Source organism: Notechis scutatus, chromosome 1 (genome assembly GCF_049901735.1).
Source record: "Notechis scutatus isolate UNSWTSFEM ecotype Mainland chromosome 1, rNotScu1.2, whole genome shotgun sequence".
Lineage (NCBI taxonomy): Eukaryota > Metazoa > Chordata > Lepidosauria > Squamata > Elapidae > Notechis > Notechis scutatus.
This window is the reverse complement of record NC_142009.1, coordinates 329,502,679-329,752,473: the sequence shown is the minus strand read 5'-3', so window position 1 is coordinate 329,752,473 and position 249,795 is coordinate 329,502,679. Positions and strand designations below refer to the sequence as shown.

Here is a 249,795-nt window from a genome sequence, read left to right as displayed (position 1 = left end):
CCCCCTCCCTTTCTGTTGGCAACTCTAAAAAGACCATAGAAATATTTTATGAGTTGACAATGGTGGTGGCCACCAACGTGTCCCAGAAGGTCCTACAGGTTGCAGAGGTCCTCTCCGTCCAGCTGAAGGGGGAGGAACCCCAGACAACGATGACCAGTCACTGGATTCTTATGACAGCAAGGACGAGGGCAAAAATGACCCAATGGTGAGTGGACCGATTCCCCCTTTTGTCTTCCCAATATGGGTTACAGTCCCAAAAACAGGGAATAGGGGGACTTTCCAAGCCCTAATAGATTCAGGCTGCACCAGATGCCTGATCAACCTAACCAAGGTCCTAAAACTGGGGATCAGAGTGAAAAAGCTAGCCCACCCAATCCAGTTTGAACAAGTAGATGGCTCCCTGCTGGGAGAAGCCTATGCCACTCACTTAACCGAACCAATGAGACTAGACCCAGCGGATCCCTGGGAAACAATTCGATTTGTAGTAGCTCCCAAAATGACAGATGCAGTCATACTGGGACTTTCCTGGCTAGACAAGTGTGGCCCGACTATCTGGTGGCAGGGGGGCAGCCACAGATTGAGGATAGCAAAGGGACTTTAACCCCTTCCTCACCATCGAAAAGAAGCACCGCGTTCATCGAGCCAGCCAAGCCATGGGTGGCAGACCCGGTCCCGTTCAAGGAGAAAAAAGATGGAACTATGAGATTATGCGTGGACTTTAGGGCGATCAACGGACTGTGTGTACACAATCTATATCCCCTCCCACCCATGAAGGACATGCTGTCCCACCTGGCCAAAGGGAAGGCCTTAACCAAATTAGACCTCAGAGAAGCATACTATCGAGTCCGCATCAGGGAGGGAGGCGAATGGAAAACAGCGTTCAACTGCTCCCTAGGGAGCTTCCAATTCAAAGTCATGCCTTCGGACTACAGCACTGGTTCCCAAAAATGGGATGAATTGGGGGGGTGATAAGAGGCAAGGGGGTGGCAGAGGAGTGCTGGAGGTGGCCCCTCACAGGCGCAATTCTGCCTGGAGCTCAGGTGGGATTCTACCAGTTCAGTAGAACCGGTTGTTATGATTCTCCATAGTTCGGAGAACCGGTAAATCAGACCTCTGGCTAGCCCTGCCCCTCTCTGTCTGCTTCTCTGCTCCCTGCCTAGGCAGTCTCTATCGCACATGCACAACATCGTGCACATGCGTGACATACCTGCAGCCTTTTGCCCACCCACCAAGCCAGCCATTGCTGCCTGCCTTTCGCTGGGGCTCTGCCTGATCTGGTGATCTGAGTGAGTGCGAACCCCGGTCGCCTTACCACCACCACCACTTGCCTTTTGTTTTGCTCCTCCCCCCCCTTATGTTTTGCCACTGCTGCCAGTCACTTTTCCCACCCCACCACCATTTGCTTTTCTCCGGGAAACATTGGAGAGGCTCCTATTGGCTCCGGCCAGGTCAGCGGCTACTTCTCTCACCTGCTGCTCCAGCTGGGATAGCGAGAGCGCCTCTCTCCTGGCAGAGTGAGAAGCTTGCAAGTTCCCCTCTCATTGGAAACGGCTCCCGGGTGGCAGAGAAGCAGCCTGGTTGAATCCTGCTTCTCTCTGCTGCCCGGGAGCCGTTTCCGATGAGAGGGAGACTTGCAAGCTTTTCAAGATTGAGTTTAAGAGCGCCCCATGGAAGGAGCTGAGAGCAAAAATAGTGACTGTGAGGGCGACAGGAGCATGTGATGTGTCCCTCCATGGTCCCCTCCTTGGTAACAAGCAGGGCTTCTCCTCCTCTTTTCCCCAGAGGCGCGGTGTCTGCCTCCCTTCACACTCCTTGCGGAGGGACACGCCCCACCTTGCTCTTGGCTTCTCGGCTTCTTCCATGGGATGCTCTTAAACTCCGTCTTGAAGAGCAGGAAGACGTTTCATTCGATCAGTGCCAATTAACTCCGCCTTGCCCAAGGCGGCTGCAACAGAAGTAGGAAAAGTGCCCCAACTCCGATATCTCTTTCGGAGCCTGGCCGTCATCCTGAAGCTCTCTGCACATGCACGGGAGTGCTCTCTTATGTCTCACTAAGCTGCCCAAGGTTGCTTGGATGGTTAGCAGGCAAGTGGGGGTGGGGTGGGGGGCATGCTGAACCTGCTTGCTTCGTCCATGTGCCGGGATGGGCAACGACCTCGGGTGCTGGGAGTTTTCAAAAGACTGTGCACTGAAAAGTGGGGGACACAGTAGTTGTACAGCCCCCTCAATGGGGTGAAGAAATAGTCCTCAGGCTTAGGAGAGTTGATTTACAAGTGAAAGTTTCCTTTTTCTCTCTCTCTCTTCCCTGCCCAATCTCTGGGTAGAGATAAAAGCTGTTTGGAGTTTTTGAGCTGGAAGATCATTTACAACAGGGGTCACCAAACTTGGCAATTTTAAGACTTGTGGACTTCAACTCCCAGAATTCCTCAGCCAGCAAAGCTGGCTGAGGAATTCTGGGAGTTGAAGTCCACAAGTCTTAAACGTTGCCAAGTTTGGAGACCTCTGCCCTACACCATTTCTGACAGATGGCAGTCCAATCTCTTCTTAAAAGTCTCAAGTGATGGCGATCCCACAACTTCCAACTTCTGTTCCACTGGTTGATTGTTCTGTCAGAAAGTTTCTCCTTGTTTCCAGGTTGAATCTCTCCTTGTTCAGTTTCCATCCATTATTCCTTGTCTGGCCTACAGGAGCTTTAGAAAATAGCTTGACCCTCAAATATTGGAAGTCTGCTATCATGTCTCCCCCGGTCCTTTCCTTCACTAAACTAGCCATGCCCAGTTCCTGCAACCGTTCTTGGGTTATTTCTTGAGGCTTCTTCCCCAACAAGGCATAATTTTGGCCGCCTGCACCGTCACCCCAGCAGGAAGAGAAGACAGGCTGCGTCCCCATTGTTCCCTTGGTTTTAAAACTTCATTCATTCCTCGCAGGCCAGTCAACCAAGGACCAGAGGCCTGGCAGACAAAGGAAACATTCATTCCTACCCTTGGATCTACCAGCCAATTTCAGCCCAGAACAGCATGGCTCTCCCTCCCGCCCCCAAACCAACATGACAATGGGTCATTCAGAAATGCTGCAAGTGAGTCAGGTATAAAAGTGTGGGGGAAGTTTTAAATCTCCCCCTCCCTTTGCGTTCCCCTCCTCCTGTCTGTCCGTTCTTCCCCCCCCCCAGTCCTGCTCTAGAGGCCAGGGGAAGAGAGAGAGGCAGGCTACTACGTTCCCACGCCATCTTTCGTCCACCCACCTCTTTTTAAATAAGTGCCAACCAGGGAGAAGAAAGCCATGATGCAACAGAAGGACGTTTGGCTTGGCAATATGGGAGGGTTTGGGGGCTGGCTTGCTGCCCCGTTTCTCGATTTGCACTTGGCAGAATGAGGCGGCTATGGCTTTGCAGGCAAGGTGGGACGGGCGGAGAGAAAAACTCGCTCAGCCTGTCTCCTTGAAGCTTTCTGGCTTAGCAGTGTGTTTTGCGCCTTGTGAAAACCCAGTTTCAGGCTTAGCCCTGGTTGGGTGGGGGCGGGGGAGATGCATGGATCAATTATACAGTGAGTGACCACTGAGTGACCATTCCAAGGTAGAACAACACAGAAAAAAGTGACTCGTGACCATTTTTCACCTGACCGTTAAGCATCTCTACAGAAACGTGATGATCAGAATTCAGATTCTTGGATAATTAAAAGTTGAATGTTCAATGGGATTTGATAGGGAATTAATTGTAAGCTATAGGAGTGGCACATTCTAATTGGCGATTATTGGGGAAATATATGTTTTGTAATATTTGAAATGAGGTAGATTTTTTTGGGAAACGATGAAACGGGAATATGCGATGAAAAGGTAAACATGACAGATAAAAGAATAATTAATATCAAAATATGAGAACTTTTTAAACGGAAAAAAAAATAGGTTAAGAAATAAATGGGAAATTTATAAAATAAGCCTGAGGGAAGTGTTTGAGAAAAACAATAGAGAATATACAAACTAGTGGTAAGATATTAAATTGATTATGAAAGATAAACATGTCACCAAAGCTATGTCTATGTGGAGATGTGAAAACCTGGAATCGTGCTGTTCGCTAAAAAAGACGTTTTATTTTCTTATGTTTTGTGAAAACTGAAATAAAAATGTTATTAAAAAAAAATTCAGACCCTGGGCAACTGTCTCATATTTATGATGGTTGCAGCGTCTTGGGGTCATGGGATCCCCTTTTGCGACCTTCTGACCAAAGCAAAGTCAATGGAGAAGCCAGATTCACTTAACCATGTTAGTAGTTAGTTAATAACCGAAGTGATTCTCTTAACAAGAAAGGCAGTAAATTGGGGACATTTTTATTTCACTGTCTCGTTTAGCAACAGAAATTTTGAGCTCCATTGTTGATCGTAAGTCAAGGACTACCTGTGAAGGACACCAAGGCTCTTTCCTCTCATCCCTTTTTTTAAAATCCCATGCCCTCTGCTAAGGCCAGCGCTCGGAGGGCTTGGGGAGGAAAAAATGTCCTCTGTGCCAAGAAATGAAGACCCTTCTCTTTTTGATTTGCTGCTGGACTCATGATGGGAAGTGTCCAAGCTGAACCTGAGGCTGAATATTCTCGTGGAGGTTTCACAGCATTTTTGTGGCAGCAAAAGGGAAGTGGTTGGCCATGGCCTTCTTCACGGTGCTTTTTTTTCTCCATTTCCCAATCTAATTCATAGCTCTGAGATTTCCTGGTGGTCTTCCATCTTAGGACTAAGTAAATTCTCTATCATCCATCCATCCATCCATCCATCCCTCTCTCTCTCTCTCTCTCTCCCTACATCCACCTTCCTATCATCTATTCTATATCTATCTATAGCAGAGATCTCCAAACTTGGCAACTTTAAGACTTGTGGACTTCAACTCCCAGAATTCCTCAGCCAGCTTCTTTTTCCTGTCACTAAAGAAACTGTTGTACATTGAGGAGTACTGTAGATTTCCATGAGTGGCAGACCAAAACATGGCCCACAACCTGTGAAGGGATCTAAGCCAGGCAACTTTAAGACTTGTGGACTTCAACTCCCAGAATTCTGGGAGTTGAAGTCCACAAGTCTTAAAGTTGCCAAGTTTGGGGACCCCCAATCTATAGCCACCTACCTATCATCTTCCCACCTTTATTATTGTTTATAAATAACGCAAATGAGCATAACTTCCTCCTCCTATTTTCCCCACAGCAACCACTCTGTGAGTTGGGCTTTGAAATACTACACAGCTTGGATTTTTTTTTGTTTTTTTTAAACCAATTGAGTGTTTGTGAAGTCTCTTTCAAGTCAAGCTTGACTCCAGGTGCCTTCATGGACAACAGTAGAGAAATTCTTTCCCAGTGACACTCTCTAAACTTGTCAATCTGCCCACATTCCTAGTTCAGTGGTTCTCCATTAAAGCACTGGCCAAGTCAGGCCCTGTTTAGGTTTTTGAGGTGAGCCAAGGATGGTAAGAAGTTGCCACTTAAATGAGCTACTATTTTTGTGGAATCATTTTACTGTGTAAACCCCAATTGGCTGAAATCACAAATTAAGCTGTAAACCAGAGCGTACAAGCCAAACAAGTGGAATGCACTTACTCCATTAATCCAAATGAACCATATTGTGGACTAGTAGAATGTGTGAAGCCAGACAGTGGGTAGCTAGGTTTGTACAATATACCAAATTGTAAAGTAGCCAACCACAGTTTAGTGCAATGTGTCGTGTATGTTACACAGCCCCCTCCCTGCAAGTAGCCCTGAGTGAAAGGAAGCTTCTGTGCTTTAATAAAGACATGATAAAGTGCAGTATTTGTATATAAGGTGGAACATCTAAATTTCTGTTGATAGAACTTATTTATAGAAACTTATTTAATAGAGGCTCTCTGTTAACAGAAATTTAGATCATGTTGTGAAGGCTGGTGCTGCAGGATGTTCGATAATTCATGAAAAAAAAATTCTCATAGTTAGGCTAACCAGGTTTATCATGGAAGCCCAGCCACTCTTAAATTTTTTAACTCTATACATGCCATTACCTCATCTGCAAGGGGAAATTGAAGACAAACACCCCAAGCTTTGCGGACAGTTTTGAATACAACTTCTCTCATCTTGCAAAATGACAGTAAGTTTGATCCAGTGGTTAAGAAACCAGGCTAGAAACCAAGAGACTGTGAGTTCTAGTCCCGCCTTAGACCTAAAAGCTGTCTGGATGACTTTGGGCTAATCACCAGGAGACTGTGAGTTCTAGTCCTACCGTGGGCATGAAAACTGGCTGGATGACTTTGGGCCAGTCACTCTCCGACCAACCCACCTCTCAGGGTTGTTGTGAGGAAAATAGGAGGAAGAAGAAGCAGTGTTTGCTGCCTTGAGTTATTTAAAAATATAATAAAGGTGCGATATAAATAAGTCTTTAAGATGTCTGCAAATTCACACTTTTTTCACCGTTATAAGATACCTGCTCTGTGCTTCAGTTACAGATGAAAGAAAAAGAACTTAAAATACCCAGGGAGAATCAAGCATGTTCTGAAGAGGCCCCAGGCTCAACGTTCGCAGCGTTGTCTGTGAAAAGAAGGCAAAAGAAACCGCTGTGGGGGCCACCTGGAAGGGGAAACAGGCTCCCTGGTTCAATCATTGGATAGAAAAAGTAGTTCATATTTTTAACTTGGAAACTGTCTCACAAGCAAATGGAGGATTTATTGGGAATGTTGAAAGGTTTGCCGTTTCCAAGTCTCTATTCCACCTGATCTTTGCTTTAAAACAGGAGCCCAAAGACACTGGAGAAACAGCATCGGGGAAAACCTGGATTGCTTCGCTGCCTTGTGGGCGACTCAGGGAAATGTCCAGTTTCTCCTAGGGCAGAGGAGGGGATTCCTGCGAGATCCTTGGGCTGAATCCAACTTTTCAAGATGTTGTAGATTTGAGGGATCAAGCACAGGGAGTGTACTGTAAGGCCAGGCGATCGAAGTCATTCTCCTGTATAGCCCAAAACAGAAAGAAAGAAAGAAAGAAAGAAAGAAAGAAAGAAAGAAAGAAAGAAAGAAAGAAAGAAAGAAAGAAAGAAAGAAAGAAAAGAAAGAAGAAAGAAAGGAAGGAAGGAAGGAAGGAAGGAAGGAAGGAAGGAAGGAAGGAAGGAAGGAAGGAAGAAAGAAAGGAAGGAAGGAAGAAAGAAAGGAAAGAAAGAAAGAAGAAAGAAAGAAGAAAATAAGTTTACATTCTAAGGGGAGAATCGAATCCACAATGCAACAGCTAAAAGGGCCAATAGAGGCAGTCCTTGACTTAGCAAGAGTTCCTTTAGTGTCCCAAAGGTGCTTTTTCAAGAGGCAACTGGACTTTCTGGGTTTTCTTTGAAGAAGCTTCTTGGATGAGAAGCAAAATAGCTTCAGAGAAAAGCAAGAAAGTCGAGTAGCCTCTTGAAAAAGCACCTTTGGGACAAACATGATCTGGAGGACTGAGGATCTCCATAGAGAGCTCGTTTAGTGACCGTTCAAAGTTACAAAGGCACTGAAAAAAGCGACTTATGGCCATTATTTCACAACTTGCAACCACTGCAGCATCTCCATGGTCACGGGATCAAAATTCAGACGCTTGGCAACTGACTCATATTTACGACGGTTGCAGTCTTCCCTTGGGGTCATGGGCTCCCCTTTTGCAGCCTTCTGACCAGCAAAGTCAATAGGGAAACCAGATTCACTTAACAACCGTGCTAACTAACTTAACTGCAGTGATTCGCTTAACAAACGCGGCGAGAAAAGTTGTGAAATGGGACAAAGCTCACTTAACCGATTTCTCACTTAGCAGCACAAATCCTGGGCTCAATTGTGGTCGTAAGTTGAGGACTACCTGTAAAATCTTGAACTGCATTAATACAACCTCTGTGTCCTCGTCAAAGGACAGTAACGATCCCACCTGTCTACACTGGCCATTTCACCGTTGGGAGGGCAATTCTGGGCATGGCATCTTCAAAGGGACATAGAAAAGTTGGAGCTTTGGGAGAAGAAAAACGTAAGGGAGCTTGATAGGTTTTGTTTGCAAAAGGGAAGAGGCACGATAGCAATCTATCAATACAGGTAATCCTCCATTTATGACCATTATTTCCATTGCAAAGTAGTGTGGTTGTTAAGTGAGCCGCACCCCCATTTTATGACATTTTTCGCCATGGCTGTTCAGCAGTCACCTCCATTTGCAAGCTTCTGACGGTCGACGAGGGGAGCTGGATTCGCTTAATGACTGCACGATTCATTTAACAACTGCAGGGATATGGCACAAAGGTTGTAAGATAGGCTGCGACTCATTGCCTTGCTTAGCAATGGAAATTGTGGTCCCAATTGTGGTTATAACTCGAGAACTACCTGTATGGCTTCTCTGCTGCCCGAGCAAGTCCCAGAACTGAACTCCTGCAGGAATGCATTCAATGAAAATTGATCCATTCATGCATTTATTTCCAGAGATCAAACACTCGCCTCCCACTCGGAAGGGTGGCAGTTTGATCCTAGGCAGCTGGCAGAAGTTTCTCTATCAGGGTGCAACAAGAAAATATCTGCTGCGAACTCTGCGTAGGTGTCGGGAAGGGCATCTGGCCAGTAAACGCTCAGCTCCACTCAAGTTATCCTGACTCTACCCCAAAATAAAAAGGATCATTGAGTCTATCATCTGCACCTCTGTAACTGTCTGGTTTGGTTCTGCAACCCAACAGGACAGACACAAACTTCAGAGAGTAATTAGGACCGCAGAAAAAAACAATTACTACCAACCTGCCTTCCACTGAGGACCTGTATACCGCACGAGTCAAAAAGAGGGCTGTGAAAGTATCTACAGACCCCTCACATCCTGGACATAAACTGTTTCAACTCCTTCCCTCAAAACAAATGCTATAGAGCACTGCACACCAGAACAGCTAGACACAAGAACAGTTTTCCCCCGAACGCCATCACTCTGCTAAACAAATCAATCCCTCAACCCTGTTCAACTATTACAAAGTCTGCACCACTATTACTATTCATCTTCTCATCACCCCTTATGACCCTCCCTTCCCACTTGTGACTGTATGACAGTAACTTTGTATCCTTATGATTTATAACTGTTTCCTAGTATGATTTGATTGCTTATTGTACCCTATGACTATTATTAAGTGTTGTACCTGATGATTCTTGACTCTTGACGAATGTATCTTTTCTTTTATGTACACTGAGAGCATTTGCACCAAGACAAATTCCTTGTGTGTCCAACCACACTTGGCCAATAACGAATTCTATTCTATTCTATTCTATTCTATTCTATTCTATTCTATTCTATTCTATTCTATTCTATTCTATTCTTCTATTCTATTCTATTCTAATTCTAATTCTATTCTATTAAAGCAGGGGTGTCAAACTGGTGGCCCGCGGGCCGGATGCCTTACGAGCAGGCCATGGCAACCCCAGCTCTGCGAAGGGGGAAAACGTTGTGATATGTCACATGACGGCAACATGATGCCACAAGTTTGACACCCGTGGATTAAAGGGTTGTAAAAAGAATAAAAATCATTTATTCCCATACTTGAATCTGATGAAAACACTTATTTTATGACACTATATGGAGGATTTAACCACAATTTGCAATGCTTGACGAACAACAAAAATGCATTTTTTTTTTAAAAAAAAAGAAATCCTCCCTCCCTCCCTCCTTTCCCCTTCCCTTCCCCTCAGAAGCCAAAGCCAAAGAGTAGAGATGCTTTACCTTAACTTGGTACTCCTTTATGAACGGATGGCTTTTATGGGCATCCTTGAGCTGCGACAGGTAACGGTTGGTCACCTAAAAGGAGGAAGAAGGGACAGAACCCAAGCGATGAAGAACAAAAACAATGGGAAAGAAAATCCCCTGTGGAAAAGGAGAAGAGCCAATTCCGCTCCCAAAGGGGAAAAAAAAAAGGCCGCTGGAATGGGAAAAGCCAGCTAGCCATTCTTCCATGTCAGCAGGAGGCTGATTGAGAACTGGGCGACCTCTGACCTTTCCCACGGCAGAGGAGGGGACTCCGTGGCCACGAGAGGAAAGGAGGTCAGGAGAACTGCCCCGAAATACACACATGGATTGGGAAGAGGGCTAGGAGTGGAGATGGGCTCCCCAGCTGAGGAAGCTGGAAGGACCATCGATGGAACAGCAAAGAAAAACTTCCCCAGCCATTTCCTTTGCGACAGCTGGCCGCATGCGTGCCTTGTTGCGGCCAGGGGTCAGAGGGGTCAAGGGAGAAAGAAGTGGCCCAGGCTCCAACAAGTGGTCAGTTCCCACTTTCCCTCTCCTGCCAAAAATGGCACTGGGGAGAGGAGCCAAACTCATCAAGGACAGACCTGCAATAAATTATCCCTAATGAGTTACTCTTCTGTCTGAGAATTCCAGGCTTGGGAAGAGTCAAATGACTTAGTAATTTCATCGCTGAGTGAAGGAATCCACTAAAGCAGGGGTCTCCAACCTTGGCAACTTTTAAGATTTGTGGACTTCAACTCCCCTGAGTATGGGAACTCTGGGAGATGAAGTCCACAAATCTTAAAGTTGCCAAGGTTGGAGACCCCTGCGCTAAAGCAACCTGGATAAGTGTGCTATCTTCAGATAGCACAATGCCTTTCAACCTTGGCAACTTTAAGAGGAGTGGGCCACAACTCCCAGAATCCCCAGACAGCAAGGGATTCTGGTATTTGAAGTCCACTCCTCTTTTAAAGTTGCCAAGGTTGAAAAACACTGGCTTGAAGTCATACAGGTGAGTGACTCACGGCACGATAGGATTGGAAAGATACCTGGATAGAGAGAGAGAGCTCTTGGCTTGATCTGTGTGCCCATCAGGTGCTAGGTGGGTTAACAAGAATGTAAGGAGGAGGCTGGATTTTATTTTTTGGCTCTATCTGGGGAATGTGGTGTTCTGGTCACAGGAACATCCAGATCCTTGAAATTCGTCACCCGATTTGCATATTTGGGAGGAGGTTTTAAAAGGGAAAATGGTATTTAACCTCTGTTTTGGTTTAAATACTTGTCCTGTCTCTCATGGAAAAAATAATCTGTTTTGTTGGATTTTTAAGAGGGGTTTTGCCCTGCTCTTCAGTCCCTGAAAAAGGTGAAAATATGTTGGATTCACCCATTTGGGGTGGGAGAGAATTTGGGGGGCACAGCCAAAGAGGCTTATAGTTATCCCGAAGAGGCAGAAATAACTCACTGATTGAAGGGGAGATTTAGAATCCTGGCTTACTTTACATCAGAACATTCATCTCCTCTTATCTAAGTAGGGATTAAAGCCACATGTAACATTTGGGGGATAGACGACAGATCTATCCCACAGGAACGATTCGAAACTAACAAGGTTGCACCTGCAAATTCTGCATGGCTAAAATTTCTCATCTGGAGGTGAAGGCGTTTTTCTAATGTATTTCCATTTTCTTTGGCTTTTTTTCTTGCAGAACTCAGTTTCGTTTTCAATCACAAACATTATTTTGCGGTATAAAACAGAGAACTGGGAACTGGGAGTAGACCATCCTCGCTCGGTCCAAGGAGATGGGAAACTTTCCTGAAATGGTTGGTCAGAGGGGAAAGATTATTTAAGCTCCTTGAATTCTTTATGCTAGCCAAAAAGAGATGGCTGTAGGTACAAGTATAGGTAGTCCTTGAATTACCACCATAACTGAGCCCAAAATTTATGTTGCTAATTGAAATATGCGCTAAGTGAGCTTTGCTCCACTTTTACGATTTTTCTTGCCACAGGTGTTAAGTGAATCATTGAGTTTGTTAAGTGAGTTACACGGTTGTTAAGTGAATCTGGATTCCCCATTGACTTTGCCTGTCAGAAGGTCACAAAAGGGGATCACATGACCCCAGGACATTGCAACCGTCATAAATATGAACCTGAATTTGAATATGCATCTGAATTTTGATCACACAACCACGGGGATGCTACAATGGCTGTAAATGGGAAAAACAGTCACTTTTTTCCAGGGCCATTGTCTTTGAATAGTTACTAAATGAGCTGTTGTAAGTCGAGGACTACCTGTAATCCCTGGCAATTGTAGTCGTAAGTCGTGACAGTCATAAAGGTCATTACGTGACCGACCTCATCATATGACTGTTTTTGTGGCAGGTTATCAAGGGAATCCATTGTTCACTATGAGGTTTTGCCAGAAACCAAGAGTAAATGCTGGTTTCTGGTAAAAATGTCATAAATTACAAGTTGTGAGTGCGGGACACTGCGAATGTGGCCATGTTGTTGCCACAGGGGTGGTTCGTGGTTGTCGGAACTTGGGAATCAGATTGTAAATATCCTTTGGGGCCCCCACTGTAACTTTGGTTGCTAAGCAACCGGTTGTAAGGCAAGGACTACCTCTATGGTCAAGAGTTGAAATGCTTCCCCACACACACACAATAAATGCAAACAAGCAGTGCCTACCTCTGGAGTTTTCCCCAGGTGTTGTGAGAGGACGACAAAGTTGATCAGGGTCTCAGGATGGCTGCTGTCCTGAAAGGGGAGAGAAAAGCGCAAAAACCAGCACTGAATAAGGCCACAATATGCCGTTTCCTTCCAGACAAAAGTTCCTCCATCAATGTAGCTGAGGACTCAAGAGCTGCACCATCATCTGGCACTGAAATTGAACCACACAGGCTAAGAATTTCTGCAAGCCAGGAAGGAAGCAACGATTTGGCTTTTCAGACAAGCAGTGTGCAAGAAACAGAACTGGATTAGCCACTGGTCCATCTAGGCTAGGATTTATTCCAAGGGAGAACAGATCATTCCTGAGCCGGATCTCTTGCAATCACCCAAGAGGCTGCAAATTTGAAACTTCCAGAAGCCTATAACGGAAGAGGATTAGTTCAGCCATGAAGTCCTGCTCAGGGCAGAAATCCAAGTGTGTGTACTCCACCAGGCAGCTACCTCAGTTCAAGGCTCATTTCCACTACTAAAGTCCACTGACCCTTAGGAACTTTTTTTCCCTACTGCTCAATTGGAATCTGTCTTCTTTTATTTGAATCCAGTTTTTCCCAACCTCAGCAAGTTTAAACTGTGTGGTCTTCAATTCCCAGAATTCCACACGGGTTGGGAATTAAAATGGCTTGAGTTTGACAAACCCTGATTTTGGATCTTCTGAGTCATACCTTTGGACACCTGAAAAATGCTATCAATCACATGTATCCCAGGGGTCGCCAACCTTTTGGACCTCAGGGACCACCAAACTCATAATTTTAAATCCGGCGGACCACTAATATGAATTTTGACTGACGGTGGCTTGCTGACGTTGGTGGGAAAGTTGGTCCCATATTCCAGAGCTGCAGTAGTCACAAGGCTGGCTTTGCGGGGGTGCTTTGGGGGGGACATTTCTCTGCAGACCACCAAAATTTTCTCACAGCCCACCAGTTGGCAACCACTGGATGTATCCAATGATCAGCTGGCCCCGCCCACGCCCTATCCTGTCCTATATTTCTGTCTTTTTCAGCTCATTCACGCGGCACAGTAGTTTTCACATGCCTCAGCTGTTTCACTTACTGGGGCTGCCCTGTAGAGGTTCCAATTGGTGTTTTTTGAATGCTGTGCACACTCACAGAACCAGTTGTTAAACGGGTTTCAGCCCAACCACTGCATGTATCTATGACTATATTCCCTGTGTGTTTGCTCATACTTTCTTTGCAGGCTAACTGCATTCCCACTGCCCAGAGTTTGATCCTGACCTGAGGGCTGACTCAGCCTTCTGAGGTCAGTAAAAGGAGAACCCAGATTGTTGGGGGCAATATGCTGACTCTATAAACCACTTAGATGGCTGTAAAGCACTTCTTCTTCTTCTTTTTCTTCAGCGTTTGTCTCGCTCTGGCGAGGTCCGCTAATGTCCTTGAGTACTGCTTCCACGCCCTCTGTCTGCCACGTATGTCGGGTCTGCCTTCGCGATCTCTAGATCGGCCTTGATCGTGTCCATCCAGCGTTGCTTAGGTCTACCACGCGGTCTCGCTCCTCCGACAATCACCTTCATCGCAGATTTGATGATGGATTCTTCCTTGGCGCGACTCATGGCCAAACCATCGTAGCCGGGACTGCCTCATGACCGTGGGGATGGGCACGACGTTGAACCGTCTGCGCACTTCTTCATTCCTGACGCGATCGAGTAGGGTGAGGCCTACCGACCATCGGAGCATTCGCATCTCCATTGTCTGGAGTCTGCTTTCGACTTCTTTGGTCGTCGGCCAGCACTTTGCGCCGTATATGGCCACGGGCGCACCACAGAGTTATAGATTTTCGCCTTCAGGCGCATCGGCATCTTCTTGTCACAGAGGACACCCGTGAGGGACTTCCATTGCCCACGCTGCGTTGATCCTGGCTGCCACCTCAGCTGTAAAGCACTATGAAGTGGTATATAAGTCTAAGTGCTTATTACTATTGTTACTTTTGCACCCACCCAATAAAATAATAAGGAAAAACTAAATGTACCCATTCTAACATCCCCCTCTAACTTGGTTCTTTCAATCTTCTGAAGCACCTCATTGCCTTTTTCAACACCTATTCCTGAATTCCTGAAGTTTTCTAAAAAAAAAAACCAAACCAAAACCAGACTGGTGCCCAAAACAGGATACAGTACTCAAGAGGGATCTGATCAAGATTGAATTAAAAGTGATTTTGGAAGTATATTTTGACTGATAAAACATAAAGTTGTGTTTGCCTCTTTTGCAGATTCCGTGATATTTTGACCAAGGATCCATTTTTGATTGGCTGTGGTCCTTTTCACTTCTCCTACTGTCCAGTCAGATATCTTCTGTCTTATAACTGGGTCTCTGATGTTGGCAATTGAACTTCAGTGTTTCTGTAGGCTGATCAAATCTCTCCCCTCCAACCCCACCCATCGCGGAGGGAATCAGGATAACAAATTGATTATTATCCAAACTGGCCAATTAGGTCCCCGATTTGGAAGGAGTAGGTAGAACTGTAGACCGGAAACAGGATTCAGGTCTTTCCCATATGGGAATCTGCACGGGTATATGATATATATCATGACTTCAATGCATTAACAATGTAGTTTGCATCAGACTTAATGCAACTTGCACAACGGCATTAATTCACACAATGGTAACATAATGCTTCAGTTGGAACTTTGATGCTACTGCAGTTTGCAATAGGTCTCCAGACTGCCTAGATTGTGGTTTTGGGGAAGACTCTTGAGAGTCCCTTGAACTGCAAGGAAATAAAACCAGTCAATCCTAAAGGAAATCAACCCTGACTGTCCTTTGGAAGGAGAGATTCTGAAGCTGAAGCTTAGATCCAGGGGTGTCCAACCTTGGCAACTTTAAGACTTGTGGACTTCAACTCCCAGAGTTCCTCAGCCAGCTAAGCTGGCTGAGGAACTCTGGGAGTTGAAGTCCACAAGTCTTAAAGTTGCCAAGGTTGGACACCCCTGGCTTAGATGCTTTGGCCATACAATTAGAAGAGTGAACTCACTGAAAAAGGCTCTGATCTTGGGAAAGACTGAAGGCAAAAGGAGAAAGGAACAGGAGAAGATGAGGCGGTTAGACAGTGTCATCAACTCAAGGAACATGACTTTGAGAAGCTTTAGGAGACAGTGGAGGACGGGGTCCAGGTGTAACATGGTGCTACGGTCCATAGGATGGCGGCGAGTTGAGCATGACCTAGCGACTGAACAACAAGATTCTCACCCCCTGGCTTTGCAAGGGCTGCCTTTCAGCCAGATTTCTGGGGAAGAGCCCACCTTGTCAAGAGCCTCTTGCAGCACCCCTTCGGCATCTTCCCACTTGCCCTGAGCCATGTAGCAAGCAGCTTGGCCGTTCAGGAGCAGCAGGGTGGAGGACCACTTCTCCGACATCTCCTGGAAGATGTAATAAGCGTCCTGCAATTTTTCACCACCCTGCAGAGCAAGACATTGGGAAATCCTTAGGAGGAGGAGGAACACTTATTTTAAACAGGTTGCAATGAGCACAATGAGCAGTTAGTGCCTTAAAAATCCTCTGCACCGTAAGTTCAAGGATTTAAACCATTTCAGGATTATCACCTAACGTGAAAATACTTCCGTTGACCAGAACTACCATCAGCTGGAGGAGAAGGATTGTCTAAAGGAAGGGGTTCCCAATCTTGGCAACTTTAAGATGTGCGGACTTCAACTCCCAGAATGCCCCAGCCGGCATGCTGACTGGGGCATTCTGGGAGTTTAGGTCCATACGTTTTAGAAGTTGTCAACATTGAAAAACACACCATGTAACTCATCAACTGATTTTGGGCACGGCTGTTCCCCCCGCTCCCCCATTGAAACAAATCCCAGGAAATAGCTATTTGTACCCAGCGTAACAATAGTAAGCTGGTTGTCCTTGCCCCATTGGATCCCGGTTTGGAGGTGGACTTGGAATCGAGACCATCCGAGAGGGTTGACACGTCTCCCCTGGAATGTCTGGAGAGTCAATGGGGCTGAAGAAGAGGCTGCCCCAGGCCTCACCAGCACTGGGGAAGACAGCTGAACTGACAGGAAGCTGCCTGCCCTCACAAACACAAGGGGAGGGCGTCTTTGTTGGGAGCAATATTTTTGCTTTGTCACACACTTGCGGTGTTTGTAAACTCTGCTTCAGACCGTGTTTCTGCCCTGCGGATTCTTGCCCTGTGGACCCTGAACCTTGTTTATGACTTACGGATCTGGCCTTGTGGACAACGCACTTTGTTTCTGAACTAGAGATTTCCCCCCCGTTGCCTTGTGAAATCAGCTCTGGTGACTACTGGCTTTAGTTTGTGGGGCTGCGTTGCACTGACTGTGGGTGGCTGCCCTCAGGAAAGTTTGGGGTGGAGCTTTACCAGCTGTTGTAGGGCCACCTGTCATGGGATAGCAAAGCAACAAAGGACTTTAATGAAGCCTGCATCTGCCTAGACAACCTTGGACTGTAACCCTGCCAATTCTGGTAGCTGTTATTCCACCGGTTAAATTCACCAGGGGGCTGAATATTGGATCAGATAAAATTTCTGCCCTAGCCTCACCAGGGTCCAGTGACTTGCTTTGGAAAAGCTCACCCCCTGCTACATCGACTTCTTCCAGGGATGGAACTGGAGGTGGGTATTCAGCAGGTTTTGACCAGTTCTGGAGAATTGGTAGCGGAAATTTTGAGTAGTTCGGAGAACCGGCAAACACCACCTCTGACTGGAGATTTTACAGGATCTTTTCCCTGCCACGCCCATCAAGCCACACCCACAGAACCGGTAGTAAAAAAAAAAAATTTGAATCCCACCACTGGATGGAACATAGTCTTGGATTCCCAGGTGGGAGGAACTGCTTTCCAGAAGGCAAGAAGCTGCGAAGCTTGGAAAGTTTGGTCGATAGGAAGAAGGTTAAAGTGGCTGCTCCCTTGCTTTCCCGAGAGGAGGGGTATCAAACTGACAATGGATGTGTCATGCACAGGCCACGCCCACCTCAGCTCTGCAAAGGGGAAAGCCATCGCGCTACGTCGTGATGCAATGTGACGTGGCGAGTTTGAAACCCATGCCCTAATATATCTATAGTTATGCAAATAGTTGCTTTCATCTGGCAAGATTCTGTCTACAGATGTAGAAGAACAATAATAAAGGAAGCTAGTCTTAAGTAACTCCATGTGTCGTTCTTGGTTCTTGGGACCCGACGCTTCCCTTAGTGCCCAACTGCCACAAATGGCACCTACCATCGCAAGATTCACCCATGCAGTTGCCAGCTGCGTCAGCGTTGAGTCCTCATCTTGCTCCTGCATCTTCTTAAGCTCTTTTCTGAAGAGAAAGAGGAGGGAGGTACTTGAGTGAAATGGCCTGTCTGCAAGACTTGGGGCGCCGTGTGGCAAACGACTGATGGAAGGTGCCCTATTTTATGCTGACTCATTGCCTGCAACCTCCTCATTTAAAACGGACAATAAGAGGGATTGATTGACCGGGGCTGTCTGGAAGTTGAGTCATAGCAACTGGACTTCCCGCCTCTTTGATTTGAAAGATTTCGCTGCTTATCCAAGACACTTCTTCAGTCTGATTAAACAGGGAACTTTCACTTGCAAAGTTAGGCCTCTCCTGACTGGCTCCAGAATCGCTCCTAGAGCAGCTATTTTCAACTAGCATTCTGTGACATATAGGTACGCCATGGGCTTGTTTCTAGCTTGCCACAAGGTTTTTCTCTTATGTTAGTTTTCAAAAAAAAAAATATATTCTGTATACTCCATATAGTCAATATAGTATTCATGCTAAAAAAAAATTGCATTTCTTCTGAAACCAACTCTTAACACTTTTAAAAATATATATAAAGGTATACCGTCTATAATTTTTCTGGAGTGCCATAAAATGACAGAATATTTTGCTGTTGATTCAAAAAGGTTGAGAATCTTTCCCAAAGTTTTAGGAGATAACCCACCCGCTTCTAATAAAATATTTCAATTCGTTTCAATAAATTTTAAAAAAAAAAAAGTTAGGCAGGAGAGGTGATGCTGACAGGCCGGGAAACTTACCGGGCCAAATCCAGGCGATCCAGTTTTAGGAGGATCTGGATGGTCATGGCCATGCTGGAAAGAAAAACAGCATTTTAGGGCTTTAGCAGAGGCAAACCACAGGGGATCCACATGCGCTCCGAGTTTGTTTGTTCAATTTCTATGGCTGCCATCTCAATCAATGACTCTGGTGTACAATTAAGTGGTCCTTCTGCATTAGGGGCTCGTGCTGAAGGAGAGGTAGGAACCATAGCCAGCCAGCAACCTTTGCACAAATCTGTCCATCCGTCCATCCATCCATCCATCCAATCCAACTAATCTATTTATTATGTTGTCCATCTCCTCTATAAGGTGACTATGGGTGGCATAAAAATTTGATAAGTAAATATTGTGCACCAACTGAACTCCTTCTAGGAATAGGAAATCACTTAATGGACTTTCACACCTCAGTAGTTTATTTCTCTGACCTTTGACTTCTTGTATTACAGGCAGTCCTTGACTTACGACCGCAATTAGGACTTGAACTCCTGTTGCCAAGTGACGCGATCATTGGCTGAATCATCACATCGTTAAGTTAAACACATCACACAATTGTTAAGGGAATCGCACTAGCATAAAGCGCATGTCAACTCATAAAATAGTTTTTCAAAGGTAGTAACAAGGTAACTGAAGTTTCTGCTGGGCAAATATCTAACTGGAGAGCATGTTTGATGACTCTTGGCTATGGATGTGTCCCATTGGAGAATATGAATTATGATACACCAGGGGGTGGGGGAAAACCAGGGTCAAAGGTGACAATGAATGATGTGTCTCAGAGTCGGCTACACCCAGGCAGTGCCTGACAAATTAACTCCCAATAAATCCTTTGAAGTTTTGGAAGTCTGGCTCGAGACTCATGATTTAATTGGGGGTAACTGCCGGAATCCTGACAGTCAATCTGGCTTTCCCCCACCGACTCTGCTTGTCAGAAGACAGCTGGGAAGGTCACAAATGGCTACTGGGGGGACTTGGGGATGCTACAACTACTGTAAAAGGGTGACAGATGCCAAGTGCCCTAATTTAATTGTGTGACCACAAAGACACAGTTATGGTTATAAGTGCAAGAGCAAGTCATAAGTCTCTCTCTCTCTTTTTTAGCACCATCATAACTATCACTAAATCATCACCATAACTATCACTAACTGGTCGCACGTTGAGGACTACTTGGGTGATTCACACACTAAATTAAGAGGGGGGGGAAAGAACCTCCCCCTACGGGAAACGCATCATTATTTGAGTACGTAAGGTTTCCAGTTCAGAGCAGGAAGTGTCTCTTACCAATCGGATATCGGATGAGAACTATCGGGTGTACAGCTTGTGATTCAATCGATGGGATGAGTTATAAGTTCTTTGTGGAGACAACAATTGTTCTAAAGAAACTGGTGGGAAGTGACGATGGGATTGCACGTGGCGGATTGGAGAAAATGAGGGGGGCAAAACCCGCTACCATTCCAAGCTTTCGCCCTGGTGAAGGGCCCGCAGCGCCGCATCAGGATTCTGGTCGTGGAAGTAGACCGAAGCCGCCATCAGCAGGAAGGTGGTGTTCGTGACCTCCATGCTCTTGCTCATCTTCTTATCTAATTCTGCCACAATTGCATCCCTGTAAAGAGGTGGGGGGGGAGAGGTCAAATAAACCTCAATGTCCATTTCCCCACCACCACCGAAGTGGGAGCAGCCTGCAAATTCACTGCGAGCAGCTTTTCAAACCTCCTTCCGCAACAATTCGGCAGGAGGAGTATGAAAAATACGGAACATCTGAGACATGTTATTCTAAAGGTTGCTCAGAGCAGAATTCAGAAAAGTATGGGAAGTCCTCGGCTTACGACTGCGATGGAGACCAGAATGTATGGCGTGCTAAGTGAGACGTCTGTTAAGTGAGTTGTGTGCCCGTTTTATAACCTTTCTTTCCACAGTGGTTAGACGGATCACTGCAGTTAATTAATAACCCGGTTGTTAAGTGAATCTGGCTTCCCCGTTGACTTTGCTGGTCAGAAGGTCGCAAAAGGGGATCATGAGATCCTGGGACATTGGAAGGGTCATAAATACGATCCAGTTGCCAAGCATCTGGATTTTGATCATGTGAGGATGAGGATGCTGCAATGGCTGTAAGTGTGAAAAACTGCTGTCACTTTTTTTCAGTGCTGCTGTAACTTTGGTCACTAAACGAATGTTTGTAAGTCGAGGGCTACTTGCATTTACCACACACCACTTCAAGTTTTCTTCAGCTGTGTTCCCAGAAAAACTTGCTTATTTCTACTACCTTTCAACTAGTTTACTACAGATTCATTTTTGTAGAATAGGTAGACCTAGTCTTTAAAAAATGTACTTGTGACTTAGTTTTCATGACCAGACAGGATAAATTATAAAACGAAAAAAAATATGTAATTTTAGAGAGAGAAAAAAATCAAAGTATATTTATATTTAGAAATGCTGTGAAGAATGTCAGAAGCCGATGCTTTATACTCTTTTCTTTCTATTCTATTTTTCTTTAACTTCTTTTTTCTTCTCTTGCCCTTCTTGCTTTTTCTTCAATTTCTTTTTCCTTGTTTACTCTCTGTCGGTTTGGTTTAGCTTCAGCTTTCTTGTTTTAAAGTTTTAATAAAGACTATACTTAATCAAAGAATCAGGCCAGATTTAGCCAGCCAAAAAGATGCTTTGATATAAAATTCCCTGCAGCTTTGGGAAGAGGACACAAGAATTATCACACTCAAGTCCCAGATTTACCTCTGGCTCTCTTTGGAGAGGTATTCAGCAAACATCCGGACGGCCTGGAGCTCTGGACAAGCCCTGGGCTTGATTTCATCCAGCACCACACCATACTTGCGCTGTGCAAAGGAGGAGGAAAAACAGCCATGAGCAAAACTGTTGCAGGCAAAATAAGGAGTATCAATCAAGGAGAATATTTGTAGCTCAGGATTGAAATGAAGGATCATCCTTGGTGCTCTATGAGCTTGGTTGTTTTCTACCCCAGCGCCCCCCCCCCTCCTATCCCCCCCCCCCCCCCCCCACCCTCTGTGGCCGCCCCCCCCCCCCGCCCGGGGGCGGCCCGCGACACCCCCCCCCCCCCCCCCCCAACCCCCCCCCCGCACCCCCCCCCCCCCACACCCCCCCCCCCCCCCCCCCCCCAACCCCCCCCCCCCACCCCCCCCCCCCCCCCCCCCCCCCCCCCCCCACCCGTAGTAGACGTATCATTGTCCAAACTATATCATCACCGGTCTAGTCCCATAAGGAAAGGAGTGTTTAATGCTAAGTTTTAAGTTGCCTTTGCAATGAGTAAACACCAGAAATGAAAATCTACCATTCAGTTGCACATGCTCTTGCTTCAAAGGCTCCTACTAACAAACAATGGTTTGCCAGTATGTCATGTGATCCAGGGCCGCAAACTATCGATTTTTGAAGAAAGAAGCTTGGAAGAGAACCAAACACACTGTGGCTTGTACCTCTGACTATCCAGGGAGGACAAGGCAGCACATCTAAGAGAAATATGCAGGTATTTGGACTCAAGGCAGAACAGGGCCCTCAGAAGGCTATTGCCAATTCTGAGCACCTTCTTAATGAAGTTGCATCTTTCAGAAGTTTGCAGAATAGCTTTGCAGTCCCAGCAACTAATGACACGTTTGGGTTAAAGAGAATTAAGGCATGACCATGTTGTCACACTCTTTTTGTACCTCCTTCATGCATGAATCCCTGAAACTACCCAACTACCACATGAGCATAGAAAAAAAAGCCTTCTTTTTTGAAAGAAGGAATCAACAATTGTATCAGCGCCTGGAGGCCAGGCAAGGAAGAATGGATGGAAACTGAACAAGGAGAGATTCAACCTGGAAATAAGGAGAAACTTTCTGACAGTGAGAACAATCAGCCCATGGAACAGAAGTTGCCTTCGGAAGCTGTGGGAGCATCATCACTGGAGGCTTTCAAGAAGAGATTGGACTCCCATCTGTCAGAAATGGTGTAGGGTCTCCCGCTTGGGCAGGGGGTTGGACTAGATGACCTACAAGGTCCCTTCCAACTCTGGTTATCTGTATCTGTATCAACTACAGCCATGTAAATCCCACCCCAACCCCAGAATAGTTTCTGGTCCATATCCAAATACTGTAACCAGGGGTGGGATTCTACTGGTTCGGGTGAACTGGTAGCTCCAAAAATCACCTCAGAACCAACCGGTTCACTGCGACTCTCAGCTGTTGGGCCCACTCGCCCTATCATCTCGGCTTTAGTCTGTGCTTTATTTCTGGGTTTTCCAGCTCATCCGCTTCGTGGGGCACAGCTGATTGTCACGCATCAGCTGTTTTACACACAGGGCTTGCAGAAGGTGAGTTGCAAATGCTCCACGCGCGCGCAAAGTGCGCGTTGGGCACACACATGCGCAAAGTGCACGCTCAACCAAATTGGTTGTTACACCGGTTGAATCCCCACCCCTGACTGTAACTATAAATCCCTAGGTCTAGGGGCATCTGCCAGGTATGGTTAAAAAAAAAAAAAAGTCAACATGGGAGCTCTGAAGAGTCAATAGAATCTTTGCCTCAACATCTTGACTTTATTTATCATACCCTGTGAACATCCATCCTAGGACCCAGTTTAAACGGATCTGTAAAACAGATTGGAGAAGTTTCCTGGGGCCGATGGAAACTGCAATCAAATAGCTAGAGAACAACAGATTCTCCAGGGGGAAGAATCCAGGGGGAAGCATCTAGAATCTGGATGAATAGCTAGTAATCAAGGGAGGCTGCTTTCATCAAAATGTAAGATTTAAGGTAGTGTTGCTATTAATCACAATTCTCTTCATGTAGTTCAGGGGTGTCCAACCTTGGCAACTTTAAGACTTGTGGACTTCAACTCCCAGAGTTCCCCAGCCAGCAAAGCTGGCTGGGGAACTCTGGGAGTTGAAGTCCACAAGTCTTAAAGTTGCCAAGGTTGGACACCCCTGATGTAGTTAAATTGTTTGAAACTGAATGGAAAAAACAATCCACACAAAAACACAAAACTGCACGTTTCGGTTCAAGGCACACGTATAGAAGACTACATAAACTTGGCACCTGCCCTTTTTTTGCACTTTCTCAAATCATTTTGATGAGCGTGGCCTACCTGTGCAATGTACGCACGATACAGGAAGATGTCCCTCTCTGTTTCTTTTTCTGGATTGGATGGCTAAAAACAGAAAAGAAAATTATTTTCCATAACTATACACACATACACACAATAAAGCACAACGCCACCCCACTCCTTCAAAGAAGTCATGATTGCTTTATCAACTTAAATAGAAAAAGTCTACTTTTTGGATGCAATGCTTTCCATATACCTTCTTTCAGTTCCACAGTGGCCACAGCCACCATGGAGAGTAAGAATGGAGTTATAACATTCAAAAAACCATTGTTTGCCCACACTCTGGATTAAATGAAGATATCATTGAACAGCTACACATTTTTTCTTCCTGTAATCACACAACCCCTATTTGGTCTTGTTTCTATTTAGTCTTAACAATTTATTATCTTTACAATTCTATTTACAATAGTTACAATATTATCTTAACAATGTTACCGTATCATCTTAACAATTCTATTATCTTTACAATTTATATTTTTGTTCATTATGATTTAATTGTTTTTTAAAAAATATTATTATTAATATAATTTTTAAAAAATAAAAAAAAAAAAAAAAATAAAAAGGGGGGGGAAAGAAAAAAAAAAAAAAAAAAAACTGGCTGAGGAATTCTGGGAGTTGAAGTCCACAAGCCTTAAAGTTGCCACGGTTGGAGACCCCTGAGCTAGAGGACATCCAAGCGGGCGAGGGAGGATTAGAAAACACTGGTTGCAGGCGGCGGTTCAACCGGTCGCGCCTTCCTCGGTTCCTTTCCCCCCACCCCCCAGCATTGAACCTCCACATCCCGCTCAGCCCCGGCCCCCCTCGCGCCACACCTTGACTCGCTGCGCCTCGTTGATGGCCGCCTGAAAGGCCCCGATGTAGAAGTTGTTCCTCACGTCGAAAAGCTCGTCAGCCTCGCCGGAACCGGCGGGGGTCGCCATCGCGCGCGTAACCCTTTTCAAGGCGGCCGCAAACCCGACACGTCTTCGCCTTCCTCGCCCTTCCACGCCAAGCCCTGTGGGAAGCGCCCATTGGCTGGCTCTCTTTTGCCCCGCCTTGCCACGAGGAGGAGAGAGCGAGCGAGGCGGACCAATCGGAAAGAGAAGAAAAGATGGTTGGCGGAAAGCATCCTGGGAATTGGAGTCAGGCAAGGAGGCCTTATCCGCCACCCGGCGCATAGAGATAGAAAAAATAGAGTGGTGCTCCAACCGTATAATGCAGGTGTCTTCAAACTTGACAGCTTTAAGACACATGGACTTCAACTCCCAGCATTCCTCCTCCAGTCATGTTAGCTCAGGAATTCTGGGAGTTAAAGTCCACAAGTCTTAAACTGGCCAAGTTTGAAGATCCTTGGTATAACGGCTATAGCAAGAAAAAAGTCTGTTGAATCTAGTGGGATTTGCTTCCCTGTGTTGAAAGGTGTCAAAATGCCTTTCTTTCGAGGATTCGATTTTCCCGCTGGGACAGCTCCGGTGCAAGAATACGGACAACTGCTTGAAAGCGGGATCTTTTTATTTTTGAGGAAGGCGGAGAACAGCGAGAAGTCTGCGTATATAAAGAATCCTATAGGGATTCTTTAATACTTTTTATTTGATTCCTTTTCCTATCTAAGTTTGTTTTCTAGCTGACCTGATGTTCCCCTTGGGCTTTTCCTGTTTTTTGTGACACTACTGCCTTCGTGAAATTCCCTTTCCACACCTGACAGCCTTATTTTAATAAAAAAATAATTATTATCATTCTTCAGCGTGGATAATATTCAGAAGGAAAATTTTCGTGTTTTTTTTTTTTGTCGGCTCCTGGATGGACATTTTCTCATGCTCAAGAGTATCCAAGAGAAACGTTAAAAATACTAAATTTTACAACGTTCCTCATCTATCGTAGCCTCGAGGCTTTTTATAAGTTCTGCACTGGGTTCATAAACCTGCACCAGGTTTCTAGGTATATAAGATAGCATTGCTTTGTTACAAATAGAAATAATTGTAGAAAATATGACTAAAATGATGGATAAAATATTCACTGTAATGTAGTGGAATGTTTGTTAATAAATGAATTAAAGTGAATGAGAGAATTAAATTAGGAAAGGATGGGAACATTTTAATTATTATTAATGATTTATAAAAATATAAGTGAGAAATATGGGGAAAAAAATAATTATGGAAAGTTTATAAGTGTTCCCAAAGAAATATGATATTCAATTGAAAAGAAATGTTAAAGATGTTAAGATTTTAATGAATATTAATGATAGAATTGAATTGGAATGGAATGAGTGCTTTATTTACACACACACACACACACACACACACACACACATATATATATAGAGAGAGCCTTCAGCTTTGTTCGGGTATTTTCCCACGTCATAGTAGTGGTGCTTTTAAAGTTGTAGCAACGTTTCAGCAGAATCTCATCTGCCATCATCAGGCTTCTGTGAAATCTTTTTTTAAGAATATAGTGTGTATTTTAAGAATGTACCAAGCAGAATTCGATTGGAAGTTATGTATTATATTGAATGTTATAATCTTGAAGGTATACATTGAAGCTTAAATAAGAGTTTGAATAGATAAAATTAAAAGATATAAAGGTGTCATACTCCAATTAGTAGGGAGAATTTGTTTAGTGAGAAAAGATAATATGAAATTGAAACAGGACAGACAAAAGTATAAATATAATGATTTGAATTGAGATGAGATAATTAAAATAAAGTTGAGAAAATTAAGAGGGGAAAAACTATGTAGAAAATATAAAACGGTAATAAGATATGGAAAACACAAAAATGAGCATGAAATTGAGTTTGTGTCTGTATGAAGAAGTGATAACCTGGGACCATGCTATTTTCAAAAAAAGATGTTTTATTTGTTTTATGGTTTTTTTTTTGTGAAAACCCAAATAAAAATTTCAAAACAAAACCCAACCTCCACCAGGTTTCTATGGGAACCTTCTAGGGTAGCTTTACTGAGGGTAGATCTACCTTCTATGTAGATCTATCTACCTTTCATGTAAATCTATCTACCTTTCATGTAGATCTATCTACATTCTATGTAGATCTATCTACCTTCCCTCAAATCTACGAGAAGGCTCTTTCGCGATGCCGAGAATGCCTGGGAGTTGTAGTCCAACCATGCGGCGAGTGTCCAATGGCTTGTAAGAGACGCGCCGGCGCTGGCAAGTGACGCCACATTTTCTGAGGCAGTCGCGCTGTGACGTCATCAGATGCGTCTCCGTGTCGCGGGGCATCTTGGGAGTGCTCTCCCTCGCGTTCCTTCTCTACCGGCGGCGTGAATCCTTCCTGCCCCGTTTCTTGCGCGGACGATGGCCGGTTTCCGCGCTTTAGGATTGGACCCCTGGCTGGCGTCTCAGGCGGAGCAGCTGGGCTTGTCGAGGCCCACCCCGGTGCAGGAAGCTTGCATCCCTCCCGCCCTGCAAGGTAAAGACCCAGAGAAAGACTTAGAGCAGAGGTCTCCAAACTTGGCAACTTTAAGGTTGTGGACTTCAACTCCCAGAATTCCTCAGCCAGCTATGCTGGCTGTGGAATTCTGGGAGTTGAAGTCCACAGATCCTAAAGTTGCCAAGTTTGGAGACCCCTGACTTAGAATAACTTTATTGTCACTTTAAATATATACTAATCGGCATGTATTAAGATGAATTTTTGCTGTATACAGCTCTCAAAGGGTCACCACCCCCAATATACACTACAGAACATGACTAAATAAATAAAATAAAATAAATCAATAAAAATTATGCATATACTCACATATGTTATATGATACAGAGAAACAAGTCTAGTTCGGATGTATACATGTACATGACGAGGAAAACGAATCTTGCGAGTTGGCATAGGGGACAAAACTGTTACAGAATAGGGTAGTCCTGCTATAGATACTTTGAAACCTTCTCCCAGAGGGGACCAGCAGAAACAGGCTGTGAAGTGGGTGGGTGGGGTCTCTAACAATGCTTATTTTGTTGTTCTCAGGTTCTGAGTACAATGACAATACATTTATCTTTATCTTAATCTTAATCTAAGCATATAGTGCTTATAAGCGGTATCCTGAATGACAGGAAGAGAGCTTCCTATAATCTTCTCCACTGTCCTCACCGCTCTCTGTATGGACTTTCTATCTGAGGTGCTGCTGCCACCAAACCGAACAGGGGTGCAGTTTGTTAAAACGCTCTCAATCGTGCCTCTGTAAAAAAAAAAGTGGCCAGGATAGAAGGAGAAAGAGGTGCTTTCCTCATCCAACGCAGGCGCCGGTTTGCACACTTCACTAAGGATGAAGTTTGGAGAGACCAATTCAAATTATTAGTTACCCGCACCCCCAGATACTTAATACTGTTGACCACCTCCACAGCTGCATCCTTGATACTGAGTGGAGTATGACCATGCGGGCTCTTTCTAAAATCGACAATGGTCTCCTTTGCTTTATTAACATTTAGAACCAGGTTACTTTGATTGCACCAGTCCGTCTGAGCCTCTACTTCTTCCCTATAAGCCTCTTCATTGTTGTCTTCACAATAGGATTCGTAGCAGATTTGACCCAGGAGTCGTATCTCCAGTGAAGGAATTGGAAGGCTCCCCAGACCTTTAGTGGTTTATGAGCTCTTCCCATAGTAGCCCACCCCCCAACATGCCAAACATGAACAATTACAGAGAGTCCTCAATTTACAACAGTCCATTTAGTGACCAAAGTTACAACGGCACTGAAAAAAAAGTGATTGATTACCATTTTTCACCCTTACGAGCAGCACCATGGCCAAGGGGTCAAAATTCGGCCGCTTGGCAGATACCTCTGACCACACACAAAATGCATCACAGCTTTGGCCTTTGCATTGACCTGTCCTCCTACATCTTGCTCCCATAGGTCGTGACTGCATGGGCTGCGCCAAAACTGGAAGTGGCAAGACAGCTGCCTTTGTGCTCCCCATCTTGCAGAAACTTTCTGAAGATCCTTTTGGCATCTTCTCCCTGGTGCTGACACCAACAAGGTAAGGGCAGGTATAGCTTGGGAAAGGACACTTAACCCCAAAGAAACGAATAGGTGAAGTCTTGGTTTGGTCTGTGCTTAAATGAGTTGCACAAAGCAAAGATTACTTGGGTATATCTAATTTAATGAAAAGGAGGACTAGGGATGACATGATAGCAGCGCTCCAGTATTTGAGAGGCTGCCACAACTTTAAGACTTATGGACTTCAACTCCCAGAATTCTCCAGCCAGCCAATTCTGGGAGTTGAAGTTCACAAGTCTTAAAAGTTGCCAAGTTTGGAGACCTCTGTGATAGTGAAACAGTTTGGAAACACTGAAGCATCCTCATGCTGGATTGTCTCTTACCTGCTACAGAATCAAGAAGGGAGAAGTCTGCTCTGCCCCTGCTAATAGCTTTAATTTTAATATTAAGTAAAGCAAAGGAACATGTCTAAATAAGATCTTATATTAAAGACAGCATGCTCCTTTGGGCCTTTAGATTATGCTAAGGAAAGATATGATAGCAGTCTTCAGATGCACAAAGGGATGTCACAAGAAAAAGGGAATAGGTGTATTCTCCATGGCACCTGATGGTAAGGCAAGCTTTATAACGAGAGGTCGCAATGTGAACTAAGGAGAAAATGTCTGATTGCAAGAGCTATTAAGCCGCAGAACAGGCTGCCTCTGTCAATTGTGAGTGCCCATCACTGGAGAGTTTTAAGAAAATAACAATAGCACTTAGACTTATATACCACTTCATGGTGCTTTACAGCCCTCTCTAAGCCGTTTATAGAGTCAGCATATTGCCCCCAGCAATCTGGATCCTCATTTTACCGACCTCAGAATGATGGAAAGCTGAGTCAGCCTTGAGCCGGTGAAAAGATTGAGCAGCCATTTACGCAGAGTAGAATGATACCTGCATTGGGCAGAGGGTTGGATTAGAAGACCTCAAGGTCCCTTCCAACCCAAGGATTCTGTGATTATGTTCCAGCCACGCACATATTGTCAGAAGATGCCTCAAAACTAAATAGGCATCTTGAGTGCTTGTATAAGCAGAAAGGTAGGATAGGATGTAGGATCCAATCTGGGCTGAAGCCCATCATCCTCAGGGAACTTCTCTCTAGCACGAATCCTGAAAACTTGGAGGGCAAAACCTCTGTGGTCCCAGATTATCGACCCAGATTGGATCCTGCAACATTATCCTGGGATACCTATATTTGCCTTCGTTCAGGGGGAATATGAATTTAATATTGGTAAATTAAAGTAATAAATATTTTTAAAAGAACCTTTGCTTAACTCTTCTTCCTCCCCTTCTCTGCCAGAGAGCTGGCCTATCAGATTGCTGAGCAGTTCCGTGTCCTTGGGAAGCCTCTGGGTTTAAAGGACTGCATCATAGTCGGGGGAATGGGTACGTCAACTTTATTTGGAAACTCGTAATTCACCCCCTACCCTTAAACGAGCTATCTTAAACCCTGTGAGACTGCAGCAAATACCGGTATTTATTTGACCACTTCATACACTGGGATGAGATGCATAGCTCTTGTTTCGACCTAGGCTTCCCCAATAGCACAAAGCCGACTCCTCGTACTGATAAACCCCTTTTATTTAGTTTACAGTGAACTCCTGGCCAACAGTCTTTCAAGATATTTTACAATTACAGACCTTTATCAGGCTTGGAGAGTTGCCAGGCCGATATCTTTCAGATGCCACATTGTAGCAGACCAGTGTTCCCCAACCTTTTTTACGCCACGGCCCGGTATCCCCAACCTTTTTTATGGCGCGGCCCGGTACCGACATCAGCTGGGCGCCGCCATCTTGTTTTGATGAAAAAGTGCTTCCGGTGAGCTTTCTACCCGGAAAAGCTCACCGGAAGCACTTTTTCATCAAAACAAGATGGCGGTGCCCAGCTAGCCAGCGGCCCGGTAGGACTTGTTCCACGGACCGGGACCGGTCCGCGGACCGGTGGTTGGGGACCCCTGTAGCAGACAATACTTGGCAAAGAATGCAGGAACAGATCTTCACCCAAATGAACTAATTGTCTCCTGCAAAAAACCCCTTTCGCTCCTATTTTATTCCCTATGGGAGGGGCCATTCACCGTCCACCTGTGGCCTTACTCCCAAGTCGACCCTTGTTCCTTAGCTGTTCCCTTCTGGCAGCTCTGTGCATGTTGTTGAGGTAATTCCCTGTTAGGAGAATGAGCGCATACAGGGAGACGTATTTGAGAGTAGTGTTTGAATAATACACAACAGCACACAGATACACTGTACAGTAAATGTAGCTTTTTTACTTTCAATAACATTTGAGCAAAGTTCAAAATAGGCAGTCCAGAGTCATTCACAGGTAAGTTCAGTCAGTTTTTAGTCCAGGGATAATCCAATAACAAATTCCAGTGTCAAAAACAGTTCAGTATCAGACTTACATCAAATCCAGGAATAGCAGTCAATTAGAAGGCGCATTTCTCCAACAGAAGGAAAAAGAGAGACTCACTGAGACTTTTTCTGAGACTAAGACTGAACAACCCAGGTTTCTGGCTCCATCTTATGGCCTTTTGAGAAACCACACCCAATTACACTTTTAGGATGCTCTTAAAGAGACAGTATTAAAATGTTTATCCTGGTTTATATATTTCCAACCCAAATAGCTGTTAGGTGACTTATATTCCTAACATTCTCCCTTTTTGGGTAGGACAATATGTACAACCTTACATTCTAAGTCCATAATCCTCACAGCAAGCCTTATGCTTTATAGAGGCTTGGGCCTTTGTAAAATGATCTGCGAAAATGTTTTCTGTCATACGGTATTCTAGCTTAATCATTTTACTTTGCACACATTGTCTCACATTTAAATATCTTAAATCTGTGTGTTTTGTTCTTGTTTTATCAGCAATATTTGAAGCCATCTGTATTGCTGATTGATTATCTTCATAAACAACAATAGAATCTGTTACATCAATTCCCATGTCAATTAGTAGTTGCTTATACAAAACTAAATCTGTACATAGTAAAGACAAACATGAGAATTCAGCCTCCATTGTTGACAAACTTAGATGTTTCTGTCTAATAGATCTCCATCCAATCAATGCTTTTCCCAATAATACTACAATACCCAATGTAGATTTTTGTGTATTTATGTCTGTAGCAAAACTTGCATCAGCATATGCAGTTAAATTCAGTTCATCTTTAGGCTCAAAATACAATGCATAATGCATTGTTTGTTTCAGATATCTTAACACACTTTTAGCAGCTTGCCAGTGCCTGTCAGTTGGCTCAGCATTAAATCTCGCTAATTGATTAACACTGTATGCAATATCTGGCCTTGACCAATTACTGAGATAAGATAAACTACCAATCAAGGACTGATAAATGTTCTTATCAAAAATAGGACTTTGTACATCACTATGGCTAAACTGGCTCATTGGTGTCTTAGCTGGCTTACAAAGTTCCATTTTAAAACTTTTTAGTAATTGGTTAATTTTATCTGCCTGTGAGATCTTGTATCCTCCCCTAGTTCTATCTATCTTTAAACCAAGATATTGTTTGATTTCTCCTAACTGTTTTATCTTAAATTTCTTTTCCAATAGTGAAATTATCCCAGTAGCTTCTTGTTCAGTTTTGGTGATACTGTGTGTGTATTATTCAAATACTTCTCTCAAATACGTCTCCCTGTATGCGCTCATTCTCCTAACGGGGAATTACCTCAACAGCCACAACAGCTGTTTGGACGCTATCTCTTACAAGAGATGTTAAGATTGTCTCTATTTGTGGACTTTCAGATATGGTCTCTCAAGCCCTGGAGCTGTCTCGGAAGCCCCATGTTGTCGTCGCTACCCCTGGCCGCCTGGCTGATCACCTACGGAGCTCCAATACCTTCAGTCTTCGAAGCATCAAGTTCTTGGTAAGACGTTTGCACGAAGCGGGGTTTCTCAACCATGGCAGCTTTAAGGTGTGTGGATTTCTAGAATATTTGTGCACAACGGGGTCTGCACAAAACCAGGTGGGCCGCTGCATTTTGCACCAATTAGAGCTTCCGGATGCTCTTCAAGGGCAGCCCCATGTAGAGTGCATTGCAATAATCAAGATGGGAAGTGACCAGGGCATGAGTGACTGTGAGTAGGGACCGCTGATCCAGGAAAGGGCGTAAGTGGTGCACAACCCACAGTTGCACAAAGGCCCTCCTGGCCATGACCGCCACCTGCTCTTCGAACAGGAATCCAGTGAGTCCAAGAAAACCCCTAGATTACGCACAGGGTCTGTTTGGGGTAGTGCCACCCCATCCAAGACTAAAGGTGGCAATTCTCCCTGAGCCAGTGAACCCCAAACCCAGAGCCACTCAACCTTGCAAGGGTTTAGTTTCAACCCGTTGCTCCCCATCCAGCCCCTAACAGCCTCCAGGCACTACGAGAGGGAGGACACAGCAACACTTAACTCACCACCAGCCAAGACATACAGCTGAGTATCATCAGCATATTGGTGATACCTCAGTCCATGGTAACAGATGATTTCACCCAGCGGCTTCATATAAATGTTGAACAGGAGCAGAGAGAGTACCGAGCAGAGATGGCATTCAGCAGGTTCTGACTGGTTCTGGGGAACCTGCCCCCATCTATTCTCTGCCTCCCAAGTCCCAGCTGATCGATTGGGTCTTCTTTGGTAGGGCAACCAAAGGAGAACGGAGCTGGAAAGCAGGTTAGTGGGGTGGGGAGGGAATGAGGATTTTACAGTAACCTTCCCCCAGGAGTGGGGAATGGAATTGAGATTTTGCAGTATCCTTCCCCGGCCACACCCACCAAGCCACACCACGCCCACAGAACTGATAGTATAAATTTTTGAACCCCACCACTGGTATACCGAGCCCTGAGGAACCCCGTAAAGCAGCGGGCAAGAGCTGGATCTCTCCCAGTTAGGATGGATTTTGCCGTAAACTGGCATTTGCTTCCTGTTTACTGCAATAAAACACCCATTGCAGACAAGGGGATTCTCTTAACTATCACCACAAAAAAATATCCTAAAATTGAGTAAGTGATATGTCATCACCTGCTTAACAACCAGCATGAATGACAGCTCTAATTCCAGGCTCAGTTACAATTGTAAGTCAAGCACTGCCTGTATCGCAGTCCCGAAAGTCAACTTGCATGAAATAGCCAGGGTGCTGGCTGGGGAATTCTGGGAATTGAAGTCCACCGGTCTTACTCTGATGTATAGCTATTTTCCCCGTGGGAACATGGTCCAGCCCAGACTGCCTTTCAGAGTTGCCTTGACCCTTTGGTCTGGTCCTTAACTAAGTTTTAGTGGCGGTTCAGCTGCAGCCACTTCCTGTCTCCTTTCTGGGTTCCTTTTAGGTCCTAGACGAAGCCGACCGGTTGCTAGAACAAGGCTGCACCGACTTTACCAAAGACTTGGAAGTCATCTTGGCTGCAGTTCCAGCCAATAGGCAGACCATGCTCTTCAGCGCCACCCTGACCGATACCCTGAACGAGCTCAAGAAGGTCGCCATGAACAAACCGTTCTTCTGGGAATCGAGATCTGAGTGAGTTTGGATTGGGGGGGTGTCTTTTAATGGGGAAAGAATTTGGGGCTCGGCGGGAGGGCGAGGAAAATATGAGAGAGGGTTACAGAACTGGGTGCTGTAGAGCAGAGGTCTCAACCTTGGCAACTTGAAGACTTGTGGACTTCAACTCCCAGAGTTCCTCAGCCAGCAAAGCTGGCTGAGGAACTCTGGGAGTTGAAGTCCACAAGTCTTCAAATTGCCAAGATTGGCGACCCCTGCTGTAGAGATAGATGCTTTTGCCACTCGGTCAAAGCGAAACTACAGTGAAATTAGTAGTTATTAGTTCGGGTTTTTTTTTTTAGGTGGTCCTCGACTTACAACTGTTTGTTTAGCGACTGTTCAAAGTTACAACGGCACCGGAAAAAGTGACTTAACGATTGTTTTTCACCCTTACGACCGTTGCAGCGTCCCCATGGACATGTGTTCGAAACACTTGGTGTGTATTTATGACAGTTGCCGTATCTCGGGGGGTCACAGTGCCCTTCCGACAAGCAAAGTCCACGCAGAAGCTAGCTTCGCTTAACAACTTGTGTCCAAAAAAGGTCACAGAATAGGGCAAAACTCACAACCCCCCTGCTGAACGATGGAAATTTCGGCTGGATTGTGGTCGTAAGATGAGGACTACCCGCAGAAGAAAAACTCAGTCCACTTCCTGAGTTGTGCAATTGGCCCATCTAGCCTTTACCTGATCACAGCGGTGGTCAGGATTGAAATCAAACTCCTTCCTGGCATTTCCAGGAGAGGCCTTGAACCCAGACCCCACCCGCTTCCCATCAGTGCCCAAGAGAAACCACAGCAGCCTGGCAAAACAATGAGGGAAAGTGGCGTGTTTCACATTGTCCCCAAGGAGGGGAATCTCCAAGCTCCCTTTCTAAGGGGAGATCAAATGAATACAAGGTCTTTGCTCCTTCTACACCTGCAGAATTTGTCTCAATATCTTTTTCCTTTGATCTTGCAGTGTCAGCAACGGAGAAAGGAGAATTTAGGGAAATTGGATAGAGAGATGGATGCTGCCTAAATTGGATGGGTGGATGAATGGATGGAGAGGTGGATGGCTGCATGGAGAGAGAGGATTATTAGATTTTTATTTCACCTCTACTATTCCATGAATTATTAGCTCTATACTCATGCTTATTAGCTCTATACTCATGTTTATAATTCGATGGTTGGCTGGTGCTTTCAAAAATCCCTTCCCCTAACAGCTGGCTAATCTCATGGTCCTTAAAAGATCTTAGGTCAGTCTTGCGGTGGAAGTTAAGTTTACGGTAAACAAGCCGGATTGCTGGTGCCAACTACAGGTAGTCCTCGACTTACGACTACAATGGAGCCCAAAATTTCTGTTGCCAAGCGAGACAGATCTTAAGTGAGTTTTACCCCATGTTACAACCTTTGCTGCTGCAGGTTTTAAGCTGCATCACTGCAGTTAGTAAACTCCGTTGTTAAGGAAATCTGGATTCCCCATTGACTTTGCTTGTCAGAAGGTCACAAAAGGGGATCACATAATCCGCAGGCCACGGCAACCATCATAAATAGGAACCAGTTGCCGAGCACCCCAATTTTGATCACGTGGCCATGGAGTTGCTGCAAAGGTTGTAAGTGTGAAAAACAGTCTTAAGTCACTTTTTTCAGTGCAGTTGTAACTTCGAACAGGGACAAACGAATGGTTGTAAGTTGAGGACTGTCTGTACACATTAATGCCACTTTTCTTCTGCCAGTGGAAATAACCAAACAGACCAGGAACCTTCCGTATTCAATCTAAACCAGGATTCCTGATATGTCAGTCCTGTCAAAAATCCAGCTTCGTTTTTGCTCCCAACTCCTTTGCTTAAGAATGACAACGCGGAAATCCTGGATCAGTTTTAATACTGAACAAACCAACAGTTGTGTTTATTTCCTGCATCCCTACAACAGGTCAAAGAAATAAAAGCACGGATTTTAAGCAGAGGCCAAATGGGATCTATTTGCAATAAACAATAAACTAGAATTTCTGCAGCCAACTGTTGGAGTGGAGTGTTGAAGATTGTGTAGAGCAGGGTCTCCAAGCTTGGCAACTTTACAAACTCGTTGACTTCAACTCCGAGAATTCGTCAGCCAGCGTATGAGACTCCAGGTATACACTGTCTAATCATAAAGTTGCCATGGTTTGAGAAATACAGTACTGGTATAACAGGGAGGCAGAAGGAAGCTGTATCCATCTTTCAAGGTTCTGTCTACAACAGAGGTCTCCAAACTTGGCAACTTTAGACATAAGACATAAGAATTTATTTGTCATTACACTCGCAAGCGGGTGCAACGAAATGAGGTGCTCTTCCACAAAGTAAAAACTGGACAAACACCACTAAAAAGAAAAAAAATTAAACTAAACACAACCAACCATACAATCATCTCTATGCAATTTAAAGATGTAAATACCCCATTACTCTCAGCCATTTAATTCCACAAAAATCTTATGACCCTGCATTCAAACTCAAAACTGCACTTGGATAAAAACTGTTCTTAAATCTGGTCGTCCTTGTTCTTAATACCTAAATCTCCTTCTCGATGGTAATAGTTCAAAGAGCTGATGTCCCGGATGAGAGGAGTCATTCAATATATTAAGTATCTTCCTCTTACATCTATTCCTATACAGTTCTTCCAAAGAGGGAGTGAGCAGCCAATGATGTTTTGGGCCGTCTTGATCACCCTCTGAATTGCCTTTTTCTCTGCCACTGTGCAGCTCGAGAACCATACACAGAGACAGTAGGATAATATACTCTCAATTGAACTCCGATAGAAGGTAGTCAGTAGACTCTCAGCCAGTTGTTGTTTCCTAAGAATCCTTAGTAAATACAACCGTTGTTGTGCCTTCTTAATTAAAGCAGCGGTGTTTGCACTCCAGGTCAGGTTATTTGTAATGATGGTCCCGAGAAACTTACATTCAACCACCTGTTCCACACGAACTCCCTCTATATACAGTGGCTGAATGTCTGCTCTTTTTTCCTATAGTCACTATAACCTCCTTGGTCTTCTTAATATTAAATAGAAGATTATTATTTTTGCACCAGCGGGATAGCTGTAATACCTCATCCCGATATGCAGACTCATCATCCCCAGAAATAAGTCCTACAAGCGTAGTATCATCTGCAAATTTCATTATCCTATTGTTGGGATGTTTATTTGTGCAATCAGATGAATAGATGGAGAACAGTAGTGGACTAAGGACACAACCTTGTGGAGTGCCAATGCTAAGTGTCTTGACAGTAGAAATATAATCATTCAGTTTAACTCTTTGTGGACGATTTGTTAAAAAGTCCAATATCCATAAACAAATAGAATCGGGAAAATCTAGATCTTTGAGCTTGGCTATTAATCTGTGCGGTATGATGGTATTGAAAGCAGAACTAAAATCTGCGAACAACATTCTTATATAATTCCCGGTGTTTCCAAATGGGATAAGGCCATGTGAAGCACAGTAATAATTGCATCCTCGGTTGATCTATTTTCTTTGTAAGCAAACTGAAGCCCATCAAAGGAATCGGGAAGGCAGGAGATAATATAATTTCGAACTAGCTGCTCAAAGCACTTCATTAAGATGGAAGTTAGTGCCACCGCCTATAGTCGCTCGGACCATTTGTGGGCAACTTTTTAGGCAGTGGAGCGATGGTGGAAGCCTTGAGACAAACAGGAACCACACATTGTGTCAAAGATCGATTAAAAATTTCGGTCCATACCCCAGCTAACTGATCAGCACAGTCTTTTACCACCCGACCAGGAATTAAGTCAGGCCCAGCTGACTTTCTGGAATTAACCGCCTTCATTTTCTGCCTCACATCCTGCTCATTCACAATGAAGGGGAGGCTCTGCTGAGTAGATGATGGCAAAGGGACAGTTTCAGTTTGATGGATCTCAAATCGAGCAAAAAGTTGTTCAGCTCCTCAACCACCGCCGCACTACCATCCGAAGAGACCTTTTTGCTTTATAGTTCGTTAGTTGTTGAACCCCTGCCAAACCTGCCTCATGTTATTACTGAGAAAGCAATCTTCAATTCTCCTCTTATATTCGGCCTTAGCTTGCTTAATGCCTCTCCTCAAGTTCGTTCTTGCAGCACTATAATCTAGATCAGGGATCCCCAACCTTTTCGACGCCGCGGCCCGGTTCCGGCGTCAGCTGGGCGCCCGCGCCCGGTTCCGGCGTCAGCTGGGCGCCGCCATCTTTTTTGACGAAAAATCACTTCCGGTGGCGTCACGGAAGTGATTTTTTCGTCAAAAATAAGCGGCGCCAGCGCTTCTGGTGAGCTTTTCGGGTAGAAATGGCTTTCTACCCGGAAAAGCTCACCAACATGGCGCCGCCATCTTTTTGACGAAAAATTGCTTTTTTACCAAAAAGATGGCGGCGCCCAGCAACCAGCGCCCGGTAAGGCTTGTTCGCGCCCGGTGCCGGTCGCGGACCGGCGGTTGGGGACCCCTGATCTAGATCATTCCCAGACTTAAAAGCCTTATTTCTTGCGTACAATAAGCGTCTAACCTTCCCGGTCATCCAAGGTTTTTGATTAGGATAAACCGGATTCGTTTATCCACCGTGACAGTATCAATACAGTGTGCCATATACCCTAACACCGCAGCCGTGTGATTGTCGAGATCAGGATGATCAAAAACTTCCCAGTTTGTCTGTTCGAAGCAGTCCTTTAGCTGCTCCATTGCTCCCTCTGGCCAGCTTTTCACCGTCTTGACTACCGACCCTGCCTGTTTTCTCAGAGGAATATACTCCGGGGCTAAAAGCAGGGACAAGTGATCCGACTGGCCCAGATGTAGTAATTGTAATACCCTGTATCCATTTGCAATATTCGTGTAGACCTTATCCAAGGTGTTCGACCCCCTAGTGGCACACCTTATATGTTGATAGAATTTAGGGAGGACCACACGAAGATCTACATGATTAAAATCTCCTGCAATAATGTATACAGCATCTGGAAATTTGCTTTGCAAGTTGCTAATTTCATCACCCAGGAAGCCCATAGCCAAATCTACATTTGCATCCGGCGGAATGTAAACAGCAAGAATAATAACAATGCTGAATTCCCGTGGAAGATAGAAGGGTCTGCATCTAACAGACAGATATTCCAGCTCCAAAGAGCAGTGACGTGTTATAACCTCTGAGTTTGTACACCAAGTCTCTTTAACAAACATACACACTCCACCTCCTCTGCACTTCCCCACATTTCTGTCTCTGTCCAGGCGATGTAATAAAAAACCGTCCATCTCAATAACAATGTCCGGAATAGTGGGGTTCAACCAGGTTTCGGTGATTAACAACACACAACAGCTTTTCACGAACTTACTTGAAGAGACCTGTAACCTTAAATCATCCATCTTGTTTGCCACGGATCTAGCATTAGTCAGAAAGAGACTTGGGAGCGGTAGCCGCTTCGTTTGTTTTTGCAGCCTGTATAAAACACCAGCCCTGCAGCCTCTTTTCTTCCCCCTCTCCCTTCGTCTTCTCTTCCTTCTCACCCTCTCTCTCATCGGAGCCACAATCCATGGAGAGCCAGGGAGCCTTGCAATCTCTGACGGTATGTTATGTTTCCAAACAAACTTAGCTGTTATCTCTTGTTTGCTTTGTAGTCCAATCTTCACAAGCTCACAATTGCTGTAGAGTATGTTCACCCGTAGGAGATATTCACAATACAAGATAATCCACACAAAAACATCCATAAAAACACCAAGTCGAAGAGCACTGAGCTGCAGCATGTGAATGCGCGGCCATCTTAGCAGTGTATTCTTTAAGACTAGCTGGCTTAACAGTGTATAACTTTAAGACTAGCTGGCTGAGGAATTCTGGGAGTTGAAGTCCACAAGTCTCAAAGTTGCCAAGTTTGGGGACCGCTAGTCTATAACAATAAAGTTCCGCTCATTCTTCTGGTGTCTATTTCTTGACCTTATGCCTTAGCTCCACTAAGATCTCTTCTTCCTTCTCTCCATCCCCCAAATCCCACCAGGGTACGGACAGTGGAACAGCTCGACCAGCGTTATCTTCTAGTGCCCGAGAAGGTTAAAGATGCTTACTTGGTCCACCTTGTGCAAACTTTCCAAGATGAACATGAGGACTGGTCCATCATCATCTTCACTAACACTTGCAAGTGAGTTTTGTCCAGAGCATCTTTGCCTCCATCGTTTCTGCTTTCTCTCCTTCTCTCCTGCCTCTTCTTTTGACCCAGTGCTGATATTTCAGTCTTGATGTAAGGACACTGAATAGCATTGTGCCAGTCAAACCAAATGTTGCCCATCAATTCAAATTAAAAAATTTTGAGGTCGATTTTTAAAATCTGTTTTCTTCCCTATTTTAAATCAGGTTGAAAAGAATGGAGTTGGGGTGGACTTAGTTTATCTAGTGTACGGGGTTGAACGAGAAAGTGCAGTTTTCTCTTTTCTTACCTTTAATACTTTAAATATCCCGTGTGCCCTGAGTAGGATAGGACCTCTAGAGTCTAGACATATCCTCTCCTTCAGCACTTCCTGGAATGATTAGGTCATCAGATATTGCTATAGAAAGTACTGAAGAAAGGTGAGCCTTTCTGGGCAGAATCCAGCACTGCTGTGAGCACTTGGCGGGTCTTAAAGTCTAACGTGGTAAGAGTGCACTACAAGAATTCAAGTGAGGTGGATGGATAGATGATGTTCCATCAAGTTTTAATTGTTCCCAGTGACCACATTGATATAGTTTTCTCCGGAATGATTATCAGATAGACCTCATCTCTTCTATCTGGTAATCCAACTGCTACCATATATAATTGGGTCCATCCCCTTGGCTACTAGTCACCTTCTTTTCTTTCCTTCCAACTTTCCCATCCTCAAAGAGTTTTCTCCAGAGAGCCGGGTTGTTGTTGCTTAATATACCTGAAGTAGGAAGATTGGAGCCTGAACTATTTGTGTTCAGGTGAAAATTTCAGTTTGATATGGGCCCAAAAACTCCCTGCCTCATTTGCAACTTGATTTAGAAGAGTAGAGTAGAGTAGAGTAGAGTAGAGTAGAATAGAGTAGAATAGAATAGAATAGAATAGAAGAATAGAATAGAATAGAATAGAATAGAATAGAATAGAATAGAATAGAAAAATAATTAGAAGGGAAGGGAAGAGAGTAGAATAGAATAGAATAGAATAGAATAGAATAGAATAGAATAGAATAGAATAGAATAGAATAGAATAGAATAGAATAGAAAAAATAATTAGAAGGGAAGAGAGTAGAATAGAATAGAATAGAATAGAATAGAATAGAATAGAATAGAATAGAATAGAATAGAATAGAATAGAATAGAATAGAATAGAAAAAATAATTAGAAGGGAAGAGAGTAGAATAGAATAGAATAGAATAGAATAGAATAGAATAGAATAGAATAGAATAGAATAGAATAGAATTCTTTATTGGCTAAGTGTGATTGGACACACAAGGAATTTGTCTTGGTGGAAATGCTCTTAGTGTACATAAAAGAAAAGATACATTCGTCAAAAGTCAAGAGTCAAATTTCATTGTGAGCCAGTCTTTCTCAAGTAGACAACAGAGGGAAGATGAATGCAGCCTCTTTGTTCTGGTGTGTACCTCTCCCATCTCAGTGCAAGGTCAATTTTTCAAAGAATGTTAGCAAATGGATCCTTATCTATCAAGTTTAATCATTTGTAGCTTCAAAGAATTGCACTGACCAAGCAGTCAAACTTGCCTTGTGACATAACCAGGAGCTGGCGCATCCTTTTGATTAACAGATGCACAGGGCAATGATGTTTCTGAGCAGATGCAGAGCAAAAGACTTGGCAACCTCAAAAGGAAAAACAGGAGCCTTCTGCAACATACAACATAAGAACTGCAACAACCACTATGTGGGACAAACAGGCAGAAGACTGACAGAACGCATCCATGAACCCAAACGCATTCAGAAAGCTTGACAAAAATATTTTGACTTCACAAGACACAGACAGCTTTTACCATAGTTTCAATTGGGAAAATGTGACAATCCTAGACGAAGCCAAATCCAAAAATGCCAGGGAATTTCTAGAAGCCTGGCACACTCTGATCAGTCATCAATAAACACATAGACATTAACAACATCTATAGACTAGGCAAAAGAGGCAATCAACCAACCCAAAAGAGAAAAAGACTTTAGCACCTGTCCACCAGTGATTGGCAGTCAGATCAGCATAGATTAAAACTTCAGACCAACAAGCAAGCAAGTAATACCCCAGTCAAGAAACTGCCAAAGAGCCATCAGTAAACAGCCCAACCAAAGAATCTCTGAGATATATACATAATCTCCTATTCTTTGCCTAATTACCATTTTAGTTTCTTTTTATTCTTATATCTATTGTGGAGAGAAGGGAAATATACGATGAAAATATATTAATTTGTAATAAGAATAATGAAAGAAATATGCAATGGTAATGTAATAAGAAAATATATATATAGAAACATGATAAAGAAATGTAAACGATGTCTTGACACTGACATAATGATATATATAATTAATTTTATTTTATGTTTTTAAAATTTGAAAACTGAATAAAGTTTATAAAAAAAACACAAAGAATCTGTAAGACCCATCCTCATACAGATAGGCGAGACACCAGAGTATAAACTGACAGCAAACTGCACTCCTTGCTAGCACTGGTTATGGATGTTACCTAGTTAGGATAATGAAACGTCTGCAAGAAAACAAACAAACTCAGAGAGCACCAGGGACCCCTCATGTCAGCCCCAAGCCCCAAATATTCTTCTTTATTAGATGCAGAGTGATGGTTCCTGCACCTAGCTGCCTTGCTCACCCAAAAGTAACACGGGGCTGATTTTTATTACTGCATTTTATTATTATTAAATCTACACGCCACCCATCTTGCTCTGCCTTTTTAGGACCTGCCAAATTCTCAACATGATGCTCAGGAAGTTCAATTTCCCATCCGTGGCTCTCCACTCAATGATGAAACAGGTAAGTCAATGATGGCCACCAGTGGCTGCCCAGAGGATGGAAGATCGGTGCTCAAGGCCAATTCCTCAAGTCGTCTTCTGCCATTTTGCCTCCTTGAAGCATTTTTTCCCCACCCATGCCAGCTCCAAGCCTCCATGGAGCTTAAGAAGGACCATGGACTCTATCCCCCACCCCCCCAAGGAAGTTTCTGAGCTGCATCTCCAATTGTGCTTCTACACAGAGAGAGGTCCCATCCAAGATGGTATTCAGCAGGTTCTGACCAGTTCTGGAGAACCGGCAAATCCCACCTCTGACTGGCCCCGCCCACCCTCATCTGTTCTCCGCCTCCCATTGAGTCCCAGCTGATCGGCTGGGTCTTCTTTGGTTGCCCTGCACAGGAGAACGGAGCTGGAAGGCAGGTTGGTGGGATTTTAAATTTTTTTATTACCGGTTCTGTGGGCGTGGCAGGGGAAGGATACTGTAAAATCTCCAGTCAGAGGTGGTCTTTGCTGGTTCTCCGAACTACTCAAAATTTCCAGTTCTCCAGAACTGGTCAGAACCTGCTGAATACCCACCTCTGTTGGAAAGCAGGTTAGTGGGGTGGGGAGAGAATGGGGATTTTGCAGTATCCTTCCCCTGCCACGCCCACCAAGCCACGCCCAGAGAACCTGTAGTAAAAAAAAAAATTGAATCCCACCAATGGTCCTATCACTCGGCGAATAAAGCAACTTCACATGTAGGGATTTCCAAGTTGACTTCCCAGCATCCCAGGTAAAGCAGATCCTTTGGCCTGCAGAGTCCTCTCGTCTCATCCGAATCCCCGGCCAGTGGCCATTGCCAGAGGGAAAGCTAGCTTGATAAAAAGCACTTTCCAGCACTAATGTTGTTCTTTTTCCTTCTCTCTTTTTGGGGGCTCAGAAACAACGTTTTGCAGCGCTGGCAAAATTCAAATCGAGTGTCTTTAAGATCTTAATAGCTACCGATGTAGCTGCCAGGTGAGTGGAGCCTGTCTGGCACTAAAATAGGTCCAGAAGGGTGTGTGTGTGTCCCAGATTAGGTAGGATGCCAAGCTTAACCATCTTCTTCTCTGTGTTCAATCTCTTGGATTTAGGGGGCTCGACATTCCCACCGTCCAAGTAGTCATCAATCACAACACGCCTGGACTCCCCAAAATCTACATCCACAGGGTGGGCCGAACAGCCAGAGCTGGTAAGGGGAATTCTCTTGTCCTTTTAGTCTGACTTGCTTCTCTTTGGAAGCAACAGAAATCCTTAAGGGTTGCGCACTCTGCAACTTCAGAGACCACGTTGATGGACATTTGAACTGGCCTTTAGAAAGAGGCCTTCCTCTGGGATTCCCCACTTTCTAGGGCTTTGGAGCATCCTTGCCCAGAATTCAGAATGCTGTTTATTCTGTAGGTTGTGCTGGAATGTTCTTCTCGCTGGAATTTTTCCATGTGCCGACATGCTTTTTTCTTTGTATTCATCCTCAAGTCCTCAACTTATCACCGTAATTGGACCGAGAATTGTCATTGCAAGTCGAGGTTGTTCAGCGGGTCACCCTTTGATCGCGCCCATGACCTTTTTCATCAGTTGTTAAGCAAATACCATGGTGATTAAGTGAACCTGTTTTCAACAATGAGCATTTTTTGCAGTAAAAAATAAAAAAGCACAGTCATGTCATTGTAGGTTGCTGCAAAATAGCCATAAATGTGAGCCGGTTGCCAAGCACCTAAATGCAGTCTCGTGACCAGGTGGCAGGGAGGTTTGCAGCCATCGTAACTTTGAAAAAGGGTAGCTCTGGGAAAATCCGTTGTAACTTCAAATGGCTGCTAAGTGAGGATACCTGTATTTCATTTCTCAGTCAGAACGCCCCCAGGGCAGTGGTGGTATTCTACTGGTTCGGCCCAGTTCTGGAGAGCTGGTAACAGCGATGAGCAGCGGAGACTGAACCAGGTCTCTCCGCCGCTCTGCTGTTGGGCCTACCCACCCGCCCGGGCTCCTATACTCACCTTTATCTGCTGAATTTGAAGCGCTGCTGTTTTGCACAGCACAGAAGAGTGCCGCGCGGCAGCTGCTGAAGTGACCGGGATCCTGCAGGCTTGCAGGAGGTGAGTTAGAATGGCTCTGCACCTGTGCAAAGTACGTGTTTGGCATGTGTGCATGCACAAAAAGCGTGCCCACCAAGCCATGCCCGCTGAACCGGTGGCAAAAATATTTGAATCCCATCACTGCCCCCAAGCAGTACAGTACAGATAATAGCAATAGCATTTAGACTTATATACCGCTTTAGAGTGCTTTACAGCCCTCTCTAAGCGGTTTACAGAGTCATCCTGTTGCCCCCAACAATTTGGGTCCTCATTTGACCCACCTCGGAAGGATGGAAGGCTGAGTCAACCTTGAGCCTGGTGGGATTTGAACTGCCAAATTGCAGGCAGACGGCAGTCAACAAAAGTACCCTGCAATACTGCACTTTAACCATTGCGCCCCCATGGCTTCTCACCTCATTCTTGTTTAATCCTTGTTTAATCCTGGTAATTGGGATCAGAATAATGTTTAGTGATGGTTGTTCCAGGAGTTCTGGTTGGTGTCGTTAAGCTAATCTTACACTGTCACATGCTCACCATTTGTGACTTCCCGCTGGCTTCCCCATTGACTTTGCTGATTGGAAGCTGTCATTGAAGGTTGCAAATCATGACATGTGGGCCACAGGACACTGCGAAGGCTGCCACTACAAGGACAGTCATAGGAACCACTTGTTCAGCACTGTTGTTAAGTTCAAACAGCCACTGAGCAAGTAGTTATTAAGCAAGGATTAACTGTACTTACCGTATATGCCGCGTATAAGACGACCGGCGTATAAGACGACCCCCAACATTTCCACTCAAAATATAGTTTGTTATATACTCGCCCCCTCTTCACATACGCCTTCCACTTTTGCACTTTTTTTTTTTTGAGGCACTTTTGTGCACCGTGGAAACGAATCCCGTGAAGCTGAAAGGAGCAGCCAGCCTTCTCCCAGCTCCCAAGGAAACGAGGCTCGCACCGCGGGCTCCGCTGAGGTATCCGGCTGGGGCTGTCAGGAGTTATTACCGCTGGCGCGGCTCCAGTCAGCGTTGCCTCGGGAAGGACAGGCAAAAGGAAGAGCCGCGGCGGCGCTGCAATAGCAGCAGCGGCTCCTGGTTTTGCCTTTCCCTTCCGAGGCAACAACGGACTAGCACAACGCAACCAGCGGTAACAGCTCCTGACAGCCCCAACCGAATACCTCAGCGGAGCTCGGCGTGGGCCTCGCTTTCCTGGGCACTGGAGAAGGCTGCTGCTCTTGCTTCACAAGATCTGTTCACGTGCGCAAAATGCATGGGCAGCCTCAGTGCTTCCCAATTACTATTTGCCGGCGATAAGACGACCCCCCAATTGGAGGCATGTTTTTCAGGGCAAAAAAGTGCGTCTTATACGCTACGGCAAATACGGTAGTTAATAATACAGTCAGCCTTCCCTTCTTTCTCGCTTTTCTTGTTTTAGATGGACAGTTTCATCTGTTGCAATAAAATATTCTTTATTGGCCAATTGTGATCGGACACACAAGGAATTTGTGATGCAAAAGCTCTCGGTGTGCATACAAACAACAAAGTAATGTAAACATAAGCTACTGATAGGACAAGGTAGTAGGAAAGATGAGAAGGAAATAGTAATAAGCCTCTACTTCATGGGTAAATATTTTTAGATATAAGACAATATGATGGTAATTAGCTGTTCAGCAGGGGGATGGAACGAGAAAAAAAACTGTCTCTTGTCTAGTTGTTTTGGCATATGATGCCCTATAATGGCGTCCTGAGGGGAAGAGTTGAAACAATTTATGTCCAGGATGTGACAGATCTGTAAGATATTTTCTCAGCCTTCTTTCTGATTTGTTGGGTCTTGTTTTAATTCTTTGTTACTTATGCATGCTTATGGTCCTGAATTAGAGTAAAGATTATTATTTCCTCCTCCTTCAGCTTTAATCACCTCAGATGTGTGGTTTAGATCAGGGGTCTCCAACCTTGCAACTTTAAGACTTGTGGACTTCAACTCCCAGAATTCCCAGAAGCTTTGCTTGATGAGGAATTCTGGGATTTGAAGTCTACAAACATGTCTTAAAGTTGACAAGGTTGGAGACCCCTGATTTAGATCACAGGTTGTGGGCCATGTTTGGGTCTGGTTAAGTACTCAAGGGAGGTGCATGCCACTCATGGAAATCTACTATAGTAGTCCTCAACTTACAACAGTTTCTTTAGTGACAGGGAAAAAAACATTTACGACCATTTTTCACGCTTACGACAATTGCAGCATCCCAATAGTCACCTGATCAAAATTTCAGATGCTTGGCAAAACTGGTTCATATTTACGACGGTTGCAATGTCCCACCTTTTGCGACCTAGACAAGCAAAGTTGAATGGGAAGCCGGATTCACTTAACAACTGTATTACTAACAACTGCAATGATTCACTTAACAACAGCGGCAAGAAAGGTTGTAAAATGGGGCAAAACTCACCTCACTGCCCAGCTTGACAACAGAAATGTTGGGTTCCAACATTGTGATCGTAAGTTGAGGACTAGCTGTTCTATCTAGATCAGGGTCTCCAACCTTGGCCACTTTAAGCCTGGAGGACTTCAAAGCTGGCTGGGGAATTCTGGGAGTTGAAGTCCTCCAGGCTTAAAGTGGCCAAGGTTGGAGACCCCTGATCTAGAGCCGGCTTTCTTAATGGAAAGGGAGGAAGAACCATCTGTACCCATCTGTAACCATCTGTACCCACCGCTTAGGATTCTCTCTCGTGGCCACTCTTTTCAGGTCGGCACGGAATTGCCATCACGCTGGTCACCCAGTATGACATCCATCTCGTCCACGCGATTGAAGAACAGATCAGTAAGTTGCAAAATGTTGGGAAATTTGGGGGTGGGTGGGGAGCCTTGAAAAATCCGTAAGATACTAGTTTCGCTTGCTACCATGGTTGGCAGCATGGCTGGCTGTGGAATTCTGGAAGTTGAAGTCCACGGGTCTTTCAAATTGAATACCCCTGGGTTAGAAAGTGCCAGCCTCCACTCCTCCTTTCGGCCAAAGATTTGTATGCAACAGCAGCAACCACAAAAAAAAGGTACTGAAGCTAGAGGTTTAGAGGAAGACGTTTATCCTTATCACTGGGTTAAAACAATACTTTTTATTTTATTCTTGTTTTGGACTGCCTTCTATTATACACTGCTCAAAAAAATAAAGGGAATGCTTAAACAACACAATGTAACCCCAAGTCAATCACACTTCTGTGAAATCAAACTGTCCACTTAGGCAGCAACACTGATTGACAGTCAATTTCACATGCTGTTGTGCAAATGGAATAGACAACAGGTGGAAAGCATAGGCATAGCAAGACATCCCCAATAAAGGAGTGGTTCTGCAGGTGCTGACCACAGACCACTTCTCAGTTCCTATGCTTTCTGGCTGATGGTTTGGTCACTTTTGAATGCTGGCGGTGCTTTCACTCTAGTGGTAGCATGAGACGGAGTCTACAACCCACACGTGGCTCAGGGAGTGCAGCTCACCCAGGATGGCACATCAATGCGAGCTGTGGCAAGAAGGTTTGCTGTGTCTGTCAGCGTAGTGTCCAGAGCATGGAGGCGCTACCAGGAGACAGGCCAGTACATCAGGAGACGTGGAGGAGGCCGTAGGAGGGCAACAACCCAGCATCAGGACCGCTACCTCTGCCTTTGGGCAAGGAAGGACAGGAGGAGCACTGCCAGAGCCCTGCAAAATGACCTCCAGCAGGCCACAAATGTGCATGTGGGTGCTCAAACGGTCAGAAACAGATTCCATGAGGGTGGTATAAGGGCCCGACATCCACAGGTGGGGGTTGTGCTTACAGCCCAACACCGTGCAGGATGTTTGGCATTTGCCAGAGAACACCAAGATTGGCAAATTTGCCACTGGCGCCCTGTGCTCTTCACAGATGAAAGCAGGTTCACACTGAGCACATGTAACAAACGTGACAGGGTCTAGAGACGCCGTGGAGAACGTTCTGCTGCCTGCAATATCCTCCAGCATGACCGGTTTGGCAGTGGGTCAGTAATGGTGTGGGGTGGCATTTCTTTAGGTGGCCACACAGCCCTCCATGTGCTCGCCAGAGGTAGCCTGACTGCCATTAGGTACCGAGATGAGATCCTCAGACCCCTTGTGAGACCATATGCTGGTGTGGTTGGCCCTGGGTTCCGCCTAATGCAAGGCAATGCTAGACTTCATGTGGCTGGAGCGTGTCAGCAGTTCCTGCAAGACGAAGGCATTGATGTTATGGACTGGCCCGCCCATTCCCCAGACCTGAATCCAATTGAGCACATCTGGGACATCATGTCTCGCTCCATCCACCAACGCCACGTTGCACCACAGACTGTCCAGGAGTTGGGGGATGCTTTAGTCCAGATGTGGGAGGAGATCCCCCAGGAGACCATCCGCCACCTCATCAGGAGCATACAGGCACGTGGAGGCCACATACACTACTGAGCCTCATTTTGACTTGTTTTAAGGACATTACATCAAAGTTGGATCAGCCTGTCGTGTTTTTTTGCACTTTAATTTTGAGTGTAACTCCAAATCCAGACCTCCCTGGGTTGCTAAATTTGATTTCCATTGATAATTTTTGTGTGATTTTGTTGTCAGCACATTCAACTATGTAATGAACAAAGTATTTAATGAGAATATTTCATTCATTCAGATCTAGCATGTCTTATTTTTGTGTTCCTTTTATTTTTTTGAGCAATGTAATAGCAATAGCACTTAGACTAATATACCGCTTCACAGTGTTTTACAGCCCTCTCTAAGCAGTTTACAGAGTCAGCCTATTGCCCCCAACAATCTGGGTCCTCATTTTATCCACCTTGGAAGGATGGAAAGCTGAGTCAATATTTATATATAGCTTTCATATTTTTTACCTCTACTTGTACACTGCCCAGAGTCATGCTATGACAGAGGTGGGCAGTAAATACAAATAAATACAAATACAAATAAATACGTCAAACCCAAATGCAACAAGTTATGGTCAGCTCATGCATAAACCCAACTGTTGTTTGGAAATCATGGTTTATAACGGTTGTGTGAATCTGTGCATGGCTAAATAAGCCCTGCCTCAGTCCAGTGATTGAAACAAGTATCTCTGCTCTCGACTTGTCTGTGTTTTTGGTTGTCATGTTGATGTATTATTTCTCACTGTTTTCTTTTGTCATTGACTAGTTTATTGTTTTATTATTTTACTTCTGTTTATACGCCTTTCATTTTTCTTCATTTTTATTATTGTAAGCCATCTAGAGTAGGCCTATGGGGAGATAGGTGGCAAATAAATTTAACCAATAAATACATAAATGGAAGTCCCCAGCCACTGTGTGAAGCTTGAAACCCAAGACTTTCTCTCTACTGGAGACAGACAGTTGGGTTCTTTCCTACTGGTAGTCCTCGACTTGCAACCACAATGGAGCCCAACATTTCTGTTGCCAAGCGAGACGTTGGTTAAATGAGTTTGGCCCCATTTTACAACCTCCCTTGCCACAGTTGTAAAGTGAATCACTGCAGGTGTTAAAGATAGTATAACACAATGGTTCATCGAATCTGGCTTTCCCAACTGGTCAGAAGATCTTGGGACACTGTAAGCGTCATAAATACGAACCACTTGCCAAGCATTCAAATTTTGAGCCCGTGACCATGGGGGTGCTGCAACGGTCGTTAAATGTGAAAAACGGTCATAAGCCACTATTTTCAATGCCATTGTAAGTTCGAACGGTCATTAAACCAAGCCGAGGACTACCTGCATAGCGTGAAATGGCAGAGATGCTCAAGATGTACAAGGGATGGAAAGATGGAGCTTTGGGTTTGTTTGTTTTTTAACCATGTCAATGTGTGGCTTACCCCCTTTTTTTTAGACATGAAGCTTCAGGAGTTTTCTGTGGAGGAGCAGAACGTGCTGAAAATTCTCACCCAAGTGAATGTCGTCCAACGGGAATGTGAGATCGTAAGTGGGGGGAGGGGAGGGGAGAGAGAGGGAGGGAGTTGGTTCCCAGGGCCCCAAGTGGACAAGTGAGGATGAGGATTCGGAGGCTGACAGACTCAGTTCCAGTCCACTGCTTTTGCTGGTCCTCTGTGAGGATAAGAGGGGAGGGGAGGAGAGAATAGAATTCTTTATTGGCCAAGAGTGATTGGACACACAAGGAATTTGTCTTCGGTGCATAAGCTCTCAGTGTACATAAAAAGAAAAAAAACATACATTCATCAAGAATCATAAGACAGAACATTTAGTGATAGTCACAGGTTACTAATAAGCAACCAGATCATACTAGGAAACAAATAAAGCAATATAAATTGTAGAGATACAAGCAACAAGGATATAGTCATAAGTGGGAAGAGATAGGTAATAGGAAGGATGAGAAGAAGAATAGTAATACAGTCTTAGTAAATAGTTTGACAGTGTTGTGGGAATTATTTGTTTAGCAGAGTGATGGCATTCGGGGAAAAAATTCCCCTTGTGTCTAGTTGTTCTGGTGTGCAGGGCTCTATAGTGTCCTTTTGAGGGAAGGAGTTGAAACAGTTCATGTCCGGGATGCGAGGGGTCTGTAGATATTTTCACAGCCCTCTTCTTGACTTAGGCAGTATACAGGTCCTCAATGGAAGGCCGGTGGGTAGTAATTGTTTTTTTCTGCAGTCCTAATTACTCTCTGAAGTCTGTCTTGTTTGGTAATCCCATGATGTGTGTTCTTTTTTTTAAAAAACAAAAACAAAACCTCAGAGACTGGAGGCAACTGATTTTGATGAGAAGAAGGAAATAAATAAGCGGAAGCAGATGATCCTGGAAGGAAAGGTAAGGTGGAAGAATCCTCTTGCTGCCAGGGCACGCAGTGGCTAAGCGGGAATCACCCCAGTCCTGTCCCTCCCATCAGTGGAGGCTTGGAGATCAGAAGCAACCGATGGGTCTCCAACGTTGGCAACTTTACGACTTGTGGACTCCAACTCCCAGAATTCCTCAGACAGCACGTGCCGTCTGAGGAATTCTGGGAGTTGGAGTCCACAAGTCAAAGTTGCCAAGGTTGGAGACCCCTACGACAGAACACACTACCAAGAACTTATTGACAGGGCAGGCCACTGATATATAAACAGAGGCCAAACCCCTCTCCCTTCTAACACTGATGATATTACCTACTTGGGTAATGAAATATCTGCAAGAAAAATACCAAATTCAGAGAGAGCACCAAGGACCCTGCTCTTTTCCTTTTTGTGATTGTGGTGTTTTTTTTTCATCCTTGGTTTGCTTTGACCCAAAGCACAACTGCTATAAAACAAGCAAGCAAGCTTGCTGGTCACTATGGTTTGCTGCGAGTTTCCATCTCTGGTTTATCCAAAGATACCACGGTTAGTGGATGGCTGGGTTTGTGCAGTGTGCTAAACCACGGCTTCAGAATAAGCGCACTGGTTAGCCATGACACAGGCTGCTAGATACGATCTGCCAAGCATAAGGTGTGGCTTTACACCCAACACATTAAGGTGGAACCAGCCTACGTTATAAATGTGAACTCAGTCTTAACACAGTAGTGGCTGTGAAATCCGTGTCTCCATGAAGTGGTGATGGTTGGGGACAGGCGTGGGATTCAAATTTCTTAACAATCGGTTCTGTGGACCTGGCCTAATTTCTGGGTGTGGCTTGGTGGTCGTGTGACTGGCTGGGCATGGCTTGTATGTAAATATTATAAATATATAAGTAAAGATTGAATTTTTTATTTTTTTTAAAAAAGAGCAACCTTTACTCAAAATCAGGCAAAGCAGGCAGGCAGATTGAGCTGCTTGCAGAATCACAGATTCCCTCAGAGATCTACCTTTCTGCAATCTGCTGGCTGAGTCTGCACTGAAAACTAGAAGCTTCAATCCTAAGGAAGGTTCAGCTCTGCTCTCAGGCCACTTCTCCCTCCCCCAACCCCCTGAATACCACCCCTGATTGGGCCTCAGGAAAGCCTCCTGGGTGGGTGGGGTGGGTGGGGAGGGGAGGGGCCAGCTAATGGCGTGATTTGCCGGTTCTCCGAACTGCGCAGAATCGTAACAACCGGTTCTATAGAACTGGTCCGAACTGGTCGAATCCCACCCCTGGTTGGGGAGCAGACAGTTTTGGGGAGAAGAAAGGCAAATACTTAACAGTAAGGTGGGATTGGAGGGTTTGAGAAGGAGGAGCAGTTGGGGACAATGGTGGGATTCTACCAGTTCGGCCGAACCGGTAGTAAAAAATATTACTTTTCAGCCAAACCAATATTTCCTTTTTGTTTTTCCTCCCGATGATCAGCTGGGCCAGGATTCCCCCTCACTGTCTTATTGCTTCACCCAGGAGGCCAAAAAATGGAGCGCGGTAGGGTGCTGTGCGCCCCCACGCTCCGTTTTTTGCCTTCAAGGCCTTCAGGGAAGCCGCCTGGGAGCAAAGATGTCCCCCCAGGAGGCTCCTCTGAGGCCCAGGAGGAAAAAAAAAATACCCGGAGGGAGAGGCGCTGCATGTACACAAAAAGCCACGCCCACCCAGTCACATGGCCACGTCCACTTAGCCACGCCCACAGAACCTGTAGTAAAAAATATGTGCCTCCCACCCTCGGTTTGGGGGCTCTATGCCTACGAGGGCTGCTTCTGGGCATCTTGGAACCTCTTCTTTCCCTGCCTCCCGGCAGGACCCCAATCTGGAGATGCAACGGAAGGCCGAGCTGGCTAAGATTAAGAAGAAGAAGCTCAAGTTCCAGAGCCAAGTCCACCAGACCCTGCAAGAGAAACGGCAGAAGCAGCTTCAGCACAGGCTGAAAAAACGGGCACGGCGGCAGAAGCCGAAGCCGGCGGGGGCAGCAAACTGAGGCCGCTCGTCCTCTCACCTTGGTGGCAAAGGACCCTCGTGGGGAACAATCCACACCTGAGCTGCCTCTGCCCCAAATTCGCCTCGCGCAAAACTTTGTTAACTTTGGCCCTTCTGCGAATGGACCTGAAGCATCGGGTGCAAAAGCTCCGGAAAAGAATATTAGGCAAGTTGGAGAAGTTGCTTGGCTGCCTAGAGACCGAGGAATGTCTCTTTTCGAGGCCGTCTCTTTTCCAAAAAACGAGACTTTCAGTTGGGCTGAACCCTTGGGAGACAAAAGTTTTCAAGTCTCACCAGGCAGTTGCGCCACCCAGTAAAGGTTGGTGATTTAGGGGTGGATCCTTTCGATGGGAGCAGGCTCTGTTTTGGGGGGGTCACCCAAGAATCTCATGGCCATGCCAGGCATACGCTGGCTAGTAAACCGTGTGCTTTCAATAAATCCCTCTCTATGATGAAGGGGAAAGACGAGGCTTTAAGTGTTTTATGCAAGCCTGGCTACAGTCTTTGGGTTGGATTGTAACATTCTTCCAAAATGATTTAGACCAGGGGTGTCCAACCTTGGCAACTTTAAGACTTTGTGGACTTCAACTCCCAGAATTCCTCAGCCAGCAAAGCTGGCTGAGGAATTCTGGGAGTTGAAGTCCACAAGTCTTAAAGTTGCCAAGGTTGGACACCCCTGATTTAGACAATAACATTCTACAATCGGAGCCTGTGCACAAGGGGCATTTCGTATTCTCATCTCTACTTGAGTTTTTAATCCCTTGCTCCCTTTTCCGTAGGACTTTGGATGGATGCAAAAATAGGGTTTGTCAAATATACAGTTTGTCCAATGTTACAAAAAGTGGTTTATGCCTGCACTTTTCATGGGGGAAAGACTCTGGCTTTATTTATTTATATTATGTTCACTCTCCAAAGCAACTCTAAGTGGCTTAAGATGCCATAAAGACAGAAATGTAAGAACTATTATAATTTAAAAAGCACAGATTATTACCCAAGCATCTGATCTTCCTTCCCGCACCAATATGTTATGACGATGCAGGACGTTTTAACATTTGTGGTATTTTGGATTCCAAATGCTCCCTTTTGGTCTTTTTGGAATGATTTCCAGCTCAAGACCCTTTCAAAGTGATTCAAACAACCTGTTTCAACGTTGGTATAGGAGGGTGGAGGTAGGCAACCATGCCCACTGGATACTGTATGGGCTTCCAACTCCCAGAACTCTATGCTGGCTCAAGAATTCTGGGAGTTGGGAGTCCACAGGGTGTAAAGTTGTCATAGTTGGCCACCCCCGGTATAGGATTTTTGTGTTTGCATAACTTCTGGCATTCAGAATGCAAAACTGGGAATGTAAATGTTGGAAAATAATTATTTATGTCAGTGGCCCCCAACCTTTTTTGTGCCACGGTCCAGTACCGGCATCACAAAATGATCCGCAGCCCGGTACCAGCATCAGCACGCATGGCAAGGCGAGCCGAGCGACCAGCCAGCCAGCCGTCCCCCGTTTCTCCCCGCCACCTTCAACTCCTCCTTTGTACCTTTGTCGATGGGCTTCGGGACGGCTTCGGGACGGTCGCTCGGCTCGCCTTGCCTTGGGTGCTGAAAAAATCCTCGCGCCTCAGTTTTGTTCGAAGCCGCCTCCTCCCTTCGATGAAACTAAGGCGCAAGGATTCCTTCAGGACCCAAACGCCGCTTTCCAACCGGAAAAGCTCACTTTCTCATCGAAACAAGATGGCGGCGCCCAGCAAACCGGCGGCCCGGTAGAAAATGTTCCACGGACCGGTACCGGTCCAGGGCCCAGTGGTTGGGGACCCCTGATTTATGTGACTAGCAAGGCCCCCCCTTGAGTTACACTGAAGACCCCAGTGCAAATTTGATTTGTGGATCTTATATCAGCTGCAACATTTCAGCGTCTCACACCCAATGGGATTAGCCTATCCGCCTTGTACTGGCAGAAGGGGCATGCTGCAGACCCCGTTGGTCAGAGAGTTTTGGCTGGTGGAGTCCAAGGGAAGAGCCTTTTCTGCTGTGACTCCTACCCTTTGGAACATCATGTGTCGTCATCTCTCCCCTCCCCCCCCCCAGTGAAATCCCCCTCCCCCTTTGGCCTTCCAAAAGGCTTGAAGACTTGACTCTGCCAGCTGGTCTGGGGGAGCCACATCTGGGAGGTGGTTAATGGATTAGGCAGATCCCCACCTCCTCCCCATGTTCGCTTTGCTTTCTTCTCCCCATCTTGGTTAATTTACGCTCTTCGTTACGTGTTCTTTTAATGAATGGCTGTAAGCTGCCTCGGTGAGGTGGGCAGCAGAGAAGATGAATAAATATTTATTAAATATTATAATAAATAAATGCACACATACATACATACTCCATGTTTTTATGGCTAGCTTGGAGTCCCATCCCGCCTTGTGCCGAAAGGACCCAAAATTAGTGTTTTCATCATCATCATGAGCCACGATGGCGCAGTGGTTAGAGTGCAGTACTGCAAGCTACTTCCGCTCCAGCCAGCTGCCTGCAATTTGGCAGATCGAATCCCACCAGGCTCAAGGTTGACTCAGCCTTCCCTCCTTCCGAGGTGGGTCAAATGAGGACCCAGATTGTTGGGGGCAATAAACTGTAAACTCTGTAAACCCCTTAAGAGAGGGCTGTAAAGCACTGTAAAAAGATATATAAGTCAAAGTGCTATTGCTATTCTCAACCTTGACTACTTTTAAGATGTGTGGGTTTCAACTGCCAGAATTCTTTCAGCCGGCATGGCTGGCTGGCGAATTCTGGTAATTGAAGTCCGCACATCTTAAAAAGTGGCCAAGGTTGAGAAAAACACTGACCTAAATTCTTTTCTAATGGCTGGTGCTGTTCTGCAGTTTTACCCCAGTTCTTGGGGAATTGCCAAATTTCCTCTGGAAAGGGGGGGGGGATTTTCCAGGAGAAACCTTTGCAGATGGATTTGGCCCTTGTTTTGACGAAAAGCCCGATTTATTTTCTGTTCCCTAAATGCCAAGATGCCACACCCTGATCTCGTTCTTAGTTTCCTTTGCTGGATGAGATGAAAGAGAATGGCCCCCTTTTTCACTCCGCCAAGCATCGAGCATCATTTCTAATTCCTCCTTGTGTCCTTTTTAAAAGATGCTGTTCTCTTCCTCGAGCGTGCGGAAGGAGCGGAGGGAGGGAAGCTTTCATGAGCTGGTCTGATGGAGGCTCTCTGTTCAGCGTTTCATTTCAGCTTTTGATCCGCCTGCCTCTTCTGTGCCTCTTCTATTGATCCCCTGTGTGTTTTTCCCACTCTAGCAAATATGACAGGTCAGGTGGTTCGCACACACACGCTGTTTGCTGCATGCTGTGGATGTGGGCTGGGTTTCAGTCACTGCCGCTCCTCAGTGCCCAGACTCACAACCTCGTTGGCATGCCAGCTGCTTTCTGATCTCTCTTCTCTTCAGGGTTTCTTGCAGGGGTTCCCTGGATGGGTTGCCATGGACACTGTTCCCAGGGCAAGCATCTCTTTTTCTGCACGCTGCGCAGCTTTGCAAAAGCCGGTCCTCCTTTCCAACGTGATCTTTCCCATCCGTCCAGGAGCATCTAATGCGCTGTAGTGGTTTCCCCAGCCTTAGCAGCGAAGGCCAATAAATGCCCCCTTCCACCTGCAGAGAACTCGTTGAGCCATTCGATTTGGAGATTGGAGAATTGTAAGATTTGGAGGAATCTTACCCTGTCCCAAAAAGAGAAGCTCTTCACAACGGGGCAAGCGGAGAATTGAATCTTAGTTTCTTTCAATTACTTGGTTGATTATGCTTGGGGGGGGGGGGTGCATTCTTTTTTCCAACACCTCATTTTCGTTCTCATTTTTGGTTTCGTGGCAGGGTAAATGGAAGCAAGCTTTTTTTTTTTCTTCTCTGACTTTTAATTCTTTCCTGCAAGACGGCTGGGATTGTCGCTCTTTAACACGGCAGCGTGGGTTCGCAATTTGGGGGGTGGGGGTGGGGGGAAACATGAGGAGTCTTGGAAAGCTATTTGAAACATACTTTTATTAAAAGCATAAAGCTTTTCGAAGCTGCAGCTCACTTCCTCGGATGCAGAGAGTGGAGCAAGACCGATGGAAGATTTATTTTTTGCCAAAATTGGCTGCCTCCTCCCTCAATCTAATTCAGTGTTTCTCAACTGCAAGCTGGCTGGGGAATTCTGGGGATTGAAGTCGAAACACCTTCAAGTTACTGCAGTTGAGAAACACTGAGTTAGTCAGTATATCGGGGGTCTCCAACCTTGGCTACTTTAAGACTTGTGGACTTCAACTCCCAGAATTCCCCAGCCAGCAAAGCTGGCTGGGGAATTCTGGGAGTTGAAGTCCACAAGTCTTAAAGTGGCCAAGGTTGGAGACCCCTGGTCTATATCATGTAGGTGATAAATCACAGCTCATGAAAGCTAATCCTTTTTAATAAGAAATTTGTTCGTCAGAAAAGATGCCACTATACCATACACACACCATTTTTGGCTCTCCCAGCTCTCCAATAAAAGTAGCCAACCTCTCCAAGAATTTCAGTGGACTAGCTGGGGCATTCTGGAAGTTGGAAGTCCACCCATCTTAAAAGTTATTAAGGTTGAGAAACTGTACTTCAGTTCCCAGCTGGACAGCTGGCCACTCTTGAGTCCGGAGTCCTTTTGCTTCCCTTGCCTAGCTACAAAGAGCAGCAAGGAGGAAGGATCCTGATCAAAGCTGAAGCAGGATGGTGATCTGAACAGTTAAATCCTAACTAAATAGGAAGCAAGAACCAGTGGTTGGGTTCATAATATCCTCAGGGAAATCAGGAAAACGGGGGTGCGGTTCAAAGTGTTGTAGGGATGAGGAAGTAGAATTTGTGTGATGGTTCCTGGATATTTCAGTGGAATGCTGTAACCGAGTCTAAACTCGGTTTTTCTGTCTCTGTTGGCCCCAGAGACTGTCCTCCTCAGTGGTAGTGGGAGCAGAGGTATTAGATTCCATACCCTCCAGTCAGCACTGATGGCGTTACCTAGTTTGGTAATGAAACGTCTGCAACAAAACCACCAAACTCAAAGAGCACCAAGCAACCCCACCTATCAGATTCCTATATCCTCCACAGCCCCTGGCAGGATTATTTTTATGTTTTGCTCTCATGGTTTTGTGAAATCCACGGGCTGCATAAACCAAGCTGGTTCCCTGAACGAGAGGATTTTAGAGTGGCCAGTTGGCCTGGAAAAGGGTCCCAGAGCATGCCAGCCTTGCAAAACACTGCTTCTGGACCTCATTGAGGCTGCCCTCACGGTATTAAACCTGCAACACTCCAGAAGGAAAGCTGCTCCTTCACTTTTGTGCTGTTAAATAATTAAAAGTAGAGATGAATAAGTCAAAAGATCTCCACAAATAGCATCAGCTGAGACCCCTCCTTATTTCAGAGGTCTATCACTCTCCCACTCCTTTTGGACCAGCTGCAAAGCCAGATTCTGGCACCACGAACTGCTATAAAACCCGGGCAGAACATGTAATTGCTTTTAAATCAAGTTGCAATTTCACGCCCCAGGTTTTCCATTTTATATTCCTACTCTTGGCAAGTGGCTTTCATAGGAAGTTTTGCCACTAAAGATTTCCGGGAAGATGGTGGGAAGAGAAGGAGCCACACAGTCAAGGCTGCCCAAGTGATGGCTGCTTGTTTGCATTTTGTGGAGGGTATTTTAGTGGCGGACTTTTCCCATCTGTTTTGGGCTGGAGAAGCGAAGTAGAACAGAAATTGTGTACTGGTGATGATCTACTCCGTGGGGATGGATGAGCTCACCCAGCAGCTGAAAACTTAACCAACAGATAGACCCGTATTGTTCTCTTCCTTCTTGGGGGCTGCCGGAAGGAAGGCAAAGGGGCCTCTGGGGGAAAGGGAGTCCATAGTAACCTGTCACTTGACTGTAACCCCAACCCATCTGGCCATTGCCTCCTCCCCACACACAAAAAAAACCCCTGCATTTAGCAGCAAGACAAGCTGACGGTGCAGTTAGGAACAGGGCAAGAGCAAAGGCATCCAGCAGCAAAAGCCCCAGAAAAAACAGGGGGTACCGGAAAGGACCGTCTTCCATCACAGTTGAATTCGGCCACCTGGTAGAGTCAGCGAGGCAGAAGAGCCAACCCAGCCCACAAAATGCCAAGCATGGCCATCCTCTAGTCCAGCACCTTCTGTTCTGATCTGCTCCACTTGACATGACATGATAGCAGTGTTCCAATATCTCAAGGGTTGCCACAAAGAAGAGTAGGCCAAACTGTTCTCCAAAGCATTTGAGGGCAGGACAAGAAGCGATGGGTGGAAACTAATCAAGGAGAGAAGCAACCGAGAACTAAGGAGGAATTTCCGACAGAACAATCAGTCAACAATCAACTTCTTGCTTCCAGAAGTTGTGCGTGCTCCAACACTGGAAGTTTTTAAGAAGAAATTGGACAACCCTTTGTCTGAAATGATATAGGGCCTCCTTGCCTGATCAGAGGTTTGGAGTAGTAGAGCTCCAAGGACCCTTCCAACTCTGCTAATCTCTGCCCCTGCTGAATTAACCAGCATCATGAACCTCTTGTCCCGCTGCCTGGAGGCTGTGAGGAGCTGAACACTAAGACCGAGTGGTTTTGGATTTGGGGGGGAGCTGCCAGGTTGTATGCCATCATTGTCCCTGGATGGGGTTGCACTGCACCCAAAACAGACCCCAGTGCACAACCCCGGGAGAGGGGTGTTCCTCCTGAACTCACAACTCCTGCTCAAAGCAGGTGTAAGTTGCAGCTAGGAAGACCTTTGCACAGCTTCATGTTGTGCACCAGTTTTGTGCCTGTTCTTAAATTGAGGGGGCTCAGCTCATAATCACTCACGTCCTCACCGCCTCCTGATTAGACTACTGTAATGCAACTGTCTGTGTGGGACTGCCCTCGAAGAGTATCTGGAAGCTTCAATTGGTGAAGAAGTGCAATGGCACAGAGAGTTATGTGTGCTCCTGGAGCAGCACGTTATACCTCTGCAATTTGCAATGATTGCCAATTCCCTTCTGGGCAGGGGTGGGATTCTACCAGTTCGCCCCTATTCGCTAGAACCGGTTGTTAACATTCTAAGCAGTTCAGAGAACCGGTTGTTAGAAGAAATTACTGGCCTAATCCTGTAAGGAAGGCAGGAAGGAAACATTCTGGTGTTGCTTACAGAAACTGCCTCTCCGTTAACCCTTATTACATTCTTGGCAGGACTAGACTTCCTGTCCCTGGAACTTCTCTGGAGTTTTTCCCCCCTCCTTTGCTGGTACTTTGCTTGTGTGGAGTGACCATTCAAAGTTACAATGGCACTGAAAAAAGTGATTTATGACCTTTTTTCACACTTACGACTGTTGCAGCATCCCCACAGTCATGAGAGGCCAGGCGAGGAGATGTGTGCCTCGATGTGAGTGATATTGAGTTGGCCATGCCCAGCTAGTCACATGACCACCAAGCCATGCTCACCAGTTAAGCCACGCCCACAGAACCGGTTGTTAAAAAATTTGAAACCCACCCCTGCTTCTGGGTCCAATTCAAGGTGCTGGTTTTGACTTTTAAAGCCCTTCATGGCATGGGATTGGGTAATCTGGAGACTGCCTCTTCCCAACTGCATCTGGCTATCCCATAGGTCTGGCAAAGAAGGCATGCTGCACGCATCATCAGCCAAGGATTTACATTTGGTGGGCCTTCTCTGTTGTGGCCCCTGCCTTAAGGCACATTCCCTCTCCCAAAGTGAGTTAGCTACATCCTTGTTACTGTTCAGGAAGACCCTCTAACACCTGCCTATGGCATCAGGCCTGAGTGGTCCAGGGGACCAATGAAATTCTCAGCTGGTTCCCTCCCTTTGGCTGATATTAGCCCTGTTGGCCTAGTGGTTAGAATGCAGTATTGCAGGCTGACTCTGCCCACTGCCAGGAGTTCGATCCTGACACAGGCTCAAGGTTGACTCAGCCTTTCATCCTTCTGAGATCGGTAAAATCAGGATCAATTGTTGGGGTGGGGGTAATACATTGATATTGTAAACCACACAGAGAGTGCAGTAAGGCACTATGGATCGGTATATAAGCCTACATGCTATTGTTATTACTATATTTAATTTCTTGGGGGGATTGTGCTTTTTTATATTTTAACATGAATTATTTAATAGTTTTAATAATGATTGTTTTTATACATTTATCATTTTTAATTCATTGTTCTATGCCGCCCAGTGTCACTTCTTGTGAGATAGGCAACCTTATGATTTGATAGACGGAGAGGGAGAGAGGGGAGAGAGGGGGATAAGTAGGTAGTGTAGATAGATGATTAGATTAGATTAGATAGATAGATGATAGATAGATAGATAGATGATAGATAGATGATAGATAGATAGATAGATAGATAGATAGATAGATAGATGATAGATAGATAGATAGATAGATAGATAGATAGATGTAGATAGATAGATAGATAGATGATAGATAGATAGATAGATAGATAGATAGATAGAGATGAAAGATAGATAGATAGATAGATAGATAGATAGATAGATAGATAGATAGATAGATAGATAGATAGATAGATAGATAGATAGATAGATAGATAGATAGATAGATAGATAGATAGATAGATAGATAGATAGATAGATAGATAGATAGATAGATAGATAGATAGATAGATAGATAGATAGATAGATAGATAGATAGATAGAAGCTGGCAGACGTGTGTGCCAGGTGTGTTTTGTGGCCATCACTAGATGGCAGCACAGGTGGCCCTTATGGCAGAATTCTCCTTTAGGGAAACTCCTGCACGGTGGGGATCCTGGAAGAGGCGTCAAGGAGTGGGCTGTTAGAAACCTCACTTGTTCTCCAGATGGGTCCTCTCTCTACCCTTGAGTAACATTACTCTCCCTGTATGTATCTTCCAGCAAACAACTGCTGCTTGCTTTGCATTTTATATTCAGATCTGTGTAAGTTTGCCCTGCAGCAGTATTTCTCAGCAACTTTTAAGATGGGTGGACTTCAACTCCCAGAATTCCCCAGTCAATTCTGGGAGTTGAAGTCCCCCCATCTTATAGTTGCTGAGGTTGCAGGCTTGGTTGCCATTTGTCTGTGCCATTTGTCTCTCTGCACAGCTGGTTGAAGGCAATCTGGATAGACAGATGTTGCCTTTTCCTGACTACAGCACATCAGTCCCCCAACACTACTCGTTCCGTCTCCCTGACAAGCTGAAAAACCTGGCGCTCCAGGGCAGAGAAGACGCTGTGTGTGAAGACGATCTTTAGTTCCTCCTAGTAGGAAAGCAGCAACAGATGCTGGAGGAAAGAGCTTTTCCTGCTTGAGTTTGGGGAGTTTGATTTGGCTGGAGGGAATTCCTTCAGACAGCGTGGAATAATTTCCAGAGTACAGCAATTGACAATTGTCATTACATCAGGAACCTCTCATATAGAGCAATGTTTGGCGGGATTGAGCTGAAAAACGCTGTTGTGTAATAGTATCAGAAGTTGAAAGTCTTCTGGTTTAAATCTCATCTCCTTTCCATATTTATTAGGCACCTTGTTATCAGCACACCCTACGAATACTCCATTTTCACCGTTCATTTGAACTGAGATTGTTTTCGAATTGTGTTGGAGAAGACTCTCCAAGAGTCCCTTGGGCTGCAAGGAGATCAAATCAGTCAGTCCTAAAACAAACCAATGCCGACTGTTCTTTGGAACACCACTTGTGATAGCTGGACAGATTTTATAGTTATTACCGGTACATTTCCTTGACATTCTGTTCAACCATGTTTTCATTTTAGCCAAATTCAGAGTTGTTTCTTGATCGGATAAAGACACGTCTGAAGGTGGCACCATACAGTATATTGCAAAGATGAGCGTTTCTTAGGCATCTTAACATCCAATGGGATTTCCCAGGACTTGTTTTCAAATGAGGTCACAGTCTTACAGAAAGCAACCCCTGGAGGAGGTAGGACAGAATTTCCAACCAAAACTACATGAAACTGGGGCAAAGCCTTGGAAGATGGGGAGGTGGCAGTGTTGTTGGCTGTTGATAATCTGGAAAGACCTTTACAATCTTTGCAGGCACTCTCTCTGTAACAATTATTTAGTATTGTGAAGGTCTCCTCCACACATTCTGAAGCCTGCCTCTCCAAGAACAAATCCCTCCTGCTAGGAACACACGATGGGTAAAAATAGTAAGAACCATCAGGCTAAGCAAAGGGACACACACACCCCTTGACCTTGAGGAGGAGAACAGCCTTTCCTCTCTCCATTTGGGGCTTCTGGAAGGTCAGCCAGGTCCTCTGGTGCAACCTTGAATGATCAGGTTTCAGTGGGAAGTTCTTGGCTTAGTTAGTTGTCCACATTCACCCTGGGAAGGCTCGCTCCGTTAGCAGGATGCACGTCAAGCATCTGGTTTCCTTCTCCGCAGCCTTTGCAGCAAGATAGTTGTGAATGACCTGACTTGCAGAGATACAAGTAGTCCTCGACTTACAACCACAATCGAGCCCAACATTTCTGTTACTAAGCAAGGGAGTTGAATGAGCTTTTGAACTCCATTTCACGGTCTTTCTTGCCACCTTGCTTAAGTGAATCACTGCGGTTGTGAAGTTAAGTGACACGGTTGCTAAGTGAATTTGGCTTTCCCATTGATTTTGCTTGTCAGAAGGTCACAAAAGGGGATCACATGAGCCCAGGACACTGCAACAGTCTGTTGGTGTCCACTGGCAGCCTGCAGACACGGCAGCAGAATGAGACAGTGGGGAGGAACACGGGCCAGTCCGGGAGTCTGGGGAGATGCAGAGACGGGGCCAGGACCATCTGGGGGTGGGGTGCTGACTCCGGAGCTCCAGAATCTGGCAGCAGCGAGGCAGAGGAACAAGGGGAGCCTGTTCCCAGTGCGCGTGTGCGCAGAGCTGCCAGAAGGCAAGACCAGCTAAGACAAAAGGGGCGACTCGGGAGTATGGCTTGGAGGTGATTGCCCCTCCCCTAAGGTATAAAGGAGGTGCAAAGGGACAGGAACCTTTGCAGGAAGCAAAGTCGTTCAAACCTTGAAGCTCTGTGTGGACTTTGTACTTGGTTTGAGTTTTTTTCAGTTAATTTGGCACTTTAGTTGTTGGCAGCACTTCAAAGGAGAGAAAGGTGGGTGCTTATCTCGAGAGACTGTTTGGAACTCATTACAGGCTGGAAATGAGCATAATTCCCAGCATTGAAATAAAAAGAGAAGTTGTTTGAACTAAGCGTATCCTTAATTACGGTCTGAGAAAGCCTTGGTCAGCACACAGTCATAAATATGAATCAATTGACAAGTGTCTGAATTTTGAATATGGGGCCACAGGGATGCTGGCAACAGTCGTAAGTGTAGAAAATGATCATCTCTTTTTTTTAGTGATGTTGTAACTTCGGTCACTAAAAAAATAGTTGTAAGTCGAGGCCTACCTGTACCTTATGTTGCTTCTTCCTTTTTCCAGCAGGAGTTCCCTTTGGGGCCAAGGTCTTTTTGCCTGAGTAGGAAAGAGAGAGAATGCAGTACTGGAGGGTACTTCTCCAAAAAATGAATGACTGTAAAGCCAAGAGTCATCTATGTATGGCGACCAAAGTTCCTTTTCCAGTTTCCAAAGATAATGTGGTAAAAAGCAATTGGATTTTTTTTTCTTTACAAGGTTTGGAAAGGGGTGATGATAAAACAGCTGCCTTAGCCAGTTCACCTCTCTAAAACTAGATCAAAGGGCAGATCAAAAAAAAAATACGGAGTAAAAATGTGTACCTGGTGGGTCTGATTCCTTCAAAAGGTAGGGAAAGCCAGCTGGGTGAGTTTGGGCCAGTCCCTTCCTCTCAGCCCAACCTCACAGGGTGGTGGTTGTGGGGAAAATTAGGAGGTGGAAGGATTAGGTATGTTGGTCACATTGAGTTATTTATAAAAAAGAATCGAGGCAGCATAAAAATGAATAAATAAAAGGAAAGCTGTCAGTCACACCCACAGAGGGGACTGTGATGCCATTGGCTGAGACACCTTCAGAAGGAATAATTTGTTTGTCCATCAAAGTTCAAATTCACCAAGGGCTGAATGGATTCTGACCGTGTGCATCTCTTGCTTTTGCCATGTGAACGCACATGGCTTCAAGTAACTCCAGTCTCCCTGTTCGGATCTGAGAATAATCCCCACCGAAGTATTAGAATTCCACTTCTAATAATATCTAACAATATCCTCGGCAAGCCTGCAAACAGCTCACAAAGAAAAAGATTGTCAGAGTGTGGGTGGGTGGGTGGGAACCAGGCTCGATAGACCGGGTTGGGCAGCTAGAGGCGTGGCCAGACTGCAGCAAGCTGGGGCGGATAGAGGAGGGGCAGGTATACACACAGGTGGAGGTGGAGGTGGAGCGCTATATAAGGGGCGGGTGAACTAGCCACCGGAACACAAACTTTGATTCTTTTGGGATGGTCGCTTGGTGCTGGGTCCACGTTTCCAGGTAAACAGTCTAGCATCAACTTGTGTTGCTGGCTTTTTCTGGGACGTGACAACCAGCCTTTCCCATTTGCTTATCTTCAACAATGGATGTCCTAAGGCAGGGGCTCCCCAACCTTGGCAACTTTTAAGACTTGTGGACTTCGACTCCCAGAATTCTGGGAGTCGAAGTCCACAAGTCATAAAAGGGCCCTACAGGTGGTCCTCGACTTACGACCTGAATGGAGCCCAAAAGCGAGATATTTGTGAAGTGAATATCGCCTTATTTTATGACCTTCCTTGCCACCGTGGTTAAATGAACCACTTAGTAACATGATGATTAAGTAAATCTGGCTTCCCCATTGACTTTGCTTGTCACGAAAGGAGATCACGTGATCCTGGGACATTGCAACCGTCATAACTATGGGTCAGTTGCCAAGTGTCTGAATTTTGTTCATTGTAACCGTGAGGATGTTGCAAAGGTCATAAGTGTGAAAACTGGTCGTAAGTCACTTTTTTCAGTGACATCGTAACTTTGAACAGTCACTAAATGAACTGTTGTAAGTCGAGGACTACCTGTAGTTTCCCATCCGTTCTAATGTGAGGATTCTTAAATGTAGAGGCTCCATTTAACTGTCCTAATGAAAAGCGTGGGGGTTCCCCCCCCCAGATTTGCTATCCCTTCTCAGGTTATAGGAACTGCCAGGCAGCGCCACCTTTTACAAATTACAGATTATCAGAATTGAAAGGGATCTTGTAGGTCATCTAGTCTAACCCTCCTTCCAAGCAAGGGACCTTATACCATTTCTGACAGGTGGCAGTCCAGTCTCCCCTCGAAAGCTTCCAGTGATGGCGCTCCCACAACTTCCGAAGGCAACTTCTGTTCCATGGGTTGATTGTTCTCACTGTCAGAAAGTTTCTCCTTATTTCCAGGTTGAATCTCTCCTTGTTCAGTTTCCATCCATTATTCCTAGTCTGGCCTCCGAGTGCCTTGGAGAATAGCTTGACCCACTTCCTCCTCCTCTCTGTGGCAGCCCCTCAAATATTGGAAGGCTGCTATTGTGTCTCTCCTGGTCCTTCTGGCTCTTTTGTTTAAGAAGAGCCTCGGTGTGCCTCACACCTTCACATTCAATGCTGAATGAAGAAGAGTCAGCACGCCCTCCTCTCATGCTCCATTTCGGTTGTCTCAACCTAACAGTTAAGCCTAACTGGGTTGGAAGGAAGCCTGCCCACAGGGGGAAAGTGCTGACTCCGGTGTGTGTGTGTGTGTGTGCACGTACGCCAAGTGCAACATGCTCTGTGTTTTAAAATTGAGGGCTCAAGGAGGAGGGTGTCTTGTCCTGAAAGGGGAAGAGGCTAAGGGGGAAAGAAGCCCAACGAAGTCAGCAGCAACAGCCACTCTACAAGTAGCCCTCGCTTTATAATCCCAATCGTGCGCTCCAAATTTCTGCTGCCAGCAAGACAGTTGTTGAGTCTTGCCCCCATTTTACGGCCTTTCTTGCCAAAGTTGTTAAGTGAATCCCTGCAGTTAAATTAGTTAAGGGAATCTGGCTTGTCAGGAGTTTGCCAAAAGCACATGATCCGGAGACATGTCAACTGTCATAGCTTCAGTGCCTTGCAAAACAAAAGAAAGTGAGAAATTCTTAAGAGGAATCTGCCCCGCCCCCATCCAAGCAGTCCTTGTCTTTTACCTACTGCACAGTAGGAATAATAATTATTTATATTCGACCTGCCGCACAATCTGTTGTAAAATAATCTATGCAAAGTGCTTGGAATTGATTTAAAAATTCTTAGGGGATGATTAATGTTCTTTGAATACATTTGTCTTAATAATGAGTTATTGGGGGGAGGGGATTTTTTCCCCCAGCTCAAAGGTCTGATATAGTAAAGAATTAGCTGCCGTCATTTTAAATATGGCTTATCAATTAAGGTCCAGCTCGCCTTCCTGGAAGGTCAGTTAGAGGCTCAGATCTCCCAGGAATCTTTAAAGAGGGTGTACAAGTTTTAAAAGATCTGCTTGGTTTTGAACTCTCTAGTACAGGGATCTCCGACCTTGGCAACTTTAAGACTTGTGGACTTCAACTCCCAGAATTCCTCAGCCAGCTTTGCTGGCTGAGAATTCTGGGAGTTGAAGTCCACAAGTCTTAAAGTTGCCAAGGTTGGAGACCCCTGCTCTAGTATGACTTTTTTTCTCTGCATTGAATGGTGATGTGCATCACAAGGATCCCATTGCTTTGGGATTTATCCTACAACTCCATTATTAATGAAAGGACTTGTGGAAGAGCATCACTTAGAGAACGGATGCTTTCGAGGTGTGGCACTGGAGGCACGTCTCTTGAGAATCCCTTGGGCTGCAAGATCAAATCAGTCAATCCTGAAGCAAATCAACCCTCACCGTCCTTTGGAAGGGCAGATGCTGAAGGTGAATCTCAGATACTTTGGCCACCAGTTGAGAAGAGGGGATTCACTGGAAAAGGCCCTGATATTGGGAAAGACTGAAGGCAAAGGGAGAAGGGCAGGGGTGGGATTCAAATTTCTTAACAACCGGCTCTGTGGGCGTGGCCTAATTGGTGGGTGCGGTTTGGTGGTCATGTGACTGGCTGGGCGTGGTTTGTATGTAAACATTGTAAATATTGATGTAAATATTGATTTTTTTATTTAAAAAAAAGAACAGCTTTTACTCAAAATCAGGCAAAGCAGGCAGGCAGATTGAGTTGCTCACAGAATCACAGATTCCCTCAGAGATCTACCTTTCTGCATTCTGCTGCCTGAGTCTGCACTGAAAAATAGAAGCTTCAGTCCTAAGGAAGGTTCAGCTCTGCTTTTAGATTAGCTAGAAAGCAAGAAATCCGACAATTTCCTGCTTTCTAACTAATCTAAATCTCCCGGCACAGAAAAACAGCTGATAGCTGTGGGGGAAAAAAAGCAAAAATAGCAACTTGGCTGGCAAGTTTGATGGCGCGCACGCCAGGTAAGGAGTGAGTGGGCAGGGAGGGCCAGCCAGTAGCGTGATTTACCGGTTCTCCGAACTGGGCAGAATCATAACAACTAGTTCTATAGAACTGGTCCGACCAGGTAGAATTCCACCCCTGGAGAAGGGAATGGCAGAGGAGGGGATGGTTAAACAATGTCATTGATTCATGAATTTGGGAAGACTTGGGGTGGGGGAGGCTGGCATGCTATGGTACATAGGGCTGTGAAGAGCCAGGCATAATGTAGCAAATGAAAAAGAACACATCACTTAGAAAAAGGGACCCTCCCCAAATCCACATGTAACCCCAGAGTGATCCTGGAAAATAGAAGTTGCCTTCTCAACAGGCTAGGAATGGATTAAGGATGGTGTGGGTTTATGTCCTCCAGAATCAAGAAGTGGACAATATTTTAGATAACTAGGGTAGGTCCCATAGTTTTTATTCTTTACTCCCTCCGTTCATGCTGTATATAGGTGAGACGGGAATGAAAACTTAAAATGACCAGCGAAGGTGAAGTTCCTAGAGCTACTTCATTTTTGTGGGGCTATTCTAGGACTTCAGCTGTCACATGTTATCTGCTCTTGACCCATTTAAACCTGTCGTACCAATAGAGCTTTCAGCAGTTTTTCAGACCAACTGCTTTTCAATTGGATGGTGTTCTTCGTAGTCTATCATTTCCAATAGGCTCGTTTAAATATTGTAGGATCTCCATAAATTAGCATGAATTATATCCCCAGCCGGAATTCCCATTTGCGGCTTTAAAGGTCAATACCCAAAATTTAAATTGTGCTTAGTAAGCAACTGGCTACTTACTCAGATCTTTTTAATGGGCAGCATTGGATCTGAAGTCAGCCTGAGTGCCGTGACTTTATAATTTATGGACCCTTTTAAGAGAAGCTCTGCATAAAACACATTGCGTTGGTCAAGTTGGATGTAACCGAGCTATGGACAACTACCGCCAATCTAATCCATTGGCCTGTTAGCCATAATTATGCAAATCCAGCTGTTGAGTACAGTTGCTATCTGAGTACAAACTCTGGGTCATGGAGCACCTCCAAATAGCAAACATGTTTTGGGGCAAGGAACCCCTAAAGGTCACCGGTCCTGGTTTATTAAGAGCATCCCTGTTATCTGGATTTAATTTATTTTCCTTTATCCACAAATCTCTGCATCCTTTTGTTATCCTTTATAACTGCTGGTAACAGTCTAGTGTCTTTGATTTTTCTTTCCTCTCATTTATCTTTGGGGAGTTTTTCTTAAGAACATTAAATTGCAGTACAGATGATTTTCCATCTCTTTCCGATTGGTTGGGATGAAGCTAAAAATAAATCTCTGGGTTCCTATCCGGGTTAACTCCACTGAATGGAAGAGGGGAGTGTTGGTAAAGATTCTTTTCTTGCTGTATCAAAAGTGTCTTCTGCCAGCACAACGGTGCTGTACGGACTATCTGCGGCATTTAAATTTATTGTAGGAGAAACCTACTTTTAGATCAGCCAGTGGGTGCTCTTGGGGGCATTCTCCCTTCCTTCTAGGTTCAGGGATGTCCAACCTCGGTAACCTTAAGACCTGTGGATTTCAACTCTGAGGATACTCTGATCTACCACATCTATGCCAGAAAAGCAAGCGATAAGACACTTTCGGCTGTTCCAAGAAGGTTCCACACCCGTTTGCACTCTGATTCAGGTGACTCTGAGGATATAGGTAACCTCTCAAGTGTCAACTCAAAAATATTTCCCTGGTCTTTTAGAGTTGTCAGAAGAAAGGGAGTGGGGGAAGTAGTGCATTCCTTAAATGCTTTCATAGATAATTGTTAGGCAGCCAAAGCTTATTATTATCACGCAAGATTACTACTGGAGAGCATGATTGATGATTCTTGGCTATGGATGTGTCCCATTGGAGAATATACATCCAGGGATTGGGGGAAGACCAGGATCAAGGGTGAAATGAATGATGTATCTCAGAGTCGGCTGCACCCAGGTGGTACCGGCATGTTCACTCCTAATAAAAGGGTTTTTTTTAAACTATGAGAGATGCGGCTCGAGACTCGTGATTTAAATAGGGGTGGATGCCGGAGCCCTGACATCAACTGGCCTTAACAACCCTGCGTGCTAATAACCAGCCGATTGGAAGAATATAAATCCTTCCATTGGTTGTCCCAAAGATGCTTTTTTTCAAAAGGCAACTGGACTTTCTTGTTGTTTTTCCTTTGAAAACATTTCACTTCTCATCAAAGAAGCTTCTTCCATTCTAACTAACTGGTAGGGAGTGGAAGGATTCATATTCTTCCAGTCAGAGAACTGCTGAAAGTGGTGGTAGGCCAGGGGTCTCTACTCTTGGCAGCTGGCTGAGGAATTCTGGGAGTTGAAGTCCATAAGTTGTAAAGTTGCCAAGGTTGGAGAGCCCTGTTGAAGGTGAAGCGGGAGCAGAAGCCAACAATTAGGGACATGATAACCAGCATTTGGACAGAACAGTGTGATTGTCAAAGCTTTGCATCTAGACGGCCATGTCTCAAGCTCCCCTTCCTTTCCAGCCAGCAAGACAGAGACAAGCAGCTTAAGAGAGATGTTTGGAATTGTCCCCAATCGTTCATGTTGCAAAAATAGTCAATTAACAGCCTTTCATTGGAACAAGAACAAGGCTTTGAATGGGGAGCCAAGAGACTGTACGCTGGATCCAAAACTTGGCAACTTGCTGGAAAAAAAAAAAAGTCAGATGAACACGCGGAGGGAATCCTCATCACTTGAAGATAATAGGACAAGAAGAATGGGTTCGTTCAACCAAAATGAACAAGGAAATCACCCCAAGGGAAGGAAGACTGAAAGTACTGAGGGACTAACCAAGGTCTCCAGGTGACAGGCTTGATGTGACCGTAGTGCATGCTAAGGACCGATTTACAGAAAGGCACAGTGGGGCTTCCTCCATCCTTTCTAGTGTGTGGGGGGGGCCCAAAATGGGGTCTGTGATCCCTCCATGGTTTGCAGTCGTTGAGTGCCTTCTTCAACTGCTACATTCTTTCCTGAATAAATGAACAATTCACTTTCTCAGCAGAAGATTCATCCTTTCCCCTCCCCCCCCCCTTCATAGCTCCATCTCTGCTGCCTGGACCATTAGAACGAGGGACAGGCAGAGGGAGACAGGATGGCTTTCCTGTGCAAAAGCTTGTTTGTCAAGCTGTGATTTTGGTCCCAGTCGTGCAGAAAGTCCCCTTTCAGCGAAAAACCTCCTTTGCGTTGAAATATCCTTTCCATTCAGGACTGGCTGTAACAAGGAAAGGAGAACCCCTCCAGTGGCAGAGATGCCGGGCATAAAATGGCTTGATATAGTCCTGGCTGCATGATTTGACCCCCGTGCCCTTAATCTAGCAGAGCTCAGCCTTTCTGCAGCCAGGACGCGATCGTTTTGCAGGGGGTTACATTTGTTTTGTTCTTTTAGCAAGTGAGGGGTTTTTTTATTTTTAGTGATGTTAAGCGCATCACTAATCCCTTTTCGGACAAAAATCAGGAAACCTCCGTAGACTGCCAACCCTGCAAAGAGCCTACGGAGCCACCCGTGGCCCGCGACTGCCGTTCCTGTCCTGATCCACCGTGGTGACTTCAAGGACAGTAGAAGGAGCTGCGCTGTCTCTCACAGGGCAGGACAATGAGCTCAAGCGTCAGGGAATCATCCTGACTTGATCTCAGAGGAGCAAAACAGCGGTAAGCTTAGTTTTGATCTTAAGAAAAGAGTTAATATACAGAGAAGGACAAGAAGGTCTCCGGAAAGAGAAGGCCGATCTTTTTGCCATCTCAGGTCTTGCTAAGGTGCCCCGATTTCATCCAAGTGGAAGGAAACTGTTAAAAGAAGTTGGAAAAGAAAAGACCTGCAGGTCACCTATTCCTTCCAGTGGTGGTATTCTACTGGCTTGGCCTGGTTTGGCTGAACTGATAGTAAACAATACTACCAGTTCTGCCAGAACAGGTATTTCCGATGATCAGCTGTGCCACATGATTTAGATGAGTTAGAAAGCAGGAAATCATCGGATTTCTTACTTTCTAGCTAATCTAAATTGCATGGCACAGCTGATTCCCCACCCCCACTAAAATGCTTCTTTTTTCAGCTCCCAAGAGGCCTACCAGGCCAAAAACGGGGTGCTGGAGTGGGGTCCTGCGAAAGAAAAAAAGAAAGAGGGAGGAATGGGAGAAAGAAAGGGAGGGAGGGGAGAAAGAAAGAGAAAGAGAAAGAAAAAGAGAGAGGGAGGGAAGGAGGAAAAAAGGAGAGGAAGGAAGGACCACAAACCTTGGCACTAGACGCAGCTTCAGAGGATGCTTTGAAACAGCCCAGTAATCCAGGGCTGGAAGGTACCTGGAGGTCATCTAGTCCAACCCCCTGCTCCAGAAAGTGAGTTTGTCTTTTGACCTCCCCCAGTCACACGACTACATAGCCATGCCCACCAAGTCACACCCACAGAACCGGTAGTAAAAAAAATTCAATCCCACCACTGGTTCCTTCCCTTCATCACCGAGCTATAAGCTTGCTATGAGTGGGGTTTCAATTTACCTGGATATGTATAAGTACACTGGGGAGGTTATTCCAAATTTTATCACAATCAGCCCTGTAGTGTTAAGCAAGAGTGGCTGATATCAAACCAACATTTCAGTTAAATTTCTGCCATGAAAAGGGGGGGAAAAAAGGCAAAGAAGAAAATGTGAGACTTGGACCGTCTTATTAACCCTCCACTAAACATGAATCAGGATCCTTAAGGACAATCACACAGGTTCAAATGTATTCTTAAACTCTGAATTCTGGCTCCAGCTGTTTAGATGTAATTATGACGGGATCTACTTTTTCTTTCACTAATAATAGGAAGGCAACAACATGAGGTATTTTACTTCCAGCCTTGGACTGATAAATCCATTATTCAACCTGTCACTTTTGCAGATTTCACTGGGAATCACTTAATTTTTCTCTTTCAATATATAATGATTCCAAATGAAAAGTTGACTTAATGGACTTTGAAAGATTACAAACAAATGCATGTACCCTACATTAGACATTAACCAGGATCTCCAGTCTTAGAAGTAATGTACCTTATTACTGACTGCAAGGGACAAACCGCAAAGCCCCCATCTCCTCCTTCTAAGCTATTTCAGCCAATGCTGGAAACGATGATGCTGGGTGCAACAGGCAGGACAGATCCAACCAGATTCTTCTTATGTTCTCACTCTTACGTTAAAAATCAAAAAGTGTTAGAATCTTACAATGGAAAGTTAAATTTAGAACGATGCATGTCGGTCTCCCTGCGGGATTTCCCTTTGCCTGTTGCAGCTGTTGCAAGAAATTCAAGAGAGTCACACAAAGGTTTTGTCCATAGAAATCACTTCTTGGGTTATTGTTCCAACCATATAGCACTAAACCAGAAAATATCAATTAAAAAAAAAAACTTTCACTGACACCATTATTACCATGTTATCAAACTGCAAACAGTACCCAAAGGAGCAGAAGAACCATATTGTAACTAAGCCCAGAGACTCGGGTTCTTGAGAGGGGGGAATGGAGGGGAGGGGGGTGGAGAGCAGGGGGGAGGCTTGTTCTCTTTGCAGATCACATCTCCAGAAAGCAATGCTCAGCCCATTCTGAGGGATCTTTTCACAAGCTGCTGCTGCTACCTTTCCAGAAGCGTGCTGGATTCTCAAAGGCCCTTATGTCTCACAGGCAGACGTAGACTATTTGCCCATGGCTAACTCAGTCCTCTCCGTCCCTGGCCAGCTGCCTGCCTTTTATGCGCCACTAGGACACAATCTGGGATAGATATTGTATGTCAGGTCGATAAGACATTCTTAGGTCAGCTCAGTTGCTGCCAAAGAAGCTGCTGCTTCCCACCCCGTTCTCTTGCTTTTGGGAGTGAGAAGGGAAACCAAGGACTGACTCAGGGTGCCATGAAGTAGGTAACAATAGAGCAAGGACCACCGTGCCCTTTTCTGTCTCATTTTCCATTCTCAAAGCCTGAAAATGCAAACCTGTGGCAGGCATGGGAGTGCTACAGAGCCCGCCTTCCTATGCGGTCTTTCTAGAGTTCTAATTCAGAACGGGAGCAGATCCGTCGATTCCTAAGGAAGCTCTACTGGCTCACTGGAGAGAATGACTTTAGCTCCAAACAAATCCAGGGCTGTCTGAGGGCAAAACTGAACCCCTTATAATAATTCTCTGAGTGACATGACAGGTTAGCCTCCTCTTTCAAGCCTCGTGTCTGAAGTAATAAAGACAAGGAAAGGGGAATTAAATCAAGAAACGCCTTTCCAAACCAGGCGCTCTCTGAGTATTCACCTCCCATCATTCCTGGCTATCATGGTGCCAGGTTGAAGGAAGCTAAATAACAGCAGTGCATGCCAGAACTTGCGTTCCTACAAACTCCCTCCTTTCCCCCCACTTCTGAATCTATTGCCTGGTGCTGTGTGTGAATTGCATTGCTTTGTCAGACAAAGAGAGAAAGAAGGTACCTTTAGTCTATCCTAATTCATCAGTGTTTGGCAGCTGTCAAACTGAGAAATGGTGCGGCTTGCGCGCGCGCACACACACACCCTTCCTAGGGATCCCCTTTTTCACTGTGGCCTTCACACCCTCCCACTCTTGCCTTTCTTTTTTTCCAGTTTTTTGAGCAGACTCTCATAGTTTGCAGATTTGCTAAAAAATATTCAGTGCTCATTTCGAGATTAAAAACAAACAGCCCTCCCCACGATACATATAATAAAAGGAGAGAAAAGAAGAATCGTCCTTTCTCAAAATTTCTTCCCAAAATGGATTCTGTAGGAGTGCTCGACTGCACACGGAAGCTTTTAGTCATCTATAAAAAGCAGTCTTGCTAAAAACACAACACCAGGGTTACAGGAACAATAGGGGGATTTTGACTCGGCCATTGGTGCCTCAGGATGGCTGAGGGGAAGAGTTAAGAATTCTCTATCAAAAACTACTGGGCTGGAAAAACCCATCGTACTGCCTTGGGATAGGCAAAAAACACGCCACGGTTTATAGAAATGGAAGCATCTGAAAGGAAAATAAGGCTGGAGAAATTGGCTTGGAGGTCCTCTCCAGTCGCTACCTCCTCTAGACTCGCTTCTCCCAAAGTGTCCACAGAGGAGAAAGGATGCAACCACTGGACAAGTCAAGCAGTCTTCATTTCATGTGCGTACTGATCGCCCACGCCCACCAAGCCAGGGTTAAAGGAGGGTTGGCTCTTCCTCTGTTTCCTGGTTTAATTGCTCTCCACGAGTTTAGCCAAGTCTTGTCTGAGCTCACTCAGCTCAAAGATTTTCATGTCCATGATCTCTGCCAATTTGGATACCTCCTGGTACATCTTCTCCCTTTCAGAAAGCGTCTCTGAGAGAGACCGTTCGGCCAAATGCAAGCGCCGCTCCAGCTCTGTGTTCTGTCTCTCTAGGTCCTAAAGAGAGAACAAGGAAGAGTGCTCAACCACTGCTGATAACAGTTCTACAGAGGAATCATTGAGTCTATCATCTGCACACCTCTATAACTGCCTGGTTTGGTTCTGAAACCCAACAGGACAGACACAGACTTCAAAGAGTGATTAGGACTGCAGAAAAAACAATTGCTACCCACCTGCCTTCAATTGAGGACCTGTATACTGCACGAGTCAAAAAGAGGGCTGTGAAAATGTTTACATCCCGGACATAAACTGTTTCAACTCCTTCCCTCAAAACGACACTATAGAGCCCTGCACACCAGGACAACTAGACACAAGGACAGTTTTTTTCCGAACTCCATCATTCTGCTAAACAAATTATTCCCTCAACACTGTTCAACTAGTTACAAAGAGTGCGCTGCTGTTACTGTTAATCTTCTCATCACTCCTTATCACCCATCCCCTCCCACTTGTGATTGTAGGACTGTAACTTTGTCGCTTGTATCCTTAGGATTTCTATTGACTGTTTCCTAGTATGATTTGATTGCTTATTGTACCCTATGACTATCATTAAGTGTTGTACGTTATGATTCTTGATTCTTAACGAATGTATCTTTTCTTTATGTATACTGAGAGTATTTACACCAAGACAAATTCCTTGTGTGTCCAATCACACTTGGCCAATAAAATATTCTATTCTATTTTATTCACCTGGAAATCAAATATCCATGACCTTGGAAAGGCCTGGATTGGCTCTTTGAAGAAGAACCTGAGCTTCTTACGCAGACTCTCCCCCTCTTCCCCCCGCCCAGGCATCTCCTCCTTTCTGTTACAGAAGAAGGGAAAAGTTTTCCCTGTGGGAACCCAGACAAAGTTATGGATACTGGTCATTCTGGACTAGAGGCATCTGATCTGACGTAAGGCAGCTTCAAATATTCATAAGCTATGATTAAGAGAAATAACGTCAACCAGAAGGTTGAAAGTCTATCGAGATTCTCAGTCATCTGGATCATGGTTGTCCCAAGGGTGCTTTTTCAAGAGGCAGCTGGACTTTCTGGTTTTTCTTTGAAGACGTTTCACTTCTTCAGCTCTGACTGAATGGAGGGGAATGGAAGGATGAGTAGTGCAAATGGGTGTGGAGCCTTCTTGGAACTGTTGAAAGGATTGTGTTGTAGACTGGAGATGGATGATGTCATATCCCTCCCGTTCTGTTGAGAGAGAGCTGTTCAATTTTGATATCTATGGCCTCTTTGACCCTTCTTTCAAACCAGCAGTCCTCTCTGTCCAAAATGTGGACTTTGCTGTCTTCCAAAGAGTAGCCTTTGTCTTTTAAATGAAGATGGATTGCTGAATCTCGTCCTGATGGGTTTGTTCTCCTATGTTGTGCCAGGCATTTATGAAGTGGTTGTTTCGTTTCCCAGAAGCTTGTCCACCCCAAGGATAAAACACCCAGACACAAACTGAGCAACAGGGCATATGCAGTACAGTGCAGTGAGCCATGTGCAGATCTACAGTAGACAGTAGACCCTGAGGGCACAGATAAACCTCCAGAGGGCCTTAACGACTCTCTAAATAAAAGAATGCAAATGACCAGCTGTCTGCAAGGAGTATAAATCCTTCCATTCCCCACCACCCAGTCAGAGCTGAAGAACCTTCTTGGATGAGAAGCGAAACGTCTTCAAAGAAAAACCAGAAAGTCCAGTTGCCTCTTGAAAAAGCACCTTTGGGTCAAGAGGAAAGCAAATCAGGAAGAAACAAAGAAATGAATCATGTCAGAACTGTTCACAACCCAAGCTGCTTGGTGGCAAAGAAACCACCCATACAGGTATTTTGTCATGTCCTCCCTTGGACTTTTTCCATCACCATTTCTCACTCTCTATTGTCTTTGTTACCTGCACCTTTTGACGAGTTTCCTCGTATTCATCATCTGGTTGCTGCTGCAGCCCCTTTTGGCTTCTCAGTTGTTGAAGCTCCTGAAGCGTAAGTAGGGAGGGAGAATGTCATGAAAGAAAACGGAGAAGCTATGTTAAAACAAAACCGAGCGTGAAAAATGTAATTCGTACTTCCACAATTTATTTTTGGAAACAGTGCAGATTAAACTTTCAGGTGAAATGAAACATTTTTGGACTATCGTCTTCAAATTATGGCTGCTCTCTTCAGTTCTTGGCACTGATGATCAGGTACAGGAGCCTGCAAACGGAGAGGGCGGTTAGGAAAAAAATCCTGCTCAATAGAAGATTCACATAATACAGGTGAGGGGATCTTTTCATGGTCCAGATGTTGTGTGAGTGTTCTAATCAACTCAAGTTGTGAGGTGTAGTTTTAACCTCCAAGTATTTTGTTCAAAGGAAACAGACGCCATAAACTGGGAAGAGGAGCTACATTTGCAACTATCTGTATCTTCTCAAAAATCCTAATGAATGAACCTGGCAATCCTGAGAGCAATAAGGGAAGATTCCCTTGGGCATGGAATACAAACTGCATCAGTCACTCTTGCAGATGACCTGTGGCAGGACTTGGATGGAGCGATGTGCTTGCTCCTTTGCAATTGTGGCAAGTGTCTATAGTTTGGGTGTAGGATGAAGGTGAAGATCCGTTCTCTGAGCTTGTGGGCTGGTTTCCGAATGTTTCATTACCAGACTAGATAATATCTTCAGCAGAGTTTAGGGCAGGGCTGTCAAACTCCCGGCCCATAGGCTGGATGTGTCACACGTTAGCCACACCCAGTTTGGTGAAGGGTGGGGGGGGGAATTGTGCTATGTCACGTGATGCCGCCATGACGACACGAGTTTGACACCCCTGGTTTAGGGGATGCCAGTGTTCTTCTGTTTATAAGGGCTTCAGGTGTGGGTGTCAAAGTGAGGGTCTTGTGGGGGGTCAGGTGTGAGTCATCAGTGACTCTTGCGATGGGACTTGTGATAGGGAGGTTACATCAGGTCAGGGTCATTGGGAGATGAACTGCAGGTGAGGGAGAGTTGTGTGGGTTGGTTGAGAGTCGGTGCCGTCTCTGGTTGGCTGTAGGGTTGATTTGGATTCTGAATGGTTCGTAGGCTGGTTTTAGGTCCATGTGCCTGTTGATGGAACTGACCTACAACCAGCCTATATGAACCCCTCAGAATCCAAATGCCCAAGGCTCTGTCAGCAACACTAGGTAAACCAGGAAATCAAATTCACAAAAAGACCAAAACGACTATTTTTTTTTAGATTTGCTATAATAACTGAATCTTACAAATCTGATTGTACTATGCATCCCTGTCTTGTCATAATACAGTGGATCATGGAAGTCTCTGCCTGAATATTCTGAATACTAACTTGTTTATTGTGACTCAAACAATATTTTAGCCATCCTTGTTTAAGTAATGGTTCTAGCATACTTCTGTCAAGGTCACCTCCCTTACTCTCTACAGGCTAATCTTCTCTCCCCAACACCGTTTAATGTTTACATGAAACTGCTGTCTGTCTGTCTGTCTATCTAATAACAGATAATAAGAGTTGGAAGGGACCTTACAGGTCATCTAGTCCAACCCCATGCCCAAGCAGGAGACCCTACACCATTTCTGACAGATGGCAGTCCAATCTCTTCTTGAAAGTCTCAAGTGATGGCGCTCCCACAACTTCCGAGGGCAACATCTGTTCCATGGGTTGATTGTTCTCAGTGTCAGAAAGTTTCTCCTTATTTCCAGGTTGAATCTCTCCTTGTTCAGTTTCCATCCATTATTCCTTGTCTGGCCTTCGGGTGCTTTAGAAAATAGCTTGATCCCTTCCTCTCTGTGGCAGCCCCTCTAATATTGGAAGACTGCTATCATGTCTGTCCATCTGTCCGTCTGTCCGTCTATCCATCTATCTATCTATCTATCTATCTATCTATCTATCTATCTATCTATCTATCTATCTATCTATCTATCTATCTATCTATCTATCTATCTATCTATCTATCTATCATATTTATTGGCTGCCCATCTTACCACAGAGTTACTCTGGACAGCTTACAATATTAAAATATAAAACTATATAACTATATAAAAATACAAAATATAATAGCTAAAAGATGGGAAGGGAGGGGGTAGGATGAGCGGGGATGGGGGGGCGGAGGTGGAATCTGATATTAATCTATCAGCCACTTCCAACAGGAAGCCCCTCCTTTGGTGCCCCAAGCCAAGTGGCAGAGCCAGGTCTTTAGGCCCTAATGGAAGACGGGGGGGGTTGGAGCTGACCTCTCTCGGGGGAGTGGGGAGGCAAGATGTTCCAGAGGGCAGGCGTAACGGTGGAGGAGGCCCCTCTCCTGGACCCTGCCAGCTGGAATTCTCTGGCCGATGGGATCTGCAGCATGCCTCCTCTGCCGTCACGGGTGGGGCAGGTCAATCTCATAAAAAAATCAGAATCGTGCAGGCAACGGTTTCCACTTACAGAAGTAAAAGTTGGATTTTGAAGATGCCGGATAGAAAGAGAATTGATGCTTTTGAACTTTGATTTGGAGAAGATGCCTAAGAATAATACGGGTATCCAAGAAAGCAAACAAATAGATCATAGAACAAACCAATCCACAGTTCGCACTCAAGGCACAAAGGACCGCACATTATCATATTTTGTGAAGATGTAAAAAAGTCCACAATGCTGGGATAGGTGGGGAAAAAAGTGGGGGGAAATAGCAGCAAGATGGATGGGCTTGATTACAACAGTGGAATACACTCTGCCCGGAAAACCTGATGGGCCAATTAGGAAACAGATTATCCTAGGGGGAAAAAAAAAGATCTCAGCTGTTCGCTAGCAGTTGACATTGATGTAATGGAACATAATCATATCAAACTGCTTAGAGTAATTTGATTGCAGCTGGGTAGAAATGCTTCCCCAAAATAATTGCTGTTGACTCAATTAGCATGAATAAGTGATGATAGATCTAACAGTAGGGTCTGCAGTAATGGGGAACTAGGTTAAGGATTTTGGGTGAATACCGCCACTTTGTCCAATTCTACATGCTGGTGAATTGTGGAGGTAGGCACCGTGGATTTAAGTTTTCAAAAGCTGTGTGTTTCTTTTTTCAAATAGCGAGTTTCAAAGAGTGAGTTGGATCCTATTCTCGTCTCTTCTTGCTTTTTAAGCTTTGTGTCTTCCCTTAGAGGCAACTGCAGTCATTGTGCATGAGTGGAGCGTTCCTTCTTCTTGCGTGGCTCCCCTGAGCGTTTCTGTCCCTGGCTGAGTCTCTTCTCCATCTGGGCTCATTGAAGGCACGGTAAGCAGGGGAAATAGCTGGAGGCAAAAGGTTGTCGAGCTCTGTTTCTGAATAGCGAAAGAGGATTCGTGCGCTTCAGAATCAGTCATGCCATAGCAATACATCAATAATGCATCGGTAATGCCATTACTAGCTAGGCCGCTTGTTTGGCTCGCTGTGTGTGATGGGAAGGCGCACCTCCGTCGCACTGGCTCCCATTTGTGTTTGCGGGTGCACAAGGTGTAGCATTTGGCAATAGGATCCTGGAGACGCCACTGTCGTTTCTGTTTTACATTTGGGGGGGATTCCTCCTTCTCCTTTCAAGATAGGCACTCGTGGAATTCTATGCTTGTGCCTTCCTCATAGTAATGTCAGTGCTCTGGTCTTAGTGCAATTTGGGCACAAAATCGTTCAGTTCAGCTTTATGTAAATCAGGGCAGGCAGTTATGATCCATCCTCTGTTCCTTTTTTTTTGCAGTCATTAAAGTCATGAAATTTGTCAAATTACGAGAGCAAAATTGGGGGAGTGTTTTGTTTTGTTTTTTAAAGGGAATCAACATGGTATCAACAAACATAGGCAGAGGTTCACAGATGTTTTCAGACACCTCAGGCGTACTTCAGGCGACCCATCATCTCTCCTGCACAACTCCAGGAAAGGGAAGGTTGGCAATGCGCCCCCAGCACAATCACCTTGGATATTAGATCCATGCAAATTCTAATTACTGCAGTAAAGGACGGAAAAGCAAACCAGCACTGGTGACCTCTGAAGATGTGTTTCCTCAATGCATTTAATCGGATCACCTGCTAGCCCAGTCAAATCTCCTTGCCAGGAGTTCTGGCAGCACCATCACATTAATCAAACTGACAATTCAGGTAATGCAGACGCTCCGTCCATTTTTCTCCAGGAAGTGCCTCGGGTTCCGTGAGCCCTTTGCAACTGAAGAGCAAGTAGCTTCACTCTAATTCAGGGGTCCCCAACCGCCGGTCCGCGGAACATGTCTTACCGGGCCGCTGGTTGCTGGGCGCCGCCATCTTTTTTTGATAAAAAAGTGCTTCCGGTGAGCTTTTCCGGGTAGAAAGCTCACCGGAAGCACTTTTTCATCAAAAAGATGGCGGCGCTCACGCTTCGGTGAGCTTTTCCGGGTAGAAAGCCATTCCTACCGAAAAAGCCCACCGAGCGCTGCGCCGCCATCTTTTTGATGAAAAAGTGCTTCCGGTGACCTCACCGGAAGCACTTTTTCATCAAAAAAAGATGGCGGCGCCCAGTTGATGCCGGTACCGGGCCGCGGCGCCCAGCTGATGCCGGTACCGGGCCGCGGCATAAAAAAGGTTAGGGATCACTGCTCTAATTGACTCAATTAACCTAAAATTGTGGATTCAAAGGCTCTGATCAATGAACACGTTATGTGACCTGGGTTTGTACTCTAGGCTGGTTCATTGTAGCTATTTATTTAGTGTTATTTGTACTGCTGCCCATCTCACATCTGTGACTCTGGGTGGTTCACAGTAGTTAAACAGAACCAAATAACAATAAACAAAATGCAGGAAAAGTGTAAAAAGCCAATATAGGTAGTCCTTGACATACGGTCACAAATGAGCCCAACATTTCTCTTGTTAAGTGAGATGCTTGTTAAGTTAATTTTGGTCCATTTTACGACTTTTCCTGCCTCCGTTGTTAAGTGAATCACTGCAGTTGATAAGTTAGCAACCCAGTTGTTTAGTGAAATCCACCCCTCTTAAAGCAGTCTGCCTGGGGAATTCTGGGAGTTGAAGTTTGCCTTTCTTAACATTGCTGATGTTGAGAAACATTCTGATTCCACAGACTTCTCCTATACCCCAAATTTGTATTTTTTTATACACAAAATCAAAATCAGTATTGCAATTTTCTAAATGCAATTTTCTGATAGCTTCTAAGCCTGTTGATCCTCCTGGTTCCTAGGAAAAATCAAGGAGAGATCCAACCTAGAACTAAGGAGAAGTCTCCATTGACTTCGCTTGCCAGATGGTCACAAAAGGAGATCACATGATCTTGGGACACAGCAATGGTCATAAATAGGAACCAGTTGCCAAGCATCTGAATTTTGACCACATGACCATAGGGATGCTGGAAGTAACATAACTGTGAAAAACGGCCATAAGTCCCTTTTTTCAGTGCTGTTGGCACTTTCAACGGTCACTAACTGAATTGTCGTAAGCCGAGGACTACCGGTAATCCTGAAAACCAATAATAACCAAGCTAATTAAAAGCAAAATTAAAATAAAAAATATATAAAAGCCACGGATCAATCAGTATAACCATCTTGCAGACTCCAAACTGTATGTAACCAGGTTGGTTGACAAAATCGTATTTTTAGAACCTTTCAAAAGGCAAGCAGGCTTGAGTCCCATCTAACCTCCCAGAGGGGCACTTGGGGGTGGGGTGTGTGTGGAGAAATGATGTTCTAAAGGGCAGGCGCTGTGGCAGAAAAATCTCTCCCTCCTGCATCCCATCAGAGGACACTGCTTAATCAATGGGACTCACAACATGCCCTTTACGGTGGGCTTGATGGGATGAGTAGAGGCAGAGAGGCAGACCCACAAATAAACCACCACAGTCTATGCCCTGTGTAGTTTTATAGGCTATAACATGGATGACATGACCTGGCCAGGTAATGAAACGTCTGCAAGAAAACAAGCAGGCCCAGAGAGCACTAATGACCCCTCATGTCAACCCTGAGCTACAAACATTCTCCTTTACTGGTATACAGAGAATGCCTTGAGCTGTACTGGTGCAGTGGTTAGAATGCAGTATTGCAGGCTACTTCTGCTGACTGCCAGCTCCCTGCAGTTTGGCAGTTTGATCCTGACTGGCTAAAGGTTGACTCAGATCCTTCCATTCTTCCATCGTCAGTAAAATGAGGACCCAGAGTATTGGGGGCAATATGCTGTCTCTGTAAAACCGTTTAGAGAGGGCTGCAAAGCACTGTGAAGCGGTATATAAGTCTAAGTGCTATTGCTACTTACTAGCACGGATGATGTTACTGAGTTTGGGTAATGAAATGTCTTCAAGAAAACAAGCTCAGAGTGCACCAAGGACCCCTCATGTCAATCCTGAGCTACAACTATTCTCCTTTATCGGAGAATTACTTATATAATAAAACCACCCACAGAATCTCTTTTTTTTGTTTTTAATTGTGGACTTCTGGATTTATAAGCTCTGCTCTAGAGGGGTGGCTCAGACACCTGGGATGCAGCTACTGACCTCATCTTTGGCCTTCACCAACTGTTCCAGCTCTTCTAAAGCTGGGCAGGTCTCTTTCCTGATATCGCTTGAGGAATTGTGGCCTCTCTGGGTTTCCAGCTCTGCCACCTATGGGAAATTGGAGAGAAGGAGAATGGAGGTGATTACTTAAAACAGTGTCAGCAGAATTGTTGAAAAGTGATGGGCTACAAAATAATCACGGCCATAAACTTGAGTCTGAAAAAGATATGGATTTGAGATGAACTGGGAACTATGACAAAAAGACCAGGAAAGGAATCGTCTTCTATCCACAAACTGCCCTGAAATTGTTCAAGATCAAGACACTAAGTGGCAATACTCTCATCTGTGCCCAATGCTCTATTTAAGGGAGATAAGTGGAGGAAAAGATCTCAAACTTCACAATTTTTATTTGTTTATTTTGTTCCACCGTGACAATCCATCCATTTTCCGTATCTGAGTTACTGTATTACAATGTTTGCTTTGAACAGGAGGACTGTAAAATTTATGGAGTTTTATTTCTCTTAAAAGAAAGTTAGCAACATGACTGAGAAGATTATTTCTCAAACCCACCGATTACACAGTCTTGTCCCCTGAATGTTACAACCTTAAGCCCAATCAAACCCATGCAGCCCTTTTCTAACTTAATATAATGCATGTTGAAAAATTACTGTGGATAATTTCCAATTTGGTTTGCACCCAGAGCCCTCCCAGTCAATCCCTATATCCAGACCAGAGTAAGCCTACATGTGGCACAGCTAGCAAAATATGATGCCTGATGCTTATTTATTAAAATCAGCAATAGGCAGAAAAAGAGGAAAGCATGAAATGCAATAATGTACACAATATATAATTCATATATCTCTACATCTCTGTACTTATCAAAAGGCAGGGACTTTCCAGAACTACTGGTACAATACTGTGTGTAATGAGCATGGACAGTCCCAAAGAGAATAGCCCTTCGTTATTCAGCTTCTATGTATCTTAACAGCAACAGAAAATAGCAGACCCCAAATGATTCCTCTCATATTCTGCACCATTGAAGAAACAATTTGGTGAGCAGGAGTGATGCATCCAACAATAGAAATAAATAGGAAGCTTACTGAGAAATGTACAATTATTGCTGCCTGAAATTTAGCCTATTCTCCAGACGTGTGCTTTGCCTTTTCTGTACCCTTTCATTTCTTTCAAGTGCAATCACTGCTATTTCTTCTCAATCTCTCTGACACGAACACAAACACAAATGCAAACGTACGCTTTATCAGCTTTCTTAAAGCCACAAACTTCTCTATTCATTCACAGAATTGCTCTTAAATGATCAAACCCGGCACTTTGTAGTTGCTAAAAGAAGGGCATTCACTAAAGGTAAGGCATCCGCTTTGCATACTAAAATTCAATGCTCTCAGCATTTCCAGCTTCTAGGATTTAAAAAAAGTTGTTTTAGAACATGGAAGTACCTATCATGATGAAGGTCACTTGCTGACTGCTACTTGTGGATGGGCATGTCACTAGAAGAATGAGGAAGTTCATAAGATGGAAGGCAGGCCACGCATCTTAAAGCATACTTTAAGACACATTTAAGATATATTTAAAGCATACAGAATACCCTATATCACCAGGCTTGAGATTTTGGGTTTGGACAACCTTGAACTACACCGCCTATGGTTAGACTTAAGCCTAGCACACAAAATTATCTGCTACAATGTCCTACCATTCAATGACTACTTCAGCTTCAACCACAACAATACAAGAGTGCACAACAGATACAAACTCAACGTAAACTGCTTCAAATTTGAGTGCAAGAGTGGTCAATGCCTGGAATGCACTACCTGACTCCATTGTTACATCCTCTAACCCCCCACTCCTTTAACCTCAAACTATCTACTATTGACGTCACCCCATTCCTAAGAGGTCTGTAAGGGGCGTGCATAAGCGCACCATCGTGCCTATTGTCCCCATTTATTTGTACCTATTTCCTGTATTCTTACTCATGTTTATACTTTTACCTATTATCTTGTAAGCGATTGACAAATCAAATAAATAAATAAATAAAAAATACTTGTGGGGGAATTCTGGAAGTTGAAGTCTGCCTTTCTTAACATTGCTGATGTTGAGAAACATTCTGATTCCACAGACTTCTCTTATACCTCAAATTTGTATTTTTTCTATACATAAAATCAAAATCAGTATTGCAATTTTCTAAATGCAATTCCTGATAGGTTCTAAGCCTGTTGATCCTCCTGGTTCCTAGGAAGAATCAAGGAGAGATCCAACCTAGAACTAAAGAGAAATTTCCTGACAGTAAGAACAATTAACCACTGGAACTGGTTAGAGGTTTTGGGTGATCCAACACTGGAGGTTTTCAAGACGAGATTGGATAACCATTTGTCTAGTATAGCACCTCCTGCTTCAGCAGGGGGTTGGATTAGATGACCTCCAAGGTCCCTTCCAACTCTGTTTTTCTGTTATATCTAATATCTAGATCAGGGGTGTCCAACCTTGGCAACTTTAAGACTTGTGGACTTCAACTCCCAGAATTCCTCAGCCAGCAACGCTGGCTGAGGAATTCTGGGAGTTGAAGTCCACAAGTCTTAAAGTTGCCAAGGTTGGACACCCCTGATCTAGATCCATTATACACAAAATCTTGAGACAAGAAAACAAATGCTAGTCTGATGCTTTTTATTTAAGTAAAGTAAAGTAAATGACCTTATATGACTCTTCCTCCTTTTCTTTCCATTCTTTCATACAAAAAGCCTGGTTAGCGGACATACTAGGCCAGGAGTTCAACAAAATCAGAGGCTGTTATATACTGCTCACTCAAGTCTGCAAGATCCAAGGAAGGATGATTGCTTTACACCTTTCCAAAATTATCAAAGGTAGCTGGGCTTCCTCCTGTTCCAGACACTGCTTTGCAAACAGCAGTGAAAACAAAAGAAGCATAGAAGGAAGATTTATTTTGGGAATGGCTCAGTGAGTTGGGGTGCAGAACTTGGCACAGACTTAAAAGGATGCACTAGTAAAATAATGGAGAAAAGGAGAATCCCTGATGTCTTCCTGATATAAATGTAGAATTACAAATTTAGAAAAAGACAAGAGGACACTTGAAATATTCCTATTCTGATGGATGTAAATATAAGCTTAAGGCAGTAAGAACAATCTTACTAAATCAGAACTTAAAAGATGAATTGAGTTCAGTATTCCATACCTCGACAATCCTGTTTTTAATACTGAAGGTTAGCTAGAATTTCTCAGAGTGGTAGATGCAACACAACAGACACCAAGTATTTATTCATTCATTCATTCATTCATTCATTCATTCATTCATTCATTCATTCATTCATTTTTGTCAATTGTTTACAAGATAATCGGTATAAGTAAAAACATAGTTATGAATACATGGATACATATAAGAAAAATAAAAAAAAATAAAAGAAACAATAGGACAGGGACGGTAGGCACGTTGGTGCACGTATGCACGCCCCCTACAGACCTCTTAGGAAAGGGGTGAAGTCAATAGTAGACAGTCTAAGGTTAAAGTTTTTAGGGTTTGGGGAAGAAACCACAGAGTCAGGTAGAGAATTTCAGACATTGACCACTCTGTTGCTGAAGTCGTATTTCCTGCAATCAAGTTTGGTGAAGTTAACCTTGAGTTCGTATCTATTGTTTGCTCTTGTCTTGTTATAGTTGAAGCTGAAGTATTCATTGACAGGTAGGACTTTGCAGTGTATGATTTTATATTCTATACTTAGATCGGACCGAAGGCGGCGTAGTTCTAGGTTTTCTAGGTCTAGAATTTCGAGTTTGGCGGCATAAGGTATTTTGCAATGAGTAGAGGAGTAGAGAACTCTTCTTGTCCATTTCTGGACTTTCTCAACTGCATTAATATCAGATACATAATGTGGGTTCCAGACTGATGAGCTGTATTCGAGTACTGGTCTAGCAAATGTTTTGTCTGCTCCAGTTAGTAGTGTAATATTACCAGAGAAAAAGCTACGTAAGGTTAGGTTAACAACTCTTAATGCCTTTTTGGCTATGTAGTTACAGTGGGCTCTAGCACTTAGGTTATTAGAGATGAGTACTCCAAGATCCTTGACAGAGTTTGGATCATCAACAAGGTCTTGACTATTCAGCCTATATTTTATTTTCTGATTTTTTTGCCAATTTTGTTGTTGTTGTTGTAGAAAGCCATGGCTAGCTCAGGCATGAGAACTATGGCTTCTGTTGGGAGATTGTTGAGTAATGGAGCAATCTTTCCCAATCTGAGGCTCAGCTCCCATGATAGTTTTAACTTGGTTAGTGAAGGAACAGGGATAGAGTGTTGTGAAAACAACAAAAAGTCAAATGAATCCAACAATCTCTCAAGGGGATTAAATTTGGCTCAAAGGGGGCTTAGCTAACTCACCTTTGTCAGTCATTTTGTGAAAACATGTAATCTAGACCAGTGGTTGCCAACCAGTGGGCCAGGGACCACTGGTGGCCCATGAGAAAATTATGGTTGTCTGCAGAGAAATGTCACCCCCAAAGCAATTAATCCAGACTGCGCGGGAACACAAGGCTGCGCCACCCACATGGCCCAGGGGGATACAAGACTTGTGTCGCTTGCATTGCAAACATCACAAGGTAGTGACGGGAGGGGGGAAAGGGTGGAGGCGGGAACTTGCCCCACTCACTCCATGTGCCTGGCCTGGCCCCCGGGCTGCTTCTTTCCACTTCTTTCTTCTTCTGCTGCATGCAAGGAAAGCAGCAGAAGTCTTTCTTTCACTCCCCAAAACTCTGCCAGAAGCGAGACCTCGCAAGGCATCCTGCTGCAAGAGGCTGTGCCATTCTGGCAGAGTTTGGGGGAGAGAAAGACTTCTGCTGCTTCTGCTGCTTTCCTTTCATGAAGCCAAAAGTCTCTCTCTCTTTCTTCCTGAGAACTGAGCTGGAGATGGTATCCTGTGATCCCAAATAAAGAATGATCCATCGGTAGGAAAACGGGATGGGGAATTTTCCTGCAGACTTTTTGGGGGATTTTCCCAGGTCTCTGGGCCACGGGTTTAAAAGTATGAGTTTGGTGGTCCCTGAGGCCCAAAAGATTGGCGACCCCTGATCTAGACAATCCAGCTGTCTTGCTTCCTTATGCAGCCCAGCTGTGGTGGGTGCAACCACTGGCTAAGATGCTGTTGAGGGGGCCATGCCAGGCATGCATCACTTCCTCCGGTGACCTGCCTCCAGCAGGGACAGGATGGGCCCACCTCTTCCTGTCCTGCAAAGAGCAAGGGAGCCCTGCAGAGTTGGGTTGGGTGGGGGGGGAGCCATCCTGCTTGCCACCCCTCTTTGGCACTTCAAAGGATTCTTGGCTGGAGGCACCGTGCACATCTCACACATCCCGTCCCAACCCTCAGGCCACCACTCACCCCACCCAGCTACTGGGAGGCTTGTTTAAGTGTCCTGCACAGCGAAACGCCCGGGGATAATCATCTTTCAGCGACTTGCCCAGGAGAATGGGACAGGGCAGGAGCACTGGCGGACAATTGCTGGGGAAAGAGTACCAGCGGTGGCCCCACCAAGCCTAAATGCACACTGGTGGGTTGGCTATGGTGGGGAAGCCCGTAGAGAAGTGGGCATAAAAATGTGGCCGATGCCAATTGTCCAGTGAGTTTTCTATCCCTATCAGAGAACTCACTAGTAAGGCCTAGCAATTAGAATACACCTTTCAGATTACTGGATTATTAGGAGGAAGATGAATCAAGCAGAGCTAACATAATTTGAGTGCTGAAAAGCACCTTAAAATGCAGGGGAGGTGGGACTACCTTTCCGGAGACTGTTGATCCATTCAGCTTTATTTTTTTCCTATGTTTATCTTATAGAAGAAGGACAGTTTGATGTAGTATTTACAGTACCAGGCTAGAAAGCAGAGAGCATGATTTCTAGTCCTGCCTTACCCACAAAGCCAGTTTGTGGTTTTGGGACACTCCCTCCCTCGGAGATCTAAGAAGGAGAAGGGCAAGAACAAGCTATTTCTGAAAACGTTGCCAAGAAAAATGCAGGGACCTAGCAACTGCAGAAGTCAATGCTGACTTTAAGGCACAAGAGCAAACAAACACTCACATTTGTAAACACAAACTTGACAGAAATCTTCACTGATCTTTTCCCCCAAAAGGAAAAAAAAACATTTGTCATCTGACATTTGTCCCAAGACAATGTAAACATTGTAAACATGCAACTTGCCTCCTTTGGGGAAAGTGGACACATATAATATGACTGCATCTACAACTTAATCCACGTGACATTTTATTAATGCATAAATGCACCCTTGCATAACTAGTAAAATGCCCACCAAAACATTACAAACAAGATTTTAAAGCAACTGTTTTCTTCTCTCACTGAAGACAAAGACATTGTTGGGGGCAATATGCTGACTCTGTAAACTGCTTGGAGAGGGCTGAAAAGCACTGTGAAGCGGCATATAAGTCTAAGCGCTATTGCTATTAGTAGAGCAAAGGAAGATGAAAAATGAAAATGAATGGGAAGGTCTGAAAGAAATAATGAAATGATACGTGTGTAGCACTCTATTCAAGAATTCAGACATTTAAAAAAACTGAAACAGTGAAGTCTTATCAGTTCTGCTTTGGAATGACTGAATGTCCATGTAATTTGGAATCCCAAATTTTAGGATGGCATGTCTGGAGGAGAAGAAGGAGGAGTTGGAAATGGCACATGCTGCAAATGATGGCTTTATTCATTGCCAAATCAGCCTGAATGGCAAAGTGAGGCTGGATTGATCTACAGATAAAATCTATTTAGTCGTACACAGATTCTCAAGGGTAGCAAAGCTGCTGCAGGAAATAAAAATTGTGAATGAAGGTTAAAAGAAGGTCTCTGGGCCGCCTTTCTTAAATCTAGCTTGTCACACACTTTAGCAGTAATGTTTACTCAATAAGTAGGAAAAAGTCTAAGTTTGCCACTGCTCAGCACTAGCTGGCTGCAAGTAGCAATAGCACTTCGACTTATCTGCTGCTTCACAGGGCTTTACAGCCCTCTCTAAGCTGTTTACAGAATCAGCATATTGCCACCAACAATCTGGGTCCTCAATGAAATGTGGAACAAAGCAGGATTTGGGGGAAATAACATGTACAACCTCAGAAGGGCTTCCTTGTGGTACCTTCCCCATAGTTTCCTCACCAAGCCTTACAGAAAACCAATGCTCCATCAGAATTTGGTGTGCAACCCAAAAGCCAGATAGCAACATGTATTTTTTTACATTGCAAAATACCACACAGAGAAGCCAAACTGATTGTATTTATTAGAGAGTCACCTCCCTTCCAACATTTCAACACAGGTACACACACTTACAATAGTTCATTCAGTTCAATGTTACAATGGCACTGAAAAAAGTGGCTTATGGCTGTTTTTTACACTTATGACTGATTCAGCATCCCCATGGTCACATAATCAAAATTCCAACGCTTGGCAACTGACTCATATTTATGACAGTTGCAGTGTCCCAGAGTCATGTGATCCCTTTTTGCGACCTTCTAACAAGCAAAGTTTAATGGGATAGCCAGATTTACTTAATAACCATGTTACTAACTTAACAATTGCAGTGATTCAGTTAACAATTGGGATAAAAATGGTCGTAAAATGGGGCAAAACTTACTTAACAAATGTCTCAGTTAGCAAGAGAAAATTTTGGGCTCAACTGAGGCCATAAGTCAAGGACTGCCTGTATTTAACCTAGCTTATTTTCACCATGGAAAATGTACGACAGATGAATGAGACAACAATTCACAACAATGAATGAGAGCTGAAATTCTAAGAACTCAAATATGCACCTCATTCAATGTTTTTGTTAAAACATCTTTCAGCAAATAGGTTTTTCTAGCTATTTTATACCACCAATAGAAACATAAACAATGCGGGGAAAGGAAAACAATGCCATTTTGTTACAACTATCCTAATTTTTTTAAAAAATCTTATAAGAAACAGAACAGTTTCAGCAGCTTAATCTGTTTTATTTAGTTATTTCAAATGTCAATACTTCCCTTTTTATAACCGATGAAGAGGGCGCATTTATGGAAGTGAAAATAAAGTTTGAGAGTTTCAACATTTTATTTGTACATGTGAATGTTAAGATAAAGGCCAGTTGTTCAGTTAGTCATTCACAGTGGTTAAGTGAATCTGGCTTCCTCATTTGATTTTGCTTGTCATAAGGTTGCAAGAAGGGATCACATGACCCTGGAGCACTGCAACCGTCATAAATATGAGTCAGTTGCCAAGCGCCTGAATCTTGAGCATGCAATCACGGGGATGCGGCAATGGTCATTAGTCACTTTTTTCGGTGCTGCTGTAACCTTGAATGGTCACTAAATGAACCGTTGCAAGTCAAGGAGTACCTGTATAGACCTCAAAGGAATATGGTGGAAAAGAGAGGGCTTCCACTAGCCAGGGTGATAGGCCCTGTGAGGGGGGGGAATCAGAGGTGGTATTCAGCAGGTTCTGACCAGTTCTGGAGAACCGGTAGCAGAATTTATTTATTTTTTTGAGAAAAAGTTTTATTGATTTTAACAACGAACAAAAACACATAAAACATAAAACATAAAAGCATCATCCTCCTTCATGAATTTACAGACAGTGTATCGGTTGGTTTACCACTTTTTTGTGTGCATCCATTTCATAGTCTCCATTGTAGTTATGTTACATAATAGCTCATATTATCAATCAACAATTATATAGCCTGATATCATTATTAAACAATCATTTGACTATAATTTTATTAATTCATACTTTAACGAGATAACTATAATTTACTTAATTTATTTTATAACAAATCATAAAGTCATACCAAGTCTACCTTAATAAAATTTTATAAAGATACTATCAAAGAAAAAAAAGAAGAAGTATATATTCATTATTCATTATTTCCTAAGTTTCTAAATATTCTAATATTATATTTTATTATCTAGCCATTGATAGAAAAGGTCCCAAACTTCATAGAATTGTTTATCTTCTTGTTCTCTAATTTCAAATGTCAATCTACTCATTTCAGCACATTCCAATATTTTCTTAATAATTTCTGGTAGCAGAAATTTCGAGTAGTTTGGAGAACTGGCCAATCCCACCTCTGACTGGAGATTTTACAGTATCCTTCCCCTGCCACGCCCACCAAGCCATGCCCACAGAACCGGTAGTAAAAAAAAATTAGAATCCCACCCCTGGTGGGGATGTCCTACTTCCCTCTCCCTCCTCCAGTGGAGAACCTTGAGTGAATCCCTTGGGCCTCCACTCACTCGTTGGCGCAGTGCTTCGGTCTCCTCCTGATATGCTGCCAGCTGCTGCTTCCACTGCTCCACATTGGCATTAGCTTCACGCAAGGCAGCCACCAGTTTGTTGTTATTGTCTTGCAGAGTGAAAAATTCAGCTTCCCACTGGACTTCGCAAACAGACCTGGGAGACACAGGGAGAGGAAAGATACAAAGCCTTGAGACTCTAGAAAGAGTGCAGAGAAGAGCAGACAGGATGATGAGGGGACTGGAGACTAAAATGTATGAAGAACGGTTGCAGGAACTGGGCCTGGCTAGTCTAGTGAAGGGAAGGACCAGAGGAGACATGATAGCAGTGCTCCAATATTTGAGGGGCTGCCACAGAGAGGAAGGGGTCAAGCTGTTTTCTAAAGTACCCAAAGGCCAGACAAGGAATAATGGATGGAAACTGAACAAGGAGAAATTCAACCTGGAAATAAGGAGAAATTTTCTGACAGTGAGAACAATCAACCCATGGAACAGAAGTTGCCCTCGGAAGTTGTGGGAGCGTCATCACTTGAGACTTTCAAGAAGAGACCAGACTCCCATCTGTCAAAAATGGTGTAGGGTCTCCCGCTTGGGCAGGGGGTTGGACTAGATGACCTACAAGGTCCCTTCCAACTCTGTTAATCTGTATTTCACTTATGCTGTACCTTTCTGTCTTTCTTACAGCAGCTGACATACTTTCCATTAATCTATTGTTAATAAAAATGGACAACAAAGTAGGGGGAGGCTTTCTAACAAGGGCTTTGAGGGCAGGTATATTTGGAGCAGAGGTGGTATTCAGCAAGTTCTGACCAGTTCTGGAGAACCGGTAGCGGAAATTTTGAGTAGTTTGGAGAACCAGCAAATACCACCCCTGACTGGAGATTTTACAGTATCTTTCCCCTGCCACGCCCACCAAGCCACGCCCACAGAACTGGTAGTAAAAAAAAATTGAATCCCACCACTGATTTGGAGATAGTTATCCTGAATTTCAAAGTAAAGGACTTCAAAGGCAGCACGATAAACAGACTCTAAAAATAACCATACCCAATGAGCAATTAAGCAATTGTATTTGAATTAACTGCTGTTTCTCATATTGCTTTCAAGATGTATTTCTGATAGGGAAGGAAAGTTTCAACTGAATCAATATGGTTGTCACCAACGTGTCTAGGAGCCAAGTAAAAACACTATTAAAATACAGTATTATCGATTTAATACAGCATTAAATCTTACCTTCTATCAAGAAAAAACTCTGGGGAACTGCAGTAGAGCAACTCTGAAGACACACTGATCCCCAGAGGGAAGCTAGTTGGTGTTTTTAAATTAACGTTTACCTTTAGTATTTAAAAGGCATCAGCTGCCACAACACAGCAAAGATTAACTGTGTGTCCAAGTTGCGTGGAAACAAGTTAACCATAGCCAGCTTTCAAATTATTGGTGCTGGCACTTCTAAATACATCCAGTAGGCCCTCCCTTGTTAAGTACACCATGCTGTGTGTTAAAAGGAAAAAGAAAAAGAACCAGGTCATTCCCTCGTGGTGACATATCAGGATAGAGAAAGAAACAGGGTGGGAATCTATACCTGGGCTCAGAGTAAGGAAATGAATAAATTGCATCACAAGTCCTGATTCAGTTTGAGGGGGGCATGTTTTTGGAAAAACCTGATGAACAAATAAACCCAATCCAACATTCTACTTTCCTTCCCAGGATTTTGATAACAGAGTCGAAGTACAGAGCCTACAGGGGGAATACAACTGCAAAAAAAGAAACAGGATGAGAACACCCTGCTACTATAGCTAATTTGTCTGAATTACCACAGTTCTAGAAGTCCCACCAGTCATGTCACATGTAGAACACAGAAGCAGCTTAGCAGCTCACTGACTGCTACAATAGTGTTTTTTTTTTCTGCATTCCAAGCTGCATTAAAATTTTCTCAAAGTTAATTTCTCCCTTGATTTGGGGGATTCTAAAAGGATTCACTCATATTTCCAAAGCAGAAGCAATGAACCTAGAGTAATTTTTGTTTCCTTTGGTACATTTTTATGGGAGCTTTTCAACATAAACAAAAGTGGCACAATTTCATCTGGACTAACAATCACTTCTGATCTCAGAACTGGTGGTGTAATTATGGCAACTCTTGAAAGAGTAGTGCAGGAGGCCCGAACAAAAGTTAAATTTGACTTAAGTGAATTTACACGCAATTCATATTGGACACAGTCTATGCTGCAGTAACTTATTTCAAAACGTTCTTGCTCACTTGTGTGAAAAATTACAGCTTGATAACAAAAGTTAGAGGTCTCTGGAGGCTGCATTCAAAGTTTCTCAGACTGCATCAGTGAATTAAAAGTTCCTAGAACGGCTTGTAACAAAATAAAAATAATAGCAGCAATACCACACGAGATGAAATTAGCAAGAAACTGAAAATTTTGTGAGGAAGCTATGCTTCCTCTGTGTTAGCAACGTTCATTTCTCAAACACTGCAAAAGACAGTATTGTTGCGGCTATGCATAAAGTTGTACCTATGTATGCAAAATGCCCAATATTGATAAAAACTATAAAAAAGCTATTTCTTGGAATCGCATTAGTGTGTTTTCCACCCCAGGTATTTATTAATACATACATGTACACCGATAATAGAGAGAATTATGCCAATGAATGCGGGGAAATGAGTGGTACAATAATCAGTGCATACTCTAATTTAGCATTTAATTTTAGACATTTTCCTAGAGATCTGAATTTAGCAGGAGCAAAATGCACAGCAGAGTGAATACTAAAGGAGCAAAGCAGGAAATCTTCATCACGAGCTGAATGTGGCACTCTAAAAAAAGAGCATTTCATCCATTAGTAAAGAACAAAGTGTTTGTGCGCATGAGAGAAAGAGAGAGAGAGAAATAGTATACTTAAAGAGAAGGAAGTGCTCTGGTGTGCAATGCTGTAAAAGCTGTTCGATCTGTTCCTGGGATTACACAGCTGCCCTTTGAAGCTGCCATGTGAGCCACAGGAAAAAATGTGGCTGTTTTAAGACCTGTAGATACACGCTATTTTCTCACTCTAAAGCACCGTTTGTAGACGTGTGGAGACAGCCATGAAGAAGATATGTGACGGCCATTAGCAAAGCTTAAGCTTAGCTTGAAAAGACAGGAAAAAGTAGGAAAGAAATTCCAGATTGCCCCATGTCAATTCCCTCTAGTGTACAAGAGAAACACCATCAGGTTTTCTATACTCTTATGTTATAGCCTATTATATCAATAAAGCAGAGTTCCAGTATTTTTTGTGGTAATTGTTTCCTGACCTGGTTTAAGTTAAAGGGGTGACATTTGGGGGGTTGAATCCAAAGCAAAAGATTCTGAAAAGTAACAAATCCACTGGCATTTAAAAAAAATTAAAAAAGGAAATACTATCTCAGCATCTTCTTGATAAATCCATTTGCTTTTGTTAAACCATTCGGTGTAAAATGAAATGCAGATTAGGTATCCATGTGAATCATTCCGTAACTGGTCGCTCACCCTTCAGAGAGCATTTTTTTAATGCGCTCTCTTTCTGTGGTCATCTCCATGTCAGCACTCTGGCTCCGGAACAGTTTGTCATCTCCGGGACCATTGGAACTAATGATGGTGCTGGCCAGAATCTGTCAAGCAAAGGAACATGACAGTCAGACACGTGAAGGGCGAGGTCGACTTTGCTATCTTCAAGGCAGCTTGCTAAGGAATTATTCTATCCTTTCCCCCACACCCACATACACACATACAAAAAAAGGCATCTCGACTGGCAGAGAAGGCATGCTGTAGGCTAAGGGCCCTCAACCTTTAGGGCACCAGGGACCAGTTCTGTGGGGAGAGGTTTTTCCGTGGACCGGAGGCAGCATGGTTTCACATGCTGCCTGTATCCCTCAGGTGGGGCTTCACTTATTTGTGCGGCCTGGTTGCTGGCATGCCATGGACCAGTGCCAGTCCATGGGCCGGGGATTGGAGACCCCTGCGGTAGGCCATCAGGGATTTCTAGCAGGCAGGGTCTTTCTCTTCCATGGCTCCTGCCCTTTGGAACATCTTGTCCTCACCCACCTCACCCCAAGTGAAATCACTTCCCAACCCTCCTCCTGACCTTCTACAAGAGCATGGAGACCTGGCTCTGACAGCTGGCTTGGGCCCCAGTGGAAGAATATTACCCTTGGAGATTGTGGATGGACCAATAGCATATCCCACCTCCCTCCCTCCCACTAATCCTACTCCAGTCATAATTTATAATCTGTATTTTTATGGAAATTAGATAAATGCATCCGTGATTTTATTGCTTTTACTGTGGCAAGCCGTTCAGAGTCGCCTTGCGGTGAGATGGCCGGCAAACAAATTTAATCAATCCATCTCCAAGTGATTAATCTCAGCACCGCGCTAGAACTTCTGAACCTGTCCAAGATCCAGGGAATCTAAAACATTCAATCTGAGAATGTCATCCCTCTCTTTCTTATATCCAAACCTAGAATAGCATTCTTGTCTTTTTCTTAATTTTTGAGAGAATGCTATTCCCCTGAAATTCTTTGCTGCTTGTACTAAAATTATTCTGTTAAAATGGTCAAATAACACTCATATGGCCAAAAGCTTCAGTTTCAGAAATCCCATGTAATCATGACAGTGATTCTATTAACTTCCTCTCTCTGCTCTCTTCCAGGGTTAGTTAAGTTTCCTCTCATTCTCCTCTCCTCCAGGCCAATAGACTCCTCTGACATCTTCCTCCTCCTCCTCCTCCTGTACTACTAATCCATCTGTGACCAGCCTAGGGAACACATGTCTTTCATCCTCCAGATCCATCTACCCTTGTTACCCAGGAGATCAGAGGAAAACAGCCATCCCTTGGTGGTGTTGTGAAGGAACAAGCAAAAATCCCTGGTGTCTACTTCCTTCTCTTCTAAGCAGCAAGCAAGCAGGGGAAATCAAAGGCATAATTTGTGGACACATGTAAATCACTCAAAATCATATCCTAAATAGGGAGTCCAAGCTGTAGAAGCTCTCTACTGATACACTCAACCAAGTCAATTAAACCTAGTGGTTGCGTTCACGCAACGTACTGAGCAAATCTGATTCATTTGTTTTGTGGGTTGGCATGCTGTGAAACCCCGTTTATGATACAGTGCATTGTATTAAGCTAGAATGGTAACCAAGTTATGGAATATGCAGAGTGAAAGAGAAAAAAAACAATGGAGTGTAGTCCCTCCTAGTTCTACCATTATCTACTTAAAAGAAGTGGGACCCCTGGGATAAAAACAGTAATAAGCTAAAGTTGAAATGAAATTCAAAAAGCCCATTTCTTGTCTAGCAGCACAAAACATTCTGTTGCTGGCCCTTAGAGCCAGCTATTAAATTGTTTCTTAGCTACCTTATTGCCACAAAGCCTGATCCTGTTTCCTTGTTTCTTGACTTTTTTGTGGTTGCATCCGCACACTTAGCTTGACATCTGCTATTGCTAGGATCAAAGGACCTTATCTCAATGGTAAAGGACCTTTCTTGTCAACAGAAGTTCCCAGTTTAGACCTCAGTATCTCCAATTAAAACGTTCTCCAGCAGCCAGCGAGAGGATCAGTTTTGGATCTTAGAGAGCCACTGACAGTTAAAATGGATAATACTTGGCAAAATCTGGCATGGGTGAACACTGGCTGCATGCAGTTCACCTGCTGCTTTTTTGCAGCCTCTCAAGCTCCCCCCCACCCCCCAAAAACAAATCACACTAAATTCATCCGCAATGCTGGATTTTGCCACTGTGCAATTTCTTTACAAAAATAACAATGAAAACAAATTGTGAGCCTCTGGGCTTTTTCATTTTATTTAAAAAAAAAATCCATGGGCCCTGACTACAAAAAAAGATTTGCTGTCTTTGACAGAGAGGTTGACCTGAATCATGCTTAATTTACAGTGAATTCGGCCATCCCACTAAGGACCGGTGGATATGGGACTTAATCCCTCCAGACTTACTTGATGGGAAGTCAAACTGAGAGCGGGGCTGGTTAGTTCAGTCTTATCCTGTGATTTCTCTCTGGCCAAGCGAGCAGCTTCTTTTACTTCTTGGAATTTTGCTGCAAACTGTTTTTAGAGTGTACAGAACAGAAGACAAACAGAATACAAAAAAGACAGTCATCTACCGCTCTGGAACTTCCAAACTAAGCTGTGAAACTGCAACCTTCATTTTATCACCTTCTCACCCTCCCCTGCCATCTTTCCTCTCTTTTGCTGAGGACTGTTCATTTCCACATTCTAAATGATAGGAAATCAATGTTTTCTGGACAGGAGTAAGAGTTTGGCTGCAGGAATAAGAGTTATAAGCACTTTTCCAGGACTGAGTTTCAAAGTAACTGTTACTTTCAGAAAACATTTTTGTTGCAAGAATAGGAAATGCTGGGAAGCAGCCATTTACAATGAATCTGTAGAGTTGGAAAAAAATTGTCACCTCATCCCTCTTATTTCTCCTTTTGGTATAGGAACCTTGCAATTAAGGCATCCTTCCTTAACTATTTCCAGTCAAGATAACTCACCACTACTGAATACAGTCTACCATTAATCAGCAACTGCCCCTAGAAGGAATTTTTCCTATGTTTATTCAAAATCTTTCCTGCAATTTGCACTATGAAGCAAACACAGAAGGGTCTTCAAATAATTGAAGATCTACTAACATAATCTACATAGTTTTATGCCTCACTATTTAGCCTGAATAATTACAGAATCATTCATGGTACGTATCATTGTTTATACAAGACAAATTGGTTAAGAGTTTCAGCTTCAAATTCCTGTTTAGCTCACTGGATGAGACAATCTCATATACAGTGTAGTTTCTCTTACATTCACCTATCTCACAGGATGATTGTGAGAAAAAAAAAGACAAGGCGAAACCCTTAATACTTTAAAAGTATTATACATAATAAAGAGGTATGGTAATTCAAAGAAAACAGTAGGTAAAATATCAGTTTATAATGATCATAATACTTTCGAAATGTAAATTTCATCTAGTGCTAAAAATACCGTATATTAAATCATATATCAAGCAAGCCGTGTGTGTGTGTGTGTGTTTTCTTCTCTCTTGTCCAAAAGAATGGCTGTTAAGGAAGATGAGTCATGTTTATATCAACCTTCCCTAATCCGTTGGCCTCCAGGTCGGTGGAAGTAGAATTCCTATTCTTCTCCTGCCAATGGCTTTGCAGGTTGGGATTGATGGTGACATAGTCCAATACTTATTTACTTACTTTACTTTATTGTCATTGCACCTCGTACAACGAAATCAAACACCATCTTCAGTGCACATCATGACCATGAGCATGAAAATAAACACAAACACACATCCTTCACCCTTCACCCATTGAACCAGAAACCCCCAACACCACACCAACATTGCACTATACAGAAGAATTCAGAAGAGGTACTGCCCTGGGATAGAAGCTGTTTTTCAGCCTATTTGTCCTTGTTTTTATTATCCTGTATTGTCCGCTAGATAGTAATAGTTTAAAAAAAAAGGATGAGATGGATCTTTGAGAATGGTTTTAACTTTCTTAAGGCAGCAGGAGCTATAAAGCTCTTCCAAAGAGGGGAGAAGGCAACCCATGATCTCCTGGGCAATGACATTAACGCTCTGGAGTGCTGTCCTATCTGCCACTGTGCAATTGGCAAACCATACAGAGGTGCAGTAAGTTAAGATACTCTCTGTGGTGCAGCGGTAGAAGGTCACCAGCAGTTTCTCATTCAGTTGTTGTTTTCTGAGAAGCCTCAGGTAGTATAATCTCTGCTGGGCCCTTTTGACCAGGGCTGCAATGCGGGCACCCCAGGTCAGGTCCTCTTTTAGGGTAACACCCAGAAACTTAAAACTGGCCACTTGCTCTACTCAGTCTCCATTGATAAGCAAGGGCTGGATGTCTGGTCTGTTCCTTCTATAATCCACTATAAGCTCCTTGGTCTTATTGGTGTTGAGGACCAAGTTGTTGTCTCCACACCACGAAAGCAACCGGTCCACCTCATCTCGGTAGGCAGACTCATCCCCCCTGGAGATGAGTCTCACCACTGTAGTATTATCTGCAAATTTAGCAATAGTATTACTAGCGTGAGTGGGAATGCAGTCATGCACATAAAGGGTATAGAGTAAGGGACTCAACACGCAACCCTGTGGTGTACCAGTGTTAAGAATAAGGGCTGAAGAGGTATGATTACCTAATCTGACCCTCTGTGAGCGGCCAGACAGGAAATCCATAATCCAAAGGCAGAGTGATACACCATGAAAAGTGGGGAAACTGATCTAATGTGGTTGCCAGTAACTGGTCTTGTTACTTTGTAAAGCTGTAAAATCCTTCCTGAGCTTAAAACACTGGTCTTTGTTGCTTTATAAACAATGAAAGAAATTAGAATACCCGCTGATCTCTGCTGAGATTTTCTTGGAAAAGCTAGTAGGATCCAAACTATCCTTTAGAAACTTCTTTAATAAAATGGTCCTTTCCCCATCTCACTTCCTATAATTCATCACCTGAGAGAGATGTTGTTCAGAAGGAAAGCCCAGCCCATACACTGTGTTGGCCCTGCTGTCTGCCCATTGGCCAAACTTCTGTGAGGTCTTTGTGAAGGTCATGTTGGGGGTGATGGTGCTATTGATGATGGCCTACAAGGAAGACAAACACCAAGACTTTTAGAGTCAGATTAGAAAAGGAATAATTTCCACAACCTAGCAATTGCATAACTAGTTTTTGAAAAATGACAGGAAGCATGGGTGCAGGATGCAGTGACACCCAGGCAGGCGGCAACAAATTAAACATATGTTCCAGCTTGTTGGTTATCCAGTCTGGACAGCTCTCACACACCACCCTTACAATTTAATTTTTGAAGAGATGCTCGCACAATTATGAACACTGTGCAAATATTTTTAAATGTTCTTCATTGGCTCTAAATCAAGGCCGTTGGAAAATTGGAATAAGCATACTTTGGAATTTTTGCATGATCAAATCAAACTGCTTCATTAATTTAAAAAATATATATTTCTGGGACAGCCAACTCAGTATGATCATAAGGTCATGGGAGACATGGGTAGAAATTCCCATTCGGCAATGAAGGTCACTAGGTTGACATAAAGAGTATGTGTCTTAAGTTCCTTAAAGGAGGAGAGACTATAATTACAAATGAAGGCGAATATACTGTCCCAGGATATACTGCAGAATCCAATCTAGGTTGGTTAGCGGAACCAGAGGTTTTGTGTCTTCTGAGCTTTCAGACTCGTGCTGGAGCCCATCTTCAGGGAACTTCTCTCTAGCAGAGTGTGTGTCCTGTTCTGTGTGTGGTATTTATAGTGGCTGTTGTACGTGGCTTCTGAAAGCTTGGGAGGCAAAACCTCTGGTCCCACCGACTGATCCAGATTGGATCCTGCTGAATAAAATTATCACAATTATTTCTCAGTACTAGTATCACTAATACTAGTGTCCACATGGGAGAAGCTGCTTGGCCCTTAGGTCTCACCTTGGTGCCTCCCACACTGATGATCCGATAGACATTGCGAGTAGCATCATAGAAATAGGACACTGTCAAGGCATGTTTACTGGCAGGAATCCAGTTCCTCTTGGTGGCAGGATCAATCTGAAAGATGTGGGCTCTGGTGCTAAAAATTGGTTGCTCCCTGCAGAAGTGAAGAAAATAGAGCATAAGGACCCCCAACTGTAGCAGGGAAGAATTAGGCAACCCCTATCACTGAAGGATGTGTTTCTCTAAGTTCATACACACACAAACACATTCTAGGTCAAGGGGTTATGTGAAGTCGCTGGGTAGGGACAAAATTAGAATTTAAGAGGATGATCTCAGACAACAATTAACAAATGATGCCTTAAACTGTTCTTCTTACATATAATTGTGCAGAAGGGGGGAGTCTGTGGTAGCTGGTTACATATTCACTGTGATCAGAAAAGAAGTATTTTGATACATTTAAGGATGATGTTGGTGTGTATGTGTGTGTGAGCCTCTGGCCTACCTAGAAATATAGAAATATACTCTCACAAATGCACATACATTAATAATGAAAACCAAGTTTTTCTCATTTTTCAAGACTAGAAACAATATTCTCTCTACTCTGACCCAGATCGAAGTACAGATGAATTCAGCTTTCTCACTGCTTTCTGTCTCAACCCTCTAATCAAAAAGGGAATTTATACAACATCTTTAAACTGTTAATTTGAATATTCACGCATAGATTCTGTCTCTCTCTTCCTCACGCACACTCAAGCATACAAACACACATTATGGGAAGATGAAGATAAGACATTACCTAATTGTTGACATTGGTTAAGACTGATTAAGGCAGCTGGTTTGGCAATAGAGGTAGTTAAAAGATCAGGTCATCTACCATTAGGTTAGTACAGTTGCTGGGCTAATATCCCACTTGAGTTAGGGTCTGGAACCAATTCATTTCCTACCAATGAAAATGTACACTGTTAATTGACACTGTACAATGCAGGAAAGGAGAAATAAAAGGGAGGCATGACAGAGATAAAATTAGTTCTAAATTAGGACCAGCTAAAGCTTTTTAAAAATGTTAATCAGAAATCATTGGCTTCTAAAGGAAGGGCGAGGGAGAAATCCATGCAGCTTCCAAACGTTAGGTTATGACAGCTTATTAACCATTCCAAAATTTGTGTCGGAAGGGTAACTGGGCATTTTCTCATACTTATACTTAGATAAAAATGGCAACATCGGAAATCTATGGGGAGCTGTTAGAATTTTCAAAAATCCACAAACCATTTAATTATATGTTTCCATATCAGCATGGTTTACAAAAACAAAGGTAAATGTCCGTTTGGTCACAACGGGTGAGATATAGCAATACCTATACAGCTTTTTATTAACTGTAGGCTTACATGCAGCCAATGAGATTTACTGAGCATACAAAAGGGTGACAGGGCAAAAATTATTGGAATTAACCTTTTCTTCAACACTGTAGCATGCTGAACAGGATGATCTTAGACACATGAAGTGTAAATTTCAGTAACAACATTTAGAAAACATTTGCTTTTATAATCTGCACAACACAACCATCCTCAGATGCCGTTGGCTTTGGTTTCCTGGTGGAACATCAATTGGGAACCTGCCTTGGTGCCCAAAAGCTTCTCTGCAAGGTTCTTTCTTTATGAGGATAAATAGCTAAATATTTGAAAGACATCAGATATATGAAAGCTGTAGAATTTTATAAGCAATAATGTAGGGTAGTATATTTTTATTATAATGATGTAACCTGGATTTTACAACTTACGCTACAGGGCACATTTCATCCACATGGTTATGTTGTCACTAAGATTCCTTTTGAATCTTCCATGTCTCAATGCATTGCAGAATGCAAGTTTTCCAGTCAAACAGTGCATGCAGATAATTTGGAAGTCTATCTATGATTGCTTTGATTTCTGCAGTACGTTATGCACATGCGTACATTAGTTATGCTACCTGACTAAAAGCTGCTGCCCAAGTTATATTATCTCAATCAATCAGAATAGAGCTGGAAGGGATCTTGGAGGTCTTCTAGTCCAAACCCCTGCTGAAGCAGGAGACCCTACACCAGGGGTGTCAAACTCACGTCACGGCGGCATCACGTGACATTTCGTGACTTTCCCCCCCCTTCACTAAACTGGGCGTGGGCGTGGCCAGCACGTGATACATCCGGCCCGCGGGCCATGAGTTTGACACCCCTGCCCTATACCGTTTCAGACAGGTGGCTGTCCAGCCGCTTCTTCAAAACCTCCAGTGATGAAAGACCCACAACTCCTGGAGGCAACTTGTTCCACTGGTTAATTGTCCTCCCTATTAGGAAGTTTCTCCTTAATTCCAGGTTGCTTCTCTCCTTGATTAGTTTCCATCCATTGTTTTTTGTCTTGCCTTCTGATGCTTTGGAAAATAAGTTGGTCCCCTCTACTTTGTGGCAGCCCCTCAAATACTGGAATAATACTACTATCATGTCAGCCTTAGTCTTTCACTTCTCGCTCAGCAATCAAAACATGAGAAACTTTTAGAAACATTAGAAAATTTCAGGCATTTCATAATTATTTAGAAATAAACATTTCTAATAATTAGAAAATTAGAAACATTTAGAAAATTTCAGCAATCAAAACATTAGAAACTCTTCTGTTTAATAGACAATTAAGCAGAAAATGATTGGGTGATTCAAGGTTTCAAACGAATAAAAAGAACAGAATGGATAGGAAGGCAGGAGAGGGGATATTTTTCAGTCTTTAGAAGAAAATTGGAGCTTGGACAGTTTAGTTTCCCCAAAGCCTGCACTCTACAGCCAGGCTCACACATGTGGACATTTCAAAGCAGCTGCTGCTATTTCTAATCTTGAGACCAATTTTACACCCAGTACTGTAGCTTACATGCCAGCTGCATATGGTTGCCCAGAGGACAAAGGGGAGAACTTCATCCACAGCTTGAGAAGATTTCAGAGTTGTAACATGTTTCACACCACCACAGCCTCAATCCAGAGAAAGAAGTATTTATAATGAGATGGGGGTCATCCTCTGCAAGCCAGTGCAGAGAAGGATCACCCTTCCTGGGTATTTTGAACATCAGCTTATTACAGTGTGCTCACCTGCTCACTGAATAAGGAGGAAAAGCTGGATGTGAGGAGCACAATAAAGCAGAAAAAGAAATAGAAGGAAACCAATTCTAAGGAAGGAAGTGACCCAAGAAAAGGGAAGCTACGATGGAAGCACGTGTTGACAAAAACCAAAACTACCAAACTAGGCAAAGTTCTGGTGTTTGCTGATGAAGAAAAACGGATGTAAGGATGAAAGGATCTGACTTTCTGGACATCTGTCTAGTTAATCCTTGTCTCCACCATGAGTGAATCAGAGGGCAAGTGCATAAATATAGCAAGAAAAGGAGAACTGGAGGCTGCTTCGCAACATGGAAGTAAAGTCAAATGAAAAGAGGCAGGTAGAGTGGAAAGCTGAATGCTGATCCAGCATCTTCTTACGTCTTTTTAAAGGCTCTGAAAATGCATTTTCACGGGAAGATCCTAAGTCTATGTGAAATATCCAAATATCGGGGCAGTCTAAGCCTTAGCACTAAATACCAAGAAAAGGAAACATGGACAAAACTGTTAGCTTTTTGCCTTCTTTGGGGGCTTTCTAAAGGCATCTGCCCGACAGGTTTTGGAAAGAGAACACAAAGGGGAGGAAATGCAGGTAGTCCTCGACTTACGATCACAATTGAGCCCAACATTTCTGTTGCTAAGCGAGACAGTTTTGTTAAGTGAATTTTCCCCCGTTTTACGACTTTTCTTGCCACAGTTGTTAAGTGAATCACTGTAGTTGTTAACTTAATAACATGGCCGTTAAATTAATTTGAATTTCCCATTGACTTTGCAACTTTCAGAAAGTTGCAAAAGCTGATCACATGACCCTGGGACATCGCAACCTTCATAAATATGAGTCAGTTGCCAAGCGTCTGAATTTGGTCACATGACCATGGAGATCCTGCAACAATTGTAAGGATGAAAACAAAGAAGCATTACTTTTTTCAGTGGCACGGTAACTTCGAACAGTCACTAAATGAACTATTGTAAGTCAAGGACTACCTGTACAATTTAGTCTCATCCAACAAAGCTCTTTTTCTGAACAACGGTGTTAAGAGTGTTAAGAGTATGCTGGTGAACTAGATACACCTCTGTTTTCCTCCAACTAATCTTATATGGATGCATTTGTATTTCAGTTACATGCAGGATTTCTCCAACGGTTAAGATTCTCTGCAAAATAAAGCAGCACTAGCATAAAAACAAAAGGAAAAATTGCCAGTAATTGTGATTAATGCAAAATATCTAACAAGTAAACTTAAATGTTTTTTATTTTTTTAAAAAAAGAAGAAATCTTTCCCCGACAACAGACACCAGGATAGTCAGCCTAAGAAGGCATTCCACAAGCTAAATGGAATCAATTCATTCAGCACTGAGCCATGCCATCTCACACTAACCAGTTATTATAGAAGATAGCTGACTCCATCAAACCCAAGCTGGCTGCTATCCAGAGGTCATCCTATTTGGCCAGTGTATTGGAAAACAGGATGCAGGACTAGACATGTCTGGTTTGAATTTAAAGGCAATTGTCATTCTTTGCTGCCTCTGATGGCTGCAATGCCTGTGGTGCCACTTCTCTCTGTTCATACAAAACGCTTTCAAAATCTCACATACTGTTATGTATTTTTGTGAAACCTTTTGGAAGGACTTTTGGCTGTTCACAGAGCTACTTTCTTCCTGTATTTCTCTCAAATATAAATTGTAAACCATGGCAATAACTTTTGGGAAAGGAGCTGAACCAATTGTCTAGGAATAGGAATAGGGACAGAACAGAACAGAATAACAGAGCTGGAAGGGACCTTGGAGGTCTTCTAATCTAACCCCCTGCTCAGGCAGGAAACCCAATACTATTTCAGGCAAATGGTTGTCCAACCTCTTCTTTAAAAAGGTATGTGTGTGTGTGTATGTGTGCTTTGGGGTCAAGTCAGCCACCCTTTTCTTTCCTTCCTTTTCCCTGTTTTCAGTAGAGAACCTTGACTGTGGTATACACATCAGTAGATAGCAATAACACTTAGACTTATATACCGCTTTATAGCGCTTTACAGCCCTCTCAAAGTGGTTTACAGAGTCAGCATATTGCCTCCAACAATTTGGGTCCTCATTTTACCCACTTCGGAAGGATGGAAGGCTGAGTCAAACCTTGAGCCTGGTGGGATTCGATCTGTCAAATTGCAAGGAGAGTAGCTTGGAGTACTGCACTCTAACCACTGCGCCACCAAGCCTCTCTAAGATGCAGACAATACCAGGTTTCACTGAACCACTTGTACCTACAGAGAGATTAGGCAAGACCGCATGGAAAGAAAATAATTTCTACAGAGAAAATAACCTATTCCATAGGACGGGGATTCCCAACTCCTGGTCCATGGACTGGCACTGGGCCAAGGCATGCCAGAAACCGGGCCGCACAAACAAGTGAAGCCACATCCATGGGATGCTGGCAGAACATGAAACCATGCCCCCCCTCCAGTCTCTGGAAAAACCTCTCTCCATGGAACCAGTCCCTAGTGTCCAAAAGGTTGGGGGCCGCTGCCATAGGAAATATCCTTTATCTCTTGCTGTCCTGCCCACATTTGTCCTGTTATTTTAAAACAGAATTTAGTAATGAACAAAAAAGGAAACACGAAAGTTATTCATCCCTAAACAACGCACAAAACGGTTCCAATTCTTGTGTCTTACTTGCTTTATTTTAGAGGTGTACAATCTGAGACTTGGTCTAAGGGTCAAAGCACCAGACTAGAAATCAGGAAACTGGGAGCACTAACCCCACCTTAGGTATAAAAGTTGCCTGGGTGACTTTGGGATAATCACCAGATGATGATGAATTCTAGGCCTCCCTTTAGGCATGAAAGCTGGGTGATCTTAGGCCAATCACTCTCTCTCTCTAAGCCAGGGGTGTCCAACCTTGGCAACTTTAAGACTTGTGGACTTCAACTCCCAGAATTCCTCAGCCAGCTTTGCTGGCTGAGGAATTCTGGGAGTTGAAGTCCACAATCTTAAAGTTGCCAAGGTTGGACACCCTGCTCTAAGCCCAAACCACCTCACAGGATTGTTGTTGGGGAGAAAACAGGAGGAGGAAGGAGTATGATGTAAGTTCGCTTCCTTGAGTTATTTGTAAAAAATAACTAAATAAAATAAAATTCGTGATTCCTGAAAATCTTGGATGTGGCTATAAGTTGCTATATATTATGATACGGCACCTGTGCTTTGGTAAGCTGTTCAGATTTTTAAAAACTGAACTGGCATAAAAACGCTTATAATAAATGAATAAATAAATCAGCAAACCTGACAGGGGGGAAATAATTCAACATAGAAGTGGAAAGTAATCATATTCAGTGTAAGTTTAGTTAAAATTTAAATGCTATACAGATTTTAGTTCCACCCATTTTTTTAAAAAAATCTGTTCATTTAACATTTTCCCCTTTTCTGACTGTGCTTTATGACCCAGAAAATGTGTGTAGAACCATCTTATTTTTATATCTTGCCTGTTTTTCTCCTTTATTGTATCTTCTGTTTCTTTCAATTAGCATCAGCAAACATATGAATCCTATTGTTCAAACAAGGAACACTTTGCATGTTTAGTTTAATATTAAAGGGACTGTGTAATATTATTGATCTTAATATGCCTTGAAGCAGATAGCTAAGCATACATTCCAAACTGATAGCATATATAGATGGGCTGGAATACATTTCCTCCCATTCTACAGAAACGCACAATTGCTAGAGATGATGGAGCTATAGCTTCATAAACCTGGGGTGTAATAGGTTGGAAAAAAGCTGGCATCTCTATTGGAATTCAGAGTGAAATACACAGCTCTTTGTTCATGCTTAGTTTTCACTATCTAAAAGATACTGAAAAAAATATGAGCCAACAGAAATATGTAGCCTCAGGCTTAGCTTAACCTTGTTCCAAGGACAAGATACATAATCCCCCAAACCAGCTCCTAGGAGGTTTAATTCTCTCAGAAAAGAAAAATACAATAATATTGAGCTGATTTAACAACTAATAATTTGTGACTTTCATGAACACAAATATTTTATTTTATTGATCCGATTCCATTCTGGAACTCCAAAACAATTTTTGGCAGCATAAAACATAAAGGAAAATGAGATAGGAATATAATCAGGTAAATAAAAAATATAAAGGAAATAATCAAGATAGGAAATCAAGGCAAAATAGATGCAAAATATGTCAAGAATATTTAACTAAAGATTCCCTCCACCCCACCCAAGGCCTGGAAGAACAATCAAGGTTTTCCAGAATGTCATCAGGGTTATGTTAATCTAAGCAGTACAACAACCACGTTTTGCCTTAAATCAAGATCAGTAATGCTACCTCACAATGGGGAGATTCTACTTTACTGGCTGTATTAATAGCTATCAACAGATTGTTCCTCATCTGTGGATATATCTAATCTCCCCTAAATTAGTGGCCATACTATGTTGTGTGAGTGAGTTTTAAAAGTTAAAACTTGTGTTTTCTGCAAAAAACAACACTGTTTTTTATCTCCTCTCTTTTCTTTTAAATACAACTGTATAAATCCAACTTTGGAGAGTTGAGTAAGGATTTTTTTTTATATAATATTTTTTCCCTGCAAAAGCAAAACAAGATCCTTGAATAATTCTAATCTCTGATTTCAAATCTCTTACCACCAATGTTCTGTGTAACCCTGCAGCATTACTGGCCAAATGTTTATGGAGATTCTCAGTTATCCAGGTCATAGTTGTCCCAAAGATGCTTTTCAAAAAGTAACTGGACTTGGTTTTTGTTTTCCTTGAAAATATTTTGCTTTTCATCCAAGATTCTTCAGTTCTTGAATTGAAACTTGACGTGAAGAAGTTTCTTGGATGAGAAGTGAAACATTTTTAAGGAAAGAAAAAAAAAACCCAAGAAAGTCCAGTTGCCTTTTGACAAGCACCTTTGGGATTACTGGCTAAGAAGCACCGGTTAATCAAATGCACACCTTCCTTGCCACATGCAAAGGAGTATGAAGAGAGATTAGTAATTCTGACTTATTAGTAGTACTAACTATCCTATGCACCTAATAGCTATATGCATTTTATAAGCAGTAGGTTGATACACAGGAGAGGGGCTAGGAATAAAAATGTTACAGTTCAAAACCAATAATTTAAAAGATTTTGTTCCTGTTATTCTTGTCTATCTGTTGCTTCCTCCTTTCTTGCAGTTGCCCGTTTGCAATAAACATTCCTCTAACAATCTTTATTCTTGTTAACCCCCATGTTTTTCTTTCAAGTTCTATGGGCAGGCAGTCTGTGCATCTGGTTCATTGAATTGCTGCTTATGAATAGAATAAAATAGAATATTGGACACACAAGGAATTTGTCTTGGTGCAAATGCTTTCAGTGTACATAAAAGAAAAGATACATTCGTCAAGAGTCAAGAATCATAAGGTACAACACTTAATAATAGTCATAGAGTACAATAAGCAATCAAATCATACTAGGAAACAATCAATATAAATCGTAAGGATACAAGCAACAAAGTTACAGTCATGCAGTCACAAGTGGGAGGGGATGAGTGATAAGGAGTGATGATAAGATTAATAGTAGTAGTAGTGCAGACTTTGTAAATAGTTGGACAGTGTTGAGGGAATTATTTGTTTAGCAGAGTGATGGCATTTTTGTGTCTAGTTATTCTGGTGTGCAGTGCTCTATAACGTTGTTTTGAGGGTAGGAGTTGAAATAGTTTATGTACGGGAAGTGAGGGGTCTGTAAATATTTTCAACCCTCTTTTTGACTCGTGCAGTTTACAGGTCCTCAAATGAAGGCAGGTTGGTAGTAATTGTTTTTTCTGCAGTCCTCATTACTCTCTGAAGTCTGTATCTCTGTCTTGTTGGGTTTCAGAACCAAACCAGACAGTTATAGAGGTGCAGATGATGGACTCAATAATTCCTCTGTAGAACTGAATCTGCAGCTCCTCGGGCAGTTTGAGCTTTCTGAGTTGGTGCAGAAAGAACATTCTTTGTTGTGCGTTTTTGATGTTAGGTGTCCATTTTATGTCTTCCATGCCTGCTCCGACCCTCTTCCCTTTCTGCTTACGGAGTGCGGAAATATATTTTATCCCAGCCTTGGCAAAGGGTGCTTTTTCGAATGCCACTGCTGTCTTGTGCAGGCCATTTGAAAGACATATGCTTCTTGACTTGATCTAAATTTCAAACCAGAATATACAATTGCTATCCATAAGGGATGGCAGGAAAGTGGCCCATTAGTTTGGATAAACCTAGTATTATTGCTGATAGCTGTAGATATTGAAGGAGGAAGTTTATAAGACATAATCAATCAATATTTGAGAAACTCAAAAGACATTGAAGTTTTTCGCCAGGGAGCACTTTACAACTGCTATTATCCCAAGGTGCTTTTTCAAAAGGCAACTGGACTTTGCTTTTTCCTTGAAAATATTTTGCTTCTTAGATGAGAAGTGAAACATCATCAAGGAAAAAACGAAGTTCAGTTGCCTTTTCAAAAAGCATCATTGGGACAATCATGACCTGGGTGACTGAGACTCCATAGACAACTGCTACTATCATTGGATACTTTGATTGCTAAAAGGAAAATAGGACAGAAATCTTACAAACACTGAGCCGGCATGGTGTAGTTAATTAGCATTGAGACAGAATTGGGAACACCGAGTTCAAGGTCACTCTCAAACATGGACTCACTGGGTGACTTGGATCAGTCTTTATGTATCATCCAACTGATCTGACAGGGCTACTGTAGAGGAAAATAGGAGGAGAAAAACCTATTTACAACTCCTTGACCTCCTGAAGAAATACAGAATATGAAATTAATGCACACTCCAACCAAATTTTTATCTAAGAAACCTCTTTTGGACCAAATCGTTGGTTTAATACCAACATTTCCTACAGTGACCAAAAGACAAAAGGATAATCGTCCCCTAATTATTCTCTAGCAATTGGTTATTCAAGTTTCTCTGTATACAGATAATTAGTCTGAACAAAGAGCCTGACCAGTAACCTTATTCTCCAAGAACACTGGTGAGTAAATTCTGCTGGTCTGTAAGCTCCACAAGCCATGGCTGGCATGTTTCAATGTCACATTGTCAAATCCCAAAGCAGCAGGTTGGCGTTCATAATCTCTTGGAATCAATCAAACTTTAGAGGCTATGTTTGGAAGGAAGTGGGGCAATCATATGGAATGTGAACATTAGGGAATGAAAATTGAAGAATGATGTATATAGGCAGAAAGGAACTAGCTAGCTGGGAGTAGATCTAGGACAAGGAGATAGGCTGGTGGAGGCCACTCTAGAACAATCCTGGCTTTAGTGGGCATGCAGGGAGGGTAATAAATGGATGATTTCAGCATTTGTGGTATTCCTCCCTCTGGCAGAGGTTTGTTGCAAGGATGTAGGAAATGAGCAGGTTAAGCCTGAGGGCAGGATCAAATGCATCATCAGTTTGGAGTCAATGCGTCCTATGAGACCCAAGTCCAACCGCCAGTGAATTCCATTGACCCTTATCTAGCACCAATTTGGCTTGAACATTAGTAGATCAGATTCTTGGGTACAGATTGCATGTAATAAACTTGTAGTTCTTTGAACTCAGCTCCTGTTCCTGGTTACCTGCACCTGATAAGGAGCTTTTTACGTGAGTTAAGCTCAAAGTTATTTAGCTGCTGTTTTTTTCTTTTCCCACAAGATGTTTCTAAAATCTAGAAGAAATTAGTTTTCTTCTAATTATCTAATCCAACAGACCACTTAGGAAAATTGGTATCAGTCAAATATTTCAAGGACTCTGACAGTTCTAGACCAGTACCTTACCTTTGCAGATGGTCCTTGACTTACAACCGGTCATTTAACCACCGTTCAAAATTACAACAGTCTCAGAAAGGATGCTTTGTGATCTGTAAAGCACTTCTGGTCTTCATAAAATGCTGCACCCTCCCACAGTCACATTACTGCATTTTGAGTATTTGGCATGTAGCTCGCATTTATGACTGGTTGCAACATCCTGCAGTCACATGACAAATTGCTATCCATTTTGCTGGTTTCCAGCAAAAAACACCCATTTGGGAAAATAGATTCACTTAACGACTTATTTCTTAAATTCCAGTCCAATTGTGGTTGTTAAGTTAAGGACTGCTTGTATTAGCTTGGGGTTAGTTAGACTAGATCAATTAAGGTGTTTTTCACTTCTATTTTTTATTCTACAAGAAAATCTTTTGGTGACATCAGTATTTTAAAAAACCAATAGTCTGACAATTCCAAAACATCTACACCAAGGCATATGGCAAAATTCTTTCTAAATTGCAATAACCATAACTCCACAGAATAAATCACTGGGAGAATTCTTTACTAAGGCTACCAAATCAGAGAGCTTCAAATAAAAGTTTTCATTGAAGCTACTTATTGAAGTGACTTAATGAATGAAATGATATATCAAAGCCCACAGGGAACAGGCCTTGAACTTTAGAATAAACACTTCACATTCTACCTGTAAGGGATTGGAGAAAATAGCAAGCTAAATTAAGCGATCAATAAGACTAGATTCTCAAATACTGTAGCGAAGAGTAAAACTAACAATGTAAAACCTACAGTTATTCCCTCTGAAAATAGAAATATATTCTCCATTTCTTCTAAAAGAATTATTTTAAAAGAAAAGAATTTTAAAAACTAAAACCACCCTGTATGTTTGATGACGTACATACCCAAATCATTGCAGCTGGATTCATACATGCTAAGCTTTGATTAGTTTCAATCTTGCTTTGCTTTTTTGGTGCCCTATTACTTATTATTGACAGCATTTTCTATCACTCCAATCAAATTATACAGAAGCAATCTCAAAAGCAACCTCTCAATATACAGTAATCAAGAAAAATGAGTAACCATACAATCCAAAAGCTATAGTCAGATGGCCAGCCACTATTTAGAGGCAGTTCTCAACTTACTACCACAATTAAGTCCAAAATTTCTGTTGCTATCTGAGACATTTGTTGTGAGTTTTGCACCACTTTATGACCTTTCTTGCCACAGTTGTCAAGTGAATTACTGCAGTTGTTAAAGTAGTAACATGGTTGTTAAATAAACCTGGCTTCCCCTTTGACTTTGCTTGTCAGAAGGCTGCAAAAGGGGGGCCACATGACCCCAGGGACACTGAAGCCGTCATAAATTTGAGTCTGTTGCCAAGTGTCTGAATTTTGATCACAGGACCATAAGTGTGAAAAATGGTCATGTCACTTTTTTCAGTCCCGTTGTCACTTCAAGCGGTCACTAAACGAATTGTTGTAAGTTGAGGACTACCTGCTTTATACCAAGCATAAAACAATCAAAAGCACAAATAAAAATAATAGTTTTTATTTTTTTTCAAGGAAGCCAAGACATTTGAACACAATATTCCATTTGTGTTCCAGAACTAAGTAAAGGATATTTTCATAAGCAGAAATGATTCAATTTTGACTAATATTTCCTGAAAAATGCAAGTGGCTGTCCCAATCATATCCTGTTTGTGGGCTTCTAACCAGCATCTGGTTTGTTTCTTTGAAAATAGAAGTGGATAGTTTATCAAGGTTTTTACCCTTTGCAACCTAACAGAACATGGGGCAGAGATCACTGTATGTAAATGGTGACTAAGGATTAGGTTAGAGTCTATCTGCCAATCATCAGCAATGCACTTCAAAGCCAGAACAGAATGACATTTACTATATTTGGTGTGACGGAAAAAGCCTATAAAATGAAGTTTAAAAATGAGCCAGATTTGGTAGGGACCCACAGAGCAAAATATATATATCAGAAAATAAATCTCCGATGGGAGAGGCAGTTGGTCACCAATCATAAAACTTGTCGAGTCCTCCAGCCCACCCTCCTCCCAGTCATGTGACCTCCAGTAGAACTTTTAAAGAGCTAGAAAGGCTTGGGAAGCCATGTTCTACATGCCTTCCTCTAACTTGTTATATGTTCTTACGGCATGTGTGACCATTTTACTTCCTCACAGTTATTGATCAGATGCTAAGTTAGACAGTGAGGAATTCTTGGTGCTCTGAGCTTGGTTGTTTTCCTGCAGACGTTTCATTACCAAAACTAGATAACATCATCTGTGATCCCAAAAGTGCTTTTTTCAACAGACAACTGGACTTTGTTTTTCTTTGAAGACATTTCGCTTCTTATCCAAAGAAGCTTATTCAGCTCTGACTCTCACTCTCTCTCTCTCTCTCTCTCTATATATATATCTATATATATCTATATATATCTATATATATCTATATATATCTATATATCTATATATCTATATCTATATCTATCTATCTATCTATCTATCTATCTATCTATCTATCTATCTATCTATCTATCTATATAGCCTTCAGCTTTGTTGGGTATTTTCCCACGTCATAAGTAGTGGTGCTTTTAAAGTTGTAGCAACGTTTCAGCAGAATCTCATCTGCCATCATCAGGCTTCTGGATATCTATCTCTATCTCTATCTATCTATCTATATCTATATCTATATCTATATCTATATCTATATCTATATCTATATCTATATCATCTATATCTATATCTATATCTATATCTATATCTATATCTATATCTATATCTATCTATCTATCTATCTATCTATCTATCTATCTATCTATCTATATATATATATATATATATATATATAAATCCTTCCATTCCCCACCATCCAGTCAGAGCTGAAGAAGCTTCTTGGATAAGAAGTGAAACGTTTTCAAAGAAAAACCAAGAAGTCCAGTTGTCTCTTGAAAAAGCACCTTTGGGACAACCATGACCTGGATGACTGAGAATCTCTATAGACATCAAAATGAGGTTACCTAGTTTGCATAACAAAACGTTCGCAAGAAAACAACCAAGTTCAGAAAGCACTAAGGAGTCCTTATTTCAACCCTGAACTACAAATATTCTCCTTTATAAGTTAGTGTCCTGTGGTCTGATGGTAAATTAGCCCTCATACCTTTTTTGCTCTTCTGCTTTTTACTTACTGTGAGCCTAATTTTAAATTGAAAGGATGCTCTTGGCAATGCAGGTTTAGAGCAGAACATAAAACTGCAGTTTATGGACATAACAGATAAGCAACCCTGCTGGATCAAGACAGCAATCCGTTTTATTTAGAGGTGAACAACTCTTTGGCATGCATGAACATTAGGTGAAGGCCAAGGATATAAAATGCACAATGCTACACTACACCTGTGGTTAGGATTAGATGTTTTGGAGACAATTTGCAACCTATGCATTTTCAGTGTGTCACGTTTTTATGTTTCCTGCCTAGAAACAGTGAGAAATGACCATCAGCGGGAAGACCCCTAAGAGCACAAAAGCCATAAATCAGAATGTCCCTAAGAGCGCAAAAAAGCCTGTACAAATAGTCCTCAACTTACGACCACAATTGAGCCCAAATGTATGTTACTAAGAGAGAAATTTAAGTTTTACCCCATTTGATGACTTTTCTTGCCACATTTGTTAAGTGAATCACTGCAGTTCTTAAATTAGTAACACAGTTGTTATGTGAATCTAGTTTCCACATTGACTTTGCTTGTCAGAAGGTTGCAAAAGGGGATCACATGACTCCAGGACACAGCAACTGTCATAAATGTGATTCAGTTGTCAAGCATTAATGGATGGAAACTAATCAAGGAGAGAAGCAACCTAGAATTAAGAAGAATTTTCCTGACAGTTAGAACAATTAATCAGTGGAACAACTTGCCTCCAGAAGTTCTGAATGCTCCAACACTATAACTGGATAACTATTTGTCTGAAATGATATAGGGTTTCCTGCCTAAGCAGGGGGTTGGACTATAAGACCTCCAAAGTCCCTTCCAACTCTGTTATTCTATTCTATCAGAATGTAAATGGGGATGCTTGTAATGGTCATAAGTTACTTTTTTCAGTGCCATTGTAACTTTGAATGGTCACTAAATGAACTGTTGTAAGTCGAAGACTATCTATATGTGCCAGACTCCCTCTGCATCTATAGGGTACCCGCCCTGACTCAATCCAATATCTTATTTCTTCAGTAGACAGCCAAATACCTGTAGGAATAAAGTATGCAGGAGACATAATATTTGTTCCCCATCAATGAACATTTACAGATGCTCTACAGGTAGTCCTTGACTTACGACCATAATTGAGCCCAGAATTTATGTTGCTGAGAAATTTGTGAAGCAAGTTTTGCCCCATTTTACGATTTTTCTTGCCACATTTGTTAGGTGAATCACTGCAGCTGTTAAATTAATAACAGAGTTGTGAAGTGAATCTGTCTTCCCCCATTGACTGTCAGAAGGTCGCAAAAGTTGATCACGTGACCCCGGGACACTGCAAGTGGCGTAACTATGAACCAGTTGTCAAGCATCTGAATGTAAATCATGTCACCAGGGGGATGGATGCTGCAATGGTCGTAAGTCACTTTTTTCAGTGCCGTTGTAACTTCAAATGGTCACTAAGTGAACTGCTGTACGTCGAGGACTATCTGTATTGCCTCTGAATATGAAGATCCATTACATGGCAGGGATATTTTAAGGCAGGGATGTTAAACTGAGGTCCAAGTGCACCACTCGCAGGCCAGGCCCACCCAAGTTCCATGAAAGGAAAAATGTTGCAATACGTCACATGACGCAATGTGGCGAGTTTGACATCTGTGTTTTAAGAGCTTGATTTTGGGGCCACCATTTCAAAACAAAACTTGGGGAAAAATCATTTGTCAGTTTCATAAAGGTGCATATTCCAGTTCAAGGAAGAAACAGTCAGAGGTGAAACTTAAAAAGATCCAGTGTTCGATGAATGACCAGACCCACACACCTCTGTACAAAATGTATCTGTATTTTCCCTCTATTTAACAAGAATAATAACCATTATTTTCCACTGTCTGCATATATCCATGGATAGATTTCTCAAAGTATGTACCTAAGGCTCTTTCTGCAGCTTATTAGGGTGTGGGACGTCTTTCTTTTAAAAGTCTGGCACATTTGCCTTTTCCTTTTGAGTTTGTTTTCTGAGCTAGTAGCAGCATGAAGGAGTCTGGGAAATGTGTCTCTTTGCTGGCAGACAGCCGATTGCTGAGTCAGCTGGATTGAAGGTGCCAAGGTGAAAGTTTTGTTGTTTTGACCTCTTCTTTTCTCCAGCTTATTTGGAGGAAAACTTTGAAAGCTGAAGATTATATTTTCTCCTTGTGACAAATTGCTGCCTATAGTTCCATTATAAATACTTGGAAAAGAAAACATAGTGACACCTATGGTAGGATCTGAACACTCTTCTGGACAATACCCTTCCTATTGCTGAAATACCACTACTGGCTTTCTTTAACAGAATAATAGAGTTGGAAGAGATGTTGGAGGTCTGTAATCCCTCTAGCAGGAAACCCTATACTATTTCAGACAAATGGTTGGTCCAACCTCCAATGATGGATCATTCACAACTTCTGGAGGTTGCTCCACTGATTAATTGTTCTGTCAGGAAATTTCTCCTTAGTTCTAGGTTGCTTCTCTCCTTGATTAGTTTTTATCCACTGCTTCTTTTCCTGACTTTACGTAGTTTGGAGAATAGTTTGACTCCCTCTTATTTGTGGCAGCCCCGGAGATATTGGAAGACTGCTATCATGTCACCCCCAATCCTTCTTTTCATTAAACTAGACATACCCAATTCCTGCAACTGTTCTTCATATTTTTTAGCCTCCAGTCCCCTAATCATCTTTGTTGCTCTTCTCTGCACTCTTTCCAGAGTCTCTACATCTTTTTTTTATATAATGGCGACCTGGATGCAATATTCCAACTGCGGTCTTACCAAGACATTATATAGTGGTATTAATATTTCATATGATCTTGATTCTATCCCAAGGGAACTGAGGAAGCTTCTTGGGTGAGAAGCAAAATGTCATCAAGGAAAAAACAAAATTGCGTTTGGAAAAGCACCATTGGGCCAATCATGACCTGGATGACTGAGAATCTCCATAGACATATCCCTCTGTTAATGCAGCCTAAGGCTGTATTGGCTTTGTAACTCCATAGATCACTCCGTAGGTTGCTCAGCTGATATAGTCAGGTACTTCAGAGAGCCATGAGCCTTAAAGACAATGAAATTTGTATCTCATTGGTGAGTATGGATAACACTGAATGAAGGCAGAGCTCAGCCCTTGTTCATTGATTAGGCTATTTCACTGAGTCTAATGTTAAGCCTGGGGTGATGGAGGAAGGGGAAAAATAATCCTGCCCTTGGATCTAGTTCCACTAGTCACAGATAAATAATAACAGGAGGCTGCTTCCTTTGTTCTGTTTGCTTCACCAGCACTTAGTTGATCCCTAAAGACATTCTGGTAGCTAGTACAAGGTTAATCAATCTCTTATCCATCTTACATCATTACATACTATCAATCTACATACGCACATAAAGCATTTGAATCAAGCACAGGGTATCTTGTGCCAATGAATTCCTGCAAGTTGTCAGCTTCATCCAATACTCAGCTTTGTAAGATCTTTACTTTCTCCACAGTAGTATGGAGATGGTGTATATTACAATGAAATATGTGTGTGTGTGTGTATGTGTGTGTATGTGTGTACATACATACATACATACATACATTAGCATGCCATATATTATATTGTTTTTAATAAACCTAGACAATATTACCTTCCCGCTCTGGACTCTTACACCATTTATGTCTGCTTCTTCCTATCAAGTTGATTGCACCTCCATGTTTGCTTATCAATTGAAATGAGTCTCTCTCGCTCACACCCACAGGCTGCCCAAAGTATGTATGTTTGCAATTACAAGATTTACATGATTGTCCATTTTATGGGTTATAACTTATATACAACTACAACAATAAGGGTATAAAGAAATAACAAAAAACAGTATCCACTCCAAACCCAGCCCCCAACTCCTGTGCCCTAAAACATTTTTTAATTAAAAACAACAACCCAGGGGTACATGTTCAGCCTTATCCTATTTCAATGCCTGGGGCAAGCCAGATTTTTAAGGCTTTCTGGAAGGCTAGCAGGGCAGGGGCCTGCTGGAAATCAACAACTAGGTTTCTCAAACCAAATTCTGCACCTTTGAGCTGGCTTTCGTGATCTATATTCAATCATTCAATAATAAATGGGATGGTTAGGAAGGACAGGGGCCACACCAATAAAACTTACTTGCAGTCCACTTTGAGCATATGGAGTGGAGGAAAGAAGCTTGGATTGACAAACTCCACCCCTTTGTCAAATTGATGGACCCATGGAAGTATTGGTTGGTGACCAGGGTAATATGACTTACAATATGCAGATAGATATTATATTTCAACAGGAATGAATGGGGGAGGAAGAGCTGATCATTCACCAGCCACTTTAAAAGGGAACCATTTGTGTGCTGTGGTGAAAGAGAGTGGCAGTGTGAAATGGGGGGGGGGGGTTGAGAACAGAGTGTGCACCAGTATTAAAGTGGATACAGTCAAAAAACAAAATAAATGCCACCCTTTTAACATATAGGAAGATTTATATCACCACATTCCTCCTTTTCTTTTCATCATATTAAAACCCTGTATAGCAGGAAATTCACACTATCTCTTCCCCATCAATAAACTTTGTTGATTCATTTTTTTAAAAAAACAGCAAAACTAAAAAAAAAAAAAAACCGCCCCCAACCCAGTAATGTCAAACTCTTTGATTTCTCTGCAAGCACCGTTAAGGTCAAAGATCGGTTTTCTCACCCCATTTTCTCCTGCTCGCCTGCCAGGGCCTCTTTTTTCAGTTGTTCCTTTGATCAAATCTCCACGTTGCCTTTTTTTTTTTTTGTTCTCTCTCTCTCTCTCTTCACTCTTTCTCCGGATCCGGATACTCCTCAAATTTCCTCCGGAATTTCACTTTGGAAATCCATGACTTTGTGATGGAAAAGGCGAGGCTGGATTCTGGGGCTTGAAAGAAAGAGAGAGCATTACCACATGCGCATTCACACACATAAGCACACACACTTCTATACGTTCCCAAGGGTGTGGGGAGGGAAGAGAAGCATAAAGATGTGAGCAGCTGTTCCTTTCGCTCCAAAAAGCACTCCCTCCAAATCACCCTATAAGACCCCAGAGATAAGAACTTTCTTTCTCCAAAAAAAATCTCAGGTTCTCTTTCTTCCTCTCGAGTTGGAAAGCGGGTGGAAGCAGGAGATTGTCATCTTTTTGTTGTTCTTTCTGTGTTGCAAATATTTCTCGCTCTTTTCTAGCGCTTCAGGCAAGCCGATAGCTTTCTCTGCAGAGCTTTAAAACGAAACGGGGGGGAAATCATGTTAAAAATGGAGCTGCTTACCCACTTTGTTCTTTTGTGCAGGATAATGCCAGCAGCCTTTGTTCTCCTTTTTTAAATTTTTATTTAATTTTAATTTATCTTCCTTCATCTACAAACTCCGCTTCGTTTCTATCACATTTCTTCTGAGTTATTTCCAAAGGGGCGGGCGGGGGCGGGGAAGGTGGCTTCTTTGTTGGCTCTGTATTGCCATCTGCTGGAGGAAACCGGACTCCACAGCTTCTGCAGTCACGCCGGAGCCCTAGAATTAAAACCTTTTTAAACGTGTCAAATATCCGATTGACAGAGGAAAGTTGCTGTAAGATTAGAATTGGCCCTGGCCTGGCAGCTTTCACAATTAGAACTGAAGCCATTGTTGAAAAATCTATTATTAGGGATCATAGAATTGGCAGGGACCTTGAAGTCGGCTTATTTCAAGGTCCTAATGAACTTCTGCCTACAAACATCTCAGGTAGGAAATCTAATGTGTTCTCCTGCACTTTATTCTGTTGAACAGCCCATAGGACCACAAGAGTTCTTAATCTTTAATTAAAGTATTTAGTGTAATTAGAAACCATTAGTCTAGATTCCGTTTTCTAGAGCAGGGAAATGCAGATTTGCTCCCCCCCCCCCCACCCCCAGTGTGAGGTTCTTCAAATATCTGGCCAACTTTAGCAAACTAAATATATTTAACTTTGCTCACAGAATGTAATCACCACAATCTTTACCATCATTTTAAACAGCACTATCCAGCCAGCTCAGGCACATTCAACAAGATGGGTGGCGAATATAAATTTAATTAAATAAATACATGGACTCTAGCATCCTGACTGATTGGTGTTTCCAGGAAGCTGGGAAGAATAAGAATCCATCCATACTGCTGATTTGTAGATAATGTATTTAATACAAAGTTGAATCTGAAATATGGAAGAACTGCTTTTGCTAAGATAAAAAACACAAGCGTTCTTCCGGAAACTATCTCTGCTCAACCATGGTAATTAGAAGGAAAAGACAAACCAGGACCAGATCAAGAAATGTTGCTGTTTTGCCGGTTTCAGGTGTGGCTCAGTGGAAATAAAGACAGAATCAAGATATTTGCCTCAATAAGCTTTATGCATTTATTCAGATAAATAAAGATGGTCCCACAAAGCAAGAAGGAACCCTGAACACACTTTGACACTCATATGTAGATGTTCGCTACATTGTCCACTTCTCCACCCAGAAGCACTGGCACACTCCACCCAGACAAGCTGGCATACTCCAGATAAGACAAAGAAGCACAGAAATAGTCATCCACCTCCCCTAGAGGTTATCCAAGGACATTGAGTGTCATCTCAGGGACATTAGGTGTTTCCTGAGGAACTTTCCATGACCTTGAAGGCCTGCAGAGGCAATGATGACATCAGTACATATGCTCCCTCAAGACTGTCAATGGAAACATTAGACTCCTGGTCAACATTGGTATGGAGATGGCCCATGCAGATACACATCTCTATAAACAAAAGCCAACTTGCAATTACCTTGAAACAGGTGCTAGGACATCATTCTCCATCCATCTGAGGGCAACCATTAGGGCATACGCAGTGTTCTTTCAAAATCTTCTTTTGCTTCTTATTCCATCTATTATGGCTGATGACTGAGGTGACCTGGCTTTTCTTCCTGATCATGTAGCCCTGGCCCGGCCATATTCAAAGGCAATATATCAAGCTACAGTTCATGTTTTGTCTGGAACAAGAGTAACCGTTGCTTTTGTGGCTAGCTTGTAAGCTTTGTAGGATATCTGTTTATTGTTGGAAGATGCAGGAGATGCCAGACAGATTGGACAGTTTGTACAGGTAAAGATTAAATTAGTGGCTATCACGATCATTAACAAAAGAGCTTGTCTATGGACAAGAACAAGATAATGAGGATGTATAACATACATGGTAACTTCTTCCATAATTTGGTTAATGGCTTCACTACTGACTGGCTATTGTTGGAAACTAAATGTTGGAGCACATCAGCTTTCCCTAATTTTTCCTAAGGAAGACTTTAGGATGAGGAAAGATCTTTCCTAGTGTGTGGGATAATTCCATTAATTTCAAACAGTCTGACTTAATTACTTAATTACTAGGCCTTATGGGAGTTAGCAATTTGGAGAGCACCAGATTGGGGAAGATTCTCTTTGTTTTCATTTCAGTGGATACACCATAATCTCAAGCAGGCTATCAGTGAGCTAAGCCTTGCCTTGCCTCCAAGGAACATGGATTACAGCGAGTCCTGAACCCAACCTCCTGTTCAAGTAACAACATCTCAAAGACTGTGAGTCACAAGTCTCAGTGAGAACTTCATGTGGAAACTTGTGAACAGCTGAGTAATTAGTGCTCCAAATAAACTGCCCCTTCACATTTCCAACTGCAAGTCTCAAGGATGCCCTTTAGATGAATAAAACATGATATCCAAAGTGATCCCACTAACATTCATCTCCTATTTCTGTTGACCCAATTAAAATAATCCGCCTTGCACCAGATAATTAGTTTCTAAAAAAGGCTGTCAATATTAGATAGCCAATTGCTGGCAAGTTGAGGATGCTGTCTGCTCTACTTTTCAAAATGTCCTTTGAATACTTAAAAAATTAGCCTTCTGTTACCAGTGGTAATGAAAGGACAGTGAAAGTGAAGCTAAAGCAAGGAAAGGTCATGTCATTTAGATCCAAAGTAAACCCAAGATGTCATGTCATTCTCGGAATTTTTAACTGATGATACTTTTGAAAGGCATAACACCTACATTTCTCATTGTAGTTGCTAGAATGGCTAGTCTGCCAGAAGAACCAATGTTCAAAGATACCTTCTTCAAGAGATGCTCAACAGCCTGCCTGCTGAATCTCTGCTTTAAGCATATCTTCCTTCCAATCAACCTTCATTTGGAAAAGGTAGATGATTCTGCTCTATTTCTGCATTAAGTACCATTAGTTCCCTCAGTTATTCCCAAAACAGAACTATGTGCTTTCAGAGAAGAGTGCCTCATGCACTCCTGGAAAAATCACTGGCCTGAGTTACTCACTGCCAGTCACCAAATGGACAATTTTACTGCTTTTCACTATCTGGTTTAACTGGCTCAGTTCCTGGAACAAAATCACTGCTTCAAGAAAGAGATTATTTTTGCATTTCTAAAGGAATCACTGTTTCTTCCACTTCAGGGGCTTGCTGAAAATCAGTGATTCAGAAATGTATGAAAAGTGGCTTTTTCAAAGGGCAGATCATTCTTATACATTCTAAAATGAAATTTCCTATGCAAGAACAGTTGCTAGTTTTAATTAGTCAGAGTACTGGAAAGGAATCACTACAATGGCAGAGTGTCCTATGGACCAATGCAATTCTTGAAGTTTAGCAATAGAAATAGGTTATTTCTTTCCATTTATACAACAATGGAAAATACAATTCCATCTTTAAAACAAATGTCTAGTGTGAACGGAAAATGCTGTTCCCAAAATCCTGGAATCCATACATAATACTTGTCAGTTTTAAATAGCTATACTAAGTTTAAGAATTAGAAATGAGATTTATAATTTGCCAAATGGATGGTGGCATTCTCCTACAGTAATCTGAAAATATGGGAAACAATAAATAAATAAATAGTTTTAATTCAGCGAGTTTACCTCATCACCTATATCAATGATTAGATAATCAATTTCTATAAAATATTTCATTAATGGTTTAATTGATTTATTGTTTTAATTGATTAGTGTGATTAGAGTGTTTAGTGCAAATAGTGTGATTACTGATTAGTTTAAAAGATCAAGATTCATGTAATTTAATTGATTAGTAAAAATTAAATTTAGTGAATTTAATTGAACAGAGTGATTAATGATTAGTGTAATTAATTGATTAGGCTGATTGTTGCTTAGGAAAATTAGACTAGAGAGATTACTGCAATTGATTGATTGGTGTGATATTGGCCATATTCATTACCCAAAATTGTTCCATTAATTAATTTAATCAACGTACCATCTTAACAAACCTACCATGCCAAGAAAAAAAATCCAATGCCAAACCACAACCTAAAAAGAAAGTAATCCCCACCAATGAACCACAAGACTCCTGCACATGCCTTAAATGCTACAAAACTCTAAAGGATAATGAAAACTCCATCAAATGTTCTCTATGTAAGAAATACGCTCATCATGACTGCTTGGGATTACCCGAGCAAATGATTCAATACCTAGAATCATCCAATGAGTTTCCATATCTCTGCAAATCATGCAGACCCAAACTGGATCTGTTGGAAAGAGTTGATACCATTGAAACACAAATAACATCCCTTGACACCATAGTAGCATCCCTGGATGCCTTAAAAGAAAGATTATCCAACCTTGAAAAAAAAGACCGAAACATCATCAGTGATTATCAAGCATCAACCATCTCCCCCGATGAAATACTTGACATTTCCCGCATTGGCCAAGAGCTCAAAAACAGAGACGGCTCTGTGGCCCCACGCTTGTGCAGGGTCATTTGCAAAAATGAATCAAGCAAATGTAAATACATTTACACTATAAATTCACTCACCAAAACCAACACCAACCATAAGAACCTCTGTTGTCACCCTGATCTAACCATATAGCAACGTGCCCGCTCCCATGTACTCCGCACTGAACTCAAAAAACATCTAGACAATGGAGATAAGGACCTGTACATTGACTGCCATGCTGACTGTATCAAAAGTAAGTCACACAACCCGCAACTCAGCTTTAACCTTCAACCACAACCCTACCTCAACCAATCCACCATCACCCAAGACTAGGCATGCATGCCCCTAACTACCTCAATTCCAACTACTGCTGGCCTTAAATGCAAGCTACTCAATGCAAGAAGCCTTGCGAATAAAATACCTGAATTTCTCCTCTTACTAAATATGGCTAAATTCGACATCATATTTGTCTGTGAAACATGGCTCAACGCATCTCTCCCTGACTCCATTACCACAGTAAGAGACTATCATGTTTACCGATCAGATCGTGAAATTCGTAGAGGAGGTGGTATTGCTATCTTCTATAAAAAGTCCTTACATCTAAAAAACATCCAAGTTACCCAGGAGCTTGCTCTTCCTGAGACCATCATCTGTGAACTATCCTTAATATCACATTTCGATTCTTACTATGTTACAGAGCACCTGATTATGACATTGAACATGTAAACAAGCTAAATACACTACTAACATGGGCAACATCCTGCCCACACACTTTTATCTTTCTTGGTGACTTCAATCTACCTCATATTGACTGGACCCTAAACGAATGTACAACTGAACCCATACACGCAACCTTCTGCAATGCTGTTACAAATCTAGGACTGGAACAACTAATAACCAACAACACTAGACTAAACAACTGCCTTGATCTCATCTTCTGCAATAGTTTGAATTTAATTTACAGAATACAAACTAAAGAACCTTTTTCCAGCAGTGACCACAATATGATTGACTTTTGTCTCAACATACACCCACACAAAAATCATCACAATGATGTAATCCCCAATTATAACTTCAAAAAAGTCAACTATGATCTTATAGACAACGATCTCATCCCTTGATTGGCAATCTCTATTCACTGGATGCAATACTGTTGAAGACCATTACAACATATTTTTACTTGAAGTCAAAAGAGTCATCAAACTATATGTACCAACAACAACTCCCAAAACAAAAACAAAAAAAACAGATTACCCATAACAATAAGGAAACTTCAATCCAAAAAGAGATAACTCTGGCGGAAAAACAAATCTGGTCACGTTGCCAATTTCAAAAGCCGATACAAAAATTTATGCCACCAGATAAAGACTGAATGCACCAATTATCACATTAAACAAGAGGAAAACCTTCTATGCACCAATTCCACCCGCACTTCTTACAATTTTGTAAACAACAAACTAAAAGATTCAAGGTCCATCCCACCCCCGATAGGACCTAATGGCAAAGACTGCAACGACAACACCATTAAAGCCAACATCTTTAACACATTCTTTGGCTCAGTATTTGTAAACAGCAATGGATCATGCCCAGTATTTCCTAGTCGAACCACAGACAACTACAATGATCTAATACATATCGATTTTACAGAAGACAATGTTGAAAAAGCACTACGCAATCTAAAACCATCTCTATCTATTGGACCGCATGGAATATGTGCCTACTTCTTAAAAAAGCTATCAACTGCCATAGCCGAACTTCTAAGCATAATCTTTGAAAAATCTTTCAGGACCAGCTCCTTGCCTAACCTATGGTCACAAGCCATGGTCATCCCCATCTTCAAAAAGGGACACCCCAGCCTAGTTGAAAATTACAGACCAATCTCCTTATGCTGTATCACCTGTAAAGTCACAGAATCAATTATTAATCAATCCATCATCCTCCACTTAGAGACAAACAACCTACTCTCCAATAAACAATTTGGTTTCAGGAAAAAACTATCCTGTAATCTGCAACTCTTACACTGCAAAAACATATGGACTACACAATAGACGCAATCTACATAGACTTCTGTAAAGCCTTTGATTCAGTGGTACACGACAAACTACTCCTAAAAATAAAATCTTATGGTATCTCTGGACAACTGCATAACTGGATAGAAGCATTCCTGTCAAACAGACAACAAATGGTCAAAATTGGGAGTGTCCTATCAAATTCTGTACCTGTCAATAGTGGTGTCCCCCAAGGCAGTGTTCTAGGACCAACTCTCTTCATACTCTACATAAATGACCTCTGTGATCATATTAAGAGCAACTGCATTCTTTTCGCTGATGATGTAAAGCTGTTCAATACCATAGACAATACTGCTACTCTTCAAAAAGATCTTGACTATGTATCCGAATGGTCAAACAAATGGCAACTTCAAATCTCAACAAATAAATGCTCTGTCTTACATATTGGCAAAAAAAAATCAGAAAATAAAATACAAGCTGAATAGTCAAGATCTTGTTGATGATCCAAGCTCTGTAAAGGACCTTGGAATACTCATCTCTAATGATCTAAGTGCTAGAGCCCACTGTAACTACACAGCCAAAAAGGTTGTTAACCTAATCCTACATAGCTTTTTCTCTGGTAATATCACACTACTAACTAGAGCATACAAAACATTTGCTAGACCAATACTCGAATACAGCTCATCAGTCTGGAACCCACATTACGTATCTGATATTAGCACAGTTGAAAAAGTCCAGAAATATTTCACAAGAAGAGTTCTCCACTCCTCTACTCGTTGCAGAATACCCTATGCCACCAGACTTGAAATTCTAGACCTAGAAAACCTTGAATTACTCCGTCTTCGGTCTGATCTAAGTATGGTATATAAAATCATACATTGCAATGTCCTACCTGTCAATGAATACTTCAGCTTCAACCATAACCACACAAGAGCACACAATAGATACAAACTCAAGGTTAACTGCACCAAAATTGATTGCAGGAAATACGACTTCAGCAACAGAGTGGTCAATGTATGGAATACTCTACCTGACTCTGTAGTTTCTTCCCCAAACCCCAAAAACTTTAACCTTAGACTGTCTACTATTGACCTCACCGTTTTCCTAAGAGGTCTGTAGGGGGCGTGCATACGCACACCAATGTGCCTACCGTCCCTGTCCTATTGTTTCTTTTATTTTTCTTATATGTACCCATTTAATGTATTCATAACTATGTATATATTTATACCTATTATCTTGTAAGCAATTGACAAATCAAATAAATAAATAAAAATAAATAAATAAATATGGAGGAAGAATGAGGCTTGATAAAAACTTTTTTCAAAAGATTTATTTTTCAGAACATTCTGAAAATGGCAGGAAGAAAATGGTAGTTCATGAAGAAATTGAACACTTAAAGAAAAAAAAAGAAAAAAGGCATTTCTTTACATACCAACTAGTTTGTGGGATCAAAGAAGTGTTGAACTCCTTCCCTTGGAGCAATCTTGCATTTCATGGTCTTTATCGGGAATTTTGGTTTCATCCATGACCAGACAATTTGAAGAACCACAGATTTTAGTGGAGTTAATGCTTGGCTTCCTATTTATACTGCTATCCACTTTAGAGGAAGACATCAATGGGCTTGATTTGCCAGTAGAGATGGTCATTGTTTGTGAGGATGAGCTTGTCTGGGTAAGGTCTACTTGCTCCAGACTCATTTCTGGACTTGCTGATTCATCTGCTGATATTTTAGATATAGAGGTCCAAGGCAGAGTGATATGGCCTTTGTAAATATTCCAAGAAAGCAAAAGGAAGAAAAGGAGGGCAATGGTGGACCCCACAACTATCAGACTGAACAACAAACTTTGGATTATTCTGGATGGCAGTTGCCTTGGGTTCTCTGTCTCTGGGCCTGCCAAAGGTTTGCTTTTTGGACCTGCTATTTCAGAACACATCTGGTTTGACAAGTCACACTTAGGACCGTAGAAGGTTTTCTCTGGCTGGGGCTGAAGTAGATAGACAGCCACTGTTACACGAAATGTTCTCCCATTGACTTTTTCAACAGATTGACATTCATAAAGCCCAGTATCAGCAACTGTTACATTAAAGACAATTAGTCCTTTTATATGGATGAGATATTTGGCCTCTTCTTCCAGCAAGCGGCTCTTGTTAAACATCCAGAGGAGGTTGGCTGTGTTGGACAAAGGTTCACAGTTAAGATGAGGGCTGCTGCCAAGGGTGACAGGGTACCTTCTGATTTTCTTTTCTGAAAAGCAAGAAGGCTTATTGGTCAGTTTATAGCTTCCTGCCTAGGAACTATGCCAACTATCTTCACTGTCTGTACTAACTGCCCATCATACAACCTGTATCGCCATTAATGGAAGGGGACATAACATACTGACATTTTAGGTACCGTAATAAATACAGTAAAAGATACTGATAAATTATACATAGAATAGAATACTTTTATTGTTATTGCATTCCACTAATACAATGAAATTTGAAAGCAACTCCAGCACACTGCCCCAAACACCACATCACAATCATACAACAGAGTATTTAAAAATTAAAATAATTAAAATAATGATAATAATAATTAAAAACCTAGTCTAAAACCTATCTAAAACATTTAGTAAGTTAAATAGTTTTAAAATGCCACTATATACATAGGACTAAATCACAAATGCACTGTTTGATTCAAGACAATTATTGCCTTGGAAAAGAAACTGTTTCTCAATCTATTAGTCCTCATTTTAAGACACCTATAATGTCTCCCTGACGGTAACAGTTTGAAATATGAATGACCAGGATGAGAACGTCTATGGAGATTTTTAGTGCTCTAGAGAGAGGTCTGGTCTTCGCAATCTCTTCCAAAGAAGAAAGAGAGCAACCAATGATTTTTTGTGCTGAGTTTATAACTCTCTGGAGCATCTTCTTATCCACTACAGAACACCCAGCATACCACACCGTTACACAGTATGCCAATATGATCTCAATGGTAGAACAGTAAAAAGTAACCAGCAACTTCTCACCCAGACCACTCTTTTTCAGCAGCCTCAGAAAGTGCAGGCGCTGTTGGGCCTTCTTTGCAGTAGCCATAGTGTGGACTGACCAAGTAAGATTGTCAGAAATATGAGTTCCTAGAAATTTAAAACTATGAACTATAAATCATACATGTTAGTGATCCTGCAGAGAGGTATCCCATATGAAGGATCTCCTTACAAGTAAATACATTTAATTTTATCTAGTACTTGCCAGAGAAAGAATAAAAGAGGCTCCAGCTACCATTTGCCTCGGTATCTTGTGCTTTGAAAGCACTGTTTAAAATGTGTTGCATGGTGCTTTGAGTTTTTTAAAAAATTAATGTTTCAGCTTTTTAATATTTGCAATCTGATACCAGCTTCTCTCAGTGGCAACAGTACCAGGGATTTTGCTATAAGCCAATGTGCTGATTCTGCTGATGCTCACTTTCGTGTAGGAATTCCCTGGGTTCAGCCCAAGGTTAAAAATGAAGAAGAAGCACTTCAGAGAAAATGACTCCAAAAGAAAAAAGGAGTATGCCTGTCCCTATCTTCAATTGACTCCCCAAAGTCAAGACAATTTATATTCAAAAATAGCGTGCTTTTTAAATCAAATAATATCAAGCTTAGAGAAACAGCATTTTTAACCCACACACATACAAACTGCAAGACTTTCAGTGTTAACTCTGGGAAAATCGCAGTCATCCTCTGCTGGATTGAAAAGGAGATGAAAGCACTTAGACAAGCAGGCAACAACCCTCCTGAGTCTTTCAGTTAATTACTATCCTATATTCAGACCTACACCATGGTTATCTGTACTGCTGTTTTTAACAATGGATAAATGGTTGGACTAGAAGGACTTCCAGTTCCACTGTGTGCTATGAAATTATTGGGACAGGATGGCATAGTACTCATGAGTGACAAGATAGAAAAATGTAGTTATGATCTTTATGTTGGAAAGAATTCAGGTCCAATTAAACAGTTCCATGGATCTGTAGAGAAACATTTATCCATATCTGCACAATGGGGAGAGGGAAAAACAGACCATTATTGTAGTTACTATGGAGAAATACCATATTTGGAAGAGAGAGATTTTGCTGTTACACACCCACCTCTGACATTACTGTTGCCAGGCAAAGTCAATTAGCAGGGTGATCCCAATGCATTAGCATAACTCCAGATCTCTGCTGTAGTTTGTGCATGTGCCTGCACGTATTCAAGTTATATGAGAATATGGAATAGATATAAACCCATTGGTTGGACCCAAAAACACTTTTGTGGATATCCACTCAGGAAGCATATTAGAAGAGAAAAGGAGGCAAAGACATAGCAGGAATTATTGAGAAATCATCAAAGGGAATTTAAGATGAAATCAAGAGAGCAACTAATAGCAGAGGGCTATAGTTTTACCATTTATAATTATCAGAAAGATTCAAAATGAATAAAAAGGCTTAAAGTATAGAGCAAAGTAACGCAGAGTTTAAAGTACAATTGTGCACTGAACATACACATGTAATTGCTAAAAAGTATAAACTTTTATTGGAATTTGAAACAGGAAGAACAGATTAAAGACTGTATGATAAAGTTGACTAAGAATTCTGGTTATAACATACAGATGGATCAATGGCAAAAGGGTTGAAATTTACAATATGCTATGACCTTAAAGAGGATGTTTATAAATTAATATACTGTTGGTACATCACATCAGAGAAATTAACTAAAATGTATAAAGGTATTCCAAATGTATGTTGGAAATGTGAACAACATAAAGGGATATTCTATCATGCTTTGGTGTACATTTAAAAAACTAAAAAATGATGCCTGGAGTCATGGAAGATTATTTCAATATATGATTATTGCAGCGAGATTATTATATGAACAAAGATGAAAGATTCAACAATATTCACTATGGAGAAATGGTTTGTGAAATTGACAGATCTTGCTGAAATGGATATATTAACTTCTTTAATTAGAGAAAAGACAATATCTACATTTATTGGTGATTGGAAACACAACTATGGTGTAAAAATGAAAAATGAACATATGATTTTGAAGATTAGATAGGATATATTACAAAAATAAGATCATGATGTAACTTTAGAAAGAGTTTAAAATATAATTGCTATGAAGAATATCAGAAGTTTGTATCCTTTTCTTCCTTTTTTATTTTTATTGTATTTTATTTTCTGGCATTTTTTGCTGTCTTTTATTTCTTCTTTTCTTCCTTATTTTATATTGGTTTGCTTTAATGTTTATTTTTTTAAAACGTTTAATAAAAATTACAAATAAAAATATGCAAATGATGCCATCTCTTATGTCCTTACATATATTTGCAACACATTTATTGCATCATATCACAATCTAAATACTTGCTTATATGAGATAGGCTTTTTCCCCCTTTAAAGCCATATTAGATTACTAATTTTTCTGTTTCTTCTCTACGTTTGATTATTTCAATGCATAAAAAGTAATATAGGCTGTCCCCATTTAGCAACCCCAATCGAGACTGTCAATGTGGTCATTAGGCAAAGTGATTGCTAAATGAAACCGTGACTATGCTTATGATCTTACTCCAGCTTTTCATTGCTTTACAGAGCTACGAAGATTATAGATGTGAGGATTGGACATAAAATTACTTTATTCAGTTATTGTTGTAACTGAAAGTTGCTAAATGAGGCAGTTGTTAAACAACAAGTTGCTAAATTACTAGCTGTAATTAAACATTTAATTCACCTAATTTTGTCTAAAGAACTTTTCTCCCAATTAATGACGTATAACAATCATTTTTATTAGTTGCGCTCCCAATCTCTTTGTAAAAGTTAGAGTATTCTGCTTTTTTTTTCAAGCTCATTATGTGGCATCCTGACAATGATTGAATGTACACAGATATATTAAAAAATTGGATAGAGGGCATATTATCAAGAGGGTTCTTGATAATATGCCCTCTAATGCAAAAAGCATTATATAGCTGAATCTGAGAGTGATCAATTTAAATTTTTCATAGTATATTAGAATGATGTTACATTATAGACATCATGGAAAATATAAATGGCAGCTTCCAGATTAGCATGAACTAGAGTACTAATAAAGTATTTGTTTAAGGGAAAGTGCATATGGCAGTTGTCAGCAGTGGATCCTAATTAGATACTAAACGCCCAGAAACTGCCCAAGGTTATGGAGAAACTGCTACCAATGTGTCCTTTAGCTTTGGGTGAAATTGGTTTAAAGAATGAAATTACCTATACTGCGAAAGAAATAAATCTGCCCTAAGCGATTGAACTGAGTAAATGAGGATGGATTATAGCATTTAATGTTAAATGATTCACCTAAACTTGGAATACTTGTATGGTGTAATTTATTATATCAATGATTTTGTAACTAAACAATAATTGCTGTTTAGAAAATATATGTGCCTTATTTTTTTAAAAAAAATTCCCTACCTACTTCAGGACACCTGTTGATATCACCATTCCGGATGCTCTGGATTAGATCTCTTGATAAAAGAAGAAAGAAAAAAAACCTACTTCATAAAGATATTCAAAAACATTCAAAGTGGACAGAAATCTTCTCTTAAAAATCTACTTTCAGCCTTGAAATGCAAAGAAGGAAGTCTGAGAATAGCAGCAATCAGAAACACTTCTACAAAGAGAGACTAAGAAGAATTTTCTTCAATGGCATAAACTACATAGAAGATGGAATATACCACTTGCAGCTGTGGGCACTTCTGTATGTGTTTCACCTTACACCTATCCTAGTTTTTCTACTGAGCAACCAATGCCAATCCCGTTTCCTCGGCATTTCCCTCTCCCTGCAGCTGACAAGCTACCTTATTGCCTCAAACTCATACACTGGGCTTCAATGTTGAAGTCTCATCATAAACACCGGGTATGGCAATGATTTTGGTCCCTCCTCACTAACCAGTTGGACAATGAGGGTGATCACTGCTAGTGAATGCTTGCAATGGCAGCAACAGGGATAACCATGGATACCACTCATGCAACTTTGTCAAAAAGTGCCTAATCATTCAACTCATATCATATCTGAGTGTTGATTGGGAGGTGATCAAGGCATAATTTACAGTGAATAAAACCTCCTGAGTCCTGACTCAGGAAAACCTGTACTATACCAGATGGATCTGTGCAAAGACTTCCCTAGCCAGGGCTTTCATCTGTTTTTCTTAAGGATGAGCTGTGAGTCTAGTTCAGAGAACCCAGATATTACAAACCAGCTCTGCATAGGAAAGTATAAATCCAGATTGGGGGGGGCAGGGGGGGAGAGGGGGGGACGAAATATCTCGGGTTTCTGTCTTCAAAGCTCCCAATTTTGTTGGGATTAAGTCTATACCTTTTTGTCCCCCACCAAACCCTCACAATCTCCCAGACATATTTTAAGGCTTGTTTGCACAATACGCCAACTATGGTTATGGATAGATTGACACAATTCTGTATCATAAAATAACCCGGCATTAAAGGATAAAAGAACTGATCTCAGTCCCAAGGAGTATGCAATCAAGTGAATCAAACCTTTACTATGGTTAAAGACCAACATAATGCTTGCAATCTAAACATTGCCAAGCAACATAGGTTGTGTTGAAATTCTCTTAACCTCCTATCCTTTTCAGGGACTTATTCATCAGTGTAAAATATACTCTTTTCAAAGAGGAAACATTAACAGAATAACAGTTGGAAACGATCTTGGAGGTCTTCTAGTCCAACTCTCCTCAAGCAGGAGATGGTTGTCCAATCTCTTCTTAAAAACCTCCAACGTTGGAGCATTCACAACTTTTGGATGCAAGCTTTTCCACGGATTAATTGTTTGTCAGGAAATTTCTCCTTAGTTCTAGGTTGTTTGTTTCTCGCCTTGATTTATCCTTGATTCATTGTATCAGTGAAGTATTTTGTGAATTGGGGAGGATTATGAAGCTCCTTAGCTATTCTGCCCTGTCCTTAGCAGGACCCAGAGGCTCTAATAAAACTCCTTTTTTTCATGGTCATATGCTATACTGATTCCCCATTCCAAAAGCAGATGGGGGAAAGCATTCATTTAGTCATCTAAAAAATTAAACTTGTGGTTCCCCTATTCAGAATTCTTTCCTACAATAAAACTTGAAAAGGCCTCTTTAGAAAAAAAAAAATTGGGATTCAATAGAAACACCACTTCCACAGGGGGAAAAAAAGTTAGAATCCTCAGTATACAAAGGCTGGCTAATGCTTCATCTCCTCTCCATTGCAAGTAGCTCCTCAGTAATTAGCTAGGGAAAAAATACCTACAGGGAGGTAGCTTCACCGCTTCCTGAAGAAACATGAACAAGTTCACCAAAAACAGAGGCAGCAAAAACAGACAATGCTGGGCACTGTCTTTGATTTGTTTTATTCTGTTGCAAGCCGATTCAGACAAAGCTTCAAAGCAAACAAAGGATTAAAAATGTAGAGCAATAATGTACACACTTTAAAATCTGAATCAAGTCTCATCACTTGCTCCATTGATTATATTACTCACTGTGAATTCTCAAGGTATTTAGCCAGGAGGATACAATTGTGAAGAGAGAGGGACCATGCACAGTAAGGATCCCTTGCCAAGATACAATCAAAGCATTGTTTATACCAGCTGCAAATTGCAACAGGGAGCTGTACTAGCTGGGAAGGAGAACTGGCATACAACAGGCCCTGGAAAGACAGCACTAAACAGTTAACTTTTTCCCTAAATGATATTAAAAACCATTAAAATAGATAAATCCAAAAGTAGACAATGGAATGAAACAGAAGGAAAGGGTGTTATGCTGAATAGACCAGGACAATGTTGTACCTTTAGAGAAGCTAGCTTGAGTATCTGTACAGGCTCTGCTGATGGGAACAGCTGTATTTCTTCCAAAATAATAATTTCTCCATGACAATTGAGAGTTTTATGCAAATAGCCCTTATCTGTATAAAATAAAACACAGAGTTAAATCTTAGTTGTTTATGTTTTATAGATGTATTAGAAACACATAACCCAAATTGTACTTCTTTAATATCAGAGCTTAGTTATTTTGTCTGGCTAGTCAATAAATTGGAATAAATCAAACTTGGTAACAAATTTGTAATCACTGAAATAGCAAAATTCAAACATTCAAGTTTCTCAGATCCTCATGAGAGTATAAATAGATTTTAATCCTGCAAGTATAGTAGTCCAGACAAGGAGAACAAAGGTTAGATTAACAAAATCATGTAAGACTGAAATTTCCCCCATCTTTTCTTTTTCCTCTCTGGAAAACTAGAGAGGGATCTTTTCTGACACCATCTCCATTTCCATAGGCTAAGATACCATTTACATGCTATTGTCTGTGGCTCTCCTTTCTGTCTCCCAAGGTCATTCTCACATACCATTACAATAGGTTCTACTGGAAAATACATTATGGGGAGCAAAGACTTGATCTATATATTCTATAAGATATCACTAGGATACCAAAAATATGTTATGGGTATGATGTGCTAGTATAGAGGTAGACTAGAGCTGTTATTTGCTTCTTCTTGCTTTAAAACTTCTAAAAGTTCATCTATCTTTTTAAAACTTAAAAGACAGCATTTAAAAAAAAGTACATACTTTGGAAACAGCATAATAAGTACTTTACCTGTCCCTAGGAAAAAGATGTCATATGTGACATTATCCAAGTCAGTGGTTTGGCTTATTATGAGTTGTGTATACTTAGTACCCCTTTTCAGGAAAACAGGCTGAAGACCAACTGAGTTCACAATACTGTCCATTAAAGGGTGGTCTCGGGCAAACTGGAGGACTTTGTCTGGCAAGTCAAGTGAAGAGGTGTACCCCAAGTGTAGAGCAGAAACATCGGCACACTGTAAAATATTGAACTAGTGAGTTATGCATTCTGTTTATTTAGAAAATCAGCTTTTACTACTCACCAAGGGGAGATATAGATAAGTTATGTAACAGACACTTGATAGCTTAACGCATGGTGCAGTCTGGGTTCAGTCAAGGAGTTGAGTTCAGTGTAATTACCACATATTATCCAATAATATTTGTAAATTCTTAAATATTTAAAACAGTTTTGTGCTATAATGTCATTTTTGTCAAAGAATACATACATACTACTGTATAACCTATGCATACTTTGTAAGATCTCTGCCTATAGTTTTGATTAAGAAATGACCAAATGAAAAGTACAATTAATCTTCTGACAGCAGCATCTGTTACTTAAATATGTTAGCTTGCAGGGTGTGAAAAATATTTTGAATTTGAGTTCTAATTCAAACCTCCCTGTCTTGAGACCAAACCATATTCATACTCAACAAGGAAATGCCTATTCAACGGGGGAAATTGAGACTTACAGCCCCAGGGCGAGGAGTTGGGACATCTCCCCTATACATCACCCATTTCATATGAGAATTTTCCAAAGCAACAGGATCTTTGAAGCTTCCTTTCAGAAAAATATCTTGAATAGTCTCGATCTGGAATGCACAAACAGCTGAAATATCCAACTTTCCCCTTAAATAAAGCACAAAATAGAATTCTGCAATGAACAGCATTTTTGAAAGTGGGAAATAATCTATTCTAATGCAGAAATGTGGCAAAAAATTTCTGTGACCCAATGGAATAATGTAAACATGCTGAAGTTTAGACTGGCTTTTGGTTCCACTTGAGATATATTGCCTAAAACAGATCAAAATTAACTGGAATTGAGCTTACTGCTAGAGGTCATTGTTGCATGTAGTAAAGTGTGGCTAATAGATATCTCAATTTGCCAAACTATGAGTAGCAGAGGTCTATGAGTCTATCAGGTAAGAACTATAGCTCATGAAAGATTGCCACTTGAATGTAAGAGGAATAAATGGTAAAGATCATAAAGGAATTAAATGTGTGTTTTGGGTTTCTTGGCTTAAGAAAGCAGACAATAGCTTGCAAAATATTATTACCTCAGATTGCTGTACATTTCTCCATTTAAAAAAAAATGGTAAGTCACTTACTTGATGACCATACTATTATACTAATCAATCAAATGTTATGACAATATTTAATATGATCAAAGACATATATCTGTGAACAGCCTGATCCTTCAGATCTTCCAACTCATTGCTGTTGAAATTAAATCCATTATCTTGCTGCCTAGTCATTCTCCAGTCTCTCTTTCTTTTCATCTTTCCCAGCATTACAGACTTCTCCAGAGAGCTAGGTCTTAACATAATTTGTCCAAAGGATAATAATTTGAGCCTGGTTATTCGTGCTACCTTGAGCAAGGACCTGGATTGATTTCTTCTATGCTCCATTTGTCTATGTGTAGCTGATTTATTTCCTCTTTTATTGTGTTGAGCTTTCATACTACTTAAATTCCATATTTCTCCTGCAACTTTTCCTGCATGGCAATATCAACAACTAGATGTTTTGAAGGCTCTAATCCAGCTGTGTTATAAACACTACTGGTACCCCAAAAGATCCTCAACTCTTCCTCAGCAGCAAATTTGCCATCTCACCTGGAGGGTCAATTATCCAGCACCTCAATCACTTTACACTATTTCTTCTTTGTAGTTTTCTTGGCATATCTTTCCAGTGCTCTTTCCTCATCTGTCCCAGGAACATACATATACCACAATGATTGGTATCATTGGCATGAGCTGGATTTTGAGTGAAACCTAGCAGCTTAGTGGGTTTTTTACTCCAAGATTCCAGTTGCTTTTTAACTCCATCATTAAACTTTGGGTAAATTTGGGTTAGGATCTAATCTAGGATTGAGGTACCCTTTATTTCTAGAATTATTTTAGCCTTGGAAGGCCAGTAGCTAGTAATAGGGTGATGTCTCTATATGAATGGAGCTGAAAATTTCTTTTGTGTGGGTTGAAGGGGATGACTTAAGCAACTTTGAGGGTCAAAGTGGAAAATTTAATTAAACAAACATTAATTGGGCCAGTGGGATGAGCTTTACATTTTAGGTGATCCTGTAGTGAATATATACTCAGTGTACACACTTTTTTTTTTTGCTCATCTCTCCCAGGACCATCCCATCCCTGCCATAGTAAGACAAATTAGCAGGATTTGTGGGAGAAATCATAGAATGGTATGCTTATTTCTGGCTATGTTTGTATGCCCCACCCTCATTGAGGCTTAGCATAATATATCAATCTGGCAACTATGGCTTGTTCAGTAAAAAAAGAATTCAAAATGTAACTTTGAACATGTATAATTATTTAATCTTGAGGTCACCAAAACGTGAATTAAATCATTTATCAACCAGTATTCTCTAACAATATTAGGGAATTGATGTCACAAAAGTATTCTCGGCAGAATCAATATGGTGGCCATAAGATGATACAGCAAGTTTTTTTAAAATTCAGGACCATTGCACTGATTTAACTGCTGCAGTAAATTTCCCAGTTCAAGCCTCCTGAATGTTTTATAAGAGTTCACAAATCTGAGTGATTTTGTCCTTTTATTCTTCATGCCATAGTGCAAAAATAATTGAATCAAATGTCATATCTTTATCTTAACTTGAATCTGTATCTGCCAGCAATTATAGATCTTGCTTTAAACTATGGGATTACCATTATACTTCCTATATACCTGCCCTATATGGTTAATTTTAAGAGGGAGATTGAAAATGTCTTGGGATATTATGGAGAAGAACTCTTACCATTGTTGGGTGAAAATCCCATAAATTATGGTTTCCCGCCAGTTTGAATTCTTGACTACAAAGATATCCTGAAGGATATTAAATTGAAATTGCAGTTCAGGAACAGAGCAGAGTAGGGTAGATTTTAAAAATGAGGTCCATCTTTTTTTTAATGTTCGCTTTCCACCAAGATCACCCTTGAGGAGGAAAAAATCAAATCCTGTTATAATACTACTTAGCCAAATGTTCCAAATACATGTGTTTTATGATTTTAATACATTATTTCATTGCTTTATGAAAATAAATCCAGCAGTTTGGTAAACAACCCTGAAAAATGAGTCTGTAATAGATCCAGAAGATGCACCAAGAGAACCATGAACAGGAAAAATAATCATAATTGATTTGGAACTGAAATGTCTGGATGTTTAATTCACTAAATACTAAACCTGTACAAAGCTGCAAAGGGTCACTTCAGAAAATGAAACTTCCCTTTCTTTAAATTTAAACCCACTTCTAGGAGCTGGTATGCCATGGCAAAGCCTTCAGCAATCTTTTATGCATATCTGCATTTGCAGAGACAAATTTTTGGCCAAAGCAAAGAAGCTTGCCCTGGTGCTTCAGATGATGCAGGTTTTAGGAGTTCTCTCAATTCTGATCTCAATTCTGCATTGAGGCATTATTTCACCATTTTGAATTAAGCTTGGTGAAACAAAGGAGCACCGCTTCACACAGCCATACTAAGCCTTTTTCACGACTGGGACATCTTGAGTAGGGAAACATTATGTATACATATGTTTCTCTTATTCCTCTTTTATTTTTCTTATATGTACCCATTTCATGTATTCACAACTATGTATACACTTATACTTATTATCTTGTAAACAATTGGCAAATCAAATAAATAAATAAATAAATAAAAAATAAAATGTAAGATCTATTCTATAGAATTTTAAAACGTCTCTTGATGGTTAACTGAGAGCTAGCTGCCTGTCTTCCTTCCTCTTAATACAGTAGTATGTAGTATGTACAATAGGAAAAATTGTGTTCTCAAGACAAAGCCAAAATAAAGAGCTCTCTTTTTTAAAGAGATGGAGTACAATTTCTTTCTCTTAATTCTGTTTTCTCAATGAAAAGATGAATCATTTCCCATCATCCCAATATCTCCACTGATTCCATTTTTCAGTCTAATAGAGAAGCAAATAAGGAATTCAAACACGCACTTTGCAGAGTTGAGCTACTCGTGACACCCGAAGTTTATCGTAGAACTCAAACTCAGTAGCAGTTTCCGTGAAGAACACATAAATTCTGTCAGAGTCAGAGACTGCTTCATTCTCCTGTATGAGTTCCATATGAATAAAAGTGGGTTCTGGAACATATAAAAATAAACAAGATTGCAAAGAAAATCCAGTAGATTTTAGATTTTTTATTGTAATGTAATCTATAGTTTTAGCTAAAGACAGGGAATAATACTAAGACGCCATTGCTATTCCATTTTTCTCTTTAAAATAATCAAAATGTCTAGTAAAATGTGGGCAGTAATGATTTTATGAATTAAAATGTTGTAATTTAAGTCTTTAAAAACATAATAGTCAAATATATCAAAGCTGAGCAGCCTAGCACCTAGCTCCTGCATTGGCCAAATATGGCTTTGATTTCCACTTTCCTAAAAATACCATTTATGTTTTTCTGTCCTAATGTATCAAATAGCAACCCATTTGGCCTGATTGCTTTTTCCTTCCCATCACTCACCTCTTTATATACAGTTGGGTGTCTTTATTTAAACCAATACACAATCTATTAGTAAAGTATACATTTTCAGCAGGTACTGAAACCTGCATGAGTTAAAATGAGGACATGAATGACCTCATGGTGATATTTTAAATCCTGTCCTTTGCGCATATTTGCTTGAGTCCGTCCCCCTTTCCAATTTTACTTCTTAAAAATTAGGGCACAGCAGAAATTAACACAGATTAACATAAGGCACCCAGCTATAACATGAAAGATTAATCTTTTATAAGAAGGATAATGTGTTATTATTGAAATTAAATGAGAGCAATTTTGCCCTTTTTAAAATAAAAGAACTTTATAGAAACTAATTAAATCTCCTTGCATCTTGCTTCTGTTATTATATCACAAAAAGAATAAGAAGTCCTGCTGGCAAGTAAAACTGGTGAAAAATAAGCCTGTCACTGGATTAAAGAACTTTATTTATGGATTAATTATCTGATTTTGAAGCAATTAAATGAAATAAGTTTACAAATTATAAACTATCGGTGATGGAATCCTTGGGAGAACCTTGATATCATGCTAGAAGGTTATACTTAAATTTAATAAATAAGTATGCCATTTTTCCTAAGAGTAAAGGACACACAGTTCGCCCTACTCCTTCTGGCAGTTTAGCTTAGGAGAGTCCACAAAGCAATCTGTAATTCAGATACTATGAAAGAAAATCAGATAGCTTTGATAGGATTTAAAATGCATTAGAGATAATTGAGAGGAGATCTGAGGAAGGAATCCGAGGCAAGGCAGAGAAGAAATGATGGAGTCAGTCCTGGCTAGAAAGAACTTGAAGGAAAGTCAGGTAGGAATTGAGAATTTAAGTAATATGGAACTGAGTTCAAAAGGGCTAATCAGAAACACCCCTGAAGGAATATTATTGTGCTAAAGATCTGGAGAAGTCTAGGTTAGGGGAAGATAAAGAATATCAAAGATATAAATAAAAGGTATATTTAAAGGAAGCAGGCCAAACCAGGCAGTTTTCCGAAAAGCAAGAATCTAGCAAAACAAAAAGTGATGTGAACAAGCTATTTCACTAAACATGACAAGAATATTTATGGAAAGAGGCTCAACAAAAAGGAACAGAATCACCTTGTAGAGGAGATGGGTGGCATACAAATTTAATAAATAAATAATAAATTAAATAAAGTAAGTAAATAAGTAAGCACGTAAGTAAATAAATAATAAAAACTTGCCAACGGATAAGATCCTCATGTCTGGAAGTAATTCTCTGACTACTGGAGAAGAGCAAAAAACTTCATCAAGCAGGTCTGAGCAGTAAGATGTGATTGTATTGAAGCCTTCCAAAGGTTTGGCAATTGACATAGCCACACTGAAAAGTGTTGGAAAATATGAACAAGCAATCGAATGATGCCCAGATAATGACTGATAGATGTCTGCCTCAGAAAAAAAGACTGTTGATTGATAGCATTGTCAGCATTTCAAATGATAGTTTTAAACCTGGATGACTCCAAATAGAAACCACGTTTGAACTGACTATGGGCCATCAATGTCAGCTCTTAGTGGCCATATAGAAAGACTCCCCCAAGATGACCTGTCTCCAACCTAGCCCTTTAGGTCTTCTAATAGTGAGCCATCACATCTTAACCCATTTTTATTTATTTTTAAATTTATTACTAGATTTGGAGACTCAGTCCCAAAAGACATTGGGGGCTTTACAATACAGAGAAAACCCAAATATTAAGAAAAGATGTGCATCAAGAGCAGTGAAACAATAAAAAAAATCTCAACCAAACCTAATAAAATATCAGTGTCCTGAAACCAATCAAACCCTCCACCCCACCCCCACCCCAAAAAAAAACTAACAAAGGTTTGGCATCCACCATAGCCCCAGCCCTAGGAACAGAGCCATGTTTTAACAACTTTCGGAACAACTGGAAGATAGGAAACATATCAATCTCCAAAATCAGCTCATTGAGGGGTGCGGGGACAGATACTCCAACAGAGAAGCTACACTGCCTAGGTCTGGCTAGATGACATTACTTGACTAAAAGGATCTGAAGTGTCCTCAATCTCATTAAGCAGACAGAAATTATTAGAGATAGACCCCAGATAGATAACCAGGCTCTAAGCCATATAGGATTTCATAGATGATAATTAGCAGTTTGAATGTAACCTGGAAGCCAACTGGTAACCAGTAAAGCTCACAAAGCAGGAACACACATGGATGTAACATGATGCACTCCCCATTGCTCACATTGCTGCATTCTGAACCAGCTGTGGCTTACAAATGGTCTTTTAGAATAGTCCTGTGTAGAGCACATTAATTAGGGCATCAATGTCTGAAAGACCTCTCAGTCTAGGAAAAGGTACAGCTGAAACACTTGGTGGAGCTTATAAAGGGTCTCCTGAATACACATGCCACTGTTCTTCTTTGAACAGGAGCTGTTCAGATTTCTGACCATTAGTCTTAATATTTCTACCTGCCCTCTCTCCACCTCCATGCTTCTTCCCACCCCAGTCCCTACCTTCCAGACGGAGTCACTCACACTTACACCCACATGCATTCACATGTTCATCCATGGCACTCCCCAGGATCCCAAGTCATTCTAGTCTCTGTCAGCTGTTTTTGCCTTAGAGCCCAGCAGCAACAGCTCACGGCCTGAGGAAATCTTACAGTGCTCAAGCTCCCCAACCTTCCACAGGTGTGCAGAGGATTTAAAGTTCCAGACCAGTATATCAACAGAAAAAGACTAGGCCCTAGTACAGATGAGGAACCTGTGAACTTAAAACTTGAACAAGAGTCAACAACATGGGCCACTATCCCAGGCCATAAGCACCCATGAGACTATCAAGGAGGTGGCAAAGAGTACAGACTGCACCAGAGTCTGAGACAGTATTGGACCTTGCTTGATTACATTATATTACCTTGCCATCCCAGCCTCTTGCTTTGCCAGCCTTGCTCACGTTGCCATATTGAACATTACCCCTGGTATTTGACCTATGACAGCTTGTCAGAGAACCACACAATGCTTCAAGCCTCAAACTTCTTTGTAGCCTTTCCGATCCCTAGCAGGCCTTCACAACTTATGTCAAGTAGCTTCACAACTTATGTCAAAAGTCAGTTGGTTCTGTCCTACTCTTGGCAACTGTATTTGCAATATGTATCCATGGTACTGCTGGCTCCATTGACTCCACTGGTGCTGCCAATGTTGCTGATTCCAGTTCACACAAGTCCAGAGATCCCAAATGTTCTTATAGCTCCTAATCAAAGTCTCAGATGCCTCCATCTCCAGTCCAGAGTTAAAGCTATACTGGCTTCTGGTCAAAACTGTTTTTGACTTTAAGACCCTCATATGGTTCCTGCAGCACTGCCTTCTCCAAGTACAACTGATTTATCAGATACACTCATTTCAGATGGAAACACTATGGATTCCCACTGTATAAGTGACATCAAAATAGACTTGAGGAAGTTGAATTTTAGTGATGGCTCCTACCTTATAGGAAAGCCCTCTCTCCCCACCCAGAACATATTGATGACTACCTTGGGTCTATTTTAAGGAGGAGTTGAGATGGAATATTCTGAATGTATTTAAGATGTATTTATTTATTTACAAGACTTATATAACCACCTATTATAAGAAAATCTGGCAAGCTACATAAACAAATAAAAAAAACCAATAAAACCAAAATATGGTGCCTCAACTATACTTCTCTAATACATGGCCAAGTTCTAACCTATCCCAAAGCTTGATAACCTAATGTAAATTGGCATGATTTAATAATCATGGACCATCATTTGATACATTACTTTGTTTTTATGTATATAGGTTTGTGTTGTTACGGCTGAAAAATACCATGCCTCTGGATTCCGGTGATATATCAATATCAGAAATCAATAAATAAAATATTCTAGGTGTATTCTAGAGTGTTCTGAATAAGATTTATAGAGCAATTAGCCAACTTGTGAACCAAGAATGAATGGGGATGGCAACATGCCCATTATTTTAATATTTTCTAAAACAGCCCTTACTCCAAAGCTCTCCAACTAAAATCTGCAACAATTCTATTATATAGCTGTTTTTGTCTAAAGACTAGGTTATAATTTTGGAGTATTGTCTTGGGCTACATTTATCCCTGATAAAATTGGAAAAAAGACTTCTTGTTTCAATAAAACATTACTTACTTATTAAGCTACTACTGTAACTCCAGAATGCTCCTTATAGTGTTATTTTCTCATCAGGCAAATTTGTCCTAAGCTGACAAGTTTAATTGTATATTAAAATTTTGGTTTGTGATAATCTGTGACACAGGCAGCTGAGATCACAGTAAAAACTGACTTGCAAAAAAAGCCCTACTGTACACCATTTTCTTCATTAATTTTGTACAAAATGTCTTACCATTAAGCCAAGATGCTTTATATTCTGTCCTTAAGGGATTCCTGAAACTCCTCAATATAATTGGCTCTGTACCCAAGAAGTTATTTGAAGTGGCTGTATAAAGTGCACCATCTGAGACAAAGCAAATAAAAAGATGTATCTTTTTAGCCCTGCCACAATTTGCAGGAGATGGGTATATTGTGTGTGCTATAGCTCAAGGATAAATATAGCAGCAATAGCATAGAAGACACAAGTGTGAACCATGTCAAATCCCATATCTGGGCCACTACTAGAAATGGCACCTTCAGAATTTAATACCATGCATGCAGGTTATGGAAAGGTCCATGATCAGCATAAACAATATGATGCTGGATTGCTTTTCCTTTAAAATAAAAAATATATAAATAGATTAAATATGGTTGTTTAGCATGTGAGTAGCCTAAAATTAGTTTGAGTTACAGCAATTCCCCACAGAATGATGAACCATGCACAACAATTAAATCTACTTAATCTTATTTTAATTTAGCAAATAAATGTTGCTATAATTAATGGCAAGACATAAAGGAAATAGAAGAGGAAAACCACGGATAAAGATTGGTATGTAGTATCAAAAACAGAATAGGAATATCATTAGAAAATCTACATATCATTAGAAAAACTATACTTTTGTAAGACAGGTCAGGATTATAAGTATTCAATTGCTAGGAACTGAATCTGACTCAATGGTATATAACCAACCAATACATAATAAATATGAATACAAAAAGCCATCCTTGCATTAAAAAAGTCATTACTGCAAGTCCAACAGCATAGCTTTCTTCATCTTAATATGAAAATACTAGTGCCAACATTAAGGACTGGCAAAGTCAGTCCCTCCTACTCTATATCATCATCTGTTCCTCCTCATTCTTGAGCTTACTATTTCTCCTTCTTGCTACTGCTATCTGTTCAACTGTGCTTGAAGGTGACTTGGCACTGACAGGAGCAAGAAAAATGGACTGAAGTCAGAGAATAGAGACAGCTACAATAATGAAGACTATGTGGAATTACAAAGGAGGTGGGGGGAGAGTTGAGGGCATTTTGCTTAATAGCTATGTACAGCCTTTAGCTGAGACTGACACTTTGACTGCTGTCAGCAATTTAGCTTGCATTGCAAACATATGGCTGACAGAATGAAGCAGTGGTCAAACATATCAGCAAGTTCCAAAAATAGAGAAAAACAAGCAGCTAAGTTTAAAAGGTTACATTGATTGTCCAATGACAATAGAAAATGGTTGAAAAGATTCTTTGTGTAAAATATCAGCTTCTTCTTTTTTAAAAATTACTTTTTATCCAAAAAGCTGCTGCTTGCAGAATAGGGTAACATTCTTTCCCCCACTATGACCTTGTACTTCATTTGAAATCTATAGTATACAGAAAAGAACAAAGGCTGTAAGGAGACAAAGTTGAAAAAGAATAAATATGTCATTAGAGTCTTTTTTTAAAAAATCCTACATCAGCCAGCTATTGAGGAAGAGCTGATATACTGTACAGACAGATTGCATATGCAATTAGTTTCTAAACCAGTCTTTCATTCGAAGACTGATAAGCAACATCACATCTGAAATATATTCACTCTAATTTGAGTAATCAGTGCTTGACAACCATGACTAAGTGAAAAAGATATTAAGACATTTTGCAGGGCAAGGAGAAAACTTACCAACCATTAAAGAGGCATAACTCACAGTTGGTTCATATGGACATCTTCCTCTGCTGTCTGTAGCTCTTGTATACAACTTTAATTTCATATTGTCAATTACCTATTTTAAATAATTCCCAGAGAGCAGATGTATTAGTGACAATGTTCATACTTCTTGCTAAACCATGGTTTCCTTATCCATTAAAAGGTAAAGACCCCTTGACTCCATTCAACTTCCAGCACGAATCTGGATGACTTTATATGAAGGCAAAAACTAAGGAAGTTCTATTGAGAAAAACCTCAGGACTGAAAACTAGGACGTTCTCCATATTCTGATGCTATAAAAATTATGGTTATCAAATGGTTGAGTGGAAAAATGTAAGAGATCAACTGACAGTAGTCCATCTGCCATTTCCACTAGCTGTCAAAAATCTATCCTAATTTTGTTGCTGATTGGAGTTGTGAAAAAATCCATTCCTTTGAATCCATGTCCATCCACCAGCCAGATTTCTGTTATACACTCTATACTGTTCTAAGTGAGAATCTGATCATAAAAAAAGAATAGAAGCCTTATTCATCAGACAGTATAACTAACTTATAATGGACTGAACAAAAAAAAGAAAAAAAAACTTTGCATATGTTGACTACAACAAGAGTTCTTTATGTGCAAAAATGGAAACATATTAATCCCCACAATGGAAGAATGGATGGAAAAACTGATGGAGCTAGCAGAGATGGACAAATTAACTGTTTGAATCAAAGAAAAAATACATCCAGCTTTTTTCTACTTGGAAAGTCTTCAAGACTTTGTGTTTGAGACAGAAAAAACTGAAATTCTAACTGGGATTTGCTGATTAGATAGGTTTGTTGTTATAGAAATGACTAGTTTATAGTTAGTATGTAAACATAAAAAATTAAGGCTTGCCTTACTGTTTTTATTTTTATTATGCAGAAAAAGGTTGGAAGTTAACACTTTTCTTTGCTTTTTCCCTTCCCACACTTCTTTTTTCCACATTTCCCTAATATCTTTATTTTCATTTGTATTTTATATTATGATAATTTAAATAAAATTATATTTTTAAAAGAGAAAAAATATACAGCTGAATGCTTAAAAACAGCTCACAAGTGGATGCAATCTATGTAAGGAAGCTGTATGACTCCAAATTTTATATGGCCCTTATGTGTACTTTGTTTAGTTGAACAGAAGGACAGCAGATAATGGAAATTGTCCAGATATGAACAGTTTTCTGCAATGAACAGTTTCCTGCAACTGTAATCTTAATATACACTTTTGTTCCAGAGAATATTATTATTAGAATTATTAGAAGTAAAACTCATACTCAAAGATGGTTTTAGTAAACTGAGTGAATTGATATGTGAAAATAAGTCTCCTAGAGATCCAAAGAAGTTACCGTAGTATATCTTCTTTCCATACTGTTCTAGAATTTATCTCATTCCACAGAGAATCTGTAATCTTACATTATCAGTTCACCCTTTTAAGGTCTAAGCTGGCACTCCAACCTCATTAATTTTTCTTGAATGGAGTTTTTAAAATTGCAGAACTTTTGTGAAGATGCTATTTTATCACCTACATTAGGAGGAGATGTCATTCATCACTAAGTGGCATTTCTCTGGAACAGGAGACTTGGGAGAATACTAAAAAACAGTTGGGAGGATGAGATATAACACCTACTATACATGTTTTCTAGAGGGTATTCAGATTTTTTGATCTTGGCTCTCTGATACGAAAGGTTGTAACTGCCCCATTTAGTATATTGTCCTAGTCATTACTGTTCCTAATTAAAACTGTGAGGCTGTTACTGTTTTGTGAGGGACATGATCCCATCCCATGAGAGGTATCTCCTTTGACTTAGGGAGAGGAATGTGATCTAAAAGAGCAAGAAGACTGGGAACTTATTCCTAAATTGTAAGCCTTTTTCATAACATTAGCAAAACTTTTTTCTTAATAGCTATTAATATCATCCATTTTTCCATTATGGGGATTAGTGATATTCCCAATTTCTGATAGCTACGGGTTGATTAGTTAGTTCAGATAACATGCCAAATTAAAATTGTTATAAAGAATTCTAACTTATCAGGAGAAAGCTAGCGTGCTGGCATGTTCTGTTGAACTCTTCCTGCTTCCTGAAAAATCTAAAGCAACAGATTATATTCAAAGGTTATTCATAATTTATGACCTTGCTTGTTTAGGGTAACATAACAATTCTGAAAGCCAAGTAAAAGAAATAGGATGAATATGGTTGGATGAATATGGTTATCTTTTATAAATAGTACCATTTCCTCCATGGCTACTAAGGTTTTAACAGGGTGAAGAAAAAGCTTGCAATGGACAGTCCTAATGGTAGTCCTCGATTTACAACAGTTCATTTAGTGACCATTCAAAGTTACAACAGCACTGAAAAAGGTGATATGATCATTTTTCACATTTACAACCATTGCAGCATCTCTATGATCATGTGATCAAAATTTAGATGCTTGGCAACTGGTTCATATTTATGATGGTTGCAGTGTTTCAGGGTCGTGTGATCACTTTTTCTGAGTTCTGACAAGCAAAATCAATGGAGAAGCCAGATTCACTTGACAACCATGGTAACAACTACAATGATTCACTTAATAACTGTGGCAAGAAATGTGTCAAAAAATGGGGCAAAACTCACTTAACAAATGTTCACTTAGCAACAGAAATTTTGGGCTTTCTTGTGGTTGTAAGTCGAGAGCTACCTGTACTTGCTTTTACAAACCATTGACATGTGTATTCTACATTGAATACACATGCTTTTACAAACCATTGACATGTGTATTCTACATTAGTTATTTCTAGAATTCTTATGCTATTTTGAAGCTCCCTCTGTGACTCAGAAAGTGGCTTAAGATAAATACTGTGAATAAATAAGAAATTCCTTTGTTCCCATAAGTATAAGACATAGTGCAATAATCCAAAAAAATATGCCATTAACTTACCATGTAACGACAAACTGGATGAAATGCATTTGTTCCACATACATATAAATTTGTTGTATTTATCTTATGTACAACGAGTATATAATTGTTGCATTCTGCCTGAAAAATGCACACAAATGATTAACTTCAAAAAAATGCAGTTATATTCTCAACCTTATAAAACTATCTGTTGTTGAACGTAAGCAAAGACTGGCATTGTAAGATCCCTAGGCAGAAGAACAATGCTTTTCTTCTGGAGAGAACACAGGTTACACTTTTCCAAGAAAAGCACTGATAAATGGTGCAGTTAAGTAATTTTAAGACACTGGATGATCAGGAAAATTCTTTACATGATAATGCGTTTTAATTTCTCTCTTCAAAATGTATTAAATCACTGCTAATGTAATTTAGACCCTTTTACTAATTCTAGGGCAGGTGTCAGCAACCCATGGCTCTGGAGCTGCATGCAGCTCTTTGGGCCCTCTGCTATGGCTCCCTGTTGGGTGATCCCATCACTGGCTGGTCCCACCCCTCACCCTTCCCTCCAGGGGTGGGATTCAAAGTTTTTAACAACTGGTTCTGTAGACGTGGCTTAGTTGGTGGGCATGGCTTTGTGATCATGTGACTGGCTGGGCGTGGCCAACTCAACATCACTCACATTGAGGCATGCATCTCCTCGCCTGGCCTCTCATGACTGTGGGGATGCTGCAACAGTCGTAAGTGTGAAAAATGGTCATAAGTCACTTTTTAAGTGCCATTGTAACTTTGAATGGTCGCTCCACACAAGCAAAGTACCAGCAAAGAAGGGGGGAAAAAAACTCCAGAGAAGTTCCTGAGACAGGAAGTCTAGGCCTGCCAAGAATGTAATCAGGGTTAACGGAGAGGCAGTTTCTGTAAGCAACACCAGAATGTTTCCTTCCTGCCTTCCTTACAGGATTAGGCCAGTAATTTCTTCTAACAACCGGTTCTCCAAACTGCTTAGAATGTTAATGACCGGTTCTAGAGAACAGGTACGAACCTGTAGAATCCCACCGCTGCTTCCCTCCCAATCACTCCTTACCTGGCCTGAGAAGATAAAACACAAAAAAACAGGAATGAGAGGGAGGGAGTGGGGGAGAAAGAGAGAGAGAGACCCATTTCCCACAGAAAACACCGGGAGCCACAAAACCTGGGTAAGTGTGGCAGGGTGTGTGTCATGTGACGGGGTGGGAGTGATGTTGAGTTGGACATGCCCACCCAGGTTTTGAGGCTCCTGGTGTTTTTCCTGTGCGAAACGGGTCCAAATGGCTCTTTGAGTGTTTAAGATTTAAGGTGGAGAATTTAAGACTTAAAAAAACAGCCAAAAAAGGGAAAAATAATTTGAAAAGTGGATATAAAGTTGGAAAGCAACAGAAAAGGGGAATACAGAAGAGGGAAATGGAGGTGGAGAGACAGGGGGGTAAAAGGGGGAGAGAGAAGAAGAAAGGGAAGAAGGAAAGGAAGAGAAGTTACGAAGGTTTGGAGCAAGATGTAAAGAAACAGGACCTATTCAGAGATAATGGGTGAAAATTTAACTGAAAAAGGGATTCTGTGAAGGTACATAAGATTGTATTGTTATATTTGTAATAGAAATAATGTTAGAAAATTGGAAACAATGTATGATTAAAAAGTGGGATAAAATAGTCAGTGTAATTTAGTGAAACTTTTGTGAACAAAATAAATGAGAGAATTGAATTAGGAAGGAACGGGAACATTTTAATTACTCAATGTTTTATAAAATATAAGTGAAGTGGGGGGGAATTAACTATGGAAAGTTTATAAGTGTTCCCATAGAAGTATGATACTTATCTGAAAAGTAATGTGTAAAACGTTAAGATTTAAATGAATATTAATATTAATGATAGAATTGGATTGGTATGGACTGTTGTTTTAATTATATTATACATTTATAATTTCTTCTTTTTTCAAAATACAGTGTGTAGTTTTAGAATGTACCAAGCAGAATCCGAACGGAAGTTATGTATTATATTAAGTGTTATAATTTTAGGGGAAAGATATAAAGGCATCATACTCCAATCAGTGATTACAGGAGAAATTTTGTTCAATGAGAAAAGATAGTAGACAGTTGAAACAGGACAGACAAAGAATATAAGTACAATGATTTGAATTGAGATGAAATAAATAAAATAAAATAAAGAAAGTTAAAAGAGGGGAGAAGCTATACAGAAAATGTAGAATAGTAATAAGATATGGAATGGAATATAAAAATGAGCATGAACTTGAATTTGTGTCTGTATGAAGAGATGTAACCCGGGATTATGCTGCTTTCAAAAAGATGTTTTATGTTTTGTTTGTTTATGTTTGTTTTTAAAAATCAATAAAATTTTCAAAAAAAAAAAAAGAAGTGAAACATTTTGGTGATGTGATTGAGTTAGAAAGTCATTTATCCCTAAATTAACAATGTTGAAGCTATTCTTCAATTGACTCCAAAAAGGAGATTTAGAAACGTCTGGAATACTCTACCTGACTCTGTGGTTTCTTCCCCAAACCCCAAAAACTTTAACCTTAGACAATCTACTATTGACCTCACCCCTTTCCTAAGAGGTCTGTAGGGGGCGTGCATAAGCACACCAACGTGCCTACCGTCCCTGTCCTATTGTTTCTTTTTATTTTTCTTATATGTATCCATTTCATGTATTCATAACTATGTTTATACTTATACCTGTTATCTTATAATCGCTTGACAAATAAAATTTTTTTAAAAAAATCCTTGGGAACAGTTGATTTAGACCAGTTTCTTAATTACAATGATTAGTGTAAACTTCGATTCTCAGTTTTTTTCAGCCATTTTTAAATTGTTGAGGTTGAAAAACACTGGTTTAGACCGTGGTCGGCAACCTTTTGGACCTCAGGAACCACCAAAGTCATAATTTTAAATCCCGCAGACCAGAGACCCTGGGAAAATCCCCAAAAAAGTCTGCAGGAAAATTCCCCACCTTGTTTTCTTACCAATCAATCATTCTTTATTTGGGATCACAGGATACCATCTCCAGCTCTGTTCCCAGGGGGAGAGAGAGAGAGAGCGACTTTTGGCTTCATGCAAGGAAAGCAGCAGAAGCAGCAGAAGTCTTTATTTCCCTCCCCCAAACTCTGCCAGAATGGCGCATCCTCTTGGAGCAGGATGCCTTGCAAGGTCCCAAAGACTCGTTTCTGGCAGAGTTTGTGGGAGAGAAAGAAAGACTTTAGCTGCTTTCCTTGCGTGCAGCCAAAAGCAGAAGAAGAAAGAAGCGGAAAGAAGAAACCTGGTAGCCAGGCAAGTGGGGCAAGTTTCCCCCCTCTGCCCTTTCCCCCTCCCCTACCTCTTGTACGCAATGCAAGTGACTGTTCCCATGGGCACAGTCTTGTGTTTCTGCACAGCCTGGATTAATTGCTTTGGGGGGTGCTTTGGGGGTGACATTTCTCTGCGGACCACCACAATTTTCTTGCGGACCACCAGTGGTCCCCAGCCCACTGGTTGGCAACCACTGGTTTAGACTGTCCATTCTTACTGAACACATTCATAAATACTAGTAATAGCCAAACACTACTTCAGTAATTAAAACGTACATTTTATCAAGCCCCAATGTTAAAAAATCCCATTTTTATAGCGCTTTGTAGTGAAATGCTTTACGAAATGACAACTGGTGATAGTATTTGAACAATAATAAAGAAGGCTGGACGCTACCACAAGAAACCAACCTCAACCAAGCAGCATAAATGTTTAGTTACCAATAAAAGAGAAGTAAACAATACCCCAATCAAGAAACTGCCAAAGAGCCAAAAGTAAACAGTCCAAGCAAAAAAAAATGTCTAACACCCACCCCCACCAACACTCACAGGGTAAGCCGCCAGAATATAAACTGACAGCACACAACTACTAGCACTGATGATGTTACCTAGTTTGGGTAATGCTAATCTGCAAGAAAATAAGCAGCTCAAAGAGCACCAAGGACCTTTATGTTTAGATACAGTACTAAGTGGATAATACGATTTCTTCATTATTAGCTGTTAGGCAAGTCCATCTATTAACCACTACTGAAATGGCACGCTAACCAACACACAACCAAACACTGTTCTTTAACACTGCAATCTAATCAGTTTACTCTTGTTGATGGCAGTTTATTTGCCCGGAATGCAAAGACAATTTATAGCAGACAAAACTAATAGAAATACAAGGCTACCAAACAGTCTTATATATTCACTTTAAAATAAAAGGAAGAACTCCAAACTTCCTGTAACCTGGTCCAATCTAATGAAAATATTACTCCAAGACTTCAGACACCAACTTCAGCTCATATCTCTTTCTCCTGAGATAACAAGTCTCCAGTAGTCCATAACACAAGACTATCTGAGAACTTAGAAGAGGGTAATGATGTACAGAGGGAGCACTTGTTTTCTTTTTAGGACTGTAGAATAAGTTTTGAAAGAAACATTCAGACATTCTCCCAACAAGGACTACTCAAGGAAGAGAATTACTGCCCTGCAGAAATTAGTTTTTATTTTAAGGCCCAACTTATCAGTCAGGGATACAAGGGTGGATAACTAGAAGATTCCAAAGAGCCTTGTGTTTTGGGAGAACAACTGTTAAATTTCAAGATTAACATTTGACTGCAGAAGATTGCATCTCAAAAAGGAGCCAAGGTTTTCAAAAATTATAGACAACTTTTAATAAGATGGGCTTATTGGAAATTCCAGAAATTGATTAGAAATTTCCTGTCATAGCCTTCAAGACCAGGGATGAGGAAACTGACTTCAATATGGACATTTTTTTTTATTTAAAGATATAGATTTAAGGTAGGACTGAAGCTTCAAACAGCCATACCTTCGAAGGAGATGAAAGTCAAAATCAATTTATTTTCCCAGTTTGTAACTTGTAAAATATATGATTGAAATTCTCATTTTACCTAATATTTGCCCCATCATTCTTTTAGATCAGGCTTGTCCAACCCGCGGCCCACGGGCCGCATGCGGCCCAGGTCGCCTCATAATGCGGCCCAACGCCCACCCCAACCTTCATGAAAGATCCAGTGAGGAGGAGGAGGAGAGGCAGGCGCGAGGCGGGGCGAGGCGAGCAACAGAAAAGGCAGGCAGCCGCAGCCCAAAAGTCCCGCTCCGCCACCTCCTGCTGTTGCCGCCACCGCCGCTGCTGCTTCTGCCCCCGCCACCGCTGCCGCTGCATTTGCAGGAGGAGAGGTAGGCGTGAGGCAGGCGAGCTTTCTTCCCCCTCCCCCACCCCTAAAATTTGGCCGGAAAATTAATAAAAAATAAATAATTTGCAGCAGGAGAGGTAGGCGCGAGGTGGCGAGCTTCCCCCCCCCCCTACCCATAAAATTTGGCCGGAAAATTATAAAATAAAAAAATAATTTTTAATAAATAATAAATAATAATTTTATTTTATTTTATTTTATTTTATTATTTTATTAATTTAATTTAATTTAATTTAATTTAATTTAATTTAATTTAATTTAATTTAATTTAATTTAATTTAATTTAATTTAATTTAATTTAATTTAATTTAATTTAATTTAATTTAATTTAATTTAATTTAATTTAATTTAATTTAATTATGTGCGGCCCAAACCAAATTTTCATCTTCTAATGTGGCCCAGGGAAGGTGAAAGGTTGGACACCCCTGTTTTAGATGGTACAATGCAGGGGGATGATTATATCCTATAATTTGGAAATTAACTGTTGATGCAATGTATTGTTCATCTTTTCTGAATCTGTTATAATATATCTGAATCTTTCTTAAAATGTAATATCGCAAACAGGACATACTATTTGATGAATGGCCTGACCAAGAAAGAATAAAGTAGAATTGTTAATTTTCATGATTTGGAAGCTACTTTTCTATTAATGAAATCCAAAGATTTGTCTCCCTTCTTTGCAACTCTGATTTATTATCTGTTCTACAATTCTGTGGGGGGAAAAACACATTCCTTTCTGATTTTCTGAATGTTTCAACTTTGTTATTAAACATTATGAGATCTTCATGGGCTCCTGCTGACTTAAACATGGAGTATGAGTGAACTAATGACACCAACATTTGGTGCCTGTTTCATTTTTTCTTGATTGATTAAATTTAAGTAATTATTTAGTAATTCTATTTCCACTCTGTTGACGATTTCCAATAGATGTTTTGGGATAATTAATTATTCTGGTTCTTTTTCCTTGTGTTACACAATTAGAATCATAGGGCTGGAAAGGACCTTGGAGGTCTTCTATTGTAGTCCACCCTCTGCCCAAGGCAGGAGTCCCTATACCATCCTGTAGAAATGGTTGTCCAATCTTGTCTTGGAAACCTCCAGCAATGGAGCACCACAACTCCAGGAGGCAAATTGTTCCACTGATTCCTTAAATTCAATTTTATTCCCTGGGTTATACAATATCTACAAGAAACCATTGGGGAAGATGATGTGTCTTTCATGTTTTCCAACAGTGTGTATCCATTGCCGTTATACGTAACTGAGTCTATCCAGCTTGCTGCTTTCCTTCTACCTTTCCCAATGTAAAAGTCTTTTTCAGAGAGTTAGTCTTTGCATAATGTATTTGAAGTAGGATAATTTGAGTGGACAATTCTAGGTTGATTTGTTCAATTAACCATTTGTTTGTTTTCTTGAAGATTCTTAGGAATCTTCTTCAATATCAAATTTCAAAGGAATCAATCCTTTTTTTGCACTTCTTTAAAGTATAACTTTCATTTGCATAATGTGTCACAGTGAATAGCACTGCTTGCACTATTTTGAACTTTACAATAGAATATTATGACATCCCCTGGTGCAGTCTATGTATTCTAGAGATAGTTGTGACTCAAATCAGTTAAGTGGTTCTTGGCTTCACTATTGTCAATATAAGCACAGATAATGAACTGGAGTGCCTTTTATCAGTTTAAAATGACATATTAGCACTGAATCTGTCTAGATAGGTATAATCTTACATCAGTTATATATTATCTAATAAATGGATGGCTAATTACAGGTATTAGTTAATATGATCATGGCATGCTAATGCTTCCTTGGTCTTAATTTAGCATATCCTCTTCAGAAAAATATAGTATGTCGAGTACATACATTGCTATATATCCAATGACAGGCTAAGACATTTCTATTTGTCCAAGAAAGTTAGAGTTTGATAATTTGGTTTTAAAAGATAATTTCTTGAATATTTTGAATTGCAAGTTTGTATATTTTTTCTTATGCTTTTATTTTTTTACTATTTTAGTCATTTAAGTACAATTAAAAAACACAATTGATTTGCCTGTTTTGGAATACATTAACAAAAGAAAGAAACGGGTGATGAAAAGAAAATTAAAAGTAAAATAAATTAACAAAACTGGACATGTATTGATCAGACAGAAAAGTTAACAGTATAAGGAGAACAAACAGATCTACTTATTTTATGTATTTAACAGATCTGTCCTGATTCTGAAATTAACCTTTCCTTCCTTTTTTCAGGCAAATACAGGTGAAACTCAAAAAATTAGAAAATCGTGCAAAAATTCATTTATTTCAGTAATGCAACTTAAAAGGTGAAACTAATATATGAGATAGACTCATTACATGCAAAGCAAGATAGTTCAAGCCATGATTTGTCATAATTGTGATGATTATGGCTTACAGCTCATGAAAACCCCAAATCCACAATCTCAGAAAATTAGAATATTACATGCAATCAATAAAACAAGGATTGTACATAAAACAATATCGGACCTCTGAAAAGTATAAGCATGCATATGTACTCAGTACTTGGTTTGGGCCCCTTTTGCAGCAATTACTGCCTCAATGCGGTGTGGCATGGAAGCTATCAGCCTGTGACACTGCTGAGGTGTTATGGAAGACCAGGATGCTTCAATAGCAGCCTTCAGCTCTTCTGTATTGTTCGGGCTCATGTCTCTCATCCTTCTCTTGGCAATGCCCCATAGATTCTCTATGGGGTACAGGTCAGGCAAGTTTGCTGGCCAATCAAGCACAGTAATCCCACGGTCATTGAACCAGGGTTTGGTCCTTTTGGCAGTGTGGGCAGGTGCCAAGTCCTGCTGGAAAATGAAGTCAGCATCGCCATAAAGCTCGTCTGTGGAAGGAAGCATGAAGTGCTCCAAAATCTCCTGGTAGACAGCTATGTTGACCCTGGACTTAATGAAGCACAGTGGACCAACACCAGCACATGACATGGCTCCCCAAATCAATACAGACTGTGGAAACTTCACACTGGACTTCAAGCATCTTGCAACATGTGCCTCTCCATTCTTCCTCCAGACTCTGGGTCCTTGGTTTCCAAATGAGATGCAAAAGTTGCTCTCATCGGAAAAGAGGACATTGGACCACTGAGCAACAGACCAGTTCTGTTGTTCTTTAGCCCAGGTAAGACGCTTCTGACGTTGTTTGTTGTTCAGGAACAGCTTGACAAGAGGAATACGACATTTGAAGCCCATGTCCAGGATCTAGTCTCTGTGTGGTGGCTCTTGATGCACTGACTCCAGCCTCAGTCCACTCCTTGTGAAAGTCCCCAACACTTTTGAATGGCCTTTTCCTGATAATCCTCTTCAGGCTGCGGTCATCCCTGCTGCTTGTGCACCTTTTTCTTCCACCCTTTCCCCTTCCACATCACTTTCTATTAATGTGCTTTGATACAGCACTTTGGGAACATCCAACTTCTTTTGCAATTACCTTTTGAGGCTTTCCCTCCTTATGGAGGGTGTCAATGATGGTTTTCTGTACAACTGTCAGGTCAGCAGTCTTTCCCATGATTGTGATTCCTACTGACCCTGACTGAGAGACCATTTAAAGGCTCAGGAACCCTTTGCAGGTGTTACGGCTTAATTATCTGATTAGAGTGGAACACTTTGAGCCTAGAATATTGAACCTTTTCACAATATTCTAATTTTCTGAGATTGTGGATTTGGGGTTTTCATGAGCTGTAAGTCATAATCATCTCAATTATGACACATCATGGCTTGGACTATATTGCTTTGCATGTAATGAGTCTATCTTGCTTTGCATGTAATGAGTTTCACCTTTTAAGTTGCATTACTGAAATAAATGAAATTTTGCACAATATTCTAATTTTTCGAGTTTCACCTGTATTAGTTCATGAGCTACAAACAATAAGGCATCTCAATTACTGTCACACATAAGGAGATGTTGTGTCTTTTCACTTCCACAATATTATATATTTGGTAATGAATTTTCTTCAGACATGCTCTATTTCAAGATGCAGCTTAAAATAGTATTTAAAATAAATAAAATAGGATTTAAAATCATATTGATTCTTATTATGACTTCATTATAAAAAGGTGATATTTTTATTTATATATTTCATTTATATGTAGCAATATTATTCGAGAAATGCACCAAAGGTTAGCCAATGATGCTTTACATTCGCTGGATCAAGTTGGGTATGCAAATGTAAAAAGTCATACAATTTATGGTTCTGATCCTGTTCCCACATAAAGTTTCTAAGTAAATAATTTTTCTAAAACATTATTACAGGACTGCTGATGGCAGGTTCTTTTATATATTGGCCAATCACACTATCACAGATACTAGCTTGACGAGCAGGACTATCAAACAAAGGAAATCAGGAGTCCAGGCAGTTTAAATGAACACAAAGGTTTGTTGCAAGCTTAAGCTGTCTACTAGAATCTGAACTACTAAAAGCTGAAGCAAGTTGGAGGGTGATAAGGGTCAATAGAATTCAAGGTGGGCTGGACTTGGATCTTCAAAGGGGTTTGAGACTGATGATGCATTTGACCCCTCCATTTGGCTCAAATCTAGTCATCTCTTACAAGGACAATTCCCATCAAATCCCCCACTATTTTATTAGCGTTCCCAAGTAATTTCTGCTTGAGGTTTCAATTCACATTTCACATTTCTTCTCAGTAAATGAAATTGTTAAAATCAATTTAACCCTAGTATTTTGATATTAGTGTAGAAAGTTAGCACCCACCCCTCTCCTAGGAAAATGAAATATTTTAGGATATACTAAAAAGGCAGAATATTTCCCCTAAAAAGAGAAGTAGAAACTCAGAAGCAGAAACTTACCTCAGAAGCAGAAGCTCACTCCCACCTTTGTTAATGGGCCAGAGTATTCTACATAACAAAGCCCTCTACCCATCTCACCACATGGCCTGGGAAGATTGTATCAGCCAGCACTCTGATGAAGCCACGGTGGTCCACTCCAGACAAAGCCTACAAAGTTATCTAGACTCCTGCCCCGGGAGTCTGACAGCCAATGGGATACATTTCTTACACAGGAACAGGAAAAACTAAGGTGGGGCCCAACAGAGGGTATAAAACTAAGGATCTCTCAGCATCTTGTCCCTTTCTTTTCCTTCACCCAACATCTTGAAGCATGTGATTGTCCTTTTCACTTTGGAGCTCCAAGCCATGTGGTCCTGTCCACCATTAAACCATCTTTCCAAACAGCCTCCATGTTTCCAGTATCTTTTTTCCCACTTGGAACTGAACCCAGAAGGATAATTCTTCCCACATTAGTTTATCAAAATATACAATACAGAAGTACAAAGAAAACTGTAAATAATGGGAAAATAAAGGAGGAAAAGTAGAGGGTAAATGGGAAAAGAAAAAGCATTAACTTCTTACTCTTTTGGTGCAGCAGTATTAGTAACACAACACCTCAATTTCTTAATTTATACGATAATATAGCCATTTCTATAACAAATCTATCCCAGAAATCAATTTAATATTTACATCAAAGCACACCTTGGTTTTTCCTTTGCGAAGACATTGAAGCTTACTATCCTCTGAAGCAAACCAGGATACCTAAGGAATCAAAACAGGCAAATGAACATATTAAAATCTTCCATAAAGTAAAAATGCTGAGCCAATGCTATTGCTTCTAGCCAGTTTCTTTAGTTAGGCATATCCTCTTCCTATAGGATGGTTAACACATAAAATCCAAGTATTAAGATTTTAGGGCCAGGATGATATCAGACTCAATGATCTTAGACTACAAATGGCTACATATTTAGACGGAGTATTTTTCTGAGACAAACATTTTTTTGAATCTACAGTAGTTTTATCTCTCAGCTGTGCCTCTCTGCTCCAATTTCTGTTCTCTTTCTAACAATTGCCAAGGGACTAGATGGGAAGGGGGGAAACAATATCCTATAAACCCAGGATGGTGTGGCCATGCTTTTCTTTTCAGTAGTAGTAGGAGTTCCAGGAACCCTGGAGATGCATATTGGCAATTGGCAAGAACAAATAGGTAAGATTATCCTTCTCTGCCTGCTCCTTCATTTCCCCTCAATGAGAGAAGGTAGCAAGTTTTTGCCAGAAGCCTGAGAAGGTAATTTGCAAATAATGAAGGGCCTTAGGTCCGTTCTATGAAATCAAAACTAAAAAGCCAACTCAAAATCAATGGAAATATAATGCCCAACAGGACTTGCTTAACCTCGTAGGTCTTAATTAGTTCACCTCTAATTTCCTGTTTGAGCACAGATAGCTTCATTTTCTAGTATTGTTAGCAAAAAAATGGCCAAATAGCAAATGATACCCTGACAATTACTGCCAAGTGAAAGTAAGTAGTCATTAGGCTAGATAATCTGATTAAAAAATAGCTTCTCTGTCAGTTGCTGAGATGAACTATATGGGACCAATTGCGTTTTAGAACAGAAATTATGGAAGCAGGGATGGCCAATGGAAGCAAAAGGAAATGCAAAAAATGATTTTGATTTTTTGGGTGCTTCATCAGCATTGAATCAGGCTGTGATTATTATGAATATAGTCTGTTTGTCAGTCTCTATACTTTCCATGAGTGAGAATTTCACACCCTGCTCTATAGCAATTTATCTTCTTTAGCATCAATGCTTATACACTGCTCAAAAAAATAAAGGGAACACAAAAATAAGACATCCTAGATCTGAATGAATGAAATATTCTTATTAAATACTTTGTTCATTACATAGTTGAATGTGCTGACAACAAAATCACACAAAAATTATCAATTGAAATCAAATTTAGCAACCCAGGGAGGTCTGGATTTGGAGTTACACTCAAAATTAAAGTGCAAAAAAACACTACAGGCTGATCCAACTTTGATGTAATGTCCTTAAAACAAGTCAAAATGAGGCTCAGTAGTGTGTGTGGCCTCCACGTGCCTGTATGACCTCCCTACAATGCCTGGGCATGCTCCTGATGAGGTAGTGGATGGTCTCCTGAGGGATCTCCTCCCACACCTGGACTAAAGCATCCCCCAACTCCTGGACAGTCTGTGGTGCAACGTGGCGTTGGTGGATGGAGCGAGACATGATGTCCCAGATATGCTCAATTGGATTCAGGTCTGGGGAATGGGCGGGCCAGTCCATAGAATCAATGCCTTCGTCTTGCAGGAACTGCTGACACACTCCAGCCACAGGAGGTCTAGCATTGTTGTTAGGGATAACATTGTTTTACCCTAACTGTTTTGGGTAAAGATAATAAAATGATGAATCATGGTTTGTCAGATAAAGTGTATGTGACTTTAAGCTAAAGAAATGTAATTAAGGGTGCAGCTGTAAAAGTACTATATAAGCAGCAAGGCACTCTCTGGCTCTTACTGGCTGGCTTATTGAAGACTGCGTTCTTGCTGGATCGGGAGGAGAAGAAGTGTTGGATTACTTTGAAGATATTTCTCAACGGAGAGAAGATAAGTTTTGGACAGATTTATTATATGTGTACTGACACTGGCTATTCGACACGGACTTTGCAATTAGAGTATCCTCGACAAGACTTGACTGAATTTGGTATTTGACTAATGGACTGTTTATAATGACTATGCTATAATTCTTAAATGGAATAAATTATAATTTTGATAGCACAAGCGTATCTGTATTTTTACTGCGTGTTAACGAGAAGGCTTATCTCACACATTTACCTGTCTTCCTATCTGACTTCACTGCACATTCTGTTTAGTTTGTTTTCCTTAACACCCGTTGGGGAATCCAGGCTTAACAATTGTCTTGCATTAGGCGGAACCCAGGGCCAACCGCACCAGCATGTGGTCTCACAAGGGGTCTGAGGATCTCATCTCGGTACCTAATCGCAGTGAGGCTACCTCTGGCGAGCACATGGAGGGCTGTGCGGCCCCCTAAAGAAATGCCACCCCACACCATTACTGACCCACTGCCAAACCGGTCATGCTGGAGGATGTTGCAGGCAGCAGAACATTCTCCACAGCATCTCTAGACCCTGTCACATCTGTCACATGTGCACAGTGTGAGCCTGCTTTCATCTGTGAAGAGCACAGGGCACCAGTGGTGAATTTGCCAATCTTGGTGTTCTCTGGCAAATGCCAAACATCCTGCACGGTGTTGGGTTGTAAGCACAACCCCCACCTGTGGACGTCGGGCCCTCATACCACCCTCATGGAGTCTGTTTCTGACCATTTGAGCAGCCACATGCATATTTGTGGCCTGCTGGAGGTCATTTTGCAGGGCTCTGATAGTGCTCCTACTGTCCCTCTTTGCACAAAGGCGGAGGTAGTGGTCCTGATGCTGGGTTGTTGGCCTCCTACGGCTCCTCTGTGGGAATAAACTTTGGCTTGGGTTCAAGTAATGATTAATCTAATGCTTTATACATACATGTCTGCCTAAAGGTCACTGAGATAATGCAAGGAAATTAAAAGCAAACACCAGAAACAATTAAGCAGCTCAGACAACTGCAAACAAGTCTGTACCATTTCTAATTATTGTAATCCACAATATAATTTTGCTTACTAAGTACTAAATTCTCAATAAAAAGAAGCACTGGAATTTATTCTGGGCTCCCATCCCGAGTACACACGCTTGTGTCTCATTCTTTCCATGGGAGACCACCACAAGTGGTGACCCCAACGTGATCCACTGCAGGTGGTACGTGTCCGGACCTCCGTGTTTCCTCGCCTGGAACAGGTAAAGTACGTACTTAACTATTGCTGGACAATAGGATTTTTCAGGGAACATGGGGGAAAACTTTCTCAGCCACAGGAACGTCATGTTAGTGAGCTGCTGAAGTTAGTCAGGACAAATTTCTTAATCTTTAAACCCTCTGGGGGGGGAGCAAATAGTTATTTCAAAAGGTAATGTGAAACAGCTGCTGCAAGAGATCTGGCAGCAATGCTCCTGGTACTCAGAGAGAGGCTCTTTAAAGTTAGACATGTGGAGGAGAATTGGAATTATCCTTCATGAAGAGCCACGGGCAACAGCTGAAATTTTGATATATTGGAAGGTTGTTATGACTGCTTTAGAGACCCAGCAACAACCTCTTTTAAAAACTTTAGTAGAACCTCCTCCTTATAAAGGAGTTGTGTTGCACCCTCTGACTTCAAAACTGGAGTGTGTTTTCTCACCCCCAACAGCGCCTGTGGATGATAAAATCCAACCAAAAATGGGAAAAGTTCAAGCAATGATGCATCAGGCTTTCAATGAGGGGAAATTAGAGCCTGATGAGATTCCCCAGATGAATTTGTTTCCAGTTAATAGGCAAGTGGATGCTCAAGGCAACATGCAGGCTGAATGGGTTCCGATTCCTTTAGCAGTACTTAGGAAAATTAAGAAAGCAGTTAAAGATTATGGTATTCAAAGTCCCTTTACAAAGGGTCTCCTGACAAGTTTGGCTACCTCACGCATGATTCCTAGTGACTGGAAAGATTTAATGAGAATGATATTGAGCTCTACTCAGTATGTGGTTTTTGATTCAGAATATCAAAGGGAAGCTATCACTAGAGGACGGAATTTGGGGGTGCTGTATATGCCAGACCAAATCTATGGGGCAGGCTTGTTTGAATCCACTGCTGATCAAGCTGCTAATTTGCCTGATCACGTATTTCCCGTGGTTATGGCAGCTGTCCTTGGGGCGTTGTCCCGCATCCAGGATGTGGGAACCCCGGCACGGTCTTTTTCTCAAATTAAGCAAACAGCATCTGAGTCTTATAATGATTTTGTGGAAAGGCTACAATTGGCTATTACCAGGCAAATCTCTAATGAGGAAGCAGCAAAGGAACTTTTGCTGAAATTGGCAGTCGAAAATGCAAACGCTGACTGCAAGCGTATCTTACAGCCTTTGGTGGCTAGAGGTGAGGTTACTCTGGCTGATCTGTTAAAGGCATGTGCAGTGGTGGGTTCTCAGGCTTACAACATGGAGACTTTGGCTATGGCATTACAAAAGGGATGAAACCTACAGGGAATTGTTTTAATTGTGGGAAGCCTGGCCATTTTAAAGCCCAGTGCCGATCCCCTGGGGGGGGGGGATGGCATTTAACAAAATCAAAAATAGGGACGTTCGCCCAAAGTCTGTCTGTCTGAAATGCAAAAAAGGGTTTCATTGGGCAAATCAATGTCGCTCTGATCAAAATCAAAATTCGGAAACTAAATTTGGGGCGTGCAGCTAGCCCCGCTCCCAAAACTGTCACAAAAGCATCGCCTGCAATTACTGGGAGTGCAGGTTTGGGTTTAAAAATGTTGAACTCAATTGATGTGACTTTTCTAATCAAGTGTACATTGAGGACACTCATTTGCATGGGCCACTGCCAGAAAAAACAGTGGGATTGGTACTTCCCATGTCTTCTGCATCAGAAAAAGGGTTTTTGTTATTCCAGGGTTATTGATCAAGATTATAAAGGGTTATTAAGGTACAATTATACACTGATACTCCTGCATCATTAATGGCGGTGACTCTATTGCCCAATTATTATTGCTTCCATACATTCCTATGAATCCTTTAATTGGGATCCCACGAACTGGCGGTTTTGGGTCCACTGAAATGGCCAGTTCTCCAGTTGCTGCAGAATTGCTAGCGCTGAAAAAAAATTGACTACAGACCAACCTAAAATGACAATTGAAATTCAAGAAAAATCATTTTCTGGCCTTATAGATTCGGAGCAGATGTCTCTGTGATACGCCAAAGGAATGGCCAAATGAATGGGCACTTGAGGACTCTCCGGCTGTTCGTGGAGTGGGTGGTATGCAGTTTGCAAGAAGTAGTGTACATTGGTTGAAGGCATTGCATAGAGAAACTGGCGAGACTGCAAGGATTCAACCTCTTGTGTTGCCCCTGCATATAAACTTGTGGGGTAGAGATTTACTGTCACAGTTCCGCACAAAAATTGTTATTGGATAATGAAAAAATTACAATTGTTAACCTCTCAGCCAGTTTGGATTGACCAATGGCCAGTTCCAAAGGAAAAGCTTATAGCTTTACATCAATTGGTAGCTGAGCAGCTACAATTAGGCCACATTGAGCCAACTTCTAGTCTGTATAACACTCCTTCACATAAAAACAAAAACGGGGAAGTGGATGGATATGGCTTGCCTTACATACAAAACATTCTTAATATTACATTATATACTTTAAATTTTTAAACATGACAGGATCTCCGCTGCTACGGCAGCCAGTAGGCATTTTGCTTCCTCCCCTTCTGCAGGTACGCCAAGACCGAAAGTTCGGTATAGGAGACTACCAGATCCAACGTGGAGAGGACCTGTCCCGCTGATAACTTGGGGCCGAGGATACGCTGCTGTTGAAGATGAGGGGACAGTTGTTTGGGTTCCTGCTCGCTGTGTGCGTCCTTATCATCAGCCAAAGGGGCAAGGGGATGGATTTGGGGGAATGGAAAAGAAACATGTTGATCCAGGACACGGGAAGCTAGCAAACCTTCATAATAAAACTGATTGTTGGATATGTATGCACATGCCAACTCACAAAACATCAGGGCTTCCAATGGTTGCAGTACCTCTGGCGAAGGTGACTGGTATAAGGGACAATGCTATGGTTGTTCGGGGACGTGGTCTAGCAGTTGGACTACAAGTAACATAAATACCTTACACCTTGGAAGCCGGATCCAAGAGGTGGCGGGTATCTGTTGGACCCACAATGAGACGGTAGAGAATATGACTTACTTGGGGACATATCCATTTTGCAACAAAACAATTGTTATTAGCAATGGAAGTCGGGTTTATTCGAATGACATGAAAACTAAAAATCTCACCTACTTTGTACATAACATTTCTCGATATGATATCACATATTTGATAAATGAAAATGGGTGTCCATATATTCCTGCCACATGTTGTCCCACCACGAGAGAAAACCAGTTGCCCAAATGTGCGAATGAAATGCCATCGTCCACTTATTTGGCTATGTTAATGGAATCCTTTGAAAAATTAATCTATGCTGAGCCAAATAAGGTTGGTCATCTCCTGGGAGCAAATTTATGGTTGCTGTGTGGACGGATGGCCTATGATCGCATGCCAGTACGATGGAAAGGAGTCTGCACCTTTGCGAAAGTAATTCCATCTCATTTCATTCAAAAATCTTTGGGGACTGCTCATATCCGCAATGCGCGTTCTGCAACGGAGGTAAACTCTGTTTTGACTCATGACTACTGGACACAGATATCAAGGGAAGTTATTCCTCCTTTAGGAGTCATGATGAACTATAGAGATTTGCATCGTTTAAACAATTGGACAGTTACTATGTTTAAAGACACCATTAAAACGCTAAGGCTGCTTGAAGAAGAGCAAGGCAAAATTAGTGACTTTGTCCTTCAAACCAGATATGCGGTGGATACTATTCTGGCTGCGCAAGGGGAGTTTGCGCTGTGATTCATACGCATTGTTGCATGTATCTCTGATTATTCTCCAAACATTACAGCTACTATACAGCATATGGAACAAACCCTGAAGGAGAATCCATTACAATCGGAGGGTGAGGGACTGGACGTGTGGTCTGCACTTTGGTCCTGGTTGCCAAATGGTTCATGGATTCGTCACCTAATTGTTGGAGTGATGTTGCTTTTTATATGCTCTTTGTGCATGCTGTATTATCCAATGTCTCCCTGGACTTTTAGGAATGTGTCGGGTGAAGCCTCCGGAAGGAGAACTGCTGTTACAGATGGCGAAAAGCTACCGAGGCATCCGCAATCATCAAAAAACTAAAACAGGGGAGATGTGGGAATAAACTTTGGCTTGGGTTCAAGTAATGATTAATCTAATGCTTTATACATACATGTCTGCCTAAAGGTCACTGAGATAATGCAAGGAAATTAAAAGCAAACACCAGAAACAATTAAGCAGCTCAGACAACTGCAAACAAGTCTGTACTATTTCTGATTATTGTAATCCACAATGTAACTTGTAATCCACAATGTAATTTTGCTTACTAAGTACTAAATTCTCAATAAAAGGAAGCACTGGAATTTATTCTGGGCTCCCATCCCGAGTACACACGCTTGTGTCTCATTCTTTCCATGGGAGACCACCACACTCCTCCACGTCTCTTGATGTACTGGCCTGTCTCCTGGTAGCGCCTCCATGCTCTGGACACAACGCTGACAGACTCAGCAAACTTTCTTGCCACAGCTCGCATTGATGTGCCATCCTGGATGAGCTGCACTACCTGAGCTACTTGTGTGGGTTGTAGACTCTGTCTCATGCTACCACTAGAGTGAAAGCACCGCCAGCCTTCAAAAGTGACCCAACCATCAGCCAGAAAGCATAGGAACTGAGAAGTGGCCTGTGGTCACCACCTGCAGAACCACTCCTTTATTGGGGATGTCTTGCTAACTGCCTATGCTTTCCACCTGTTGTCTATTCCATTTGCACAACAGCATGTGAAATTGATTATCATTCAGTGTTGCTACCTAAGTGGACAGTTTGATTTCATAGAAGTGTGATTGACTTGGAGTTACATTGTGTTGTTTAAGTGTTCCCTTTATTTTTTTGAGCAGTGTATTTTAATATCTGAAATAACTTTTAGACATTTTTAAAAGTTTTTATCTCCAATGAGATTGAAATATTTCCCATCAATCTTGCATGTCTCATCTCTTTGCTTCTTGAACAGAAGTGGTATTATCGTAATTACTTCCAAAAATGTTTAATTATCCAAAGATCAGCACAGGTTATGACAGCTCTTTAGCTCTCTCACAAACAGGTTTAGTGGGAAGATGCCAGGAAACTGTTCAATGGAACATAGGTGACAATAGGAACTACCAAAGCAGGAAGTGTGATCAGGATATGAATGTTCAGGTTGTGGACCTCTGGCCATAGTCACCTAACATTATCAGTTTGGTGCACTTGTGTTGCATCAAGCACTATGAAATACTGAGTGTTCAATCCAACAAAACCAGACTAAATTTCTCATTTGGTCTTAAATATTTAGTGGGAAGGGTGGTGTGAAGTGACAGGTGCCAGAAGCCCTATATCCCCGCCCCCCAGGCTGGGCCCCTTCCAGTCACGAATCCTTTTCTGGATAAAAACCATGGGAAACACATTCCTTGTTGCCCCATGATACAATGTTTCACTCAGACAGAGTTTTAGTAGTATACTAGATTCAAGAGGTTCCACTTCTTGGTGACTGAGGATATGCTTTGCACTTTTTAAAATTACATCCTGCTAAAGCTTTCCTACTGATGGGATTAGAAAACAAAGGTCTATGACATTACAGGGAATTTATGTTGGTTAAAGTAGGCACTACCGAATTACAGGGATAAATAGTGTCAAGTAATATAAAGAACTTTACTGAATGTAAACACAAGTTTTCAGTAGAAAGATACATGAGAATTTTAAAATACTTACTCTGGATATTTCTTTAGAAATGTCATTTAAATCCAAAACAAGGATATAATCTTTGACTCCAGCATATAAAGTATTTGTTTCTTCACTCAGCAAAAGAGTAGAAAAATTGGACAGTCCTTGCTTCTCAAATACCTTTAGATTTTCAGCTTTAAAAAAAGAAAGGAATGCTTTAAATCTTAGGTGTTGTTAAATATGATCCTGAATTAAATAAAATCTTTACACAGCTTAAAAAAACTGAGTTTCTAGTTTCAGTTTTCACATATGGAATTCTCTTGCATTACTTCCTTTTTGCTTTGAAATGTTGGCCATTGCAGCAGGCACTTTTAAATGGAAAACTGGCTTATAAATGTGAAAAAAAAGAAAATTGATAGCACAAGTATATTATCATAATACTGTATAGTGGTATTTTATTGGCCAAACCTCAGTTTTGCATAAAAAAATAATCTTGAAAGAAGTTCAGATTTCCTAGTGAGGAAAGTTGGATAAGTCCATTTATAAAGTTTCAGGAGCTCTCAATATAAGCATTATATTGTAGTTGGCTCAAAAATCAGTCTAGCACAGTTTTTGATAGGGATAAGCCAGATATTTTTGAAAATTCACAGACTATACATTAATGCAAGATAACTATTCAATTTTTATTCATCGTAAAGAGTCTGCCCTATTTGGTTATATTTGCACAAAGCAATTCTGTTTAATTTCCATAATACACATGTGATGAAGGCCATATTTAATAAGAAATTGTCCTGTTGAACACATATTTCTGTACAGTTTTTAATAACAGATTCAGCAAGATGCTTACACTGATATTTCACTGTTTTTCTTGGTATGAAGTTCAGAAGATTGCTTGCATCCTGCTGCTGAATTATTCCACAAAGCATTAGAAGACAAAAAGCAGCTGTAGCGCCCATGGATTTCACCTAGATTGTTGCGCATTCTATGCACTGAGTTCATGGAATTTCACAGTCCAAAACACAGAAACAAACACAGGAAGAGTCACTAGTTTGCTCTACAATATTAATTTAAATGTTAAAAGTTTTAATTGCTGATCAATTCCTTTATTATTTGGAAAGGAGGAAGGAAGGGACCTGCTATTTCTAAATTCTAATTCCCAATTCTAACTCATTATCTTTCAGGATTTTACTTTCTCCACCTGAAAATGAACAAATACCCATTTTCTACTGAAAACCACTCCAAATTCTCTGCCAGTAAACTCTTCCTCCTTCTACTGGTATCTCCAGGCAATTCTACTCTACTCTAAATTTTTCATTTCAGAAGATACTTCAAATTGGAGGCACTATCAGGATACCATAAATAGCTTCCTCCACTCTGGGCACTTTGCAGATATATGGTATAGGACTACCAGTCACATCATCCTCAGCCAGTATTCAATTACCGACATACTACATTTATAACTTTTTATACTAAAAACTAAAATTATAACTTTTGTATTTATCTTTTAACTGTCTGTAACCCCCTCCCCATCACCTTAAAAGTGAGAGGAGCAGCATCTAAATTTAATTTAAACATTCCTGTGATATCATGTTCTCAGAGGGATAGTAAGGTTCAGTGAACTGGCACTTGTATTCTTATTTTCTCCTCTTCCTCCACCCTTCCCCTCACTGAATGTCTATGGAGATTTTCAGTCATCCAGATCATGGTTGTCCCAAAGGTATTTTTTCAAGAAGCAACTGGACTTTCTGGGTTGTTGTTTTTTTAAAGAAGTTTGGCTTCTCACCCAAGAAGCTTCTTCAGCTCTGACTGGATCCTTCCATTCCCCACCATCCAGTGCCTCTTGAAAAAACACCTTTGGGACTTCCTCTCACTGTTTTCTCTATACTGACCTTGTCCTCTCAGACTTCACCCTCCACCTAATTCTCTTCTTTCCCCCAGGTAAGGTCCCCCACCAGCCATTATCCACCACCACCACTACCCATTCCACTTTCCCTGTTTTCTCCTCTCACTCTCCTTCCCAATTAGCCTCTTTTATGACAGGCTTCTCAGATCAAGGAGCAGGCCCGCCTCACAACGTGGATCCCGCCGCAATGAGCCATGTCAACGCTCCCTCAGACTTTGTCAACGCCTCATGAAATGGGTGACGTTTATTTTATTTTTATCCCGCCTTTATTGCTTTCGAAGTAACTCAAGGAGGCAAACGGTCCTCATACTCCTTCCTCCTCCTATTTCCCGCATAGCCACGCCGTGAGGAGAGTTGGGCTGACAAGAGAGCGACTGGGCGAAAGTCACCCACCAAGTTTTCATGCTTTTAAGACACCCCCTCTTCATATCCGTTATGCACCTCAGAGGACTTCCCCACCCCGGGCACTTATTTCGTCCCTCTCAGTCTTCCTCTTCCCGGTTATAGGATCCCACAGAAGACACCCCCCTCCCGCGTTTATTTCGTCCCTCTGTCAGTCGCCAACTTCCCCGCCTCAGCTCTCGCCGCCCTCAAAAGAGACCGTTGAGATTAGGATTTAAATACCTCCGCACGCCCCTCCCCTTGATTTTAGCCCCGCCCACCCAGCGTCCTGTGCGGCGCAGGGGAGAAAGGGGTTCTCCCGAAGGACACGTGACCAGTCGAGCCTTTGGCTTCGTCTCCTTCGCGAATAGCCAACTCCTGGATGACGAGTGTTTTTTCTGCCTCTCTCTCTGTGGCTGTTTAACGACCGCCAGGATTTTGGCAACCCCGGATCAGGTGGCCCTAACCCATAAAAAACCTAGTTGACGACTACGAGGAAGTAATGTGGTTTTAATAATAATAATAATAATAATAATAATAATAATAATAACAACAACAACAACAACAACAACAACAACAACAACAACAACAACAACAACAACAACAACAACAACAACAACAACAACTGGGTTATTTTATTTGGGTGCCCCATCACTGGAGGCTTTTAAAGAGAGATTGGATGGAGAGAGAGACTTTGTCACTTTGAATGTACGCAAATTTGCAAATGTTAAAATGACATTTTGTTGCATACATACAGATTGGGCAGCCACTTGTCTGAAATGGTATATATAGTACAGGGTCTCCTGCTTGAAGAGCGGGTTGGACTAGAAGACCTCCAAAGTCCCTTCCAGCTCTGTGATTTGGTTAAGGTTCAACCATTGTTGTCGACAGTTCAAAGGCATCCTGCGAGAGATACTGCAACCAAATGGAAGAAGACAGTGGTGTGGGATTCAAATTTTTTTACTACTGGTTCTGTGGGCACGGCTTGATGGGCGTGGTGTGGCTTGGTGGGTGTGGCAGGGGAAGGATATTGCAAAATCTCCATTCCCCTGGGGGAAGGTTACTGCAAAATCTCCATTCCCTCCCCACCCCACTAACCTGCTTTCCAGCTCCATTCTCCTCTGCAGGGCAACAAAAGAAGACCCAGCCGATTAGCTGGAACTCAATGGGAGGCAGAGAATAGATGAGGCCAGGGGGGCCAGTCAGAAGTGGTTCTCCAAAATACTCAAAATTTCTGCTACCAGTTCTCCAGAACTGTTCAGAACCTGCTGAATAGCACCTCTGGAAGAAGACCCCTACTCTCCTTTGGGTTCAGTTGTTTTGAAATGTAAAATGTGGGTAGTTAAAATGTGCAGGAATCAACATTCTTTTTTAAAAAAATCATGATTCTTTGGTAAAACTGCTGAAATTATATTGTGCAGTACGGTACCCAAGGGTATTTTCCAGTACTTCTGGATTAATGGGTAGGAGCTTGCCTGAAATTTTCCTCTTGTTATTGTTAAGAATGACCTAAACACTGCATGGTCTTTGTTGTTTATATAAATTATATCAAAAAGGGAAGCATTATGGATGGGAAGAATTTCCCTTAGCAAATATTTAAGGAGGGTAAGGATGATAAATACCACAAATCTCTTAAATATTTGCAAAAGGAAATGATGGTGACAATAAATAAATACACAACGGCAAGTGTGGCATTGCAACTTTTCAGTTTATTTTGAAAAAAGAAAGCCTTTGCTGAAACAGACTAAAAAATAGGTTAAATACCGTAGTACAGTGATGACTAACCTTTTCAGCTTGGTGTGTCGAAAATCGGGAAAAAGTGTAGCCTTCCTCGGGTCGTGTGTCACTTCAAGAAATATCAATAATTTGGTTTATGACGGACTGGGCTGGGGTGATCACACAGGGCTGTGAAACTCATCTCCCTGGTCTCAGGGCTGCAGGTGCAGGATGTGGGGATCGGAAGGCCACCTTACAGGGCTGTGAACCTCATGGATCTCCTTTCCTCCTGTAGCGTTCCTGAGGTAATGAAACTGACAAACCTCAGTTTATGGCGGTTAAAACTGGTTCTCTGCTGCAAAGATCTTGCGGCAGCGGTGACACCACGCCTCCACGCAACAAGCAGGGAGCAGGGATTGGAGCAGAGCACAGGCAGCCTCTAAATGTGCAGGTTTTCCCACACCAACAGGCGTGTCAGTCAAAGTGCCTCAGCGTGTCACGAGTGACACGCGTGTCATAGGTTAGCCATCACTGCCGTAGTATCTTACCAATCTCCCCCCACCTTGTTTCTTTGAGTAGACCCTATGGCTCTAATTCTCATCAGCCACAGTCAGTATGACCAAGAGATGATGGGACCTGGAGTCCATCTGAAGAGATCTCATCATCCCCATTTTGAGATCTCCCCCCGTATTAGGAGATATTTTCTATTAAGAAAAAGTTATATTTGATATTTTTCTCCTTCAGGAAGGTAAACGGGAGAGGGGACTATGAGCTGTATAGGATTACTTCAAGGTAATCTTCTGCCTGAATCAGAGCAGGATGCGGTTAGGCCCCATCTTCCCTGCCACCCTCTCAAGGAACACTAGACGTGATTGAGCATCCAAGGCAGGGGAAGACCTTCTTTTCCACGTCTGCTGCCTGAGCGACGGCTGCTCAGTGATTTATAGAATTCTGCAAGTTGTCAATGGTCAACCGACCCAACTAGACCCCCATGGGGCCACCTGAAAGAGGTCAACTCAAGGGAAAACCTCCTTCACAGGGGATTAAGTTGCTATGGAAACCACTTTGGCAACAAGATTGTCACCATTTAGACATTTTCAAAATAGAATCAGTGAAATCAGAGCAAGAACAGACCACTTGTCAACTCATAAAACATGAGTCACCATAGCTCTAGGGGAGGGGTAGAGGTGTCCATGGCATTCCAGGTCCTGACATTAACAGATTAACAGATAATCAGAGTTGGAAGGGACCTTGAAGGTCATGTAGTCCAACCCTCCGACCAGATGGGAGACCCTACACCATTTCTGACAAATGGCAGTCCAATTTCTTCTTGAAAGTCTCAAGTGATGGCGCTCCCACAACTTCCGAGGGCAACTTCTGTTCCATGGGTTGATTGTTCTCAACTGTCAGATAATTTCTCCTTATTTCCAGGTTAAATCTCTCCTTGATCAGTTTCCAACCATTATTCCTTGTCTGGCCTACAGGCACTTTAGAAAATAGCTTGATTCCCCTTCCTCTTTGTGGCAGCCCCTCAAATATTGGAAGACCGCTATCATGTCTCCCCTGGTCTTTCTCTTTACTAGACTAGCCAGGCTCAGTTCCTGCAACCGTTCATTGTATGTTTTTGCCTCCAGTCCCCTAATCATCCTGGTTGCTCTTCTCTGTACTTTTTTCTAGTCTCACCATGTTTTTTATAATGTGGTGAACAAAACTGGATGCAGTACTCTAGGTGTGGTCTTACTAAGGTTTTATAGAGTGGTATTAGTACCTCCCTTGATCTTGATTGTATCCCTCTGTTAATACAATTTAGGATTGCATTAGCTTTTTTGGCTGTTGCTGCACACTACTGGCTCATATTTAGCTGGTTGTCCACTAAGACTCCAAGATCCCTCTCACAGTTACTGCTATTGAGCCTGGTTTCACCCAGTCTATATATATACTTTTGGTTTTTCCTGCCTAAGTGTAGGACTTTACTTTTCTCTACACTGAATTTCATTTTGTTAGATATGGCCCAATGTTCTAGCCTGTCAAGATCCATCTAGATCTTAAGCCTATCTTCTTGGGTGTTAGCTATTCCTGCCAGCTTAGTTATCATCTGCAAATTTGGTAAGTTCCCCTTCTGTTCCCCATCAGTTCAACATCACTAGTTGAGCAGTATCTCGTCTCTGAATTTCATTGGTTGGGGAACATGAATGGGATCCTGTGCTTATTTGTTTGACTTGTATCTTAGCTTTATTTCGATTAACACAACATCCGGTACATACAGTAGTGCTCCTTGTATTTTTCCCTACAACCACTGCCCTGTGAGATGGGTTGGGCTAGAAGAGTGATGTTCTCAAGCATCTCAGGGAAACTATAGAACTAAATGAACCTTTACTATTACATAGCAATAGCACTTAAGACTTATATACTGCTCCATAGTGCTTTACAGCACCCTCTAGACCAGGGGTGTCCAACCTTGGCAACTTTAAGACTTGTGGACTTCAACTCCCAGAATTCCTCAGCCAGCTTTGCTGGCTGAGGAATTCTGGGAGTTGAAGTCCACAAGTCTTAAAGTTGCCAAGGTTGGACACCCTGCTCTAGACAGTTTACAATGTCATCATATCACAACATCTGGGTCATTTTATCGACTTTGGAAGGCTGAATCAACCTCAAGCTCAAACACCAGGCTGTGGGCAGTTAGCTTGCAATACTGCATTCTAACCACTGTATCACGAGGACTCATTACATTCCACCTGCATTTTGAGGAATTCAGATTCATGTCTCGTTGGACTACATAGATTGGGCTTTTTGAGGTGAACAACTAAGGCCAAAGTCATGGTTCATCCAATGACACATATAATAGCTTCTTCTGTGAGCATATAACAAGTTGAGCAATTACTGATTTTCAACTGTCAGAAATGGTGTAGGGTCTCCCGCTTGGGTGGAGGGTTGGACTAGATGACCTATAAGGTCCCTTCCAACTCTGATTGTCTGTTATCTGTTAACTGTCTCGATATTTGGGAAAGCAGCAGCTCTTGGGATTTGAAATGTTTGTTACCTGTCTTTGGTTAAAATATATTTATAGGGTCCATCTTGCTCCTATTGACTGAACCCTCACAAGTATCTCTCTTACGCAGAAGAACCCATTGATAGGAAACATTTGTTCATTCATTCATTCATTTCCTTTATCATTTTTACAATTAACTCTAGGCTGTGAACATATCCAATACTTCTTCCTCTTCTTTTTCCCCCACAACATGTTCCGAGTTTCCATAGGAGAAGGAACTGAACGATGTAGAGAAGGTGAAATCCATTTGCAAAATTGTCCACTGACCTGGAAGAGGTTCTGAAGCAGATGATGAAGATATGCAGGCTGGTCCCTTGATGGCTACCTTCTGGGAGCTTAGATTAGGTCACGTCACCCTTAGAACCTACAGTTCTAAGACTTATGGTTGTTATGTGATGAGCAAGTTCCAGTATTAAGCCAGACAACTCTTAAGGCCCATTTTCAAAATTTCACCTTGCATGGCATACATACGTTGGAAAAGTAATTTTGTTCAGAAGACCATTTTAAAAAAACCAACCTCATATTATCAACAATTAAAGAATTTGTTCCAATTTAAGTAACCAGAAAAAAGTCAGTTGGGTAAAAGAAGAATGTGACAATTTCTGTCTTTTTTCCTTGATTGGAATTTGAAAGCACACTGGTTCTAAAACGTCGTGCATCTGTACCTCTAGCAACATGCTGCAGTTGTCATGTGTATCAGATGGCACATATAATGCAGTTGAAGTGCTGGATATGCTGAATTTAAAACACACAAGTGAACACTCTGCTCCAAGGTGACTCCGATTAAGCCCATAAATCTTAGCTTTGTCTCAACAGGCCTTTCTTCATCTAGGAGGGCAGTATTTCACAGAAAGGCCCAAAACAAGAACATAAAAGGCAGTGGTCAAGATAGGAATATATAATACCTCCGTGCTTCTGCTATAGGTGCGTGTCTTATTCTTACAACCCTATTAATCTGTACATGGTCATCATGTTGCTAGAGAAACAAACCAAGTTCCAAGTTCAGATGATGCACTGAGTCACCTTGAGCCACTTAACATGCTAGTATATGTGAGATGAATATGCTTAACAATGGTTAGGATTAACCTGGTTGACACTGAGTCACAAATTAACCATCCAGACAATGTAGTGTGTTATTGAGTTTAAGAATCAAGCTGTTCACCTCACCCCCAGCCCACTAGACACAATTAGAGCAGCCTCTAGCAGCAGAGTGATATACGAGTGTACTAGCTCTCCAGTGTCATTAATTACTGCATTTAATCATCTGCCTCTTATGCATGGCATTTATAAGATTGGTTGTGCTAACCGGTTCTCCGAGAAACTTTATGAACTAATCCATCAAAGTAAGAAATGAGAGGTTTTTTGAGGAAAGCCACATGAGTGTGAACTACTCAAATCTATTTGTTTAGCTACTATCAATATTAACAGAACATGAGCTAAGTCTGAAATAGATATCCAGACAGGAAGAAAAGCTGTATGATTATATTCCTTCTTCTGGGAGAAGGATCTGAGGCATGCTCTTCAAAGACATCCTTGGTACCATTCAAGGACAGATTGCCTTCATCTAAGAAACCCCACCAGATTCATCTTTTTGCTGCTGCTTCTGTCTTCTCAAATAGTAAATCTGACCCACTTTTTCCCCAAGCATACCTTCCCTTCACAAGACACGCACTTATTTGTAGTAACGATCCCACATTTGTCCAATATATCAAGACGCAAGAATGGAAACAAAGCTGGCTTTTTTTCTACTGATTTTTTATTTATTTATTATAGATCTTGGTAAAAGGATTACATGCCATTAAGATATTTTAAAAGAAATGTTAAGATCAATCGTTGACTAACAATTTGCTATTCATTACTGTTCAATACTGATAAGTTTCACAAGAAGAAAGGAAAAAAAAAATCTGACTGAGGACTTCAAAAATGCCACATTCCAAACCAAAAGTGACACAGAAGAGAGACACACCCCCGAGTGACGGGAGAGAAAAAGGTTCTTGGATGCTTCTGATCTTCGTATCAGAGAGCCTGGAAAACTAGAATAACAGAAAAGGTAGTGAACTGACACAGATCGAAACTGAATTTTTTTAAAAAAACGTTTTTAGTTTTTGCAAATGCATTAAAGTTTTTTGCTGGTAGATGTTGCCTGCTAAAAAGCAGGTTTGAAAACAGACAAACAAACAAAGAAACAAAAAAAACCCTGAAGCTTTGTAAGAAACCCAAATATCTAACAGAGGATCGATCGAAAAGCAGCACCTTAAAAGCATCAGTGCTGCTGCTGTGTCATTTTTATCTCATATCAAATCTTCATACAAGGAAGACTGATTAGAATCGCAATCATCTGGGAGTGTTGGAGGTAAATGTTTTTCTCCTTTTGTCGCCACCCTAAATAAGAGAGTTCGTATTTTAAAATGTTCAAGTGTTCATGATATACCCAGGCAGCTCTGAAACAAGCTGAAATCAGCAGGGTCACCCTCATCAAAACTGGGTTCAAAGAAACCATCACTTCCCCTGTCTGGAGATTTATAAAGCCTTCAGTTGATGCCTCCCAAGAAATGACAGCTCAGTTTTGGCCCACAATTGATGCCTCCCAAGAAATGACAGCTCAGTTTTGGCCCACAATGGGCACAGAAAAACTGGATTGAGAAAGCGCCCCCCTCCCAGTGTAATTTCATCTCAAAATGGTAGCAAATTCTGAAGTTGAGAGAGAAAATGTTTTTAAGCAACTTGAAAGAATAGGAAAGTTGACCATTAAACAAAACCTTTTTTTAAAAAAAATGATGGTTTAACCCCAGTAGAAGTTGCATGTCTGTAGAGTATTTCAAGCTTACAGATCAAACTAGTAGCTTTGATAGCAGGCAAACATAGGCAATGCTCTGCTGTGTACAGGAAAGAGAAACCAACAGCCCTAAAAATAAGGAGCTAGAAAAGAAAAAGATAACAGGATGGTGTCTAGACTTCAAGGCAGTGTCCATTTGATAGGATTGGACCCCAAAAGCCTGAAGGATGGGAATTACTTAGAATTCTTCAAGAATTCAAATGTGCTTGCAAATCTTTTGATTCAAGTAATGAAGCAGCTGGTTTGTATCAATGGCTTCTGAACATCTTAGAAAGTGATGGAAAAGGTCATTGGCTGCTTGCTAGCATGATCTTCAAAGCTTTTATTCTATGCCATGATTTTATTTGCCATTTCCTGGAGCTCTAAAGCTTGTCTCAAGAAAGTAGCTAGGAGAATACCAAACAAGATACTGCAATATATGCTATCTATCACAAGTTTTTTTTTTTAAATTGAAAACAAGTGTGGAGAATCATGCATATTTCAAACCCTACCCCAAAGTGGAATGTGGTGGGAAAAGAAACTCCATGGCTGTGAGAATTGAAATTTAAAAAAAAAAAAGGTAATACCAACAAGATGAAGACATCTTCTGGAGACAATAATAGAAAAACTGAAAGACTGGACAAATTTGATGGCAAACATGCTACCCAGAACTCCAGATAATATGAATTAAGAAGTATGATTAATCTGCAAGAATTCTAAATTCAAATCCGAATGCCGTCGATAATCAGTTTTTAAGATGGATTTTACACATAAGAATCTTTATGGTACAAGACGTTATTTGATTAACGTAAGTCTTTGTCATATTTATGGCTGCTTTGAAAGACTCATGGAAAAAAAGAGATGTTACCTGAATAGGTCCACTCGTCACCTTCAACAAATTGTAATCATATTTATTTAACAAAATATAAAATAGACATGCAAATTCCAAACAGCTTTATCCCCTACATACAAAGAAAGCTTCCCAAGAATATCTAGGTACCATCGTGGAAGTTAAGAAAAGACAATCCAAGAATGTGAACAAAAGACATTCAGGCTGGCTTAAATACTGCACATATTTGGGGAGGAGGCCAGAGCCACAGATTGTTGGTAAAGGTCCCCAAAACAAGTTCATGAAACTGATGCTAAGATAATGGTTTGGTCTGCTGCTAAATTTTTCCTAAGCAATTTCCCGGACCCCAGAATTGATGAAAATAGCAGAATTTGCCAAATTTAATTATATTCCCAGGGGCGATGCATACCAGGAATTCATATTAAAAATGGTAAAAATTGTCATTCTGACCTTGAGGGGAAAAAATGGAGGAATTTCACCTATTCGGACCAAGTTTAATCCAGTCTACATGGTTCAAAATAAATACAGGGGGCTTCCCCTGTTAGGTCCCAACAGGAAGTATTGCCTCACAATCCTAACCATAATTTAGCCATAGCGTCAACATTATCTATGCCGATTGAGGTTGCTAGGAATTACAGCTTAAAACATTTGAAGGGGATTTGATTGGGGAGATCGTTATAAATTGTTGCTAAGCCCTAGATGACTTTTGATGAAAAGGTGGACTGCTCCTGCTTCTGAAGGCCAGGTATCTTCTCTTAGGATACCGGAGATGTTTAATTTTACGGCTTTTTGCATGCTGGGAGGGGGAACCGGGAAAGATCCAAAATGGAAATCAATTTCTTGCAAGACCAAACAGTAATAAAGGCATCCTAGCCATCAGAATATAATATCAGTAATGTCACTCTGGATTTTCAATATGAACCAACAATGTGAAAAGTAAGAAAATCTCTTATGGATATTTTTTTTTAACCCTTGCAACCATTTAAAATGAAAACAACTGGCTCCATTTTACACACCTACCTATTTATTGGCTCTTTTCATATAGTACATCTGGATCATTCTCTGACGGAACGTAGCAAAGGTATCCTCTTTGTTCTTCCCTGCAACACCCAAGCCCTCCCCTGCCGAGGTAGAGCCCCTATAGGAGGCAAAAAAGATTAAAGTAAATATGGAGACATCTCAATTTCTTTACTGTCAGCTCCAATGACAAAAGTGCGGGATGAATAAGGAGGGGGAAAAAAACCTTAGTTGCCAAGCCTTCAAAAAGATAATGAAGTTTGAAGCTGTTGATCTGAGTTATTGGGTGCCTAAAATCAGCTGCGGTGTAAATTTCAGAGGCTTGCAAAAACTACCTGATCATCTTTCCAAAGGAATTAAACCTGCTCTGGTTATTTTTTTAGAAGATCTGTTAGAAGGCATTAACTTTCACTATCTAAGCAGTACCCCAGATTGCGAATACGTAAGACTTTTATTCCCAGAAAATAATATCTTATCCTGTTCTTTCTCCCAAGGAGCTGAGTGACATGAATAAGATTCTCAAGGAAAGTTTGGGGGGAGGAAAGGAGCTAGAGGATCCTCCAGAAAACTCCATTATCAAACAGGGATTAGAACTTAGCAGCTCTTCCTGAGGTCTAAACCAACCGCTTATCCGCTACCAAGAAAACAGAAGATATCCATTGTTACAGAAACAGAAGGAGATGCCATGAAGGCCAGGAAAAGGAATGGCCTTCCCAGCTTGTTTCCATGGGCATCGTTCAGTGGAATCAAAGGTCTTCTACCATTGAAAATAATGGACCTCAAAAGATAGAGCTATCTCTAATGATCAGCAATATGCTCTCTCCAATTTCCTTTTATTCTTCCGGCTTCTCCAAAAACAGAAGCAAAGGCTCTGTGCAAAGCAATTTGCTAAAGGCCTGTTTTTATGAAGTGGTATGACGCTTGGCAAAAGATTTTGGAGGCGCTGCTTTTTTTTAGGTTTGCAACTTGGGGAAAAATTGTTCTGAGTTACATGCAGAATCCAGGATTTAAGACAGACAGACAGACAGATAAAGAAATGAGTAAAATCAATTTGGAATAGAAGCAATAAGAGTGATGCCTTTTTTAAAAAAAACAACAGTCCTATATAAACAGTCCTGTATAACTCAGGGGCTGCCACAAAGAAGAGGGAGTCAAGCTATTCTCCAAAGCACCTGAGGGCAAAACAAGGGTGGAAACTATCCAAGGAGAGATCCAACCTAGAACGAAGGAGAAAGTTCCTCACAGTTCGAACAATTAACCAGTGGAACAACTTGCCTCCAGAAGTTGTGAATGCTCCAACACTGGAAGTTTTTAAAAAAGATGTTGGAGAACCATTTGTCTGAAGTGGTGTAGGGTTTCCTGCCTAAGCAGGGGGTTGGACTAGAAGACCTCCAAGGTCCCTTCCAACTCTGTTATTCTATTCTATTCTAAACTATAAAGGAGGAGAAGGGAAGACCAAAGTCAAATGGGTTGAGATATAAATGAGATATAAAGAGTAAGGGTTTTCTAAAAAACCTTTGAGATTAACTTTTCTCTTAGAATAATATTTCCAAATGTGTAGATCATGGTGAAAGAAACAGCAAACGTGTAAAAGCAAGATTCAAGCCTTTTGTATTAATTATCCTGATACGGGAAAATCATTTGGATCTCTTTTCGCTCTGTCATCAAATATTAATCATGTATCTAATAAGGCACCTTCCAACAGGGGAAGTCTATTATAATTGTCAGGAAGATGTAGCTGTTGTATTCTCATTAAGAATTTCCTGTGGCATCTTCTGGGCCAAATGTAGAGATTTCATCAATCCAGAGATATTTTTTAATTATACACTGCCCGGAGTTCCCTCTGTTCCAAAACATGATCAATAAATACAGGTAGTCCTCGACTTACAACAGCACAGTTCATTTAGTGACTGTTCCAAATTACAACGGCACTGAAAAAAAGTAACCTATGACCGCTGCAGCACCCCCATGGTCACGTGATTTGCATTCAGATGCTTGACAATTGATTCACATTTATGACCACTGCAGCGTCCCCGGAGTCACGTGATCCCCTTTTGTGACCTTCTGACAAGCAAAGTCAATGGGGAAGCTAGATTTACTGCTATTAATTTAAGAACTGCAGTGATCCACTTTAACAAAGGTGGTGAGAAAAGTTGTAAAATGGGGCAAAACTCACTCAACAGATTTCTCACTTAGCAATGTTGGGCTCCATTTCAGTTGTACGTTGAGGACTACCTGCATTGTGTGTGAACAGGAACAGAACAGACTATTTAGGGGTCTTTGTCTTTGCAATATTCAATTCTGCATTATAATTATTATTATTTTGGGACTGCTATAAAGCTCTGGGATTCTGATCTGTGTCTTTCGCATGGTTGGAGGTTACATAAAGGGATACATGGTTACATGGATGAATAGTCCCACTAGGATTGAAGCAGTCTTGATATTTAAGGGATTTGCAGAGTAGGGGGATGAAACAGAAAAGCTCAGGTACATGAGCTGGCCTTCAGAAAGGTGAAACAATCATAGACCATTTATTGAGAAACAACTGTGCCAAATTTCATATAGGAAGAGGTAAGCACTGCACAAATCAAAGAGAGATTTCAGATAAACTAATATCATCATGAGCTTTCTGGATTGTAAGATAAGATCTACTGCCTAGACCAGGGGTGTCCAACCTTGGCAACTTTAAGACTTGTGGACTTCAACTCCCAGAAGCTGGCTGAGGAACTCTGGGAGTTGAAGTCCACAAGTCTTAAAGTTGCCAAGGTTGGACACCCCTGGCCTAGACTGTTCTTCCACCTCAGTCCAAGGAGATGGAAAACAAAGAATTGGAAGCCCCTGACAGATTAGACAAGTCAGATTAGACAGACAAACATAATCCCTGGTAAAGAGAGAGCGAGAATAAGAAATGGCTCAATCTGGTTTGAATTTTTTTTTAAAAAAAGGCAGAGCAGCATAGGAAGTTCTGGAATACTTCCAAACCATCTTGAGCAAAGCTGCTCGGAAAGGATGCACCGAAGTAGGTCAGCATCTTAAGAAACGGAAAATGTGCAGTTGATTCCTTGTGTTGAGCACTGCCATCCTGAGACCACAGCTGAAATGCTGTCCATTTTTTCCTGGACCCCCCTAGTGGTCAAAGAACATGAAAACTGGTGTCGTTTAACTAGTGGCTGAGGCTCTCTGCTCTAACTTATAATATAGAAATTAATAAAATGCTGCCAATATTTGGGTGGTGCTGATTAATGCGATGTGGGATCAAATGTCCCAAAGGTGCTTTTTCAAGAGGCAACTGGAGTTTCTGGTTTTTCTCTGAAGACGTTTTGCTTCTCATCCAAGAAGCTCTTGACAGGATAGTGGGGAATGGGAAGGATTTATACTCCTTGCAGACAGCTGGAGTGTAAACGGAGTATAAAAGTATAAAAGAGGAATATAAATCCTTCCATTCCTCACTATCCGTCGGAGCTGAAGAAGCCCAGTTGCCTCTTGAAAAAGCACCTTTGGGACAACCGTGACCTGGATGGCTGAGAATCCCAATAGACATGGCTTCAAATGGCAGCTGAGAGGAAAGCAAAGGCATCCATATTGTGTTCTGTGCCTTGGGAATAATGGTAAATTGGAAAAGATTCAGCAGCGATTAATCCTCCTTGACTCCAGGTACTGGAAGATTACTAAGGCAGGAGACAAAACGAAAATACAAAAGGGAATTGGGCAATTCTGCCATGGAACAAAACCACCCAGCTCCTCTGTCTAGTGCTCGATTATCACATCATGACATACAATAGCAATACACTTTCTTTTACAGAGATTATCTAGAAAGCACCGAATCCTCTTCAGTTGTTAGCACAAAGAGAAAGGTGGATGGGGGAAGAGTCAGATATGGTCCAGAAAGTTTTGTCAGTGATCTTGTTGCTGAGGGATCTTGGGGATACTGTAATCCGAAGGACAGAGCTTGCAAACAACTAGTGTCTGACAACAGTCACTGCCTCTTCTGTAGAATCTGGGAAAACAGGGAAGGAGATGAATTAAATCTAGCAGCTTTGTGCATTCAGAGTAGATATTCTACTGCAGGGGTCTCCAGTATGGCTGGCTGGGGAATTCTGGGAGTTGAAGTCCGCAAGTCTTAAAAGTGGCCGAGGTTGGAGAGCCCCTACTCTACCGTACGATTGTGCGTGCCCTGTTGAACCTACTCAATTACCATATACCATTACAGATAGTCCTTGACTTACAAACAGTTCGTTTAGTGACCGTTCAAAGTTACAACGGCACTGAAAAAAAGTGAGTTATGACTGCATTTCACACTTACGACCGTTACGGCATCCCCAAGGTCAGTGATCAAAATTCAGACCCTGGGCAACTGATTCATATTTATGACGGTTGCAGTGCCTCAGGGTTCATGGGATCAGCTTTTGCAACTGTCGTGACAAGCAAAGTGAAGGGGGAAGCCCGATTCGCTTATCAACCGTGTAACTAACTTAACAACCGCAGTGATTCACTTCATCAGTGTGGCAGGAAAGGTCGTAAAACAGGGCAAAATTCACTTAGCAAATGTCTCGCTTAGCGACAGCAATTGTGGATGTAAGTCACGGACTACCTGTACATCCCTAATTCATCCATTCCAACAATGTACTGACAGACTAACAGCAGTTTTTCGGATGTCTTTCCAACCCTGATATTCCCTGATATTTTGTAAACTGGAATATGAAGATTCAGGCCTGCATGTGGAAAACAGAAGCAACCTAAGAAGGAAGGCCCTGATGAGCTTATGTTCACCTACTTTGCATGGAAAGTCCCCGTCTCGATCCTTAACATTTCCAGAAATGAATCGTAAAGGCCCTGATCAGGAGAAAGCAAGATTTACTAATGTTTAACCACTAGTTGTTGCTGGGTTCTAAATCCAAGATTACACCAGGAATTATCGAAATTTAGAATCCTTCATCATCTGGAGGGATACAGGATCACACTGCTCTAATGTGCCGTAAGGCAGTTATTTATATCTCAGTTACAAATTCTTGCTGTCAAATTGGAAGTCACTGTGGGCTGACACTGAGACTTTGTACATTGTGAGCAGAAGCTATACAGCTCGGGATTAAATTACTATTTTCAAAAGGATTGAAGGAAGGAGGAGGAGTCAGATACTTCTTTCTCATTTATTCGGAAGACTGATTTAAAACGCTTTCAAGGTAACGGAAGATTAAAGAAAAACTCAAGAACATGTTAGCATCAGATAAGGCAAGGGAAAAGATGGCAGAAATCTGACCCATGATGAAGGAAGACTGGACCACTTCAAAGACACTCCTATGAAAGTTGGGGAATTGCAGTCCTTCAGGTACTGAATACAACATCCTTTACCATGGATACACTGTACTTGGCTGGGGTTGATGGAAGCTAGAGTACAATAATATTCAACCCAAAGACATTGGATTGGCTTCAAGAGCATACAGCAGGGAGAAAATGGAGAATGACAGAAATACTTGTTCACAAAAAGGCCAGCACTGAGGCAATAAATGCCACCTCACCTCAAGCACATCTTCAGAGGAAACAAACCCTTGAGGTTTAGCACAAGTACATTGCCAGGAATTCTAGAGTTCGTGCTTTATGCAAGAAGAATCACATTGTTAAAATAGACCGGAAAACCTATAATCTATCTCCTATTCAAACAATGACTATTTGGATGATGCAAAGAGAACAAGAGTACAATAGGACCTTGGATTTCTGGGAAATGGCTCTCAGAAGACGACCCGCTGCCTCTGAGAGTTCCCAAGTTAAGTGTATGCTATGGTTTTCTGTTTGTTTTAAAGAAACAGAGGCAGAGACCAATAACCCAGAAAAAGCTTTCTTGCTACTTGCTAATCTCAACACACGGGCACATACAAAGTAACTACGTACATGTGTGTTCATATAGGGATGTGTAAAGGTAAAGGTTCCCCTTGCACATACGTGCTAGTCGTTTCCGGCTCTAGGGGGCGGTGCTCATCTCCATTACAAAACCTAAGAGCCAGCGCTGTCCAAAGACGTCTCCATGGTCATGTGGCCGGCATGACTAAACACCGAAGGCGCATGGAATGCTGTTACCTTCCCACCAAAATGGTCCCTATTTTTCTACTTGCATTTTTACCTGCTTTCAAACTGCTAGGTTGGCAGGAGCTGGGACAAGTAACAGGAGCTCACTCCGTTACGCGGCGCTAGGGATTCAAACTGCCGAACCTTTCTGGTTGACAAGCTCAACGTCTTAGCCACTGAGCCACCGCGTCCCCTGTGCCTATATATAAAATATATAATTGAATAACATGTGTATGGTAACTAGAATGTTTGAAGATGGTTCCTGGGATAGAAAGTTTACTTGGCCACTGTTAAGTGGGAAAATGCTAGGAAGAAAAAAAAAGTATTGTTGTTTAGTTATGTGCCCGAAGATTTTGCTTTGGGGTAGTGGACTGTTAGACCAATAGGGGAACTGGGAAGACTTGCAAGGATGAAAGTGCTAAGTAATCATGTTTGTGTTGGAAAAATGTCTGGGGGCTGGGAGACAGGATATTGGAGTAAATGGATGACTCAGATTGGTAGGGACAGACCAAGGCTGGGGAATTCTAGGAGCTGAAGTACATACATCCAAAAATTGCCAAGGTTGAGAAACCCTGCGATAGACAATGATGGAGATCTGTCAAAGAGCTGAAACTGAGTTGCTGGAATCCTTGTTTACGGTGTTTTTTAGGCAGACGGCTGCAAAACATCAGTAACAAACACAATGGTCAGAGCATGGAAGCAAGTGAGGCAACAGTCTATAGATTAAAAGTTCAAATCTGGAACCTATGAACTCATGGTCTCTGGCCAGGTATGTGAGAGAAATGGCAACAGCACCAGAGATCTGAGAAGGGAGGGAGAGAGTGGCTTGCACTGGCTAATGGCTGAGAAAATGATAAAAGCCATGCTGGCACATAAGCAACAATCTCTGGAGAATAGATCAAGGTGGCTAGAAGCCATGGTGGAGCTGAAGGGTCTGGAAGAATCAGAATCAGACTGCCAAGGATTTATGGATCTTGTCCACAAGGTTAAGAAATATGTCTCAGCAGTTAGCACTCATTAGAAGTACATCAATAGCTTGGGAAGAGGCTCTGGGAGATGGTAGATAGATAAAAATAGAGGTCCCGAATTTAGTTAGAAAGTGGGAGGTCTTCAGTGCTCTTTGATCTTTGTTGTTTTCTTGCAGACATTTCATTATCCAACTAGGTAACATTATCAGTGATAGAAAGGAGTGGGGTTTGCTTCCATGATATAGACTAGTAGCTTGCACTGTCAGTGTGGGTGTGGTCTTAGCGGTTCCTCATTAGGGAGTGGACTTCATGCATATTAATTTATGTGTGAAAGGTGAGATTGACTGGACAGCAAGTATAAACTGGAGTGTTTAATGTCCAGCTGCACCTGCAGGAATGCCCTGTACATATGGAAAGGATAAGTAGAAAATGGGTCCATATTCACTGTCTGGGAGAGAAATAAATGGGTGTCAGGTTGAAGCAGAGGAGGTGTAGCAGTGACACCGAAAAGGTTAATACAGCAGAAGGGGAACCTCCACGCTGGTGTCCTGCTAGGCCAGCTGTCCCAGTCCTGGGTAGCTGAATATCAAGTTCCTTGTCTCAAGCTGCTGCCAATAATTATCAAGTCTGTGTAGAATAAGACTTGACAAGGAGTTAGATGAATGCACCAACATGGCACACATTACTGAGACTTGGCTGGGCACTGTGGGAGATGTTGCCCTGTTGGACATCTACCCTTTTGGGTTTCAGCAGCGCAGCAGCCATGATGATGCAAGGCTTGGGAAGGAGGGGTGGTCACGCAAAACAACTGCAGTTTCTGGGAAGGCAGGCTGTTGCAGATGCCTGTGCGTAAAATTAAAAGACATCAGCCGGGGAAATGGAGTCACCACAGGCTCATCTGAAGTACAGCGGCCCTGACACACGTGCTATAAGAGGGCACACACTGGATCTGGTGGCTTTGCTGATGTTGCCCGACATCCTGATCGCAACTATTGTACTCCATGCTGTGTATGGGGCTACCTTTGAAGACAAAAGTGCTGATCGTTTATCGATAAAAGTCCTAAATGATGCAATATGGGGATGTATCAGGGACTACCTCATCAGACATGATTCTGCCCATCCAACTTGATCATTCTAGGACAGGGGTCTTCAAACTTGACAGCTTTAAGGCTTGTGGACTTCAACTCCCAGAATTCCTCCTCCAGTCACGTTAGCTCAGGAATTCTGGGAGTCGAAGTCCACAAGTCTTAAAGCTGTCAAGTTTGAAGACCCTTGTTCTAGGACAGTGGTTCTCAACCTTCCTAATGCCGCGACCCTTTACTACAATTCCTCGTGTTGTGGTGACCCCCAACCATCAAATTATGGCTCGGTTCCTAAGACCATCGAAAATACGTGTTTTCCGATGGTCTTAGGCGACCCCTGTGAAAGGGTCGTTCGACTTCCAAAGGGGTCGCGACCCACAGGTTCAGAACCACTGTTCTAGGAGAATCTAGAAGTCTGCTGAGGGTGCTACCCCAAGTGTGGTATGAGGCTACATGAATAAGAACCTGGGTATCTAACAGGTCCAGCTTTTCTACGTAAATTGCTCATTCAGCAAGATCAAGCTGGAGAACTTGCTGCAAAGTCCCGGCCCATCAGGAAATCTTGAGAGCAGGGATCCTAAGAGCATCTCTTCCCAGGACCTGAGCCCCTCTGAAGTAGCCTACTCGAGGGGAGAGAGGAAAGTAGCACCTTCCCTGTTGGCATTTTGGAGGTCTACTAAAACTAGATCTTCTGGAGATCCTTAGGGCAGGGGTGTCAAACTCCATTTCATTGAGGGCCATATCAGGGTTGTTTGACCTCGAGAAAGCCGGGGGGGGGGGGGCACATGGCCAACGTGTCACTTGTGTTGGGGGTGTGCCTGTGATGGCCTAAGCACTCTGCCAGCAAAAACAGGCTCCCGGGCTCTGCTTTCGGCTGTGACGGCCTCCTGCAACCTTCTGCCAGTGGAAACAGAGCTCAGGGGAAGGGAGAATGGGACGACGCATGTGGCCCTTGCAAGCTCAGTTTTCGCTGGCAGAGGCACCGTGGAGCGGTCCTTCATTATTTCCAGGACAGCCCCGTGGGCCAGGTCTAAGTAACCCCGCAGGCTGGATCGGGCCCCCGGCCTTGAGTTTGACACCCCTGCTTTAGGGGTACAGATAATAAATATAGCTCCAAGGTTTGGTGAGAATACATTGTGATAAGCCTTGTTGGTTGGAATGAGTTTTACTTTTATTACTGTTTTTATTTGTGGCCTTGCTTTTGTTTTACTGAACTGTGGGGAAGTTCATTTCTCAGAGACTTACAGATTGGCGCAACAGGCACACAAAAATAGATACTTTTTTTATTTCCTCCTGTGATTGGAGTGATGTGCAAATATTTAAAATGAAGAAAGAAAGAAATCAGTAAATGTCTTATTCTACATTCAAAGGGCTGTGATTCAGGCGAAATAGCCTCTGGGCTATCCTTTTACACACACAAAACAACTATTTTTGCTGCTGTTGTTTTAACGTGTTGGGTTTTACAATTTAAATGTTAGAGCCTCCCAGAGTAGATCAGAAGATGGGAAGCGATATAAATGTCGTAAGTAAGTAAGTAAGTAAGTAAGTAAATATTTCAGTGCTGAAATAAATCAATCCCTTTGGAACATTCTGGATGTTACACTGTATGGATCAAAATAAAACTTTGTTTTTTCCTTTTTTTTTTTTGCACCAGGCTACAAAAATAGAAGGGTAATATTCCATGCTTGGTGCTCTCCTATCACCAATCACAGAATAATCAAGTAAGGGGATGATTTTTTTTTAATTGTACAGGCAGATAGCAAAACATATATTCAGTTACTTCCACTATTTGTGGGCGGAAATTTAATTAAGACGATCAAAATTTGCTTTATCGCAAGCTTGGGAAAGGAACTCCAAAGAAGCTTGGAATGTGTTGCATCTCGACTTACAAGAGCTATTTAAGCAGCAACAAATGTAAAAGCTTAACATTAATACTAGGAAATAAGTGGAAACTGGACATTTGGAAAACCATCAAATCCAAATGCATGAGTGCTTTAAATGCTTCTCTTGCCCCCTTCATACATACACTTTAACAGGTTCCTGGATGCCTTTGCCATGTAACCCGAGGCCATGCCCTTCTTGCCAACCCATTTTTTGAAGTATTTGGAAGCCAATGTTCTTCTCATTTAGTCTCTTATTATAGAATTCCAAATCCTTTGTTTTCTGTTGCTGACAAATAAAAACAAGATTCAACAGGCTGGAACATAATAAGGAGATGTTAAACACAACCATAAGCAGAGGTCCCCAGTGTTCGGGGGAGAAGGGAAATAGGGATTATTTTTCACATTTTGGAAACCACACGACAGATGGTGAGAGCAAACAGCTGGTGTGATCTTGACATATTCATCAAATGGGCCACCGATGGATGGGGTCCATCCTAAAACATAAACTTACCTAAGGATAAATCTGCAACGATGCTCTCTTTACATCTTTTGTCTTTAGCCTCCCTAGAAACTCACCCTACAGGTACTCCTTGACTTATGACCAGTCACATAGCGACCATTTAAATTTACAATGGAACTCTCCAGGGCTACCTGGATTCAGTTTTGATGGCCCGCCCCTCATGGTCATGTGATCACAGTTGTGGCACTCAGTAACAGGCCTACTTTTATGGCCACTTGCAACATCTTGTGTCCCTGTTACCCTGATTTACAATGTGTATTTTTTCTGGAAACTGGTGTTTACTTTTGATGTCTAGCAAAAAAACAACAACCCTATTGCAGACAATGGATTCACTTAATGGCCACCGCAGAAAAGGTCGTAATTATTGGGTGTGATCACATTGTGACCTGCTTAATGACCAGCATGACTTACAACTGTAATTCCAGGCTCAATTACGACCATAAATCGAGGACAGCCTATACACAAGTTCCAGATTTTCTGTCTATTTTGAGGGCAGGTGGGCATATTTAGAAACAAAGCTCCAAAATTCCAACCAGTCGTCATTTTTTTAATCTTCTAAAAAAAACAAAAACCTTAAGAACAATGTAGGGATGGACAAAATTAACCAATTCTGAAACTGACTGTTTTGGAGGATAAGGAATTGACAATCATTGCTCTATTTGATCAAGCATAACCTGGCTTTTTGATTCAAAGAATTTATTTTGGCAAAACTACTCAACCACTCCCAAAATCGATGGAAATAGAATATTCCCTGGAACATTCCATTTCCTGATCAATGAATTTCCTACATCCTTAGGAACAACTTTAGGATATGCTTGGAAATCATGATTATTCCACAAGTTAGTGCTCTGTGCCAGTGTCACCAATCAGTGGGCTGGGGACCACTGGTAGTCCATGAGAAAATTTTGGTGGTCCGCAGAGAAATGTTCCCCCCCAAAAGCACAATCCCCATAGCAATTAATCCAGGCTGCACGGGAACAGAAGGCTGTGCCGCCCACATGGCCCGTGAGAACACAAAACTTGCACTTGTGAACAACACGAGGTAGTGAGGGTAGAGGGGGGGAACTTGCCCCACTTGCCTCACACGCCTGGCCTGGCCACCAGGCTGCTTCTTTCCGCTTCTTTCTTCTTCTGCTTTTGGCTGCACGCAAGGAAAACAGCAAAAGTCTTTCTTTCTCTCCCCAAACTCCGTCAGAAATGAGTCTTTGGGACCCTGCAAGGCATCCTGCTCCAAGAGGCTGCGCCGGTGCGACACGTCTCACAAAGACTTCTGCTGCTTCTGCTGCTTTCCTTGCATGAAGCCAAAAGTCTCTCTCCCTCTCCCTCTGAGAACGGAGCTGGAGACGGTATCCTGCAATCCCAAATAAAGAATGATTGATCGGTAGGAAAATGGGGTGGGGAATTTTCCCATTGACTTTGCTGGTCAGAAGGTTGCAAAAGACACAGCAACGGTCGTAACTTTGAACCAGTTGCCAAGCATCTGAATTTTGATCACATGATCATGGGGATGCTGCAAACATCGTGACTGTGAAAAACAATCCTAACTTTTTTTCAATGTTGTTGTAACTTTGAACAGTGAACTGTTGTAAGTCGAGGACTAACTGTAGACTTACAACCACTTGTTTAGCACCTGTTCAGGGTTACAACGGCACTGTAACCTGCAAGGACTGGTTGCAAGTCATTTTTTTCAGTACCGTTATAACTGCATTGTGGTACAAATCAATGGATTCGCTTAAGAACCATGGGTGTGTCTCATTTAACAACTGCCCTGCTTAGCAAAAGAAATTCTGGTCCCAACTGCAATCGTAAGTCAAGGACTACTTATATGCAGAACACATTCCAGCATGCAAATTCTAATTTGTGATCCTGTATGGTACTGTGTAGACAGTTGAACTTAAAGGCAAGCCCCGGTAACCGAATAGGAACGAAAATTAAACAGAAGAATTCTCTCCCAACCTTTATGGCATATTATTCCATTTTGCATTACTTGGAGGAAAAGTAGCAACATAAATATCCCAGTCTTAAAAGAGAATCATTTTTGCCTCACCTTCTTGTTTTTATACGAAGGATAGCCGCGAGGTCGGTCATAAGAGATCCGCACCGGATCATGTACTAAAAAGCAAAATGAGAGGGTGAATCAATCCTACATCAAATAAATACTGTAACGCTTTGGGGCTTTAGAGAAAGAATCCACATAGATCAGTACTACTTTGACCAAAGAGATGCTTTCAGGAAGCACAGGCAGACCAATGATGGAAACAGCTCTCCCTTGTCTCCAGCATCAGAGGCGGATGACCTCCAAACATGGCATATTAGATTAGCAATAGGAAGTGCTGAAGCACTGGATCAGCCTCAATTTACCATGTAATTGAGAATCCTGTTTTTCATAACTGAAATATAATTCTGCTTTCAGGAACCCTAGGAGGAGGATGGAAAGCAGGAGGGGGAAGTTCCTGCCTCAGAAATCTGCTCACTCGGGTTTCGTATTTGAGGGCTCTGAAAATATCTACAGACCCCTCACATCCCGGACATAAACTGTTTCAACTCCTACTCTCAAAACGACGCTATAGAGCCCTGCACACCAGAACAACTAGACACAAGGACAGTTTTTTGCCAAACGCCATTCCTCTGCTAAAAAATAATTCCCTCAACACTGTCCAACTATTTACAAAGTCTGCACTACTGTTACTATTAATCTTCTCATCACCTCTTATCACCCATCCCCTCCCACTTATGACTGTATGACTGTAACTTTGTCGCTTGTATCCTTACGGTGTATACTGACTGTTTCCTAGTATGATTTGATTGCTTATTGTACCCTACGACTATTATTATGTGTTGGACCTGATGATTCTTGACTCTTGACGAATGTATCTTTTTCTTTTATGTACACTTGGCCAATAAAGAATTCTCTTCTCTTCTCTTCTCCTCTCTTCTCTTCTATTCATTATGATTCTTGACGAATGTATCTTTTCTTTTATGTACTGAGAGCATTTGCATCAAGACAAATTCCTTGTGTGTCCAATTACACTTGGCCAATAAAGCTATTTATTCTATTCTATTCTATTCTATTCTATTCTATTCTATTCTATTCTATTCTATTCTATTCTATTCTATTCCAGCTGCATTCCTTGGACAGGGAAGGGGGAGGGGAGGTTGCTATGGTTACCTGCAAGGCCTTGTTGGCATTGAGCAGCGCTACCCTGCGGAAAAGGCAGTTGAGCTGGCTGCAGAGTGGCATCCCTGCCAGGTCTCAATCTGATTGCTGAGATGGTGGAGGACCTCCAAACCCAGAAAAATGGCTGCCACAGCCGGTCAGAAATTTAACTCAGCTGAGAGAGTAACACACTTGAGAGATCCCACTTACTACAGGGGTGTCAAACTCAATTTCATTGAGGGCCGCATCAGGATTGTGTTTGACTTCAGGGTGTGGAGGGTGGCCATCTCAACGTCATTCGTGTCGGGGGCACCTGGGGTGGCCAAGTGCTAAGGCAGGACTTCCCTCAGACCCTCCCTCCCTCTCATTATAATCTTCCTTCCTTCCTTCCTTCCCTCTTTCTTCTTCCTTCCCTTCTTTCCTTCTTTTTCCTTCCTTGCTCTCTTCCCAATCTTTTCCTTTGTCTTTCCTCTTTCCCTTTCTCCTTTCCTGTCCCTTCTTGCATGCTCAAAATGCAAAAGGGGAAACATTTCTCCTTTTTTTGTTTTGTTTTCTGCCAGCAAAAATGGAGCTCAGGGGGGGCCACACACACATGGCCCTCTCAAACTCCGTTTTCGCTGGCAGAGGCACAAATCAATATGGTGAAAACTCTTAGGCAACACATACCCTCAAATAAGGCTGGATCCACATGTAAGTATTACCAGACCGGCTTAACAGCTACATTTACATGACCTGCTACATTTGATTAGTTTTTAAATGTAGCATTTAAAAAGAAATTCCTTCGCTAGTTCTGCAAATCCAGTCTATTTGGACAATTTGGTTAATTTAATGGATTGTGTTGACCCAGATCATGACTTTGTTCAATTAACTGTGTTGTGCAAAACCAGTCTGAATATAGCACAAAATCAGTCAGAACTGCCAACTGCAATTAACTATACTATTTGCTAACTGTTTTCCAATACTTTTGACACCTGTCTGATCTTCAGCAAGAGAGATGGAGGCTAAGTGCAGCCCTGCAAGAAATATGTGGAAAAATGCTTTATAAGCCCTGAGATTTAGAGAGGACGACACATTTTACTGCAGAGCTGAACAAATAAAGAATAAGTAATACACTGTTAGAAACCTCACTGTACAAATTACCTGTCATTCAGACCCATGTCATAATTAGGAATTCAGAGAGAAATTAATAGATTTTCCTCATTCTTCTGCCTGCCACCAGCACAGACTGGTACACTTGCAATGAAACTGGAAAGCACGTAGCTCACGATTTAAAAGAAACTGGGTTTACACACTGAGTAAGCCACAAAATTGATTGCTAAGTTTAGACAATGGGCCCAAACCATTCACAAGGCACCACTATATTTATAGAGAATATTTATAGCCCAGGGTTGAACGGCGATGTCCTTGGTGATCTCTGAGCTTGATTGGTTGTTTCCCCCCAGATAACATTGTTGGTGCTAGCAAACCCCCCACTTCCTAGCACTGATCATGTTATCTAGCTGTATAATGAAACGTCTGTATCAAAACAATATGGGAAAAAAGGTCAAACACACTGTAGCAGGGGCCCCCAAACTTGGCAACTTTAAGTTTCTGGGAATTCTGGGAGTTGAAGTCCACAAGTCTTAAAGTTGCCAAGTTTGGAGACCCCTGCACTATATAACCTAGCAGAAGCACCCAAAACGTTTTCCCAGCTCACCTGTTGGTTCATCTATGAGACACACTCTCTTTGAGGCTGGGATCAAGCCCACTTTCAGGGATTTGCTACTGATTCTCTTGCGCCCAAAGGGGGTGCCCTGCATGGGTGCCTGTGCCGTTGGCTCTGAAAGGCCACTGGTCTCTCCTTCTTCTTCTTCTTCAGCGGTCTTTGAATGCTCTGCTTTCATAAGCCCCTCTTCCAACATGGCTTCGTCTAGCTCCTCAGTTGGCTCTGCAGCTTCCTCCTCCTCTTCATCTCCCTCTTCATCTCCCATGTCAGCTTGGGGAGCTTCTTCCTCCTCCCCGTCCTCTTCCTCATCCTCTTCTTCTTCCTCGCCCTCTTCCTCCTCCTCCAGGTTTCCCCATTCGCTTTCCTTTGGTTCAGACCTTTCATGGAAGCCACCAGATTCCTGCCTATCACTGAAGCTGATAGAGGGGCATAATTCATGGACTTTCATGCGATAAAACTTGAAGGCAGAACTCTCTGGATCCTGCAGAAATCTGGGGTGGGGAGGGAGTTTAGAACAGTGTTATTTATTATTACAATAATACTTGTAATACTAGTAGCAGGGGGAGGGGGGAGAGACACAAAGCGACCTTCTTTCTCACAGAATTTTCTTCTTAAAAGAATTCTAAAAGTTAGACTTGATAAAGCGTGCTAAATCTGCACTTTGCAGGTATATGAGGCCCTCGATTCCAACTGCAGTCCACAGGTGGGGTGAAAAACTTGCAGCCAAATTGCAGCAAATGGTCTTTCTGCAGGCTCTTGCCCTGTCTACACCAACCTGATCAGCTTTTAAGTTTTAAGTTTCTGGGTGTTACCCTAAAAGAGGACCTGACCTGGGGTGCTCACATTGCAGCCCTGGGCAAAAGGGCCCAGCAGAGATTATACGACCTGAGACTTCTCAGAAAACAACTGAATGAGAAACTGCTGGTGACCTTCTACCGCTGCACCACAGAGAGTATCTTAACTTACTGCACCTCTGTATGGTTTGCCAATTGCACAGTGGCAGATAGGAAAGCACTCCAGAGGGTTAACGTCATTGTCCAGAAGATCACTGGTTACTTTCTGCCCTCTTTGGAAGAGCTTTTTGGCTCCCTCTGCCTTCAGAAAGCTCAAAACATTCTCAAAGATCCATCTCATCCTGGGCATCCCCCCCCCCCATTTTTTTAACTATTACCATCTCGCAGATGGTACAGAATATCAAAAACAAGCACAAATAGGCTGAAAAACAGCTTCTATCCCAGGGCAGAAGCTCTGTTGAATTCTACTGTATAGTGCAGTGTTGGTGTGGTGTCGGGGGTTTTCAATTCATGTGTGGATTGTGAAGGATGTGTGTTTGTGTTTATTTTCCTGGTCATGATGTGCACTGAAGATGGTGTTTGATTTCGTTGTATAAGGTGCAATGACAATACACTAAACTAAACTCTGCAAAGAATTGCTTACAGCCTCCTCCCTCGAGTAACTTATGACCCAACAGTTTAAAAATGGGTGACTTCACATCAAAGAGAATTGTATTTCTTCTTTTGTCTGGCAGATAGGGAGCCATGGTGGCGCAATGGTTAGAATGCAGTATTGCAGACTAACTCTGCCCACTGCCAGCAGATCGAATCTCACCAGGCTCAAGGTTGACTCAGTCTTCCATCCTTCTGAGATTGGTAAAATGAGGTCCCAGATTGTTGGGGGCAATTGGCTGACTCGCTAAACTGCTTAGAAAGGGCTGTAAAGCACTGTGAAGCGGTATATAAGTCTAAGTGCTATTGCTATAGTGTGGCCGCAACAAAACTGATCAGCAAATTAAATCCCACCTCTATGTTGATCAAATAAGAAGTGATCTTAGGCAAACGACTTGCTCTCCATCTCAGTTCCCTCCTCCCAGTCTGAAAAACGAGACAGCCGTCAATCCTTTTGCAAGTGTCTTACAAGGATTTCAACAAGAACAGCCAAAGTACCTCTGGATTCTCTAAACTATTATTGAATCATTTAAAAGTATTTCTCTTATACATTTGCACTTTTCATTGACAAGCAAGACCGGGGAGGAGGGGTTGGGGTTGATAAACAACAAACCACTCACAACAAGTCTGGATTATCGGCACTGTTATCGATGCTGAACTGCTCAATTTCCGGCCCAACTTCAGCAACAAATTCAGCCAGCTTTTGAGCTGTTACCATGACTTTCGGGTCCACTGAAAGACAAGAGAAAGAAACCATCCAGGAAATGGTTTGTTTGGGTTTTTTTGCAAAGAAACAGTACATGTAGAGGCACTATCAATACAGTCCTATTTTGAATGCCAGCAAAAGGCCAAATGAATTAAATCACATTCATCTGTTTTTAACCATTACTCCCTGATGTAAAAAAAATCCCGAAGACTGAGCTTGGGAAAACCTGCACGTAGTAGAACTTTTGCTGTACTACTCAGCCACGACTCTTCCTTCATCAGGAACTTGTCCTCTTATTATGCACTTATGCAAGGCTGTTGTGGGGGGAAACCTTTCTCCAAGGTTCAGTGGCTCCCCATATCTGCAATATGTGGAAAAACCTGATTCAAATGGTGCACCAATCAACTAAATGTAAATTTCTGAAGAACAGATTAACAATTAGGTTGAGATGATTGAGAATGACAGCCATTTAGAATCTAATGGTTCTAAAAAAAAATTATGCTAAGTGCACAGCTGCATGGGAAAAACATGGACTGCATTTCCATCAGGCACCAAGCTGTGAAAGGGGTTTGGTAGGGCAGTACCACTGTAGTCTATTTACCACCCAATCAGCCAAGCTGTAATCTACAATCTATCACTATGGCGATCATACCTTCAGCATGTTTTGGTACATCATTCAAACCCTGATTGAGCGTCTTGATTGCTTAATGCAGCCAGATACTGGTATGTTTTGGACAAAAAAGGCAAAAGGTTGAGTTGGCTGAACAGTAGCAGAGCCAAAGCTCATCTGCATTGGTGATCTCCGATCCTCCTGCTCTTTTCCTGTGTCTCCTGTGGGCGTGATGATCACAATCATGAAAGCGGAGGTGTCATGCCCCTGGCGGAGACTGACACTGAGGAAGAGGAGGAACAGCCAACAGGGAGTGGAAGTGTGGCTCCAGAGGTGGAGGCTGGGGAAGGGCAGAGGCTGGCTGGGCAGTCAGAGGATCCAGGCCCATCCCCCGTCCATCCTAGGGCACGCAGGGAGGAGGGGATCAGGGGAAAATGTGGTGTACTCAGGATGAGAGGGCCATGGTCCTCTTCATGGGTTGCCGGTGTGAGATCTGCATAAGAGTTTGGACCTGTGTGCTAACAGACGCTGGAGACAAATTAGTGTTTTATTCCTAAAGAAAGTTTATCTTGGTTGGTGTTCTTCCAACAGGGATTGTCCCTGGTTATCTTCCTGAAGCTGGCAATTATCTATCCTGGTCTGTTGAGGAACTTTATTCAATGCAGTTTTGTTTTTGGCTTTTGCTTCGTTATTGGCTCTCTGACTGTGAACTGTGTTTCTTTCCTTTGAAATGTTAATTTTGAAAATAGTTTTCTCCTCCACTGTGAACAATTTAACAGTGAAGCCAAGCTGAAGGCATTATAAGGACTTTTAGTTACGTTTTGGTTTTTGTTATAGTTCTGATGTACTCTGGGTCATCACAAGGAGATTCATCTGTCACTCACTCTATGCCTGGCAACTTCAGGCTCAGACTGAACCTTCTTGGTTTTGTCTCTGTTTCTTCAAGTTGAAAGAAAACAAAAACAAAAAGAATATGGAGGTACATAACACAATTGTGTACAGGTGGTCCTTGAGTTATGACTGTAAGGGAGCCCGGAATTATCACTGTAAATCATTGCAGTTCTTAAGCATTTCACCATGTGACCTGACCTGCTTTTACAACATCGTTTGTGGCAGTTATTAAGGGAATCCATTTTACCCAACCGATATTTGTGCTGGAAGTTGCAAGCAAACCAGCAAAGCCAGCAAAACATAGGGGAAAAAATCAGTCAGATGATCACAGGATGCTGCAAAGGTGTGCCGATAGTCAAGCCCTCAAAATGTGATTACATGACTGTGACGTGTGTGTATCCTAATCAGTGGAACAATTTGCTTCCAGAGGTTGTGGGCACTTCAACACTGGAAGTTTTTAGGAAGAGTTTGGGCAACCATTTGTCTGAAATGGTATAAGACCATGATGGCGAACTTATGCCATGTATGCCGGAAGTGACATGCAGAGCCATCTCTCCGGGCACGCCAGCCATCACCTGTTGCTCTTCTGGGTTCCAGCCCACGCATGCGCGCTGGCCAGCTGGTCTTTGCGCACACAGGAATGCTGGAAACGGGAAGAGCAGTTCCCTGGAGTGCATGCGTGCGCCAGCCAGCTGGTCTTCACGCACGTCTGCGTGTTAGAAACCAGAAGACCAGGTGGCCGGCGTGCATGTGCATGCCTGGAAGCTAAACTTCCGGTTGCCGGCACTCCCACATGCGTGTCGGGAAGCTGCCCTTCCGGCGTGCCCTCGCACGCTCCCATTGCCGAAAAGGTTAGCCACCGCTGTTATAGGATTTCCTGCCTAAGCAGGGGGTTGGAATAGAAGACCTCCAGGTCCCTTCCAACTCTTCTAATTCTAATTTTATTCTATTCGTTTACTAGAACAAAATGTGGGCATAAATAGAATAGAATACCTTTATAGATAGAATACCTTTATTGTCATTGCATTCCATGAATACAATGAAATTTGAAAGCTACTCCAGCACAGTGCCCCAAACACCACATCACAATCACACTACAGAGTATTTTAAAAAAAATAAAATAAAATAAAATAATAATAATAATAATAATAATAATAATAATAATAATAATAATAATAAAACCTAGTCTAAAACCTATTTAAAACATTTAATAAGTTAAATAGTTTTAAAATGCCACTATATACAGTACATAGGACTAAATCACAAATGCACTGTTTGATTTAAGATAATTATTGCCTTGGAAAAGAGCCTATTAGTCCTCATTTTAAGACACCTATAATGTCTCCCTGATGGTAACAGTTCGAAATATGAATGACCAGGATGAGAACGGTGGAGATTTTTAGTGCTCTAGAGGAGTCTGGTCTTCACAATCTCTTCCAAAGAAGAAAGAGAACAACTGATGGTTTTTTGTGCTGTGTTTGTAACTCTCTGGATCATAACATGAACAACTGAAGCAGAGTCAGTCAGGCTATTCTCTTGAGCACAGTTAATCCTGAAAGAAGCTCCGTGACATGGAACGAATGAGCAAAGTCACTGCAGCGACTCAACTGACAGCAGCAGAAAGTATGAAAATTAATTAGGTAGGACAGTAACATTCCTACTTCAGATGAAGGGTGGAATAATGATTTAGGACATGTTGTGTATAATTGGTTTTGAAGATATAATACTATTTGCAGTTATTATCAGTTGACAGGGAAAAGAAAAAGTACAGAATGCTGGCTGGCCTTTAGCCACTGCTGCCTTCATTGGTTCAGACCTGGCCTATCTGAAGATCTGAAAGCATGCTTAGTAACTGAGGAACACTGGCAGTTTCACTCGTACATTAAGCATTGCTGGATATTTAACCTCGATCTCATGGGTCCCTATTAATTTAAAGCAGGTGAGGAGAATTTGGGGTAGTAGCGGGTGCTTTAATGGGTTTTTAACATCCTGGATTTTTAAGGTTGGAGTCACCTATGTGTGAGTTGGGTGGCCATATGAATTTGTTTTGTAAATAATAAATATGGCCCTTTTTTAGCGCGCCAGTTAATTTTATGTGACCTGGTCAGTGATGGCATTCAAATTTTTTTACTACCGGTTCTGTGGGCACGGCTTGGTGTGTGTGGCATGTTTTGGTAGGCGTGGCAGGGGAAGGATACTGCAAAATCCCCATTCCCTCCCCATCCCACTAACCTGCTTTCCAGCTCCGTTCTCCTGTGCAGGGCAACAAAAGAAGACCCAGCCAATCAGCTGGGACTCAGGAGGCAGAGAAGAAATGGGGTTGGGGCCAGTCAGAAGTAGTATTCCAAACTACTCAAAATTTCCACTACCGGTTCTCTGAACTACTCAAAATTTCCACTACCGGTTCTCCAGAACTGGTCAGAACCTGCTGAATACCACCTCTGGACCTGGTGATAGTCACAGTGAGGCTGCAAAAGCTGTACATGGGCCAGTATAGCACAAGGCCCAAAGGATGCAGCTCTGAATGATGCCCAATGAATACACACCTAGTAACCACAGAGTGTGCGGGAAGCTTCAAGGGATGAAACTGGCTAAAGAGGCTTCCCCAGAGGGATATTACCTCTACTCAGCATAGGGATGCAGGGAGTCATTGCCTTACGACAGTTTGTTTAGTGACCATTCAAAGTTACAAGGCCACTGAAAAAAGTGACTTATGCTCATTGTTCACACGACCGTTGCAGCATGGGATCAAAATCCGGACGCTTGGCCACTAGCATGCATTTATGATGGTTGCACTGTCCCGGGGTCTAGCTGGAGAACATGATTGATGACTCTTGGCTATGGATGTGTCCCATTGGAGAATATGAATGATACACCCAGGGGTGGAGGGAAGACCAGGGTCAAGGGTGACAATGAATTATGTGTCTAAGAGTCGGCTACACCTAGGCAGTGCTGGACATTTTAATTCCCAATAAATCCTTTTAAAACTTTGGAAGTTTGGCTTGAGACTTATGATTTAAATGGGGGTAACTGCCGGAATCCTGACAGTGATCATCTTTTGTGACCTTCTGATAAGCAAAAGTCCATCCAGCTTCACTTAGCAACCACGATGCCAACTCAACAATTGCAGAGATTCACTTAAGAGTTGCGGCAAGAAAGGTCGTAAAATGGGGCAAAACTCACTCAACAAACGTTTCAATTAAACAACAGAAATTTTGGGCTTGGTTGTGTTCGTAAGCCGAGGGCTGCCTGTATAGTCAAGAGTCCTGTATCTCCATATTGTAGCCTTCTCCAATCTTCTCCAGTCTCCTTTTAAAGCCATCCAGCTTGATTAGACATTTCATGGTTTAGAACTCCATATTTCAGCCATGAGCACTTTGTGAAATAATCTTGGGAGTCTCCCACGTTCAGCTTGCCTAGGACTGAGGCCTAGCTGGTTGTGTTCCCTCTTGGGAAGAGATCATTGGCTGAATATTACAACATACAATATTACAATAATTTATCATTCAAAACCGTAGGTGAATGGTATCTTAACAACCACGATACTAACGTAGCAACTGCAATCAATTGCTTAACAACCGTGGCAATGAAAGGTCGTAAAACGGGGCAAAATTAACAAATGTCTCATTTAGCCACAAAAAATTGGGGCTCCACTGAGGTCACAAATTGAGGACTACCGGTATTTCACCATCAGAGTGATAGTGAACTGCTATGCTGAATGCATTTGCCCAACTGGCTCTGTAGGCATTCTTCAGTGGGCTCTATTTAACTATGCTATCCGTTCACCCAGTGGAGTTGTAGATGCTGCACAAGAGAGCTGTGCAAAACCTTTGCTGAGGCAAGACAACACTTGACCAATGGCCTTGGACTTCACGCCACCTTAAGTGGAGAATCCACACAGTCGTATTCCCTTGGGTTGCTCTGCTTTACAGGGTCAGCGAGGGCCACAGTTCCCCCTCCACTGTTGGTTAAGAGGACACATCAAACTGCTGGAGCACAAGCCTGAACGGAATACTTGAATGGCTTGAGAGGGAAGCCATTATTTATTTTATATGCATTCACTATTTTAAGATGCCCACTCGGCATGGGGCCTCGAGTAACGAAATGTGAGCAAAAATTAATATCAGCAACAACAACAATCAAAAGTCATCTTACTAGGGCACATCCCCTTGAAAAACAAGCTCACTAAACACCCTATCATAAGGCCAGGATTGTATTTGCGCAGAATTGGAAAAATGATAAAATACTAGCAGAGGGAAAAGTGTTTGAGAAAATATTTGAATGTGCAGAGATGAATAGATTAACACTGGAAATTAAAGAAAAAGAAGAAACTGAATATTATATATGGGACTTATTTTATAAATGGTTAGAAAATAAAACGAGTTAAAATTGAGTAGATGAATATACAAAGAAATTAGTGAAGATGGTTATAAAGATAATAAAGAGGAATTGATTTATGATTTACAAAGAAAATGTGATTGTTATATTGGTTAAAACATATTGTGATGGTTAGCACAAGATATATGTACACAGTCGACACACTGTATGAATGAAAGATGGAATTATTGTAATTATTAAAAAAAAAATAATGCCAGGAAAACAGCGATGTTTTCAATTCCTCATGGAAGGCCATCGCGGTTGAGATTAAGCAGAATTTCTGGGGTTATGTTCTACAAAGCAAGTGCAGTAACAGAGAACGCTGAGAATGTAGCAATGATCTTCAAATACGGCCAGGATGTCACGCAGAATAAAAGATTTATCTTCTTTAGAAGCCCTGAGCGTAGGACATGGAATGCCTTCAGTTACAGGAAGGCAAAGTGTGATTAAATGTTTTTTTAAAAGGCTTCCTAACAATAACAGCTTGAGCAGAAGAAGAAATGACCCGGATGGGATGAGCTCCCCTTTTCAAGTGGAGGTTAGGGAGCCATTTGTCAGAAATGCTCAGACGTTTCAGATTTCCCTAAGCTGATATCAGCAATCTGGAGTGAGCAATTAATTTTCCCAAGGGGCAGCATGAGAAACCGGGACTATTGTGGAGGGCTGAGCCAATAGGGCTGTGAAGGGGCATGTACACATGGACATACGTAAATTGAAACTAAAAGCAGCAGTTGCTTTCAAAGTAAAAGCAATTCACATGGACCGGACAGGAACAGCTCAAGAGCTGGATGTGGCCTGGTAGTCGTAAAATGCCCAGGGTAAATACCATATATGAAAGGATTCTATTTCACAATTTTCTCACATTAAAAGATGACAATTTGTATCCGGGCAGGTCCACCAGATATGAAAGTATGTATCCTGTTAATTTTTGCATTTCCAGCAAAAAATATTGGAGTAAGATTCGAAAGTGGTTACAAGAAATAACAAAGCAAAAAACTGAATTTCGACCAGAACTGTTCCTATTAGGCAGAATTAAGGGAGAATATAGCAAGACTGACAGATATATTATTCTACATATAACAACTGCTGCTAGGATTACATATACACAGCACTGGAAACGGAGATATACCACAAGAGGAAGGAGTGATAAGGAAAATTCTAGAGTGCGCAGAAATGGACAGGCTGACTCTAGAGTTAAAAGTTAGAGAGGAATCGATGTATTATTCAGTCTGGGATGCATGGTTTGAGAACAGAAAGAAAAGTAATACTGTAATTAATTAAAATTATGAAGTTATATATACTGAATATAGATTTAACAGAAAATATATTATATAACAAGTGGTATAAATAAGGAGTAAGTAATAAGAGAATTAATAGAAAAAGTAATATGCAGTAATTGTAATAGAAAATTAAGTATAAGAATATGGTTAAGATATGTAAAGGATGCCTTTAATGTTGATGAAATTGGGGTTTTTATGTTTTTAAATTGTTGGAAAACTAAATAAAGTTTATTTCAAAAAATAAAAATAAAGATGACAATTTGTAAGAACTTCCAAAGGCCTTGGGATCATACTGAAGACTGCTGGGCAGCTGCACATAACCCTGCGACCTTCAGGTTGTATTATTCTGCGCTAGACAGAAAAATCACTTAAATCGGTGTTTCTCAGCTTTGGCCCCTTGAAGATGTGCGGACATCAAATCCCGGAATTCTTTGCTAGCTGGTGACTTTTGAGATTTGAAGCCGACACATCTTCAAGCAGCCAAGGTTGAGAAACACTGACTTAAACTGTTCATGGCCCTTCCCAAGAACGTTGCTCCTCTTTGGCTTCACCTACCGTCAGGGAATTGGCTCATCAAAGACGGGGAATTTTCGGAAAGCTTCAGCAAGTCCGTTTCTCCTGAAGTTTCTTTTAGGGACAGCATCTCTTCCGGATCACCGTCGGGTTTGTCCCTGTCGGGACTGGACATGGGTGTGTGTGGGGGTGCTTGCTGCTTCAGCACCGACCCGGCAGATAAGAGCGTCTGGGTTCCAGTGGTGGATTTCTTGGCTCTTCTGGCCCTCGCAGCTCTTTGCAGGATCCCAGGCCTTCTCCTCTGAAAGAGCTTCTTCTTGATCCTCGCCACTTTCCTCCTGTACAAAAGAATCCTCACAACTTCTGAGATTTGCTGCTCAGACGTCTTCTTGTCTTGGGTTTCTTCCTTGGCTGCAGACATCAGCCTCTCCGTCTCATCCAGCTTCAGCTTGTAGTACTTGTATTCGAGGCTTTCCTCCTCGAGGAGAAACCTGTTTTTTTTGAGGGGATGGGAAAATAATCAAAGAAAGCTGCAAAATCTTCTCCAAATTCCCACCCATTGGCCCTTGATCTCTTTGCCCTTCTTTCTGCCCTCTTACCCTTCTGCCCCTCCTGTTGCAAACACTTTTTCCCTCATTCCACTCTGCTGTTCCTGCTTCCCCCACTTGTACAGGCAAAGAATACTCACTTGTCCTCCAAAGGCTCATCTAGCACAGCACTTAGACATATACTGCTTCAGAGGTGTTTTACAGCCTTCTCTAGGCAGTTCACAGACTCAGCCTATTGCCCCCCCCCCCCCAACAAACTGGGTCCTCATTTTACTGACCTCGGGAAGATGGAAGGCTGAGTCAGCCTTGAGCTGGTCGGAATCGAACTGCTGGCAGTGAACAGTGAGTTAACCTGCAATATTGCCTTCTAAACCACTGCGCCACCACTCCCTTCTTTTCATCCAAAGGCGACCCTCATAATCAAGCATGGACTCCTGGCTATCTCACAACTGAGGAGTCCTTGGTGCTCTCTGAGCTGGATTGTTTTCTGACAGATGTTTTATAACAACCTAGGCAACACCAACAGTTACCTAGCACAGAAGGAGCTGAGATGCCGTGAAAACAAATTGGTTCTCTCAGAAGCCTATTGAGAGTGCCCCATTCCTTGCAAGAGACATGGGTATGAATGAAACCTATTTTGAGGTAGCCCCCATTTTATGGAGCTCCCTCTCCTTGAGAGATATCAGTGTCTCCGATTCTTCTTACTTTTCACAAACAAGGGAAAACAGTATAATTCACAATTTCGGTCAGAATTTGTAACTTCCCAAAGGAGAAATTTGCCACTTGAGACAAGAGAACAACTCCTTCAACTAGGGTCTGTAGACCCACATCAACTAACCTTGCCCAAGAGGACACTTTTTAAAAAAGAAATCACCTTTCTTGGTGAGCAGGGACCACCTCCCTGAAGCCAGTTTCTTTAACAGTGGCAGGCAACACCCAAAGTGAGAATGCTAGACTTAAGAAGAGAAACAACCCAGGTACACCATGCTAACCCATACTGTGTAAAAAGTTGTGGCTTAGCATTTGTCTGAATTCAGGTGAGTAGTTAGCAACCATTAATCCTCCAAGACAATGCTATCAGGCGCAGACATGGCCACAAAGCAGAGTCATTCTTCAACAACGACTTCATTGTTCCCCAACCACAGCATTTTCATTGGGTGACTATAAAAATCACTGTTTCTCAGCCCTGACCAACTTTAAGATCTATGTACTTCACATCCCATAATTCCCCAGTCAGCAAGTTGAAAACCATGCCTTAGGATTCTCTATTTATTTGCTTTTATTTAAGCGTACTCACGTATCAATCCTGAATACAACAGGACACCTTAAACCAGACATTTATTTTCTAACTTACCTTGTAGAATATCACAAAGACATGATAAAATTGGAGCTAGATATTGCCTCCAAGCACTCTGAAGGGTCCAAAGACAAGAAACAAGTAAGATAAATACCAATACTCCGGGTTGTGTTTCAGTTCAGCCTTCTCTTTCCCTGTTAATGTGCCAGAGACCATCGTATTCACCAGCTTTTCAATCGTCTCAACGACTTTCCTATCAGCACGTTGTGAGGCTATGCAAACAAGTACCAAAAAAGGTGGAGAAAAAAAAAATAGAAGTCACAATAACAATTTAAGATGGCAACTTGATATCTTCCTACTAATCAAATGCGCTCTCGTTATGGTTATCACTGGTAAGTGAGCAAGATCACTTTATGTACTCCATTTAATTCTGTATCATAAAAATGTGTGGATTATGAGCACAGAAGAGTTTGACTTTGTGCCACAGGCCACAACCTCAATATATAAAATGCTCACCATTTGTACTTTACAGAGATTTCAAAGAACTTTATTTAGAATGTTCCCTGATTAATCTTTTTAGTCTTTTTAAAAAAATAAATCTAGTTATTTCTACGTTATTCAGTAGACTCCTGGATAGAAGAGTATTACATATAATTATATTTTGAATTGCGGGGGGGAGTAGTCCTTAACAATAATCTTATTTTGTCACATCATTTTTCTAAACCTCTCCTCACGTTTAGTCAGCAGACCTACATCCCAGCACCCAGTGGTACTGTATTTCTGAGGTTTTTTTCTGAGAAGATCTGGGTTTTAATTCCCACTCATTCTGAGATAGGCTTTGTTCCTCAACCTAGTGTATTTCACAGAGATAAAACGAAAGGCAGAACATCATTCCTAATTGCTCACATACTAAAAAAAAAAGATCCCCACTTAATTTTAAGTGTGATTTACATGAATATTCCACTGACCCTGAGCTGGAGGACTGGCAGCGGATCTCTTTAACTGCATCTGGCAGCCACTTTTCTCCAACCAACTTTGCAAGGTTTCTATATATTCTTTCCCAAACAAGGCAGAAGTATCAAAATTGGGAAATAAGGTAGGAGGAGGGGCCGAATCCTGGACGCTGAGGGCCTCCAGGATTTTTTCCTGCCTGAAGGCAGAGGCCAGAGCGAAGGTTTGGCCCAGGAGGGCCAAGGATTTCCGGCAGAGGGACATCGTAGTCTGAAAAGCGGTGGCCATCTTCCCTGTGTTACTGAAGCTGTTCGTTTTGATTCTGAGCTCGTAGGCATTGCAGGCCATCAGCAGAGGCGTAGTGCTCTTGAGCAGGTAGTCCTGCAGCCGCATCATATACCGGTCGAAAGGCTTAATGACCTCAAAAAAACTATTCTTGGTCACCATCACCCTTTTCTCCAACAGCAGGTTCAGAAACTGGCTGTCCACTTTAGGGGTCCTCAGAGCTGGGTGTTGCAGCGTCTTGACGCTGTTCATACAGAAATCTTGGTGCTCCGTTTTCAGCGAGCACTTAAACGATGCCAGCATTTTGGCGCAGGTCTCCGTCTCTAACGTGAAGAGCAAACGGAAAAGTTCTGAATACTCCGGGTCTCTCTTAATTTCATAGAACCCAGCCCACTTGATGATTTCAACCCCAAAATTTGCAAAAATATCCGAAGAATCTAGAAGTTCTAAGTCGGGCTCTTTGATCCGGAGGTACCCTGTAGGTTTCAGAGCTCCCTCTTGCTGTAGTCCCTTTAGAGAGGCCAGACCCGGCCTTGGGATTTGTGGAGGGTGAAGAGAAGGTATCGTTCTTGGCTTGACAAGACCCAGAGGATTTAACAGAAGGTCATCTGCTGGGGACAAAGCTTTAGTGGCCCATTTCTTGAGGTGAGCAGCCAACTCCTCTTTACTTCTGACTAGGCCTCTAGTGGCGATCCCACGTTTCCCTTGGAGACCTCTTCCCCTCCCAGCATTCAAAGCGGAGCCGAATTCTCCCTCAGTCTCGAGGCCCTGCTCCAGATCATAATTCTGACTACAGGCAGTCCTGTAATTCTCCTCCAGAAGCCGTGTTGATCTGAAGTCGCCCAAGAGTTCTGATGAATCAAAGTCAGCCTCACGGCGTCTGGAAGGGTCTCGAATGGGAGTGTGGCTATATTTCCGTTCCCTTGAGGCAGCGTTGTCATAGTCTCGGGAAGATGGGCCAGCATAATCTCTTTCCACGGCCGACGAATTTCCATAGTCTTGTTCGTATGAAGTTAGCTGGCTGTAGTCCCGATTCTGTGAAGAGAGTTTGGCGCTACTTTTGGCAAAGTAATCCTCCTCCTCTGTGACGTGGCTGCTGGACCTATAGGAAGGCAGCGAATATTCATTTCTAGTGTCTTTCCTCCAGTCACCCCGCATGAACTTCCCACCGTCTTGAAATTCTTCCTCCTCCTCGTCGTACTGGGCCCGTGTGACTGGCCGCGAGTGAACTGCATGAAGAAACAAAAGACAGCCGCTGTTTATAGAGGCACTGAACTTTAATACAACCACCCTATTTGGAAGTGTTGAAAAAGGATGAGCCACCCCTGCATCAGGGATGTCAAACTCAAGGCCTGGGGCCCAGATCCGGCCCACAGGTTGCTTCGATCTGGCCTGTGGGGCCACCCTGGAAACAGCAAAGGACTGGCCCGCAGTGCCTCTGCCAGCAAAAACGGAGCTCAGGATGGCTGTGTCAGGGTTCCAGCGACTGCCCTAATTAAATCATGAGCCTCGAGCCAAGCTTCAAAAGAACCTAAAAGATTTATGAGGAGCAACATATCAGCATTATCACAGTTGAAGCCAACTCTGACACACGTGATCTACAGTCACCTGTGACCCTGTTTCCTCCCTCTCCCCTGGGTGTGTCATCAATCAGATTCTCCAACGAAGCACATTCAGCAGCTAGGCATCATCAATTACATTCTCCAATGAAGGATTTTTGTGGGCAGAAGATCTGGTAGCCTAGCTACAATCTTTGTAAGATATGCATGGAATGTACTTCTGGTCCGTCCCCGTCCCCCCGTCCCCCCACTTATGGCAACTCGAAAACAGGCATAGGAATTCTTTATGAGTTGACAGGCTGTGTGTAACCCTCCCGAGCTCCGTTTTCACTAGCAGAAGGTTGCAGGAGGCTGTCGCAGCCGAAAATGGAGCTCGGGAGCCTGTTTTCTCTGGCAGAGCGCTTGGGCCACCATTGGTGCCCCTGACACGAGAGACATTGAGCTGGCCATGCCCACCCCGGCACCCCAAGGTCAAACACAACCCTGATGCGGCCCTCAATGAAATCAAGCTTGACATCCCTGCACTACATCATGCAACTCTGTATTCTACTGGAACATTAAATATTACTAATGAAGGCAAAACCACCTTTTGTCAACAGGGGACATGGGAGTGTGATGGTGCCAGTGCAGCGGCTATGCTGATTGTCGTGGTGAATGAGATTATGGCTGTGAGTCTTATGTATTTATTCTCTTTAATACAGCTTTATAGTTCTTAAAGTGTTGTATTTTTATATGTTTTGCTTGTAAACTGGTCATAGTCTTTCTCTCATACACACTTCTCTCTTTCTGTATGTGTGTGTGTGTAAGATGGACAGCTGTATAAATCTGAATAAATAAGATGCCTATGAAAATGCACAATCAGAAGAAGAGCATGATCACACTCCTTCCCAAATACGTGGCAGTCGTTGATTTTATAAAAATTGGAAAGGTCTACTTCGAATCACGTCAGTAAAAGAACTCAAACTCTCAGGACCCAGAAGAAGAGCCTTCTCTGCTGCCATGCTCATCCTTTGGAATATCTTGTCTCTAAGGTAAAACTTGCCCCCACCGTCCTATCCTTCTACAGGAGCCTAAAAGACCTGGCTCTGCCCGTTGGCCCGGAGACCAGATGAATTCTATACTAGAGGTGGCTGATAAATTGATGGCAGACTCCCCCTCCCGCCCCCTTGCACTGTGCTCTCTGCCTGTCCAGCTTTTTGGTTATTGTATTCTCACTGTGTTCCTTTTTCATAATATTTATTTTATGGGTCTATTATTTTACTTCTGTTCTGTTTCCACTCCTTTTTCCCCCCTCCCTTTTTATTATTGTAAGCCGCCTAGCGTAGCCCCATGACGAGTTAGGCAGCAAATAAATTTAGTAAATAAATAAGTAAATCTGTACAATCAGTGCTACCTCTAAGTTGATGAAGCGCCTCATCGATTGGATCACTTCGGTCCAGATATCGTTTTGCCTTGACCTGCATGATTGCATCGAAAGACTCCCGTGTCAACCGTTGGGAGGCCATCTTGACTCTGAAACTAAAGGTGAGGAAACTTAAGAATATGCGTTCGCCAGTGACATGTCTTTATCCTATAGCTTTCACAAAAAACAGGTCTAAGTAAGATTTCTAAATCATCAACTATTCAAGCCCAGACTTAAATTCAGCAGAGCTGTTTTTTACGTGGGAAGAATAAACCACATGGAATAGAAAGTAAGAGTTGTAGGAATTCTGGTTTACACTGAATAAACTACTTTGTTTAGAGCACTATCTAAACTCTAAATCTAAATTCAGTAACATTGCTCTTGACTGCATATCGAGAGCATTAGAGGAAGAAAACATGTAGAAAGGCATTTAATCCCCCCACAAATTAATTATTTTCTCACAACAATTGTGAATATATGTTATATATATGGTCCTGACAGAACTGGTTCTGTGGGAAGCCTCAGTTTGTAACCCACCTCGATCATGCTAAATATAACGTCATTGTCGTATGATCGATGATGCCATTATATTTAGCATGATCGAGTGGGTAACAAACTGAGGCTTCCCACAGAACCAATTCTCTCAGGACCATAACACTACAGGATATTAAAAGCATATAAATTCCAGAAATCCAAAATAAAATTAATAACCAATCAATAACATTCATTAACATTTGTATATGTGACCATCAAATGTAAATGGTTAAAGATTTAGCACATTTAATTCAATTAGAAACAGACACATAAAACAAGTTCAGAGAAGTGGGAACATATCAAGGACCAATTTACTTTACATGATGTTTAATTAGAGACAATACAGAAAGAGGAGAGAGATTTTTACCACTACAAAGCAAGGGGGAAAAAATGAGGCTTCTTGCCACAGCAAAGGAGAAAAATTTCTAATGTGCAGTTCACACAAACATGCTGAATGGGAGAACCTTTTGCACACACTGGAATTACTTCACTTAGGAAAGAAAAGGGAATAGAGAGAAATGGCAGAAAGAAAATGAGTAACAATTATTTATAGTACTGAACTTCATCAGCATATATTCTGGTCCACCAAAGTTATGATAGATCCTCCAATAGATGGAGAAGGAAGGTAGAGAGAGATGGGTTTTTGGTTAGACCTGCTCCTTTGTCTGATTTTGAACCCAGATAATCAGCTAAGAACCACTTTGGTGTAGTGATGAAGGCACCAGACTAGAAACTGGGAGACTGTGAGTTCTAGCCCTGCCTTAGGCACAAAGCCAGCTGGGTGACCTGTGGCCAGTACTTTTCTCAGTACCTCAGTATTGAAAAGAGGAAGATATATCATGCCCTCATGTATAAAAACAATGACTAACAAAGAGGGTCAAATGTCATATTATTTGCAAAGATATAAATAATAAGAGTTCAATGATTAACAGATTTAACAGATAATCAGAGTTGGAAGGGACCTTGTAAGTCATCTAGTCCAACCCCCCACCCAAGCAGGAGACCCTACACCATTTCTGACAGATGGAAGTCCAATCTCTTCTTGAAAGTCTCAAGGGATGGCGATCCCACAACTTCCAAGGGCAACTTCTGTTCCATGGGTTGATTGTTCTCACTGTCAGAAAGTTTCTCCTTATTTCCAGGTTGAATCTCTCCTTGTTCAGTTTCCATTCATTATTCCTTGTCTGGCCTACAGGCGCTTTAGAAAATAGCTTGACCCCTTCCTCTCTGTGGCAGCCCCTCAGATATTGGAAGGCTGCTATCATGTCTCCCCTGGTCCTTCTCTTTGCCCATTCCTGTAATTGTTCTTCATATGTTTTAGTCTCCAGTCCCCTAATCATCCTGGTTGCTCTTCTCTGTACTTTTTGTAGTCTCAACTCTTTTTTATAATGTGGTGAACAAAACTGGATGCAGTACTCTAAGTGTGGTCTTACTAAGGCTTTATAGAGTGGTATTAGTACTTCCCTTGATCTTGATTGTATCCCTCTGTTAATACAATTTAGGATTGCATTAGCTTTTTTGGCTGCAGCTGCACACTGCTGGCTCATATTTAACTGGTTATCCACTAAGACTCCAAGATCCCTCTCACAGTTACTGCTATTGAGCCTGGTTTCACCCAGTCTATGTGTGTACTTTTGGTTTTTCTTGCCTAAGTGTAGGACTTTACTTTTCTCTACATTGAATTTCATTTTGTTAGATATAGCCCAGTGTTCTAGTCCAGGGGTCTCCAACCTTGGCAACTTTAAGACTTGTGGACTTCAACTTCCAGAATTCCTCAGCCAGCAAAGCTGGCTGAGGAATTCTGGGAGTTGAAGTCCACAAGTCTTAAAGTTGCTAAGGTTGGAGACCCCTATTCTAGTCTGTAAAGATCCACCTGGATCTTGAGCCTATCTTCTTGGGTGTTAGTTATTCCTGCCATCTTAGAAAGAAATTAAGTTTAATTAATGGCTTTCCTATGGCTATGAACAAGGAATTCCAACTAAGAATGGCATTTACCGTTACTTTGAACAGACATGCTATATGTATCATATATATCCTGGGTATTTTGAATCTTTGATTATTTTAAGTGTCAGATTAGCAATTACAATTATATTGTATTTTGAATCCTGATATCATGCTGGGTTTTTGCAAAAGGCATTTGTGAACATGGAAGTTTTCAGGCAGCCCCTTTTAAGAGTCCTAGGTCACAACATCAATTTTCCTGCATCCTTTCTTCAGTATTTCAGAAATACTGCTTTTTATTTAGATTCGAGTCCGATGCCATTGAATTTAATCAATCCACAAAAGTACTGGTTTTTGTCAAAATATTACATTTCTCATTTTTTGCCATTTCAAATTCACTCCCTTTGCTAAAAAAAATATTCTCCCAGGCAAAGTTACCTACAGCAAATGCTAGGCTTCTTTTCAGAGTGAACAGGGACTGAGGACAAATCCCCTTCATGTAAACATGTTGTTCAAAAAAATTCTAAATTAGTCTTTAGCAATGTTGCCACGAAACTAAAAAAAGAAATTAAAAAAAAGAATGAATATGCATGCTAGAAGTGATGGGGGTGATATACATCCAAACGAACGATGTTAGGTTGGAGGGAAGGAGCATCTGCAATAGAAAGCTTTCTTTAAAAAAGCCATATTCTTAAACATTTTCCTCTCAGATTGACATCCATGTTAGATCTGATAAGGGAAAAACATTGGCGGGCTCCGAGAAGAGCCACAAAGCCACACAAATGTTAAATACAGATAGCCCTCAACTTACCACAATTGAGCCCAAAATGTCTGTTGTTGAGACATTTGTTAAGTATAGAATAGAATAACAGAGTTGGAAGGGACCTTGGAGGTCTACCAGTCCAACCCCCTGCCTAGGTAAGAAACCCTACACCACTTCAGACAAATGGTCATCCAACATCTTTTTAAAAACTTCCAGTGTTGGAACATTCACAACTTCTGGAGGCAAGTGAGAGTTTTGCCCCATTTTACAACCTTTCTCACCACCGTTGTTAAGTGAATCACTGCCACTGATAGTTAGCAACCCAGTTGTTAAGTGAATCCGGCTTCCCCATCAACTTTGGTGGTCAGAAGGTCACAAAAAGGGGATCACATGACCCCCTGAGGACACAGCAACTGTCATTAAATATGAACCAGTTTGCCAAGTGTCTGAATTTTTGATCACATGATCCATGGGGGAATGCTGCAAAGGTCTGAAACATGATCATGTCATCTTTTTCAGCTTTGAGTGGTCACTAAACAACCGTCTGCAAGTCGAGGACTCCCTGTGTATGCTAATTTTCAGCCCCTTTAAGAACAACCGGATTCCCCATTAAAAAAAAAAAAACCTTCCAAACTAGCCACCGAGGGAAGGACTTGTAAAAGAGCATTTTCTGAAAAATCCTCCCAAAGACAGAGAGAGGTGCAGGTGGCCAGGCTGGGCTTTTGTTCCCGCCCTGCTCCCTTGGTCGGTTGATAATCTTGTACGAGGGAATATCCTTTAACGGATTAACAGAGTTGGAAGGGACCTTGTAGGTCATCTAGTCCAACCCCCCGCCCAAGCGGGAGACCTACACCATTTCTGACAAATGGCAGTCCAATCTTTTCTTGAAAGTCTCAATATCATTTCCTCGCCCTCCCTTTAGCTCCAATACAGACGCCTGGGGTCCTTGGAAAGAGGGGGGGAATAAGAAGGCCTTTTTTTGCCGTTTCCTCCCCGCTCTTCCCCAATGCTCGGACTTCGGCTGCTGCTTTACCCCCAACGGCTTACCAAGCGACGGGGAAGAAGAGAAGCAGCCTCTAGCATAAAGCGACCTCCATTAACCAGCGTCGGTTCCTTCTGCGCATGCGCCCGAGCGCCTCTCTACCCTCTCGCCGGAGCTGCTTCTCTGCGGCGGCGGATCTGCACTTTCTCTTTTGAACGCGGAGAAAGCATCGATCAGGTTTATTCTAACTCGCCCGGCTCTTTTTATAAACAAAACAAAATAATAATCCCTTCAATTCTTGCCCAGACTCGACTTCGTTGCGCACGCGCGACCAGAGGATCTCGTCAAGGGATATGAAGTGACGCTATCCAATAACGCATGCGCAAAAGGCGTCTCAAGCCAGCCACCGCTCTTGCGCATGCGCTAAGCGTTGACCGGAGGGAAATCTTGTTCCTAAAGAACTCCGAGGGTGGGAGAAATAAGATAATCTTTACCAAAAAAACAACAACCATCAAATCATCTTCCTCAACCCGTTTTAAAAAAAAAGAAAGCGGCGCCGATGCTTTCCAACGTGCAAACACAGTTATTTCGTCAATTTAACAACTTTAGCCCATCATATCTGGCCTGCAAAAATTCGGACAACCACTAAGTGGCCGCAAAGACGCTGCCTCTTAAAGGTCGACAGATTTTTTATTTTTTGCAGTTCAGCTCTGAGACTTCAACTTCCATTTAACGTCCGCCTCACCTTCCTTTAAAAATTCCTGGGGGAGGGAAACGTGCTGGCGTACGCATGCGTAGTTCAAAATTCCCCTTTCCGTGCGCTGGCATTGGCGGAATCGTGTTTTTTTTCTCCTGCACCACGTGGCCTAAATTGTACGGTGGCGAACTGCAGCCAAAAAGAACGCGTCGCCGCAGTCGCTGCCCTTAACGCGTCTTTTTCTTCTTCTTCTTCTTTTTTTGCGCACCGCCGGCTTTTGGGTTTCCCGGCAGCAACGCCGGGCTTGTCGCGAGCGTGGACGAGGGGTCGGAGCAGGTAAGCGAGGCTGGAGCCCGCCCGGAGACCCCCCCTTTCCCCCCTTTTTTGGGGGTGGGAGTGCGGGTTCCCTTTGCTATTCCTCCGCGAGGACCCCAAGGAGAAGGAATACTGTCTGCTGGCAGGCGTGCTTGGGCAGGGTTCTTTATTCCAGTCGGAAGGGTTAAAAAGCCACCGGCTTAACGTCAAAAGAGAAGAACGGGGGCGGGGGGGGGGAGTGCTGCTTGCGTGCCCTGGGAGGCGATTTTTCATTCTCTGTCTTATTTTATTTTATTTTTTTCCCTACTGCTGACCTTGAGGTACCGTATCACCTATACAGCACAGGTAGTCCTCGATTTACGACCACGGCAAAGCCCCAAATTTATGTCGGTTAAGTGGGAAATAGGTTGTTTTGCTTCATTTTACGACCTTTCTTGTCCTTTGGTTAAGTGAATCCCTGCGGTGGTTAAGTTAGTAAGGCGGTCGTTAAGTGAATCTGGCTTCCCCACTGACAAGGGTCACAAAGAGTGACTCCTAGGACACTGCAACCGTCATACATATGAACCAGTTGCCAAGCATCCAAATGTAAATCCTGTCACCGTGGGGATGCTGCACAACGGTTGTAAGTGTGAATAATGGTCACAAGTCACTTTTTTTCCATGCCATTGTAACTTAAAATGGTCACTAAATGAACTGTTGCAAGTCAAGGGCCAGCCGTATATCCCTTTTTATTTTTTAAAACCCAATTCTGCTCCTTCCCATCCCTCATTATTCTCCCTAACAGCCTTCTCTGTTTTAAACCCTCAGCCAAATCTTAAAAGATCCTGGAGAAGCGGGGTGGCTTCCTAGGCCACAGGGTAATTTGTAGTGTATGTAAACTGCATAATTTGATTTTTTTTGTAAGCCGCTGTGGTCAAGGATTAATCAGCCTTGTATGTGAGATTCCTAACAGCTAGCAGTAGGGTGAAAATAAAGTATGGTTCGTTTACCAATACAAAGTTGGATTAGAGGGGGAAAAACTACAGCTGTTTAGGCAAATCATGGAGAGAACCGGTGTTGGTTGCTAAAAGTCGATACCGACTTGATGGCACACGATCAGTTTAGGTTAAACATTCCTTTGGAGGTGATAGAAATCTAAATTCTAACAAATAGGAGACCACAAACTTTTATTGCTTAGTAATTATCTTTGGAATCAAATCTTCACTCGGATAAGGCTTATTTGATAGGAAAGTTCTCAGTGGCAATATTAGAAGATGTGATGCTTGCTTTCTGCTAGCAATGCATTACAGAAAACCATTTGCCTGATGCTCAGGAGATTAACAGCTAGGATGCGTATTTTTTTACAGTTTCCCAGTCATTCCTGCGTTTTGTTGCATTTTAAAACATTGCAAGGAGCCACAGTAGTTTCACTTAATAAGCAGAGGCTAATATTTTAAATATGTGCCCCCCCATTATTGCAAAGTAGGTATTTTTATGACATTATGACGTTCCATTGCGTATCACCAGTTCTAGAGGTTCCCTTTCCTCAACACTCTGCAACAGTCTTTCCTGGAGCCGCAGTGAGTAGTGAGAAGTAAGATGAACCTGAGCTGATATCCAAAGCCATGATCGAACACAATACTTACTTTTTAGAACAGGGGTCTCCAACCTTGGCAACTTTTAAGACTTGTGGACTTCAACAAGTCTTAAAGTTGCCAGGGTTGGAGACCCCTGTTTTAGAATATGTGCTTTTTCATGTTATATCTGAGGGTCTTCTGCTCAGGTAAGAAACACTATACCAGGGGTCTCCAACCGTGGCAACTTTAAGCCTGGAGGACTTCAACTCCCAGAATTCCCCAGCCAGCAAAGCTGGCTGGGGAATTCTGGGAGTTGAAGTCCTCCAGGCTTAAAGTTGCCAAGGTTGGAGACCCCTGCACTATACCATTTCAGCCAAATGGTTGCCTAATCTAATGTCTTCTTAAAAACTGTATAAAATAAAGATCCAGTGCACAGAGAGGAGAACTGAGTCTGAATACAACAAGAGTTGTGAATTTTGTTGTAGGTAAACTGTGAATATACGTACAATGACAATAAAAAATTCAATTCAAGAACAGTTTAAAAAAAAATACTATCAGTGTGGTGTATTGATAGCTTGTCATTTAGCTACTATATTCTGATGGATGACCTTGTCTTTTTGAGCGTGTCAGTTGCGCGCAGTGAATTTCAGAATTATTTCATTCAATTCCTCAAGGTTGATCCCAAATATTAATAAGCAGCTTGATTTACCTGCGTCATCTTTGCAAATAAATAAATGTAGATTGCTATGATCTGTAAAAAAAAAAATACCTTTGGGACAAATGTCTTATGGGGATTACAGTCTAGCTCAGTGATCCCCAACCTTTTTGACGCCGCGGCCCGGTACCGGCATCAGCTGGGTGCCGCCATCTTTTTTTGATGAAAATGTGCTTCCGGTGACCTCACCGGAAGCACGTTTCATAAAAAAAGATGGCGGCATAGCGCTCGTGAGCTTTTCCGGTAGAAATGGCTTTCTACCGGAAAAGCTCACCGGAAGCACTTTTTCATCAAAAAAAGATGGCGGCGCCCAGCAAGCCAGCGGCCCGGTAGGAGTTGTTCCGCGGACCGGTACAGGTCCGCGGACCGGTGGTTGGGGACCCCTGGTCTAGCTTATCAGATGCATGAAATGTTTTGCTGATCTGTAAGTGTGCGTGTGTGAATGGAAAGGAGAATCAGAGAAAGTGAGGTCAGAGAAATAAAATGCAGCAAGGCAAATGATAATAGCTGTATTATTAATAGTGGCTATTTGCAAAGGCAGGCAGTGGTGGTAATGTTTACATCCTTGTGTGAGTAGACTGTTGATTATAGTATTTCCCATAGTTTATAACAAAAATACTTGTGAAGAATAAAATACGTAATATTTGTTTCTGTGGTATGTGGCTGCTCTTCCTTAAAGGATCTATATGCAACAAGATCAGGACAGAAGCCCTTAATTCACAGTATTCATAAATGCAATGCAGATTTGAAGTCCAGAAAATGCGTGGGGGCAGCAAAATTGGAAGCTATTTCTGCAAACCATAAAGGTCTTGTTTGGTATTTCTTCAGCATTTCAGCAGGCAGTATACATTTGAACAGCAGCCTATGGATGGATTACAATTTTTTTTATTGTAGTCTGTATTATAAATGAATGTCTTTCCTTGATTGTGTTTTAATCATGATTGTACTGAAATACAGATCATTAGCGATGCTAATAGCATGGTTGATGTTAAGCCATATTTGGGGGAGGAAATTTCCAAGATGATTCTTCTTGCAGGAATAACCTCCTTGGACATTCTGCCAAACCACCTTTGGCATAGCTTAGCCTGTTTCTCTTGCACCTTCCTTTTTTGGGGGAGAGGCTATTCTGGAGAAAAGCATCTTAGTGTTTTCTGCAAAAGAAAATCCATTCCCCGTTGCTTAGAGGGCAGGGTTGAAATACAGAGGCGCTTTGCTTCCTTGCATCAGCTGAGATCAGTGCTCTCTCAGGCATGATCCTGTCTCCTCTGTTCAAATGAAAGATCAGCTGCTTTTGGGCTTTCTCCTCCTCAGCCCTTTTTTTCCCCAGCCAGCAGCCATTAAATCAAATTGCAGCAAAAAGACAAGGTGAGGAACTGGGACTGTCTCTTCCCGAACTGTTTCCTTTCCAGCTCTTCGTTCTATTATTTAACTTTAAGAAGTGTTTACTTTATACTTCTCTGTCCCCAGCCCCTTTTTGATGCTCTTGTCTCTCTCTTTTTTTTTTCCAGACTGAAAACCAATGAATAGAGCTTTATTTTTATTGATCATATGCTGGGCCTTGGCTGCTTCCGGAACCCAATTCTTCAAGTAGAATCTGCCTGTCCCGTACACACAGCTGGGAAGGCATATTTTGATCCCCTGCCCAGAGGTTTAAGAATGGTGGGCCAGGAGGCAGAACTCAGTTGCAGCCCCTCATTCTGCAGTAGTTCCCTCCACGCTAAATGTGATGGTTCCCATTCCCCAGCCCCCACCCCACCCCACCCCACCACCAACATTTAAGAGGGATGTCAACGTATTCTTTTTTCTGTAGAGCTTTTGGAACAAAGTGCCCTATGACTAGATTTATTTATTTAGTTTGTCAATTGCTTACAAGATAATAGGTATAAGTAAAAACATAGTTATGAATACATGGATACATATAAGAAAAATAAAAAAAAGAAACAATAGGACAGGGATGGTAGGCACGTTGGTGCGCTTATGCACGCCCCCTACAGACCTCTTAGGAAAGGGGTGAGGTCAACAGTAGACAGTCTAAGGTTAAAGTTTTTGGGGTTTGGGGAAGAAACCACAGAGTCAGGTAGAGTGTTCCAGACATTGACCACTCTGTTGCTGAAGTCGTATTTCCTGCAATCAAGTTTGGTGCGGTTAACCTTGAGTTTGTATCTATTGTGTGCTCTTGTATTGTTGTGGTTGAAACTGAAGTATTCATTGACAGGTAGGACATTGCAATGTATGATTTTATATACTAAGATCGGTTGAGGATGATGTCATGTTTTCTCTTGAGTGCTCCCTCTCCCCGCCTCCCCACCCCGTGGTTTCAGAATGTACTGTACGTTTTATTGCTTTTATGAAAATCGCCCTACAATCTCCACAAGAAGGTGAGCAAAAAATCTGGAATCTGGTAGCACCTTCCCTGACTAACACATTTTATTAAAAGTCATATGCTTTTGTGAGCGGCATCTCTCTTCACTGGATGCATTGGTTGGTTAGGGTAGAATCTCTGATGAAACAGTAAAATTACAAAAACCAACAGAAAATAATTGCTCTAACAACGGAAGAGTAGCATGGGGGATACTTGGAAGAAGAATCTGATTTCCTGGATGTCGTGTGACTTTGTCGCTTTCAGCTGAAGGCAGCTGAGATTGGGCTGTGAAAACAGATGGCTCAACAGAGGGTATATATAAATTCCTCTTACATGTGGACATATATATCTGTTCTCATGTAGGATGCTTTACCAAGCTAGATCATCATTCGTCGTCATTTTAGCCATTGTCTATTCACTGCAGGATGAATGCCTCTTCCACAGGTTTCCAACCGATAGGATCCTGAGCTTTCTTTTGCCAATTAGGCCCCCAATATTTATTTGCTTGATGTCGTCCATTAGAATTATAATTCTTTTATTGGCCAAGTGTGATTGAACACCCAAGGAACTTGTCTTGGTGCAAATGCTCTCAGTGTACATAAAAGAAAAGATACTTTCGTCAAGCGTCAAGAATCATCAGGTACAACACTTAATGATAGTCATAGGGTACAATAAACAATCAAATCATACTAGGAAACTCAATATAAATCGTAAGGATACAAGTGACAAAGTTACAATCATACAGTCGCAAGTGGGAGGGGATGGGTGATAAGGAGTGATGAGAAGATTAATAGTAGTGCAGACTTTGTAAATAGTTGTAAATAGTGTTGAGGGAATTATTTGTTTAGCAGAGTGATGGCATTTGGGGAAAAACTGTCCTTGTGTCTAGTTGTTCTGAAGTGCAGTGCTCTATAGCGTCGTTTTGAGGGAAGGAGTTGAAACAGTTTATGTCCGGGATGTGAGGGGTCTGTCCATCTTGTTTTAGGTCTCTTTCGTGGATGCTTTTTATCAAGTGGAATCCATTCTATGACTGCCTTGGTCCACCTGCCATCAGTTCTTCTTGCTATATGACCAGCCCATATCCATTCTTTTGATGGCATCTTATATTTTTGTTTGTTCTCCAATCCGTGTGCAGGTCTTTCTATCTTGTCTTGTGATGCCGAGCATGTATCTTTCCATGGCTCTTTGCGCCACTCGTAGCTTTTGTATCGAATGTGAGGTTAGTGTCCACACGTTAAAGCAGGTAGCATACACTGATTGAAAACTTTTCGGGCATAGGGGGAAGGTTGTTGTTGAAAATTACATTTAACTTGCCAAATGCCTGCCAACCACTTTTAACACTCCGTTCAATCTCCTTTTTTGTATCGCCTTCCATTGAGATCTGTTGGCCAAGGTAGATGTACTAGTCTACTCTGTCTGGTTCTTCAAATATAAAAATTCCAGGCTACATAAAGACCTGGAAGATACATTCCTAGCATGGTAATCTAGGCTAGTACTAACCTTTTTTGTTAATGGCTTTGTCTATCCTGTGTATCCAGAAAAAGGGTTAATTCAACGATTAGTATTTTATGTGAATTTATGTGTCAGATTAGGTGGTAGGCGTAGTTATGGAGACAGACACCAACAATGCAGGAACACTGTGGAAATGTTATGGTTGGGGGAGTTGTTCAGTTTCCATACTTGAAAAAAAAAATGGGAGCAAATTTTATTTATTTATTAGAAAAATATAAATGGTTGCCTAATCCAAGGTAATCACAGGCTTGCCTATAGTCCATCTAACCCAGTATCTTCCCATCCATTGTAGTTCCCAATAGCTAAGGATTATGGACTAGCCCTGATGATTTGACCTAGTTTGGCTAATGAAATGTCTTTAAGAAAACAAGCAAGCTTAGAGAGTACCAAGGACCCTGGGTATGGATTATGTCTGCTCCCTTCTGTTGCTCCCAAAAACAGATTTACGACTCTGTATCTGGAATTTCTATTATTCTAGAGTTGCTAATACCTGCAATAAATATGTTCTGACAAGGTCTGAAAATTAGGGCCATTGCTTACTTTGTGGTGAGGAATTCCACTTATTCGTTATGATTTCTATGAAAATAGGGTTTGTTTTCTTTCTACAGTATTGCATGGTCTTGAATTTTGGCTTTTGGGAGAGAGGGGAGTAACTACTTCAGCCATATTTCTCTGCTCATAATTTCCTGGCTTAATTTACTTTATTATGCCAGTCTCCTTTTACTTTTTTTTTTTTTTTAAATGATACCTCTACATAAAATATCTAGCTAACTTTCTTGTCTGCAGGCCAACATGGCAGCCAAGCGGATTTCCCAAGAGACATTTGATGATGTGGTACAGGAAAATATCATTGAGTTTGGAATGGATCCGGAAGAGGCATTGAATGAAGCCATCCAGCAGTTTGAATCTCAAGGTATGGTATGAAGCAGGGGTCTCCAACCGTGGCCATTTTAAGACTTGTGGACTTCAACTCCCAGAATTCCTCAGTAAAGCTGGCTGAGGAATTCTAGGAGTTGAATTCCACAAGTCTTAAAGTTGCCAAGGTTGGAGACCCCCGGTATGAAGGATGGGAATATTGACCTACATGAAATGTCATCTTTTTAAACATAGGCACCTGTGCCAGCAGTGGAAGCACTTGGCTTCTCAAGGAAATTGGTGTGGCTTATGGCAATTGGGGGTGGGGGGGAACGCAATAAGAAATTAATCTGAATTTTATTCTTAAAATAAGTATTGTTGAAACAGTCTCAGTATATCAAAATGTTATTGTGTGAATATAGTATAGCCATTCCCCAAAATACTGGAATAATTTGAGCACCATCTTAAAAAAGCCATTTGCCTTGCCCATGTATAGTCACTCCAAAGAGAAAATAAGTCACAAATTGATAATACCAAATATCTTAATTATCAGGAAGTTACCCAGTGAAAATTTTCAGGTGGTTTTCCTAATTAAAAAAAAAAAAAAAAGCTTTTGCCCATTGTACTCAGTCTTCAGTGCAGTTTTTATCAGATTGAGATCTTGGCTAGCCTTAAAGGTAAAGTTAAAGATTCCCCTCGGACATATGTGCTAGTCGTTTCTGGCTCTGAGGTCGGTACTCATTTCCGTTACAAAGCCGAAGAGCCAGCGCTGTCCGAAGACGTCTCCATGGTCATGTGGCCAGCATGACTAAATGCCCAAGGTGCAGGGAATGCTGCTACCTTCCCACCAAAGTGGTCCCTATATTTCTACTTGTATTTTTACATGCTTTTGAACTGCTAGGTTGGCAGAAGCTGGGACAAGGGGGCTCACCCTGTTACGCAGTGCTAGGGATTCGAACCATTGAACTGCCAGCCTTTCTGATCAACAAGCTCAGCGTCTTAGCCACTGAACCACCGCGCCCCTTTGGCTAGCCTTAGGGCAGGGGTCTCCAACCTTGGCAACTTTAAGCCTGGAGGACTTCAACTCCCAGAATTCCCCAGCCAGCAAAGCTGGCTGGGGAATTCTGGGAGTTGAAGTCCTCCAGGCTTAAAGTTGCCAAGGTTGGACACCCCTGCCTTAGGGGACCTAAAATCCAATGCATTTAGAGGGACACAATAGGAGAATTGCTCTGGAAATATTCAGGCTGATACATCATTTTATCTCTCCTTTAGGCGTAGATTTAAGCAATATAGTAAAGATTGTACCCAGTCCAGCTTCAGAGAATGGTCAAGAACAGAAGCACATGGTTCTACAGGTGAGTGAGATGATGCTGTTCAGGAAAGGGCTAGGGATTGTCCATCAGATCCAATATGTGGGTGTAATTATCTTCCTACTAGCTGGAAACCCGTGCTTCGCTACGAAACTACATATGTGATCGGGCTTAGTTTTTGAGGAGGAATAATAAGGAGAAAAAAATTCTGCCTCTGCCTACCAGCATTCATCAGTATTCATCTGGCTAGCGTCCTGTCAGCGTGTGAGAGAGTTGAGGGCTGTTGGAAACTGAGAGTATTTGCTGTGTGAGCAAGAAGGAGACAGCAAGGAGCCTGGGCGTGGCTTAGCTCAACTGTTCTGTACTAAAGCTGCTTGGTGTTGTGAAACTAAAATTGAAACTTAAATTCCTCTGCTTGTGTTTAGCATTTGGAACAGATTTCTTTTCAGGTGGGGAGGGGGACTAGAACTCCTTAGCATCAGAGCGTGTTAATAATAATATCGGAAATACTAATGCTCTGATGGTCATTTCAAAAAAATGCTTTTTTAGTGAGCACCTAGAAGCCAAGAGGAAGATACGTGCCAAATTTCAAGTTTATAGGCTTTACGGTTCTGGAGATTTTGTGATGGTGCGTGAGTGGTATTTCGCTTTTATATATATAGATTTCCAGGTAGATCATGCAGGTGGCTCTAGGAACTCACAAACATAGCACTGTGGATACAGTTTTTCACTCACGTATTGCTTGCTCATTGGAATCTTGATCTTGGTATAAATTGCTTTAAAACGTAGACACTCCAACGTGATACTGTATGTTGCGTCTATATTTATTAAAAGTATTCACAAGTACCTTTTTTCAGGCAGACCTCATAAAGTTGTTTGCATACGATCAGTAAAATAATGGAACAGGAATTGCTTTCGGAAGTTGTGGGAGCTTCCTCACTGGAGGCTTTCAAGAAGAGACTGGATAGCCACCTGTCAGAAATGGTGTAGGGTCTCCTGCTTGGGCAGGGGGTTGGACTAGATGACCTACAAGGTCCCTTCCAACTCTGTTAATCTCTCTGTTAAAATAAGCAATAGTATCTAGATCAGGGGTGTCCAACCTTGGCAACTTTAAGACTTGCTGGCTGAGGAACTCTGGGAGTTGAAGTCCACAAGTCTTAAAGTTGCCAAGGTTGGACACCCCTGATCTACAGTAAACAAAAAAAAAAAAAGGCAAACAATGGAATATTTTAAAAGCTGCTTTAGAAATCCTAGGGTTTGAAGAAAAACAGAGAAGCCTGGTGATGAGAAAGCGTGCAAAAAACACGGAGAGAAAAGATGCAAATGAACAGAAGGGACTGAAGCCGCTGCCATCTGTGCATCCTCCAATTCTGGAAAGGATTTTAGATGTTTTTCCAAATGGCGGCCGAATTGAAAGAGGAGGAAGATTGCAGTGCAGAGCATAAGGCAAGATTCCACTCTTCTTCTTCTTCTTCTTTCCCCCCCTCTCTTTGTCTTCTATAGATATTGGACTGTCTCCAGAAAGCCGTCATCGATGCAGATTCGAGCAAGGTGGACGAATCTTTGGTGAACTTTGCCAAGCAGTGCAGGCTGGAGCTGTCGGTCCGTTACCTGGCTGCCCAGAAAGGTGCCTACCCTGCAGTCCTGGCTGCTTGTCGGCTGGCATCGGAAGAGCGATGCTCCCTTTTAAAAGCCCTCCAATCCCTCTCTGCCCTCCTGGAGGGCCAGCCTGACATCCTCGATGTGCCCGGGCAGGAGCTGTTGCTGCGGGTGCTCCAGGAGAGCCGAGATGACGCTGACCTCACTTTGGCCGGCGTCCGTTGCATCCGATATGCGTGCCTGAAACACGAGCAGAATCGTCAGGATCTCGTGAAAGGGGGCGTCCTTGCCCTGCTGTCTGAGGCTATAGTCCGGCACGGAGACCGGGCAGACGTGGTCCGGGAGGCCTGTTCAGGGCTGCGCATCATGACCTTTGATGATGACATCCGGGTGCCCTTTGGCCATGCCCATGACCATGCCAGGATGATTGTGGTTGAGCATAACGGCTTGGGCATCCTGATAGAGGCAGCCAAAGGTAAAAAAAAAAAAAGACCATCTCCCTGCTCTCATGCTTTCTTCTTGGTTTCTTTATGCTCCAGCACAGGGACATAAATTACATAATACAGGCCCGCTATTTATCTTTCTGTATGACTTCCACCCCCCCCCTTCCACTTTTAAATGTGCTGTAATCTCCAGCTGTAGTGGGAGGAGAAGTGAGGAGGCTGGCAAACTTAAGAGCCCTTAGAGACGCAGACCTGATCTGCCCCCAAAATTCCCGAAGCCCTTAAATGTGGCTGTCCCCAGGAAAAGGCAGCGATTCGGTGAGATTCGTGTTAAATGGGTTAGCAGCAAAAAAGAAGTAACTCTGGTCATCTCATAGTGTCGTTCTGGTTCCTTGCACCTGACCTTAAAACTTGCTTTTTGCAAGTTGCTGGGAGGACAAAGAACCTTTCCCCCTTGAGTTCCATGAGAAATTTTATTAGATAGATAGATAGATAGATAGATAGATAGATAGATAGATAGATAGATAGATAGATAGATAGATAGATAGATAGATAGATTCCTTTATTGGCCAAGTATGGTTGGACACACAAGGAATTTGTCTGGGTGCAAATGCTCTCAGTGTACATAAAAGAGAAGATACATTTGTCAAGAGTCAAGAATCATCAGGTACAACACTTAATAATAGTCATAGGGTACAATAAGCAATCAAATCATACTAGGAAACAGTCAATAAAAATCGTAAGGATACAAGCAACAAAGTTACAGTCATACAGTCACAAGTGGGAGGGGATGGATGATAAGGAGTGATGAAAAGATTAATAGTAATAGTTGTGCAGACTTTAGTTCGGTATGTTTAGCAATAGCACTTAGACTTATATACCACTTCACAGTGCTTCACAGCCCTCTCTAAACGGTTTGTCAGCCTATTGCCCCCAACAATCTGGGTCCTCATTTTACCGACCTCGGAAGGATGGAAGGCTCAGTCAACCTTGAGTGGGTGAGACCCAAACTGCTGGCAGCCAGCAGCCAGCAGAAGTAGCCTGCAGTACTGCATTCTAACCACTGCACCACCACAGTTCTCGCTTTAGCTTCTGTCTCCATATTGTTTGACAGATCTATACCACCATTTCTTCGTATCAGTTTTTTTAATGATACCACTTGGTTTCACATAGCTAAAGCTATGGATGCTAAAAAGCATGACTTTTATTCGTATTTGTTAATGAGCACTTCAGGGACCTGAATTCCAAAGCCTTTCCCATGCTCCATGGTTTATTGTCACTTCTGTGGTATTGTACAGGTAGTCCTCAACACACGATGGCTCACTTACGATTGCTCACTGCTCAGAATTATGATGGGGCTTCTTAACGATGGAAGTTCAAGCGATCATGACCTTCTTTCCCTTGCAATCCGTGAGTGAACTTTGGGCGGTTGGCAATACCACCGCATTTAGGGCTGTTTGCAACATCCTGCGATCCTGTGACCATGAGTTTTGCCGATAACTAGCATTTATTTCTGGGTTTTGGCAAAGCCTCACCTATAATGAAAACCCTTGGTTTGCTTAACAGCTGCAGGATTTGCTTAATGACAGCCACTTCACGACTATCCCATTTGCTTAACAACGACTGCAAAAAAAGGTTCTCAGTCGGGCCGGTCACTTGTCCAACCTGTTTTATAGTCACAACTCAAACCATCATGGGCAGGTTCCATTACTATGATCAATTGAGGACTGTCTGTACTGCACAGGCAGCTTTGCTGATGCTTTGTCTTTTTCTCTCTCCTGCTCAGCCTTCACTGATGACTGTAGTGTTTTGAGTGAAATCTGTGCCACTCTGGCACGCCTGTCTGTCCGGAATGAATTTTGCCAGGAGATCATGGACCTTGGAGGCTTAAACTTCATAGTGGCACTGTTGGCGGACTGCATTGATCATCAGGTATTAAAATAGCAATAAACACCCTGACTGCAACAGATTATTTCATTTCTTTAGCCCAGTATAGTGAACACTAATTGTCAATACAGTAGTTACCCGTGTTATCAAACAAAGGAGAATCCTTTATACCCCAAGCTGCTTAATAAACTATGCTTATGGCTCAGGAACAAGCACTGTCATAGTTCTTAGGGCTCTGTCAGCTATCACCCACTTCAGCAAGAATGAAACCGCTTAGATAAGTTCACAAGAAAAGCCAAGAACCAAGAATGAATAATGCATACTGAACAAAATTTGCCGTAATCAAAAGAATCTTATCGACTGTAGTTAATCCCAAAGGTGCTTTTTCAAAAGCTGGACTTTCTTGTTTTTTTGTTGAAGATTTTTTGCTTCTCATTCAAGAAGCTTCTTCATTTCTAAAGAACTGAACTAAAGAAGCTTCTTGGATGAGAAGTGAAACGTCTTCAAGGAAAAACAAAGAAAGTCCAGTTGCCTTTTGAAAAAGCACCTTTAGGACAACCATGATCTGGATGACTGAGGATCTCCATAGACAACTGTAGTTAATCCAGAATAAATTAACTTTAAAGAGAATAGGTTCAAGCTTTGGTGCGTTTACCTTTTCATTTTGCCCTACCTAATGGACAACTTGGCTAGCTGACTAGTTTCCATCTCCTCTTTATTTTTGGAATGATCCAACTTGTCTTAGTTGGTCAATTGACTCTCCCATACTTTCTGACTGTTTTGGAATTGACGAGGGTGCTCTTAATAAGGGCTAAGGGCATAGGTTTTGATTGTGGGAAAGGAGGTATCTTAAAACTGTTAAAGCCTGTTTCAAGGCTTACATTATACTTTTAGTGTGTCTCCCACCACAGAGTACCAAGAGAAGGGTCACCCATTTGGAAGCGTCTGTGACAAGAGAATTTGCAAGCCCATGAAAGAAGCCCAGCGGAAACTGATAATGTTTTGATTGGATTCCTATAACACTCTGAATCACATAGTAGCAATCCTGGTCTCACATGTCTAAAAACATGGAGGCCCACTGTGTATGGATTTCAAAATGGTCTCTCTTGCGCATGAAAAAAAATTGAGCATGCCTCCCTTATTGCAGTGAGACCATCCTTTTTTTCATGCAACTGGAATGATGGAGGCAGAATTTTCTGCTCATTTGGAACTGGTGGGGTTAAAAGTACAAAATGGAGGCTTGGGGTCTTTCAGAATTATGTCACCCATATCGCTATACAGGTGAAACTCAAAAAATTAGAATATTGTGCAAAAGTTCGTTTTTTTTCAGTAATGCAACTTAAAAGGTGAAACTAATATATGAGATAACTCATTAAATCCAAAGCAAGATAGTTCAAGCCATGATGTGTCATAATTGAGATGATTATGGCTTACAGCTCATGAAAACCCAAATCCACAATCTCAGAAAATTAGAATATTACATGCAATCAATAAAACAAGGATTGTACATAGAACAATATCGGACCTCTGAAAAGTATAAGCATGCATATGTACTCAGTACTTGGTTTGGGCCCCTTTTGCAGCAATTACTGCCTCAATGCGGCGTGGCATGGAAGTATCAGCTTGTGGCACTGCTGAGGTGTTATGGAAGACCAGGATGCTTCAATAGCAGCCTTCAGCTCTTCTGTATTGTTCGGTCTCATGTCTCTCATCTTTCTCTTGGCAATGCCCCATAGATTCTCTATGGGGTACAGGTCAGGTGAGTTTGCTGGCCAATCAAGCACAGTAATCCCACGGTCATTGAACCAGGGTTTGGTCCTTTTGGCAATGTGGGCAGGTGCCAAGTCCTGCTGGAAAATGAAGTCAGCATCCCCATAAAGCTCATCTGTGGAAGGAAGCATGAAGTGCTCCAAAATCTCCTGGTAGACAGCTGCGTTGACCCTGGACTTAATGAAGCACAGTGGACCAACACCAGCACATGACATGGCTCCCCAAATCAACACAGACTGTGGAAACTTCACACTGGACTTCAAGCATCTTGCAGCGTGTGCCTCTCCATTCTTCCTCCAGACTCTGGGTCCTTGGTTTCCAAATGAGATGCAAAAGTTGCTCTCATCAGAAAAGAGGACATTGGACCACTGAGCAACAGACCAGTTCTGTTGTTCTTTAGCCCAGGTAAGACGCTTCTGACGTTGTTTGTTGTTCAGGAGCGGCTTGACAAGAGGAATACGACATTTGAAGCCCATGTCCAGGATCTAGTCTCTGTGTGGTGGCTCTTGATGCATTGACTCCAGCCTCAATCCACTCCTTATGAAAGTCCACAACACTTTTGAATGGCCTTTTCCTGACAATCCTCTTCAGGCTGCGGTCATCCCTGCTGCTTGTGCACCTTTTTCTTCCACACTTTTCCCTTCCACATCACTTTCTATTAATGTGCTTTGATACAGCACTTTGGGAACATCCAACTTCTTTTGCAATTACCTTTTGAGGCTTTCCTTCCTTATGGAGGGTGTCAATGATGGTTTTCTGTACAACTGTCAGGTCAGCAGTCTTTCCCATGATTGTGATTCCTACTGACCCTGACTGAGAGACCATTTAAAGGCTCAGGAACCCTTTGCAGGTGTTATGGCTTAATTAGCTGATTAGAGTGGGACACTTTGAGCCATGAATATTGAACCTTTTCACAATATTCTAATTTTCTGAGATTGTGGATTTGGGGTTTTTATGAGCCGTAAGCCATAATCATCTCAATTATGACACATCATGGCTTGAACTATCTTGCTTTGCATGTAATGAGTCTATCTCATATATTAGGTTCTCCTTTTAAGTTGCATTACTGAAATAAATGAACTTTTGCACAATATTCTAATTTTTTGAGTTTCACCTGTATACAATATGCCAGGAATGGGGGACAGGCATTGATCAGCCTCATCTGGAATAGTTTTTTGAAGCATTTGAAGGTACTTATTTAACTCCTAATTTTGCCAAAGGCAAATAAAGAATATAGGCCAAAGTAACCTCTGGTACAAAAGTCGTTCAGGGGCAAGGAGTGCTCACATGTGTCCCACAAGTTGCACGTCTGACTTTACATAAACAGAAATAATTTATAGATAGCTTTTTCAGTGCTAGTAATAACGGACTATCCACATTCTTGATTGTTCTACTGAGTATTTCACTTTTATCAGAGATTGAAGGTGGAGAGAAGGATCTTGCTTTGGCTTTTATCTGTCACAATCCTGTGGCTCTTGGTTTATTTTCTCTTTTAAACTCCCATACGTATTCTGGGTTTCATAAGGATTCTTTCTCATTCTGTGACAAATTGTAGGAACTGGTGAAACAGGTGCTCAGTGCCATCCGGGCCATTGCAGGCAATGATGATGTCAAAGATGCCATTGTCAATGCAGGAGGGACTGATCTCATTATTTTGGCCATGAGTCGCCATCTTGGCAACCCACAGGTAGGTTGAGAACATGGGAGTGTTTTCACCGGGAGAAAGTAGCTCTGTTTCAAGACCCCCACCCCCCCGCCCGACGGGAGGCACCAAAGAAACAACCCAACCCCGGGCGTCCGGGGGGCCCCCCCCTCCACCCCCCAAAAACCCCCTCACCAATAAACCCAAAAAAAAAAACAAAACAAAAAAAAAAAAAAAACACCCACAAACCCCCCCACCCCAAAACCCCCCCCCAAACACCCCACAACCCCCACACCCCCCCCCCCCCCCCACCCCCCCCCCCCCCCCCCCAAAAAAACCCCCCCCCCCAACCCCAAACACCCCCCCCCCCCCCCCCCCCCCCCCCCCCCCCCCCCCCCCCCCTGGTCTAAATTATCTATTCCTAGAGCTGTTACCTTACTTGGCATCTCTATTAGTGTGCGTTGGAGACTTCGTTTGCATACATCTGAACTAGACTGTGTTGTTTCTCTGTTTCATATAATATATGTGGGTATATGCATTATTTTGTATTTATTTAGTCATGTTTATGTAGTGCATATTGGAGGTGGTGACCCTTTGAGAACTGTATGCAACAAAATTTCATTTTAATGTATGCTGATTAGTGTACATTCAAAGTGACAATAAAGTTATTATTCCATTCCATTCGCTCTTCTCTTCTCTTCTCTTCTCTTCTCTTCTATTCTATTCTATTCTATTCTATTCTATTCTATTCTATTCTATTGCCATCAAGTCCATCTGTTGAAAAACTAACAGGAACAACTCAGAAGTTTTGGGAGTTAAAAGTCCACAAGTCATAGAAGGGCTACAGTACCCCACCCATGGTTTAGGCCAGCGGTCGCCAACCAGTGGGCCGCAGAGAAATCTGACCCCCAGAGCACACCTCCAAAGCAATTAATGCAGGCTGTGCAGAAACACAAGGCTGCGCCACCTACATGGCCCGCAGGAACCCTCCCCACCCACTCACTCCTTACCTGACAAACTTGCCTGCTAAATTGCTATTTTTCCTTTTTCCGACCATCATCTGTTCTGCTGTGCCGGGAGATTTAGATTAGCTAGGAAGCAGGAAATGGTTGGATTTCTTGCTTTCTACTAGTCTTTAGATCTCCGGCTCTGCTTTTAAGCACAGCCGAACCTCCCTTAGGACTGAAGGTTTGCTTGCAAGCAAATTCAGTGCAGACTCACGGCAAGCAAATTTGAGAGACTGAGCTAGCCGATGGCAGATAGATAGATCACTGAACGATTCTCTGAGCAACTCAATCTGCCTGCTTTGCCTGATTTTGGGTAAAAGTTGCTCTTTTTTAATAAAAAAAAATTCAATATTTACACACATGATGTGAGTTAATTTTGTGAGTTTGCTTGCTAGCAAATTTTATGTGACAGACTGAGCTAGCCAATGGCAGATAGATAGATCTCTGAATGAATCTGTGATTCTGTGAGCAACTCAATCTGCCTGCCTGCTTTGCTTGATTTCGGGTAAAAGTTGCTCTTTTTTATAAAAAATTCAATATTTATATACCGTATATACTCGAGTATAAGTCGACCCGAATATAAGCCGAGGCACCTAATTTTACACAAAAAACTGGGAAAACTTATTGACTCGAGTATAAGCCGAGGGTGGGAAATGCAGCAGCTACTGGTAAATTTCAAAAATAAAAATAATTAATTTGGGAAACGATCTCACTATCATGAAAGGTTTAATTGATTCACTAACCCAAAAGAAGAAGATGATGATGACAGCGGGAGGCAGGAGTCACTCTCTTCCCCTCCTCGGAGGCCCCCTGAGTCAGGAGTCACTACCGCCGGCGCGGCCCCAGTCCCGCCGCCTCGGGAAGGGAAAGGCAAAGCGCTTTTTGCCTTTCCCTTCCCGGCTGGGCTGTTGGGAGTCGCTGCCGCCGGAGGCCGCGACTCCACACCATTTTTTTTCAGAGGGAATCTGACTCGAGTATAAGCAGGGGATTTTTCAGCACAAAAATTGGGCTGAAAAACTAGGCTTATACTCGAGTATATACTGTAAATATTTATAATATTTACATACAAGCCATGCCCAACCAGTCACATGACCACCAAGCCACACTCACAATTTAGGCCACGCCCACAGAACCAGTTAGTGGTCCCTGGGATCTAAAATTATGACTTCGGTGGTCCCTGAGGTCCAAAAGGTTGGCGACCCCTGGTTTAGGCCAGTGATGGTTAACCTTTTTGTCCTCGTGTGCCAAAAGTGTGTGTGTGTGCTTGTTTGCGTGCCTGCACCCATAACGCAATGCGTGCGTGACCCATCTGCCACCCTGCGCATGCGTACGCGACCCCCATGCACAGCACACTTCTGTACATGCGCATGCGCCACACGCCTCTGCACATGCGTGCGCATCTCCTGCGTGTGCCCTGCCCCTGCGCGGCAGATACCCAACAATCGGCTGGCGGGAGGTGCGTGCACATGCGCAGTGGATCTGATCTGGGGCGACGGCTTGCGTGCCGGCAGAGATGGCTCTGCGTGCCACTTCTAGCACGCGTGCCATAGGTTTGCCCTCACGGGTTTAGGCCATCCAGGTTTGCTTCTATCCATGGTTTAAAGGATCCTGGCTTAGCACGGGTGTGAGCTCAGACATTGATTATTTCAGTATTTGGAAGCTGGGTAGGATTTTACTACTGGCTCTACTTGTTCTTGCTTTTAGGTGTGTGAACAGAGTTGTGCGGCATTGTGTATGCTAGCGTTGCGCAAGCCAGAGAACTGCCGAGTCATCATGGAAGGCGGGGGAGCCTTGGCAGCTTTGCAGGCCATGAAGACGCATCCCAAGGAAGTTGCTGTGCAGGTGATGTCATTATTCCCCTACTGGGACCACAGCTCCTTTCATGCTTTTCAGCCAGTCCAGATAGATAGATAGATAGATAGATAGATAGATAGATAGATAGATAGATAGATAGATAGATAGATAGATAGATAGATAGATGATAGATAGATAGATAGATAGATAGATAGATAGATAGTCTGACATAGTCACAGTCTGACATAGATTTTTCTTTTCTTTTTAATCTTTTCTTTCTCCCTTTGAAATAAAGATTTCTGTGCTATAAACTGTAAGGCCAAAGGAGTTATTCTTTTTTTTTTTTATTTCCAAGGATGACCTACCACAGAAAAAAGTGATAGATTAGATTAGATTAGATTAGATTAGATTAGATTAGATTAGATTAGATAGATGATAGATAGATAGATTTTTCTTTTCTTTTTAATCTTTTCTTTCTCCCTTTGAAATAAAGATTTCTCTGCTATAAACTGTAAGGCCAAAGGAGTTATTCTTTTTTTTATTTCCAAGGATGACCTACCACAGAAAAAAGTGATAGATTCTTAATTATGATAGATAGATGATAGATAGATAGATAGATAGATAGATAGATAGATAGACAGACAGACAGACACACGGAGTGTTTTGGCAAAACAGAAAAATCATGCTATAGAAACTATCTGTAGCTATGGCAACAGTCTCTGATTTTTCCCCTCATAGAAATTTCTGGTGGAAGCTGCCTTCCTGTTTTTCCCATGAAAGGCATTCCTGTTTTCCCATTTCCAGAGTGCCGTCAAATAACTTTTCTGGGTTTTCATTAAGGCCAGGTCTTCTTTCTGTTAGACCTCTCATTGTCCCTGTGCAGCCTCTCTGACTACCCTGTTTCCATATCTGAGAAAACCTTGTGGCAGGACTTTCCCCTGGGAATGGATGTGTAGGACGTGGGCTGCAAAAGGAAACAGCTAATTCCTCTTGATCATTAGATCAGTTTTCTCAAGATGTGTGGACTTCAACTCCCAGAATTCCCCAGCCAGCTATACTGTCAGGAATTCTGGGAGTTGAAGTCCACTCATCTGAAAAGTTATCAATGTTGAGAAACACTGCATTAGATAATTGCAAGACTTCCTTGTCCTTCCCCTGCCAATTGGATTTCTTTCTTTTTAAAACCAATGTTTAAATTTATTTTAAATTTTTTAATGCATTTATTTATTTATTTCCTGGCCTTATATTCTGAATTCTTGGAGGCCTTGTTCTGTCAGTAAGATTTAAAATATAAGTAAATACTTACTGTTGCCTAGGAACAAAATAAGTACTCTATTTAAATAAACCCCCGGACCGCAAGATAATAATTCAGAGCATATCCATTTGAAACCTGTGGGAAAAATCAGGTTTAATACCCTTTGAAAACCCATCAGTGACTGCATTATATATCACACAAGGGTGATCAAATGCACAGTATGTAAGTGTACTTGAGGAAGATGGGCAGTCTAGAAATATGAAATACAAATAAATGAATAAAGTGTTCAGATTGTGACTAGTACTTAGTACTTATTAAATAATTTTAACCCTTATCTAAATACTTTTGTTCATTACCCCAAAACCCCAAGGGTAGCTTATTCATGATATCAAAGCAGTAATGTACCTACTCTTAGGAAATATAAAATATATTAAAAAGATAATTGGTGTATCTTGCAACCCTTCCAAAGATCATCACAAAACACCTGTCAGGGAAATTAATTTCAGCCTTGGAATCCTGAAGCAATGCGATGGTTGAATATATAAATATCACTTAAAACAGTGTTTCCCAGCCTGGACAAGGTTTAAGACGTGGATTTCAACTCCTAGGATTCCTGAAGCAGAATTTCCCACTCTCAAAATTCCATGGATGGCTGGAGAATTTGGGGAGTTGAAATCCATAGGTCTTAAAAGTTACCAAGATTGAGAAATGCTGACTTAATATGTGGTAATATGGGGCCCCACCTACCAGTTTATATATTTAAGAAATGAAGGAAACAAGGAGAGATTGGGCCCAAGTTACCCAGCCAACATGCCTAAAGTAGAACTGGAACTCACAGACTTCTGGTGATTGGCCCAAAGTCACCCAGCCAGCTTTCTTGCCTAAGGCAGGATTAGAATTCACAGCCGCCTCATGGCTAACCCAAAGTCAGTCAGCTGGTTTTCATGTTTAAGGTGGGACTAGAACTCATGTCCTCCCAAGTTTCTAGCCTGGTGCCTTAGCCAGGAGACCAAGCTGGCTCTCTAAAAATAAAATTTATAGACTGTTAGTCCTGGATCATCACACCTGCCTTTTCCTTTCCTTTTCTCACCAGAAGCAAGCTTGCATGTTGATTCGCAACTTGGTCTCGCATACGCAGGACTTCTCCCAGCCCATCCTGGAGATGGGAGCTGAGGACTTGATCACTGAGGCCCGAGAAGCCCATCGGGACTGCGATGACGTGGCCAAAGCTGCCTTGAGGGACCTGGGCTGCAAGGTGGAGCTGCGGGAACTCTGGACTGGCCAGAAGGGAAGCCTGGCCCGTTGAGGTCTCTGTCCCCTCCACTGGGCAGCACCTGCGAATGAGGAGTAGGAGAGGGAAGCAAAAGATTGGAATAAATCCAGACTGAGCAGTTGAGAGCGGGTTAAAAGTGTATTGATGCCTTTGGAGTTGGATAGGGCTTAGTTGCTACAGCAGGAGGCCTGCGCTCCATACTCTCTTGCGTTCTTGGCTTCTTGGCCCAGGCTGCCCTTTTGCTGTGTTTTGTTGGCAAAGTCCATGAAGCGGCCCTTCTCTCATAAACAGGGTGGCAGTGCTGTGCCAACGATGCCGCCCTGCAACAATGCTTCCATGTTCGAGAACGGGAGACGCCTGCGGTGCGTGTACGAAACTCTAGCGCCTGTACAAATTGTCTCAAAAGATTTTAGCGACAAAAGAGAGGGTGGAAGAGCAGGTGGTGGGAACTCATGTTTTGCTACTGTCTCGGAATACTTCCCTCTCCTGCCCTGCAGGTTTGTGTTACTCAACTAGGCCTTTGTTACTATGACAACGGTTAAGCTTACCAGCTTCCTGCTGTAATGCTTCCATTTGTTTGAATGTGCTGCCTGAAGTCCTGGTCTGTTTTTTGTCCTCAGCCATTCCAGTTGTTTCTGTGTGTCATCATGCTGTTCAACCAATGCATGCTGCCTTTATTTTTTCTCTAATTGCTCCCGCCCTCAATTTTTTTTTATAATAGAAGTGTCACCTGATTAAGGGCAAAAAAAGAGGTTGAATAGTGTGGGATCCTTGCATTGTGCACTTCGTAAATATCTGTACTCCCTTTGAACATGTATTCAAATCAAATTTCTAGCCCACGAGGGCTGTGGTTGGTGTGCACTCCAAGAGGTCAGAAAAGAATGACCTTTTATTTATTTATTTTCTCTTCCTTTTTCTGCCTTCCTCTCCTTGTGATTAGTAAAATCCAGGATGAATTAGTTCTCCAAAATGGGACTATTTAAATAAACCAGTGTAATTAATGCAAGTGTTTTAACTTTCCTTGATGTAGTTTTGGTTGCCTGTGGAAAAATTGCCAGATATGTTATATAAAAATATACACGATCCTATTTATAGCCAGGTTGCTTCTATTGTGACCTAGCTTTGATTTTTTCTCTCTCTTTTGCTCATAAACCAGAGTGATATACATATACTTCATTCTGGACATTATTTAACCAGATAGGCAGGTGAAATGATTGTTATAGCCCAATGTTGCAAACTCCCAACAGTGATTTCCTCGGTCAGGGGTGTCAAACTCGCAGCATCACGGCACGTAAGTCTTCCCTATTGCCTATTCCCTGATCTGTCACGGCTTCCAGTTTGTGGCAACTCCGACGGAACCGTGACATGATCCTCATGAATTAGTGATGTGCAGAATCTGTCCTGCAAAGAAAGAATGACACACAATGTTGCCACATTGAATTATATTCCTTTTCCTAAAGATCGTCATTTTCCCAGTTCCCATTAAAGGGCTGATTTAAACAGGAAAGCATCTTTCATCAGCTGTAAATAAGTCAATATTGTTTATTGTGGCAGTTGATTTTTTTCGCGTGGCTCTTTTATATCTGTTGCCTGATCCCCTTAACTGGAGGATCCAGGGCTTCAACATGGAGATTTCCTGTAATCTGTTTCTGAAATGAGGCCTGAAGGAATCAGTATATAAGCATACAGGTGGTCCTTGTCTTACAGTCACTTAGCAACAATATCAAGTGAGTTACTCAAGATCAAATGAGGTACTAATACCACTCTATAAAGTCTTAGTAAGATCACACCTAGACTAGAGTACTGCATCCAGTTTTGGTTACCACATTATAAAAAAGATGTTGAGACTCTAGAAAAAGGGCAGAGAAGAGCAACCAGGATGATTAGGGGACTGGAAACTAAAACATACGAAGAACGGTTACAGGAACTGGGCTTGGCTAGTCTAGTGAAGAGAAGGACCAGAGGACACATGATAGCAGTCTTCCAAATCTGAGGGGCTGCCACAGAGAGGAAGAGGGTTCAAGCTATTTTCTAAAGCGGCTAAAGGCCAGACTAGGAATAATGGATGGAAACTGAACAAGGAGAGATTTAACCTGGAAATAAGGAGAAACTTTCTGACAGTGAGAACAATCAACCCATGGAACAGAAGTTGCCCTCGGAAGTTGTGGAAGCGCCATCACTTGAGACTTTCAAGAAGATATTGGACTGCCATCTGTCAGAAATGGTGTAGGGTCTCCTGCTTGGGAAGGGGGTTGGACTAGAAGACCTACAAGGACCCTTCCAACTCTGATTATCTCTTATTTGTTCAAAGTGACAGCTTACCTGCAAAACAAGAGCTATGACCTGGTTCTGAAGTTTTAATAGTTTGGGGGGGGGGAGGGCATTTGAGGTCATATGACCATACTTTGTGCACCCAGCAACACAACATTTATGGGCTTTTGCAGTATTCTGTGGTCACATGACTGCATTTTATGACAAGTAGCTTCCGATTTTCAACAAAACACTATAGCGACCAAAAGCATGGTGTTTTATGACCACCACAGAAAAGGTAAAATCGGATTGATTGACCAACCCAATATGCAAGTGTCACAACATATGACCATAACAGGCTGGCTCCATTAAGGTTGTAAGTTGAAGACTGCTTGTAGTTGATAGCACAAGGTCTAGACATTTAAGCATGTAATTTATCTTCCTTTTCACCCTTAAAGGAATTGACTCCAGTTTTGATATGCCAGAGCATATGAAGTTACAGGTAATTCTCGATTTACAACAGTTCATTTTAGTGACCATTCAAAGTTACAAGAGCACTGAAAAAAGAGGTTTATGACCATTTTTCACACTTATGATTGTTGCAGCTTATCAGTGGTCAAGTGATAAAAATTCAGATGCTTCAGACTCGTATTTATGACATTTGCAATGTCATGCGATCCCCTTTTGCAACCTTCTGACAAGCAAAGTCAATGGGGAAGCCGGATTCACTTAACAACGATGTTACTAATTTAACAACTGCAGTGACTCATTTAACGACTGGAAAAAAAAGGTTGTAAAATGGGCCAAAGTTCACTTAACAAATATCTCACTTTGCAATAGAAATTTCAGGCTGAATTGTGGTCCTAAAGTTGTGGACCACCTATGCTGCAAAACAATCGAGTTCTTTTCCTTTCCCATGGCTGATATGCTAACCTACTTCTAGAAGAACCTTTAGCAAATGTTGATGATTCTAAAGAGGAATATACACCGCTCAAAAAAATAAAGGGAACACAAAAATAAGACATCCTAGATCTGAATGAATGAAATATTCTTATTAAATACTTTGTTCATTACATAGTTGAATGTGCTGACAACAAAATCACACAAAAATTATCAATGGAAATCAAATTTAGCAACCCATGGAGGTCTGGATTTGGAGTTACACTCAAAATTAAAGTGGAAAAAAACACTACAGGCTGATCCAACTTTGATGTAATGCCCTTAAAACAAGTCAAAATGAGGCTCACTAGTGTGTGTGGCCTCCACGTGCCTGTATGACCTCCTTACAACGCCTGGGCATGCGCCTGATGAGGTGGCGGATGGTCTCCTGAGGGATCTCCTCCCACACCTGGACTAAAGCATCCCCCAACTCCTGGACAGTCTGTGGTGCAACGTGGCGTTGGTGGATGGAGCGAGACATGATGTCCCAGATGTGCTCAATTGGATTCAGGTCTGGGGAACGGGCGAGCCAGTCCATAGCATCAATGCCTTCATCTTGCAGGAACTGCTGACACACTCCAGCCACAGGAGGTCTAGCATTGTCGTGCATTAGGAGGAACCCAGGGCCAACCGCACCAGCATATGGTCTCACAAGGGGTCTGAGGATCTCATCTCGGTACCTAATGGCAGTCAGGCTACCTCTTGGGAGCACATAGAGGGCTTTGCGGCCCCCTAAAGAAATGCCACCCCACACCATTACTGACCCACTGCCAAACCGGTCATGTTGGAGGATGTTGCAGGCAACAGAACATTCTCCACTGCGTCTCCAGACCCTGTCACGTCTGTCACACATGCTCAGTGTGAGCCTGCTTTCATCTGTGAAGAGCACAGGGCGCCAGTGGCAAATTTGCTAATCTTGGTGTTCTCTGGCAAATGCAAATTGATGTTGTGTAAGCACAACCCCCACCTGTGGACGTCGGGCCCTCATACCACTTTCATGGAGTCTGTTTCTGACGGTTTGAGCAGCCACATGCACATTTGTGGTCCGTTGGAGGTCATTTTGCAGGGCTCTGGCAGTGCTCCTCCTGTCCCTCCTTGCACAAAGGCGGAGGTAGCGGTCCTGATGCTGGGTTGTTGCCCTCCTACGGCCTCCTCCACGTCTCTTGATGTACTGGCCTGTCTCCTGGTAGCGCCTCCATGCTCTGGACACGACGCTGACAGACTCAGCAAACCTTCTTGCCACAGCTCGCATTGATGTGCCATCCTGGATGAGCTGCACTATCTGAGCCGCTTGTGTGGGTTGTAGACTCTGTCTCATGCTACCACTAGAGTGAAAGCACCGCCAGCCTTCAAAAGTGACCAAACCATCAGCCAGAAAGCATAGGAACTGAGAAGTGGTCTGTGGTCACCACCTGCAGAACCACTCCTTTATTGGGGATGCCTTGCTAACTGCCTCTGCTTTCCACCTGTTGTCTATTCCATTTGCCACAACAGCATGTGAAGTTGATTGTCAATCAGTGTTGCTACCTAAGTGGACAGTTTGATTTCACAGAAGTGTGATTGACTTGGAATTACATTGTGTTGTTTAAGTGTTCCCTTTATTTTTTTGAGCAGTGTATTTGTCATCTTTGAATGGGGAGTGTCTTAACTCTGGAATTTGGGGTTAATTATGGACGGTGGGGGATGTGGCTAATCCCAAAATGCCCTTTTACCAGAAGGCAAATTTGTGAAGTTGCTTCCTGGCATTTCATCTTCTCCCCTTCTCTAGTCACACATGGTCTCTGCCATCCTATCTTCACGCTTTCTCCTGGCAAGGGCAAATGGTTGAGTTGCATCTCCCAATCTTTTTTTTTTTTTTTTAATTATCTGAGGTGGCCTGTAGGGCACAGATGCTGCCTTATTCATAAGGGTAACATGGAAACTGCAGATTTGTAGCATTTTAAGAAAACCAAAAGAGAAAGGGTACCTGGTGAGAAAGAAGTTCTTTGATATATCTTGTGGGCACCTGATTAAAGAGTCCAGCTATAGGTTCTATATAGACTGCAGGACATACTTCAGATGGTAAAAGACTGGGCAGAGCAGTTCTAGAAAGATATAAAACCAACCTTTTTCTCTACTAGGGAGGTACATAAAAAAAACTTTCCAGATGTTCTTGGCTTTATTAAATGTTACCACTGGAATTGCAGGGACATTCCATAAAAATTGGCTCAGCAGGTAAAATTGCCTTCTGATTGAGAACCCTATTTGGAAAAGCCTCTAAATCAAGGGTCTTCAAACTTGGCAAGTTTAAGACTTGTGGACTTCAACTTCCAGAATTCCTGAGCTAACATGACTGGAGGAGGAATTCTGGGAGTTGAAGTCCACAAGTCTTAAAAGTTGCCAAGTTCGAAGACTCCTGCTCTAAATAGTTCTCCCTGGCTATTTATTCACATTGCAGGCTTAAAGTAATTAATTGTTAGAATGAATTAAATGAGCATCTTGATTAACTGCATTGTGTTTCTTTTTATACAACACACTGAAACATAAATGAACCACATAGAGTCAGTTTGCTCAACAGTCAGGCTAATGTGTGATTGACTATTTTGTAAGACTATGCCATGCAGTCTAACTGCACGTATATGGGTAAAAAGTTATTTCTGAGCCAAGAAATAGTCCTTTCGTAGACATGGAACGGTGGGTTGTGCTGAAAACTGGCTTTGAAAGGCAATTGAACGGTAGTGGTTGTGTAATCTTAGAAATATATGTCATTTACAGAGTTCCCATATGTATTCCAAATTAGAGTCTCCTCTTCAAATTTATATTTTTCACAGCCCTAATGCTAGCAAGCATCATCTTAAAACAGAGCTTTCTTGTAAGATGAAAAGGAGGGTGTTTTTTTTAAATTAATGTAGCATGCAATGCAGTTTTGATAAACATTTCTGTAAGGAATGTTCACATAAATGCTACCCAACAGTTCATGTCATATCAAGTCAACCTATTTCTTAATGTGATTCATCTAACTTAACTCCCTCCAGACACCGCAAAAAGCCATCCATCACTGCCAAAAAGTCAAATATTCAAGAAAATTAGCTTAACACTTCGCGTGGGAATTTTCAGACTTCGCCTGACTTCTCTGCAATCACTTTCAGAAAAAGTTCCTTTTGAAATACCACTTGTTTCAAGAGTCATGCTTTCCTGAGAAGACAGACGAGGCAGGACCTTGCCAGAGGTGGTATTCAGCAGGTTCTGACCAGTTCTGGAGAACCGGGAGTGGAAATTTTGAGTAGTTCGGAGAACCAGCAAATACCACCTCTGACTGGCCCCTCCCACATCTATTCTCTGCCTCCCAAGTCCCAGCTGATTGGCTGGGTCTTCTTTGGTTGCCCTGCACAGGAGAACAGAGCTGGAAAGCAGGTTAGTGGGGTGGGGAGGGAATGGGGATTTTGCAGTAACCTTCCCCCAGGAGTGGGGAGGGAATGGATATTTTACAGTATCCTCCTGCCATGCCCAACAAGCCACGCCCACAGAACCGGTAGTAAAAAAAATTTGAATCCCACCACTTTAACCTTTAACTCCGGCTGCACCAGCAAAAGAAACCTTTGAAATTAATCACAGTTGGAGGGCACCAGGTTCTGGCAGTCTGTGTTAACAGATGAACGGCTGAAGCCTGAATAACTTCCAATAAATATAAATTTGCTGCATTTGATCCTTAAAGCTAAAAAGGACAAATCTGGTACATGAGGCTGTACACATGCCTTGAAAGAAACCACAAACCACATTTTGAAAGCAGCCCCTTTTGTACTTTGATGGGTTCCTCAGCCTGAAAATGGCAGGATCCTCTCCTCTTCCTGTAGTCCACGGGTGTCAAACTCATGGTGTCATGTTGCCATCATGCGACGTTTGGCGATGTTTTTTTCCCTTTGCGGAGCTGGGGTGGGCATGGCCTGTGTGTGACACATCTGGCCTGTGGGCCGCCAGTTTGGCACCCCTGTAGTCCAATGTATCTCAACATCCCCAAGCTTAAGATTTGTGGACTTCAATTCCCAGAATTCAAATCCTAGAGACATCTGCTGGTGTGTTGTCTATTACCAGAAATGTACCAATGATGATTTATTTTTGGCCAATGACAAAGCCAAGAAGATGGCTTCATTCTGGCAGTTTAAAGTTTGATCTAGACATGGAAGAAGCAGCAACACTCCCAGAATTCCCCACCAGACTTTTTCTGTAGCCCAGTGTTTCTCAATCTCAGTTTAATTTGCGTGGACTTCAACTCCCAGAATTCCCCAGCCAGATTTTTTCTTTCCTCATGGCTGGCTGAGGAATTCTGGGAGTTGAAGTTCAAGCATCTTAAACTTGCTGAGGTTGAGAAAAACCGGTTTAGTCTGTGGAGATTCATAGTCATCCAGACCAGTAGTCGCCAACCAGTGGGCCGGGGACCACTGGTGGCCCATGAGAAAATTTTGGTGGTCCGCAGAGAAATGTCACTCCCAAAAGGAATTAATCAAGGCTGTGTGGAAACACAAGGCTGCATGGCCCACATGGCCTGCAGGAACACAAGGCTTGCGTCCCTTGCATTGCGAACAACACGAGGTAGTGAGGGGAGGGGGGAAAGGGTGGAGGGGAGGGGAGGGAACGTGCCCCACGTGCCCCACGTGCCTGGACTGGCCACCAGGCTGCTTCTTTCCACTTCTTTCTTCTTCTGCTTTTGGCTGCACGCAAGGAAAGCAGCAAGTCTTTCTCTCCCCCAAACTCTACCAGAAATGAGCCTTTGGCATCCTGCTCCAAGAGGCTGTGCCAGCAAAGACTCATTTCTGGCAGAGTTTGGGGGAGAAAGAAAAGACTTTCTGCTGCTTCCCTTGCATGAAGCCAAAAGTCTCTCTCTCTCTCTCTCTCTTTCCCCCCCGAGAACGGAGCTGGAGACGGGATCCTGCGATCCCAAATAAAGAATGATCGATCGGTAGGAAAATGGGGTGAGGAATTTTCCTGCAGACTTTTTAGGGGA

At 42.1% G+C, this 249,795-nt stretch overlaps 6 protein-coding genes and 1 long non-coding RNA gene across 24 annotated transcripts; 3 read left to right on the top strand and 4 right to left on the bottom strand.

Moving 5' to 3' along the window:
* Positions 1–6,641: 6,641 nt before the first annotated feature.
* COPE (coat protein complex I subunit epsilon) lies at positions 6,642–24,519 on the bottom strand. The gene is made up of 10 exons (XM_087952683.1): positions 24,346–24,519; positions 23,516–23,578; positions 21,152–21,252; positions 19,875–20,027; positions 18,410–18,463; positions 17,606–17,687; positions 15,664–15,819; positions 12,369–12,437; positions 9,683–9,757; positions 6,642–6,940 (listed from the first exon to the last, which is right to left on the bottom strand). Exons 1-10 carry the CDS (start codon positions 24,451–24,453, stop codon positions 6,893–6,895), a joined length of 909 nt encoding a protein of 302 aa, XP_087808809.1. The 5' UTR covers positions 24,454–24,519; the 3' UTR covers positions 6,642–6,892.
* A 2,035-nt stretch (positions 24,520–26,554) lies between these two features.
* On the top strand, positions 26,555–54,287 carry DDX49 (DEAD-box helicase 49). The gene is made up of 13 exons (XM_087952682.1): positions 26,555–26,936; positions 28,369–28,492; positions 29,792–29,877; positions 32,243–32,364; positions 33,809–33,996; positions 39,992–40,132; positions 42,888–42,963; positions 43,861–43,937; positions 44,054–44,151; positions 47,770–47,844; positions 50,877–50,965; positions 51,737–51,808; positions 53,649–54,287. The coding sequence occupies exons 1-13, from the start codon at positions 26,822–26,824 to the stop codon at positions 53,823–53,825; spliced, it is 1,440 nt and encodes a 479-aa protein (XP_087808808.1). The 5' UTR covers positions 26,555–26,821; the 3' UTR covers positions 53,826–54,287.
* A 20,261-nt stretch (positions 54,288–74,548) lies between these two features.
* HOMER3 (homer scaffold protein 3) lies at positions 74,549–123,380 on the bottom strand. Of its 6 annotated transcripts, none has more exons than XM_087951695.1 (12): positions 123,142–123,380; positions 122,553–122,756; positions 108,278–108,385; positions 104,589–104,732; positions 103,790–103,946; positions 102,810–102,941; positions 100,283–100,390; positions 97,826–97,947; positions 94,323–94,479; positions 85,057–85,164; positions 78,499–78,579; positions 74,549–76,627 (listed from the first exon to the last, which is right to left on the bottom strand). In XM_087951695.1, exons 4-12 carry the CDS (start codon positions 104,600–104,602, stop codon positions 76,439–76,441), a joined length of 1,068 nt encoding a protein of 355 aa, XP_087807821.1. In that variant the 5' UTR covers positions 104,603–104,732; positions 108,278–108,385; positions 122,553–122,756; positions 123,142–123,380; the 3' UTR covers positions 74,549–76,438. The 6 variants fall into 6 exon arrangements, with proteins under 6 accessions (XP_087807821.1, XP_087807827.1, XP_087807818.1 ...); XM_087951701.1 differs by having other exon boundaries at positions 78,505–78,579; XM_087951692.1 differs by lacking the exon at positions 108,278–108,385 and having other exon boundaries at positions 123,142–123,275.
* Positions 123,381–125,924: 2,544 nt separating this feature from the next.
* On the top strand, positions 125,925–135,279 carry LOC148133540 (uncharacterized). The gene is made up of 3 exons (XR_015746755.1): positions 125,925–126,028; positions 132,606–132,666; positions 135,166–135,279. It is a non-coding gene; the product is annotated as an uncharacterized LOC148133540 (long non-coding RNA).
* Positions 130,894–173,434, bottom strand: LOC113422304 (semaphorin-4E-like). 2 transcript variants are annotated; one of them, XM_087951632.1, is made up of 14 exons: positions 173,291–173,434; positions 172,492–172,637; positions 163,664–163,723; positions 152,946–153,044; positions 149,985–150,084; positions 148,307–148,417; positions 143,390–143,535; positions 142,191–142,366; positions 139,897–140,053; positions 139,182–139,404; positions 138,377–138,492; positions 138,071–138,237; positions 136,012–136,064; positions 130,894–131,817 (listed from the first exon to the last, which is right to left on the bottom strand). In XM_087951632.1, exons 1-14 carry the CDS (start codon positions 173,397–173,399, stop codon positions 131,021–131,023), a joined length of 2,460 nt encoding a protein of 819 aa, XP_087807758.1. In that variant the 5' UTR covers positions 173,400–173,434; the 3' UTR covers positions 130,894–131,020. The 2 variants fall into 2 exon arrangements, with proteins under 2 accessions (XP_087807758.1, XP_087807766.1); XM_087951640.1 differs by lacking the exon at positions 152,946–153,044.
* A 7,796-nt stretch (positions 173,435–181,230) lies between these two features.
* On the bottom strand, positions 181,231–220,459 carry SUGP2 (SURP and G-patch domain containing 2). Of its 10 annotated transcripts, none has more exons than XM_026683149.2 (11): positions 220,379–220,459; positions 215,405–215,529; positions 212,185–213,681; positions 211,371–211,488; positions 209,414–209,862; positions 201,615–201,726; positions 199,541–200,040; positions 196,735–196,799; positions 194,311–194,453; positions 184,178–184,295; positions 181,231–181,525 (listed from the first exon to the last, which is right to left on the bottom strand). In XM_026683149.2, exons 1-10 carry the CDS (start codon positions 220,423–220,425, stop codon positions 184,178–184,180), a joined length of 3,174 nt encoding a protein of 1,057 aa, XP_026538934.2. In that variant the 5' UTR covers positions 220,426–220,459; the 3' UTR covers positions 181,231–181,525. The 10 variants fall into 10 exon arrangements, with proteins under 10 accessions (XP_026538934.2, XP_087807709.1, XP_087807738.1 ...); XM_087951583.1 differs by having other exon boundaries at positions 194,311–194,447; XM_087951612.1 differs by having other exon boundaries at positions 194,311–194,447; positions 219,699–220,406.
* Positions 220,447–242,713, top strand: ARMC6 (armadillo repeat containing 6). Of its 3 annotated transcripts, none has more exons than XM_087951676.1 (8): positions 220,447–220,666; positions 227,577–227,703; positions 228,918–229,000; positions 230,459–231,029; positions 232,784–232,929; positions 236,210–236,341; positions 239,008–239,145; positions 241,446–242,713. In XM_087951676.1, exons 2-8 carry the CDS (start codon positions 227,583–227,585, stop codon positions 241,656–241,658), a joined length of 1,404 nt encoding a protein of 467 aa, XP_087807802.1. In that variant the 5' UTR covers positions 220,447–220,666; positions 227,577–227,582; the 3' UTR covers positions 241,659–242,713. The 3 variants fall into 3 exon arrangements, with proteins under 3 accessions (XP_087807802.1, XP_087807815.1, XP_087807809.1); XM_087951683.1 differs by lacking the exon at positions 220,447–220,666 and adding an exon at positions 224,257–224,281; XM_087951689.1 differs by lacking the exon at positions 239,008–239,145 and having other exon boundaries at positions 220,507–220,666.
* Positions 242,714–249,795: the final 7,082 nt, after the last annotated feature.

What these genes read in the sequence shown, in the direction of transcription:
- COPE (XM_087952683.1), bottom strand. Translation starts at nt 24,453, where the DNA reads ATGGCGACCCCCGCCGGTTCCGGCGAGGCTGACGAGCTTTTCGACGTG. An exon ending in GATCGCCTGGATTTGGCCCG is followed by an intron (nt 17,688 to 18,409) that starts GTAAGTTTCCCG and finishes CTTTCTCTTCAG; the next exon opens with AAAAGAGCTTAAGAAGATGC. An exon ending in TGCAAGAGGCTCTTGACAAG is followed by an intron (nt 12,438 to 15,663) that starts GTGGGCTCTTCC and finishes CTCCCCTTTCAG; the next exon opens with GACAGCAGCCATCCTGAGAC.
- ARMC6 (XM_087951676.1), top strand. Translation starts at nt 227,583, where the DNA reads ATGGCAGCCAAGCGGATTTCCCAAGAGACATTTGATGATGTGGTACAG. An exon ending in CCAGCAGTTTGAATCTCAAG is followed by an intron (nt 227,704 to 228,917) that starts GTATGGTATGAA and finishes TCTCTCCTTTAG; the next exon opens with GCGTAGATTTAAGCAATATA. An exon ending in AGAAGCACATGGTTCTACAG is followed by an intron (nt 229,001 to 230,458) that starts GTGAGTGAGATG and finishes TGTCTTCTATAG; the next exon opens with ATATTGGACTGTCTCCAGAA.
- SUGP2 (XM_026683149.2), bottom strand. Translation starts at nt 220,425, where the DNA reads ATGCGTACGCCAGCACGTTTCCCTCCCCCAGGAATTTTTAAAGGAAG. An exon ending in AAACACAACCCGGAGTATTG is followed by an intron (nt 209,863 to 211,370) that starts GTATTTATCTTA and finishes CAAAAAAAACAG; the next exon opens with GTTTCTCCTCGAGGAGGAAA. An exon ending in CTTCGTATAAAAACAAGAAG is followed by an intron (nt 194,454 to 196,734) that starts GTGAGGCAAAAA and finishes TTTATTTGTCAG; the next exon opens with CAACAGAAAACAAAGGATTT.
- DDX49 (XM_087952682.1), top strand. Translation starts at nt 26,822, where the DNA reads ATGGCCGGTTTCCGCGCTTTAGGATTGGACCCCTGGCTGGCGTCTCAG. An exon ending in GCTACCGATGTAGCTGCCAG is followed by an intron (nt 43,938 to 44,053) that starts GTGAGTGGAGCC and finishes TCTTGGATTTAG; the next exon opens with GGGGCTCGACATTCCCACCG. An exon ending in CGCGATTGAAGAACAGATCA is followed by an intron (nt 47,845 to 50,876) that starts GTAAGTTGCAAA and finishes CCTTTTTTTTAG; the next exon opens with ACATGAAGCTTCAGGAGTTT.
- HOMER3 (XM_087951695.1), bottom strand. An exon ending in TCAGTTTGACTTCCCATCAA is followed by an intron (nt 97,948 to 100,282) that starts GTAAGTCTGGAG and finishes TTTGCTTGACAG; the next exon opens with ATTCTGGCCAGCACCATCAT. An exon ending in AAACTCGTCAAAAGGTGCAG is followed by an intron (nt 76,628 to 78,498) that starts GTAACAAAGACA and finishes TTCTCTCTTTAG; the next exon opens with GACCTAGAGAGACAGAACAC.
- LOC113422304 (XM_087951632.1), bottom strand. Translation starts at nt 173,399, where the DNA reads ATGGGCGCTACAGCTGCTTTTTGTCTTCTAATGCTTTGTGGAATAATT. An exon ending in TTTCTAAAGAAATATCCAGA is followed by an intron (nt 163,724 to 172,491) that starts GTAAGTATTTTA and finishes TTGATTCCTTAG; the next exon opens with GTATCCTGGTTTGCTTCAGA. An exon ending in CAACTCCTCGCCCTGGGGCT is followed by an intron (nt 139,405 to 139,896) that starts GTAAGTCTCAAT and finishes AATATTTTACAG; the next exon opens with TGTGCCGATGTTTCTGCTCT.